This window comes from Ictidomys tridecemlineatus, unplaced genomic scaffold (genome assembly GCF_052094955.1).
Source record: "Ictidomys tridecemlineatus isolate mIctTri1 unplaced genomic scaffold, mIctTri1.hap1 Scaffold_46, whole genome shotgun sequence".
Lineage (NCBI taxonomy): Eukaryota > Metazoa > Chordata > Mammalia > Rodentia > Sciuridae > Ictidomys > Ictidomys tridecemlineatus.
Window position 1 is genome coordinate 2127749 of NW_027522984.1, and position 288358 is coordinate 2416106.

Consider the following 288358-nt stretch of genomic DNA (forward strand, 5'->3'; position numbering starts at 1 on the left):
CATCCAATTATTTTTCTCTTCTGCAGAATTAGCAGCAAATATTATGCTGTCTTTGGATACTAATTCAAAAGCATGTCTGCACTCACAAGTATCTTCCTTATCACAGATTTGTACTTTCCTTATGACAAACTTTTCTTTTAATATATATTCTGCACTACTATAACCTGGAAGCGGGGTCTGGCCATGATTAGGTTTACAGCTGATCATTAAGCCATCAAAGAGAAAAATATGTCGTTCATGTTTAGCACCAGTTCTTGTCAATGGTCCTTCCATTATAAATTCATTGCAGCACTGTCCAATATCTTTGCCTTCCCATCCATCTATGTTTTTCTGAATTTCTTTCGTTTTTTTGATGGCCAGGTGCTTGCTTCTTAATTGATGATTATAAAAAGTGCAAACAGGATCCCTAATAAAAAAATGAATATAAGATTATTCAATGATTACACAGTTCTAATTCCTAATTTCTTCAAGTGAGAACTATCTCAAATCAAGTGACAAAAATATTAAGTTGGAGTGAGGGTGTAATCCAGTGGTAAAGCACACGGTTATTAGAATACATGAAATTATGGGTTAAATTTCCAGACTTTCAAAAGAAAAAATTAAACATCCAAATACTAAATTTTATATACAACATTTACTTTTTTTCATTACTGTGAAAGTGAAGTACTACAGACTATATTTCAAAATTCCTAATGCCATAAGTACTAAAATTACAAAAGAACCCTAAATTCTTATACTGATTATACAATTTTTTTTAGATTCATTAAGTGTATCTTAACATATGATCTTTCTTTTGTAAAAATTCATGGTTGGGTTTGGCAGTCCCTGGCTGTTGCTTTTGCATCTCCCCTTTATTCCCTACAGCAGCCACAGGGCTGCTTCCTAAATGCCATACAAACAGCCTCACTCCTTTGCTCCAGACTCTCCAATACCTTCTATCCACCCAGAACAGAGCCCAGAGCCCTCATCATGTCCTACAGACCATGGGGTGGGAGCTGAGCAGGAAACAGGGTGCCCAGGCTCCCGGACTTGTTTTCCTGGGGCTGTCAACAGAGCGGGGATCCAGACCTCGTCCTCTGGTGCTGCCCTGGTGGTGGGTGAGGTTCTGTCCTCAGGCACTGTCCCCAGAGTTTACCCTCCCATCTCAGCAGAACAGAAAGCTGGAAGCCTGGAACCTGGTCTCCTTCCTTGTTCATTCAGTGACCACCTAGCTGGAGGACTGGCCGAATGTCTTGCACAGACCAATGAGTGTTAAGTGTGCCTCCTTCCTGCACAGCAAGCCTAGGGCCTCACCAGGCGCAGAGCTACGCAGGGCCAGCTCTGCAGAGAATTTGTTTAGGAGGCAGGTGAGGCTTGGTGGGAGGGGACGTTCCCTTCCGCTCTCTTTCCCAAGTTGAGTTGGCATCTGAAAGACGTGCTTCCACATTAAAAGAAGGAGAGAGAAGGCCATCGTGGTGGTTACCCCAGCATCGATGTCCATACCCGCTGTGTCCGGCTGGTGGCAGGTTCTTAAAGTGGTCCGTGGATGTGCAATCACGCAGGATCAGGAAGCCAGAGAAAACCAAGGTCGGGAGAGGAAGGACATGGCCAAGGCTGTCGGGTCAGAGGGGCTCTTGCCTAAAACTCTCTGGACCATGCGTCTACATTTTTGCCAGAGTCTACATAAGAGTAATTTTTTTTCTTTGAATTCTCAGAAAGTAAGTTTTGTCTCATTTTTTTTTTTTTTGGAACAGTCAGAGGTTTTACATGTTTTACCACAAAAGCGGGAGCAACACCATCAAGTCCATGGTTAAACTGAGCTTTTTGTAAGACAGAGAAACAGGAAATAGATCGTTCTAAACACACGGAACTCTTTTACAGATATCTTTTCTGGCATCTTGTTAACAAGAACAATTATGGTGAGCTGGGGATGTGGCTCAAGCGGTATCATGCTGGCCTGGCATGGATGCGGCCCAAGTTCGATCCTCAACACCGCATACAAACAAAGATGTTGTGTCTGTCGAAAACTAAAACATAAATATTTAAAAAATTCTCTCTCTGTCTCTCTCAGTCTCTCTTAAAAAAAAAAAAAAGAACAATTATGGTGAGGGTCTTTGTAGAAGCTTAATTAAGATGCATTGGCGGAGAAGGGGGCGCCACTACAGGGCAGCAGTGAGGTCCCCCAAGAGGTGACTGGGTCCATAGGACTACAGGACATGACAGGAAGGCACATGGCTACCCATCTATGAAGAGGTGTCAGTGGTCACTCAAGGGAAGGGAGGTTGGGGTCCTTCTGCTGATGGATTGGACACAGCATGGATGTCCTGGTGATGGGTACTTCTATCTCCAGGTGATGCTCGGAGCCTGGTGTACCATGGGCCCTCCAGCTGCGTCTGATCAGGCTGCATGGGGACATGGACTCCTCCCTCGCCTGCATCACTTCATCTGTAAAATGAGGAGGTAAGGGCCAGCTCGTCATGCCCACCGAGGACCTAAGCTGCAGCTGTCTGTCACCTCTGGTTTCAACACTTGCCTGTGTGGTCAGGATGGACCGTGCTGTAACACCACCAGGCTTTGTTCCCTTTGGTTCCTGTGGTGTTACAACAGAGCACCACGTTAAGCAAGTCTGCAGTGTGCTCAGCTGGTGGCTGTGTGATAATGGATAATTCTGGGAGAAATGTCTTACCTTGGGGGATATTTATTCCATTTTCCAAATGAAGTGTGTCTCATGACCACCTTCAAGTCTTGGGATTTATTAGAAGGACTCACAAGACCAATTCACCATGATTTGCTAGAAGGACTCAAAGTCACTGTCCTGGCTAAGGTTCATGCCTGCAGGTGGACAGGAGGGACAGCAAGAGGTGTACCAAGCATGGAGGAGCGAGCTAAGACCTCCAGAGCCCTTCCTCAGGGAGTCACATGGGAAGTGGTTTTCTCATCTAGCCGTGACCTTCAGCAATCCATAAGAAACATTTTCACCCAGGGAAGCCCACCCAGGTCTTTAAGCCTGAGACTTTCACCGGGGGCCATGACACAGGTTCCACACTGGCAGATGACCACAGTCCAGTTGGGCAGGTTTCCCACTTTACAACTCTGGGGGATGATCATTCATATTGATAGTCCATGCAACATTCAACATGTATCATGTGATTTTCTTGCAGATTACTGCTAAGTATCTTACCAAAGAGGCAGATTTTTCTAATTTATAATTCAGTGTATCATTTGGAATAGTAATGGAGCTGGAAATAATGAGTCAAGTGGTACATATTTAATAATAAATATTAACAAAATGCTTATGTAATTTAAAATGTATATGCTCTAAGGACCAAATGTTTTTGACTGATCAAGATAAAATCTGTAGAATACTTTCTAAGTGATGATATTGGTTGCCCTTGGCAGTGGACTTTAGAGAGTTGGTCCTTGAGTAATTTTTATTTCATATATTTACTATGAAACATATATTTATAATAAAAGACTTAAGACCCATAAGCTTGAACCATACTGACTTGAGTGGTTTGCATTATGAGCATGCTAACAAACTTCCAACCAGTGAGGCACCTTGGAGCTTGACCTTTTAGGACCAGGTCATGGTTCCAAGGTGATTTCCAGGAGCTTCCGCACCTTGGCAATTCTCCAGGCCTGGAGCAGGCTTGCTCTGACTTGCCTGTGTAAATCCAAGTTCAGGATTCTCAATTTCATAATTGACTTAGAGGCTTCTTGTCCCTGGACACCAAGGAGACTCCACTTCCCCCTTTCCTGTGTCCAGCAATGATGACTGCAAGGCTGACTCTAGGTCTTTGTAATTTTACCCAGGTTTTACCGAAGATTAACTGAAAGGGCTCTAATGATGAATGCCAACCATGCTTCACACTCGTGACCTCCCAGGAATTGGCTTTTGTTAGCTGCAAAAAGAAAACCCCCAGTCTATCAAGCCCCTGCTCGGATCTGCCATTAGTATCTAACAAGTGAAATTCAGTTAAATCGCGTGTCACCAGGTTTCTTGCAAAGAAAACTTGAAGTTGAATTTTGCAATTGATTCCCCAGGCCCTCCCAGAACCCACTGAGAAAGAAAGATAATGGAAATGGATTGTTTCAAGCCCACTTCAGAAGTGTAATTAGGGACGGCCTTGGGCAGCTATGGCTTCTTAGGCATTCGAACAGAGTTTGGAATTTCTTGCCAAATTTGTGAAGTCATTTAAATTTTTTTTGTAAAGAGCTCTTTTGTTCAGATTCTCTGCCTTTTAAGAAGGCAGGCTTAGCTCTCATCAGCCAGGGACTTGGGCTGTCGCTTTCTGACAGTCCTCCCTTGGTCTGTTCTGTTCTTCCACTTACCGCTCCTGGTCTCAGGGGCTCCCAAATAACAGGTGCCAAGAAGGAGCCCCTTCCACCAGGCAACCAGGGGGGCTGGCGGCAGGTTCAATGAGGGGAGGAGCTGCTGTCTGAATCCATTTTTTTCCCCAGAGAAAAACACAGAGAAGAAAAATATCTTCATTCAATATAGTGAATGTTCCCCAAGGTACCAATTGACCATCATCTCAGGTTCCACCTGCCAGGTGTGGCCACACCTGACAAAAGGCCATCTTGTCAAAGCCACCCCATGCTGCAAAGTGCAATTGACAACCTCCAGGAGAGGAGGGCACTGCACGTGCTACTCGGATGGTAAACAGGTAACACATCAATCCCTGTTTTTACAGCCTTCCAGGGAATTCTGAAGCAGGTCTTGCTTAGGAACCAGAGTGTATGGGGCTGGGGGGGGGGGCAGCCTGATACTTAGGCTTTAAAGAACAAAACGAGTTGTGTCATAGTAGATCAATGGGCCCTCCTGAGGGATTCCTGAAGGTGGGGCTGGACCTCAGGAAGGGGGAGGGGCGAGACTCGCCAGCTCTGAAGATCAGACCCCACAAGCGTGGGCACTCAAGGGCCCACCCAGGGGCAACAGCAGCACAACCACTGGAGGGATCAGCCAGTGGCAGGGATATTGGGAACATGGGACATCTGATGGTCTGTCAGGCTTGGGTCATGGGAACAAGAGACCTTCCAGAACATTCTCACAGAAGGCTCAGGCCCCACTCTCTCCATTACGTGCTGCTCCTCTCGAGGGCTTGGGCCTTACAGGCTTTGTCTCCATTCCCAGTGCTTTCTGTTCCCCTGTAAATCTTGTGTGTCTTCAAAGGCCACCAAACCTATCTTCCTCCTAAATGGCCCTGGCCTCTGCACGTGCCTCTGTGCATGGCTTCTGGCTACAGGGGAGAGGATGCCTGAGCTCCAGCCCAGCATCTACCTCCCCAGCGCCTCCTCGCCCTGCTCCCCCTTCCAGCCCCTGGGACTGGGAACCTCTGGGGAGAACCCATCCTTCTCAGACATCGGTTTTCATATTTAGCAGTAACATGCCTCGTACTAAAAATCCTAAACTTGTTACCCCCGCGTCGCTCTCCTCTAAGCTGGATTATTTTTTCCAGTTACATTAACCTGCCTGTTTTGTTCTTTTATGAATCCGCATCAGGGCCAAACAGGGGTTGAAAGGACGACTATCCTAGGAAGAATCCTTGCAGGAGGACAGGAAAGCCCCATCACGAAGGGACTTCGCCACAGAGACAAGGACTTGAATTGGGTCTGCAAACCCCTGTCCCTGTGCCCTGTTGACAAGGTGACCTACAGTCCCCTATTACAGGACTCAGGGCTTCCCTGGGATAAAAATGTTTGAGTGGTAAAGCCAGAAATGTCCCAGACAATCTGGGACCAGGTGACCGTCCTTCTGCATTCAAAGCTGTGGGGACAGCAGGACAGTGGGGTAGAGGAGGGTGGATTCTGCGTGAACCTAAAGGCTGTGTTTAAAGTCCAGTTTTCCTACCGCTTAGCAAGTGACTTTGCTTCTCTAAGACTAAAACTGCTGCATCTTCAACATGATATGCCTGCGCTCTTCCTGCTAGGTACCATGGTGAGGAGTAAATGGACCTTGAATAGGCCTGGCCCAGCATCAGCCCTGGGCAGCTTCTCCCTGAGCCTCATGATCAGTGCATCTCATCAGCAGCAGCTGGGGAACAGCAGATGCTGGGATTGGCAAGAAAACTTGGGCTTTCCTTGAGACACAGTAGTGAAGGGGTGTCACAGACACTAGCAATCAAGATCCAGGTCATTATAATAAATGCAGGAAAAAAATCCATGATGGACAAAATGTCAAAATGTCAAATAAGGACAAGGTGAGGTTCCCTGTGGATCGTACTGAAGCCCGAGACCGAAGGCACTGTATATGCCTCTGCATGTGTGCTCCATGGATGTCTCAGTGACCAAAGCTTTAACAAAATTGATTTTGATGATTCAAGAGGTCAAGAAAGCAGTTATAATAACATCTGTGTGGGGTATAAGTGAAGTATTTGAATTTAAAAATATTATTACGACTTTTAAGACACCTACTTTTTAACTTTTTTGATTTTTTTTTCAATTAATAGAACGTTCTGTAGAAAACTAACTGTGAAAAAAATCATGGAAATATCTACCCTTCGGATCTGGCTTCTTAAGCTAGCTGGGTGTTCCCAGGTTTGCCCATTCCATAGCACGGGTCTGAATTTCCTTCCTTTCCAGGGCTGGAGGACACCCCGGAATGTGGACGACTACCCTTTCCTTAGCCATTCTTTGGCTGAGGGATCTTGGGAAGGTTTAGTCCATGGTGACCAGCACTGCCTTGTGAGCCCCTATTTCTGACTCTGCCTGTGTGAAATGTCTAGCATATGTGAATCCAGAGGGAAAGAAAACAGACCAGTGAGGGTCAGGAGCTGGGAAAGAGGGAAGGGTGCAGAGGTACTGGCTTCCTGCTGAATGATGATGGGTCCATCATTTGGACTTGAATCCTGATTTGGTTTCATTGGGCTGATTTTTCTTTTCTGAGGCCTCAGGCACCTGCAGGATGAGCTGCTCCCATTGCTGAGTCCTTTGGAAAAACACCTAAGCCGCCCTCTGAACAAGGGCAGCATGTGTGTGGCTGAGGGCAGCATCTTACATCTCCAGATGGTGTTGGTCACTGGTCATCATGTGGCTGTGCTAGGTATGAGCACAGTATGAGCCTTTCTGACCACAGTGATGACCTAGTCATTTAGCACGAGCAGGGTCCACTCATGGGCGAGGCTCGATGTCTGTTCAACTTCAGGGCCAGTAGTACAGGAGAAGGTGGAGATTTCCTCTGCTCCCTGGAGTTGGTTGCCATGGCAACTGATGGACCATCGCTGCACAGTCCTGGAAGAACTGGGACAGGGGAATCAGTAGGTCTCAGAACACCCCAACTTTCACCGCGCTTCAAGGTCTGACAAGCCTGTTTGCCTCCCTTTGTTTTGCTGTCCTGGGAAAGGAGCCCAGGGCCCGTGCAGGCCTCCCTTCCCTCTGACAGATGAGGAAACTGGGGCTCTGGGGGGCAGGCAGCAGGCGGGGAGCCACTCAGCTGCAATCAGGCAGGTGAACATGCTGGGGACCATCAGAGCCCTCAGGGAGCTTGGGAATGCAGCCCCAGAACACTGCTTGGCTTCCGTGGAGATGGAGAAGAACAGGGAGGCAGGCCAGTCATTGCTACTCCAGTGTGCGAGTGCGCTGGAGAGCAGAGAGAATTCCTGGGGAGGTGTGGGCATGTGCTTTGCTTCTCAATTCACATCGTTTTCTTGTGAACATGAAATCAGAACTTAAGTAACAGCAGGGTGAATGTGCTTATGGCCCTCGCCGAGGAGTTTCTACAACTGAGAACACCTTGTTGTATTCGCTTCCAAGCCTCCTTTTTAATTGCTCGCCATTTTCTAATTGTAGGTTGAGGGGGAAGTATAATTAGCACATCAAATGCATCCTTTCATGGGACAAACCATGAGTAAATATTTAAGTCAAGAAAACAAGTCAACTAAATTAAATGTATGAAACTGCAGATGGCTGCGTACCAAGGAGCCCAGGGCCACCTGCTGAGAGCCATAGCTGAGTTGGAATGACGCATGGCATTTTTGCCAGAATGGAGTGGTTGAGAGGTGAAGCCAGGGATGGTTATGTTAAGCTGTGTATACAATTGTATATTAGACCCCTGCTGTCCGCCTCAGGTGCTGGCTACTTGGGAGTTCTCGTGGGGATTCCTGGGGAGTTCTCATTGGTTGGAGAAGTGCCGGAGGAGGGATTTCCAGTTGGTATGTGGTGTGTCCCGGGAGAAGGCCATGTGGGTGGCATTTGAGGGAGAACAGAAATAAAGTTTGTTCCTTCTTGAGTGGCTCGTGATTTGTGCCCAGCCAGACTGTGGCAGCCACCAAGGCATCCTGACTGAATCTGCAGGACACCTGGGGTCACTAGGGCCATAGGCCAAAGGCTTTAGCTCTTGCTGTGGGTGTTCTCCAAAGTCTGTGGGAAACTGTGGTCCGAGGTGCCCAGCCCTACAGTGTATTTTATAAAACATGAAAATCATTCCTTCCAAAGGAACAACATACGATGTAATGAGCCAGCTGTTCTGCTCCGGGGTCAGGATGTGAGGGTGGCCTGCTGTCATCACTAGGCAGCTCTGCACTGGTCCTGGTCTCTGCCTCTTCTCCCCTGCCTGTTCTCTGTCATACTCACCTGAGCAAGTGAATGTCAGCAGCAGGAAATTTATGTTGCTCTACCCTAGAGGCAGGGCTCAAGCAGACTCTGTGTCCTTGCCACCTGTGTCCTTGAGTCCCCTGGGGCCAGAGATTTGGGTGCCTGTTCCCTTGCTAACAAGGGATCTAGAGCGTGGGTGGAACAAGCCTGGTCCTTGAAGAAGCTGGCCGTGCTGCAGCTCAGGATGACCTGCAATTTGTTCCCAAGGCCCCACAGTGACACCCTGAGACAGGCATGGGCTGTCAGAGGCTCTGCAGCCTCCACCTGTGCCTACAGGGGCAAGAATCTGGGTGCTTCCAACCGCCTGAGTGACCATAGAAGCACGCACAGAAAACTCAGCCCACATCAGCAAGGTCCAGAGCAAACCTGAAGGACCTTTCCAGAGTCCCCTCCCAGCAGGGTCCCACAGGATGAGCCTCGTTCCTCCAGCAAGGAGCTGTGACCACTCGTGTTCAAGTTGCGTGTCAGGCTGCGCTTCAGAGGCTCAAGGTCCAGGGCTGTCCTGGACGTGGGTCACTCGGGCACCTCTGGAAGCAGGTGCTCAGCATGAACCACATTGTCAGTGACAGCAGTAGGGTGTACTACACCATCCTGCACAGAAGGGGTGCCACACTCTAGAGAACCAAGTCCCACGTGTCATGGAAGCCTCTTTCTGAGGGTGGCAGCCCCAGGCCTGCTCTATTAACTCCTGCACAGGATCCAGCATGGGTAAGTGAGCCATCAGGTCCAGAGAAACCTCAAGGACAAGGTGTCCTGGGAGTGGAGCCACAGCAGGCCTCAAAGTCACCCTGGGGTGGGGAGCATTGTGAGGCTGGGTGGTTCATGGGGAAGACATGTGCTGTAGTGAGCCAGCGGTTCTACTGCGGGGCCAGGACAACAAGGGCAGCAACCCCAGCACCTGCTGGGCAGCCCTGCTGGGCCCCCATGGCAGTCTGCTATGGTCCTGGTGTGTGAACAGCTCAGGACCCTTTGATTCAGGGCTGACCATCGCTCCTCTCAGCTCTTCTCCCCCTCCAGCCTCCTCCAAGGAGGAAGCCACACCTCACAGCAGGCCAGGGACACTCAGTGGGTACACCTTGCCCCCGAGGCTGAGGGCAGCAACCCCAGCCTGCCTTGCCCTGGGCAGCACTCTCCTCCTTAATTATGGGATTCCTGCCAGGAAGGTCTGACAACACCCACCTCCATTCTCAGATGGCACCACTGGACTGGAGACAGGGGGGTCCTGTAAGGGGGCCATTAAGAGATGACTGTAATTTAAGATCTCCTTGATCAAGTGTGTCAATCATTTGGAAGGTTCTAGGCCAGGGAATGTTTTGGATTGTAAGGGTCTGGCGGAGTGTCGGAGAAAGAGACCACAAGTGACTGGATTCATGAAAAACACACAAGGGGATTTTTTAATTTAGGATCCAATTCAGCGCGCTGAGACTCTAGGCCCACTCAAGAAGCAAGAGCAGCCCAAAGCCCAGAGCAGGAGTTGAACAATGCTTAAGTACACCTTTTGGGGAGGACTGGGGGGGGGGGCTTTGCATACATCACAGTCTCCTTTAACAAATCACCTTACACCTCGGGAAAATCAAACAATAATTCTTAGACTTGATTAGTACATTTATTGGCGGGAACAGGGCTGGCTGGAGTGATAGGTCTTTCCTAAGGAGAGGGTTACATTTAAACTGATTGGTTTGGACCCTGAATATCTACGTGAGGAATTGCACAGGACTCCAGGCCATAATTCAACTAAATGGCCAGTGGAGCCTTGTCCTAACTGCCTCAGGAATTAACCCATGCTTTGCAGTTTAGAAACTTTACCCTTTCAGGATTAGCTATCAAAATCTAAAGTTGGGGGCTGGGGCTGAGGCTCAGTGGTAGAGCATTCGCCTGGCAAATGGGAGGCACTGGGTTGGATCCTCAGCACCACATAAAATTAAATAAATAAAATAAAGATATTGTTTCTGTCTACTACTTAAAAAAAATTAAAAATCTAAAATTCAGGAATCCTCTAGACCAAATTTTCAGATCCTCCTAATTCAGGCAGAACTGTGCCCTGTGGCCATGCCCCCCAGCTGCCATCCCCGGATAGTAGCAGAACCACCCCAGGGCCACCTGTCTGGCCTGTTCTCCACCAGCCCCTGCTTCCCCGGCTCTGAGGCCCCCTCGAGAGGGAAATGTGGGAAGTGCATTGCTGATCCCTGCTCTTTGGGCCCTCCAGTCCCAGCCTGGGCTGCTGACCCAGCCCTGTGCCACCAGGCTCTCCTTGAGTTTCACGAGCCTGCCCCACACCTGCCTTGGCATAAGGGAGCCAGCAGATGATGCCTGCTGAGACCTCTCCTGTCTACTCACACCCATTTCCTTATTAACCACCCTCCCTTGGGCTACAGGAGTCGGGCTAATGTGATTTCCTGAACATCTATCACATTAATCCACTGGCTGTCACCTTGTTTTTTGAGCCAAATGAAAAACATAAACTAATCTTTAATTTATAACAAACTAGTGACACCTGAATTTCATTAAACCACGTGGGACTGAGGACACCTTTGCCTTCATTCCAAATGCATGGGGGCAGGCCCACGGGGCACCATGTTTTCTCAGCAGGTGGGATGCTGGCCAAGCAGCTGTCACCAAGGGAGGAAAGTTGGTCATGCCCTCTAAAATCTCTCATCTACTCCAGCTTTTATTTGAGAAAACTTTTCTCATTTTGGAAAGAAATACCCCAGTACCCTTGGCTCTGGAAATACTGTGACAGCCCTCTGGGAACACCTTCCATCACCAAGTCATCTCTGCCCCTTCTCCTTCCACAAATTATTTCATCCGACTCCGGTAAGTACTAGGAACCATAGTAACACTGCTCACCCACCTGGAGCACAGGTTGTGCATAGCCACTGCCACAGCTGGTCCGCCTGCTGGCAGGTTCTGCCTCCTCACACTCAATCCTTGGCAGAGACAAAACAAAACCAAAATGCACTTTTGACTTTCTTTTTTGACTTTTTTTGACTTTTTGACTTTCCCTAAACAACGATTTATGTAGCACATGCATCGTAGTGAGTATTATAACTAATCTGATGCTTTGAAGCCCATGGGAGGATTTACACAGGTCCTGTGCAAATACATGGCCACTTTACATAAGGAACTTGAGCAGCCACACATTTGTCTTTCTGAGGGATCCAGAACGTGTCTCCTAAAGACACCGAGGTAGTGGGGAGGAATGAAGCCTGAGCTCATGTACCCCTGCATCTGTCATTGTGCATCACACACACTGGCCTGCATGGCCACAGCTGGGAGGAGCATGTCTCTGAAAAACTCTGAGCTACTAGAGCCCCATGTCCCCCCAGGTGCAGGTAGATAGAGGGCCTAGAGGGGACATCACCTTGAAAAGGGGAGAAGCTCATCAGTTCAGCTGTGACAGCCACTTCAAGCCCATCTGCCAGGGGATGGGGACTAGAATGTCCCAGGCAGGCACTAAGAGCAGTTGACCAGTGGGGGCAGCCGAAGGAAGATGGGGACAAGAACACTGGTCCATTAAGCAGCTGCGGTTGCATGGCCTCCAGCTAGATCCCCAGGGGCATGGCCTGTGTTCCCGCCTGCTGCAGTCACTCAGTGGATCATAGCGTGATGCTGAAGCCAGATTTAAAGTTAGGTAGTCAGTGTAGTTAGGTAAATTGGGTCTAATATCGAGTGAAATCCAAAATGGAGGCTGGGAATGACTCAGGGAAAACACAGGACAATTCATGGAATGTTAATGAAGTCCCAAAAAGGCCCTATGCCAAAGTCCATCCCAAAGAAGTGATAATGAAGTCCTTCCTGATCAGATTACTTCTTTGGCCCACCTGTGTCCCACCCCTTGGGCCCTCCAACCTACATTCCATCACCAAAACTATAAAAAGGGGAGACAACCGCACTTCCACAGATTCCACCTCTTCGGTCCCCTTCTTCCTCTGGGAGAAGTCTTTTCTGCTGTCCTTTAATAAACTTCTAATTTCTACTCTGACCTTGCCTCGGCGTGCTTCTTTGGTGTTATTCTTCAACATCAGGGAAGCAAGGACTCATCACCGGCCAACAGTCACCGGTCAACAACACAGGACCTGTATACATATGCACAGGACCACGTGTATACATATGCACAGGACCACCCCTCTCTGTCTGCAGGGCCCCTGAGATGTCAGTGACTGTGAGCTAATCTTATTCTGGGTTCTGAGCACCTTCTCCAGCCATCGCACCTACCATTGTAGTTTCCAATCTGGTGAAGGGAAAAGAAAGACTCCTGTGGGGGTGTGGGTAGCAGAGGGCTCTTGTCATCAAAGACCCTTTGAAACAGCCAGTTATTAAGGCTATGGCAGTCCAGAGGGGGACAGAAGTGTGACTTCAATGCCCCTGCCCAGAGGACCCCTCAAGCCCCTCCTCAGACCTGGGTTCTGTATCATTAATTAGTTGCATAGCTTTGAGACATTTCTCTATGGATTTTAAAAAAATGCATTTGTAAATTAAGGAGCTTGTCACGCTATTTATTTATTTGTTTATTTTATTTTTGGTGGTGCAGGGGATGAACCCAGGGCTTGCTTGCTGCCACTGAACCACATCCTCAGCCCCAGTATCAGACTTCAAGAAAAAGTAGAGCTTTTTTGATTGAAGTCCAAGGTAGGAGATGGGGCAGTGTCCTTTCTCCACTTTTACATAGTAGCCCTGCCCTTCACAAGATCCTGAGGATTCCTGTAGAGCAGGGTTTGAAAACTTTCTTATTTATCTTTTTTTTTTTGTGGGGGAGATGGTACCAGGGATTGAACTCAGGGGCACTCAACCACTAAGCCACATCCCCATCCTTTTTTATATTTTATTTAGAGATAGGGTCTCACTGAGTTGCTTAGCACCTTGCTTTTGCTGAGGCTGACTTTGAACTCATGATCCTCCTGATTCAGCCTCCCAAGCTACTGGGATTACAGGTGTATACCACCAGGCTCAGCTTTATTGTTTATCTTAAGGTACCTATTTATCCACATTCTATCTCTGCAAATAGCCAATTTTTTTCAAGCCTGGATCCTGTCCTAACTCTGAATTTACTTCATTTGTGTTCATTTAGCTAATTCAGCATTTCATTATACATAGCCTTATTTTCTTCTCTGGTTAATTATATAAGTAAATCTTGTCTCAAGAACCTTGAGAGCAGAAACCTGCTTCTAGAGACAGAATAGGCATTTAGGGTTAGGGTTAGGTTGGGTTAGGGTTAGGGTTAGGGTTAGGGTAGTTAGGGTTAGGGTTGTTAGGGTTAGGGTTAGGGTTGTTAGAGTGAGGGTTGTTAGGGTTAGGGTTGTTAGGGTTAGGGTTAGAGTTGGGGTTGGGGTTGGGGTGGTTAGGGTTAGGGGGTTAGGGTTAGGGGGTTAGGGTTAGGGGGTTAAGGTTTAGGGTTGGGGTTGGGGTTAGGGTTTGGGGTTTAGGGTTAGGATTAGGGTGAGTGTAGGGTTTAGAGTTTAGGGTTAGGGGTTGGGGTTAGGGTTAGGGTTGGGTTAGGGTTAGGGTTTAGGGTTTTGGGTTAGTGTTGGGGGTTAGGGTTAGGGTTAGGGTTAGCATGTATTATGATTTTATTCCTTTTTATTGGTGAATTTACAGTATTACATTGTATGGCTGTCTCATGTTTTATGTGCCTATTCACTCATTAGTTGGTTGACATTTGAATTTTGGTTATTATCAATAAAACTGCATTGAACATTCATGTCAATATTTTATGTGGACACATTCTTCATTTCTCTTGAATAAATACCTATAAGTAGAATTGCTGAGTCATATGTTCAGTTTGTAACTTTTTACAGTAGCTGTCAAATTTTCCAAATTGGGTGTACCATTTTATATCTCTACCAGCAGTATGAAGGGGTTTTCTGTTTCTCTGTATAGCAGCATTTATTATTATTTTTTTGATTGTAGCTATTATCAGTATACTTAACTATAGGTTTAATTTACATTTTTCTAATGTCTAATAATGTTGAATGTCTTTTCATATGCTTATTTTTCCCTCTGTAAATCTTGTTTGTGAAATGTCCGTTCAAATCTTTTACCTATTTTTTAAATTGAATTATCTCTTACCTATTGAGTTGTAGGTGTTCTTTACATTTATGTGGTGCTGAGGATCGAACCCAGTGCCTTGTGCATGCTAGGCGAGAACTCTACCACTGAGCCACAACCCCAGCCCTGATTATTAGTATTTAAACAGGAGTTGAAAGCTATACTTTTTTTTTTCCTGACAAGAATCCTGCTTAGGGGCTGGGGCTGGAGCTTTGGCTTATTGGTAGAGTACTTGCCTAGCATGTGCAAGGCACTGGGTTCCATCCTCAGCACCACATAAAATAAATACATAAAATAAAAGGTATTGGTTCCAACTACAACTAAAAAAATAACAAAACAAAACTATTTAAATTAAAAAAAGAATCCTGCTTAGGTTGATAGCCACACTTAGCAAATTATATGTAGAAATATTCAAATAAAGAAACTATTACACTATAACTTCCCTGAACTCAGGGATGTATAGTTGACATTGCTAAGGGTGTATAGACCATGAATTCCTTTAAGAGTCCACATAGGTCAGCAAGAGTTTAAAAAAAAGAAAGCAAATCCAGAAAAAGGACAATGGGCCATATTTATTTGTACCTTCTCCTGCATAAGAATTCATAAAACTGTGAGACTGTGAGTAAGTGAATGACATTTTAGGAAAATATATTGTGTGGTTTCCAGCTTTGGAAGCAAGTAAGTAAATGGATGAAAATTTGACTAAGTAACATGGTGGAGCTATCTTAGCAAATGTTAAGATTTCTTGTAAGAATTTATTGCTTAATGATAAAGGATGCAGACTTTTCATAAAGAGGATAGAGACCATTGAGAATACTACTTGATCTTTAAGGATATGATTGCATAGAGTAGAACTCTTATCTAGTACTTGTTTTTTGGAACTGTGATGAACTCTCTTTTTTAATTGCCTTTTTCTAGCTAGCACTTGCTGCCATTCCTACTCCTATACCTCAACCAAAATAGCAATCTTATTTTCAAAATCTTTTGCTAGCTTTTTTCTTGCATTTTTTTAGCATATACCATAAAACTCACTATTTTAATGTGTACAGTGAAGTGGTCTTTAATGTATTCACAGTGTGTTATAACCATCACTATTGTAATTCCTAAAAATTTCTCCTACTCCCAGAAGAAACTTCATACCTGGTGTCAATCATTCTAAATTTCTCCATATCCTGGCAACCACTCATCTGCTTTCTTTCTCTATGAATTTACCTTTCCTGGACATTTCATGTAAATGGAATCATATAACATGACCATTTACATCTGACTTCTTTTATATAGCATAATCTTTTTGAAGTTCATTCATACTGTAGCTAGCATATTATCTGAGTTTCATTTCTCTTTATGACTGAATAATATTCTACTGAATATATGTACCACGTTTTGTTTATCCATTAATTGATGGACAATTTGGTTGTATGACTTTTTGATCATTACAAATAATGCTGCTATAAACATTTGTGTACATGTGCTTTGTGCGAACATTTATTTTTAGTTTTTTGGATATATCCATCTAGGAGTTGATGGAGCATACAGTTCCTCTGTATTTAACTATATTAAACTTTTCCACAATGGCTGGCACCAATTTACATTCCCATCAGCAATGCATGAGGGTTCCAGTTTTTTCCGTACTCTCTCTACTCCTATTATTTTCTTCATCTCTTTTCTTTTAAATTATATCCATCTGCATGGGTGCTAAGTAATTATTTTATGATTCTGATATGCATTTCCCTGATGTCTAATGATACTGAATATCTTTTCATGTGTTTATTGGCCATTTTTATATCTTGTTTAGAAACATGTCTAATCAAATACTGTGTCTAAAATTGGTCTTTTTTTCCCTCTTTCTTCATAAGAGTAAATTTTTGCCTTTTACTGTCTCAGAAATAGCTTTGGATATTCACTGTTGAGCTTGGATTAGCATCATAAATTCATCCTGGAAAACTCACTCAAGGCCTACCTGCCATTTTTAGATATGATGATAACTGGGCAAGCAGTATTTTCTGTTTTTGATTGGTGGACGGCTTTTCTTTATTTTCCATTAAAAATGTTTCAAAAGCATATTTTGATGGAGTTATTGTCATGGCTGTAATTTGGATTTGGGCAAATCTTATTGGGAAATTAATTATGATAGAATGATAACGTATCTATGGTTGATACTCTTATTGGTGCTCACTGGAAGTGTTAAAGTAGAATCTAGAAAACTATTTATTGGTTGTTTATAGAAGAAATTAGTGCATAATAAAGAAAGTTAAATTATGTGCTTTTTGAGATTCTTTTCAGCTTTAAGATTCTGAAATGTGTCCCAGTGAAATGGTATGAAAAGTATCTTATTGCATCATTATTTTGTACAAACTTTTTTTTTGTAAAAAGTTTGATTCTCAGGGTAATGTAGATTTGCCTTGAAAATGTGGAATTACTTCAAAAACAGAACGAAGTATTATGTACTTTATTGTTTTTAAGAGATGTAATTTGTTTTACTTTGTTGCAGTTGAGATAGTTTGCTTTCAGTCCTTAAAAAAAAATGTTTTCTTACAGATTAGCAAGACATCTACAAAAAGAGGCCCAAGCTCAACACAACAATTCTGAATTCACAGAAGAGCAAAAGGTACCATCAAATAATATCTAGATATATTCAATTCCAAATGAAATTGCTCTTGAGTCCATTAAGCAGAAAAATAAACAAAAAACTGTTATATTTAAGTAAAAAAAAATCAGATTGATCATGCTTTGCCTAACATTAAGTGAACATTTATACAGATATATAACTTATCACTTAATGAATTTCTTTTCTTTACTATTTAGGCCTTATTTAACTCTAACGGAAGTCATCCACACTTTAGTTGAAAAGCATGGGTAACCCAAAGACTGGAGTTTGTTCCGAGTCACTTGGAAAAACAGAAGGATTGGGAATAAGTGCATTCCACCTCAATGCTTAACTCTGAATTTTCATAACTCTTTATTTATCACCTCTCAAAGCAAAAAAGAAAACACACACAAAACCCCCCAAACCAAAAAACAAATGGAAAAAAAATTAGGTCAAGTCAAAAACTTGGCATACAGACCTGTCAGCTAAATAAACATATAAGATTGCAAAATGTTTCACTACTGTTCTTTCTTCCTTGAATTAAAATTTTTGTATGTCAAGTTGATTCCCTGATAGAGATTATGTAAAAGGGGATACTTTAAAGTAACTTATTCTAAAAGAAGAGAAGAAATGGGAGGAAACAACACCCATTTTCTCCTGGCTCAGAGTAAGTAGTGTTAAGTCAATTTTTAATCTTGTAGATAGTAAAAAATATGTGTTAGTCTTTTCTTCATCTCTTTTTTTTTTGAATAAATTTTATTTTATTTTTATTTATTTATTTATCTATTATTGGTTGTTCAAAACATTACAAAGCTCTTGACATTTCATATTTCATACGTTAGATTCAAGTGGGTTATGAACTCCCATTTTTACCCCAAATACAGATTGCAGAATCACATTGGTTACACAGCCACAATTTTACATAATGCCCTATTAGTAACTGTTGTATTCTGCTACCTTTCTATCCTCTACTATCCCCCTTTTCCTCATCTCTTAAGAAAAGGCAGTGTGAAAACCCTGGTGACCTAATTCAGTCTTATTAATACTTTTCTTTTTTTGCACAAGGGGAAATGGGAGTAATTTTTTGCATAACTTTTTAATTAAACTTAAGCAAGTTTTTAATCCATAGGCCTGTGTTTATTGATTCTTAGTTACAGGAGTTTGGGGAGAAAAAGCCCCCAGAGGGTTAGCCATATTTCTTGCCCAAATATATTTGTATTTTTAAAATATTTAAAATCTACTTAAAAAAATTATGTTACTACAATTTGAAAGGGTGTTTTTCATTTTTCCTTAGTAAGTGCTAATATCCACAATAGATTTAAGAGACTTAGGATGTTAGTCCTGGAAAATAATTATCACAAAGGAAATAGCTGATATGCTTAAGGAAAGGAACAAAGACTATACACTATCCCACTTCTGTAAGATTTGTGAAATCTATCTAGGAACTGATTAGGAAGTGATCAGCTGGCATCATTGAATTAAGACTTAAAATATCTAAATCTTGATGAATAGAATCTTAGATATCCAGGTACATAAATTAATAGTTAATGAAGTATGTTATGAATATGAAGACAATAAAAAATGTAAAAAAGTTTTAATGATCCCATATTTTAGTCACCTATTTGCCTTCAATTAGTTAGATTTCTCCAGCATTTGTTGCTCAGGAGTAGAACCTGTGAGCCACATGGCCTGAGATTAAAGTCTTTTGACCTCCTAAAACATTTTAAAATTACAAAACAAACAGGTTAATATCAAAAAATGAACCTTGTTAAGTGATGAGGAAAAAATTAACATTTTCTTCATTTTCTTTATTATTCTGAGACTAGAGTTGTTGTTGATAATGCTATTGATTCTTTAATTTATAGCTGTCCAGCTTGTCTTTGGTTATAAAGACCCCCAGATCTTGTACTCCAAAAGATCCAGGAGGCTGCAGGACCTAGGGGAGAGAGCTGAGACCTAGAGTCAGAAGACTTAAGTCTTGCATCCTGGCTTTGGCTCTGGGCCTGGTTTTCCTTATATAAGAAATGAGAGATTAGAGAACTCTTAAGTGACTTTAAAAGGTCTTTCCTTCCTAAAACTCCAGTGACCTCTACCTGTGAAGTGGTCTGTACCTCCTCCTTTCCTGGAAGCCTGATTTCTGAGGAACATATTATTTATAATACCTGCCCAGGAGGCATTTCTGGCTGCCAGGTGTAACTGCAGACCATATCTAATTAAATTATATATAATTAAATTATATATAATTAAAATAATATATAATTAAATTATATATAATTAAATCATATCTAGACCTATCACCAAACCAAACTTGATTTAGAATTGGTTGTGGCATATTAGTTTAGAAGAGAATATATACTCATCTCTCTCCCACTTCTCAGCCCTTTGTCTTCTGATTCTCTTCTCTAAAATCTGAAAGGTGCTAGAAAAGGAATAATAATTTATTTAAAGAAGTATAGATCTCTTTTGTAAATTTTTTAAATTGTAGATGGACACTATATCTTTGTTTTATTTATTTTTTTTAATGTGGTACTGAGGATCGAGCCCAGTGCCTCACACATGTGAGGCAAGTGTTCAACCACTGAGCTAAAATCCCAGTCCCTATAGATCTCTTATAAATAAAAATTCTTGATTTTAGTAACTGACAGTTAAAATTATCTTGGGATTTATAGCATTTTTTTTCCTACAGAAAACCATAGGCAAAATTGCAACATGCTTGGAATTGCGAAGTGCAGCTTTACAGATAAATGGATTTTTTTAAATGAATTATTCTAAATTGTTCTGATAAGATATTAGACATTCATGGCCAAAGCAATATTATCTCAGAAGGGTTTTATAACAATTGGAATTGATCAGTTGAACTCACACTTAAATGATTTAGTTCATACTTTGTAAACGGTAGAAATAAAAGATATGATTCTAATTTTTTCTGTTTCTATTAGCTTGAATATTCCAAAAATCAGTTTGGAACTTTTCATTTTCTACCTTTAAAACAAGAAATATATTTATTTTAAATATTTTATTCTTGCCATTTAAAAGACATAGGGTGCAGTGAAATCTTTGTAATGAAAAGATATAATATGCATATTTTAAATTTAGTCCACACAGTCCCAGGAAGAATTTAAACTGGAGGACCTGAAGAAGCTAGAACCAAGTAAGGTTTGTTTTATATTTTTTAGTGATATTCCTTTAGGAAGAGAGTTTTATCTGTTGTGAATATTAAGATTGTTTAGCACAGAAAGTGATTGGATTTATTTCTCTTATTTTTTGGTGCTTTTAAAATTCCTACAATATTTGTATTTTTAATTACCATTTGGATTTAATCTTTATTATAGAATATATATGTTGTACTTCATCTAAATATCCAAATTAACCTTTAATTTGTCTTAATGGCTTTAATAAGATTATAATTATTTTGATAAACATTTTCAGTAGAGTCCAGTAGAGAATATAAGGTTACAGTCATTAATGCCCATTCACATTACATGTTATTGAAAACTACAGTCTGAATGTTGGGAATGCATTACAAAGTGTTTTTTTTGTTGTCTCCATTTTTTTCCCTTCTTCAAAATTTTAAAAAGTAAACAATTCCTTCAGTTATCTTGTTGGTTAGGATATTCCCATATAAAGCCTTTCTGCTATTTCAAATGATTGCTCTCTTAGAACTGTCTGCAGTATGGGCAAAGGCACAGTGTGAATAACTGAATGAATGTAAGTTAATGTAGCCTTTTTAAAAAAACTTTTTTAGTTGTAGATAGATACAATACCTTTATTTTATTTATTTGTTTTTATGTGGTGTTGAGGATCGAATCCAGTACCTCACACATGCAAGGCAAATGCTCTGCCAACTGAACTATAACCCAGCTCCTGTACTCTTTTTTTATTGAGATAAGATTGCACATCTCAGTGCATTTATGTGACTAGGGAATAGTAGATTTTATTTATCCAACTAAGTAAGATTTTTAAGTAGGGAATCATAAAATCAAAGCATTTTCAAACAGAAAGGAGTCTCAGACTTGTGATCACATTCTCTATTGAGGAAAGAAATGAAATGATTTGTTTGTCCTGTTTCACTTCAATCTCCAGTAAGTGAGCAGGGCCTAAATCTCAGAACATTTGTCAGTGTATCTCAGTTCACACTAGTGCAATCCTTTTAATGTAAACATGCTTTGAGTAAGAGATAAAATATTAATTTAAGAACTAAAGAGAGCCTTGCACAGTGGTGCATGCCTGTAATCACAGCCGCTCGGGAGGCTGAGGCAGAAGGATATCAAATTCAAAGCCAACCCTAGCAAAGCAAGGCACTAAGCAACTTAGTGAGACCCTGTCTCTAAATAAAATACAAAATAGGGCTGGGGATGTGGCTCAGTGGTCAAGTGCCCCTGAGTTTAATCCCAGTACCCCCTGCCAAAAAAAAACTAAATAGAATGTTCCAATAAATTCCACAAACTGCCAATATCTAATTCATTATAGCAATTCTAACAAAGACATATATTATTGAGATAGCTGAAATGTGATTGTATTGCAGATCCAGGATAGAAAAAGGATTCTCAGAGTATACTGAAGGGGATCTGATTTTCTGTTGTTTGGGTTGGAAAAGAGAAGTTAACAACAACAACAGACAACAACAAAGGAATGCATAGCAGATTTGTTGTGATTCTGGTGGTTTTTCCACAGTTTTAGATGATCATATTTCATTTCTTCAGAACACCATTCTTCTGAATATGGCAAGAATTCTGTCATTTTAATAGTTTTGGTTTCTTTATGTAATCCAGATCATAAAGTTTTGTTTTATTTGTGGTTCTGGGGATCAAACCCATGACCTCACACATGCTAGGCAAGTATTTCACCACTGAGCTACATCTCCAGCCCTAGATGATAAGAGTTGGAGATGTTATAAGAGACACAACTTATATTCAGAAATAGTTCTTATGCCTATATCCAATGTATATAAGGATACTAATCAATGTAATATTTCTCACAAATTTTGGGGTTTTTTTGTACCTAAAACTTTATTTCTCAAAAGCATTAATAAATACTTTGTATAAGATTGAGATATAATTTATATAAAGCACAATTCACCAATTTAATGTATCATTCAATTTTTTTAGTAAATTGGAAGAGTTATGCAGACATCACCACAATCAATTTTAGGACATTTTCATCACCACAAGAAGAAACCCTATTCCCATGAGCAGTCATTCACTTCTTGCCATCCCCCTAAAATCCCTTCCAATTCCCAGCCCTAGAAAACCATTAGTTTGATTTCTGTCTATAAATTGTCCTATTGTAGACATTTTATTTAAATGGACTCATATGATATATGATCTTTTATGACTGACTACATATAAGATTATTTTGAGAAAAACACATTGATGGCTTTAAATAAAAGATCGCAACAGTTGTTTATATGGTGGTTCTACTGAAAATTATGTTTGTGTGTGTGTGTGTGTGTGTGTGTGAGAGAGAGAGAGAGAGAGAGAGAGAGAGAGAGAGAGAGAGAGAGAGAGAGAGAGATGATGCAGGGGATTGAACTAAGGGCTTTGGGCATGTTAGACAAGTGCTTTACCATAAACTATGTCACCAGCCCTCAGTTTTTTATGATAAAAATTATTAGGATTTTGGCTTCTTATTCAGTCACTATTTCCTATTAGTTGTTTGTTTCCAAACAAAATTTAAGAATCTTATAGATACACAGAGTGGCCGTAAAGACTGTGGATGTTTATTTCATATATTTATTATCTCTTCTCTTCCTCTGAGCATACTCAAGTACTTCTATTGCCTCACAAGATCTTTCATTAATTGCCTTTTTTTTTTTTTAGAATAGCATCTATATGCTAAGCACTCGAATCCTCTCAGTAACATTCTGCTAATGACAACACCAACACTAGCTTGTAAGTCCCAGCAATGAGTTTTAGGGTCACCTGGATTGGTTCTTTCACTATGCTGTTAGTAATACCTGTAGTGGTGCTGTACTACATCATTCCTAAGTACAGCTCTCCAGTTCAAATTCCTAAGAAATTATTGACCCATGTATTAGTCGAAGATCAGGTTAAAATCTATTACTTTTTTGGCTTTTTAAAAAAGATTTGGAATAGAAATGGAAAGAGCATTTTGGAGATTCACTTTATTATACTTTATATAATGTTTTTCATTTGTACTTTTCCCTTCTTGATAGTTATCTTTTTAGATGATTTTAATTTGCTGTTGCTTCTCAAAGAAACATAAGTGAGTATTCTGTATTTCAGTAGGGTAGACTCTGTAATTTGGAATTTATCCAAGCAGGGCACTTGTTGTGAGTTAATTATTGAGTTGGAATTAAATATTTTCTACAAATTGGTATTTAGTAATATTTCAGATTAAGTATACTTATTCAAGCTTTCTTTTTAAAACGTTAAGCCTCTTCTAAGGAAAATAGTGAATTCTAACTTTTAATATGTTGAACTTAACTGGTTTCCTTTCTTTTAAAAAAAGTTGTTTTTTTTTTAAATTTAATGTGTGTGTGTGGTGCTGGGGATCGAACCCAGGGCATTTCCCATATAAGGCAAATCCTCTACCACTGAGCTACATCACTAGCTCTTGGCTGGTTTATTAGGCTGATGTATTCTTTACTTGAACATTTTGAAATCTTTTAAATTCTGCTGAAAATACTAAAACTATGATTGTGAAAGTCTGAGACATTTTTTTCTTATGTTAATTGCAGTAATGTACTGCTGCTTACTCAAGCATATCTCCCCACCACCACCCTGCAAAATTCCCTTCTGTTAAGCCACCCTTCAAGGCTTCACAGAAATCCCACCTCTCCCTGAAAGCTTTCTCTGCTTTCTCTATAGAGGCATAATTAAACTCTGCCTCCTCTCCTGTATAGAATCATTTTAACTATCCATTGTCAGATTCTCACATGTGTTATTTTCACTTGTATTTGTTTCAGTCCTCAAAGAGATTTGAATGAACTCTTCCCCCACCCCAGAGCCTATTGAATGCTTTAAGTGTAGTATGAACTTGGCAAGATTGTGTTGAGTTAAATAGATTTGAATGTTTTGAAAGAATCTTTTCCTATAATTTAAAAAATAACCTTTCAAAATTGAGGCAGCTGCCCATTTTCCTACCACAAAAATGAAACACGTCAGTCACCAAAAGCAAAATGCATTTTGATATTTGCCTGTGTGTCATCTTTTGAGGGTTAGCTTCAGGAGGTTGGTAGGTCTGTGCTCCAAGAGAATAGCTGGGAGTGCTGAATTTTCCATGGTGGAGTAGCATCAGATGTCTGCCATGTAGTGATCCAAAGTGTGTAAGTCCTACCAAATCAGCCAATGAATCTCCAACCCATGACATGCTTCATACTTATGATAATGTCTTTTGTAAAATTCAAGCTCCTCTTCAATTCCTCCTAAGACATTATTGCTAGTATTGGTAGAAAGAAAACTCTATGTAAAGTTTAAGCTATTTTAAAAGAACAATAGAATCTGTTATTCCATAGTTGTTGAAAATGTAAACCTATAATACAGTTATAGAAAGTAAAACAGAATTTGTTTTAAAGCTATTTAAATTTGTTCTAAAGCTATTCACATAAATTAAATGTTTCATAGTACTTTAACTTGTAAAAATAATATAACAAAGCTATTATTCTAAAGCAAATACTTCCTCTTCAGAGCTTTGATACCAAAGAAATGAAAATACTATTTAATTATTCTGTTACAATACAAATGCAAGATAACCACTGAGCCACATCCCCAGCCCTATTTTGTATTTTATTTAGAGACAGGGTCTCACTGAGTTGCTTATGCCTCACTTTTGCTGAAGCTGGCTTTGAATTCTTAATCCTCCTAAGCCTCTGGGATTACAGGTGTGCACTACCACACTCAGCCAAGATATTCTTAATAACCAAGATATTTTTCAACTTTTTTGTTTGTTTTTGACGTACTGGGGATTGAACCCAGGGGTGCTCTACCACTGAGCTATATTTCCAGTCCTTTTTATTTTTATTTTTTAAAACATTTTTAGTTGTAGATGGACACAATACCTTTATTTTATTTATTCATTTCATGTAGTGCTAAGGATTGAACCCATTGCCACATGTGCAAGGCAAGCACTCTACCACTGAACTACAACCCCAGCCCTTTTATTGTTTTATTTTTAATTTGAGACAGGGTCTCCCTACGTTGCTTAGGCAGATGAACTTCTAGTCCTCCTGACTCAGGCTTTTGGTACCTGGGATTACAGACACATGCCACCATAACAGGATCAGCTTTTAAAAATTATTGTTATATACATTTTTAATGGTTGATTTTTTTGCTCATTTCATTAAACTCTTATTACAATATGATCATTTCTGTGTGTTTGTTTCTGGTATGAGTGAGACATGATCTTTTTGTTACCTGCTCCCCATTCTTGGTATCTATTCCATTGTTGTGTAAGTGATCAATATTTATTAATATTACTTATTAATATTGAGTTGATTTAATAGTTTAGTAATAATGATCATGCAGAAGTATAGAAAAGATGTTCTTGTATTAAAAATAAACAGTACTTCTTAGTGAGATAAGAAATATTAGGATTCTAGTCAACTAGATCAAAAAGGTCATGGAGAGAGGGAATGTCCATTTTAGATTTTCCCTTGCCATTTTGTATACATTTATTTAGGCTGTAATTCTCTCAATAGCCTGTAAAGGAAGTAGCATTCTCATTTAAGAACTGGGGAGATTAGAGTATTTATGTAAATGTTCAAGTTATTGTTGTAATTGTAGGGCTAGGTTGTGGTTTAAACCTTCTACTTTGATCTCCTGCTGCTTCCCCTTTGCTTGTCAGACTTAAGTTCCCACAGTCCTTTCTGTGCCTTGAATAAGGCAAACTGTTTTCTACTTGGAACCTTTGTTGTTGCTCCAGCCTGTTCTTTAATACCTGGGAAGCCTTATGCTAGAGCCACTTATGGATGATTCCTCTCATCTCAGGTCTTGGCTCAAATGTCTTCTTACAGTTTAGTTTTGAAAGGCACCCTGTCTACCTTAGCTACTTTACCAGGTTCTCTCTGCTTTTACACAGCATCCTGCTTGTATCCTTCATACCACTAATCACATCTTACATTATCTTGTTTATTTGTTGGCATATTTATTGTCTACTTTTCCTTAGTAAGGTCTAAGGTCCAAATATGAGTTCTTGATTACTGTGTATCTTTAGCACCTAAAACAGTGATTGGAAAATTGTGAGTACTCGGTATGCATTTGTTGAGAAGAAGAAAGAGATAAAGGATGAAGAAGAGCTAAAGGGAGAGAGAATAAGAGTGAGTAATGAGAATCTGGGTACAAGTTTCCAACTTCTTTCTCACTGTATGATTGACTCCTATTGGAATAAGTTATGTAATTACAACCTGTTCTTTTTGAATTTCCTTATTTAGGAACCCAATATGCCATACTCCTTTTAACTGAAATCTGCAAGACTCCAAAATTAAAGTCTGAGTAATTAGAGTAAAAACCATGGGTTGCCCAATTAATAATGCTAAATATTCACCTTGAAATAATTGCAGGTAGTCACTAGGAACCCATAAATTGGGAAATGAAACAATAAATTTCATAAAATACTTTTCCAGATACAGATAGAATTGTAGAACATCTGTCTGTAGGCTTACATGCCAGAAAGTAATCAACCAGAACACAAGAGGTGATAGCATTATGTTGTTTGATGACTTCCCTGAGGAGAAAGTCTGCTGTGTGTGTGTGTGTGTACACACGTGTAAATATATATATATATATATATATATATATATATATATATATATATACAAACACACACATATATATATGCGTGTATATATGTGTGCACACATATACAATAAATTTCATCATAAAAGGAATATTGGAATTATAACCTTGCTGCTACAAACCTTACCAGTGTGATAAGTATTGAGGGAAATCTATTTAGGATAAAGAATAAGATGTGATTATCTATTTCTCTTTAATTAATCATCTTCAGTATCAATCTTTTAATTAAAATACTTCAGGAGAAGAGGTATTCTCTTTCACTGGTACCCCATATCACCTAGGACCTTGTACATTGGAGAACTATTTTATGGTTCATTTTCTATGAGGGCTCTGAGACTTTCCTTGGAGATCTTACAGTACTCTGAAAATACTGGTACCTGCAGTCCACTATGGACATTTTTATTTTGCTAAGACACTCAGTAGTCAATTGCAGAGTCTTAAAATGATAGTGAAGCTCGGAATTTAAAATACATATATTAATGTGTGCTTAATACACTATGAAATAGATTAAAAGTATCAATTTAAGATATAACATATAAGACTAACTAATATATAAGACTTACATAACATGTAAGACTAAGATATAAGACTAATGTTTGTCTATGTCTTTATTCTAGTCCTAAAAAATATTCTCAAATATAATAAAGAATTTCCATTTGATGTTCAGCCTAGCCCATTAAGGTAAATAAATAAGCATCCATATTTTGTCTTCTGATTTTATTATCTATTTTATGCCTGTTTTTCAAATATTTATGTATTTTTTTCCCTATCAAATTTGGTATTGGTGATATGACTGGTAGCAATGAGATGATTGACATTGACATTTATATCAACATCAACCTAATAATCAGCATCTTATCTGGGAAGTTAGTGGCTATGAGGGTTAGCTGGTGTATTAAGTGGAGTAGCTCACTAATTTTTCTGTCCTTTTTTATATAGGAGAATTTTAGCCCCTGGTGAGGAAGAGCATTTGGAATTTGAAGAAGATGAAGAAGAAGGTGGTGCTGGAGCAGGGTCTCCTAATTCTTTTCCTGCTAGAGTGCCTGGTGGGTACAAAAAAATGTACATTATATAATTCAAGGTCAGGTGTTTGGAACTTACTTTTGTACTTGTTAGTGGCGGGTAAAACATCTCCAGGTTTGCCAATCTTAAGCAAATTATCATGGCCATTCTGTTAGCGGTAGCTATCGGTTTATTGTGAAAGTATCTTACTATTTGTGTCAGGGATCCTCAAAACATCCCATGTTTAGTGATTGGCTAGGTATACAGGACTCAGCATATAGCTGTACTCACAGTTGTATTCTGAGTCATTACAACAAGAAAACACAAGAACAAAATCAGCAAAGTGTAAAGGCACACAAACAAATTCCAGAGGAAACCAAACTTCTAAGAGTCCTCTCCCAGCAGAGTCAAATATGTATTTGATTCTCTCAACATTCTTTCACACCTGTGAAATGAAAAAATATTGTCTATTGGGGAAGCACTGTAGAGATTCAGTGCACAAGACACTTATTGGGGTTAGCGTGAACCAAAACTACAGACTCCAGGAAGAAAGCAAGTGTTCAGCACAAACCATATTGTTTGCATGGACGGTTTAGGCACAGTGATCTTCTTAACAGGGCATGATGGGAATCCTGCTGAAATCCAGGTTCCCAGATGCTAGCCATAGACCAACATTGTAAGTAGGCTTTCTAGAGTAACTGTTTGCTATGTTAATTCTTTTCTTTATATATCTAGCTGTTCTTTAAATAATCATATATGATTGTGAAACCTGGACCTGGAGGAATAGATACTAAACAGTTGCCCTTAACAGGGAAATAAAGAATACATAGCAAGTCCTTTTTATTTGTGGAAGATCTTGACAAGGTTGTAAAATACCCTAGTCAAGCACCCTGAGTAAATTATTTGCCTCTTCTACTTCTATACTTTCTTCTGTTCTTATACAGTGCACAGTTTTTACTTCTGATGAATTAGTTCATTTTTGGAAGTGTAGAAATAGCACTGTACTATTGTGATGCATTTTTTTAAAAGACTCTATGCTTTATGGTATAATTAAATATAATATACATATCATCCAGAAAACTTCATAATTAAAGTCATATATCAGTAATTTAAATACTCTTTGGTAGAAGACGTTTGAAATATAAACAGTATAGGCTTAGACCAATAACATACCTGCGCTTTTGAGTCTAACATCTGCCAATCAGTAGTTAAGTGACTGTACTTAATTCTTTATAAAAGGAGATGTTGACAATGTCTAATTCATAGGGTTACAATGAAAATTAGGCACCACATACAAATCATTTGGCATTATACTTTTCATTTGCTGGGGTAGTGGTGGCTACTGTATTTTCATTATCACCTATAAATGATGCTAACAGTCCTACACCATAGGATTATTAGAAAAATTACAATCACTATAAAATGTTATTGTTAGTGTTTCTTTGGTACAAGGTAATTATTTCCAATCTGCTTGTCTTTATGAATAAAGAGCTATATTTTACTTGTTATATTTGTAGGAAATTCAAGATTGCTGAGATGATGTGGTAAATAAATTTGCTAAAATTTTTCTGCATTTTTTATTTCCTTTTCAAACCACATGCTGTAATTGAAATAGATTCCAGTTCTATAAATTTCTGGGTTTGGTTATTTGTTCACTAGTTATACTTCTGTAGCAAACAAGATCCTTAAAGCAGATGATGTAAGTCATGAAATGGACAGGTCTTTATGGGGTTCAGGTTGCTGAGTTGAAAAGAAACTCTGTAAATTAAGTCTATTTGCTATGAAAGATTAAGCCCAAAGTAATTAGATTTTTTATTCTGATATAGCATTTTGGTATTTTATTTCAGAGATACAGAAAGCTAACTAAACCTTTCTATTCCATGAATTATTTTCCTCAAAGTAAGAAAGAGTACATATAGTTCAATTGGCTATATTTGATTTTTGATCATATTTTCCAGGGCCTGTGTCATTATAAAATTGAAAATGTCATTGAAGGACAATTTGACCTTTAACTTAATTGTAGAATGGGAAAAAAATTGTTATACTGTGGACATCCAAGATTTCATTCGTGATAAGGCTGTTGTGTCTACATTATCATGGCAGGGTGCTTCTAAGAATTATAACATTTTTATTACCTTTATTTTATGTAATTTATATAATTGTAAGTTTGTTGTACTTTTTTTTTTTTTTGGTACTGAGGATTTAACACAGGGGTACTTTACCAGTGAGCCACATTCTCAGCCCTTTTTATTTTTTATTTTGAGACAGGATTTCACTTAGTTGCTTAGGGCCTCACTTAGTTGCTGAGATTAGTCTTAAACTTGGGATCCTCCTGCCTCAGCCTCCCAAGTCACCTGGATTCCAGGCTTGTGCTATAGCATCTAGCTTATTGTGATCTTTTTAAAAAAAGATTTATTAAGGTGTCCCTTACATATATAAAAGGCATCTTTTTTAATGTACAGCTTTATAAGTTTTGACAAACACACATGGTAAACACTACTACTGTTAAGCTAATGAGATAAAGTATAATATATGAATATGGTATGATCAAGAGTAGTTTATTCCCATTTAAAATCAAAAATGGATTTTTATCCAACCTTTCTTGAAAAGAATAAAAAATTGTTGAACCTTTCTTTGACATTATTATCATTTTCAAAGCCTTCAATTCTCATAAGACAGTAACTTTTTTGTACTGCTTTAAACACTAACTGGCTTAAGTCCAAATAGTAGTTTAATTTTCTTAAGGTAATCTCAGTAGATTTCATTTAAATAGAGGATAAAAATTTATAACCTATTATTTATTACCTGAAAATTTATTTATCATGTTGAATATTAAAGTTTCTAAATGATAAACCAAAGTAATACAAATTTAAAAAAAAATAGCTGGCCAGGATTATATGCTTATAATCCTAGCTACTTGAGAAATTGAGGCAGGAGGATTGCAAGTTTGAGGCCAGTGGGGGCAACTTTGTCTCAAAATAGAAAGAACTAGGGATGTAGCTCAGTGGTAGGGTGCTTGCCTCACATGTGTGAAGCCCTACATTCATTTCCTAGTACCACATGCACAAATAGCCATGTCACAATTTTAGACAAAATTTAAAAAAACGTTTCTGAGTGACCTAAACATAAGCCTAGCAATCTCAACATTATTCTAAATTTGTATTGGTTATTCATCTTTTATATAGTCTTAGATATGTACAAAAAATGTTTTTTTGAAACTCAAAATGAAGAGTGAATTTAACTTCTTTAATATCAAACCTGTACTTGTTTCTTTCCTGCATAAATATTCAATTCTGAGTTGAACTTGAGAGTTAAGCAAATATGTATTTCATTTTTAGCTAAAGTGCAGTTTTTTTCTTACCCATGCATATAGGAAGTTGAAAACTGCAACAAAATATTCATTGCTGTTCCATGAATATTAGGGCATCCTTATTTCACAGAATTTCAGAATATATTTAGGGTTAAACAGTAAATACCACCAAAGTGTGCAGATAGACTCTGGCTCTCCGAGCACATCCTTTCTCTCAAAGTCTCAAATTCTCAGACTGAGCCAAACAGTCAGAGCCAGAGTCCCTCATCCAGTCATGTACTTATATTGAAAGGAAAGGAAAATACCATTCAATGTTATCTGGTAGTTCTCCTAGCTGTTTTTCAATAGTTTTAAGGCTTGTTAATATTCTATTACTCTCAAGCAGTTTTGAAAGATTTCTTTTTTATAATTTGTTTCTACATGTTTGTTTGTAGTACTGGGGATTGAAGTCAGGGATGCTCTACCACCTAGCTACATCCCCAGCTCTTTGATTTATTTTTTTATTTTGAAACAGGGTTTTGCTAAGTTGCCCACGCTGGCCTCTCTTGCCTTAACTTGCCAAGTTGTTGGGATTACAGGCATGCAGCACTATGTCTGGCTCAGTTTGTTTTGTTTTGTTTGTTTTGTTTTTTAATCCACGAATCTTGTCACTTGAAGTCAAAAGGTTTTCTCCAGAGCTTTGCAGAAATTGGTTCATAGGAAATGTCTATTGAGTAGGCTCTTCATCAAGGCTCTAAGCAACATCTGGCCTGCTTTTTCTTTCTTTTTTTTAAAAGAGAGAGTGAGAGAGGAGAGAGAGAGAATTTTAATATTTATTTTTCAGTTATTGGCGGACACAACATCTTTGTTTGTATGTGGTGCTGAGGATCGAACCCGGGCCGCAGGCATGCCAGGCGAGCACGCTACCGCTTGAGCCACATCCCCAGCCCCAGGCCTGCTTTTTCTTGAAAGTCCTCTGGCCACTCAAATTTTAACCCAACACCTGTAGTAACTCTTCCTTGCATGCTAAATGGCATCTGTGTATGAAGCATATACCCACTGATTCATCTTAGGTTTTGTGAGAGTATTTATTATTTTTTTCCAGATATGATGGTGACACTTAAGAATTCAGCCATTATCCAAATCACATATTTCTGAACACAGAAAAATACATATTTCTAGTACCAGTCAATAAAGAAAATAAAAACAAGAATATACTCATATAACCTATATACAAACAACTTTAATAAAGTATAATTTTTGACAGACCTAGAAATATTATTGTTTGAATGCTAATGACCCCTAAGATTTTTATCAAACTTTTAATATAATTTCAAAGTGAATAAACTTCTTATGATTTTACTCTTTATCTTGAAAGGTTGGAGCAGTTCCTCAACTACTAATCAGTTACCAACCAAAAGAAATTGTGCATGTGTTTTCATATTTTCACACAATTTGTATGTGTGTACAAATTGCAGATGTGCAGTACAAATTGCAAAATTTTTCTCTTGCTAGATTTTTAAGACCCATTTCATGTTTTGTGCCATTTACAAAATGTTATGACCAAATAATGATTTGACAATACCATTATTTTAAATTATGTTAAAATTATCCCAAAATAATAGAAAATATTATTTTATATATATCCTTTTTATTGGATTTTAAAATTACAAAGAAATGTGCACTTAAAAAATGAGTGTGACAGACTTTGAATTGGTAGTATCAAACATCTGAATTTAATTGCAAGTATGATAAATCTAAAACAAAGAAGACATAAATATATAATCACACACATATGATAATGCTTAGTTTACATTTTAGATATCAGGTCCATCTCTGTCCTAAAAGTATGGACAACAAATTTTATACTCCTTATTCATGACATTTAATTCACCAAGCACCAAGGCAAAATGAAGACTGACTCACCTCTTATTGAAGTAAATGCCTGTGACAAACATTTGTACAATATCATGTAAAAAGCAAATTCAAATCAGTGTTTAAAAAAATATAATCTTTGGTAATTTTCCTCTTTTAATGTTCTTACCTAGACAATAATGTACTATTTTGGAACAAAGACTGTCATGCCATTTCCAATTTTGGACTAGAAATTGTCCTTATGGTATGATATGAGATATAAACAATAGAAATTTTTAAAAAGCAAAAATAAAAAGTTGAAAGAAAAGAATGACTTCCTCTTCTGCATGTGAGGACAGGGCCTTAAGGATCCCACTGACCTTCATATCCATGTCACTCCAGACTCATCCTCGGGTTGGTGGTCCTTTTATTGTCTGATTCTCCATGATCTCTATGGCTACACAGAGACTATTGAATGTGAGGCCATCCTACTTGATACTTAGACCTTCATTTTTCTCAGCACCCTCTTGGAACAAAGAAGTTATGGGCGGGGGGGTGAGGGGCTTCAGATGTTCTCCCATTGTTTTTCTGTACCTGTTGCAGGTACAGTGGTGTTTCATTGCTGGGTCTGTGTCAGTGCTGTTGGGTGCCCAGCAGAGGCAGAGGCCTTACTTGCACAATTCCCTTTCCTCTCCACAGTGGCAGTGGCTGTAACATTCTTGGCTAGGTCAGATGTTTTTACACAGTTTTTAAAACATTCTTAAGCAAACTTGTCTATGTTTAACAAACAGCCATTTGGGGGATCCATAGCTACCTTCATAAATTGTTTTCCACAGATGAAGCACAATGAAATAGAGCAACTTAAGTTTTTACCCAAGTACCACCTGTTAATAAACAGTTTCCATCAACAAGATGGACTTTTTGGTATCCCCTATTACAGTAGTGTGGTAAAATGGTTCCAAACCTTCCAATTCATTGTCATTATTTTATCAGAGTTGTCTTTAGGTTTAGGCTTAGAATCTTCCTCTCACAGAAAATCACACTGAATTCAGTAATTCCTTCCAACTCTTTTTGACACCAGTGAGAGCATGCTTACTCTGGTTGGTGCATAAGAGGTGGTTGGGGGCAGATAAGTCAGAAAAAGACGTGCTTTCTGTGTTCAGTACAACTTGGGGCACACCAGCTACCAATGGCTTCCTTTGTCTTGCAGTAAAAACTGAAAGTGGAATTAACCAAATGAACACAGTCCTGCTGCTCACTGCTATATGAGTGTTAAAGACCTATCATATTGCTATCTGGGCTACTCAGTCTCTGTCCATTCCTGTGAATGTGCACTGCTCAGTGTACAAAGTTCAAATGTTACTATTTTTTAATCAATCCCTTACTTGGGAGTTCTTAGTGACAGCTCAATAACATCCCTGGGATGTTATTGAAAACTTGGTTTGGACAGCTGTAGCCATTTAGAGTTTTCCATATTTAAAAGTATGAGGCACAAATAGTGGCCTCAAAAAAATGTCTATATTCTAATCCTGGGAACCTGTGACTGTTATGTTTACATGGCAAAAGGAACTTTGCAGAAGCTTGAGATGGGGAGGTTCTCCTGCAGTTCCTTTTAAGGCTTTAGGGACAATTAAAATAAAAATATTAAAATGAGACATGATGGTTAAAAGCATGGACTCTGTAGCCAAACTGCTGTGTGATTATGGATAATTTGTTTTTCTATGCCTCACTTTTCACCTCTGAAAAATAGAACTAAACTATTGTTGTGAGAATTAGATGAGAGGAGTAGGATAGTATGTAGCACAACACAAATACTCACAAGTGTTAGCTATTTCTTATTTACATAGCAGTTCCATTTGGAAGAACATTTCTTCTGATCTTTGCTCTAGATCTGAGAGCAGATGATTTAGCTGGAATAGCACAGTTTACACTGGATTGTGTGTAGTGATTTCTTTCTTATCCTTGTTAGTCTTCGAATTTTATGAATGTAGTTGACTTGTTCTCATATTACACTATGTAATTGGATATGTTAATTCTTCACTTAGAAATCTTCCTTTTAATGCATTGGCTCAATTTACAACTATCATGGTTCTATCTTTGATGCAAAAACATGCACCCTTTTTCATCTACCTGGGAGCTATAGATGGTATGGTATTATTCTAGTATTTGATCTTCTTTTATGTTTATTATTTCTTCACTCATTGATATAGATTCTCTAGCCATTTGTTTACTAGAGCATGATAACCTCTAGAACTGGAAATTCAGTTATTCATTCAATAAAATATTTCTTCAACAAAGATCTGTTTATTCCTTGTGCATACCACAAAAGGAACAGTTCCCACACCTTTCAGGATGCTTATTGTGTAGTCAGCAAGACAGAGCCAAAAGCACATGATTATGATTAGAGATGTGCACCAATGTCGTAGGTTGGCAAAAAAGAAGGGCTGAGGGAGTTCAATAAATCTGGCCAGATTTAGGACTCACTGAGTATGTAAGAGTTGACCATGTAGAGAGAGCACATCATAGAGCATTCTGAAACACCTTAAATAGGCACCTTTCTATGTAATCTATGATCTTAATTACAGTCAGCTTCCTTAATTATGGAACACAATGTTTGACATTCTACCTTGAATTAAACAAGAAATTCAGACTTGAAATCACTGCCTCCATATTAAATTATCTGAAGCATAATAATTACATTAAACCTTACTGTGTAGTCTCAGGCAAAAAGATTGTTGGTAAGGAATATAGCATCAGCCCTACCATTTCAACTGAAAGATCTAGATAATGACAGCTTATAAAATTGACTCACCCCAAAGTAACAACAAGTTTAATATCAACTTGGCAAAAAATAATCTTAACATCAAAAAGACTTTGAAAGTTGTAAAGCAATCATCTTTTGAATGTCAAAACAGGTAGTAAAGAGGTAATACATAAAAGAGGTAACATTCTTGGGGGTTTTTGGGGGTGGGGTGGGGTGGGTTCTCTTTTGTCTTTTTTAGAACTGGGGTTCGATTCCAGGATTTTGCAAATGCAAGGCAGACACTTTGCCACTGAGCTACATCCCAACCCAACATTCTTAATGTATAAAGAAAAATGTTAATTGTAATAACCAAAGCAGAATACATGAGAGGAACAGACAATATGAGCAAGCATGTGAGCATGCACACACACAAACACACACACACACACACACACACACACACACATTTTAAAAATACCCGTTAAACATATAAAAAGATACTCAACTTTATTTTTAATAAAAACATAAATTAAAGCTACTGTTGGAGAGTCTTAGGGGAAATAGATACTTATTAATCACTGGTGGGAATAGAAAAATGGTGCAGTTCCTTTGGAGGGGAATTGAGCATTCTCTAACAACATATAAGTACATATTTTTTCCTTAGCAATCCCATTCCTGAGAATTTATTCTGAAGATGCACCCCCAAAATACAGGAAAAAGAGGGGAAAACATATGCATATACACAAGATTCTCTGTTTAGGTGTTTTTTATAATGATAAAAAGTTAGAAATAATGTAACTGCCAAATGAAGAGTGACTGAATAAACATAGGATGCTGTGGAAAATAATTCAGAAAATCTCCCTGAACTAATGAGTGATTTTTCAAATTATTGTTAGCAGAATTTATCAAGGTAGTTCACATTAGCAGATTAAGGGGAAAGATTTCATAAAGTTGTCAACAATGCAGAAAAAGTTTTCAGTTAAATTTGAAATACAGCCTTGATTTTAAACAATTCTTGGCAAAGAACAGAAAAACATCCTTAACTTGATAAAACATGGCTACATGACATTTATAGCCCAAAATCATTTAATGATGAATTTGAACAAAACAAGATTATCTATTACTTCTTTTCATCAGCATTGTTTTGGAAGCTACTGCACTAGGACAAGAAAATGAAATATAAAAGGGGGGATGTTCTTTATTTGCATATTTATGAATATATAGAGAATATATGCAAAAACCTATTCATAACTCATTAATAAGATAATGCAGTTCCTGGATATAAAATCTGTACAGACAAATCAATTCTATCTCAAACAAGTAATAGTTGCTTAGAAAATGAACTATTATAATATTTATAGTAGTATTAAATAATATCAAGGACCTTATTATAAATTCAACAAAAGAAATATAAGAATTTTATGTAGAAAATAAACCTTTGTTGAAAAAATAAAAGAATATCAAAAGAAAATGAAACTGGAGCCATCTTGAAATTAGAGAAAAAGATGGAAGAGTGACTTAATAATTGTTATGGTTTGTGAGATGTTGAATTATACATTCTCTTTTACTTTTTTTCATTTCTCTCAATTGAATTGTTTATGAGAATGCATTTTATAAAAACAGTGAAGTCATTATTCTTTTTTTCATTTGTTCATAATAGTTATTTTTGACATTAGATTCATTTGGACTAATTATAAATGCATGGAATATAATTTGCTCCAATTCAGTCCCTTCACCCTCCTCATCCTCCCTCCCACTGTTCCCTTTCATCCACTTTACTGATCTATTTATTTACATTTTTTAAAATTTGTATCTTATAGATATTCAAAATGATGAGTTTCATTATTGTATATTCACATATGTGCATTGGAAAGTTAGTTCGGGTTCATTCCACAGTTTTTCCCTACCCACTCCCCATTCCCTTCTTTTTCTTTTATTGATTTTATTTTTTTTAATACACGACAATGGACAATTCTTATTACACATATAGAGCACAATTTTTTTTATCTTTGTATAAAGTATGTTCACGCCAATTCACGTTATTCATGTACTTGGTTTTTTTTTGCATTACAATTCTTATTACACATATATACCACAATTTTTCGTATCTCTCTATATAAAGTAGGTTGACACCCAATTTGTGTCTTCAGACATGTTCTTTGGATAATGATGTCCATCACATTCATTAGGAGGCTAATCCCCTGCCTCCTTTCTTTCCCTCACTCCCCTCTTCCCTATCTAGAATCCATCTATTCATCCCATGCTCCTCCTCCCTACCCTATTATGAGTCAGCCTCCTTATATCAGAGAAAACATTTGGCATTTGTTTTTGGGGGATTGACTAACTTCACTTAGCATTATCTTCTCCAATGCCATCCATTTACCTGCAAATGCCATGATTTTATTCTCTTTTAAAAACGTTCATAGTGTATATATGCCACATTTTTTAAAATCCATTCATCCACTTAAGGGCATGTAGGTTGGCTCCACAGTTTAGCTATTGTGAATTGTGCTGCTATAAACATTGATGTGGCTGTGTCCCTGTAGTATGTTGTTTTTAAGTCCTTTGGGTATAGTCCAAGGAGAGGAATAGCTTGGTCAAATGGTGGTTCCATTCCCAGATTTTCAAAGAATCTCCATACTGCTTTCCAGATTGGCTGCACCAATTTGCAGTCCCACCAGCAATGTATGAGTGTGCCTTTTTCCCCACATCCTCTCCAATACTTATTGTTGTTTGTCTTCATAATAGCTGCCATTCTGACTGGAGTTGTATCTTAGTTTTGATTTGCATTTCTCTGATTGCTAGAGATGTTGAAAATTTTTTCATATATTTGTTGATTGATTGTATATCCTCTTCTGAGAAGTGTTTGTTCAAGTCCTTGGCCCATTTTTTGATTGGGTTACTTGTTTTTTCAGTGCTTAGCTTTTGAGTTCTTTCTATACCCTAGAGATTAGTGCTCTATCTGATGTGTGAGGGGTAAAAATTTTCTCCCAGGATGTAGGCTCTCTGTTCACCTCACGGATTGTTTTCTTTTGTTGACAAAAAAACTTTTTAGTTTGAATCCATCCCATTTATTGATTCCTGGTTTTAATTCTTGTGCCATAGGGGTCTTATTAAGGAAGTTGTGGTCTAACCCACATGATGAAGTTTAGGGCCTACTTTTTTCTTCTATTAGACGAAGAGTCTCTGGCTTAATTCCTAGGTCCTTGATCCATTTTGAGTTAAGTTTTTGTGCATGGTGAGAGTTATGAGTTTAATTTCATTTTGTTGCATATGGATTTCCAGTTTTCCCAGCACCATTTGTTGAAAATGCTATCTTTTCTCCAGTGCATGTTTTTGGCACCTTTGTCTAAAATAAGATGATTGTAATTTTGTGGGTTAGTCTCTGTGTCCTCTATTCTGTACCATTGTCCTACCAGTCTGTTTTAGTGCTGAAACCATGCTGTTTTTGTTACTATTTCTGTGTAGTATAGTTTAAGGTCTCATATAGCAATACTCCCTGCTTCACTCTTCCTGCTAAGGATTTCTTTAGCTATTCTTGGTCTCTTATTTTTCCAGATGAATTTCATGATTGCTTTTTCTATTTCTATGAGGAATGCCATTGAAATTTTGATTGGAATTGCATTAAATCTATATAGCACTTTTGGTAGTATGGTCATTTTGATAATATTAATTCTGCCTATCCAAGAGCAAGGTCGATCTTTCCAGAAATAGTAAATGAATTCAGCAAAGGAGCAGGATATAAATCAATACCCATAAATCAAAGGCATTTCTGTATATCAGTGACAAAGCCTCTGAGAAGGAAATGAGGAAAACTACTCCATTCACAATAACCTCAAAAAAATGATACTTGAGAATCAATGAAAGAAGTCAAAGATCTATACAATGAAAACTACAGAACCCTAAAGAGAGAAATCAAAGAAGATCTTAGAAGATGGAAAGATCTACACATTCCCTTCTTAAAAGGAGAAAGGGAGGAGGAGGGAGAGAGAGAGGGGGAAGGTGGTTAGGGTCAGATCAGAATATGATAGCCCAAAGGGTGAGGTTTTTGCCTGCTGAGAACTTCTAACTGAAGGAGATTGGAATCCCAAAAGCAACCTCAGCAGCAAAGCCTCTGCTCTCCTCCTGCCCTCCTTTCCATTCACCCTTCTCTCATAAAACCTAGAAAGCGCTCTTTCTCTCTTTCTCTTTCTCTTTCCTTCCCTCCCTGCTATTCCCTTACTGTCCCCCTACCCTCCCTTACCCCTCCCTTACAAACCCTCATTCCAGACAGGACCTGCCTTAGGTCCAGAAGGAAACAAAGCTATACAGAGAGGCCAAGAAGAATCTGACCAGACAGGGCTTGCTGGGACCCTGGCAGCCTTTTACCATTAGCTCACACCCCCTTTTCCAGTCATTTCTACATGGCCATACATTCTTCATGGAACATAAACAAAAAAACAGGAGTTTTCCCTGGATCTGTAGGTCTTTTTTTCTGAAGGCTTTTAGGTCAAATAAAATTCTATTAAATAATTGTTATGATTTTTAAAATGTAAAGATATATACTAGTTCATAAATTAGAAGCAGCAGTTTATAAAGATAGACTCTTTCTGAAACTCATCTGAATTTTTATTGCAGTTCCTGGACCTTTTATACACCTATAGAATTAAGATACTGTATTAGTGGTAAGAGGATAAACAGTCCGGTAAGACAGAATAGAAAACTCAGAAAGTGATTGCCACATGATTTATGATTGAGGTGGGACTGCAGATCAGTGGTGGAAAATGTCAGTCTTTTTAATGAGTAGTGCTGAGACAATTGAGTATTTATGTGAAATTGAATAAAATTAAAGCTCCTACTATACACCGTAGTCAATAATTCTATGTGACATATAGAATTAAGTGTGAATGGCAAAACTATGCTTTCAAGATAATACCTTTATGATTTTGGAGTGGGGTAAGTTTTCTTAAATATGACATAAAAAGCACTCATTGTAAAGGAAGATATTAAGAAATTTGAATATTACTAGCAGTAATATAATAATATCTTTTGGAAGAGTGAATTGGATAGGGTGGGGGGAAGGACACTCCCAGGTGGCTGATCATATCTTTCCTAGATCTGATACTAGTTATACAGGTGTATTCACTTTGTGGAAGTTCAGCAAACTGTACTAACAATTTGTGCATTTTAAAATGTATATGCTCTACTTCAACAAAAAGTCTTTATAAAGGAAAACTACTAAGAAGCTATTTGTAAAACATTTGTCCAGCAAAATAATAGAGACCTCCTACAGCTCAATAAGATAGACATCTCAATAGAAAATCGAGCAAAATAATTGAACACACTTCAGAAAAGAGGAAATCATACATTTGATTTATTCTAAAAGGTGCTCAACCTTATTAATCTTCAGAGGAATGCAAATTAAAATGATTGATCTCTTTATACCAAAATTGGCTAACATGAAGAATCTGAGAAAAGAGTACCTAGTGAGGATGTGGAGCAATGGGAACACTACTGCAATTGGGCTAGGAATAAAAGTTGGCACAACCACCTTGGGAAATGGATTGTCATTACATAGTAGGTATGGAGGTAACATGCCAGGTGACTTAGTGATTCCCCTGTTTCAGAAATGGGTGCTTATGGGCACTAGAAGATGTTAGAAGAGTATTTATAATAGCCTGTTAACTATATCCAAACACTTGAAGTAATTCAAATGTCTATCAACACAAGAATGTGTACATAAACTGTAGCATATTTATACAGCCATGTACTACATAATAGAATGAACTTTTCTGCAGAAAAATTCATATATGATATACATACATATGAATATGTATGTATATATATATAAATATAAATGTATACATATTCACATTTTTCATAAAATTTCAGAAGTGTTTCTTAACTTTCTGAAGTTCATCCCAGATGTCCAGGTACAAGCCCCTCTTCTAAAAGTACCTTCACTTGTCAATCAAAGAACATGCATAAAAGGTATTATGTATATATTTAATGATATCAGCCTGAGCCCATTTAGGTTTGTTAATGCAACAGTGGAATGCAGCCTCCAGGCCTTCCTATTATTGCATTTGTCTGTATTGTCTTCATATTTGTTTAAATTAGAAAGTAATACATTTTTAACAGCACTGTTGAGGTACAATTTGCATTTCATAACATTTCCCTTCTGTAAGTATAAAATTCATCGATTTTTGACACCTCTATAGAGTTTTGCATCTGCCATCACTATACAAGTTCAGAACATTCCCATCACCTCCCAAAATTTCCTCAAGCCACATTTGCCATCAATCAAATGTGTATTTTCAAATGCAGTGTGTTGATTACTTCATGTATTTCAAATAACTCATCATTAAAAGTAGCATAACACATTGTTGAATAGAAACTTGAAAAACATCAACCAAAATCTTTTGTTAAGTGTATTTTGAGGTTCTGTATACATACTTGATTAAAATCAGCTTATTTGCATCTGTTCTCTATTGGTAGTTTCAAAAAAGGGAACATACTGAACAGTTGATTTCTTCCTTCATATGTTCTTGGTGGGTGAATGTTGTCATGTTGTTCTGGTGGGTTTTAGTTTTAAAAATTTTAGTTGGTTTTGGAAAAAATGTTCAGTTATACAAATGGCCATTTTATATGTCAGTCTGTATAGTACTAATTTCTGAGGGAATAAATCATACAAAATAGAATGAAGAATAGAAGTTAGACTATATAGTTAAATTAAAACATAAATATCAAATTGTAAATTATTTTCTTTATTAGGAGTAACTAAAGAGAAGAATGTATTGATCAACTGTTAATTAAATGTCTCAGACTATAGAACAGAATAACAAGTATTTTAAAAGCTTTTCTTGTCTTTGTTCTACCACTTCATATTAAGATGCTGAATATAATATAGAAGTACATATTGAATATAAATATTATGTGAGCATATTATACTATTATGTATCATTGGGCTTCCTCAAGTGATGTTTTTAACATACTTTTATTATACATACTATATACTATTATTATAGAAATTATTATTTCTGCTTAAAGGTGATTGTAGGGGTGGGAAATGCAGATATATTATGTGTAAATTTAAATATTTTTCTAAAAAAGTATAACATCAGATGTTCATGAATTTTGGAAATAAAAATACATAATGCCTAGCTAGTTCCTAAGAGGTAGGCTATATCTTCTGTTTGTCAAAGTATTTACTCTGCATTATTGGTGGAGCTAACTTTTATTGAGGTTTCTCTGTTGCCAGGTACTTTATTACCAAGGTTGCCATCAGAACCGGGAATGACATTACTCACTATCAGGATTGAGAAAATTGGTCTGAAAGACGCTGGACAGTGCATCGATCCCTATATTACAGTTAGTGTAAAGGGTAAATAACTGGCAAATTGCATTATGTTTTTTCTCATATGGGACAAAGTTTTTGACAGGGGATGATCTTGTATATGTGACAACTTACTTTAATGCATTCTATAATGAGGCAAAATCCTAGAAGAGATCATAACAGAACATAGTTCGAAAGACTTAAAAAAATATTTCCTACTTATACACTCACTTTTGCTTTTGAGTTTGTATAGATTTTTGCTCTTCAGATTCCATCTAACGTGCAGACTAAACATACACATTGTCCTTAAAAGCAGCTACAGCCTTCAGGATGTAGATTAACAATAGCACCCCTCACCTTCTCCTACCCAGTCTATATTCATTTCTCTCCACAAAGCCCCATGTCCTCTTTTCCCATCTCTCCTGCTTCAACCCCTTCTTCTTCCTGTGCTACTGAGGTATCTACTTAGGTGAGTCCTACAGAGGCAGATGAAAATCAGGGGACAGGGAAGTAGGGTGCGTCCATAACATCCATGCCCTGAAAGCAATCCCGTGGGATGATGATGTGATTAAGGAATAAATTATACCATTTTACAGAAATAACTATAGTTAGTACAAATGGCTTATTTTAATCTATAGTTTTGCACCAAAGGAACAGATTGGTGCTGAAATTAAATGGAGGAACTTTTATCAATTGACCACAAAGAAAAACATTTATTTAAAGAACAGAATCCACAGCACTAATACTGGTACACTTTTAAATTCCGATGTTACCAGTTATCAAATATATAGTATACTGGAAAATATTTACATTGTTTCATAGGCCATTTGTAAAACTGCATACTCATTCAGAAAGTATACTTAAAACACAAAAATATTTAATGATGTTGTAAATGTTAAATTACCTTTGCATATGTTAAACTGAAATATTTTTATGTAAATATTTTTTAATTATTAAATGTACTAAATTGTTTTTGAGCTTTTTGAGACACATAAATGAATAACACATAAACACTGAGGAGTTATTAAATGAGTCCATGTTGCATTTGACTAAACTGAGATTTTAAAAACCAGAAAATTAAAACTATATATAACGTACCATCTGGTTGTTGTAAATTCAGGGTATGTTGTAAACAGTATAACCAGAATTTATATATATGAAAAATTATTCATTAACAAAAGGTTTTTTGTTGGCTGTTCTCATCCATTTTTGGTTCTTAACAGGGAAATTATGATAAGGTTAGGTTTAAAGGCTTTTCTAAATAAGTCATACTTGATCAAAGTTAGAAATTGGTGGCAGAGCTCCATGTGGCAAATTAAATACTCCAGATTTTTTTTTTTTGCATAGAAAAATATAGTGGGCTATTCCCTAAGAAAAACATGTTTGTTCTTTTTACCACTTTACTATGAAGATCAAGTTTTGTTTACTTGGCCATGTAAAGGCTTCCTTGTCCCCTTCATGAGGTCTCCTATCCAGTCTATATTCATTTCTCTCCACATACCCCATGAACTTCAACAACTGTCACATACTTGCTCACACCAAATAGGAATCTCTTAACCTGAGAATCTCCTCTCAGCTCTTTCCATGCCTCTTTAGGAACTGTAACCTTTGCAGTTTCTATATTTTCCGTCTGTATATGTGAATGCTCATAAGCAGAAACTTTTCTCCAGATCTGAATGGCATAGATTTAACTCCTGTGCAAGATACTCCTGTGGCTTCAAGAAAAGAAGATACATATGTTCATTTTAATGTGGACATTGAGCTCCAGAAGCATATTGAAAAATTAACCAAAGGTTTGTAATTATCAGTTACTGACTTCTTAAGGACACAGTACTTATCTGGGTTTGTGTTCATAGTGTACTTAACACAAGATCTTATGTCACATAGTTATGAATATTGACTTAAAGTCAAATCAATTTTTTTAAAATATGAGAATTAGCAGTTGCATTATCTAGTTGTGTAATGATGTGGTTAAATATTATTTGATAGGGAAGTTTTTCTCATAATACAGAGTTAAGGAAGCAGGTTCCCTAATAATTACCTTAAGTCCTTTTAGGAACCTAATGATTACTTTCTAACAGTTAAATTATTATTTTTTCTTTCAATAAGATGCATTGGGTAAAAAGATACTATAACTGGCAGTTAGTTTATAAGAATATGGAAAGGACAATCTGGGCGTGGTTGTTTCAGGAGGGAGAGAAATGATATAAGGTAGAATTTTTTTTAAAGGAACTCTTAAATTTCTATTCTATCTAATATAGGTGCTTATTGAAACCATTTTTATAGGTACTGCTGATACTTAAGTAACTTCTGTTTTTCTTGTGGTATTTAATATTTTATATTCTTTGGTAGTTTATGATTCTACCTGTGCACATAACTTACATTCTTGCTATACAATTTTGTTGTACTTTGTAGAATTAAATGATATGGAGAAATGTCACTCAGACATGCTAGTACCAGAACTTGGAGTGACAGCCACAGTGAGTTATCAACAGTTGTGTCATCAGACTGTTTGACACGTTACTTTGTAAAATCATAGGCTTCTGGTGACACATAAGAAATGTGTGGTCTCTGGCTTATGTTGTTTGTTTTAATTCCTTAGGTGCAGCTATCTTCTTTGAATTCAAACACTACAAGCTTACAAAAAGGTTTACCAGCACCAAATGTTTTGCTTTCATGGAGATGGATGAGATTAAACCTGGGCCAACTGTAATAGAACTGTAAGTGATATACATATAGGATTCATACTTTTCTAATGGTTACTAGTTCATGTTTCTTCTTAGTCCCTCTTATCGAGAATGTAACATTGGAGTAGATCAATCATCAAAGTATTTTAAATCTATTGTGGTGACAGATACAAGAAACCCACTGACTTTAAAAGAAATTGCAGTTATTGACCAAGAAACCACTTTATCTTCATCTACATCAAACTTTGCACAAGAAATGATTCTGACATGAGTAGTGTCTAATTTCTGTGAATTTTACCACTCAGTAGAAACCATCATAGCTCTGTGTAGCATATTCATCCTTCAGGAGGCAGGAAGTGAGCCGTACCTATAGGCCAGTGAGTCCATTGCAAAGCTGTACCACAGAACTAAAGTCTAGCACCTCATTGTTATGACTCCTTTGGATACAGTTTTATTGTAGATTTTGAAACTTGTTTTTACTTTCCTATTAATTGTGCAATTAATAGTCTGTTTCCTAATTTACCACTGTTCCTACCCTGCTTCCTGGAACAATACTGCTGTGGTAGGTATGCTCATCTTCAAACTTAATACAGCAATAAGAATGTGCTAGGATTTACACATTTGCTCACTTTTGCTCCAATATGGTCTTTTGATTTGAATTAACTTCAAACTTTTGAATTGAAGTGGGTAGGATAGTACCAGATTGCTTTGAAAGGAAATTGGATCAGTTATGGTCTGTCTTATAGGCTGTTCCTTAGAGCTGACCTAAATTCACCCTCATCTGATAGTTCTACTTAGAAATAGTGTGCCTTGATCAGATCAATATCCTATATGGGAGTGTTCCCCAGATTGTAGCTGTGATTTTTTTTTCCAGATGACCAGATTGTTTTTCTGAAAGTGAGCACATTTTTAGTCATGTTGATTAGTTGTTCTACATCACATTGCTATTGTTTCTAGGGTTAACATTAATGATTCTAGGGTTAACATTAAAACCATCTCTCTCAGAATAATTACAAATTTTGGGGTGGGTTTACGTCTTCTAAATCATGTCATCTAAAAAATTGAGTCAGATGCTAATGAGATACTTTAGGAACAACTGCTGTTTTTCTGACAACTGATTGTGAAACCTTAAAACCTGCATACCTTGTCTTTATAAAGTGATGAGTATGAAAAATCTGAAAAGATATATATTTTTTTAATATAGGTAGATATGACTGCCATTTATTTCCTATTTAGATATATTGACATTCATATAAAAATATGCAGGTCATTAGCCTATTATAATTTTACTATTTACATTACTTTTAACTTGATGAGACATAAATAAAACTTTCATAGTACACAAGGTGCATATTTGATACACAGAACATAAAGATTTGTGAGGAGCTTTTTTGTGGGTTACATGTAGAACCCACGTATTTTAATATTCACTATTTTAAATGAACAATGCATGAAGGGAATGCAATACTTGGCCTATTTTTAAACTAGTGTAAACCCTAATCATACCATCTGTTTGCTTTTTAAAACAAATAACAGTTGTTTTAGCCCTTGCACTTCAAGAGATCTAGTCTTTAATTTTTCAGTTGTCTGTTAGGTCAGTTTTGTTTACTAGACTCATAAAACTATATGAGCCTGAAAGAATTATCAACCAAATTTAGTCTTTTCTTTCATCTGGATTGGGTTAATTTCACAAGTGCAAAAATAGTTCAGTCTACAGTAGTTCTAGGAAATGAAGAATTTGCCTTAATAAAATGTTCACTCAACTGAAACTCTGAGTAGTCAAAATTTCCAGACTGTAAACTTCTCAAGAGAAGGGCCTCATCTTCTCCATGTCATGTATACTTTCCAAGGTGCTTGGCAGCACTCTGTACCCTGTGGAGTACTCAGTACCTTTTTGTTTGATGTTACTGATGTTTGATGTTGCTCCCTTAAAATATGCTATTAAAATGTAGCAAAATGGATACATTGTTCTTTCTGTTCTCTCATACTATAAAACATGTATATCAAAGTGATAATTTAAAAAAAAACAAACCTTTTTTTTTTTTGGTTGTAGATGGACACAGTACCTTTATATTTATATGTGGTGCTGAGGATCAAACCCAGTGCCTCACATGCAACCCCACCCCAGCCCCTCAAAGTGATAATTTATATGAAGAAACATTTAGCATCCTTCACATAAGAATGCTTTTTTTAACCTCTATTTATTTATGTGGTGCTGAGGATTAAACCCAGGGCCTTGCCTGTGCTAGGCAAGTACTCTACCACTGAGCCACAACCACAGCTTCCACCAAAGAATGGGGTTATATGAAAAAAAAAGAGGATGCTTTGTATGAATGTCTTTCATCAGCATTAAACAAACTTAAATTGAACATTGTCATCAGCTTAGCTTTAATTCAGACCTGAATGACCAAACCTCCCCCCCCCAAAAAAAAAGGTGATTTTATCTTGAAGCAGTTAACACAAAGCAATCTGTATCTCACAAATTAGTTGTTTAAATTTACTTTCTAGTGTGGGAGGAGATGAGTTACTGGACAATAATTACAACTATAGCAATAATACTTTCAGGTTGAAACACTACTGCTTCACAAATGAAATGATTTTAGTAACTAAATTCAAACACAACTTGCTGGAGAGAACTTCTAAAACTTTTGAGATACAAAAGTATACTTGAATCAAGGGACAGTATTCTCTACACAACCTGTATATGGGCAGCTACCTTGGGCTTTGCTACAGAAGTGGTACAATCAATCAGATGGATGTAAGGAGAGGCAACTATGGGTGGGTTCAGAACTGCTCAGATAAACTATGTAGAATGCATTATAACTTACTAATAGAATAAATACAAAAAAGGCTTTAGAGGGAAAACTACTGTTGCTTTGAATAAAATAATAAATCTGCCTTTTCTTGAAAATCTATCTTCCTAGCTGACATCACCTTTATTTAAATGCTATTTTAAAATTAGAAGTTAAGTAACTTCAGCATTGCCTTGTGTCCTGTAGAGGTTGAAAGATACATTCAAAATGTGTTTGTGACTTAAATTTTATTTTACATGGTTAAAAATGGCATAAGCTATTATATGGTTTTCCTCTTACACACAGCTGCTGCTTCTAATATTAAATGGAGGTTATGTAGATAGAATTTGAGTCCTTTAGGAAGAATTCATTTTTATTCTGAGTTATCTTCAGTAGTTTAGAGATTTTGTTTCACAGAGATTTTGTTTCACACTGAAGCTTTTGCCCCTATTTTGAGAATACTTAGGGGACATAAAAAAACAATGATATGTTATGTTCTAGGTTTCAACAATCCTATTACTTTCTAGAATTTAAAAGAATGGAAGAATATGGTCTAGCAGTAAACAAAAGTATCAGGCTTTTATAATTTTATTTAAATCTTAAACCTCTTAAAATGTACTGTTAAAATTGCCGTAATTAAAATTACAGTTCTGGAGAGCTAGTTCTTAGAAACATTGTTTTAAAGACAGTAGTTACAGATCCAGGACTTGCTTTAATTGTTTTTTAAATAAAATATGTTTGAGTATCTATCAAAAAAAAAAGAATTTAATTCAGCCCGTAGTTGCTGAGTAAAGACATTATAAGCCTTAGAGTTTCATTCATTCTTAGAGGATTATACTTTTCTAATTTTTTTTATCATATTCCTTGAAAATCAGTGGGAAGGTATGGGAAAGAGAAGAGTGTGTTGTGTACATTTTTAAAAAGAAATTTCCTTATTTTTTATAGACACAACATACCACCTTATATTTTACTGTTACAATGCAATAATGGCAAAAGCAGTAGCTCTTGCTACTAATGTAAACTCATTCTCAGAAAAGCATTCTCACATGGACAGTGGTTAGAAAAAAGTACATGAATGTGCTACAAAAATAGAGCCACAAGACTTCTCACAAGTAAAAGAAATCCTCTGTAGAAGTCCACAGTTGACCAAGGTCCAGCCTCCTTAACAGTGAGCAACAGGGAATATGCTGCCAAGTCACTATCTTCAGTTCTGAGAGTGTGTTTACATGCTTCCCCAATGGCACAAAATCTCATGACGATCCAATGAATCAACAGACACTTGGGAAATATTAATAAACAATTTTTATGAACTATTACAACAAAGAACTTCAGCAAGAAGGAAAATGATGTTTATGATCTTTGAGTAAACATTTTTAGCCCAACAGTCTCTGCGACCAGATATTGAAAGAGAAAAAAAAATCAAGCTTATAAAACACCATTTCTCTGTTATCAACTGGAATACACTAATAATAGAATAATGGAAATACATGTTCTTAAAGCATTTCCACAGGAAATGTCCATAATTATGACATTCTAAATCATTTAGCAATTGTATATGCTACATTAACTAAAACAAAGGTATTCCTTATTGCACATTTTTAAATTGGAAGGATACTCTAGCTTAAGTGGGGGATATTTAGGGGGAAAATATTTTGGCTCAAAATGTATACTGCACCAAGGCAGCTTCATTCTGAAAACATAAACCATTTAAAATAAACTTTTATATTTTGAAGCCAATAATCCTTTAATTCTGACTAAGTGTCAGAGGTTAATTTTATGGGCCCTGTTTTTAAGGCCTGTGAACAGCCCTCACTACTCTTGAGAATTAGGTGGAGTTTCATCTTTAAAGCCTGAAGGCATTAAGTCTTTTGCAGCAGGTGGTGGCCCATAGTCTTGGGGACCATGAGTTGGAGGTGGTAATGGGGCACCAGGAATGAAGTACTCTCTTGGGCCAAATGAGCCTAAAGGTCTAAATGGTGCTGGTGCAGGTCCTGGAAAAAAATCACGAGGGTCAAAAGGCAAATCCCATTTTCCAGGTGTAACACCTGGTGCATATTCTCTGAAGCCTATTGGTGGACGCATACCAGGACCTGGAAAATAAAAAGGAAGTTATGTAAATACCAGAAATTTCTGAACTAGGGTGATTTCAAGTATGTTAATATAGTCTTTAATTTCTCCCAAGCCTAGAACATCAGCTGGTGAACATCCTGACTTGCCAGATGAGGCAAACTGAGATGGAACAAGTTTAGGTTATAGCCTTTGACCAACCAGCCATGAAGCAACATATTAAGGATTTAACATGGCTCTACCTAGCTCCAGGCTTGTCTTTTTTCTTTCCCTACTATATAATTGCAGAACTATTTCTATCTCACAAGAGCTCCATTTATATTTGGAAGTATTACCATGACAAGATGATAGATTATGAAATAAGAACTTTACTACATCAAAGAAATTTTGATAAAAGGAAATCTCACTATCTATTACTGTATCCATTAAAAATTCATGAAGTATTTCAGCATGGACTTTACACATGCCATCAGAATCAAGGTGCACGCATGCCCTCCTGGAAAAGGCCTTCCACAGCCACCTAATTAAACCAGGAACATTTATTAGGTAACTGTTAAATCCTCTTTAACACTTCCCTCTGACTTTTTTCAAGTTAAGGAGGGTTTGACTTTTCCTTTTCTATATTCTATAACCTACTGCTTATGCTTCCATTATGGGTGATTACAAACTTTATGTTATAGGATTTTCATATCTGTGACAAAATTTTAAGTTATGGCATGCGTCTCATCCACCTTTCCATCTATTGCAGTGCATATCAACAGATTTTCAACAAACATCTGCAGAAGTAATATTTCTGGCTTTTCTGTATATAGCCCCTTATCCTTGTCTATGAGAGATAGCTATTGCCTATCTCAGTATAAGATTATGTAGTGTCCCATATGTCCCAGAAAACTGGAGGAAAAGTTAAAATGTACTCAGCTTTATCCTTTCATTGTTAAGACCTGAGATAGCAACCAACTGTTTTAGCAAGCAATAGAAGTGGAAGATGAATGTGATTTATAAGTCAATCACTACTGTTCAGATCATCATACCAAATGGTGGAGGAATTGGCCGAGGCCCAAAAGGCCCACCGAGCTGAAGTGGCGGTCCATACCAAATGGGAGGTGGTGGAGGCCGTCCCATCGGGGGTCCCATGAAGGGTACCCCTGAGAAAGGAGGGGGCCCTTTCATAGCCATATGAACCTGCAATTTAAGATTTGAAAGCAGTTAAAAGTTTTAAAATTCCTATGTATTAAGACAAAGTACCAATACCTATAAAAGCTAAAACCCAAAACCTGTCCAGAGAACACCATCAGTGCAACAAAACTCTACCCACCCCTCCTGTGTATTCCCACTGACAGCTTACAGAAGTTGGAAGGATGCCACAAGAGGGAGCAGTTTGTTACTGATTATATCTGCACAGGAAAGGGAAAGGCAAGAGGACTGGCAGGGGTTATTAACAGAGGTGATTTCTGACCAGTATGTCATGCTGTATTCACTACAATCTATTTCAAAGGGAGTCCCCCCATCCCCATCACTTCCCTTTTATCACAATAGCTCATTACTTCCATATTAAGAATGAACAGAATAAAATGAAAAATCCATTCTCTACTCATGTAATAATAGCTACTATTCTACTATATCTTCAGTAAGTCTTTCATATATTATTCAACCTCTGAGATCTTTAAGTAGACTGTCTTGTTTTAAATAAGAGGGAACAAAAGCAAATGGGATATCATAATTTGTTGAAGGCCACACTGCATATTAAAGAACTCAATCCCAGGTTTGCCTCCAAGCCATGCTTTTTCCCACCTCTATTCCTCTCTAACAATGGGTCTTTGCTCTCTTTTAAATTTTCTACTACAAAGGGGTTTGGGGTCTTATCTAAGCTGCCCTTAGATTTCTCCAGAGATGTATATTCCTGGAATATATATACACTGGAACTTGAGAAGTATTTTCCATCACAGTGCTATATACACAAATTAGGAAGACAAGCCTTTAATATTTACTTTCATTTACTGTACACCATTTGAGATATTTATTTATCATTTCCTATGAGTAGTGGGTTTGAAACTAAACAATTAAAAATTTATTTTATTATAGAGCTGCAGAAGACTTACTAGATATAATAGCAACACAGTTACAAGAGAATACACTTATGTGAACAAATGAGACCATTTCTTGGGACTGGCTCAAGAGGTCATTTCAGATGATCATTGTTTCACAGAAAATCTGATACCAATCTAATTCAAATCACTCAAAATAGGGTTTGCACAAATGGAGGAATTCTTAAATAACATTCTTCCAAACAAAAATAAAAATGATGAATTATATAATTTATAATGAATTTACTTTGCCTTAGAACATTCAACACAAAACACCATATAAAGTTAGAGTGATAACTTTTCACATTCTGTAGTTCATTATAGTTGTACACACTTAAGCAACATTCCCAAGTTAAAGAGAAAAGTAAGCTCAATATTGCATGCAGTTTAAAGCAAACAAGATCAGTGTCATGCTCTGAATATCCTTCCCATAAATGCACAGAATAAAACCCAATTCAGTTCTCAACCTCTAAGTACTTACTCCAACTGGATGCTCAGTCAAAGAAGTAAGGGTGGAGACTGAGGGGGTCTCAGGTTCTTGGGGAACAGTTTGCTTTTTAAAAAACAAATGGGATAGTACAAATAGAACACAAAGAAGGATAAAGCAAAGAGCAAGTACTGTAGGAAAGCTACATGTTCCTGCATGACCACATGATTCACAGTAACTACAGAACTTACCTTGCCCTCATTCGTCACCTTAGCTGGAGAAGAACTTCTGGAGCTGCTGTTCATGTGAGCTGGACCACATCCTGAATCTGTTAGAGATCAAAGAATGGATTCAGACTATTCTAACATGAAAAGAATAAAAATCCTCCATCCACAATTACAGATTCTTTGAAATTACTTGGTCCCTTTACCAGAGGCAACGGGTTTCCCAGATGCCTCAGAAGACCAGTACGAGGTAAAGGTCCATCCATTGACCTTGGGAAAGAAAGATCAGAGCCCTTGTATGTATTTTTCAGAAGAAATAAACCACTGGTGGACAGGTCAGGGTTCAACAATAACTAGAAAGCAACATGAAAAATGGGTTGCCCAGGGGTTGGTGTCATAGCTCAGTTGTAGAGTGTTTGCCTAGCATGTGTGAGGCACTGGGTTTGATTCTCAGCACACATTTAAAAAATAAATAAAGATATCATGTCCACCTACAATTAAAAATATTTTTTTAAATGGGTTGCCCAATACGTAAATCACAATTTATGAAGAGACTTAAGTAAAATAAAGAACTGCCTTGGGTTGATAGAACAGGAGATTAATAAGTACTGGTCCTAAACTTTAAGCTATAGACTTAAAGTATGTGTAGGCTGGCTTTTCTTTAGTCTGTATAACCTGACTTCCAATCTTACCAAGACTACAGTCCTATTTAGAATTTGAAATAAGATTCAGTATTTCATGTTGGAAATATGTATGCTACATAAAGTTTAAGGCTACTTTTATAATATTTGGGAAAAGAACACCATAGAGATTTAATTTAAAGATAAAGGTTTACACTTCGCAGTGTAAAATTTAAAAGAAAAAAACAATACAGGGACCTCCAGGGAAAAAAATGCTTTCTATTCTAGAACAGATTTTCCAGAAAACATTCACTAAGATAAAGTAAGAAATTATCTTCTATATATTGTACAGGCCCAAATTCAATGTTTTCATTAGATATTCAAAAGGGGGAAAAAAAAACCTTGAAGCAGTTTACTATAAAGCAACATGTGAATGCTCACTAAATCCGTTTCTAGGCATATCTTTTTGATTAAGAGTAGCAGAAGGTGGAGAAGGGGAACATTCTCCACCACTCATGGGGGATGGACCAAAAGAGCCATTATGGCTCAGTGGACCTAAAGACAACAATGCCGTGTTACTACTTTAAGGCAGCCTTCTCCCTGACACCAACCCTCACCTCCTGCTTTAGCAAATCATTCAGATTATTTCATAACCATTACACACAGAAATAAAAAGTAATTTACATACATTTGCACCAAGAAATAAAATAGCTCCTTTTACAAAGTGCCCCCTACCTCTCTGAGGAGGATTTTGTAAATCTGGTCTTCCCAGCATAGGTTTTACAATCCCGGGTTCATCTTGACGCACTGCAATCTTTTGGGTCATTTCCAATAGTCTTGAATATTGAGAAAGAATGGACTGAATTATGAAACAGCAATCTATTCCTTCATAGATAATATCTAGCATAACCTTAAAACACTATAAAACATATAGGAAGATACCAAAATCACATACTTCTGTCTCAAATTAGCAACTTCCCTTTTCTCTTCAGCTATAGCTCTTTCTGCAGAACGAGCTTTGAGCTATTAAAGAGAAAATATTCAAATTCAGTTGCAGTAGGCTATGCTCAAAATAAAGAAAAGGGGGAAAAAATCTTACCCAATTATCATGAGCTTTCTTCTCATGCATAGCAATCTGAAAAAGACAATACATTAAAAAATATGTTTTTAGGGACTCATTATAATAGCCTATAATTGTCTGTATTAGATATCAAGAAATTCTGCAACTACAGGACAGTATTAATTACTACCTGGTTTTTAAACGAGTGCTTGGTTTTCTGTAATGCTTCTTCCATCTCTTCAATTCTCCGCCTAAGAATTACAACAATTGAATAACATTTGAAACATTTCTGACCATTTTCCCTTTATTCCATCAGCTATACTTTTAAAGATTTTATCATACATAAGAAAAACATTTCTATAGTTATATGAATCCAGTGTGATCAAAACTAATACTACAGGCCAGGTGCAATGCCACATGCCAGTAATCCCAATGATTGGGAAGCTGAGGCAGGAGGATCACAAGTTCGAGGTCAGTCTCAGCAATTAAGTGGGAACCTATGCAACTGAGACCCTGTCTCAAAGTAAAAAAAAAGGTCTAAGGATGTAGCTTAGTAGTAAAGCACCAAAAATAAATAAATAAATAAATAAAATAAAATAAAGACCCAATACTAATAACTTCTTTATCATTTAATTGCTAGAGATTCTGAATGATAAATTATAATTTCCTTAACTGTTCATCAGTGTGTTCTCAAGTAATTCTGCTAGAAATATCTTCCTCCTTAAAACTTTTTTTTTCTTTTTTTCAAATTATATCCATAAAAGATTTCCAAGGTCTATCAAATGCCACACTTTTGTGGGTCTTGATACATCACACAGCAAACTGATTTCTTAAAGAATTACTACAACATACAAAACCCCCAGAACTGTTTGCATTGACCAAGTTCCCTATGGTCTTGCCCATTGGGTATAAGTAAATTTTTGTTAACATTTTTCATTTGTAAAGTTGAAATTTATTTTTTCTCCTGTGTGAATTGAATGTATTCATATCCTCTCGTTATTTATACTTCCATGCTATTTTCTTCTATCTACATAATGTAAAAAAAGATTAAAAAAGAAAACCACCACTAGTTTATTAGACATTGACACCCTCCTTTAGAAACTGAACTCACTTGTAATTTTTAACTTCCTGTACAGCGGAAACCACCTTTTCATCTGCAGCTGACAGCCGCTGCTCTTTTTCTAGTCTCTCATATTCTTCTTGGCTCACTTTCCTAATATAAAGCCAGTTATCAAATCAAAAGTTTCTTTCTGTGAATATCACTTCCCACAATTCTATAAAATGCTTAGGCACATAAAATAGGAATTCAAACCTGCAATTTCGTAAATCAAACTCTGGCAAATCACTTACATTTTCTAATTTTTCCTCTTAATTCTCTATTTACCAGTAAATAAAATAAATGTGAAAACAACATGTGCCCCAAGGGCAAGTCTCCTGTGTGTAAGATAATAAAAACTCACTTTACTTCAATGTGGAAGATCAGGACTGATAAACCTAACATAATTAAACATATTAGGATAAAGCAAGGGATAATTCTTTTCTCGTTTCTGCCATGGGTAGGACACTAAGTATATCTTTGTCATGGAGGAACTCTTTTCTCAATCCAAGACTGGTACCATAATAAAGATATAGTCAATCAAAGAAAAAATCTTCTAGAATATGTCTTTTAGCTATGCAATTAGCCACAGAACATTTTTCACACTTTAGATATATATTTCAAAAGAATTGCAATTAAGCAAAAAGACAAATCTGCTTTTTGATAATGTCTGTCAACCAGAAAAAGAAGCCAAACTGACCCACCATCAGAGTATTATCTACTGACAAGTTTTAACTCTGATCATGAAACTCAAGATGTTCATCTACTGAGACAAAGGTAGCCACATTTAATGATTTTAAAAATACTATTTTCTGCTATCCTTGTACTACTTTAGCCATAGTTCCAATTCAAAAGATAATTAACTTGAAACTTAATTTTCCATAAATCAGAAGAACTATAGTAAAAAAGGATTATTGATACCAAATAGAAAAAGGGGATTATATATTCTTATATAGCTTCTCATTTAATTCTTCAGCAAGTATTTTATGAGTGGCTATAATATACTAGTTACCTTGTAAGATGCTAAAGAATAAAAGAGCTCACTGTTTCAGGTATAAATGACGCCTAAAGGAATAATAATTTTCCCCACTGGCTTAAGAAGGAATATGGAGAAAACTGAATCTTGAAGGACAGAGAGAATTTTGTTTCCAATTACCAAAGAGTTAGTCTGAGAGCACTAAGAACAATCAAAACATCTTTATAAGAATATAAAATTGTGTTTGAAAGGATACAAGCTAAAAAGGCAGTGAAGATATATGTATGTGGCCAAGATCCATTAGAAAAAGGAATCTCAGAATTACAAGTAAAGCTGGCACTTTAAGGTACTTTTCTCCTAGGTTTACCCACATATTGAAGATAACACAAAGATATAATGAGTCTGAACTAAGCCTTCATCAAATTCCTGGGCTTAGAGGAAAAAAGAAGTGTTTGGGGCTACAAATAAAGGGACCCTTAATAAAAGCCCTAGCCTTTGAGTTTAGATTAGAAAGTACTGCACACTTAAGTGATGAACAGGCAAAAAATCCAAAAGGAACAATACTGAAACATTGAAAAGACAAGTCATTTTTGAATTATCTTAATTGCTGACTAAGTTTGAAGTGACAATCTTACTCAAGTAACCTCAACACTTTTCTATAAGAAGATAACTTCATCTTAGTTCCTCAAATTTCATGTATAATTATCACAACAATGTTAGCCAATCAAAACTGACCAGGCACTCCATAAGACAAAATTCTGTGAGAAAAAATCCCACAGAAAAGGAAACCACCTAATGGGGTTAACCACACATGTTTTAAAATCACTGTGCTTTATATAGTCAAAAAAGTAAAGTCAAGATTATGAATTTCAGGTCTGGGAATATAGTTTAGTTGGTAGAGTGCTGCCTTGCATGCACAAGGCTCTGAGTTCAAACCCCAGCACCACAAAAGAGGAAAAAAAAGATTATGAATTTTGTCAAAGGATTAGAAACTATAAAACCGAGAAATAGTTGGGTGTGGTGACCTACATACAGTCGAAGATACTTGGAGGCAGAGGCAGAATGATGAGATTAAAGATAGCTTGGAAAGCAGTAAGACACTAGTCCCTTATGAGAAAGAGCAAGGAATCTGGGGAGGTAGCTCAATAGTAGAACACATGGCTCAAGGTCCTGCATTTGAGCTGTAGTACTGAAATAGGACTGGGGTTGTGGCTCAGTGGTGAAGCACGTGCCCCACATGTGTGGGGCACTGGGATCAGTCCTCAACACCACATAAAATAAATAAAATATTGTGTCGGGCTGGGGATGTGGCTCAAGCAGTAAGGCGCTCGTCTGGCATGTGTGCAGCCCGGGTTCAATCCTCAGCACCACATACAAACAAAGATGTTGTGTCCGCCAAAAACTAAAAAATAAATATTAAAATTATCTTTCTCTCTCTTAAAAAATCCTATAAAAAATAAAATAAAATATTATGTCCATCTACAACTAAAATAATATTTTAAACCCTGAACTTTTTAAAATCCTAAACTCAATGAATGATTTTAACAACAGATTTGGGAAGTAAAATAAATCCTACCGCTTTTAAGACAGGTCAGAAGAAAATATCCAGAAGAAGTAAATCCAGAATGTAGGAGGCAGGGGAAATCAAATTCTAATATGCATTATTATAATCAGAAGAGAGAATGAGGTAAAATCAACATTTAGAAAAAGACTCGAAAATTCAAGAAATGTTTAATGGTCCCAAGCAACATAACTGCAAGAGGAAAAAGTGGGTGGGGTGGGGAAAACTACACCTAGGCACTTCCCAATACAACTGTTAAAAAAAGAGAGAAATGACTACAGGAACTAGGGGAGGGAGATAAGACCAAACAACAATGATAATGGACTCCTTAAAGAAAAAAAATTAAAACAGATGGTAATTAATTGGATATTTTCAAATTGCTAAAACTAAGTAACAGTCAAAATTCAGTAGCCAAAAGAAAGATCCTTTAAAAATGGAAACTGGTTTTAACTCTAATCATGAAGTTCATGTCAACCTAATACAGATTATAAAGGTAGCAATATTTAGTGGATAAAATACTATTCTCTGTTTATCCTTGTACTACTTTGATACACTAATCAAATCTATCATTAAAGGACAATGTTCAAATAGAATGAAAATAATTTCAACTAAGAAACCAACAGTGTAGAATGCAGAACTACAGAAACTTTAAATATGTGTATAAATTGAATGAATGTCTTGTGGAGTTCACAGTATATGAAGTACTAACATAAGATGCCACAACAGTTATCTGATTCAGGAGCTACTTAAAGCCCATAAAAACAAGTAATAAACCTATTAATCTATGTCAGGTTTTTATTAAATCCAGAATATATACCAAGGCCTTTAAATTATGAGAAGATGAATAAAATTATAATTATATAATTATAATTCCATTATAATTTATGATTACATCAAGCTTATACAGGTGATGAGGAAAATAATTAAAAATATTTAAACTATTAAAAAGATACAAGGAAGAAAAAAAGAACAGGTCATCAAATAGAAAGCAAATTCTTCATAAACCACAGGCACATATTGACATGGACAGACTTATATTTTAGAAAGTCCACTCAAGCGGCTATAGAGAAAATTACTAAGAATTTGAAATAAATTATATAAAAAATATAAATAATGGAGAATGAAGACAGATGACCTAGGTTAGAAACAGAAAAGATGACACAGGCATGAACTAACATAGTACATGGGGATGAGAAAAAAAGAGTACAAACCACAGATGATGACTGAATGAATTTTGGAGGAGTTGAGGAAAATAGTGCTACAATTTAACTGCATTACAAAGAAAATTAATTGCCATTTAGGTCATTCATATTACTTGTAGGGACAGAGAAAACAAGTGTTCTTTTGAAAAAAAAAGTGATAAAATGAGAAATGTTTCTTTGAAACAGGCCAGGCATTTAGAACTGGCCTGAACAAAAATTTGAGATTCTAAAAAGGTCGCTTGGAGATCACAGAATTTTAGAAAAGTTAATGGAAAGGTTTCAATATTTAATGCATTAATTAGGCAACAGAAGTCAAAATACCTAAAAATAGTTAGGTCTATAAGAAGGTCTGTCTTTGCTTTAACAAGATATATATATATATCTTGTTAATAAATCAGGTGCAAACAAATAAAATCTGACACAAAAAAACTATTTTTAGAGAATTCAAGTATTTTTGTGGATTAAAAACTTCAAATGAACTTCCAAAAAATAACTAGCTCCACACTGAGAAGATTAATATATAAATATATACTACAAACAAGTACTTCTGTAATCATAACTCCTAAAATCCTTGCCACAGTTCAATTTTTAGTGTGAACATCTGAGATACTCAAGTCCAAAACTTGTACCATCAATAAGTAAATATTATTCCTTTTTGAAGTTTTTATTCTACTAAAACATGTCATTCCAAAACACTCAGTATTTTTAAAGGTCCAGAGTTAGAGATACAAGTTCAAAATATTAGAATTACATAACTGATCACAATGAAAGGAAATTAAAATAAATAGTGGGATCATAGAAAGGGTCTAGATCTTTGAGAGGTATTTCCACATCAGTGACTGTTAATACCAGTTTACCACTTCTTGCCTTCATATGAATTTGACAATTGATTATGATGTCCTCACAGCCTTAGTTTATGGTTCCAACTACCTCAGGACTCTTAAGACTGATGATGGAAAGAAAAATGCAACTTATAGGAAACAAAACACAAAGAAAAAAAGACAAATCTCTACTAGATAAAATTATCTGTTAGTTCACACAATGATAACAATAACAAACAATGGAAATCTTACTTTTTTAGTGCCATCTCATTTTGCTGGTAGAGTTCATTTAAAATCTCCACTTTCTGCCTAAGAGTTTTGCATTCCTCTTCCAGTCCAACTTTAGAAGACCGTAGTGAATTGCAGTCACTTTCTAATTTCTTTATTTGGTCTGTAAAGGATAAAACAGCTTATCTCTATATGTGTACAAGGACTTAAGAACTTGTTTGAGGGAGTAGTGCCAAGAAAAGTAAGAAGCATGAAAGCAAGAAGCCATTCTTTATCTTTCCAATAAATTTTTAAGTCTTTCCAACATGGCAATTTCTTCTCAAGAAGAACCCACCTTCTAGATTACATTTTGTGGACATCGAGGCTCTTAGCTTAAGTTGTAAAAGTTTTAGATCCTCTTCAACTACTGATATTGTAGTTTTTGTCTAAAAATTGCAGAAAAGAGAGGTATTCTTAAAAGTGAGGCACAGGAAGAATTCACAGGTACTATGGGACTCTTACAAAAAACTATACCTGAGAGACATCCATCATCTGCTTAATTTGATCTTTGATCTTCTCGTTCCGATCACCTAAAAAACAAAAGACTTTAGCTTTTTCTTTCCTTACTTTTAACTCTATATTCTCCTAACTTCCCTAAACTAAAGAATGATTGTGTTCAAACACTGGAAGAAAAAAAATCAATTAAATAATTATACTGATTAGACTAATGACTTTTAAGAGAATTGCAAGCTTAGATTTAAAAAAAAAAAAGAGAGAGGTGAATTTCAGACTGGGGTTGTGGCTCAGTGGTAGAGTGCTCACCTAGCATGTGTGAGGCACTGAGTTTGATCCTCAGCATAAAAATAAATAAAAGTACTGTGTCTGTCTTAAAAAAAAAAAGGTGAATTTCTAGTTTGCACAACTAAAATGTTATCTATGCTATTCTTGTAAGATAAAAGCTTTTCTTCTCTCTCAGATCTATCTTCACCTGGGCAATAAGTGTCTTGTTTAGAAAGATTCAATCCTCTATTTTCTCCCTGAATCTACTACCAGGTGTGGTTTGAAATACTTGCTATGTAAGCAATATCCAACTTGGGAGAAAACATCTGGAAATATTTTCCTCATCAGTAAACACTGTTACACTCCCTCTCTAGCTTTCTGATAGTCTCTAGCCTCTGTTCTCACAGCCTTAGTTTATGGTTCCAACTGCCTCCGGACTGACTGTGGACCTTAAAACCACAGAGCCATAGAGATGATGAGTATCAAAATCAAGTATCATCTGCATAAGTTAAGAAATAAATTTCTCTTACTGTACAATGTTCAATACTTAGAGGTATAGGATATGACTATTGTAGCTGCAGTGTACTTACTAGTTTTCAATAGGATAGAAAAAGTCAGTGTTCTTCACATGCCTATTGCTACATTATACCCCAACAACCCACCTCTGCCAATGCAACAGACATATCTATAGATCCAGTGATATGTGTCTACAACCCTGAAGCTTAAGAAGAAATTAAGCCAGCTGAAAAGTGGCATCTGTATACTTAATTAAAGACAGGAAATCAAAAAAGGATTCAACCTCCCTGAGACTGATCTTACCTGCTAACTCTCCATTGGTTAATTCATCTGACTCATCTCGACTTTGATCCTCAGATTCAGATTCACATTGAAACCGATTCAACTGTTTGATGTGATTAGTCAAAGCCTAGAAAAGAAGCAAAAGGTTGGAAGACTCTCGATTTTAATTCAGAAGATTTCAGGAGAATTCATGAGATGAAACATGTATTTGGAGTATAAACTTACATGAATAGTATCATCTTTTTGACTAAGAGCTACTTGTAAATCTTTCTGGGTCTTCTCAAATGATTTCATTTGTTCACTGAGCTCAGCGTGTGATGTACTCCAGTCTTTTACTTCCTGCTGCAACTGAAAAGTCAAAACACATGAATTCCTATGGGTTAGGGAGGGGTTTCTGCACTGGATATATCAGGACTACAAGACTTAGACAAAGAAATAGAGAGCCATACTCCTTGGTGGCCTGCCTCAATCGAGGGGGTTGAGACCTTGGTTAAGGAAGAGGGCAGAGTGGCCCCAACTCTCACAGCTGCAGTAAGAACATCAGAGCTATCAGGAAGTTGACCCTGTTTATTGCATTCCCCAGAAAATTGCTGCCAATTCAAATAATTTATCTCCAGCAGGAATGGCTGGGCACATATGACTGTCTCCTAAATTTAGATTCCTTATCATGTAATCTTCCCTTGGCCGGTGAATCAGTAACTATTCAAAAGAGGATCATAAAATACTTAATTTTCTGGTTTAAAAAGTTTCTTTGAGGCTATGCAAGTTAATAACTGATTGACATTTGATAAGGAAAGCAATAATCCAAAAATCCAAAACAGATGGAGACCATATATATGCACTCAATTTGGGGAGCATTGTTTAAACTTTGCATATCTAGAAAAGGTCCTACATGAAAATTCCTTACCTCAGAAACAGATCCAAGAAAGATACAAGATAATGATATTCACTTCTCTAGTTTACATTATGTATGACATCAAATTTTCTTTACCTGCTCTTTCTCCTTCTTAAGCATGGTATTTTCTTTCTGAAGCTGACAGCATTTCAACTTCACCTTCTCTTCACGAAGCTTAGCTTCAGTAAGGAGAATTTGAAGCTAATGAAAAACACTACAGTTAGTGAATTAATTCCAAAGAAGAAACAAAGTTATACTTTCCCAAACAAGACATCATATAGTTCTCATTTTTTGCACATTTTAGCACACCTCAAATTTTTGGTCCGCAACAAAACTAAGATGTAGTACTAATATCCGTTAGCAATAGTTGGCAGCTTTACCTCTGAAAGTTCAGAAGTATTTACTGAAATGACATCTTTAAGCTTCTCTATAGATTTCTTATTTTCCATTATCTGCCAGGTGAAAACAGAACACAAAATATGCATTAGGATTTCAGTAGAAATACGAATATATATCTGTGTGTGTGTGTGTGTGTGTGTGTGTGTACGTACACATACATATATATACTAAAAAAGATAAACACAACAAAATTTTTGCCAAGCCATCCCATTACATTTCAGGTAAATGCAGGGGATCCAGCTTTGGACTAAGCAAAAAATCAAGAACTGAAAGAGATGAGGGAAAATGAAGTCATAAATATTTCATGGCATCCACAACCTTACTGTTTATGAGATAACCAGAAAAAAAGTTCAAAGTATAGAAAATCATAATGCAATAAGTAAATAAAATGTTTTAAAGCATAGAAAATTAACTAATTAATTACTGTTTCAAGTAAACCAGTTCAAATTAGTAATTTTTTTTCTAGTGATAGAGAAAAAAATTTCCCAAGATCATTTTTAAAATTTTCTTATCTGAAGTAAAAAATGATAAAATTTAAGGAAGAATAGACTAATCTCACATACAGAAGAATTCCAAAAAAATTATAAAGATACTTGCTCCTTAAGGAAGTGGACATAAATCTGCAATCTTTGTTTGCAATGCCTGGGATTGAATCCTGGGCCTCATGCATGCTAGGCAAGTGCTCTACCATGAGCTGCATCCTGAGCTTGTAACTCTTCATACTTTAACTGTGGGCTGTGCATGGTAACTTCCAAAGAATGCAATATGAAAAGGATTGGAAAGAATTTTTACAGTGGAGAAATCTGATAAATACTACCTCAGCTAGGTGATCAAGCTTACTTGGGGGTAGGATATTTCAGAACACACTCTCTACCATCTTTTGCAACTTTTATGTAATTACAGAAACTTATAGAAATTGAAAATGAAATATGTAAGTAAAAATTTTTTAAGTTGTTGTATCAGTACTTAAAAGTTCCACAAAATGGGCAGAAGTGGGTTCAACTTCCTTGACTCCTAATCTTACTTTAGTTAACAGCTGGACTAAGTTCAACTTAACCAATTTTACAAAATATTTCAAAAGCCAAATTGCAGTAATACTTAGCAGCAAAACTCTTACCAAGTCCTGATTCTTAGCTTTCTGTTCTCTCTCAGATTCTAACATAACATGAAGACTTTTAGCTCCCTCATCCAGAAGTTCTTTAGCTTTTTCAAGAAGCTTCATTTTATCCTGGAAAAAAAAGGTGTCAAGATTACTCACTCATTACATTTACTTTTGAGTTTAGAATGTAATTCCCCCCAAAGAAGGGATTTTTACCTTATAATTAGTTGCTTCATCAGAAAGAATCATATTTTGTTTCATGGTCTCTTGGACCTGTTTCTTTGATTCCTTCATCTATGTAAATAAAGTATTCAGAATTAAGATACACAAATTATAGTGCTACCATACAAGTTACTTCCAGACAAGTGACCCTTTCCAGAAGAAAGCAGTACTTAATACATATGACTGTTTAGAATTTGGATGATTTGTAGGAAATAATGAAACAAAAATTTTAAAATATGATTTTTAAATTAAAACAGGTAGGAATGATTCAAGCTAGAACCAAGGGAGAAAGAAACAAAAAAATAATTATACCTTCTGTTCATAATTTGACAATTTCTGCATTAGTTCTTCATTTTCTTTCATGAAATTGTTCACCTTTTTGGAAATTTGCTATTCATTGACTAAAAGGGGGAAATACACAAGATTATTACAATCACTAAATGAAATTCAATTACTCAATCTACTAAAAGCAAAGACATGTTATATGGTACTATGAGGAAATACTTCTTAGCATAACTATTATGCTTTTAAAAAGCAATCTATGCTTATTAGCAATAAGAGTATAAAAATTATTAGAATTTAAGAAAAATATAAGAACAATGATATTTTGCTGGGTGCAGTGGTGCACACCTGTAATCCCAGTGGCTCAGGAGGCTGAACTAGAAGGATTCCAAGTTCAAAGCCAGCCTCAGCAAGAGCGAGACACTAAGCAACTAAGTGAGACTTGGTCTCTAAATATAAGGGGTTGGCGATGTGGCTCAGTAGAGTGCCCCAGAGTTCAATCCCAGGAACCCCTCCCATCCAAAATGATATTTCAATTTAAGCTTATTTCACAGATGGGAAATATAGTAAAGTGTTGTAGCTTTATATTCCCCCCTTCTCAAAACACTTTCTTTTCCGAAAATGGAATCATTTAATTCTTTGCAAAGAAAAACAGAAATGAAAACATACTGATTCACATTACCATTCTTCAAATTATCTACTCAATTACTTAATTCATGATTAAATCATTAACATAGAAATACTCTTCAAATGTAATACATCTGCATTACATCAATATTCAAAGTTAATCTGCCCCAAATTAAAACTTATCATCATCTCCCTATCCACAATTTATTCCTCCTCTTTATCTCCTATCTCAGAGTTGGAACCATCATCATCTACTCTATTATCCATGCTAGCAACCTAGGAATAGTAAAATTTTCAGGAGGTAAAAAAGATAATAGACATTAAAAGTCACTGTATCTACTTCTAACATACATAAAACACACATCAAACACCAATACAAAGGGTTATTACAAGTTTAAGAAACCTAAAAATTTACCTTGATATACTCTATCTTTTACCTAGAAGAGAGAAAAAAGATTAAATTTGATGTCAAACATCTGCTCAATAGAAACAGCATTCCTAAAACAACAGTCAGAATCATAACCAAGTGAGAATTTAATAACATTCTGGTTCAGGATAATAATTTATAGGATTAAAAATAAGTAAAGGTTAACAAGCCTTTTAAATTTAATTGGTAGTGATATTTCATAAATAGCCTCTGACATAAAAACACTAAGATATGTACCTTATTTCACAGCAAAGATGTGTGTATGTGTATGTGTGTGTGTGTGTGTGTGTGTGTGTGTGTGTGTGTGTGTGTGTGTGTATACTCAAAATCATTTACTTGACAATTCTAAATAACCAGGATAAAGTCTAGAAACAATGACTATTCAAAAGAAATCTGAGGAAACAATATTAAATGCATAATCTTTGTACTAAGATATGCCACTTTCACTCACCAGAAAACATCTTAGAACTCCAATTTAAATTTGGCTATTGGCTGAATTTAGAAACTAAGAGGCTACATCATCTTATTTCTGCAAACCACTAAATATATAGCAAGAAATCTGAAAGGAAAGACTGCTTGAAGAAAATGCACAAGCAATAAGAGAAATGACAATTAACATATTCTGGAAAGGACAAAAACAATCGTTTCCAAAAAACAGCAATAAACTACCTGATAATAAAACCTAAGCAGAAATTTTTTTAAAACATCACTAAATTTCTTTGTAACTTAGCATATTACTTGTCCTTTCAAATGTTATAAATGGTGATGGGATATTCAGATGTGTCCACGGATCATCCAGGGGATCTTCGTAACAGGAAATTGCATTCAGAAAACTCCAACACAGAAAAAAATGAACATTTCTTTAATGTCATAGCCTTGCTAACCTTTTACTCAAAATGACAACAGAGGAAAATGGGAAGTAGCATAAAAGCAGTCATCTAAGGTAGGGAGACTAAAGTTTTAAAGTCAAATGCTGAAACTGAGGAGCAACAAGCTAGGAACCACATCCCACATAACCTAGTGAAAAGAGAAACAGGTACCAGGGTTCTTGAAATGAAAGAAACAAGAGAGAGAAATATAAAATGTTTTCATGTTTTTCCCTTCTCTTTATCCTTCTATTTCCTTTTTACTTTTAGCTGAGAAAAAGTTCATTGAGATTAGAAAATTCCTCACAGGAATCCAGGCAAACAATTCTTCTATTTAAGAAGGGAATACTTTTTAAGAGATTTTACACTCAATTGTACAAGGAGAGGAAACTTATCTTAACAATGATATGTCTGAAATAATTAAGAAATCAGAAAAAGAACACTCAGATTTGAAAAGATTTGTATCCAATGCTTTTGGCCTCTTTAACTGTTAGGCTTTTCATATGCAAAGTCCATTTACCTAAAATAATTTTCTTCCAATTATGTTAAATAACTATGAAACAGAATGACCTACAGTACAAACATAAGTATGTATAAGCGCATATATATATGTGTGTGTATATATATATATATATATATACACACACATATATATATACACATATACACACACACACACACACACTTATACATATATGTACACACATACACAGAGATAGACTAATTCTGCTCAGGAAAAAAAAAACCTTAATGAACAAAACATTTAATGGATTTTTGGACAACACATAATCTATACTTCCAAATAAAAAGGTATTTTCTGTACATATGATTAAATCATAAAATCTGGGAAAAATTTATATAAAAGACTGGAAAAATTATATCATCTCCTTTTTCTCACTTTACTGTATTTCTTTGCAGCATTTCCCCCTGTTTGTATGTTTATATTAACATACAGTTCATCAACATTTAAATCTTAGTTTCTGCTTTTTTTTCCCACTTCACATTTAATTGTGAGCATTTTCTGTACCTCAAAGCTTTGAAATAAATAAATCTGCCTACTATTCCACTAATCGAACATACAATAACCCCTAAATGAATTATGTTGTGCTAAGTCTTCAATCTAATACACTGTTCCATTGAAAAACATTACCAAAATCTTCAAAGCATAGTTATTTCTTTAAGATAGATTACTAGACATATATGCTACATAAAAGGATATTTATCTAACCTATCCCATCTTTTATCCCACTTTTAAGACTTCTGATACATATGAAACTACTGGTCAGGATGGCTGTAAGAATTACCAGTTCTACCAACTGCACCCACACTAAATTATTTTATAATGTTAGTTTGACTTAAACCACTATTTTGTGTTTTAGCAATTGAAAAAGAAAAAAAGGGGGGGCAGTGACTATATAAAATAATCCTTGTGCTTATGTGCTAAGGTATAAGTAAGTTAATTTACTCACAAGTGCAGTTCTCCAAGAGAAAATGACAAAGGATACAATCCCAAAGAAAACAGCGAATACTACAGGCTTCCATGGTAGTCCATAAAAATCAGGCCCAGGTTGAGTATCATCAGGCAATGTAGTAAACAGCTTAAACAGACAAATTAGAAGAAATGGGAAACCTTAAATTTATAACAAAACAGTCACAAAGAATCATGGCAATTCTAAACCAACTTCCTCATCAGAAATCCACCTCCTCAATATTTTCCAATAGCTTCTTCAAGAGAGAGGATACTGGCAGTCTCATATTTTTTGTTCGCTTCCAGTGTTTTCAAGTATAATGAATCTAAATACTTTTTAAAAATATTTATTTATGTATCTTTAGTTTTAGGGTGGACACATTGTTTTGTTTTTATATGGTGCTGAGGATCGAACCCAGTGCCTCATGTATGCTAGGCAAGCGCTCTACTGAGCCACAACCCCAGCCCGAATCTAAATACTTCAAATTGAGCATACATTTCCAGTTTGTAACAGGCCCTATATCATCACATAGTCTAACACCTGGCTAGAATCCCTCTGGATCATTCTTTTCTCTTAGATAACCTGGTTTTTATAATTTAAAATATTCATTTAAGACAAAACTTAAATACATGAAAGAACTAATTAATTTTATGGCAACAAATAAAAACAATGACGATATATGTGTAAGATTTTAAATCTTACTTCCATTCCACTCTTATATACAGATACGTGACATATAATTTTAGACAACTCTTGAAAACTGGCTTGGATAAACTTCTCTGAATTTAACATCCTTCTATAAAATTCAGAGCCTAATTTTAAATGGTTGCTCAAAGGCAGTGCAGTAAACACCTGCCAACTCTTCCCTGTTTTCACCGCCCTCTACACGTAATACGAGATAACTGTCACTTGGGCCCAATTCCCCAGCAGTCTCCTTAGGGAAAAAACCTGTAGTAACATTAGCTGTTTGGATTGTTGGCTGCATTTCAGAACATACCATGAGGTTGTCACCTCTATTCCGTCAAAAAAAAAGTGCAAGTGGGGAAAGCTCAAGTACACTCTCACCGGCCTCGCTTAACCATACAGTCACGTCCTGCCTGCCTTGGGCCTGACACACTCCATTTCTCCGTCGCCACGACAGTCAGTGCACCCACTCCGCCAGAACTCAGCCACCCGACAGGGGGTCCCAGGAGCTCTGGGTCCCCCAGGGAAACAGTGACAGAAGGCACAGTGGCAGGTACTGAGTCCATGGTGTAGGGACGGCTGAGTGGAAGCGACGCTTCCCTGCAGAACAGCACAGGACCCTCTCTTTCACCGTTTCCTACTTCAGTAGGACCCAGCGCAGGGGGCGGGTACTGGGAGTGAACTTTGCCTTCCTCCACCACAGGCGCTTTCCGCCCAAGGCACGTAAAACCAGTCATCAGAGGAAGCCCCTGGGTGGACTGCAGTGAGCAGACAGAGGATGCTGAGGGGCGTGGCGGGGAGCGGGAAGAACCAACTGCGGAGCCCAGCGGGGGACAGCGCCAGTAGAGCCAAGTGGAAGAGTCCAAATGAAAGGACTCCAGAAGGAAAGAGGCTCACCTGTCCCCGGAACTTGGAGAGGACTGGTGATTTAGAAGGCCCTGGAGGAAGCCAGGGAAACTAGCAGAAGGGGATTATAGGCAGAGACTAGGAAAAAGGAGAAAGTCAGGCCTCCCAGCCCCTCCCAGAGCAAAACCCTTTTGTCAACGTGTTGAGACACCAGGTACCTACCTGCCCCCAAAAGTGCAGACAGAAGAGGAGAAGCTTCTCCTGCTCCCTTCTAAAGAACTACTGCTCGGACTGGGCTTTCCTTCCCTGCTCACTCTAGTCCTGTTACTTTCTCCAATTGTGGATGACACTCTTTTTAAAAAAGCCTAACCCTAAGGAATCATGTCATTATCACCACACGCTGGTGGCTTCATTTCTGGATGCCACATTTTAGGGTTGCATGACTTGTGGAAAAGAACAGAATCATGAATAGCCCAAAAAGCACGTGCTAAAAATTGAAGAAACTGGGGACATTTAACTTGGGGAGGAAATGAACATCTGTGGATCTTTAAAAATCTGTCGTCAAGTTGAATATAGTCAATTCAAAAGAACAAGAATAAGCAGGAAAGCACTGAAAAAGAAGAGCAATGAAGGGTACAGGGAGGGCAGACTATATAATTAATTCATGTACCCTCGTCCAAGCCCAGGAATACATAGAGACTGTGGGACAGAATAGAGAATCCAGAAACAGAACCAACTGGACATTTGGGGTACAATAAAAGTTAGTTTGGGGAAAATAGACTTTCTAATAAGTAGCGTTACCACATGAAAAATTATAAAATTGGATTTTTCTCTACTTATTCAAAAGATAAACTACAAATGGATAAGAAACATGAATGTAAAAATAGAAAATAAACAAGTACTAGAAAATATTAAGTGAAATTTTCTATGTATTATGAGTGGGCAAAACCTGCCTCATTGAAAAAATCTTTCCTGGCTGTATCTAAACCTGCTACACACACACACACACACACACACACACACACACACACACGCAGTTTGACAATGACAAACTGAGAAAAAATATTTGCAACATATTATTGTCCAAAGAATCATGTTCCTGAAATATAAAGAACATTATAAATAAAATGGCCAGCAAACCTATACAAAAATGGGCTGAAGAAATAAACAGATCTCAGGAAAAGAAATGCAAATAGCTATAACATATGGAAACATGCTCTGCTTAGCTCATAATGAACAAAATACAAATTAAACCACACCAAGACACCATTTCTCACTTGCATTGGCAAGATCCAAACGTTTGACAACATAATCAGTAGGTGAGAGAATGTGGGGGAATACAAATTCTCAGACACTGCTAATAAGTATACAAAATGATACAACCCTTATGAATGAGATTTGGCAACATCTCCCAAAACTGCTTATATATTTACCTATTAACTCAACAATCCCACTTTTTTTTTAAATTTTCAGTGCTGGGGAAGGGTATCTTGGGCAAGTGCTCTACTGCTGAGCTATAGTCCACCAGCCCTAATTTCTAAAGATACTGGGAATACAACAACAAATGTTTAAAACTTGTATTTACAAAACTATGTTATTCAAGTATTAATTATAACAATACAAGATGGTCACAAAAGGCTGAAACAACCGTCATCAATGAAAGTTGTTGAATAAACCAAAGAAGAAAGAAAATAATTTTAAATACTGCTAAGAGCTGGTTTCCGGAATACATTTTTTAAAAATAAAGTAGAGAAAAATATTTATAGAATACTATTTGTATCTTAGAAAGTGAAAAAAGATGAATATATTATTTCTTATAGCTTTGAGGTAAAACTGACATGCAATAAATTACATGTATTTAAAGTGTGCAATTTGATGAATTTTAACATGAAATTATGAAATCACCATTATAATCAAGATAATATACACATCCTTTACTTCCAAAAATATTCTCATTCTCTAGGTAATTTTGCCCTTTGTCACCCTTCTTTCTTGTCCCCCACTTTCCCATTCCTCCAGCAAAATATCTTATCTTAATAGATTGCTTTGTATTCCTCAAGTTTTATGTGTATGGGCTAATATATTGTATTTTCTATGGCTTCTCTTATTCAGCATAATTTGAGATTCATCTACATCAGTTTATCTATCATCTATTTTTATTGCTGAGTAGCATTTCATTACATGTACATACCACAATTTGTCTATCATCTATTGATAGACATTTGGATTTTTTTCCAGTTTGGGGCTTTTACAAATAAAATAGCCAAGAACACTGATATAAAATTCCTCCTATTGCTTTATAACTTATCTTTTCTTTGGAAAAGAATGGTTGGATATGACTGGTGTATGTTTACCTTTTTAAGAAGGTGATTCTACCACTTTATATCCCCACCAGATGTGTACCCATCCAGTTCCTCCATCTCTTCTCCAACCACTCAGCACAATTGTCTTTAATATTAGATATTTAATAAGTGTGTAGTGGTAACTCTTATGCTTCAAAATTGCATTTCCCTGATAATTATGTCAAGCATTTTTAATGTATTTACTATCTGTTTATCTTCTTTGATGAAGTGTTATTTTACAGGACTATATTTTTTTCTAATGCGTTCTAAGAGTTCTTCATATATCCTTGATGCAAGTCTTGATAAATGCTTTAGAGTAATTTCCTCCCAGCTTGTGTTTTGTCTATTTCATTGACTTCAAAGAGTATTTTGAATTACAGAGGTTTTAGTTTGATGAATCCCACATTGTCAAATCCTTTTTAATGCTTTTGTTGTCAAATTTAAGAAATCTTTGCCAAACCTAAGTTCAACAAAAATTTTTCTCTTATTTTTTTTCCTAGAGGTTTTGTAGTTTTGAGTTTAATATTTAAGTCTGTGAGTTAATTCAGGTGTCTAATGCAAGGCATGGATCAATATTTTGCATATAAATATGCAGTAATTTCAGTACCATTTGCTGAAAAAACTTTCCATTCTCTACTTGTCTTTCCATCTTTGTCAATGACTGTTGCCATATATATTGTGTATCTATCTCTGAATTCTTGGCTCTGTTTCAATATGTTTTGTCTGCAATCCTGATTACTGTAGCTTTAGAATATTTTTTTTCCTCTTCGTATGGTACTAGGGATTGAACACAGGACCTTGCATATGCTAGGCAAGTCCTCTACCACTGAGCTACATCCCCAGCCCTAGATTAAGTCTTGAAGCCACGTTGCAATCAGCTTGTCATTTTCTACAAAACTCTGCAGGGATTTTGATTGGAATAATGTTGACTCTGGTGATTAAACTGGGATGAATGGACACCTTAGTCTTCTGACTCATAAATTAGGTATATCTCTCTATTTAGGTTCTCTTTAAATTCTATCAGCAATATTTTATAGTTTTTAATATATACATTTTAGTTTTTGCCACGTTTATGTTTAAATACTTCATATTTTTATTCTATTGTACATGGAAATCTTTAAAATTTCAATTTCTAATTATTCATTGTTAATATATAGAAAATATAATTGCTTTTAGATGTAAATTTTATCTGTCAACCTTACAATAGCTTTTTTCTAGATCATACCAGATTGTATCTATATATATTCATGTTATCTGAAAAGAAAGAGAATTTTATTTCTTCCTTTCCAATCTGAGTGCATTTTATTTCTTTTTCTTGCCTTAGTATACTAGCTATTTCCTTACTGCACCCCAGTACAATGCTGAATAGATGTAATGAGAGTAGACATCTCTGTTTGGTTTCTGATCTTGGGGAAAAGTATTCAATTATCAACCATTAAGTATGAGGTTAGCTGCATTTTTTCAGAGGATGTTTTAAGCTCCCTTCTATTCCTAGTTTGTTGTTTGTTTTTCTACATCAATAATCAATGCTGAGGGGCTGGGGTTGATACTCAGTGGTAGAGCACTTGCCTAGTATGTGTGAGGCAATGGGTTCAAATCTCAGCACCGCATATAAATAAGTGAATAAAATAAAAGTTAATCAACATCTAAAAAATTTTTTTAAATAATAATCAGGGCTGATTTTTTTACATGTTGATGCGATTTATTGTCACCTACTTGTACATGCACACAAAATAACAATATAATTTGGCCAATATTACTCCCCAACATTTCCCCCCTCTGCTATATTTTTTAAATGCTTGTTTTGTATCTCTCGAGCTAAACACAAAGATTGTGCTTTTAGGTACATCAATGTGGTAAATTTCATTGATTTTCAAATGTTAAATAAATTTTGGATTCTTGACATAAATCCCCATCATCCGTCTAGTTTTTGTCTATGATGTATTTTCCTTTTACATATTGTTGTATTTGACTTAAATTTTTGTTTAGAATTTCTGTACAGATTCATTGGAGATCCCATGAGAGGTATGTGGTTTTCTTTTCTTATTATATCTTTGTCTTGGTTTGGTGTAGTGATAACACTGGATTCATAGGAGAAATATTTCCTTGCTTTAATATTCTACAAGGGTTTAGTATTACTACTACTATTAGGAATTAGTATCATTTCTTCCTTACAGGTTTAATTGGATCACCAATAAAGCTATCTTGGTCTTATATTTTTTTCTTTGTAGAAAGGTTTTTACCTATACCTTCAATTTCTTTAATAGTCAACAAGGTTTATGAAATTGTCTGTTTTTCTTGAGTGAACTTTTGCAATTTGTGGCTTAAATAGAATTTCTTCATTTCATCTAAATTGTCAAGTTAATTAACATAAACTGTTCATAATATCCCCATTATCAGTCTAGTATCTGTGAAATCTGTAGTGATATCCCTTCTCTGATTGCGAATATTGGTAACCCGTGTCTCCTCTTTTATTTCCCTCACTAGATGTTGATCAATTTTATTCATCTTAAAGAACTAGCTTTGGGTTTCATTGATTTTCTCTTATTTTCCCTTTTTTAAAATTTTACTGACTTATGGTCTTTATTATATCTTTTTTTCTTGCTTACTTGGAGATTAACTTATTTTTCCTTTTCTAGTTTCTCATAGTAGGAACTAAGTCAATGACTGGAGACTTATTTTTTAATAAAGCTATCTTGGGCCTGGTAGTGCTATAAATTTTCCAATAACACTTTAGTGACATTGCACAAATGGATATGTTGTTTTCAGTTTTATTCAACTCAAAATATGAATTTCTTCTCTGATTTATTTGACTCAAAAATTATTTAGCAGTGGGGGCTAAGGTTGTAGCTCAGTGGTAAAGTGCTTGCCTCACATGTGTGAGGCACTGGGTTCGATCCCCAACACCACATAAAAAATAAATGTACTGTGTTGTCCATTTATACCATATATATATATATATATATGATAGATAGATACAGATATACATATAGATATAGATAGATAGCAGATAGCAGCCTGGCACTTAAGTTTTCAAATATTTGAGAATTTTCCAGATTTTTCCATTATTGATTTCTCATTTTATTGTGTTCAGAGAATAAGCTTTGCTTGACTTTGAATACTTTTATATTTACTGATAATTTTTTTAAGATCCAGAATATAGTTTATCTTGGTAAATGTTCCATGTGCAGTAAGCTCCTTGGGGGTTTTCTATAAATGTCAATTAATTTCAAATGGATGGATTGATTATGTCATTCACACTTTCTACAACCTTACTTTTATTTTTCATTTTCTGCCAATTGCTGAGGAGAGGATATTGAAATCTCTAAATGTAATCTATAGGATTTATCATTTTCCTCATAATTCTATCAATTTTGATACTTCATGTATTTTGAAGTTCTAATATTAAAAGTACAAGCATTTAGGTTTATTATATAATCTTGACTGATTCGTTTATCATTAGGAAATAACTTTCTTTAGTCCTGATGATATATTTTGCCCCACAACCTCTTTTGGTTTAATGTAGCTACTCCAGATTTCCTTTGACTAGTGTTTAACATGAGATACCTTGTTCAATCATTTTAATTTTGACTTCTTTGTGTCTTTCTATTTACAGTGTTATTCCCTTAGACATCTATTTGGGTCTTGCTTCTTTAGGCAATATGACAATCTCTGTTTTTAACTGATGTATTTAGATACTTTCCACTTAATAGGATTACTGCCGTGCATAGGTGTAAGCTTAATATAATCTTCTATTTGTTCCTTCTGTTCTTTGTTCTTTTTCTTTTCTTTCTGTCTTCTTTTGCAGAAATACCACTATCGGTATTTTTAGTGATTCCTCTATTGGCTTATTAAGCTATAACTCTGTTTTCTAATCTTAGTGCTTCAGGGTTTAGAATATACATCTTTAATTTGTCACAATCTACCTTCAGATGATACTATATTACTTCACATATTCAATAAGAACGTTACAATAGTTACTACCCTTCTGAGATTTATACTGTTGTCATGTATTTTACTTTACATGTTTTCTAAGTCCCATACTACACTGATATTTGTCTTTAAACAGTCAATGGCTTTTTAAAATGTTCAAATAAGAAAAATTATTTTAAATATTTATGCACACAGTCACCATTTTCAGTGTTCTTTACTCCTTTATTCCATTATTTCCATCTGCTGTCTTGGTGCAAGTGTAGGTGAATTCTTTCAGCTTGTATGTCAGTACAAGTCTTCATTTTAGAAAGATATTTCACTGGGCATGATATTATCGGCCAACATTATTACTCTTCAAATATATTAAAGGTATCACTCCACTATATTCTCTTATGCCTAATTTCTGACAAGAAATCTGATGTCATCCTTAGTTCTTCTCTACATAAATGTCTTCTCTAACTGCTAAGATTGCTCTTTATCACTGGTTTTGAGCAATTTATGATATAATATACCTTGATATAGCTTTATTCATGCTTTTTGTACTGTAGTCCCATTTAATATCTTGGATCTGCAGATGTACAGTTTTCACAAATTTTTGGCCATCATTTCTTAAAATATTTTTCTGAATACCTCTCATAGCTCAACTTGAAACTGTCCCACAGCTCACTGATGCTCTGGTTCACTTTTCTTTAACAGAAGAAATTTTCCCTGTTTCATTTGGGGTACTTCTCCTGCTATGTCCTCAAGTTCACTAACAATTTCATCACAATGCTTATTCTGGCATTAATCCCATCCACTGTGTTTATCATATATTTTCAACTCTAGAAGTCTGATTTTCTTAAAATATATCTTCTATATCTCTTTTTACCTTTTTAACACACGAAATATAGTAGTAATGACTTTTTAAAAAATGCCATTACCTCATTCTAACATCTCCGATAGTTCTCAGTTGGCTTTGATTGGATGATTCTTCTCCTCATCATTGTGGATTGTATTTTTCTTGCTTCTTTGCATGCCTGGTAAGCTTTGATTCGATGCCATACATTACGAATTACTATTCTTAATATTTCGTATACAATTAAATTACTGGAAACAATTTGATTCTCTTGGGTCTGAATATTTGTTAGGTATGACATAAATTGTAATAGTCCGAGGTAACACCCTTCTGATTATTCTACCCAACTTCCTTAGATAGTTTTTTCCAGGTGCTATTCTGGTCCCTGTGTTAAGACCTGTTCCTTCTAATCACTTAAGATGGTTTCTCTGACTTGCTAAGCAGTTTCATCACACTTATGTGCAGATCAATACCCTGCTGAACACTCAGAGAGCCTTTCACAGATTTCCAGAATTGTCTCTCAATGTAGCAACCTTCTTTTGGTACTCCACCCTGTGAATTCTAGTCACTTCGGTTTTCCTGGAATCTCAGCACCATCTCTCAATTCATGGTATCCTCTGGTTCTGCCTGACTTCCCCTTCTTTGTCATGGCTTGGGAATCTCTTAACATAGTAAAAGCTGGGGCAACTAAAGAGCTCATAGCATTTGTTCTTTATGTTTCCAGAATCATTCTTTGTTGCTTGATCTTCAATGTTACTGGATCTTAAAATTTTATATGTTTGTGGGTTTTTTTCATATTTATTTTAGTTGTTTCAGTTGGGAAGGTGAAGCCAGTACCTATATAAAGCTATCATAGCTAGATGTAAAAATCATTTGCTTTTCTTTTTCTTTTTATGGTGCTGGGGATTGAACACATGGCCTCATGTGTGGTAGGCAAGTGTTCTACCACTGAGCTGCATATCCCTTTTCTCATTTGCTTATTTTTTAATAGCAGAATGCATAATGAAATAAATTTTAAAAGTTAATTATAAAAGAGAGTAATATCAGGGTAGACAGAACTGGGACAAAAGCTAGAGTTCTTTCAAAATCAGGCAGGAGAATCACAAGTTCAAAGCTAGCCTCAGCAACTTAGCAAGTCCCTACGCAACTTAGTGAGAACTATCTCTAAATAAAAAATAAAGAGCCTAGGTATGTGGCTCAGTGGATAGGAGCCCTGGGTTCAATCACCAGTACCAGAAAACAGAAACAACTTATTTTCACAAATTAACTTTGGCTCTTCTAAATATTTAAATAATTGTAAAATAAATAAAAAAATCTTTAAAAATTAACACCTAAATATTGAAAGCAAAAATGAAACAACCTGTGATATCATGTTGGTGACAAACCACAGAAATGAATTATTTCAAACATACCTTAGTGGGATATAGCTTAAAGACAAGAGAATTTCATCTCATTTCAGGAATACATTCCTGAAAGTATTTTAAACAACATAAATATAGTCGTGTGTTGCTTAATAATGGGAATAAATTCTGAGAAACACATCTTAGGCAATTTCAGTGTGTAAACATCATTGAGTATACTTATACAAACCTAGAAAATATAGCCATTTCCACACGTAGGTATTCATATATGATATATCATCGCTTTGGGGATAAAAACCTATAAGATATTATTATACTGAATTCTGTAGACAATTGTAACATTGTAAATGTTTATATATCTAAACATATCAAAACACAAAAAAGATTAAAAATACTAGGTGTCAAGAATTTTTTAGCTCCATTATTATGCACTAATGACCAAAATGTCATTAAGTGGCACAAGACTGTAAACAATTATATTTATGTCATTGAAAACTGGAACTCCAACATCAGAGAAAGAAAACACAAATCTAAGATAGATGAAGTGAAGTAAAATCTCTCTAACATCCTGAATTTTCATGGGAATTATCTAAATGACATGATCAAAAATCCCCACATATTTCTGAGCTTTGTTCACTAAAAAGGCTTACAAATGACAGTCAATTTGAGCAATAAGCAATCCTAGTACTTGGAATGTAGCCTCTAGATATCATTTCCTATTGAAAGAAACCAAAGTTCTTTTAGAGAAATAGTTCCTTCAAGGTCTGGACAGGGAATGTTTAAGATGAACTTGGAACATCTCATAGTTCAAAAGCAAGGGAAACAGGTAACAATGACCACTAGGTGGTGGCAAAGGGTCCCAGGAGCCAAGATAAATAGGCTTCTACAAGGCAAAAGGGAGAGAAATTGAGCATCAGATAAGAACAATTACTATTCCTAACTGGATTAAACACACCAAATATTTTTAAATGCATGACATCATATTGACTCTTAAATAAAAGTTAAAAAGATTTCAAAAGCCCCTTTGGGTATCATTTGATAATGCTAGAATAATACCCTACTATTCTGAAAAGTGTTTAAATGAAGAAAAGGAATCAAATGTTTATCTCCTGCCTTAACTATACAAACTGAATATCTGTGTAAAGAATAATCAATCATAGCCAGGCGCTGTGGCACACACTTGCAATCCCAGTAGCTTGGGAGGCTGAGGAGGAAGATAGCAAGTTCAAAGTCAGCCTCAGCAAAAGTGAATTGCTAAAGCAACTCAGTGAGACCCTGTATATAAATAAAATACAAAATAGGGCTGAGGATATGGCTCACTAGCCAAGTGCCCCTGAGTTTAATCCCCAGTACCAAAAAAAAAGAAAGAATAATCAATCATAAATTTGTATTTGTATAGGCATCCCAGCCTTTAAATGAAGAAAGAAAAATCCCAGCAATTCAGACCATTGCTATTTTGCAATCTGTAATATATTAGCAAATCTCACCAAGGTCACTGTTGACTAGTAGTCAACATCAAAGGAGAGGACATGCAGATGTCAATGCAATATTTCCTATTAAATTTTCATAAGAAACAGAATTGAACCTAAACCTGACTACCAATTTCCAAGAAATATAAAGCAACAGAGAGAGGCTGAGGTTGTTAGCTCAGCACTTGCCTAGAATGCATGGAGCCCGAGGTTCAATCCCCAGCACCACCAAAAAAAAAAAGGCAATAGAGAAAACAGGTTAAATTGTTGTACCAGGGGGATGTCATTTATTCACCCAAACTACAATATATCCTAGAAGTCCCACAAACATATTTTTTTCAATTATTGCAAAAAGTTACAACAAAAGGAGAAATCAATAGAGAGTAACTTATATGAGACTTGTTCTCCCACTGAACGCAACCAGAAAGTAGGAATATATATATTGGTACCAGGGATTGAACTCAGGAGCACTTGATCACTGAGCCACATCCCCAGTCTCAGCCCCATTTTGTATTTTATTTAGAGACAGGGTCTCACTGAGTTACTTAGCACCTCACTTTTGGCTTTGAACTTGTGATCCTCCTGTTTCAGCCTCCCGAGCCACTAGGATTAAGGCATGTGCCATCATGCCCAGTCAAAAAAGATTTTTAAAGAGCTATTTTTCAGATAGAAAGCCACAAGGAACATGCAACTGTCACCCCTAAGAGCAGGAGAACAAATAGGTGAGCATTCTACCTGGAGGCACCCTCTAGACCTCAGTTTGAAAATGGGAACACAAATGGGGCACAACAGTCTCACTGAGGAGAGAGAGACCAGAGTTCCAGGAGATTAAGCAGCCAAAAATATGTAGAGAAAACTACCAGAAACATGGGAGCCACAAAGAAAAAGAGTTCCAGAAATCTGCATGGAGGTGGTCTTCAGTTTGGGGCTACATTCTAAGCAGTACCTGTGAGGGCCAAGAACAACTATAAGCTAACCAATCCCACAGTTGGCACTGAGCTGGGAGAAGTCTGGATTCCAGCTAGCCAGAGAGAGTTGACGTACAAAAACAGTATGGTCAACAAGCTCATGAAGAAGTATTTGATCCTGGCATCATGGCACATATCTGTAATCCCAGCAATCAATCCCAAGTTGAGGCAGGAAGATCCCAAGTGTGAGGCTGGCAACTTATCAAGGGCCTAAGGAAGTTAGTGAGACCCTATCTCAAAAGAAAAAAAAAGTTCACTCAATATCATTAATTATCAGGAAATAAACTCACAAAGACATACCCACTAGAATGGCCCAAGTGCTAGTGAAGATGAAGTCAAGTGGAAGTCTCCTAAATTGCTGGTGGAAGTATAAAATGATTGTGGTCATTTTTTAGCATGGCTTGACAGTATCACATAAGACAAAAACATACATTAAACGTAGGAGGCAATTGCACTCCTAGATATGAGTCCACTTATAGTGGCATATATATGAAACAGTACTGTAGGAAAAATGAATCTATAGTTTAAAAAAAAAGTTATCAATGGTTGCCTGGAACAGGTGGTGAAGGCACTCACTGGGAAGGATCCCAAGGAAACCCCTTTTCTAGTGAAAAAAAAACTGTTCTATATCTTGATTATGGTAGTTTTTACCTGGGTATCTACATTTGTTAAAAGTCAGAGTGTGCTTGCTTTGGCAGCACATATACTAAAATTGGAACAATACAGAAAAAATTAGCATAGTCCCCGAGCAAGGATGACACCCACATTTGTGAAGCATTCCATAGTTTTGTGGAACCAACCCTTCAGCAGATGAATGGATAAAGAAACTGTGGTACATATATGAAATGGAATATTACTTATAGCATTAAAAGAGAAAAAAATTATGGCATCTGCGGGTGAATGGGAATATCAGGTTAAGGGAAGTAAGCCAATCCCCAAAACCAAAAGCTGTATGTTCTCTCTGAAAGTGGATGCTGACCCATAATGGGGGTGAGGTGGGTGGTAAGGGGCATAGAAAGAATGGAGGAACTTTGGGCAAAGGGGAGGTAGGACAGGTGAGGGGGCAGAGGGATAGGAAAGATGGTGGAATGAGATGAACCTCATTACCCGAGGTACATATAGGACTACACGTGTTGTGTACAACTAGGAAAAGTTTTGTTCCATTTATATACAATGAATTGAAATGCATTCTGCTATCATGTATAACCAATTAGAACAAATTTAAAAAACTCACTGATATTGGCTATCAAGGAATTACTGTTAAGTTGTGTGATGGCCCGTGGGTTCATTATACTATTCTCTATGCTTTTCTTTAAAGCTTTTCTAATTAAATTTATTTTTTAACTAGTACATAGAAACAAACATTATAATTATTGAATTAGGTAACATGACATTTTGATGCATGTATACACTATGTAAAGTTTAAATCAGTTAAATATATCTACCTCCTCAAACATCATTTCTTTATGGTAAAACTTTCACAATCGTTTCTTCTAGTATTCTAAAATATACAGTATGTTATGGTTACCTATAGTCCCCTACTATTCTCTCTGCTCTTATTTGAAAGTTTCCATGATAAAAATACTAAAAATAATTTTTAAATTAAGATATAACTTCAAATATTTAAAGGATTTCTATGTAGAAAAGTATTCAATTTTATAGAGGAAATCATGTGGAGGAAAATTTGGAGTCAATACAAGGATGAACTAGACAACAGAAGAACATATAGCCTTGTAAGAGAGTGACTCATGCTAGGAAATACTGGTGTACAGGCCTCATAACTATTCGTCAGGGCCACAGTAAAGAAAATAACAGCAATGAGTGAGAAACTAGACTAACAGCCTTCCAAGGTTTCTTCTAACACTAAGATTCTGCTAAGATTCCATTGATCAATGAATCTGATTGGTGCACATCTCCCAAACACATCAGAGCCTATTATTCTCCAGTCCTATCAGATATCATACTACTTGTTTAAGATTTTACATTGACTTGTTCATAATTTTTGCATATATTTGTTAAGTCCTTTTCTTAAGGCTTTCAAAAATCACAATCATGCCTTACACCTGTTAGACTCTTTTAGTCCTCGCACAATGTCCTGTACATACTGGGCCATCAAAATGCCTCTTTGAAATCTCCTCTCAAATCAGTCTCCTAACGTTGTGCCTCTTCTTTGCCACTCACGTCTATGTCTTACCTATCACCGTACAATCACTGACCATACCTGCACCACATTCATGTCCCCTGACCTAGACCTAGAGGAGGGCTCTGTGCATACCTAAAAATATGAATAAAGAAATCCTTCCCATATCATGAGGCTGTTAACTTTCCAAGTGATGCTGATTCATTCTGATAATCAAATTATGACTGTGGAAGACTGCTTTAATCACTGGAAATATAATTATTCTAACTGCCTGGCTCGTATATACCCCTTACCCAGGTGGCTGCCACCATCATGAACAAACATGGAGCCAACTGAAAAATGGTTTCTCCCCACCACATCTTTTCCACCCTGGTGGTCTTTCCTCCCCAGGTATTCATTGTCTTTATACCACCTTCTGACTGTCTACATGAGAATTAGGGCATGTGTAGGGGTAAAACCCTTCAAAATGCCAGACACCTCACCAGACATTTTACCTTGTCAAATCATTTAATTCTTATGATTGGAGTAAGCATTATCTACATTTTTCAGATGAGGAAAACTTTTTTCAAAAGTTTAGTTATTTGCCCAAACTTCTAAATGATAACCTTGGGATTTGAAACCAGATCTACCTGGCTTCAAAATCTATACATTTTACAAGGAAAACAACAACATCATCTTTCTTACACAAGCCTTGAAATAATACAACCTACAGGAAACAACTTCAGTTGAGGAGGATTACTGTCACAATGGCCCTAGGACCATCTTATCCTCCAACCTCTAAAAGCTTTCTCATTCCTATAATTAAACTCTATACGTCCAATATCAACAAATACCAATAGGGGGGAGGTAAGTCCTAAAATGCTTAGATAAGCTTCTAGACAGATTAAATGTCTTATTTGGATCATGATTTTCTTTAGAAAGATCAGCCTTAAGTGACTCTTTCTAAGAAACAGATCTAACCTAATTCCTTTCATTCTTAAAACTTTCTAAGGATCCCCACTATTAATGGTCTAATGCTACTTTGGCTCATGACTTCCTTTAAGATTTGCTGGCCTCTCCAACAGGCCCATCCCCCTCCAACTTCACACTTTACAACACCAACTATTCACATTCTCCTGCCCTCCCCAAATATCCTTTCTTCATGTTTCCATTTCTCTGAACACATTTCTTCTGACTGCCAGCTTCCCCCACCACCCCAGCCTGTCTAATCAACAACAAACCACATGTCAGACTCCTGTTTGCCCTTTGCCTGTGCTTCAAACACATCTCAACCACTTTCTGACCTTACTTATCACCCTTCCAACCATAATAAATGCATTTATGGACAATAATGTTCTACCATCGAATAAATACCTCTCTTTCTGCCATTATCTTACTGTGTTTCAAGTGAATGCTGTTATCTCCCTGCCAGAATGAAGGGTTCTGAGGGGAAGAACCAAGTTTTTACAGGTGTGTAAATGTCTAGCCTTGGTAGACAGCAAATCTTCCTCATGTGCTAAACCAAGTAACCATTAAAGCCACACCCCTATGGCTTTTGTTTCAGGAGCTATGTACTCAAAGGGTCAAGAGTCATTTTCATAAAGATATTTTAAGTTTTTCACTTCATGACCAGAAGCCACTTAAAAACTAATAAATAATCAACATTCTAATTGAAGAAACTATGTCAAACTTACCATCTTAGACAAATAAAGCAAGAATGAATATAACAAGAAAAGTATGTTGTCCAAAAGGGTGGCATCTGCTGGCTCTTCGACCTTTATCTCTAGTTGGTTTTCTGTATCAGCAGCATCAACAGGAGTACCTTCTGTTATAAGTAGCTCTAAAATTGAAAGGGGAAATTGCTATTTTATTTTATGCTATAGAATAAGAATTGTCTCTCTTCAGTTTCAATATTCATCGAGTGTTTCACTAAATATATGAGTCACAGTGCCTGGAATATGTGGCTCTCTTAAAGACAATTAACACAACAGAGAAGAAAACTTCAAAATCCTAATTAGAGCTGTCAAACCCTTCAATTATAAAATGAACAATCTCCAGTCTACTCTTCACTACTTCCATGGCCATACAACTGCTACCAAAACAATATTTACTCAAGGAAAATTTTTAAAACCAGAGATATATAGACAGGGTCACATTCAAAAAACATGGATTTAGTGCTGGTGAAACTTTGTGTTTAAAATTTTAGGAAAGCTGAAAGAGAGGGAGTCTTGGTTTGCAGATTTGCAGGTGGAATGGGCCAAGGCTTAACATAGTATCTGGCACCTGGCAGAGATACTCAACAATTATTTATTGAATGGACAGATGACAGCTATTTAAAAAGAACACAGTAGTACCAAGAGAGACTAAAGGGAATTGGGTACAGACCTGCATTGAGGCTCTGTGAATGAGGTAGAATTCCAGTTAGACCTGAGAGCTTGTAGGGGTGGAAGTTCAGTATGAGTTACATGAGCCTGGGGTATGTTTGATTAAACAGCAGGAGTCCAGCATGCAGTTATTAAGAAGTTGGACCAGTTGCCTCTAAGGTCTTTCTCAACCATGAGATTCTATTCACTACTAATTTTTTAAGCTTTTGCCTAATTTTTTTTTAGTTTTTGATGGACCTTTATTTTATTTATTTGTATGCAGTGCTGAGAATCAAACTAAGTGCCTCATATGTTAGACAAGCACTCTACCACTGAGCTACAACCCCAGGCCCTCCATTCACTATTGGTCTATGAATTTGACTGCTGCTGAAGTCTGCCCCATTGGCTCAGCATCTCAGCACCTGAGACACATTAAATGACATTTGGGAAGATTTTACCTATTAAAGGTCATTGACATCATTTTGTGGTGGAACTTAAAAGGCCAGGGAAATAATTCATTCTTAATTTTGTAAGTCAAGTTTTCCCTATTCTTGAAAGTTTTGGAGCATGAAAATAACAAAGCGCATAACCTTATAGAGTTAAAGACAGTTCAGAAGTCAGTAGTGTTCATATATAGATGCAATGTCTTCTGGAAAATGGGAGAACTCATATGTTATTCCTTCTCAAATTAACTGAATCCCCCCTTGCTATGAGTTCTCCTACACTCTGTGTGTGCAGATGGTGGGGGGGAGGTTCAGATCAGTGCTGCCAAGCCCTGCACTGGTGCAGGATAATGCTTATAGCTATGCTTACAGACCAGAACCTTTAAAAACACAAAATACAGTAATTATGGCTTCATAGCACCATACTGGATGGATTAAAATAAACAATTAGTCATCATCTAATTTACTGATAAAATGAGAGTGAGCAACACAAAAGTAGAATGCTGTTGATGCCATTATTGGGGATTTTTTTGAAAAATTGTTTCTCATCTCCCACTGGATACTGTGCACTATGATGAAGTATTCGTAAGTGTCAATCTAAAATCGATTGCAGTTCTGTACTGTTTGCTGTAAGTATATAGTATAAAGATCTGGACCATTGACTGCATTTGAAAAAGTTTAATTACCATGTCCAGGAAGCAAGTAAAAACAGGACTTGAGCTATATTATATTCCATTTAGAAGAAAAGGGAAGAAAAACACAGAATTTATGAGACTATGAACAGTGATTATTCAAGTTAACTTGTACTAGGCCAGACTTTCCTGGAAGGCCTGCTAAACACAGATTGTGGGTCCCACCCCTAGAGTTTCTGGTGCTGTTGGTCTGGTTGAAAACTACAGTTTTAGAGCATAAGGCCTTTGAAGAAAAATATTTTAGTTGTAAATGGTTTACACAAGCTAGTCATACCTAAACATTTGCTTTTAGGTGAGTTACAGTCTCTGGCCTATTTTTGATTTCTAGTCATCTTTATTCTTGCTTTTCTCTCACTTAAGATATTTTTTTTTTGAACTCACATGTACCTATATCACTCTCTGCTCTATTTCGTACCTTTGGCAACAAATATCCTTGAAAGCCTTCATTATGGTAATGCCTCTACTTTGTAGAGAAAAATTGGCAAGCTTTACCTGGGTCTACTTTCTCAGTATTTGGGATCTGAGACACTTCTGAAACACCCATGTCCTCAGTCACAGGTTGATTCAAGAGGCTGGGCTCTTCAGGATGGTTCATATTAAAATGATGACGCAGGAGGTTTGGCTCTTCATGAAGATTTCTATTAGGACGATTTGTGTTCTCTTTAGGAAAATCATCTTCATGGGGTGGCTGCATCTCTACAAGGGAGAAGAATGCATTGAGCCAGATGGATGACACTATCTACCCCCACTTAAGCCCAATGATCAGCACTCCCCCTCAGCACACAGTTCCAGATACCTCAACACTGCCCTCCATGTCCTGGCATGAGCCCATGAGAACAACTGGGCAAGGATATGGGAGGGTTAATTGTTTTCATCCCATTTAAAGGATGACTGAACTATACAGTCAAATTTATAAAGAAGCCTTTAATCCAAAGTATTTAATCCAAAGTATTTCATAAACAAATACATTTATGATAGAGGCTTCAATAACTTACCTTCCCTTGGCAAACCAACATACACTCACATGAATAAATGTGCAGAAGAGAATTCTGGTCCAGAACAAAAGTGTAAAATGTCTATTCTGCTCAGAAATAACAGGAACTCTTTCATCTACAAGTGTGCTGGTCTCAATGAGCCAGTATAGAGAAGGGAATTCCATAAGTCTAGCTTGCTTAATGTGCCTTTCAAATATGTTCAAAGTAACCTAGGAGCCAAATGGTGAACCTATCTCCTTCCTGAGCTCAGGACATAGACCAATAGGATCCAGAGCAAAGATTATCTCTTTACAGGTTCATATTCTACCCTGAACATTCACTTGCACTTTGCATTCTTATCCAAAATATATCTGCTTTGATTAAATGTACAACTGTTTTCTTCCCCCCAAAACTTTCCTCCTTTCCCATTTCCATATCACCTCGTTCCTTGTCCATCATGTCTACCCTTTTGGCTGTGGTTTCAGTTTTCTTTAAAATCTTCCAAATTATACTCATTTCTTGTTTGTTTTCTTTGGTTTCTAGATAAGGATTGATTTCTTTTTTCAAAAGTTTATAAGCATCAGTCTTCTCCTGTTCGTTTGAGACCTGAGAAATGTCTACCCTTTTGGCTATGGTTTCAGTTTTCTTTAAAATCTTCCAAATTATACTCATTTCTTGTTTGTTTTCTTTGGTTTCTAGATAAGGATTGATTTCTTTTTTCAAAAGTTTATAAGCATCAGTCTTCTCCTGTTCGTTTGAGACCTGAGAAATGTTGCTGGTTTTGTTTTTTTCACTTTCTGGCACTTTCAATTTATCTGGTAGTATTTCTTCAAAAAGTTCAAGTGAAGTTTGTTCACCCTGAGCATTATCTGTTTGACTATCTGCATGAGGATGGTTCTTCTGAGCCAAAAATTGTTCCTCAACATCCACAGTGTTTTCTGAGAATGCACTTTCAATTTGTTGTGAGTTTGCTACTACTGGTTTAGGTTCAGGTTCAACATCCTGGGAGACTTCAGGAAATTGTCCCACTTTTTCTATAGCTTTCTCAGAATCTTCATTTGCAGAATCATACAATTCCAAAAATCCTAGAAGTTCTTCTACGTTATAATTATCAAAATCATCTCCTCCAACATCAAAACAAACAAAATCTTTCTCCTGTAAGGAAAAGAAAACCATTAATGTGTCAATAACAAAGTATCACAAAAGCAAACTCATCCACGCTCCCAAATTCAGGATTGGTTCTAAAGAATCTTTGAGGTCAACCACATTACCCTCCTCCAACCCCCACTGCCTAACTCCATCTATGGCTGAGTAAATCTGTCTTTTTCTAGACTACAGTGTTAGAAAGTCTATTCTTTCTTTCTTTCTTTTTTTAACATGGGTCATATTCTTTAAAAAGCATAATGAGTAAAAATGGTGACAATTTGGTCTCCAACTGCCTGACTCTTGGGTCTCTCTCAATTTGCTCTGAACATAAGTAGGGAAAGGCAAGGTATCACTTATAGGATCCTCCAGCTCTTAATATCTACACCTATGTTTCAGAAATTTAACTCTTAATCATTTGCTCAGGAGAAGCTGGAAGATCCTGCAGCATTGAGAAAAATGAATCAGTTTTAAAGTATCTTACTGAGATACAAGTACATTGGATGGAATAAAGAATGATATTAAGGAGGCTCCTCACATTATTATTACCACAAGAACAAACTGAAAACAAGATTCAACAAGGTATACACCTTTCTCTTCATCAGGGTTTCACAGTCACTAAGATCTCTCTCAGAATTATGTGTATATTATCTAGTCTTCCTTCTTGCTACTAGTAAGCAAATTGATATAAAAGGAGCCATAGTATGAATGGACATGTTTTTAAAAAATTTCCATTCCTAATTAAATCTTCATAATATTCTGCGGGGGTTCTGGGGGTGGGGGAGTCAGTTCAATGTAGTAGGGATGAGTGATTTCCTCTCCTCATCACATGCATTTCTAAGCCATGAGGGATGCATGTAATGGGAAATACAATGAGAAGGCAGAGTTCAAAACAAATGAGTTCTCTGTAATCAGTGAACTGCTGTCACAGCTTAAATCCCAAGAACTCTCTTTACCAACAATGAAGTCCAACAAGCAACAGAAGTGATTTTATGGCCCCTGAGATTATAAAGAAATTTTAGGAACAGCAACAACAAACAGGATGACTTTATCCATTCAGTCCATCTAATCTAAGAACTGTCCTAGCCTAGCAGTTTGCATATTCTACAGCCACTACAAAGAGCTGCCCAAAGATGTTTCAGTGTTGGTGGGCATCAATTACTATACAATTTAAAACTCTAGAAAATAATCAGCTGAAGTGAGAATAGAACACGAAATCCTTTCAGTCACAAAATCAATTTAAGTCAGAGCACCATACAGGAATGTTGTATAAAGGAAGCAGTTCCGGCCTTAAAAGATCTGAGACTGAACATCACCTGAAACGCTCAGGTCCCCTTTTCCAAATCTATAACATGACTATGATCCCGTATATGACTAAGAATAAGAAACCTTTGTAAGTACATATTTCTAGCCTAGTATAAAAGTTAGAGTTTATTAATTTAACCTAAATATACTTAAAATGTCTAATAACTATCCAATGAGTTTTGCCTGTAAAATGAAATTATTTGCCTCTTAGAATATCTGTTTCAATACATTAGACAACTCTCAGATTATAATATAATCACCCTTGAATGCCTTTCAAACTTTTTTTTTTACAGGTAATCTGATTTCAAATGAAAATCTGACACACAAATGTTAGATTGCTCCCCAAACACATTATAAAACATTCAGAAGCAGTTAACTGAATATAACTGATGGATTTATAAGCCAGTTTACAATTGAGAACAAAAAAGAAATCCATAACTTACATCTGTTGGAATTTGTAGCTCTTCTTTAGTATATTCACGAACTACCTTGATGAAATCTTTTGGAAAGTATCCAAACATACGGCCAACCTATAGTGCAAAAGAGACAAATATCAAATAAATTCTGTACAAGGAATATAAATAAGAGATTTCTCAGAAGTGGCAGGAAATATACACATAATAGATAGGTATATGGTATAACCAAGAAAGAAAGTTGCTATAACAATTACACTGAGATTATTATTCCAAATAAAAATTAAGTACAGAACTATTAAAAAGCAACATTTCCAACCACTGAAGTTTTCTTTTTAACATTTAGCTTAATTCTCAACACAGAGCATATAAAGTTAAGACTTCTGAAGTAAATAAAAGATCTGCATAGAAGATTATTGGATACTATATGGTTAAAACTATGTAAATCAAAGCTGGTTATAAATGCAATTCCAAATAACCTCTAGCAAGAATTTACCTGTACATTTTGTAGCATTGCTCATAAACCAATATTTATGTCTTTCTTAACCAATACACAACAGTCATAAAAATTAATAAGTAAAAACAATACAAAAATCTCTAAAATGTATTACCACTATAGCAGATGTATTGATAGTATATGCTTTCCTAGCTTTGTCCAAATCTACTTTTACAAGTACTTGGGGAGTGCTGAGGGCCACTGTCAAGTAGGAATGAAGCTTCAAAATTTCCTTGCCAGCGTACCCCATGTTAAATGGATTTCACTGTTGACATTGCATGTAAGGTGACCTTGCTCAAGGACCAAGGCAGATCCGGGTTTAGAGCTGATCAGGTTTGAGGAAGTATCCCACTTCTTAGGGTGTTCCCAGTTTAAGACAAAAGGAGTTTTAGGGAAGTTGGAGGTTGAAGATTATTGCTGCTGGGAGTAGGGCGTGCCTGCAGGATGAGTTCCCGCTGAGTTCTCCTCGAGAAAAAGTTTTTAGGAGGTGAATTGTTCGGGAGATTGGATTGCCCCCGAACCTGTGTGGAGGCGGTGTGAGTCGGGAATAAAGAATTTCTGTTTGAATCTACAAGGCTGTGAGTGCCTTCTGATTCTGTGCCCAGCCAAGACTGCGGCATTATGGTGGCCCGTACGTGGGATGTCTGAAGCTTGGGGGTAAGTGAATTTGCTCGCTCCTGAAAGAGAGCAAAAAAATGGGTGACCATTTCAAAAAACAATGTGTTCTTGTTTTGATTTATTTTGTTTTCATTTCAAGTGGCCTGTTCCTAGAACTTTCTCAGGCAAACTAAGGAAAATGGTTGACTCAAGGTTTGAAGTTGTTCGCCTCTGAGGAAGAAAAATTGTTAGAGGAAGGAGGTACCCCAGTAAGGCCAAGAAAAACTATGGCATATGTTGATACAATACAAAAATGTAGCCCATGGCTTTATAAAGATGAGTTATTAAGTATATCAATGGGACCATTATGGTATCCTGTAGAAGGATTTTTCTTCAACAAGAAAGAGATGACTAGTTCTGTTCACTATACTTGTCTTGGTTTTTACAGACAGCTGATTCATTTACAAAGCTAAAATGTTAAAATATCAACCACTAAATATGAAATCAAGTACTCTTTACTTATTAAGTTCCATAAGGTAATATATTTAAAAATTATGTGTGTTTTCATAAATTGGCAAATGGAAAAATGTTTAATATTGCTTTGGTCTGTGTCTTTGCTGAAACAAGGTTACTAAGTGTTAAGATTCTATCATGTGTAATTTATATACAGAGAGTATAAGAAGTTTCAGCTGGGTTTCAATTACAGTATAACAGTACCTTAAAAACATGAAAGTATTTCATCTTATTAAAGTGGAGTAATCTTATAAGGGTTGTTTTAGAATGTGAATTTATAAAAAGGGTTAATGGTTAAAAAAGAGGTATAAAAAGATTCAAGATGTGGAAATATATTTTAATATAAAAGGTTAAAGGAAAAAGAAATGTTTCTAGTTGAGATAATCTCTGTGTGGTAAAGTGAAAATTTGTAAAATGCCATTTAAAAAGATTTTGAGAAAACTAGATTTAATTTAAAAGCTTGAGAAAGGTAGAAAGAAAAAAAGGTATTTGTACATGGCAGATTGAGACAAAGCTTCTTAATGGAGTAAAAAAGAGCCTTTGGTTGAAGGGCAGCCATGTAAACTAATATTAAGCGATTTAAACAAAATCTAAGCCTCGTTTAAAAGAGTGAAGCTGTAGGTGGTGAAAAAGTACATTTAATAGTACAGTATAGATGATAAATGAAATGCTTTAAATGGTTAAATTGAAGGAAGATTGTTTTACTCATCAAACTATTAAAATGTACTTATTAAACTAAAAAGAAGGAGATGAGATAATCTTTGTTTGGTAAAGTAAAAAGTTGTAAAATGTCTAAGTACATTGCAAAAAGCTTTAAAAGGTTAAATTGAAGGTAGTTAAGATGCCTTCACGATGGAGGAAAAAAAATATAACCCATGAAAATGGGAAGATAATAAGATAAAAGGTTTAGATAAAGAAGATTAAAAATTTGAAGTGGAAAACTTCAAAAACAGAAGTACAAAAAGGTAAAAAAAAGAGAGAAGATGTAGAAAGATAAAGATATAGGAAGATAAAAAGATGTAGAAAGACAAGAATTTTATACCCACAAAATAGGAAATGAAAGAAAACTAGGAGAGAAGAAAGCAACTAAGGGTAAATATAAAAACCTTAGAAGAAAACTAGAAGATAGAAATAAGATGGAAAATGGTTAAAAATGTCAAGTAAAGGTATTTCAGATAGAAAATACAAAGGGCTAAGACAACTATGGTTTCAAACCACATCTAAAAATTAAAAGGACTAAAGTAATTCTAAAAACTAAGGCAAAATGCTTTTGAAAGACTTAAATTTAAAAGGATCTTAAAGGGGTATATATCCCCCAAAGATAAACTTAAAATAACCCTTTTTTTACTCTAAACTTTTTAAATTTGGATTCATCAGGACTTAATGCTGCGGAAAGACATATGTATCCAAAAAATGTACATAAGCCTAAGGTACTTTGGAAAAATATTCTAACAGGACATTGGAAAGCTCCTGACCCAGTGTTTGTCTGGAGTCGGGGTTCTGTTTTTGTGTTTCCACAGGGAGAACAGCAGCCGATTTAGATTCGAGAGACACTAACTAAAACAATTTCTACAGACCAAAAAGAAGATAATTTGACTCAAATCCATAACAGCTGATATCCAGAGCTCCAGCTTGGCTATTCTTACATCTGCAACAGTGATTAACCACGGTGCCTTTTTTCAATATCTATTTTATTATTGCATTTTTCCCACATCATAAAGTTCTATTTTATTTTTTGAGCTCATACAAACCTAGGTTAATGTTTTTCTGATCAGCTTTGTTTTTTGACTGTGTTTTATTTTTTGACTGTGGAGTTTCTAAAAATTGCAATGGAGATTTTACCTAGGTAAAGCTACAAGGCTGTTATTATTGTCTTACGTGTTGTATGTTATGAGTGCACTGTTTTGTGTTGCATGTCAGTATGTGTGTATGTCCATATTTTTATATGAGGAGCGCTCATGAAAAAATGGATCCGAATTTTCTTTTTTTTTATTCACGTGATTTAAGTGGTTTAATCTAAATTAGGTAAACAGCTGTTAATGATTGTTTTCAAAGGTGGTTAACAGATCTGTTTGCTTACTATTGTTTTTAAAGGTGATTAACAGATCTGTTTGTTTACTTTCACTTTTCCTTTTCATTATATTTAATAATTCTGTTCAGGATAATGTCTCTTTAACATCATTGCCAGAATTCCCATCTCCATCCCAGTGCCAGTGAAGACTAAGAAAACCAAACTACAGCTTCTATGATAGCTATCACAGTAAACTGTATAAACTGATGCATCAATGAATATAACTCAACAAGTAATGCTCAATCAAGGACTTGATTTACTTTGGGAGGAAATGAACATATTGATAGACTCCTCCGATTTGAACTGCTTGCAGAACTTGCTTGGACTATATATGAGTTGCATGCATTGTGAACTATCGTCTGGTGCAGCGAATTGTGGTACTGCTGGCATATCCTTGCTGATGGTGTCACTAGTGATGCAATTTCCTTGCCAGCGCACCCCATGTTAATTGTGGTAATGCTGGCATCTTTGCTGATGGTGTCACCAGTGACACAATTTTTCCAAAGGAGCCGTCAATTGGCTTTGTGTCGTGGCATTTCTGTATCCTCCTCCCTTCTACTAGTGATGGTCTAAAATTTGGGGGCCAACAGAGGTGAGGCAAGAACCTCACCTCCCCACTGGCACCAAGGTTAAATTTGGGGGCCAACAGAGGTGAGGCAAGAACCTCACCCACCCACACTGGTGCTTAGGCCTATCCACAAGCATGGCTGAATGCTGGACCGGTAGTCAGTGACGGGTTGATCTGGTTGCAGTGGATTCAACCCAAGACAGGAAACTGACGTCTAAAGGTCAGTTCTCCCATGACGGGTAAGAACCATATGTTGAATTGGACAACCTACCAGGCACGGTCCTTTAGCCACATTGCTTGTTGTTTAATTAATCAGAAGGGGGGAGAAAATTAATGCTGCAGTCTTGGCTGGGCACAGAATCAGGAGGCACTCACAGCCTTGTAGATTCAAACAGAAATTCTTTATTCCCGACTCACACCGCCTCCACACAGGTTCGGGGGCAATCCAATCTCCCGAACAATTCACCTCCTAAAAACTTTTTCTCCAGGAGAACTCAGCGGGAACTCAGGCTGCAGGCACGCCCTACTCCCAGCAGCAATAATCTTCAACCTCCAACTTCCCTAAAACTCCTTTTGTCTTAAACTGGGAACACCCTAAGGAGTGGGATACTTCCTCAAACCTGATCAGCTCTAAACCCGGATCTGCCTTGGTCCTTGAGCAAGGTCACCTTACATGCAATGTCAACAGTGAAATCCATTTAACATGGGGTACGCTGGCAAGGAAATTTTGAAGCTTCATTCCTAATGGCCCTCAGCAGGGGAGAAAATAAAATTACAATATAATGCATATGAAACCACATATCAAGCTTCAGTTTCACCCAAAATAAATCCTCTGCAGAAAAGAACCCCATTTATTTTCAGTACCAACAGTTAAATTATATGAAGTTACATAAAGTGTACAAAAGATATATAAAGTTCCCCTTGAGAAAGACACTCCTATTACTAACTACTGACTAAAAGGAACAGAAGATTCTTGCCAATAATTAAAGGAAACTGATAGGCAAATCAAATGCACAAAAAAGAAAATTTAAAAAGGCATCTTATCACTACCTCTAAAATATCCCCATTCATGAATGTTCTTGTTATATCTAGAAACCATCTGAGAGCCAGTATTAGTGGTAGAATACTGCCATGAAGATTAGATAAGACGGAGCAATTAAAAGTTTCATCACTGCAGATAAAGTCAGAGACTCTAGAAAACCAACAACATTGCAGAATGAAAACTGAAAACTCAAAAGGAGAATCATTTTGAAAACTAAAGAGTTTTTAATTTCTTAAGTATAACACTTATGATATGAGAGGCGAGTCTGAGGGGAAATACACTTTTCCCTTCTGATGAAAATTCTATTAAGGTTAAATTTGGAAAAGGGAAAGAAACCAGAGATGTATGGAGAAAGGGAACACATTTATCTCTTCTTAATCTGTGTCAAATGAGACCATAGATTATATAAAGCTCCATAATTACACACTTGGTGGTATCCCATTTCTTGTGATATGAAAAAAATGATGCAGAATCATGGAGGCTCATGAATGGAAATAATTTTTATATCTAATTTTGCTTCCATACATCATCCCTGCTAAGGTGCTGCTGATTTGATTTGTGGGTGGGGAGCCAAGAACTGCCACAAGAGAACAAATTCTGCATAAGCTACTATCAGAACAAATGTACTTAAGTGCCACTGCCCTGAAAGGAAATATTCAAAAGGAAGATGGATTAGACAGGGGTCCTTTCCTAACTGAGTTTTTCATTTTATAGGAAGCTAAGATAAAACACAACCTGACTGAAGGCAAAGAGGACAAATGAATGCCAGAGGAACAATGCAAACAAGGTGCCACCCAAACACTCATCAGTTGGCAAAGATCCTTTCTGGTCAGGTGCTGAAAGCAGGGCTCCTCAGGAAGACAGGATGAGTGCTGCCACCCAGAATGGCAAGAGTCCTAGGGATGAACAGAGTTAACAGGCTACAATGTGAGAGGAGAAAATGCAAATCAAGCCCATTTATCCAAAAGCTCAAAGAAGGAAAGAAAGACGACTACTACATGAAAAATGCCACTTAGGTACATGGAAAAACAGTTCCAAGTTTAAAGGTTACCAATCCTATTTGGTATACTTGAAAGAAACAATAGATGGTTCTTTATATGGAGTACTGCAACTGGGACTCTGTCTAAATATAAAGTTTGTACCTAGAGGCACCATGTTTCAAGATCATTCCCTAAGAGTCAGAAATGGCAACAAAATGAAACTAGCTTTCCATAGGGATTACTCTTATTTTCTGTCTTATTTTCTGCTGTGTGGTGTTTTATTTAGGGTGAGAACTTTCAAGGATGCAACCCGGAATGTCTCTAAACTAGAACATTCCTACAGTCATCAAAGACCCTTGCTACTATTTTACGTAAACAATCCACATATCACATTTTTTTAAATGAAAAGGACAATACTCATAAGCCACTAGGAGGACACTCCTAGTGAATCTCCCCATTTAAAATATCAAAGCATGATATAAACAATGTCATGTCTTTCATCAGAAGATCCATACAACTGGCTGGAAGTAGAACCCCTGGGGGAACCTTCAGGCATAGAATATAGGAAAAGCAGGAAATGGATGACCCAGAAGTTGCAAAAAAGAAAAAAGGGGGGGGGGGGGGAAAGCACACAATGGACATAATATTCTGCTTTTTTAGAGTAAAAACAGCACAATTGATTAGGTAAAATACACAAAAAATCAACTTTAAATATGCATGCCTGAGTTACTATCTCTGACTTAATTTACAGGATTAACTCTAATGTCCATGAATCCTTCCCTTTTGAAACAGCAAAGCTAAGAATTGTCATGTTTTCACCATGACGACCTTTATGATGTGTAGAGCCTTCTGGAACTTGATGTGAGGAGTAGCAACCACAACCAGTTCAGTTCTGTTTCAGAAAGTCTCCTGACTTTCTATGCTGTGCCAGGCCTTAGGTGTGTTAGGAGCACAGGGCCTGGCAAAGAGGTCAGGTTAACTCTACAAAGACCCCAAGAAATCAGTCATTTAAATCTACACTGCTACCCATCAAAATTAAGAATATAACACCTGTCAAACTTTTACTTACACTTCCGGCCCAAAGTTCTGGTGATACCTCTGCAAGTTTATAGTAGACAAATACAGGGTCACCTTTTTTAAAATTTACAAAACGACAATCTGGTCCTGTGAAATCTTCAACAGCTTCACCTCGATACATTAACACTGTATATAAACATTGAAAAAAGAAAAAAACAAACATTAGGATTTGATTTTTCACAGTCCATATTGACTCATCAGGAAATATGAATCCCACTATGAACAAAAATCAAGTTTTTCCAGTACTCTCTGGAATCACTTTTAATTCACCTGCTCAAAGTATCTAAAATCCTTAGAGATTTTATTGCAATAAAATACAATATTCCCTGCAATTAGACGAGGGAAAAGGAAGCTTCTCTATTTTTCTCTGTGCTGAGAAATAAAAAGCAAAGTGGCTACCACCAACCATAGCTGGTTTCAGTGAAACTCTTGGTTCTTGCAGGCCTCCTCAATTTTTTTCTGTTTCATAATCATAGAAAGCTTCATTTTGCAAATATGTAAATCCAAGCGTAGACATGGACAGGCTTAAGTATGGCTTCATGCAGAGGTAATAGGAAAGAGGTTAGAATATCCAGGAACCCCCAAGGGGTTAATTAACTTGAACTAACTGCTAAAAGACATTACCTTTAAGTGGCTGCAAGTGCTACCATGCAGCCATAAACACTGTCAATTTCATTTGCAGCAGAGTTGCTGTCTCTGGGTTCAGGATCTGGGTAAATAACCAGGAAATATATTTTCTCTGAGCAAATATTGTTGACTATATCCAACATTAAGATTGTTTCAAAACATCCTCATTCGTATTTTTTTAATAAACAAAATCAAAAGTGGGTATCCTATCTGACAAGGAACAAGTTTAACCACGAGAAAAGGTCAGGCAATACCTTCATGCTTAAAATGCAGGACTAGGATCACAATTGATCTAGAAACTGGTAGAAGCAACATTTTTCTTTTGGTTGACCAAATAGTTTCTGATTTAAGATGAAATGGACAATAGATGTATGTAAAAAGCACAAAGAAATGGAAATAACACTTTTTCTAAAAGCCAATTAGCAGTAAAATACACGAGAATGTTTGTTTTATAAAAATATATGTCTGAGGAACAAACACAGATTTGGAGAGGGTAACTTGTTTTTTTGAAGCTAAAATAGGACTATTTTCAGAACTGTCAGCATCCTAATTCATATGTAATTAAGAGGCCAAGTTGAAGGTGAGAGACACTTTAAGGTGGGGAATTCTCATCACAAGTGGAAATGGCAATGTTTCTCTTGTTCCCCCTTAGGTCATAGAGGATTTATAAATCAGTAATATATTAGGTGACAACATAATGCATACTATGGAGCACCTATTTAGTTCTTTTTTTTTTTTGGAGCACTTATTTGGAAGGCACACAAGGACACCTTACATACACACCTCACTACTTCCTACAACGCAACACAGACCCACCTGTTGTTTTTGGTCACATCTGTTTGGACACAGGCCATTTCTCAAGTTATGTTACCCCACTGAACCTAACCAACACCATGTCTTAGTACTGACGAAGCATCAGTGATGAGATTGTCCAGGTATCCCACGTAGGATAGCGCTCAATAGCAAAGAATAGCAAAAATGAAAGAAAATATCATGGCAGCTGCTTTGCTTCTCTGAGTGTTTATTTATTCCAGCCTTAGGGTTACCTCTAGGAACTTCTTAACATATATTGGAGACATCTTTTTTCTTTATTGGAGTGGAACAAACAATTCAAATTACAAAATTTGGTTTTGGTAACACCAATTTAGACATAAAGAGCTCAATGGTAAACTTCTTGGCCTTTTTAGCATGAATATTTTAAAATGTGTACTGCTTACAATTTATGGACAACACAGTCATCAAGTTGCAAGGTTACTAGAAACCAAGCGGGAGTCCATAAGAAGTATTCTGGGCCAGTAAATATATAGAGGAAAGAGGTTCCAACAACACTAGTGACTGAGTCTAAAACTGAATTGGCTTATAAAAATCTTGGAGTATTTTTTATTGTTATTGCAACAAACCTCTTCATCTGAATCTGAATGGCTACATCCTCCCCACTGCCCACCTCCAATCCAGGAATTCTGTCCGCTTCCTGCGCACAGAAGAGGCTGCAGTTCCCAGGTGGCTGGTGCAGATCCTTGGCCTCTTTCAAAAGCAAAAGATTATTGGCCCACCTGCTACCCTACCTCAAATATGAAGGGAGGCTTCTATGCACAGAAATGACAGGATTGAAGCAGAGTCGGGGCCGAGACCTCGGAACACATTGCGTGCCTGGACTCGGTGCTCTTCCCAAGCCTAAACTCTAGTCCCTGTTAAAAGGCAAAACCAGCCCAATCCCCAGTGCAGCAAAAGGACAAAGGGGCCAGTGAGCCTTTCCCAAGGAGCCCCACCATCAACCTTCCGCGGGAATTAGGGCCACCGAGCCCTGGAGAGCATCTGCCCCGATACTGCACCGGCCCAGGTCCCTGTAGAGGGGGCAGAAAAGCGCTCTGCTACAGCGTGGACACAACCCCATCACCCACTGAGATCCTAGGCGAATCCTGGAAGGGAATAAACTGAGAGCTGTCCCTGGGGAATCGTGTTTCCCAACCCCTGCCTCAGTCAGTAGAGAAAAATAAAACGCTGGCAACAAGTGGGAGTCGAAGCCCCCCACAACCCGAGCGGGCTGGCTGGGGCGCCAGCAGAGCCAGAGGGGACACACGCAGGGTCCCGAGGCTCTGTCACTCCTGCTCCCCACCCGTCATCCTGCCACCCCCCTCACCCAGCCCTTGGGGCTGGGGACGAGGGAGATCGGAGCCCCATGTGGCCCCAAAGAGCCTCAGTGGAGACCCTGGGCTGCCCACCCGCCTGTGCACTCACTGCTGCATTTGTCGTCTGCACAGAGTTTGTGTTTCGACCAGCGCTGGCCGGTGCTCGGGTCCGGTTGGCCTGGCACTCGCCAGTTCGGCCACAGCACGAACAGCCAGAAGAGCACCATGAACAGCCAGAAGACCAGCACCTGCGCCACAGCCATGTTGTGGTCACCTGGGTGAGCCGGTGAAGTAGGCTGCGGCGGGCGTCTGTGGGCGCGTAGGAGGTGGGGCTCAGGGGGCGTGTGGGTAGCCAAGCACAGAGGGGTGGCGCCAGGAAAGGCTTACGCCTTTCCTGGGTGACACTTCAGCAGGGATATCTGGGGGTCAGTCCACAGACTCTACTGGAGAACACACGGAGCTGGAGCTCCGTCCTTCTCTAGTCCAGACCTTCTCCTCAACTGAAGACCTTCTCCTCTAGTCGCTGCCTTGGCAACTAGGACTCTCGTTCTCGTCCAATCACCTGCTTTTGCTTCTGTGCCCTCACAAGTGACCCTCCACATGATTCTAGTAGTCACCCACCCATCCCCCCCCCTGCCAACTGGTCCTTTCTGGCTTTCCTCAACGTCTCATTTCTGGTTCATCCTGAACTAGCCCACTCCACCATCACTCCCATCCCCCATTCCTGGTCTGGTACCTCCTTTTCTGAACTACCAAATCCCACCCCTGACTTGTCACAGCTAGTCTATGGTTCCAGGCTCCCTCCCCTTCAAACTCCTAGAGGTTCCTTGAAGCCCCACCCCAAGATCCCTCTGATTAGGAAAGGGGAAGGTGAATGGAACTGTGAGTGAGGGTGTAAACTGGAGACAGTGGCCTGCTTTTTTTTAAGGCGGGGACAGGTGGGGGCAGAGAGATGGACATTAGTCTTCAGGCTAAGATCTTGAGATTCTTATCTTTATCCGTAAGGGAAGAAATTATTTAATTCAAAAGCATATTTTTAACTCTCACTTTGTGCTACCATTCATGCCAGACGCTGGACAAAGCCCTAGCATGGTGTGGGAGTGAATGAAAATCAAAAGACAAGATATCTGGTCCTGGTCCAAAAAAGTCCACAACTTAGTGGGAACCAACTGACAAAACCGATTGTCAGAGAAGAAAGCTAGTAGCTAACATTTCTTGAATGCTTTCTTTATGTCCAGTTGTTATTCTGAAGGTTTTATACATATCAATTCATTTAATCTTCATAACAATAGTACCTTACAGTAGTAGTAGGTCCTATTCCAATCCTTATTTTAGAGTAAATTGAGGCAGTCACACATCCAGTGATTAATGGAGCTAAGTATCAAGCCCAAGGAGTAGACTCCTTTTCATCACAACCTATCAACTAACAAGCAATTGTACTTTCTGACAAGAGGAGCAAAATCTGATTTAAATCATAATATAGCTGAATTACTGATATGTACAGTTAAGGGGGGAAAGGCACAAGCTAGCCAGCCCAAGGAAGAGTGTCTGCAATGCTCCCATCCTGGGTGGAGCCATTCTCGTTTGTCTGTGACCAAGGGCTTGTTACTATAGTCTCTGCTAAGGTTATTCATCAACCTCCAACAATGAACCCATCAGTTGTTTCTCCAAATTAACTGAATCTTTAAAACTTAGATAAAAGAATGTAGTCCACCATGTTCATAATGTTAAATAAAGAAAACGATGGGAAAAAAAGGTGTGCACAAACATTTGTCTACAGGGGCCATGAGAGGTCCCCGTTTGTCCAGTGTACTGGTCATACTCATCTGTAATCCCAGCAGCTCAGGAGGCTGTCAGGAGGATCCTGAGTTCAAAGCCAGCCTCAGAAATGTAGTGAGTCCCTAAGAAACTCAGTGAGACCCTATCTCTAAATAAAATATTTTAAAAAGGACTGTGGGTGTTGCTCAGTGTTTAAGTGCCCCTGGGGGTTCAATCTCTGGTATCAGGAAAAAAAAAGCCATGATTTTATTATGGATTGCCCTGCCTTATTATGGACTGTTCTTATTCAATGTGACTCCCCTCATCCTCTTCTCCCCATTTCCTAACATTCTTGCCTTACATTTGTTTATCTACTTGACTGCTCTGACCCAACCTCAAACACAATTTCCAACAGGAGCAGGAAATTAGTTATTTTGTTCACTACTGTTACATCAGTGACTAGGGAAATGCCTAGAATGTATGAGAGAGTTAACAAATGATTTGATGGATAAACTCATGGTTCCAATAATATTATAAATATACTACACTATTAACCTAAACACATATATTAACTATTAAGCCCCCATATATAAATAGTACTGAGAGGAAATAAGCTATGAGAACAAGGCATTTAAGGTCCACCTCTCAGCAGCATGCATCCTCAACTCCAGGAATGTACCCCTGAATGTGTTTGTTGAATAAAAACATACTTATGTGGAGAGTAGTTGTTTGGTTACATGATACTGAAATATTTAAGTAGATCTTTTAAAACTAGTTTTAATTTTTTCTTATTTTTCTTATTATAGAATATGGTATGTTGTAGATTTTTTCTTATTGTAGAATAGAAATTAATGATAATTCATTGGTGGAAAAATCAGAAGAGCAAAAAGATCTAATTGCATATTACCTTCTTGATATTTACTTTGACTCATAATCAGATATACTTTTATATGCATAGTCAGTGCTTCCAGTTACTGAAGAACTAGCTGCTTAGTTTGTAGAGTTTTCAATATTTTGATTTATCAGTATTATTTTTTAAACTTATTGCCTTAAAGACATATTAACTAGTCTGGTGGATAATGAGAAGAAAATTTCTCAACTGGTCACAATAAAGTAGTGGTGGTTCTTTCTACCAGGATACATACAATTAGTGGATGAATCAGCATTCACTTTTACTCATAGCATTTAAATATGTGGCATTGATGTTTAACATGTTTAATATAAGGTTATATTAAAAACCTTCAGAAAAGGAACAGGATAGAATGTGGTGGTGATTGTTGGCATGGAGATAAATAATCTCAAGTGAATTATTCTTTAATACCTCAAAGGGAATTCTTACGGGGTAAGGGTTGAGTAATTGTTAAAGGTAAATGTGACCAGTTTGGGTGGAGGGGACATAAAATTCTAAGATATGAAGGGTTCCTAATGTCAGAGTACAATCTAAATGAGACAAAAACATATCTGAAACAAATAATTGGCAGCATAATAACATATACCATTGGAAATTTGTGAAGGCACTTGCCTAGGAGCATTCAGTAGGCCTACCGCTGCTGTTACCAGGAAGAACCTCATCTATTGTAAATGATGTGCCAGAGAATAGTGTTAAACATTTATGGAAGACTAAATCTCTCCAAGAGGGGCAACAGATTTACCCTCGCATATGAAACATTGGAAAAAAAGTGGACAAAATACAAACAACAGTTCTCAGATATTAGATAATAAGCAGCATAAGAGTGACCTCTAAGATAAAGTTAGGCATGAGAGATGAGTGCTACGATTATCCCAATTTACTCCCTGGAAAGAATTTTTCAGGCCACATCCAGAGAAGGAAAACTCAAATAGAAAATCTCCTGAGTTGAAGAGATGGATTTTAAAGTCTGAAGAGACCGACGCAGCTAGAAGTCCCAGAGCAGAATAAAGGAGAGAGTAGAGAACTGCAGATGGAGGGAGAGTGTGTACATGCACTAGCTCTCTAGACATCTATGGAGGGTTCCCCTGAAGTCTGCGGCTATGTAACAATGGGCTCACATGTAAGGCCAGAGAAAGAACCTTCAGAAAGGAACAGAATGGAAGGTGGTGGTGATTGTTGGCATGCAGATCAATTTTTGTAATCACCAGCTAGAATGGAAAATCTATAATAAAAGGGCATCAAGTAACATAGTCAGTAAAAGGGACAAAATAGCCCAAGATTGAAGGTAACTCCTGTCTAGAAGAATCGTAAAAAGATAAAAATGTTTCCAAGATAGTTCAGAAAAAAAAGCTGTACACAGCTCAAGAATATTTAAAAGAATACAAAATTTCCAGTATTGAACAAGGTAAATTCACAATGTTTGGAATCCAATAAAAATGTATGAGGCATGCAAAGAGCGAGGAAAATATAACCCATGTTGAAAAGAAAATTAATAAAAATGATCATTAATTACACTGTGATAGAGTTATTATACAAGGACATTAATACAGTTGTATACCATATGTTCAAGATGCTATGGAAAAGCATAAGCATGTAAAGGAGAAAAAGAAGATATAAAAATGTCTGAATTAGATAAAACAGATAAAATTAGATAAAATCAGATAAAACAATGGCTAAGGTGAAAATTACACTGAATGAGATTAACAGCAGATTTAACATTGAAGAAGTCAATATCAGCAAACTGAATATGCAGTGATAAAGACTCCAAAATCAAACACGGAGAAAGAGACTGAACTGAACAAAGCATCAGTATGCACAGCTTCAACCAGTCCAATATATATGTTATGGTAGTTCCTAAAAGAGGTGGGAAAAACACATTTGAAGAAATAATAAATAAAAATGTTCTATATCTGATGAACACTCAGATTCAAAAAGCTCAATGAATAAGAAAAATGATAAAGATGACACAAATTTACACTAAATGCTTAAAACCAGTGCTAAGAAAAAAATTGAAAAGCATCTACAGAAAACAGATACCATTATGTACAAAGGAGTGAAAGTAAAATGTCAAAATTCATTCAAGAACCATGCAAACCAGAAAACAGTACATCAACATTTTCAAGTTCTGAAAGAAAAAAAAACTGATATCCTAGAATTGCATTCCAAATGAAAATATTATTTCAAAATGATATAGTCTTTAATGCAAAAGAATTAAGTTAAGCCCTACCCCACATAAAAATTACCTCAAAATGGACCACAGACATAAATGTAAGAATTCAAAATGGACAACACATATATATGTAAGAACCAAAACTAAATGTAAGAAAGCATAGGTAAATCTTGGGGTAGACAATGACTTTGTATTTAAGACACCAAAGGCCCAAGCACCAAAAGAAAAAATAATAAAGTAATGAACTTCATCAAATTTAAAACTTTTAAAGGCTACCATCGAAGAAAGTGAAAATACAATCATAGAAGAAAATATTTACAATTCATATAGTTAGAATATATATAACTACCTAGAATATACAAGCAATTCTTATTGTTCAATATGAAAAGACAAATGGCAAGAAATTAGAATAGACATTTCTCCAAAGAAAATATGCAAAAGCAAATAAGCAAATGAAAGGATACCCAGCACCATTAGGGAAATGTACAACCTCAGTGAGATACTACTTCACATCTATCAAGATGGTTATAATCAAAAAGATAATAATAAGTTGGCAAGGATGTGGATCAATGGGAGCCCTCACACACTACTGGTAGGAATAGACTACAGACCTAAATGTAGCAGCTAAACCTATACAACTTCTGGAAGAAAATATAAAAAGCTGCTTGGCAGAGGCTTTTAAAACTAACTAGCTCTCTCTGCCTCATGCTCTCTTTTTTCCTCTCCTCAAAAACTTTGTCTCATGCTGGGCGTGGTGGTGCATACCTGTAATACCAGTGGCTCAAAAGGCTGAGGCAGGGGGATTGCAAGTTCAAAGCCAGCCTCAGCAAAAGTGAGGCACTAAGCAACTCAGTGAGACCCTGTCTCTAAATAAAATACTAAATAGGACTGGGGATGTGGCTCAGTGGTGGTATGACCCTGAGTTCAATCCCCAGTACCAAAAACAACAACAACAACAAACTTTGTCTATTGTATATTCATTGTTATGGAAATGGAAAGGTAAGCTGACAGACTAGGAAAAAGTATTGGCAAAACATATCTCTCTCAAGAGAATGATATCTAGGATATACAAATGATTCTTACAACTTATTAATAAGAAAAATCACCCAATTTGAAAAGATGGGCAGAAGACTTTTTTTCTTCACCAAAGTAGACACAAATATGGTGAATGTGCACACGAAAGGATATCCAACATAAGTTGAAATGTAAATCAAAACTGCAATGTTATTACACATACAGTAGGATGGACAAAATTTAAGACTCATCATAACAAATGTTGACAAAGATGAAGACTATGGTATCTCTCTTAGAACTGCAGACTATAACATGTAGTATAAACAATGGCACAAACTGTTAGAAAACTGTTTGGCAGTTGCTTTACAAATTAAATCACATCTGTCGAGATATTTACTCCAGAGAAATAAAAGCATACATCCACACTGAGACTTGTGCACAACTATTCATGGTGGTTTTATTTGTAATAGTCAAAAAATCCCCAATGTTGGACTGTGGGAACATATCTGTCTTACATGCCTCAGAACCCTTATACTCATATTAACCATATAGTAGACATTTGATTACTAACTATTACATGAATGTAGAGATTGATTTTTTACTGTTAATAGAGCTTCTCTTTTATTAAATATAACAGACAAAAGAAAATCACGTATAGCACAATGAATTATCACAAAGTAAACATATCCACTGAACCTTAACCCAGGTCAAGAAATTGGACATCAAATGCACTTTCATGAGCCCTTTCTCATTGCTCCCCTAATTATTCCCTCCACTCCCCCAGACTTAGGCACTATTTTAACTTCTAATAACAAGGATTAGATTTGCCTATTTTGTTACTTTATACAGTGTAATCATACACATGTGTTCTTTGGTATGTGGCTTTTTTAGCTCCACATGTATTTTTATAAGATTTATCCAAGTTGTTGAATGTGAAGGTACTTCTTATTTTCATTGCTTAATAATTTTTAATATTTAATTTATAATAATTGTATAAATATAACCTGGTTTACTTAAAAAAAATCCCCAATGTATATCAATAGGAAAATAGACAATAAATTTTGGAAACATACTTAGTAAGAATAAAGAACTATTGATAATAGCAAAAACAGGGAGATTCTGAATGAAATAAACTAGACAAAAAGTAATATGTATTGAAAATTCTTTTTTTTTTGTACTCCCTAGTACAAATATCCAGGGGTGCTCTACTGCTGAGCCACATCCCCAGCCCTTTTTATTTTATTTATTCATTTATTATTAATTTTTTTTTTTTGCTATCAGAGATGAAACTCTTGGGAACTAAACCACTGAGCCACATCCCCAGCCCTCTTTTGTATTTTATTTAGAGATAGGTCCCAATGAGTTACTCAGGGCCTCGTTAAGTTGCTAAGGTTGGTTTTGAAATCCCAATTCTCCTGTTTCACCATTCTGAGCCACTGGGATTACAGATGTGTGCCACCATGCCCAGTTTAGTTTTTATTTTGAAACAGAGTCTGGCTCAGTTCCCCAAGTTTACCTCAAACTTGTGATCCTCCAGCCTCAGCCTCCTGAATATCTGGGATTACAGACTCTGCCACCACCTTCCAGCAGATTCAGTTATATTTAAAGGTAGAAAGTTATAAACCAGGTGAATCCTAGTAAAGGTCTTAGTAAAAAAATAAAATAATAGCACTATGCTTGGTCACAATATGGTAAGTCAGAAAATGACAAGAAATATCCATTTTCTGTGAGGTTGACCAGAACAGTATCATTTCTCAATGGATTTCAAAGGGTCTCCTTCCTTCTTTCCCCCCGCCCGCCCACCTTTCCTTCCCTCCCTCCCTCCCTCCCTTCCTTCCTCCCTTCCTTCCTGAGTTTTGGCGTGTGTGTGTATGTGTGTGTGTGTGTACATCATCTTCTGTGCCAATGTAAGAGATTCAGGCAATGGATCAACCTTTACACCTGTGCCGAAGGACCCCAATCTTGGATCTATCTCCAAGGGTGGAGGTGACTCTAGATCCTCATTATAATCTCGAGAATGGGAACTCCTAAATTATAAACAGGTCTTTCTTGGTAACACCAGTTTCCTCCTTGGTAAAAGTTAGTGTAGTGGGAGGGTGGCAAGGGCCCTACCCTGCCACAAAATAAATGCTAAAATGTATTTTGGTACAAATTGTAAACACTAAAGAGTTAAAAGTAAGAGATGAGTCTTGGGATTTGAGCTAGACCTGGATAAATACATAGGATTCAGATTCTAAAAAGAGAATAAAAGGCAAGTGAATTAAACAGCATAAAAGACTCAGCAGAAAGAAGTATGTTTAAAAAACAGTAAGGACACCTCATTTTGCTGAGAGGAAAGGATTCTATAAAGGATGACATATTTGTGTGCTTAGGTCAGATTATGAAATTCCTTGAAAATCAAGCATAAGGATTTAGACTTAATAGAATAAAAATGCATAAAATATTAGACTTTAAGTAAAGGGATCATATAACTTAAGTGGAATTTAAACAAGTATCTTGTCCTTAAATCCAGGGAAGATGGAGGTTTAGGCTGGGCATAATGAGTAGAGCTGAGGCACTCCCCACAATTAAAAAGTCATGTTGAAGTGTACTGTACTAATGGAAGTGAGTCATATACAAGGCAAGGTCTTCTGCCAGCATCTATTGTTTGTCTAGCCCTGACAAATATTATTCCACTTTCAACTGTACAAAGAAAGAAACTCAAACATCTGAAATTGCCACTAATATATGGCATGTATATGAGTTCCTGTTTCTGGTTCTGCCTAATTTACCTTGGCATTCTTTTCACAGAGGTCAAATATTTGGTGTGTTGAAATAAATGCAGAACAGACATTGGGGACTTGTGGCCTGCACATCTCAATTTCCACAGTGCACTGTTGGGCTTTATCCATTTAGTTTTCAGAAATATAAATTACTTCCTTACGAGAACAACAGCAGAAGTAAGGAATACAGCCAAAAGGATTGTAGTCAGAAGTCTAATTGTGTGACTATAGGCAAATCATTAATTTTCTGAGTCTCAGATATTTCATCTATACAAATATGGGTCAAATTTAAAATTTTATAATTCATTTTTAAAGAAGAAATAGAGATAATATATGAAAGATTGCCCATTTATGTGGTTTAAATAATTAAACAGCAAAATCCTGGCGGTTACAGCCAATATAGACAATTGACAAAGCAACAAAAGTCTTGGCAATAAATGCTTTCATTACTAAGGAGACATTTTTAGATAGTTCCTACTCTGGAAACTGTTCTCTTCTCACTGAAACAAAGTAAGGCTGATAACATCCTCCCAAAGTGTGCTTGGAAGATCACAAGCACCTCTTGGAGGAGACAGGGAGAGTGGAGGAGAAAATATGTTCTTCGGGATAACATATAGTCTACCAGAGCATACACTGAAGCAAAGCAAACCCTCCTGAATCTTCAGCATTTTAACTGATGCATGCAGTATAAAATTAGAAACAGGACCATAAACACTATTATGAAGACTATACTCAGTGGGGGACACTGAACAAACATATATGGGAAAGTAAGTTCTCTGTGATTCGTATGAAATCTCAGTCTTACCCAAATCCACATGAAATTTGAAATGGTTTGGAATACATAAGAAGATCAGTGAATGACATCAAACCCAAATGATGAAATAGGGAATCTGAACATGATCTTTCTCTTATTTCTCACTGATCCCTTAGAACCACCAATAGAAATATAATATTAACTCTACATGTAAATTAAATTTTCTAGAAGTCATATTTTAAAAAATAAGACAGATGAGCTTCATTTAATAACACATTTTACATAATTCAATATATTCAAAATGTCATCCTTTTAATTTGTAATCAAAATTAAAATATAACTGTTATTTTACATTCTTCATAATAAGTCTTTGATATCTGACTTATGGCACATCTCAGCTCAAACTGGGCACATTTAAAGACAGTCGCAGCATAAGAAAGTAGGGATTGTAAATTAACACTAGGCCATATCATATACTTGCACTTATTTTAAAGAAAAGCCAAGTTTAATAGTATGTTTTAGGTTTTAAAATATTTTTGGCCAACCTCTCTTGGTACTTACGCAGAAGTGAGAAAAGATGATTGAAGGTATCTCAACATCCCTCTTTTTTTTTCACTCAGAGGTTAAGATTTCTGTTGCAATAGCTAGGGATTGCATTGTCATTTTTGATGAATCTCAAGTCTATAATCAAAAAGTGTAAGTCATCATTAGGTTCCTACACTTGTCATTCTTTTATTATTTTTCATTGTTATCTTAAATATACTTACTTCTTGACAAACATAAAGAAATAAAGAATTATATTTAAATGGATAATAAAAAAATTTGACTGCATAAAATCCCTTTTCGTTTTAGGTAGACCCACTGGTACAAACAAGTCACCTGGGTGGTCTATTTTTCTTTGGTAACAGGGATTGAACTCAAGGGCTCTAGACCACTGAGTCACATCTCCAGCCCTATTTTGTATTTTATTTAGAGATAAGGTCTCACTGAATTGTTTAGGGCCTTACTTTTGCTGAAGCTGGCTTTGAACTCATGATCCTCCTGCCTCAGCCTCCAGAGCCACTGGGATTACAGGCATGCAGCACTGCATCCGGCACCTGCTCTGTTCTCTTACTTAACTGCAACTGTGTTTTCCTTGGTAGATTACTTCTTTGCACCAGGGTTTCTTGATAGAACTCTATTGGTACTTTGGTTTGGACTATTCCTACTAGCTGAAGGTTATATACTATCTATGGGCCTGGCCAAAAAATGTTAGTAGTTTCCTCAGTGATGGTGAAACAACAACAAAATGCCTCCAGGCATTTCTAAACTTCTCTTGATAAGACTAGTATTACTCTCCCAGTTTGAGAGTCACTGCTTGAGAGTCACTTGCAGAGTTAGTTAAACTCTGATCATTTAACAAAGCACCTTTAGTTGTAAGTATCCTATATTTTGTAGTTTGCAAGTATTCTGTATTTTGTAATTTCTCTTATCAGCTAAAAAGAAAGGATTATAAAATCAACATTTAAGGCCAGGCTTCATGATGCACACTGTAATCCCAGTGGCTCTGGAGGCTGAGGCAGGAGGATATTGAGTTCAAAGTCACCCTCAGCAATTTAGCAAGGCCTTAAGTAATTTATGGATTTCCTATGTCAAAATAAAAAAAAATGTAAAAAAAGGGCTGGTGATGTGGATCAATGGTTAAGCACCTAGATTCAATCCCCTGTGCCCATCCTCCACAAATCAACATTTTAAAAACCAGAATCACTAAAACATCAAAGAAACTCAAAGGTCCTTGTAAACACAACTGACTTTGCTTCAAAGGTTTTTTGCTTTTTGTTTTCCACTTCAAGTTAACACTACCTTTAAAAAAAATCACATTTTTTAATTTATTTTTTCTGACCTCTAAGAGGGATCTTACATTTTTCTACTTCCCTTTCCAAGACTATTCCCTCTTTTGCACTGTGTAATCTTGAATTTAAATCTGAATTAGTTGCATTGATTTTCCCTTGTGTTAATAGTCAAATTATGATACAATTTGAATTATTGAAATGCATAGAGGGGTTTCTTTTATTATTTTTAATGAAAACTCATATCTTTAAAATTAGCACCTAGGGGACTATAGGTGGAGACTTAATATGTAGAGTCATCAGCATGATAATTGTAATTAAATAAACACAAATCAGTTCATGATAGCTGATTTCATTTACTATTATAATCAGCTTTCTCTTCTATAACATAGCACAATTAGTCCTAAATTGACATTCACTAATTGTATATTAGAGTTTCAAGGAAAACAATGAAGAGTTAGTGACTATCATAATGATTGAGATGTGTTTTGATATCAGTAATTATTATTATTTTTAAGATGGGGGTCTTGCTATTTTGCGTAACCTGATCTCCAACTCCTGGACTCAAGCAATCCTCCTGGCTTGGCCTTCTGAGTAGTTAGGACTACAAGTCACCAAACCAGCCCAGTAATTATTGTTTAGTAGATCTCTTTTTGGACACTAAAATCACTACTAATATGATTGTATATGTTTGAAATTGGTTTTATGAGCAACATACAGATTTGATGCAATTCCCATCAAAATGCCCACAAATTGGTGTGAATATACTTTGTATACAAAGAGAAATATGAAAAATTGTGCTCTATATATGTAATATAAATTGTAATGCATTCTGTTGTCATATATAAATTTAAAATAATAATAATAATAATAAATGTCATTTTTCCAGACCTAGAAAAAAACAGTCCTGAAATCCATTTGGAAGAATAAAATATTCAGAATAGCCAAAACAATTCTAAGTCAATAAGCAAGCTGGAGGCATCATCACAATACCTGACTTCAAATTGTACTACAAAGCTATTGAAATAACCACTGCATGGCTCTGTCATAAAACCAGATACATAGACCAATGGGAAAGAAGAGAAGACACAGAAAAAGATCCAACACAGTTAACAGTCATCTGATTCTTGACAAATATGCCAAAAATATATTGGGAGAAAAGACAGGCTTTAAACAAATGGTGCCAGGAAAATTGGTTATCTATATGTAGACAAATAAGACTAGACCCTGTACAAACTTGAAAGAGATCAAAAGCCCAGGAATTAGACCAGAAACTATGCAAATCCTTGGAAGAAAATATAGGTTTGAGACTCCAGCATATAGGTACAGGCAAAGGCTTTCTTATTAGAACTCCTAAAGCTCAGAAAATAATGACAAAAGTTAATAAACAGAATGGCATCAAATTAAAAAGCTTCTGCACAGCAAAGGAAATTATTAGTAACATGAAGAAAGAACCTACGGAATGGGAGAAAATATATTTGCTAACTATTCTTTTTTTAAAAAAAAAGAGAGAGAGACAATTTTTTAATATTTATTTTTTAGTTTTCGGCGGACACAACATCTTTGTATGTGGTGCTGAGGGTTGAACCTGCACTGCATGCATGCCAGGCGAGCGTGCTACCGCTTGAGCCACATCCCCAGCCCTGCTAACTACTCTTTGACACAGGATTAATATCCAGACTATATAAGAAACTTTAAAAAACTTAATACCAAAACCTCAAATAACCTAGCTTAATTGGGCAAATGACTTAAACAGATTCTTCTCAAAAGAAGAAATAAAAATGGACAACAAATCTATGAAAATGTTCAACATCATTAGCAATTAGGGAAATGCAAATCAAAACTACAGTGAGCTTTCATCTCACTCTAGTCAGAATAGCAGCCACCAAGAATATGAACGATATGGGGCTGGGGTTGTGGCTCAACAGCAGATTGCTGGGGCTGGAGATGTGGCTCAGGTGGTAGCGAACCTGTCTGGCATGCGCGCAGCCCAGGTTCGATCCTCAGCACCACATACAAACAAAGATGTTGTGTCTGCCGAAAACTAAGAAATAAAAAAAATGTTAAAATTCTCTCTCTCTCTCCCCCCGCCCTTAAAAAAAAAAAAAACCAGCAGATTGCTTGTCTAGCACGTGCGAGGCCCTGGGTTCGATCCTCAGCACCACATTAAAAATAAATAAATAAAAATAAAGGTATTGTGTCCAACTACTTAAAAAAAAAGAATATGAACAATAATAAATGCTAGAGAGAATGTGGAGAAGAAGGGACACTTTTTTCTCTGTTGATAGGATTGTAAATGAATATAACCACTATTGAAATCAGTATGGAGGTTCCTCAAAAGACTAGGCAGGAAACCACCATATAACCCAGCTATACAACTACTCAATGTTTATCCTAAAGAATTAAAGTCATAATACTAGAGTAGTACATGCATACCCATGTTTATAGCAGCACAATTCACAGCTGCCAAACTATGGAACCAAACTAGGTGCTTATCAAGGATGAATAAATAAAGAAAATGTGGCATATACACACAATGGAGCTTTATTCAGCCATAAAGATGAATTATGTCATTTGCTGGAAAACGGATGAAACTTGAGAACATTCTATTACACAAAATAAGCTAAACTCATAAGATCAAGGGAGCATATGTTTTCTCTCGGATGTGGAAGCAAGAGAGGAAAAAGGAAAAGAAAGTGAAAATCAAAAGGAGATCAGTAGAGTGTAGGAAAGGGACCAGGAGATGGAGGAGTGAAGGGAAAATACTGGGGAATGATATAGGCCAAACTGGAGTGTTATATTGTGCATGTGGAAATATGTAACGACAAATACTGCCATGATTTACAACTATAATGTATCAACAAAAAAAATGGAAAAAATAAAAGAAAGCAAACAAAAGAACAGAATTGCTTTCATGTATGCATGTATGTATGTATGTATACAGCCTAGCCAAACATCTATTGTGAGCATAAACATTAATACTCTGGAAAAGTGATGAGCCTGACACTGTTTTTTTTTAATTGTTATCTTTATTCCTTTTTTCCCCTCCCTCCCTCCCTCCCTCCCTCCCTACCTCCCTCCCTCCCTCCCTTCCTTCCTTCCTTCTTTCATTCTTTCCCCTCTCTCTCTCTCTCTCCCTCCCTCTCTCTCCTGTCTCTTCTCTCCCCTCCCCCCCCTCTCTTATTTCCCAGGCTGGCCTAAACTCCTAGGCTCAAGTAATCTTCCTGCCTCAGCTTTCTGAGTAGTTGTGACTGTTGGAGCACACCACGATGTCCAACAATAACACTTGCTTTTGTAAACAAAGTTTTATTAGAACACAGAAACTTATATTATTTACCCACAGTCTAGGCTGTTTTGTGCTACACTGGCACTTGAGTGGCAATGAAGACTTGCCTACAAAGTCTAATATATTTATTATCAGTCTCTTTTCAGGAAAAGTTTGTTGATCCCTGATTAGATTATAGATTAAAGTCAGCAGAATAAATATATAAACATTTCTTTTCTTACGACTAAAATTGGCTGTATGAAATGAGATAAATGATCTATTAATTGCCAAGATAAAAGTCTCTTCCCTATAGAAAGTGTGTATTCAGGACTAGAAATCTTGGCACTGTGTCATGTCAAATTAGGAAAAAACCTGGCAGTTCATTTTGATGAGACTTAAGAAATTTCTTTTCCAGGGCATTTTGAGGTTTATCTAAACTTTGTAGATAATACAGGGAAGAACATTTTAATCTGCAAATAGATTATGTTCATTATTAGTTTGTAATCATTTCACAACTATCATATAATATTAAAGCATCATAAGAGACTGCCTATCATAATAGAAACTTTTATGCCTCTAGCCATTAACATGTATTTTTCTAGTTATTGTAGACTCATACTTTTAAGTTAGTGCTATTGGTAAAATATATGATTATTTAAGTCTGATTGCCTTACTAATTTTGACCAGTTTATTTTTCAGATATCCATTTTGGGGTTTACTCTTTCAATTAATTTTTCGTTCCATGGACAATGAAATTGTTGTTGAGTATATAAGATGTTGCAGTTTCTATGTAAGTTGACCTAAGTGTCTCTACCACTATTGATGGGCAAAGATAAAAGTAAGTTAGTATTTTTACTTGAAACTGTAATAGATCTAATGTACTTGATTTGTTTTCCTGACACAAAAGAGTATAAAACTAGAAAAACTAAACATTTTCAGGTATTAATTTCAGACATGACTGTAGGCCTGGTGCACAAAACACAATTAGGGAGATGAAGCTCAAGTAAGATGGTGGTCATACTGAGTTAAGGAGAAAATTATCAAAGTGCAAGATTATCATAGTGGTTGGAATTTTGTGGACAAGAATGTCTGAGCTATTTATGGTGGGTGCAATGTAATTATGTGTATGTTAGAGAGAGAATACTAAAAGCCTGGAGGAAATTCATTTTTGATATGAATGTACCAGATGAGACTCTGTAAGGCTTAGCAGAGTTTGACTGCTATAAAGGAGACTGAAGATGATGCTAAATGGCAATGTTGGAAGAAATGGTTTCCAGCAGAGTCAGGTTGCAGCAGCTTCACTAATATATCAGGTACTTAATTAAGAGTTCAGGAATAAGCCTTAGCAAAAAGAACCACACACAAAAGAGCAATGGGAAAATGGTAGACCTAAATTTAAAATCAAAATTGATTCATGCTGAAAATGTATGTGGCAGCCAGAAAGGAAAAAGGAAAAGAAAGGTGTGTGTGTGTGAAAGGAATCTGACGACAATCAAAGGGAGGTCAGTAGAACAGAGGAAAGGGATCAGGGGAGAGAGGAAAGCAGGTAAAAGAGAAATACTCGAGAATGATATTGGCTAAGTTTTATCACTGTATTGTACATATGTATGAAAACATAACAACAAATCCCACCATTATGTACAAGTATAATACACCATGAAATATGGAAATAAAGAAAAATACCAAACCTAGTGAGGCGAGGTGGAATATGCTTATAATCCCAGTGACTCAGGTGGATGAAGCAAGAGGATCACGAGCTCAAAGCCAGCCTTAGTAAATCAAGGTGCTAAAGCAGCTCAGCAAGACCCTGTCTCTCAATAAAATACAAAACAGGTCTGGGGATGTGGCTCAGTAATTGAGTACCCTGAGTTCAATCTCTGGTACCAAATAATAATAATAATAATAATAATAATAATAATAATACCAAATCTAATATGATCAAAACAATTCACCAGTAATTAGCCTGCATGACACATAAAACAGAATATCCTTTATAAGAAGACAATATAATCCAGACTTCCTATGATGTATCATCTATAAATGACCAGAATATAATTAAAATTTTTTTTTTGGTACCAGGGATTGAACCCAGGGGTGCTTAACCATTGAGCCACAACCTCAGCCCTTTTTTTGCATTTTATTTAGATACAGGGTCTCATTGAGTTGCTAAGTGCATCCCTTAATTGCTGAGGCTAGCGTTGAACTCTTTTTTTTTTTAACAATTTCAATTTTTAATAATGGAAACATTTTGCTATTCCAGAAAAAATTTCAGGGGAGAAAAATCTTCCCTATAAAAATAAACTCATCAAAATTATAAATATTATAACTTTTTTACTTCTGCAATTTAAAATGCTCCCCTGCAATACCACCCCTGCATATAACACCTTTCCTGTACCATCACATTTTGAAGAGAAAAGAGTATTACAGCAAAGCTCAGTTTTAATTTAACGTAACATTTGTAAAATGACTTTTTAAAATCTCTGGCCTTCAGAGCCTTTATTCTTATTTTACAACATTAAAAATGCTGCTGTAGTAACCAGTATTTGGGAGAGAACATCACTTTTCTAGAACCATGAACAGACAGAATTTTAATACAGTAACTTCCAAATTGTAACTTGTAGTACACATGACAGGGAGGTTTGGATAAACACAGAGGAGAATATGCCTATTTCAGACAATCTACTTCAAGTAAAAAAAAAAAAGAATTCACAGTTACCCAACAGCTAATACTTCAGGTTCTAACAGTGTCATGAATCTGAGAAACAAATGCTTCACAAACTATAGGCATATAGAATATCATTAAATTTTGCCAGAATGCAAAGAAGATAGAAAAATGAGAACCACAAGAGAAAATGTCACATATAAAAAAAGTTCCGTGAGCTGACCCAGATGTTAGGATTAGCAGAAAAAAAATTTAAAAAGTTTTTATAACTAATTTCAAGGAATTAAAGAAAAGCTTAATCATAATGAATAAGTAGATATGGGTGTCAACATATAAATGAAAAATTTCTTTTAAAAGAAATAAAAAGTATAGTATTTGAAATGAAAAATTCATGAAACAAATCTATCAACAGATTATATAGTGCAAAAACATCAAAAAGTTAACTTGGAGATAGACCAATAAAAATTATCTGGTCTAAAAATCAGAAAGAAAAAAATAGAGACTTGGTTACTATCATTACAAAGTGACCTAATATACATATAATTAGATTTCTAGAAGAATAGAGGCATAAATTGTACAGAAAAAATATTTAAGACAATGATGGCTAAAATTATCTCAAATTAACAAAAAAGATGTTAACAGATTTAGGAAACTCAGTGAATACTAAAGTTAGTTACAAAGCAAATCACATCTAGATGCATCAAAGTCAACTGTAAATAATCAATTAGGAGGAAAAAGGTCTTGAAGGCAATTAGAAAAAAGTGGTGTGTTACGCATAGGTAAAAATGACTAAAATGATAGCTGACTTCTTATCAGAAATGAGAGATTAAAGTTAACGGAAAGGTTTAAGGTGCTAGAAGACAAAAACTGCTAATCTAGGATAAGTACTCTTCAAAACTGAAAGTAGAATAGACATTTTCAAATAAATAAAAAGTAAGAAAATTTAATACCAATAGATCTCTACTATTAACAATGCTAAAAGAACCTCTTCAGGATAAAAGGAGATGATCCATCAGGTAGAAACAGATGCACTGTGTGTTTTAGTTCACTGTGTAATAAATTTAATGGTTTAAAATAAAAATTCTTTGTTATTTCTCCTTATTCTATGATTTGACTTTACATAACCTGATGGGTCCTTTGCTCTAGGTATTTATTAGTGCTTATGTGGTTTCCTTTAGCAGGGATTGTTTAACCAAAGGTAGAACTGACAAAATAGCTTTGTTTACATGTCTGCTAGCTCAACTGGTTGGGTCAGGCTTATCTCCTCAAATGCTTTTAGTCATTCAGTCATTCTAAAATTTTTTATTTGTTGATTAGATTTCTAGAGGATAAAAGTAGAAGGTATACACCTTCCCAAGGTGTTAGGTCTAGGATTGGCATGGCATCACTTTCACCAAAAATATATTTTGTTCATTAAAACAAGACAAAAGACCAGCCCAGACTCAGCTGGTGGGAAAATAGATATTACTTCATAATGAGAGAAGCAACATGATACAGGAATGTGGAGAATTTGGGGTAGATATTTTTAAAGACAATGCACCATAAACAGAAATGAAAAGTACTAGAAATACTAAAATGTAGGTAAATATAAAAGGCAATATGTATACATATTTATTCTTTTAATTTCTTGGAAACATGACTAAGGTAAAAAACATAGGGTATACAGCTGTAATATGTATGACGACAAAGCACAAAGGACTTGGGGAGATGTGAGAAAGTATCACAATTTAAATTATGAAAACTGTGATAAATTAAAGAATGCATTTCATAATTCCTGGAAACATTGCTAAAACAATAATGTAAAGCAATAAAGCTAAACGCTAATGGATAAATTAAATAAAATTTAATTTTTATTTAATGTAATTTTATTTAATTACATTAAATAAAAATATGAATAGAACGAAAACAAGAAATAGATAAAAATACATCATGAATAGTAAGCCAAGAAGAATGCAGAGGCTATACTAACATCAGATGAATTTAATTCAAGATAAAGAGTTTTATAAGAGATAAGAAAGACATTTCATAATACCATAATGTGTTTTTAAGAACACAGAAACATGACACCATACAACCAAACATTTATATGCCCCAAATATATGAAAGCTGACAAAACTGAAGAGACAAATCTATACTTTGAATTTTTAACACCCTTTTAACAACTGATAGTAACACTATAAAAAAATCACTAATGATACACAAGAGTCTGAACAAAACTATCAACCACCTTAATCTTATTGACATTGACTGACAATGCCCAACAACTCCAGAATATATATTTTTTTCTAGTCCTCATGGAAACTTGCAAGATAGGTTATATTCTTGGCAAAAAATTTTAAATATTGAATTTCAGTTTGTTTGCTGATCACAGTAGAAATAAATGGGGTATTCTTTAATAAAACTGGTCATTAAATAAAAGCCCTACAAATCATCAATAAACAGTGTTTTAGTTATCTATTGTTATATTTTTAAAAATTCCAAAATTTAGTGGCTTTAAAAAATAACCATTTGCCGGGAGTGGTGGTGCACACCAGTGGCTCAGGAGGCTGAGGTAGGAGGATCGAGAGTTCAAAGCCAGCCTCAGTAATGGTGAGGCACTAAGCAACTCAGTGACACCCTGTCTCTAAATAAAATACAAAATAGGGCTAGGGATGTGGCTCAGTGGTCGAGAGCCTCTGAGTTCAATCCCCACTACCAAACAAACAACCATTTTATTTCTCATAATTTTGTAAGTCAAGACTTTAACCAAGGTTCTGCTCCAGTGTCACCTAGGCTCACCCATACAGCACACGCCTGATTTAGACTACAAGGTCTGAGATGGCTTTGTATGTCCGGAACTAAGGTGCTGACTGTTGGCTTTATATAGTCTCCCTTTCCATGTGGTCTTTCATATGTCAGGGGCTTTCTTCAAATGGACTCTCCCTCCAGTAAGATAGCCTGAGATTCTTTACAGTGTGGCACAGGGTACCACAGAGAAGAAAAAATGAGTTTGTGCCTTTAAAGGATACAGTCAGTCCTTCCTCAAGTCTCAATCTTGGGTAGGATCTTGGTCCATGCATTTTGGGGGAATTTATAGTTGGATGACATTTTAATCTACATTACTATGTGAAATGTCTTTGTTTTTATGATTTCATTTTTGCTACATTGTTCCTTTTCCATACAATTAACTACAATATAGGATAATCTATTAACGATAATGTCTCTTCAATTGGTTGTGTGAAGCTTGCTCTATAATAATTTATATAGAAAGAACTTATGGGAATAATATTCTCTAAATGACAATTTCCTGATTTAAAAACATATAATTTGTAGCCAGTACAATAGTGCATGCCTATAATCCTAGCTACTCAGGAGGTTGACAAGTAGGAGAATGGTAAGTTTGAGGAGAGCCTGGGCAACTTGGTGAGACTCTGTCTCAAGAAAAATAAAAACAAAACAAACATTAATGACTGCAGATGTAGCTAAGTGGTAGAGCACTCCTCAGTTCAATCCTCAGTGCTGGGGGTTAAAAAAGGTCATTCATCACCATACTAAGACACTCCTTAGAGAAAAGTAATTGCAAGAACATTGTTCTCCTTCCTTGGGATATGTTTTTTTTTTTCCTAGATTGGAATCTAGAAAGCCTTTTGTGTGCTTTATGCTCTCATTATGGTTATGTGGCTTTTTAAATCTTGTTCATGCCATTGGATGTAATATCAGATTTTGGGGTTTTTTTAGGTGGTGCTGGGGATTGAACCCAGAGCCTTGTGCGTGTGAGGCAAGTACTCTTCCAACTAAGCTATATCCCCAGCCCCAGTGGATTTTTTTTTTTGGAGGGGAATCTCTTCTCAACACATTTTGTGCCAGATTGTACTTGAGAAAGGGAAGTGATATGTACAGCATGGAACGATATTAGTTTCTGATTTTCCCACTTTTTAAAATCTTTTTAAAAAAATTATTTATTTTTAATTCTAATTTGTTATATATGACAGCAGAACGCATTATAATTCATATTACACATATGGTACACAATTTTTCATATCTCTGGTTGTATACATAGTCACATCAGTTGTGTCTTTTTTTAAGAGAGAGAGAGAGAGAGAGAGAGAGAGGGAGGGAGGGAGGGGAGAGAGAGATTTTTAAATATTTATTTTTTAGTTCTCGGCGGACAAAATATCTTTTTTTGTATGTGTTGCTGAGCATCGAACCCGGGCTGTATGCATGCCAGGCAAGCGCGCTACTGCTTGAGCCACATCCCCAGCCCCTAGTTGTGTCTTTATATGTGTACTTAGGGTAATGATGGTAATCTCATTCCACTGTTTTTTCTATCTACTATTTAGATGTATTTGAGAACTTTAAGAAAAATCAGAAATACTCTTTCCTATTTTCATGAAAGCATGAATTTTTAGCCATATAAAATCTGTCCTGATGGGTTTTGGTTATATTTTTATACCTCATGAAAAGAGAAGAAATGTTCGCCAGGACAAGCCTCTAAACTGGAAGCTAATAGCCATGTTATCTTGTGTGCTCTCTTCTTCCACATCATCACTTAGGTTTGAGTGAGGCTAAAAACTAATGACACAAAGAACAGAAGGAAATTTTCTTGTGATTACTGTATATTGTTTAAAGACAGCAAAGAATCAACTATTTGTAGCATTTTGAAAAATCCACATATAAATTTTTACTAGACTTTAAAATTTCTTCTTTGATACTCTGGTTCTACTCAAATGGTCCACTCTCAGAGGGGAAATTCAGAGAATCCTGGGAGAGTCATTATTTGTGAAGTCATAGTTATGAACAAAATCCTTTCTTGCAAAGACTTTCAAGCTGCCTCCCTTTAGCTTTCACTCATTAGTGCTGGTTGATACCTGATGCTATTAAAAAAAATCTGATCCTTATCTCACACATCCCTCTCACAAATATTGTAGAAGTACATTGTGATCCCACTAATCTTTGTCCATGGCCATCTTTCCCAGAATTCCCCAACTGTCTCTCATTTCACAGGGTTTAATCAACCTCCTTCCATCCTATTTCATATAAAGCAATCAACATTCCTTATAAAAGCTGACAGCACTTGGGTCCACAGAACAATCCTTGTTGAGAAGAAAAAAAAGAAATTCATGACCAAATAGTAGAGAAGGCAGCCGAGTCACTTAAAAGCTAAAATTGTAATAAAAGAGAAAAGAATGATCAAGGAACCAATTAAAAGACTTCATATATTTTTCTCCTAAGAACCATCAGCCATGCTTCCGTTTGCACAGGTCGTTGGAAAGCAAAGCAAAATCCAAAGGACCACCAGGAAAAGTAACATCTTACTCCCCTAGTCCAGCTGCTGACCCCTCTCCACAATCTCTATTTGCAATGGAAATCTTACACCTTCTGGATGAGACAGAATGATGTAAACTGCTGGCCAAACAAATGGGAAGGCAGCAGCCTATTGTTAGTTCCTGGTTCACTTCCATTAACCAGTACCGGCTCAAGGGGCGGGCAACTCCATTTCCACCTTCAAAGGAGGAGTTGGGCGGGGCTAGGTTTTGCGCATGCTCCCAAGGCAGGTTTCTGGGCATGCTCACCTTACCATATAACTGTGCTTTTTAAAAAACTTGGCATTAAAGATAAAGCAACCTTACTTTATACTTAATTGTGAATGGGCTGCTCTAACTACTCCTCTTTCATATTCATTTGATATTTTTAACCATGCTTTATGTCCTCACTCTGTTTCAAAGAGGCAGCTGGAGCCCACAGGTCTAGACCCTCATCTGGGTCCTGCCAGAGGAACCATCTACCACAAAGAGAATCAAGACAGTCATCGAAGACAACATTCCAAATTTTTATCCAAGTAGAGAATCCAACAGTTAAACTGTCTGCAAAAATGTAATTTTTTTGTAGGTAGACTGAAAACACTGCAATTTTATTTTGTTCTGAAAACACTGCAATTTTATTTTGTTCTAGTAAATAAAGTCAATCTAGATGAGTACAGAAAAGGGTGGAAACTTGGTACTAAGGTAATCAAATACAACTTAAAAATATGACCACACACATCTATTTTTTCTCTCACCCGAAACAGCTAAAGGACAATACACAGATTTCTAAAAAGATATATGAGGCAATGGTAGATGAAACAGTGCACGAATTCTTTGGAAGATAAAAAGTGGATAAGAAGAGGACAACAAATTCAAAAGAGCTGTGGAACCAAAACACTGGTATCTAGCTGGGGCTGACTGCAGGAACTGAAACCCTTTCAGTTCTCCAAAAACTCAGATGCACAAGCACAGGCACCACAGTATGGAGGAACTGAGAGGATCCACACACCAAACACCAAGAGTACCACGTGCCCTCAGCTCCCTGTCTTTCCAATTTAAACCACCAATTTCACTGTAATGGTATAGGACTCGTCTTAGGATACAATGATTTTTCCAGTGAAATCTTCAAATATGACTCCCCCAGTGCAAAAGCTGGCTTGCCAACCAGTGCTGTTGGCATGAGGCCCAAAGGCCACCCACCAGTTCACAACAGAGCTGCCTGTCAGCTTTGGGGAATTTCACCAGCACGATGATCAGAGGACACCAGATGTTTCAGATAAACTGCTAATAAGAACGAGAGACTCCAAAACAAAACTTTTAAAAAGAGGAGGAAGAAGGAAAAGCAAATAGGGGAAAAGGAGATAATACAGTGGGCAGGGTAACACTTTCTAAAAAGATATAATAAATATCCTCCCTGAGATATATTTTAAAAAGCTATAATAAATGTCCTCGGGGAGGATATTATATCCTTGAAATGGGAATAGGATACGATTAAAACAACAAGCTGAGAACAAGAAAGAGTTCTTGAAGAATATAAATGTGATACTATCATAACAAATTTTAAAGATAAAACACAAGAAAAGTCCAAGAACTGTGTTCTGTAAAATAATGCCAATTGCCTAGATTTTGAATTCTCCATATATTCCATAAAAACCACACCAGTCAACAAGGATAATCAAACCACCCCTAATCTAAGCCTACCACAAAATTAGGAGTCGGGAACTACTATAAACTTCCACTTGAAGGTAAACAGAGAATGAACATCCCAAACCAGCTGAGCTCTGAAGCCCTCACTGGTCTGGGGAGGCAGACAGAGACTGCACAGGAGCAGGACAGTGGGGCTCCAGGAGTGCCAGACAGATGAAGTTCATCCTCCAGAATGAGGTCACCCCAGGATGACTGAGATTGGTAGTTCAGAGCAGTGGCTGCTTAGGAATTCAAAGGAAGGGCTGGAAGGAGACGCAGTCAGACATCTAGGGACGCTCTGCTCTCGGGTGAGAAAGGGGTAATGCAGACAGCCTTCGACAGTCTATGGCAGGGAGAAAGAGAGAAGCAATGGGAGGAAATTCAGAAGGACAAAACCAAAAGCCTCACCCAGCCCTTTCCCTACCAGTAAAGGAAGCACCCTACTGAAGCCAGTGTGCTTCTCTGTATTGATGAGAGAAAGAATTCTTTTTCGTGGCGGGGTGGGGTGGGGTGGGGAGGGAGGTACTGGAAATTGAACTCAGGGGCATGAACCACTGAGCCACATTCCCAGCCCTATTTTGTATTTAATAGAGACAGGTTCTCACTGAGTGCCTCGCTTTTGCTGAGGCTGGCTTTGAACTCATGATCCTCAGCTTCTGGAGTCACCAGGATTACAGGTGTGCACCACTGTGCCAGGCTAAAAGGAACTCTTGAATTAAGAAGCTCAGTAAGGGTGAAAGATATATATATATATAATGAAAATTACAGAACCTTAAAGAAAGAAATCAAAAAAAGACCTTAGAAGATAGAAAGATCTACCTTGCTCTTGGATAGGCAGAATTAATATTATCAAAATGACCATACTTCCAAAAGTGCTATACAGATTTAATGCAATTCCAATCAAAATCCCAATGACATTCCTCATAGAAATAGAAAAACAATCATGAAATTCATCTGGAAAAATAAGAGACCCAGAATAGCTAAAGCAATCCTTAGCAAGAAGAGTGAAGCAGGGGGCATCACTATATCAGACCTTAAACTATACTACAGAGCAACAGTAACAAAAACAGCATGGTATTGGCACCAAAACAGACTTGTAGACCAATGGTACAGAACAGAGGATACAGAGACTAACCCACAAAACTACAATTATCTTATATTAGACAAAGGTACCAAAAACATGCACTAGAGAAAAGATAGCATCTTCAACAAATTGTGCTGGGAGAACTGGAAATCCATATGCAACAAAATGAAATTAAACCCCTATCTCTCACCATGCACAAAACTCAACTCAAAATGGATCAAGGACCTGGGAATAAAACCAGAGACTCTGTGTTTAATAGAAGAAAAAGTAGACCCTAATCTCCATCATGTGGGATTAGGCTCCAACTTCCTTAATAAGACTCTTTTGGTGCCAGAATTAAAATCAAGAATCAATAAATGGGATGGACTCAAACTAAAAATTTTCTTTCTTCTCAGCAAAAGAAACAAATCTGTGAGGTGAATAGAAAGCCTACATCTTGGGAGCAAATCTTTACCCCTCACACATCAGATATAGCACTAATCTCTAGGGTATATAAAGAACCTCAAAAGCTAAACACCAAAAAAAAAACCAAATAACCCAATCAATAAATGGGCCAAGAACCTGAACAGACACTTCTCAGAAGATAATATACAATCAGTCAACAAATACATGAAAAATTGTTCATCATTACTAGCTATTAGAGAAATGCAAATCAAAACCACTCTAAGATTTCATCTCACTCGTCAGAATGGCAGCTATTATGGATACAAACCACAATAAGTGTTGGCTAGAATGTGGGAGAAAAAGGCACACTCATACACTGCTGATAGGACTGCAAATTGGTGCAGCCAATACGAAAAGCAGTATGGAGATTACTTGGAAAATTGAGAATGGAACCACCATCTGACCCAGCTATCCATCTCGTCAATCTATATCCAAAGGACTTAAAAACAGTATACTACAGGACACAGATGCATCAATGTTTACAGCAGCACAATTCACAATAGCTAAACTGTGGGACCAACCTAGATGCCCTTCAATAGATGAATGGATTAAAAACTGTGGGGTGTGTGTGTGTGTGTATGTGTGTATACACACACATACACACACACACACACACACACACAATGGAATATTACTCAGCAATAGAAGAAAATAAAATCATGGCATTTGCAGGTAAATGGATGGAGTTAGAAAAGATAATACTAAGTTAGCCAATCCCAAAAAACCAAATGCTGAATGTTTTCTTTGATATAAGGAAGGCTGATTCATAGTGGGATAGAGAGTGGGAGATGAGAGGAACAACAAGCTCTAGATAGGGCAGAGGGGTTGGAGGGGAAGGGAGGAGGCATGAGGTTATTAATGATGGTGGAATGTGATAATTATTATCCAAAGTACAGGTATGAATACAAGAACTGGGTGTGAATATACTGTGTATACAATCAGAGATATGAAAAATTGTGCTCTATATGTATAAGAATTATAATGCTTTCTGCTGTCATATATGAATAAAAAATTTTAAAAAAGGTCAGTAAAACCCTCTCACACCAGCCCATATTGACTCCCTCTTACTGATACAGGAGAACAGTCATTTTAAAAATAATCATGAGGAAAAAAAAAAACCCTTTCAAGTCTGAAATTCAAATATTTCAGAACAGAAAATGGACAAAAAGATAAATATTGGGGCTAGGGTTGTAGTTCAGTGGCAGAGTGCTTACTCAGCATGTGTGAGGCACTGGGCTCGATCCTTAGCCACCACATTAAAAAAATAAAATAAGGGCATGCTGTCTATCTTCAACTAAATATATATATATATATATATGGAGAGAGAGAGAGAGAGAGAGAGAGAGAGAGAGAGAGAAGGGAGAGACACCAAATTTGAGAAAATAAAAAGGAAGACAAAATGATCTCCTACACCTCATGGGTCTTTTTTTTTTAATATGTATATTTTTAGTTGAAGTTGGACACAATGCCTTTATTTTTACTTTTGTTTTTATGTGGTGCTGAGGATTGAACCCAGGCCCTTGCACGTGCGAGGTGAGTGCTCTACCGCTGAGCCACCACCCCAGCCCCCCACTTCATGGGTCTTAAACGACCTAAAGCACATGACATAGTAGTACTGTTGATGAACACAATAAATGTCCATAAATATCAGTTGCGATTTAAAAAACATTCTACTATTGAGAAGAGGAATCACTGTGCAAAGCACCATCATAAAGATAGGAGGTTTACCAAATAAACTCCAGAGAAGATGTCTGCGTCAAGGGAGAAAAGGTTCAAATTTAATCCTTGAGACTGACAGGACCATAAACATTAATATCATTACTTGGATTCAAAGTCCAGCTTCAAGGGAACAAGGATTATTCTGGCAGTTCTTGGACCAGGAAGCCTTAAGAATGTCATCAGATGACTACAGGGCTGGGTAGGAAAGAAAGGTCCCAGAGCAGGACACAGGACTTCCTGTGGGGACGCATCTCACTCACACCCTACCTTGAGGTGATGGAGTCACTGGCTCACCTAACCCCAACTCACTTCCTTCCTCCTGCTCTCTGATCCCTCCTCCAGCTGCAGGCAGGGCATCAGAGGCCCACTGGCTATTCTCTGTCTCTCCCAGGATGGACTCCAGGTCTCCCTCCTCCAGGGTGCTCCCCTCAGAGGACAGCAGTTTATCCAAGCCAAATTTCAGTATGTCACTCAACTTGAATGAAGAAAACGAGAGATCCAGTTAGTTCTCATGAAAACACAGATGAGGATGTATGACTTGCTAAGTGTCTAAATGATACCTGGTAATTCTTTCCCTGTGGACTTTCTTCTCTTCCATCACAAATGACACCTGCCAGGCTGTTTTGAAGTTGGATGAGGAATAAGCAGAGAGGTGATAAATGATGATCAGAGATGTTGACTTTGACAATTATTTACAATACCAAAAAAAAATTTGGGCCTCCAATTTTTTTGAGGAGTGGGGGCAGATAAAATGATTCCAGCATCTTCTATAGCACTTCTCACCAGCATTTTTTACAGGCACTTCCAGCAGTCCTGAGAGAACTCAGAGAACCTGTTGGCTACCTTCTTACCTCTCCCACTGACAAACTCTTATAAAGAGAAGGTGCCACTGAATACCTCATCTCACCATGAGCTGCCACCTGTCCTTGCCAAGCCGCTTTGCTACTACAGTGGTTTATGGGACCCACTTTGGCAAAACCATAACCACCCTCATCACCAGACCCAAAAGCCCTTTCTCAATTTCAATCTCCCTAGATAGTCCTGCGGCACTCCCCATCCTGCCCTCTTGCTCCCCCTAGGGGATATACTCAGCCTACTTCCTATGGCTACAAGAACCAGAATCTTAGATAGTGTTACCTGGCTTTCATTTGCTACTTGCAACTCTCCACCTCCCTAAGTACTATCTCTTAGGAATTCTGAACCAATTGGGATCCACATCATGGGACTTCATTTTCATTTTGCCCTTTTAGATTTGGTTAGTTATCTCTAGATTGCCTATTCTGTAACTTGGAAACTTTAGCTTGAAAATACCCGAGATGAAAACTATGACAAAAACTAAGCAAAACCATACCTGTTATATTTATATTTAACTTTGGTGTACATATATATATATATATATATATATATATATATATATATATATATATATATATATATATATATATAACCAAGCCAAATGGCTTTGGCATTTAGTACCCAAAACAGAAGAAAGCCAAGTATTTATGATGAGGCTCAGTCCATACTGGGACCCTTCCCTCTTCCACTCCTTGGACTATGTCTCCTGGCTTCCCTCGCTACTGCTCACTCACAACATGTCTTTAAGGAACTACCCATTTTTTAAATGAAAACCACTTTATTATAGTAACTAAGAGCATGTAGTTGGAAGTTAAAGAGTGCTCGGATTAGAGTCATGAATCTGATGTTTGGAAAATTTCTTAAGATGGAGGTAAAGACAACGTCTATCTCATTTTTTTGTTATTCTTCTTCTGAAACAACTGGAAAAAGTGCATGTCACACAATGCTTAGCACACAGTACGCATTCAATAAGTGTTCACCGCATCTGTATCTGTTCTCTGTTTCTGTTGTGTTCTCCTTCTAAGACAAGGAACCTGCTTTCCTTTATCAGAACTTCACTGCTCTATACTGCTTAGATTTATCAAACCAGAACCACGTCTTTTACTATTAGATTCTTTTAATAACTTAAAAAAATGTCCTGCTGTATTTTGAGACAAGGCAGTGAGTTATCACCCTTGTTCCTGGCAACCATAAATAACTCACAGTCTGGTGGGGAGGAAAGAATCAAGACAGAATCAGAGTGTGATTTCTTGCCATGGCTTGGGCAGGAAGTTCCACCGAGGTCCTCTCCACCAGCCCATAGTTTGTTCTGGCCCCAGGATCTGGTCCCATGGCAGAGTTTGTGCCTGTGCATTTCACAATGATGTGCTAGCAGCCAATATCACAGGGAAACCCCTGACTGAATGCCTGGAGCTCCCTCCACTGGGGAAGCATCTCCTCTAACTCCTGACACCTGTGCCTTCACAACAGCCCATGATGAGCTCCTCTCCCAACGTCCTGTAAAGAAGTATATTTAGACACCTACAGTGTACACGCACCTCTCTCTCAAGCTTTCACCTTCCATTTGAAATTGCCTCTTCAATAGTGTGAAAATAAAATGCACAGCCTGCCTGGCCACCATGACAGATGAGCATGCAGAAGACTCAAAACACAAAAGGCCAAAGACTCCAGTTACTCTCTAAGATAAACTAAAGTCAAGCAAACAAACAAAACCTAGGGTTCTTCTTTAGGGTTCTAGTACCCCCAAATCTGTGACCCTTTCCTGCAGGTCAGTGACTCCCTAACAAAAACAGCACCTTCCCTGTCTGCAATGCTGATGTGTAAGGATACAGATGTGAGAAAACTGCCATTTTTAGACTCATGCTTGGGCTAGTTGTAAATTTGATGATTCTGCTTGTAATACTGTGTAATTTTTTCCCTTTCATATACCTCTTGAATTTTTTTTTGATAAGCTGATCCTTTTAAAGCCTGGTTTTTCTTGCAAACTTTTCTAATTCCTTTCTTTTCTGAGTCTCCCTCTAACAATAATGTATATTGATTTTTACTACAAACTCTGTTGACTAAAGCCTACATTATCTTCATCTTTCTAATTTCTATCCCTATCTTCCTACTTTCTACTCTCATCTTTCAGGCTTAAAGGCTTAAAGCCATCTTGGAACTTGCTCTCTCTCACTGCCTGCCTCAAAAGAATAGCCAACTCCTGTCATTTCTCTGCAGTTTCCTACAGCAGACTTTCCCACAGCTACTACCTTTTCTCAGACATTTATTACTCTCTTCATGCTTGAATCATACTAGATACTAGGGGTTGATCTCTCTGCATCTAATCCCTCAGAAGGACTTGGGGTATATTATAATATAGGTTCAATTTTATCTCAAAGGCTGCTGCTAAGGAATAACTCTAAACCTCCTACCAAAAGAGAGCTCTCTAGGATATTCTAAGACAGCATTTGACTCCCATCTAATTTTTTCTTCTTCAACAAATAACTCTAGTGCTTTCATCCCTATATCCTATGGCATAATTTTGAATTCCTAATCTTGTTCACTCATCTCTGAGTATGGAATGAGTACTGTAAGTCACTACTCAAAGGGTCTGTGATTAAGGAGGAGGTATGGAACTAATCATCACTGATTAAAAAAAGGAAGAAAAAAAAGAACTTAAACAAATTCTCTCTGAGGTAACTCGTGGCACACTCATCTTTAGAAGCCATAAAGAGATTAGATCCATGATGTTCAGTTACATGCTCAAAGTCATACATCCAATAAGGGATAAGATGTGAATTTCAATCCAAGTTAGATGGTTCAAAGCTCATTCTCTTTATTCTATTTTCTCTGCCTTTAAATGCCACCCTCATTTTTAGCTTGTATGGCACCTTGCATGTAGTTAGGTACTGAGAGGGTAAGAATTAGGCCAATGAAAAAATGTGTAATTTGCAACAATGGGTGGTTAATGCTGGTCTTTTTTATTTGCATTCTCATCCACAGATAGTACTGGTTATAAATCATGAGACTCTAAAAAGAACACATTTTACCTGGAGGTCAGGATCAGCCAAAGGTTTCTGGGCTCCCAGAGTAAAATGGTCTCTTTCTATGATCGTGTTGGTGAGCTGCAGTTTGGAGGCTGCTTTCCTATAAACTATTTATTCCACAGTGTCTCGGCCAATCAGCCGGATCACTTTCACAGCCCTGTACGGGAGTCAAATGAGAGCAGTGTTAGAAGTCTGCAAAGCTGGGGAAAAAAGCATGCCAGGAAAATACACCCAAAAGGAAGCAAAACCAAATGCCACATTCAGGGAACAATGAAAAGGACACTGCTCATTGGGACCTGAGCATTTGTTAGAGAAATCTGGCCTCAAATTCTTCCTGAACTTTTCCCCAAAAGAGGAAGAGGAAGGAAGACGAAGTGACCACTATTGGGCCTTCATCTGTAGCCAGGATAACCCCTGGCAGGCATGTTACCTCAAGTCAAAGGGTAGCTGAACACAACTTTGTTTCCTCTTTGTGGTACTGGGAACCCAACCCAGGAGAGCTTTACCATGAAGTTATAATCCCAGCCTTAAAAAAAAAAAGTTTTGAGACAGGGTTTAGGTAAGTTGCAAGGTTGGCTTTAAACTTGATCTTCCTGCTTGAGTCTCCCATGCTGATAATGATTACAGGCATGTGCACCCACTGGCTTTAACTTCATTTTTAAACTGAATTAGGATCTAACGTGAGAAACATGAACTAAATAAATTCTAAGTTTCTTCTAATCATTTTGGAATTTAACTGTTCTTTTCAACAAAGTGAGTCTGAACTGATCATGGGACGACTGATCCCCCAACATGATTCTACAAGCCAGCAGCACAACGGTGTTCAAACCCAGTGGACTCTAACTCCATCGTGGCATTGTTGTCAGGACTACACGGTCCACCTTCCTCCCCAATCCACAGCTGCAAGCCAACAGAGCAGAAAGGTGCCAATGTCTAACTCACTCACTTGTTCTGGCCAATTCGGTGAGCTCTGGCAGCTGCCCGCAAGTCATTTTGAGGATTAAAATCACTGTCAGAAAAAATAACAGTATCTGCTGCTTTTAAGTTCATGCCAACTCCACCTGAAAACCATACAAAAAAGGAGCATGATCAGCAACACACAAATAAGGAACTAGAAAACACACAAGGCAGGACTGGGTCCTACTGAAAATCTGAAATCAGTCCAACTGACTGGTTTCATCCTTCAAACTGAAATTTCTGCCCCAAACTTCAGGTTTTGACCACCCTACAGTGGTCAAAAGTGCTACCTCACCTTTCATTGCATGAACTGGGAAAATTTAATTATCAAATATAACAGAATGAGAGGTAAGCAGAAGAAAAGGATGCTTAAGTTAATTGCATGAAGACATTTAATATTTGTTTGAAAACCTTGATTGGATTTTGCTTCAAACAGTCTGTGAATAAGGACACAAGTTCTTTCAGAAAACAGCTCCAAAAATAAGAGGTCTGGGGGCTGCAGTTGTAGCTCAGTGATAAAACACAAGTGATAGAACACGTGAGGCACTGGGTTCCTTCCTCATCACCACATAAAAATAAATAAAATAAAGGTATCATCTGTTATGGTTTAGATGTGGTGTCCTCCAAAAGCTCACATGTGAGACAATGCAAGAAGGTTTGGAGGAGAAATGACTGGGATATGGCTTTAACCTAATCAGTGAATGAATCGCTAATGGGATTAACTGAGTGGTAACTGGGGCAGGTGGGTGTGGCTGGAGGAAGGGGTTCAGCAGGAACATGGCTAAGGGGTATATATTTTGCATCTGGACAGTGGAGTCTCTCTCTCTTTGCTTTCTGATCATGATGTGAGCTGCTACCCTCAGTCACACACTCCTGCCAGGATGCTGCCTCCCCTGGAGCTCCAAGGAATGGAGTCGGCCTTCTATGGACTAAGACCTCTAAAACCATGAGCCCTCCAATAAACATTCCTCCTCCACAGTTGGTTCTGGTCACAGAGGTGAAAAAGCTGACTAAAACAGTGCCCATCTACAACTAAAAATGTATCTTAAAACAAAGAGATGTCTGCAGTGGGCAGTAAGAAACACACATGACCACACTTGCAGCTTCAACAAGGTAGGAAGACCTGACACTAGCTATGATTAGAGCAGATGATACCTGCCTCTGAGTGGAGAAAACCTGAGAGTGTCTTCCTGTACTGGTTTCCACACTGATCAAAGAAGATGTCGTAAAATCAGTTCAAGACAAGAACACTCAATGCAACAACTCTCTGGTCTTTCTCCAATGGTGCAGGAAAAGGCCAAAAGAGCACTTTGGGTTCAGGAATTTAGAGTACTAAGAAGCAAACCACAGGCTTCTCTTTGATAAATGTGGAAACTGTACAGAACACACTCTAGCCAGGGTCACTGGAGGTCATTGCTAAAACAGGCCTGAAAGGGCTTGTTCCAAGAACTGAATGAAGGGTTCCTTTCTACAGGACTACTAACTCCTGGCTGGATGTAAGACAAGCCAGGCAGGAACATTCTCATTGAAGTCTTCCTATAAAATCAAAGTTGGAATAAAGAAATACTAATGACTGAATACGGAGAAAGGCTAAGTTATACCCAATAATAAGAGCTACACTTCTGTTTTACTACTGCCAAGCACTGCTCATGGCACTTTACATGTGTTGACTCTTCTAACCCTCACAACAACCCTGTGTCCTTGCTAGCACTATTCTCATTTTGCAGATGCTGAAATGGAAACAGCTAGATTAAGGGATTTATTTGAAGTTGCACCAGTAGAAGGTAAAACAGTCAGGATTCCATCCCATATTCCAGAATCTGAGGTCATTACTCCTGGGACAGAGACAGGGTCTCACAGTGTTGCCCAGGCTGGCCTTGAACTCCTGGGCTCAAGCCATCCTCCTGCCTCAGCCTCCTGAGTAGCTGGAACTGTAGGCATGCACTACTGTGCCAGGCTCCAGAACCTTTTTGTCCACTGTATGCTAATTATCAAGGCAGTCATCTCATATGAAAATGTGTTTGTGTTCCATAAGAATTATCTTTCTTGGGCTGGGGATGTGGCTCAAGCGGTAGCATGCTTGCCTGGCATGCATGCGACCCGGGTTCGATACTCAGCACCACATACAAACAAAGATGTTGTGCTCGCCGAAAACTAAAAAAAATAAATAATTCTCTCTCTCTCTCTCTCTCTCTCTCTCTCTCTCTCTCTCTCTCTCTCTCTCTAAAAAAATAATAATAATAAAGTTGCTTTGTCATCACTAAAAAAGTTTAAAAAAAATTATCTTTCTCTTGAGTTAATAGTGGCTAGTGCAGCCCTTCTTCACCAAAGATGATATTTTAAGCTGCATTTAGTTGTTTGGGACATATTCCTAAGCTATCGCTGCCATCTGCCGGCAATATGTGGTAACAACCTCGTGGAAAGCTGGAAGGAAACATTAAATGAAAACGCGGCACAGGTATAGCTACAACACGATGGCACGTATGACAGTTAGTGCGTGGAAAAGGCTAATGTCCAGGACTGCTTCAGCTTCTAGATAATCTACTCTGAGGCCTCCAAGGAGATTAACTAATTTTAGATATTTCAAACATTATTTGCTCTCTAAATATGAAAAAAAAATCTTAAAACGCGGGGCTGGGGATGTGGCTCAAGCGGTAGTGTGCTCGCCTGGCATGCGTGTGGCCAGGGTTCGATCCTCAGCACCACATACAAACAACGATGTTGTATCTGCCGATAACTAAAAAATAAATATTAAAAAATTCTCTCTCTCCCTCTAAAAAAAAAAAAATCTTAAACACATAAATGGAATTCCTCTCCCAACACTGACCATGCCTTTGACCACATCCTTTGAGCTTCCCCAAAGACTAATCATGAGACAATGGGACTGAATGTGGTATGTGACCTGGGAAGAGACTGGACCAAAGGAATCTGATTGTATCTTATTATTGGCTTTAAAACACACACTAGAGAAATGATCTCCTGATACTCAAGGGTCATATCTAACACTTCTTTTATAGACCCATATAGTACAAAGCACTTACTAAGTGCTTTCTACATAAGGATGACCTTTCGTTCCATAAAGACATTAATTTCTTTATCATCAAGGACACAATTCCTGTTTGTGTTCCTATATCTATTCTATCAGGATTACCATCAAAAAAGTAAGATCATGAAACTCAGACTATGAATTCAAAATTAATTTAGGGCTTTTTGATTCAGAATGTAAGAAAAATTCCATTTCCCCAAACCGATTTCAAATTATTTAATACTATGTGAAAGCAACTGGGAAAACCACAAGTGTCATTTATTTATGATTAAGTCATATGGACAATACCATGATAATTATAAATAGCTGTCAGTTTCACTTTAGTCACATTTTAAACAACAAATCTTTATTAAACTTTATAACACTCTTTCAGAGGTACTCCTGGAGGAAGGGAAACTAGAAAATAGATTATCTTATTTTCCAAATTCATGGCTAGGAAGGAGAATGAATGAATGTGAATAAAACTTTCCCCAAAATTAAAAACAAAACAAAACAGGACGTTCCCGGTCAGTGGTCTAAGTGGATTAGAATTACTTTCCAACAGGCCCAGGTTTCAGCCTCCCTTCTCATGATCACAGCTTCACAGGTTGAACAGAAAAGAGCTCCACACGTGAAGTCCAGTACTAGGCTACGTAAGTGTTTTGATTCTCTCCTTTTTCAATACTCCTTGGTAAGAACCTCTCCTTTAAGAGAATTAGGGGAAAACGTACCAGTGGTGGGATGACTATCTGCTTCCTCAACACCCATAGGCTTACCTGCCCTGGTGCTCAGGAGAAAAACAAAGATGGGCTGCTGTCCAAAGTTCTTGATGGCCAGGTGTCTCTCTTCGCCTCTCACAGAACCGTCCACACGCTCATAGCTGTAGCCTTTACGTAGAGAAGACAACAACCACACACAGGTCCTTACTCTTTGTAAGGACTCTTAGGAAATAAAATAATCGAGTCATTCCTAAGCCAATGCCTATTTGTCCTTTCCACACCCAAGCCTGCCCTACTTTCAATAAAGCCCAAAGGAAAGATCTCAATTGTTTTATAACTTGATCTTGTTTCTTATTTTATGTGGTACTGAGGATTCAAACCATTGTCTCTCACGTGCCAGGTAAGGGATCTACCACTGAGCCACAACCCCAGTCTGAAAGATCTAAATTTAGGGGAACAATTCATCACTTCAGTCAAGAGCTTTGTAATGTTGTGAACAACCAAAAAAAAAATTCATCACTTAATCCCTCTCGCCTTGCATAAAAGTCAACTCAAAATGAATGAAGGACCTAGAAATTAAACCAGAGACTCTGTGTCTAATAGAAGAAAAAGAAGGCCTAATCTTCATCGTGTGGTATTAAGGCCCAACTTCCTTAATAAGATTCCTATAGCACAATAATTAAAATCAGGAATCAATAAATTGGATTGAATCAAACTAAAATTTTTCTTCTTAGCAAAAGAAACAATCTGTGAGGTGAACAGAGAACCTACATACTGAGAGCAAATTTTTACCCCCTCACACATCAGATAGAGCACTAATCTCGGGGGTATATAAAGAACTCAAAAAGCATAAAAAAAAACCCAATCAACAAATGGACCAAGGACCTGAAAAGACACTTCTAGAAGAGGATATAGAGTCAATCAACAAATATTTGAAAAATTATCATCTCTAGCAATTAGAGAAATGCAAATCAAAACTACTCTTAGATATCATCTCACTCCAGTCCGAATGGTAGCTATTATGAAGACAAACAACAACAGTGTTGGTGAGGATGTAGGGGAAAAGGGCACACTCATACATTACTGGTGGGACTAAAAATTGGTGCAGCCTATTGGAAAGCAGTATGGAGATACCTTGGAAATCTGGGAATGGAGCCAGCATTTGACCCAGCTATCCCTCTTCTCGGTGTATACTCAAAGGACTTAAAAACAGCATCCTACAATGACACAGCCACAACAATGTTTATAGCAGCACAATTCACAATAGCTGAACTATGGAGCCAATCTAGATGCTCTTCAGTGGATAAATGGATAAAAGAAATGTGTCATGTATACACAATGAAATTTTACTGTTCAATAAAAGAGAATAAAATCATGGCATTTTCAGGTAAATGGATGGCGTTGGAGAACATAATGCTAAGTGAAGTTAGCAAATCCCAAAACAACAGATGCTGAATGTTCTCTCTGATATAAGAAGGCTAACTGATAGAGGGGTAGGGATGGGAAACATGGGAGGAATAGATGAAATCTATATAGGGCAGAGGGGTGGGAGGAAAAAGAAGGGTCAGGGGACTAGCAAGGATGTTGGAATGTGATAGACATCATTATCCAAAGTAAATATATGAAGACACGAATTGGTGTCAACATACTTTATATACAACCAGAGATATGAAAATATGTGCTGTATATGTGTCATAAGAATTGTAATGTATTCTGCTGTCATTTATTTTTTTAAATCAATTTAAAAAAGACTGGCAAAAAAGAAAAAGAAAATGCAAAAAATAAAAAAGAAAGAAAAAAGAAATGAGAGAGTATATGCTAAAAACTAAAACCAAAACTAACAATAAAACCCCAGAATGCTTCCAGTAATCATACTGTGGAAGTATTGCAATTTTGACTGATATGTATTATGGGACAAAAGAAATGAGCATTTATGAGACATGAAAATTAAATTATTCCCTCTATGCTTCCAAACCAGAGTTATCAATATGGAAGAAACAGTATTCAAAAAAATAAAGATGATAAATAGAAGCTCTACTCTCAATTAAGTATCAATATACACATGGAAGTATAAAGTTCATAAGCATGTATGTATATACACACATAAAATATACACACATATAAAGACACGATAAACATGTAAAATATATACATATATACATACATATAAAGATACATAATAAGTAAATACTTATATATACACACATATTAAAGTATATCCTCAAATCCTCCCATCCCCCTCCTGTCTCTCCCAGGTCCAGTGGAACTGAGGGGTCCCTGAGTGCTGACAGAAGGATGCAGTAGTCACTGTGAGCCAGCATGCCTGGTGCAGTCAGCCAATGACTGCACCTCCTAGCAAACCTGGTGAGTGGTGCTGGTAGGTGGGTGAGAGGCCATAGGTCAGATTGGCACTCCCCCCTGTAGACCCATGCTCCACTTCCAGTGGCTGAGAAAGTGAGTGTTGCATTTGTTAAAAATAATGTGTCTCTGGGCATTGATCCCTAGATCCTCCCTCACACCATGGCAGGTGAACTGGTGCTTGTCTTGTATCTTCCTCTGATGTAGCTGGGACAGGAAGCTCCTTGCTTGCCTGCACAGGGTGAGTCAGAGTGCTGTCCGTCCACCCGTCTGTGACATGGGCAGATTTCTGGAGAGTGACCAGGATGCAATATTTCTATTTGTGTATTTATATAATCTAATATAGAAGAGTATTTTAAAGCCACAATTAAATATCAAACTTTTTTCACTAAAATATATTTCTTCTTATACACATCAAATTTTGTCTCTTGTTATTATCCCATAGATTTCTTGTGTGCTAGATAAGCATTATGAACTTTCGTAGATTATTTTCACTTATATATCTTTTGCTAGTATACACAAACAATCCATGGTAAGGTTCTATTTACATTGAAGCTAATTATATCTGATCAATATATTAGTTTTCTTTGGGGATGCACTCAAGTAATTTTAAATGATATAGAAAATTAAACTCACACTGCCCTTAACATAACACTTTCTCTTCTGGTATTTAGTAAAAATGGATCACAAAACTAAGCAACTTGAAGGTTGAAGCGGGAACTGCTTTATTGAGGAGAAACTCAAGAGGGAACTGAGCAGGAACTCAAGGTATCGGGTACTCAAGGTAGCAGGCACCACTTTATTGCGGAACAGCAGAGGTATATATACCTAACTGATTACACACAGCTTGACTCAATTAGCATTATCTAGATACAGCAGTCAGCCAATAAAGAATCCTTATCATCTTAATGGCTCCGTGGCATTGACTCACAAACCACTCCTCCTGGCAAACTGCCAGATGCCATCTTTACTTGATTTGTGGTCCCCAACATTTTAGAAGTTGTGAGAAAGCAATTTAGATGTTCCTGATGATGTCTAAGAGGCCTGGGTGCCTAGAATCAATCTAAAATCTAAAACTAATTCAAGGATATTGAATAGGAACACTGTGTCCCCTACCATTTTTGTATTTGTCTTTGCTTGTTGATCTGCAATCACTCTTAAGACATTAATTATTTATTATACTGTTCCATTTAAAGAGTCAGAGAATGAAGACATAAATCTCCAAAGACCAAAGTGATGTTCCTGAACAGGAAGTTTCTCTATGTGTCCTGTATCCATGACTACTTTTTAATTTTTCATTATATTTCAACTATAATTGGAAAAACTCTCATATTACTTTCAGGTCTATATTCATGTAAGTTTTGACTTATATCTTTAATGTCCCAACTTCAAGAGATAAGTCAAAACTAATAAAAATAATTTATTATTTACCAAAGACATATTTAGCCTAAACTTCTATGATAAATATGTCTTTGTTAAATAATAAATTAAAACACCTCATGATGTATAAAGCCATAAATAACTTTCCACATCATTTATTATTTACTACCAGCAAGACATCTGTTAAGAGTTTACACACATTATCTAATTTAACCCCTATGGTTCCTAATAGGCTCCATTTAAAGATGCTCAAAGATCACTGACTTTTCCAAGTTTTGAAATATTAATGGAGAAAATGGGCATTTTAACCCAGTTCTTCTCAGGCTGAAAATCAAGTATATTATTGTTTAAAATATTAAATACAAAATCATAACTGTGTGAAAAATTTAATGGCCAATTTTTAATTTTACATTGAACTGGCTTTATGTAGAAAAGGCTAATGTAAGAAAAGGTAATGAGAGATTTGACTGCAAAATTATTTTAAATGATTTCACAAAAAAAGAATCCATAAATTGCAGATAAAATTAGTATTATATCTATCAACTAGTAAAAATTTACATGAAAAAGTGATATTATCAATTGAAAAAAAAATAATGCTTGTACAATTAGGAAGAGACAGGGCACATACCTTACTAAATAAGAAATACAGAAGCAGCATTAACTTATAAAAAATGCTGAAATACATAATAACTAATATGTAAAAATTTTTAAGGTGAAAAATCATTTTAGAATTTGGAGATGGGCAATATTTTTTTAAAAAAATCTAAAAATATTTGTAAAAGAAAAAATTGCTTTGAAGGAAAGAAAAGAGAATTCCAGGTTTTAGATATGTTGAAAGGGAGAGAGAAAAAAAGGAAAAAGGAAGAGTAACCAATATGAAAATCACTCAAATCAGTCAATGTAATGAAAAACCAAAAAAAAAAAAAAAAACAAATAAAAAACACCAATGCGCAACAGAATGATCAAATTTACTGGATTTAAAGTCCACTACTTATGGTGAAAAAAGATAAATTTATTACCACCATATATTACAAAGGTAATATATTACCTTAGATTAGAAAAATTAAGAATAGTGTTACTGTATTAGATAATTAACAACTTATGCAAATGCCTGGAATTTTATTGAGTTTGAAGCTGAGAATTAAACCAAGTGTCACAAAGATTTATAGATTATCTCTTAGTGATAACATTTTTTAAAATTTTTTGCCTACTAAGAGTTGTTTCAGAGTAATGTCTTTATTGTTTCCACAATTAAATAGCTGAAAACAACTGTGTTGTAAAAGATGGAGGACAATGGGAAAAGTTTAAGCTGCATTTGGACTAATCAAAGAGCAAATTAATGTATTTTCTGATTTTAAAATATACTAAAAAATATGAACACCTTTTAGCTCATGAATATCCTTCCAAAATATAACAAGTATTATATATATACACATATATACGTATATATATATGTGTGTATATATATATATATATATATATATATATATATAAACTATTTATATATGAAGATTACTGTGACATTGTTTATAGCATCTGAAAATTGGGTGTAGATTCTACAAGTCTATATAAAGGAATGGATTTAATTTTAGCATATCCATTATGTGAAAAAAAATTATTAACTTAAAATTATTATGCCAATTTATTTACTCTAATAATAGGTAAAAAAGGTAATAAAGTTGAAATAAACATGTTTGATTCTGGTTTTAAAAAATGCTAATTCAGTAGTAATGATTCATAAGATTATATAGAAAATATTAGCCATAATCAAGAGGATAATTCTTTTTTATTTTACACTGAACTTTATGAACATAAAAAATTGACATCCTATTCCTAAAGTATTGTTAGATGTTTGACAATAGGTAGAAATAACACAAAATTAGAGAATGAGTACTAATGCTAAAATTTAAGCTACAATTTTATTCCCACCTATGTGAATAATGAAACACATTACTTTTAAGTGTTCCTCATTCTTTGGTCATTTGAAAATGTAAGGCTGTATATGAATATACTTTGAACATGAAATAATATTTATAAAATTACTTTTTTTCAGAATAAAGTTTTAGAACCCCTAAATTTTCTTATGCTTCATAAAAGCACTATTGTTGTTCTTACCAGGCCAATAATAATAACACTAATAATAAAAAAAATTTTTCAAGGCTGAGATTTCCCTTTCATGCTCAGAAGATAAACAGACAATTGGCACCAAATTATAGATTTGGGACAAACAAAACCTTGAATCTGTCAGTACAAGTAGAGAAAGTGAAGCTCAAGTGCTGCAAAAGGATTTGATACTACAACAGTTTGTTTCTTTGTTTTGGTACCAGTGATTGAACTCAGAGGCCCTGGACTACTGAGCCACATCCCAGCTCTATTTTGCATTTTTTAGATATTTTTTTAGTTGTTGATGGACCTTTATTTATTATTTATTTATATGTGGTTCTGAGAACAAAACACAGTGCCTCACACATGCTAGGCAAACACTATATTATGAGCTACAACCCCAGCCCTCATATTTTGTATTCTTATTTAGAGATGGTCTCACTGAGTTGCCTAGCGCCTTGCTGTTGCTGAGGCTGGGTTTGAACTCATGAGCCTCTAAGCCACTGGGATTACAGTTGTGCACCACCGTGCCTGGTTGATAGCACAACAATTTATTAAAGCAGAAGCATCTTCTGTGAATTTATTGGACAGCTTCTGCTAACACCCTTTCAAGTGCAATCATGGGTTTCTTTCATTCTAACTGATGACTGATTCCTTTCTCTTCTTCTGTCCAGATAACTTTAAGCTCCTTATCTTTATTGAATCTAACTTAGAAAACAAATGTGTTGTATTCTAATATCAAATATGAAACACATTTTTGTAATAGAACATTGTTGTCTTTGATTTTCCATATTATATCCCTAAAATCATAGACACTTCGAAAAGACATTACATTGTGTTTTATGAACATTCCAAATAATAAGTAGCTAAGATAAATATTTTCTGAACTCTGAATGTTAAAATCTGGTACTTCTTTATATTCTCATATTCTAAAATAGCTACTATTACTTCTTTGTATTTTCATATTCTAAAATAGCTAATATGATGGGCATAGGTGTTCAAACTGGAGAGATTGAATAGGGGTTGAAAATTGTTCGCCTTGGTTTCTTCTACTTTAATTATCATTTTTAGTTGAGTTCCCCTTAATTTTATGTTGGAATACTATAATAATATCCTGACTCTCCTGTGTGTGTGTTTGTGTGTGTGTGTGTGTGTTTCAATTTACTCTTTAAGCTCATATGTCTGATATCAGCACCTCCTTATATAAGCACCGTAACTGTTCCCAGTAAAAAGCAAAAGCAGACACACTTAAAATTTTGCATCTACAATTTACCCCTTTCCCTCAAATGTTACTTTCAATACATCATCATTTTGTTGTTAACAAGTTAAATATTCTCCAATTCTCCTTCTTCTATCCTCTTTGTTATTACCACAAATCAGTGTTCTGGGGTGGGAGACTCCCCTGAGAACATCTGAAAATGCCTAAAGATATTGAGATGTTGTTATACTGGAGGTGAGGGAAATATTACTGACATCTAGTGAGTAGAGCTTGGTTACTGATAAACTACTACATTTTTACAGCAAAACCTCCAACAGCACAGAATTCTGCAATGCAGAACCATCATAATGCTGAGGTCCAGAAACTGCCTGAGATCAAGACATCATTAACTGGTAAGTAGATACCTGAAACAACAGAATGAATGAATGATCTCTCTCTGTTGCTCTGGCTCCCATCCAAGACAAATTTCCACACTATAGCAGAGCCAGTCTGTCCAAAATGTAAAAAGAGCCTGTATTTTATACTTGAAACTTCAATTACTTAGTACAAGGGATGGAAGGCATTATAAAATTCTTCATAAATTATTTCCTCATTAACTCTTTAGTTTCTTCTCACCTCCCTTTTTCTTTCTATACCAAACTTCAGCGCTACTGCAGAGTTTTCTATTATTTAAACGTTCATCTTCTATCTCTGTTGTCTGATTTCTGACATTTTGATATGCTGAAGCTTCTGCATGATTGCTATGACACTCAATTGATAGGACTTGTTCCCTTTGGGCATAGGTCCCGCTCTGAGGAAAAAATAGAATATAATCAGGAAAATGCAAATAACCACTGCATCACTGTAAATTCTGAGAGAGCTTATTAGACTATTTTGGAAAATTAATTTAGTACATTTTATAATTGAGTTGGATTCCAAAAAACAAACACCCACCTCAGTTTGTTATTTTTGCCATTTTAACACACAATAAAATACTTCTGAGACAAAGTTTTTCTCCTGATTTGTTTTGGCACTGGAACCTGGAGTCATCCCCTAGGACAGAGTGGTTAAGGAAGATGGACTTCCCTTCATTTTCAGATGCCCCAGTTGTGTGAGCATTAAATATTATTCCATCTACTTAATAGCCAGGAAGTCACAAAATAATTGAGAAAAAAATAGCAGGTTTTGAGACAGTGAGGAATTTTTCCTGCTTATACTTTAAGAAAGGCAAATCAATATGAACAAAATTTCTAGTGATATTAATTGGCTTAGGTAAGGTAGGGGATAGCCATTTGAAAAAGTCACTGACATATCAAATGTTACCTTTTGGAATTTTAAGCAATTTTATAACAAAGGAAACTGATTTTGCCAATCTGAGAGATAGTGGAGACTTTTTCTCTTTGAATAAAATCATCCTACTGACTTACACAGATAGATCTCAAATTTTTGTATCATGCTGCTTGATTTTGCAAATCAAAAATTGATTTGTCCAATTTCCCTTAGATTTTTTTAAGTTCTCCTGTGTAATATTTTGGAGTAGTTTCTTGGCCTGATGGGCCCAATTTACCCTTTGTGACACAGTGAAAAAAAGGATACTGGTAATAGACATCAATAAGTTCCATTACAATTTTTAAAGAATTAGCATTTACATATTTAGCTTTCAAAAAATAAAAATCAAACAAATGTTATTCCTCATAAAAGACTTGTGACACAAAATATTTAATTTTTATATTTTGCTGTTTCCTTCACTTATCCACAATAACATACTCTTTTTTAGAGTGGAAGAGATAAAAGCTTTTGTATTGATGACATATTAAAGAGAGAAAGTGAAATGAGCTTAAGTTTGATTTAAAAAATGTGTTTTTCAGAATATGTGTAAGTTCAATTTTTATAAGCATTAAAACCAAGCATTTCTAAGTGATCAAACTTAACTCTTCTTTTAAATTTATTCCATAGGTAATAGCAGGCAATTAAAAACTACTCCCCACCTCCACAGAAGCATTATTTTACACTTGAGAAACTCAAGTACCTTTGTTTCATTATCTATTAGAGGATAGAGAAATAGTAGGTCTGACAAAAATAGATGTATATATAATATATATGTATAATAGATGGGCGTATTTAAGTATGTAAATTGTATCTCTGCCTATCTTAAAAAATGCTAATTAAAAAAGTGAATGCCATTCTAATTTTATTCTGTTTAAGAGGTAATTTATTCAAGAATATTCAGAAATCATCTATCTAATGGAAGGTTAGATTTTATTAGCATAATCCAAAAGTAGCATTTATTACTGGGGAAAGTAAGTGATGTGGGGCTTTCATTTGGGCTTTAAAGTTTATGTCCACCTGCACTGTAGAATTATTGTAAGAAGTTCCTTGTCACAAAATATAGAATTAATATTATAGCTCTGAATATTGGATATAATACACAGTAACTAGAAACTTTAGATATATTTTATATTTAGATTATTCTTTCATTCTTCCTTTATATACTAGATGTTGATGATATAAAAAATGATACAATATAATACCAATCCTGAAAGAATTTGCATCATAATGGAGAAGATATCTATTTGTAAAAACTGAGACCAAGCACACTTAATGTTATGATTAAAGCTTTTGAAAAAGTATATGAAAATTAGATTAATGAGCTCTCACTTCTATTAGGATGGGAAAGTAATGATGGTGCAGCAGAAATTCTTTGGGGCATGAAAAAAAGAGAATTCAATGTGGAACTTAAAGAGCGAGAGGCAATGGAGGATATGTTGGCAAATGTTAAGCATAAATAGAGACAGAGAAGCAATAAAGATCAGAAGAGGTAGGAATTGTGTGAAGCGAAGGAATTATGTGAACAAGTATTAGTGGGGCTGAGTTTGTTCCTACAGGGAATTTGGAAGACTATTTGTGATCATGCTTGGAAGAGCTGGGGGACATATGAATAAATATTGAGTTTATTACATAAATAATAGAATATTTTCTTACTTTTGTGGGTATGGCATGGTTAAATGTTTATTTTAGAAACTAATGCTTGTGAGAGGGGAGAATGGCACACTTGAGAGAGGCTCATGACAGGAAGAGCAACTAGGGGCAGGTCACTGTTCTCTAGGCTAGAGATAAGAGAAAGGAGGGTTGTAAGCACTGGCAATAATGACAAAATGAGAACTCATTCAGAAAGCAGAATAAACAAAACATAATAGTAAGGATTTGATTTTTATTTGGTTTGTTGTAGCTAAAATCACAAAATTTAGAGATTTAAAATTGCCTATAGTTATGTCTCAATTATGGTAAAAACTGTTTTAAAATAATTGAATACTTGGTGTGTCACAGCAACTCATGTGGTGGGAACAGCAGCAGTGGCCAGGCAGCACAGTTTCAGAAGGTTCCCGAGAGCCACTGCCTGCAGCACCTGCATGAGCCTTGTGCTCTCAGCCAGGAAGCTCCAAAGGAAGGTCAGCTCTGAAGAATGTGAGGCTAAGAAGAAGCCCAAGAGGAGGTCTTCCAGGCTGTCTTCTCTGACTGCTGCTGCCAAGGCAGATGCCAAAACCAGAAAGGTTTTCTTTCATAGTCAACAAATGGAAATAGTGATGTGAATGAATAACTGTGATATGAGGTAATAAATGCAGTTTTGAAAATGTTTCCAAAATAGAACTGATGGGAAGCAGCAAGTCATCAAGGAGACTGTATAAAGTGTATGTTCACAAAAGGGAGATTTTTATAAGGATCCCAAAGAGGAGTTGGATATTTCCAGATGGAGCAGAGTGAGACTGAGAGGTCTGTGAAAAGAAAATAGGATTTCAGGAGGTGCATCATCATCTGCCTAACTACAAATATATTAGACAGTTAAGGGAACTGAAAGACTTTAATTTGATTGAAATGCACAATATAATTCTATAACAAAGGGAAAATAGGCAAAAGAGAAATTAGAGAGTACATTGCTTGGTCCTTTAATAAGTAAAGACAAGAATAACATAGGGACATTTACATTTTAGAATAATCTCATTGGCTTTATTGCTGACGATGGGATAACAGATGTAAGACCTATGAATGAGGGGCTCAGAGTAGAGTTTACTATATTTTAGCAGAGAGATGATACAAATTTTACTGTCATTTTCAGTTACCAGACGATGTTATTTACAGTCAACAAAATATGATTACATAGAGAAGTAAATTGAGAAGTAAAGTTGATATATGTTTGATTTGATATATTTTGACCTGGAATTTATATATTTTAAAAAACCTTTTATAATTTACACTAAGTGTTTGCTGTGCCTCTATAGATGAAATATTTGAAGGATTTACTGAGTCTGACAATTTTAGTGTTTTAGCCTCCTTATTCATTAATATAAAATGTTACATTTTAAGTAAGGGAAGTATTTTTTGTTTGAATTACTGCTGTCTAAAAAAGATATTTAAATGATTATATCAAACAAGAATTTATTATATCTGTTTTTATTATTTAATTTTCCTTTTAATGTGTTATGGAAAACAAAAGTTTAATAATGGAAAATTACATTTATTTTACATAATTTTGGAATAATTTTTAGCTAAGTTATCTAAGGCAAAAAATAAAAAGTAAAAGTTTTAGAAAGCCTGATATGTGGTAGGAGGTGGGAGAACTAGAGGTGTGCAGAAATTGTGGTTAGACACTGATCCTTCCCATCTCTTCCAGATGCTTCCCTTATTCTTACCATTTCTCCAAATTTGATATTGATAATCTCTTCTCACATTTTTCCGAAGAGGCAATTACATTACTTTCTATGATTGCAGAAAGTTATGATTACATTATATTAGATTTTGACACTAAATCATACACTGGTGAGAAGGCCATACTCTTCATTTGGTTTTTATTTTCATCACTAAGACAATACAAACGTGACTCCCATTCTGTAGTCACAAGTTACTTCAATATTCTTAGTAAAACATAACAGAAACATATATAAGTTTTATTTCATTAAGATCTCCTGAAGGGAGACAATTCTTTGTTGTATACTAGAGCTTTTTTCCCCAAGTTTTGAAAAGCAAAATGTCTCCAGGTATTGTCAACTATCTCCTAGGCTATGAATATGGGGGAAGAGGCAAAAACTTCCGTGATCCAGATGCAAAAGAAACATTAAATGTTTAAAGATATTTCATCTTTTAAATTCTAATGAAATGCCCAAACAGAATTCTTTTTTTTAATTTAACTTTTAGTTGTAGTTGGACACATACCTTTATTTTAGTTATTTATTTTTATGTGGTGCTTAGGATTGAACGCAGGATTAGGATTGAACTATCTAAGTAAACACTGTATCACTGAGCCACAAGCCCAGCCCCTCCTAAATATAATTACTGTCTAAAGAAATATGGAAAGAAAAAAATCATCACTTTATATGCCTGTAGATATAATAGATCTACAAGTGGTTTTGTTATATCATATTTGTAGAAAAGAGGAGAATGAAAGATAAAGTTTTCCCATTCAGTTTTCTCAATCTGAATGCTCTTGTACTCTAAGCAAGACTTGTTGATTTTCCTCATAATTAAACATAATCTACCTTCTGTTACAGCAACACATTCAAGGAGAGAAGAAGGTACCAATCATTTACTTGCAGAAAGAAAATTAACAATTTGCTTCATGTTGCTATGAAGTAACCATTTAGGTTTTTAAAAAGTACACAAGGTTTTCACCCACTTTCTCCTTACATTATCATCACTGAACATAATAGACAGCTAATAAAAATGTGACCTTATATGGGGGAGATATTATTTTCAATCAATCACTCCTTTGGATAAATGTTTTGAGTCATTCAATGGTAACTGAGTCCTTCTGCTCCACTGGCATATATGGGAGACACAATTAGAATTACTGTAATTATCAACTACTTCCTATAAGCAAATAGAAATGATAGCTAAATAATCTTTAAGTGAATAATATTAAATATCACAATTATGAAAAAAGTAAAGAATATGAGTTATTTAATATTTTTTTTCGAATTCCAACTCACTGTTTTGCCTGGAATTACACTACATTATGTTGAAGTAATTGGTAAACTATACTATTATGAGTGTAAATTTTACAAATATTGAAATTACTGCATTCTGAATAAAATCACAAACTCTTAAAATGGGATAATTAAAGAGGGGAAAATAGTAACTAATACAACTATCTAAAAAAATTTATTATATTTTACTGGGCAGTCATAGTCATAGTAATCTTATAAATATTTTTTAAAACATTTTTTGTAGTTGTAGATGGACAGAATGCATATATTTTATGTTTTTTTATATGGTGCTCAGGATCAAACCCAGTGCCTCACACATGTTAGGCAAGCATTCTGCCAGTAGCTTCAGCCCCAATCCCAAGGCATTCTTTTTAAGTATCATTAAGTTTACACGTATTTTTTTGGAAGGGATTGAGTATTTGTTCATCTATGATCAACACTTTTAGGCTAATTTTCTGTTTTAACTCAAGTTTTTAAAAAACCTGCTTTTATTCACATTAAAAACAAACTGCTTGATATGTACTCAATAATTAGATGATGAATTAAGATGTAATTATTCCAATAAGTAGGATGTGGATGCACTGGAGCAAACACCAGCAAGAGTGAGGACATGCTGCTAAACTGTCTCACCTACTTTTATCATGCTATATCCACTTTAGGAATCCAATTTATGTGGTAAACAAAACTTTCAACAAATTCATTTCATCCTCACAACAATTATACAATGGGGAGATCAACTTAATCTTCATTTTACAACTTGGAAAACTGAAGAACAAAAATATCCCATAACTTATATAAAGTGGCATGCCAATAGTGGCACAGCATGGATCTGAACAGTCTTGCTTCAGTAGCAGGATTTTTCCAACCTCAATAGACACACAATTCAGTTAGCAATCTTATTAAATTCAGATTCAAACTCAGTACTTCTGGTTAGGGGAAAACAACATTCTGATTTTTAACAATCACACCTGTGATACAGATGTTGCTAGTCTGAAGATCACCCTTTAATTAGCAAAGTTCTAATCTACACTGGACAATAGAGATATGGCAACCATCAGAAACAAAGTTTATCCTCAGAAAATTATTCTTATGTGCAAATTGCCAACTTCTTATTTAGAACTTATGCTACTTCTTTTTCTTTCTTTTAAAAACAAAAGTTAAGGGCTGGGGATGTGGCTCAAGTGGTAGTGCGCTCGCCTGGCATGCGAGCAGCCTAGGTTCGATCCTCAGCACCACATACAAAGGTGTTGTGTCCGCCGATAACTAAAAAATAAATATTAAAAAATTCTCTCTCTCTTTCTCTCTCTCTCTCTCTCTCTCTCTTTTTAAAAAAAGGGAAGTTAACAAAATTTGCAAGTATTATAATATTTACAAGTATTATAGTAGCTAATTTCAGGTTTTGATAGTCAACATATGATTAATATAAACTTGAAACTGTAATATCTACCCCCCATAAGGCCTTCTCTTCATCCAAAAACGATTTACAATTACTCTTAAATATCTTCTTTAACATAGATTCAGTCCAAACCCATTAATATTTAGGAGTACATGTTTGTACCCTCTATACAGGAAAAGAAATTCAAGGTTAACTTAGAAATCCAGCACCTTTCCAAACTTTTGCTGTTTACACAAGTGCTGACTCTAAGTGGAAAAGGAAGCACATCTTTGATAAATAGAACGTAAATGTCAACACATTACTAAACAACTCTCGTCCATAACTTTCTGTAAAACAAAGGGATGTTCATAATAATTTCCCTTCATGCTCACTGGTGAATTGATTTTTATACCGTAATCTAAAATATAGAATGTAAAAAGTATAAAAGTAAACCAAAAAACATATATTATTTCCCTGTGTTTAAAATGCATTGGCCCACAGGCCTTCAATACTTAAAACCTAAAATACCATCAAATCATTAGAAATTAAATCTTTATCAACCTTTTTTACTAAAAGAAAAAGAAGTATTCCTATTGACATATAATCAAACACTTTTAAAGTCATGCATTTAATTTGACAATGATATCTTCCAAAGGCCGTCCTGGATGTGTATATTAGACCTAATTATGTAACTAAAGAATAACTTATTAATTAAAACAAAAGATGGGATTTAAGACAAATCTCCCTAGTACAAGTAATTCTGGTTTTCCTATATCTCATTCAACATTTTCCTGAATGTACCCAGATACACTTAACATTTCTTCCCTGAGGGATAATTAACTGCCACATACTTTGACAAGTTTACTACACACACACACACACACACACACACACACACACACACCTTACCAAAAGCCATAATTAAATAATTGCACCTGGAAGTAGCAAGCATAAGGTTTCAAAGGTCTCATGCAATATTAACACACAAATTCTAAATATACTTATGATTGTGGAATCCCATTTTTAATTACAACATAAATTAACAAATCTAAATAATACAATTACCATAAAGCTAAAATTCTCATTTATGCAGCTATGAGTTAAAAGAAATATAATACCACAATCTATTGCATTTTCTGGCATGAAAGCAAAAACACAATACAAATGTAGGCTTTTCTATCAAAATTACAAGAACTAACCTTCTACCCAGAAAAATCCAAAGACACACAAAAGCATCTGCATTATTTTACATATGAGGTGTATGGAAAAAAGTCTCTCCCCAAAGTAGTAAGAAACAACTTCTAATTTCCTAAGAAACTTGTATTTTACATTTGTTTTTTTCCTGAATCACTTACACAGCCACAAAGAAACTCAGATATTAAAGAACTAGAGAAGTTAAAAGATGTCCTTTTCAATAGCCAACAGTCACCAAAGACTGTGACAAAAGAAAATAGATATAAGTATTCCATGTTACTGTGCACAAGCAAGCCCAAAGTTTTACTGCTTCACTAGTTAAATCACTAATATTAAGCATTATTTCATGAACCTAAATGAAATCTGGTATATAAAGAGAAAAAAAATATGTGATAAGTGAAACTTACTTTCTATTTCACAGAAATATTATTATTATTTTAGATTATTTTACTTCATCTAAAATAATCCTGTGACCTTGTGGAAACAGTCCTGGGTTAAACACTTAAAGTACATTCCTTTACCAAATGTACCAGTACATTACTGCTCTGAAAGTATTCAATATGTCTACTATGTTCTCTAGATATAAATTCATACACTGGTTTAAGCCATTTGCAGAAAATCAACAGAAATTATGAGAATATATTCTGAAAGTTAAGTGATTCTTCCACAGCGCAAATTTAACTTGACCTCCTAAATGGTACAGATTTGACACACCACTTAGAAGGCTAAAAGAAATACTGATTTACTTCTTCTCTAAAGCAATACTGTTCAACAAAATTATAATACAAGTTACACACATAATTTTGGATTTTCTAATAACTATGCTAAAATGATAAAAATACAATTTTTAAAACACTTACTAAACATGCCAAATATTATTTCAAGATGTAATAAATATCTTTAAAATATTTATTCTTTTACAAATATTTTAAAGATATTTATTACAAAATTAAGTTTTCAAAATCCAGTATGCATTTCACACTTACAGCATATCACATTTTCAACTAACCACAACAACCTGGTCCATAGTCAGAATGTGGCTAGTAGCTACACTATTGAGCAGTATACTTTTTAAGTAATATTTTGAGATCTGACATACCACTCTGTTTATAATTAGTTCACATTCCTGTCTCCTTTTTAAACTGAAATGACTGTGACTACAAATATAAGCAAAACTGTTAATTCACTGGATAAATCAGGATCAGATCCCCCTTATCTGGGAATCTGGTTAACACACATAATAAGTAGCAAATGGATTTTTCTTTATTATGTCTCAAGTAGACTTCAGAGATGGTGCTGATCAACATGAGCAAACACAATTTGTAGCAAAAACACAGGTTAAACACCAAAATATTTTTATATCAAATCATAACACTGCCTTAATTCTAGCATCCCTTCCCGTCTCATTCTTGAGCACATACTTCTATGCAATTTATTTATAATATTGCTCTCTAAATTTGATAAATTTTGTCAACCATACAGTCATCATTCAAAAATGAACAGAACACTATATAAGACACAAATGAAAAAAAGTCAACCAGCTACTTTTAATACAATTTGTCAACCAATCTTAAATTCTGAGTTTCACTGAATTTGATTCTTCTCACAATTCCAATTAATTTACTGCTAAGAATTTTCCCAAGTCATTAGGATATTTGTTTAAAATGTAAATAATTCCAACAATGTGTTTTCTAGAAAATAACAACTACAACCATAGCTTAGCACATAAAATTTGTCCTTTAGGCAAGTTACTGAATAAATCAAACAAAAACAACTATACTCCTGTTTAATGCTTTTACATTTTGTAACACCATATTCAACAATTTATAAATTTGGAAAATCAGTTCAGATTGCACACAAGCACTAACTTTAAAACTTAAAATCTTACAGGTTTCTACAAAATACTTGTGAATAAATGTATTCCACAGAAAAACAACAGAAAAACCAACACCAGTCAAACAATTCTCAGCAAGAAGCACAAGATCAGTATATTCATAAGTACAGAATATATGATACATGCTCAAGAGTATTTTTCCCCTAATTTAATTTAATTCACCTAGGCAATTTTTGTTTAAAGCACTTGCAAAGCTTTAAGGAAGCAAACATAGCTAGCTAGCCTCTTCTGCTGCAAATACATACAAGGATAATACATTCATCTCCTGATATCGTTCCACAATTTAGAAATCAAAATAACAAAATTTGTTTCTTACCTGCAGTTAGGAGAGGGTTAAGGGTTATTTCAGCTAGTTCCTTCTGAATTCTATTAGTGAAATGGGAACAGACAAAAAGGATTTCAGACAGTCTACAGAATAACCAGAAAATCAGAATGCCCTCTACCATCATGCAGGTAACTGCAAGGCTGGTTTTGCCTTCAGTAATCCTAACATGGCTGCTTCCTCTTTGTTCTCAGAGGCATAACCCAAACTCCTTAACAGAAAATTGCAGCTTTTTTCTCACTTGCTACTGTAAATAGGTAAGTCATTTACACCTGATTTGAGAAAGTCCTCCACTACTACTCAACAAAAGGATATAAAATCTATTTTAAAACTCTTTTTACCAAAGAAATTCTCTTTTCAAGCTTATATGCAAATGAGACAAACGGAAGGAGGAAAAGCACTAGAATATTTTTGACAATGACTTCAATCCACTTTTACTGTGGTAAAAATTAGAAAGCTATTGCAAGAGCACATTAATAGTTTTGTCAATATTTTATCTGTTTAAAAAAAGTTTAAAATTTACAAATACCTTTACCAATGAAAAACTTCCAAGGACTATTTTAGCAATCTTACTTAACCATTTATTTTCTCTGATCAGCACGTACATTTAAATTTCATACTCTTGGAGGAAAGAGGGCCTTAAGGTAAGGGGAAAAAGAGCATTTCTCTGATTTTCTTGAAATTTAAAATGTTTTGAAAAGTTGTTTAATGTTCTCTCCACAAGATTACAACACACTGAGAAGAATTTTAAATTATTTCAAAGACTGCTGCTATTCAATATAATATTCTCAAGTTCATTAGTGTTTGATTAATGGTGCAATGACTGTGAAAATGTATAGAAAAATAAGAACATGAATCACCATAAAATGCAATAATTGATCAGTTTTTATATTTCCTTTTTCTTTTAGTTGTGATCAATGAAAAACCACAAAACACCAACATTAGGTAATGCTATAGGTACACTTTATGTTTGATACAAGAGTTCTACTCAATACAACCACTATCACTGATGGAGTCCCATTGATGGATTTTTTTTAACCATCATAAAAAATAAAAGTCAGCAGGAAACAAATAATCTTTCACTTATAACCAACAAAATGTTTTTTTCCTGCTATTGATTTTCACTACTATGTCAAGAACATCCAGGAGTTTTAAAGATGTGCAAAGTTTTAACAGCAAAGTGACACTTGAGATTGTTAATGGCTACTTTTCCATTTTATTTGTTCTCACAAGAACAAAGAGGGATAACTATAACTACAAAAAAATTATACCTATTATGCAGGATTTAAAGACTTGTTTGTAAAACTAAGCAAATTTAAAATCTGCTTTCAAAAAAAGCCAAGGCCTGACATTCAACATTTTTTAGCAAATATAAACTTTTTTGATCATTTCCTTTCATGAAAAGTGACATATTTCCTTTTATGAAGTTGCCACCACAGATGCCTGGACTGACACCCACGTGGACACGAGCTAATTTCACTCAAGAGTATAACTCACAAAAGGAAACATCCCCAATGTACCATCTAACTCAGTTTCACAAATTTTCCTTGCCAACTCCTTAAACTCTCAGGATGAGAATTCAGTCTCTAGGACTCTTGCTGAAATTACCAAAGTACAGAATAAGTTTGCTTAGAAGCATAATTTTAGTGAGGACGTTTTCATGCTCCCTAAAGGATGACAATTCATTCAGGTACAAATAAAATTGTTCATGAAGTATTTCTGGAGTATTGTTCTTGATGTAAAAATAAAAGCATCCAATTGCTTGAAAGACAACCTGACAATGTTACCTTTTAGCACTAGTGGATAACTTAGCAGTGGTTTTGCTAGAGAGTTTGGTGCTCTTCTTCCACTGGGTGGCAGAAGGTTCTTTCTTCATGATCTTCAGGCTCTGGAGTAGCAGGGTCTTGCTGGTCGGAATCTGAACTGCCACTGCTGGTGCTGGGGCTGTCATCATCGGACATTTGCTTATCACTGGCCATTTGATGAATTATCACTTGGAAAACTTTTTTAAAGAGGAAAGAGAAGAGGGAAGAAATGTTAATCTAAGAAATCAATCAACAGCTTTTCCTTATCTTAATATCATTCTCAGATTGTATCTCTATAAAAAGGCTTCAAAAGTGTTCACATTTATTGTATGAAAATGTTACTGGGGATAGGATGAATCTTACAATGCCAGCTCTCACGGATTGTCCGAAATCACCCACTCACATTTTTTTCCCATTCCTTGGATAATCTATGAATTGTCTACTTTCTCAGAAGGCATGAAAAAGATTTGCCGGGGAACTTAAGGCAAGGAGTATTAACAACATAACTGTAAATAACAGACTGTTATGAAAAATGTTAAAAAGTCACTACACGTCTAAATATTCACAGACTGACATGGGTCAGAGCTACCAAATTCCCTTTCCCAGAGGAAAACATTCCCTGTTAACCACTCATATGCTTATTTAAGGTGAACATTCCTCTTCTATGCACGTAAAACCTTTAAACACAACACTGGGAAATTTAAAACTCAACTAACAATCTTCCCTAGCCTTTTCCACAGCCAGCAGTGAAGATTCATCCAGCCGCCACCATGGGAAAAGCAGAATCCAACTGCACTTTCTGCAAACCTCCCCACGTCACCAAGGTTCCTTGCTCAATATTTACATCACGGGGAATATTTTATCCAAAATTAATGAAAAGAAGGGTAAAAGCCCAAGGAAAAACAACAAAGCCCCAAGAACTGCAACAAATGTCAGCGCCCTCCTAGGCGAGCCGCAGCTGCTGCTGCCAGTGTCCACGCAGCTCCGAGGCCCTTTGTGGGAAAGGCCGCCCACGGACAGCTCCCCGCCCCAGCCGCCAAGTAATAGGAGCAGCCAAAAGGCCCCGCAGCTCAGGGACACCGGCGTGGACGCCTGGCGTGAACCTAGCTGTCGCCCCCCTAACTGCCCACGCCCCAGGACCCCAGCCCCACCATCCTACCTTGCCGCCTGAGGGAAGCTGCCGCCGGCCCCTACTGCCACCGACATGGAACCCAGGCCCCCCGCCTTACCTCGCTGCGGGAATGAAGCTGCCGCCGCCACCACCCCAGCCAAAGCCCACGGGGACCCGCTGCCCTACTTCCCGGCGGGAACGAAGCTGCCGCCACCGCCGCCCTAACTGCCCACGCCCAAGGACCCCAGCCTCGATGCCCTACCTTGCCGCCTGAAGGAAGCTGCCGCCGCCCCTACTGCCCCCCACGTGGACCCCAGCCCCACCGCCTTACCTGCAGTGGGAATGAAGCTGCCTCTGCCACCGCCTCGGCTGAAGCCCACGCGGACACCATCCCTACTGCCCTACTTCCCGGCGGGAATGAAGCTGCCGCCGCCGCTACCACAACCCTAGCTGCCCCCAAAGCCGACCGAGGCGGCGGCGGCAGGACCGAGAACGAGGCGGCGGCGGCGGCAGGAACGATGCGGCAGCAGCAAGGCGAGGCCGCTGAAGTCGCCCCTCGCCCCCCTGGCTGCCACCCCCACGCTGACCCCCACGCCAACCCCCACCCTCCCTCTTCCTTACCCCGCGGCAAGAAAGAAGCAGCTGCCACAGCGAGGCGGCGGCAGGACCGCAACCGAGGCGGCGGCGACAGGACCGAGGCGGCGGCGGCAGGAAAGCGAGGCCGTTGAAGTCGCCCCCCCCCCCGCTCCCCTGGCTGCCACCCCCACGACGACCCCGACCCTCCCTCTTCCTTACCTCGCGGCAAGGAAGCAGCCGCCACAGCGAGGCGGCGGCAGGACCCAGAACGAGGCGGCGGCAGCAGGACCGAGGCAGCGGCGGCAGCAGGACCGAGGCAGCGGCGGCAGGAACGCGAGGCCACTGAAGTCGCCCCCCCGCCCCCCTGGCTGCCAGCCCCACGCTGACCCCCACGCCGACCCCCACGCCGACCCCCACGCTGACCCCCATGCCGACCCCGATCCTCCCTCTTCCTTACCTCGCGGCAAGGGAGCAGCCGCCACAGCGAGGCGGCGGCAGGACCCAGAACGAGGCGGCGGTGGTAGGACCCAGAACGAGGCGGCGGTGGCAGGACCCAGGCAGTGGCAGCAGGAACTCGAGGCCGCTGAAGTCGCCCCCCCGCCCCCCTGGCTTCCACCCCCACGCTGACCCCCACGCTGACCCCCACGCCGACCCCCACGCTGACCCCCATGCCGACCCCGACCCTCCCTCTTCCTTACCTCGCGGCAAGGGAGCAGCCGCCACAGCGAGGCGGCGGCAGGACCCAGAACGAGGCGGCGGTGGCAGGAACAATGCAGCAGCAGCAAGGCGAGGCCGCTGAAGTCGCCCCCGCCCCCCTGGCTGCCACACCCACGCTGACCCCCATGCCGACGCTGACCCCCACGCCGACCCCACCCTCCCTCTTCCTTACCTCGCAGCAAGAAGGAAGCAGCCGCCACAGCGAGGCGGCGGCAAGACCCAGACCGAGGCGGCGGCGGCAGGAACGCGAGGCAGCTGAAGTCGCCCCCCGCCCCCCTGGCTGCCACCCCCACGCTGACCCCCACGCCGACCCCCACGCTGACCCCCACGACGACCCCGACCCTCCCTCTTCCTTACCTCGCGGCAAGGAAGCAGCCGCCACAGCGAGGCGGCGGCGGCAGGACCTAGGCAGTGGCGGCAGGAACGCGAGGCCGCTGAAGTCGCCCCCCGCCCCCCGCCCCCCTGGCTGCCAGCCCCACGCTGACCCCCACGCCGACCCCCACCCTCCCTCTTCCTTACCTCCCAGCAAGAAGGAAGCAGCCGCCACAGCGAGGCGGCGGCAGGACCGAGGCGGCAGCGGCAGGACCGAGGCGGCAGCGGCAGGAACGCGAAGCCGCTGAAGTCGCCCCCCGCCCCCCTGGCTGCCACCCCCACGCTGACCCCCACGCCGACCCAACCCTCCCTCTTCCTTACCTTGTAGCAAGAAGGAAGCAGCCGCCACAGTGAGGCGGCGGCGGCGGCAGGACCGAGAACTTACCTCGCTGTGGGAAGGAATATTCTTCTGCCGCAGTCCTGACTGACCACCAAGCAGACTCCAGGCTCCTCCCCGCCCCTTACCTCAGGGCGGGAACGAAACTGCCGGCCGCCTGGCGCCGCAGGGCCCCCCCTGCCTCTGGCTGCCCTCCACGAGGACCCCAGCCTTGCTACCTTACTATTCCGCTTCAAGCAGGCTGCCTCCGCTGCCCAGGCTGCCCCTCACGCGGACCTCAGCCTTCCTCCTTACCTTGCCACATGAACTATGCTGCCGCTGCCACAGTCGCCTTCGCCGTCGCTGCTCCAGCTGCCCTCTACACGTACCCCAGCCAAGCTTCCTTACCTCACCGGGTGAGTAGTTTTGCTTGTTTGTGTATGAGTACCCCACAATAGACTTTTGTTATTGAAGAGGGCTACAGGAAATCTTTGCCTGTTCTTATATTTAGGAATACAGTGACAAGGAAAGTGTGAGTTTCTGCATGGGTGCACTCATAGCTATGTGAATTGAGTGCTTAACCCACCACATTCATTCACTGACTGCAGAACCATGCCCTGTGCTCCTGACAGAAAATATGTGCAATATGTATGTCAGCAAAGCTAAAACCATCACCCATCACAGACTACCCCAACTTCTGAGAAAGTGTGAGAATCAGTGATCTTTATATTCTAAGGTCTCCCTATCATATGTAACATAGAAATATATATGTGATATAATTAATTCTAACATATGCTTTTTATCATCTCTAAAATAAAAATGTACCATCCAATAAATGATGTTTTCAATCACTCTTAGACAGGCAGCAATTGTGATGCAATGACATTGCTTGGGACTGCATGAACTTGTCCATTGCTCTTTATATTGTGATGTACAATAAAAATCCAAGAACAAATAAGTTTAAGAAAATTATTTCAATAAACATAAAATAAAAATTCTAAGTAACAGAAAATATTATTACAGTTTAATTGGTAATGATTTTTCATTTATAATGGCAAATAAAATGTTGCATCTTTGAATTAACTCTTTAACTTGATATTATAATTTATGCCATTGTTTAACTGACAACAATTTTTCTTCAAGGCAAAATAATGATTATATTATAATCAAACTTTCAATTTCATGTCATGGCAAAAGCACATACTAATTTTTAAGACTAGTCATTTATCAATTTGTTGACTATGTTAAAGAACTCAGAATTATTGATATAGTTAAATGCATTTATCTATTAACTAGGCAGTAGACATTACAAAATGTTTATACTAGATCTGGAAAGATGATTATAGCTAATAGTTCTTAAGCACTTACCATATATCAAGCACTATTCTCAGTTCTGTACGTGTCCTAGGACTTAATCCTTTTGCAGCACTATAGGGTTAATATTATGACTATCCCCATTCATTTTATATATTAAGAAACCGAGGCATTAGAGGCCAAAAAATTGTCCAAAAGATACATAATAAGTGTGGAGACAGGATGTACGTTAAGATTGTCTGACTGCAGAAACTCTGATCCACTTAGACACTATAGTCACAAATGTTTGTCCTTGCCCTTAAGCAACTAAGTCTAACAGAAGAAAAAATATGCCAATTAAGTTTACAGGTAATGTCATAATGGAGTTAGATATAAAAGATTAAGAGATGTGCAGGAGAAGGATCATGTAAGTTCGTTTGTCACGACATATTTGTGTATCGTTATCTAATAAAATGTCTGAGTACTTTAACTTAAAAGTCCAAATTATCAGCAATTTACATTTTGTAAAAAGAACAACACTGTCCTTGTAACTATTCCTGCTGATCCTGCAAGATCAAGTACCAGAGAGGCCTCCCAGGCATTTGTCAGTGGTTGCTTAGTTGAGCCAAATTGAGAGCTCTGCTCCATTAGTGAAGCAGCAGCTTTGTAATTTTCTAAATCATTAATGAAAACACTAACTCACAGTTCTCCTAGCTAAAATTTTTGTTGGAATTGATTTTATTAGCATACAGTTCTTTAAAACTTTATCTAAAAATATTAGATTCAATTGCCAAAACTCTAAATTTCATTCAAGGAACTACATTCATTATGTTTAAGTAAACATAAATTCATGCCAGGACATCATAGAAAGAAGATAACACATACATTTTTGATAATTTTGGCCATAGATTTTTTTTATTTATTTCAGACAGACCCTGATTCCAAATTATATGGGAAGTTTACACTTTGAACATTGTCATTGTTTTGTTTGTGATTTGTGGGATTAAAGAAAAAAAAAACACCTGGTATAGTTTTGTTTTTTTTTTTTTTGCAGGGGGGGGTATAGTTTGACTTTTTAAAAAATGTTGGATTTTTTTTTCTGATATATAAGTAAATAAAAGGATGAATTACCTTAGAACTTGATAACTCTTTTCCAGGGGAATATGAGTTTTCTAAGATTCATTTTATGATCTGTATATGAATATTTTGAGCATCCTTCTGAGATTATTTAGTTGTAAGATTTAAGAAAATTTAACTTTTTAACCCAGGTTATTCCAGATTATAGCCAGTGTAAGATTTAATTTAGATATTTTATTTTCAGAATGTGTTACAGCAAAAAATAATAGCAACAACAACAACAACAAAACAAACAAACTCAAAATTATATGGTAATTTGCTAATTTATTTTTTATTGCAAATAAATTGCAAATAAAACTGTATAAGTTCTCAAAAATTATTTTTGAACAATGCATTTATTTATTTTTCCAACAATTCAAGTAAAATATATGCCAAATATACATACACACACATATATATACAGATATACATACACACACACATATATATACAGATCTAAGTCTTTTCCTTGAATATATGTATATATTTGGGAAGTAAAGCATATTTTTGTTTAAACATAAAGCATGTCTCAATTCCAGATTTTTCTTTCATTAGTATGTGGTTCTTAAGATATTGATGTTGCCATTAAAACATTATAACATTTCTATGACCTAATTTGTATGCCTTCTATTAATATTTTATAGTCACATCTAAGTAGAATTATTTTGCTTTTGTTTACCTTTGCATTAGCATATAGTACTCATTTGCTTAATCTTTAAAACCATTAAACATTTACCTTTAATTAATGTTTTAAGCTTATTTAATTTAGTTCATTAATCAGTAATCACTTAGCTTTTAGCCAAATGACTTTTCCATAATCATGGCACTTTTTCTCAATGTACTATACCCACAAGCCGTTCATCTCAAAATGTGGATATTTATTAAATAATAAAAGCACCTCTTCTATGCTGATGTTAGTTTGAACATTGCTACTCAGGCTCCCTTTGTACTGTTTTTGGAGCAAAGTGTTCCACCATATCCCATTGATTAAAATAGCATTTTGTTTTCCTCACCATTAACAAATGTTCATCCCTTCCCAACCTCTTTCTTGTGCATTTGGAAGATTTATTAGCTGGAGACAGGAAAAGCCCTTGTAGCAGTATACCCAGGAAATTATTGTTGTTATTATCATTTAGTTATTGTGATCCCCTTTGAGAATGTCACTGGCCAAAGTAATTTGAATCGAAGTGTAGAGTATGTTATTCCACTCTAGATTCTGCAAACTGCACATTAAATAATAGGTACAATAAGTTTCTCCTTTAACAGGGGCTCCTAATTTGTGTGAAGTTCATAGAGATTGAGGGTCTACTTGTTCACTTTTCTATTGTCATGGTTCAATTTAGTTAGAACAGCAATGTTCATTGGTATATTTATTCTGAAGCTAAATTTTATGTTATAATTATATGTTTTTAATATAAAATCACATGTTCAATTGTATTTTTCTTGAGATATTATCAATCCAGAAATAATATAGACATGTAATATGTATATTCTGATCTAATGATGCATTAATGAATATTAAGAGCATTTTCCATAAAGATACACATTTATATCAGAGAGTGATTAGTTTCTTTATAAAAGAGTTTTATATCATGCTTTTTAAAAGTATATTCTTCTAAAATTTCTCAATTTTCACAAAACTGTCAACTGTACTTCTAGTTTGGCCATAAATCAGTACTAACTTACATTTTGCGGGGATTACTGGGGATTGAACTCAGGGACACTCAACTACTGAGCCACATCCCAGCCCTATTTTGTATTTTTATTTAGAGACAGGGTCTCACTGAGTTGCTAAGTGCCTTGCTTTTGCAGAGGCTGGCGTTGAACTTGCAATCCTTTTTCCTCAGCCTCCAGAGCCTCTGGATTATAGGTGTGCACCACCATGCTGGGTTACCATCTTCCATCTTGATAGGGGACATGTAATACTTGTTTTGCCAGAATATTGGCAAAGGAAGATAACAACTAAACTAACTCATGACAAACACAAAGAATGACTGAAAAACAAATGATTATGTTAATAGTAATAATACTTGCTGCGCCCCTCCCCTGACTCAGGCAATGGCAAGGCCCTACTGAGGTGGATGGAGCTAGGCGTCCATCCTCTGGAGGAGCGCAGTATGTTTCTGGGAATGGGATGATTTGTTTTTGTATTCCTTTAATAAGTATAGTTTTGATTTCTCATATGACCATTAAGTATAAAGGAAAAATCATGACTTTCCCAATTAATGTAACTACTTCTAAAGCATAGATCTGTTTGCTCTAAATGCAATGATTCAGCTGTGGAGTGTAAATTGTTAATGTCTAAAGAAAAACTCCCTGTATTCCTGTCAGGGAAGTTTTTGAGAAATTAAATTAAAATCTAGAGAAGAAAAATTAATGTTAAGAAGATAGATTAGTGCTTAGTACTGGGCAACTTGTTCTTGTTCCTGTGCATAATGGCTTGTGCTCTTACTTTTGTTTGATTAAAAGTAATAACAAGTCAACCCCTTGCTGTAACCATAGCACCGGTTCCAGTCAGTAAGTCAAGAAAGAATAGTCAAGGTATAGGCCAATAGTTTGGGACATTTGTAACTATTATTAAAAGTTAACTAAGCAGAAACTGCTCAAAGCAAAACGCGAACTGAAAGTACACATGCTTGCTTATGCATAAGCCAAGATACATTCTTCTATTCTAATTGTAGCTATGTAATATTTTGTTTTGTTTGAATAATGATTCCTGTTTTGTAACCACAAAGTACTGTAAGCCTGCCAAAATGAAAAGTATATATGATCAACTTCACAAGTAAAGATTGGGATCAACACCTTCACTTTGGTGTCTGTGTTGTTTCTCCACCCCCTCTTTCGCCCACTCCTCACCATCCGTTCGTCTCCTGAGACCCCCTGTTGGAGCTGGTCTCCAACAAATACTAATGTCCAAAGTAATGATAATAATAATGATGATGATTGAGAAATACATTATTTTTATGCTATTTAATTGGATTGCTATAAATATTTTTCCTGGATCCTGGTAGAAAAAGTGAACATGTATCTTTTTTTTCATGCTGCATTTACAGAATTGTTTTTGATATGTTATCCTGGCTCCTGTTGTTAGGAAGAGAACTTAGTTTATTTCAATTCACAGACAACTTCAATTGTTTTATATGGTTAATCTTTTTAAGTATTCTTGCATTTGTGAAAATTCTAATTTTGTTTAAATAAATATAAATTTAAGTTAATAAGGAAAAATTATTAGACAGTTTAATATTTGAAAGAATATATGTGTTTAGAGTGATTTAGAGATACAATTTTACTATTTTCATAACTTATACTTGTATAATCTTAAATATTTGGAGATAAAAAATTATGACACTTTTTAAAAATCAAAACAAAATTTCAAATACCTGATATAAATTGACTAATTAATGCTACCTAACTAGTCATAAAAAATATTAAGCTGTATGTGGAATATGAAGACCTAGAAATATGTCAAAAACAATAGCTATAATTGTGTAATATTAGAGTATTTGTGAGCATAAATTATAAAGTATGATGTAAATAAAATCACTGGATAAACATAAAAAGTTTTGTGGTAGGTTGCATATGGCCACTGAAAGCAACTGAAAGAAAAGTAAAGGCAAAGATCTAGTTAGGTGCTTATTTTCAATTGTCCTAACTGCTAATAAAAAAAGGAAGAAATCGACACCATCAAATTCCCAAAATAATTTAGTTAATAAGCATTTTAAGGCTCCATATACTCAAGAAGGTTAAGTGATTGACTTTCATTGTTATGATTTTAACAACCACAACAAATAATAATTACCAAAGAGAATTTGCTAAATATTTTAAAGTTGAAGCTATTTTGTAGTATAAGATAAAGCTAAGACCAGTACTAAAATAATCAAATTGACTAAATTCTGTTTATTTTCAGAATATTATGTTGCTTCTTATGAGAGCCTTAACAAGTGTATTCTCTCTCTTTTTTTTCATTTAATTTGCTATATCCATCTTTTTATATATTTATTGTCTTCCAATTTCTAATAGTTTTTTTTTTGTTGTTGTTGTTAGATTCCTAAGTTAGTTACCTTCAGATATCCCAAGACACAAAAGACATATCAAGTAGGAAACCTACTTCCCACCTGCTTTTTCATTTAACCTCATTAAAAAAAAAATCCCTCACTGGAGATCAGATTAAACAAAATAAGCCAAACTCAAAAAGATAAGAATCATATGTTTTTCCTCATATGTGGAATCTAGGAAAGAAAAAGAAAAAAAGATGTAACAGGTACACTATTGAGGAAACAGGAGGAGATCAGGGAGAGGGGAGGAAAGGGTGAGGGAAGGTAACTGTAACGAGATTACCTGGTGATTCGAGTGCAAATTGAAGTTGAACAAGCACTCTCCAAATCCCAGTTGGGTCGGCAAGAAGCAAATGGTCCCAGAATATTTCTACTCATTAAATGTAATAACCCCATTACTGAGTATTCAGTGTGAACAAGCATTTCATGTTAATTGTGTCTTCTTATTGCTAGAGTTGGTCAGGATAACTATCTTTAATCCTCTTTTTCAGTTGAGAGGACTGAGCCTCAGAGAGATTAAGTAGTGTTGTAATGACAAAGCCAATAAATGGAGGTTCCTGAATTTGGACACAGGTTCATCTTCTGACAAAGCTGTATAATTTCCCAATGTTATTACTGATTTTTGAAGAATTGTTTTTGACAAAGTATGTGTTATGGTTTAGATATGAGGTGTCCCCCAAAACTCGGGCATGAGACAATATAAGAAGGTTTAGAGGTGAAATTATTGGGTTATGAGAGATTTAACCTAATCAGTGCATTAATCCTCTGGTATGGATTAATTGGGGGGTAACTAGGGCATGTAGGGTAAGACTGAAGTAGGTGGGTTATTTGGGATGTGCCTGTCGAGTACATATTTGTCCTTGGTGAAAGAAGTCTCTCTCTGCTTCCTGGTGCCATGTTGTCAGGTGCTTTCTTCTGCCACACCTTCCAACCATGATGTTTTGCCTTACCTTGGATTCAGAGCAATGGAGTTGGCCACCTATGGCCTGAGACCTCTAAAACCGTGGGCCCCAAATAAACTTACCCTCCTCTAAAATTATTCTTTTCAGGTCTTTTGGTCACAGCGGCAAAAATCTGACTAAGCCAGTGTGTTCTGAGGTCATAAAAACAACAGAATTTTGCTCATTTCACTCTTTCCTGGACTGAACTTCTCTGACTATACATTTCAGGTACAGGATTTAATCAAAAATCTTCCATCTACCTAGTGAATTAAAGGACTGTAATAAATAATGCAGAAGTCAGTAGATAGTCTTAAATGTTATATAAATAATTATAATTGTGATTATTATTAATAATATATAATCATTAATAGTATAATGTCAACTTATTATATCAACCATATTATATTAATATAATAAAGTATATTAATAATATTATGATTATTAATAATAATATTATTGTGTACTAATCACAATTATTATTATTATTTTACTTAGATTAGGTTTTTAGAAACACTGATGAATATCCATTGGGTTTTAATCCTTCCAATTCCCTGAAGCTAAATATGGCCTTTGGAAAAGCCCTGTGACTTCTAGACCCACCAGTAGATGGCGGTGTTTCTTTGGACACCACAGCAGTTGCAGTTTTTTTCCTATCCATCTTCATCACAATAGAATGATTCTGCTCCTTGAAAAAAAAAAAAGAAACTTTGCTTTAGATTAATCACATGAAATCATTTGACTGGTATTTTAAGAGACTTACTTACAGGTATCTGAAGAAACTTGCTTTCCTGACAAGGGAGGTTATTAGTAGCTTCTAGTGAGGGATAAAAATTCTGAGAGGGATTAAATAAAAGAAACACTTTCTGAATCATTAGATGCTAGACAGGTTAAAATACCAGAAAAGTACACTGTAGCACTCAATTTGGCACTAGGTAATGACTTAATGGTTCTCTTGATTTCTAATATTCTATGTGGAACATTTAAAACCTGTGGAGGCTTGATTAGCAAACAGGTTTACTTCACTTTGCAAAAAGAGGATGCAATCGGTTTTGGGTTGGAAAATTCAGAAGTGCTTTAGGATTATTCACAATGCCTGTTTTATAATTTGGTAATTTTGTAGATTGATGCTAAGAGTCATTATGTTCAAGAAGTTTGAAAATTTAGTAGTTTTAGTGTTTCTGAGAACCTAATGTATTTTTAAGCTAGATTTTTTTTAGTTTAGTTTAGTATTTTATATTGGTTGAGAGCACATATTTTGGAACTGGATTTACAGCTTTACAATTTACTAGCTGGGCCACCTTTTCAATATTCCTTAACTTCTATCAACCTCAGCTTTCTCAGTTGTAAAATAGGGTTTTGGTTTTTTTGTTTTGTTTTGTTTTGTTTTGGTGGTAGTGGTGGTAAAATGGGGATTTTAATGCTTGGTTTATAGGATGACTGTGAGGTATCCATCGTATAACTGGGAAAACATCTTTTCCCTCTCTCCACATTTCCCACCCCAAGGGCTGGTTTTAGACCTGTAGAGAGAAGTTGGCCTTCCTAGATTTGATTTATTTATTCAGCCATCATCTATAATGTACATACTGTATACCAGGCAGTATTTGATGAATGTGAAGATACATCAATGAACAGACCAAGAAGGCTCCTGAGCTCATGTGACTTCCATTCTAAAAGGGGTTCCAGAAAGTCATCAATTAAGCAAACAAGTAAGTATATAATGATGGAGAGTAATGCATGTGTTGGAGGGAAAAAAAGTGTTTAGGAGAAAAATAAGGTAGATGAACGGGGAAAAATGAAAAAGATCAAGGGAAGTTACTTTGAGGAAGTGACATTAAAAGAAAATGATAATTTCAGAGCTTTAGCAAGGAGGCCTTTGATAATTAGAGAAGGCCCTGAGAAGATGAATGGATACACAGGATTTCTGTTCTCAAATGCAGACAGAGCCAAAGCACAGTCTGAAAAATGAGAGGATGAAAAAGGAACAATGTCCTATCTGACAACGTCGTATTTTTCCCCTCAATGGCAGATTGGAGGAATATTAACAGATCATGCTTCATTTAAGTAAATATTCTTCTTTAATAAGAACCATTGTTTCTAGTGACAAGCAGGTAACTGTGGATGTTCTTTCTAGAGAGGGCACTGTAGAACACAGCCAACTGACTGTCACCTCAGTATGTCCCTCTGCATCTGCTCAGAACCACTGTTACCTCTGGGCTGTTTGCACCAGTGATGGATCATGGTGGGTCTATTTGCCTCAGGAACGATTCCTCTAATGAACAACTTTAGCTCAAACCACCTCCCCGACTGCATTGTTCTGGTCAATGATTTTCTTAGAGAAGCACTATAAGAAGAGCCTCTAATCCATTCTTCCCCCTACCCTTCACAGATGGCAAACTTGCACTGGGTTCTAAAGGATCTCCCTAGCTATAGTTTCCCTAGGCCCATTTTTTTTTTTTTGAGAGAGAGAAAGAGAGAGAGAATTTTAATATTTATTTTTTAGTTTTCGGTGGACACAACATCTTTGTATGTGGTGCTGAGATCGAACCCGGGCCGCACGCATGCCAGGCGAATGAGCTACCGCATGAGCCACATCCCCGGCCCCACCCTAGGCCCTTTTATCTGCCCTAAATATTGCATCTAATAAGCATCTTAACCATCTAATGCTGTCTTGGCTTCTACTTCTTAGAAGATCTGAACAGACACAGTTGGGACCAGGAGTGGTCAGAGAAAGCAGATGGTAAGATGAGTTCCATAGGCCAAGGCTGACAGTAGGCAAGGCAGACACAGAGCTGGGCTTGGTTATAAGTGTGAAGATGAGGCCATGTGGCATCCCTTAGCTATCAGATGCCAGGGAGCCACCATGACGGTAAAGACTGGCAAGGATGAAAGGGCCTTCTAGGGGGCTTGACTCTCAGGACATTGTGGAGATGAGTCATAGAACCTGGCTTCTTTCAGGGCAAAATACAGAATTAATCAACAACGGGCCTTCTTAACTTCAACAACCAGAGGAAAGAAAGAATGGAGGAGCCGGAGGCAGGTGGCAGTCACCCAGTAAAAAAGTTTTGATCCCTTGCTTAGTTTTCTTAAGTCAACTTTCAGATCTAGACACATTGACTGAAGAGATATGGGGTAGCTTAAGAGAAAGAACCCTGCAAATGCTGCAATAGTAACTTCTGTAACATGTCCCAAGTCCTTCAAAGGGACAGGGTCCTGCAGCCATTTATTGGAGTAACTGCACACTGGGGAATGAGAGAATGCCTAGACCTTTTGAGGACTTTCAGACACATGGTCACAACTGACAATAGTATCAGAGATCCAAAGGAGCAGCAAACTCTTGTGTTAAATTGGAGGATTATAGGGGTCAGGAAGCAGTCTAGAAAATGTCTAGTTCACAATGGGCCCACTGGTACTTTTTCTAGTCCCTGAGTGTATTGTTGAAGCAACATACTTGAAAGTTTAGGTGTCTCCACATTGAGACAGACATTGGCCTATGAGGTAAGAGTTACCATAGTAGGAAAGACCAAACAGAAGTCTATGAATCTTTCTCCCTTCACCCTTCATCTAGGGTAATAAATCACAATATCACATCCCAGGGAAATAGCAAAAATAAACGCCATCATTAAAAAACCCAAAAGAATGTGGGGATGGGGTGGGGGGTTCTATCGTATCTATTTAATCCATTAGTCTCTGAGCCTTGCAGAAGCTGGCTAGATCCAGCAACATGAATGGAGATTACTGCACATTCAGCCAAGTAATAGCCCCAATTTCAGCTGCTGTGCCGAACATGGCAGTGTTGTTAGAGCAGACTAAAAATTCCTCAGGTAAAGGATGTGCTCCATTAATTTAGCAAATGTCGTTTGTATTTTTATTTTACTCTATTTGTCTCAGAGCAATCTGTATTCCCATAAAATAGACCGAAACATTAGTTTACAGTTTTGCTTCAGCTTCTTTTCACTCTCCATTGTCAGTTGTGATGTAATCCAAAGATATCTAGACATCCCACTGAGCATCCCATTGATCCACTCCATCAATGCCACTATGCTGATTGAGCAGGACCGGGAAGTGAAGTTTAGTGTCCCCTGGTAACAAACATGCTCCAGAGGGTCAGATAAAGGTCCTGGGAAGAGTCAGGGACCTGCCCCTTCAATAAAGTATTAGAGACTCAGTAGTCAGGGGTATACCTGAATATTCTCTCTAGAGTGAAAAAGAATAATGTAGCTGCATTTCTTTTCTTCAGAGAACAGCACACCACTGGCTAGATCCCTTTGGGCTATGGGAGCAACATATTCCACACATAAGTCTCCCTCCCCAGTTCACATCTGTGGTCATCTGGGCAGAGGTGCCAACCAACTGAAAGAGAAATAACTTGAGCTTGGTTTACAGGTAGGTTGGCTCAATTTGTGGGTCTAAGTTGAAAATTTAGAAATGGTTGCTGCCAACCATTGCTGCCACATTCACAAATGATCTTAAAAGATGGTGGAGATGGTTGGGGAGATGTCCCAGTGATAGGATACATGAATAAACTTGGCATGAAAGGAGAAGTAGACCAAAAGAAACTACATAGAAATATCAGGGCTGAGAGCAACAATGTCTGGCTAGTCAAAGACCTAGAAATAAATGCACTGGGCTATTGGACAAAAAGAGGACTGGGGAGGAGGCATGTGGTTCTGAAAGCCAAACATAGGCCTGAGCATGTCGAATTCTTGAATAGAACAGACTGGAACTGCATGGATGACATATTCTGCTTCCACTTTGCTCTGTCAGTTTGAAGAAGAAGAAAAAAGAAAACCAAACTCAAACAGTAACTCATAGGCTTGATAGGTGACAACACACAACAGGCAGAATGATTTGCTAATGCTCCTGGCCATTGGAACAAAAACTGCCTGCTTCTGTCAGATCCCACAGGGAGAAACATTTTGAAATGAAATTTGCCTTGGGCAGATTGTATTGTTTCATAGGCAGTTCATCCTATCTACCACATGGGGAAAGCTTCAACCTATCCGTTTCTTTTCTCTCATAGTAAACCAACTTATGATCAATGAATCACAGAGGGAGAGAGAATTTATTTGGAGGTAGTGGGGAGAATGTTCAATTATCTGACTATACTCCCAACCCTGCACGTGTTCCATGACATAACTGCAGCTTATAGTACCTGTATTTAATTGGAATTGTGTTGTGCACAGGTTAAAGAGTCAATGAACAGGAAAAGAAAGACTTTAAAAATTGTCAAACATAAGGCTAGCTTCCTAAAATGAACTTTAGACTATATATATATATATATATATATATATATATATATACACTCATATATATTCATAGTGAACAATTAGATACAAAATTTGTGTATTTAATAATCTTTAGAGAGTGAGAAAGGGACATTAAAACTACCTAGTCATCATTTCTTTTCTCCAAGGAGGGACTTGCTTCAAGTTTAAGATGAAAGTGGCCAGAAAGAGAACATTGGGCCCATAGTACAGAAAGCCAGTGGAATAAAACTAGTATATAATGATCCCATTTCCTTGTTAAAAACCCATAGTAAAATTATTTTTCAATTAATACTTATTAGAACAATCCTTATCATAAATAAAATTTTCATGCATGTGCTGATTTTGGCATACTCCATTAAATTCTCTTTGTGTCTATTCTATATCAATCTACATCACTATATTTTGCTACAAGATACCACTGTGTATCAGGACATTTTCCTACCTCGATGTTCTACTTCTTGTCTTATCAAGGAGTGTCTCATCTTCTCTTGGCCCTTTGCTTTTTCTTCATACATAACTTGTCTGTAAATAGTTTTGAGTTTTCGAAATAATCAATCTTGTCATTTACAATTTCTGGCCTGTTAATCTCCCCTCTTTATTTTCTAGTCTTTTAATTCTTTACTTTTTCCTGTAGTATAACATTGAGTAGGAGTGGGGATAGCAAGTTTCTTTGTTCCAGTTGTTTCTGTGTATACACTTGGTTTCTTATAGTTACCTGTCATCAAGTTTAAAAAGGTCTTTGCATTTTTATATTTAACTAGATGTTGAATTTTGTAGATTTTTTAATGTATCTATCAAGTTGATCATAGGGTCTTCTCTTCAATCTATTAAAATGTTAAATTCTGTTCATCGCTTTGAATATTTAAAAATGTTGCATTTCTGAGCTATGCCAAATTTATCTATGATTTTGATGTATTTATAATACATACAGACATTTTAAAAACATATTGCTAGCTTTGAGTAGCGGCAAGGAAAATACATCAGTAACATCCTGTGCTTCAGGGGGCATAATTAACTGACAGCGCCCCCTGCTGCTTCTCTGGATTTGCTACAACATTTGGGTCAAGATACATTTCCTCTGGACTGTACATGGTGAAAATGGTAGTGACCCATTCCTTCTGGGCCTTGAGATTCCCCTGATGTGAGACTGACTTGAGGATCCCTCATTGACTTGGTTGAGACATTTTCTGCACTGCAGTCTGAGGCTACTGCAGTTGCTCCCTCTTTCCCTGTATCCTTTCTTGGTGTCAGGCCTGCGTCACAGCCTGAAGGCTTGCCTATCTACTGATGTTCCTTCCAATTTATCCTTCTAAATAGATCACTTCTGCATATGGTCCCAACTTTTGTTTTTTCAAAGAACCTGGGTCAACACAATTTGGTTGGCTGATATGTCTTGAGGATATGTGTATCTGTCTCCATGAATAAAGTTGACGTCCCGTGTTTATCAGCTTTGGTGTCTTTGTCTAGTTTTGTAATTGTGTCCCTTCCAACGTTCACGATGAAATATGAAGTATTGGGAGGGATGGTGTGACAGTTAGGAGGTGACTGAGTCATGAGAGCTCTATTCTCATGAAAGAGATTAAATGCCCTTATGAAAGGGCTTGCCAGAAATTCATCCCTTTCCACCCCTTCTATCCTTTCCATCATTTGAGGACACTGCATTCATCTCCTCCAGAGGATGCTATGAAAATGAAGCACCTTGGAAGCAGAGACCAGGCCCTCACCAGACACCAAACCTGTTGCATCCTTGATCTTGGACTCTCAGTCTCCAAGAACAGTAAGAAATAAATGTATGTTCTTGGTAAATTATCCATTCTCAGGTATTTTCTTGTAGTATCACCAATGACTAAGTCAACTATCTTCATATAATGAATTAGAAGATGTTCCCTCATTTTTATGATCTGAAAGTGTTTATGATTTGAATTTTGCAAATTAAATGTTTGGCAGAATTCAAGTGTTATACCATCTGTTGTTTATTTTTTTTTTTCAAGAAAGACTGTCAGGTTTTCTATATCTCTCTGCAAGCCCCTGGATCTCAGACTTCCTGATCTCTAGAACAATAAGAAACTAAACTCCTGTTGTTTAAACCACCCTATGTGCTCTATTTTGTTATGGAAGCATGAGCAGAACAATTCAGACCCTTCATTTAGTCGAGGTCGGGCAGGTTGGAGAGACAGCATTCTCTTGGACATACTGTTTGCTTTTCTTGCTTACTTTAAGAAGCCCATGAAGGCTTAGTCTGTCTGAGCTGCTGTAACAAAATGCCTATATTTGGTGTATTAGGAATAACAGAAACCTAAATTCTTATGATTCAGGAGGCTGCAAAGTCTATGACCATGCCACCAACAAATTCCACCTCTAGTGAGGGCCCGAGTCCTACTCTATACATGGTGCTTTCATGCCGTGTCCTGCTAGTGGAAGGACCAGATAAGCTTTGCCAGGCCTCTTTGATAAGGCACCAATTTCACTGATGAGAGCTCTGCCCTCTTGACCTCGTACCTCAAAGGCCCCACCTCTGAATACCATCCATTGGGACTTTGGTTCCACCATATGCATTTTGGGAGAACACAAGCATTCAGACCATAGCTGTAATAGAAGATGGTGTCCCTCCCCTTCTTCCTCTCCTCTTTACTCCCTTAATCTCACAGTCTTAGAAAAGAGATTTTATTTTCTGAGTGGCTTTGTTAAAAGTCTGGTTGTGGAAAGGGAGATTACTATTGTATATTTCAGGGTAAAATAAGACATTTGTTTCATACACCAGCAGTCTCTTCCATTTGTCATGGTTGTGAGAAAACTGAGTTGGATTTAACAGTACCCTGGGTAACTTTCTACAGAAGTATCCTTTATGTCTTAATTTCCTTCTCTCCACCCTCTACATTTTTCTGTTATCTCCTTTAATCTTGGAATAATGTTATATATAAAAGAACCCAGCACTAATCTCTGCTTCACCCTAGGTGGTGAGAACATGGTTTCTTTTATGAGTTTTTCAAAGTGGAAGATAAGGAAAATGCTAACAGCATAATTAAAGACAAAAATAAAAGAAGACTTAATGAGATTTTAATTCCTATGACATGGGCTCCTGTGAGGCCTTTTCATTAAGGTCTAATTTCTGACGGTCACAGATAAGAGAGGCCAGCTCATGTTTTCCACTTCTGGGATGTGATTTTTGAAAGAGCTATAAGGGATTTTGAAGGATGGGGACCCCAGTAGTCTTGAAGGGTATGGGCCAAACTCCTTGTCATGAATTCTCTCTTCCCTTAAAACAAAACAAAACAAATTGTGACTGACTTCTTAATTCCTTTTAAATACTAAAGGGTCATTTGTGTGAAGAAAACCAACATGAATCTGAGGCTTCCTGGGATGACATTCATATAAACCGAACAAAGTGAGAAAGGAAATAGGGTCAGGATGCTGAGGGGGGAACATGGTGAGCATGGCTAAAAGACTGAGAACAAAACCAAAAATCAAATAGAAAAGGTTTCTTGATCCATTTTGTCCCATTATCTTAGATGTAGAACACTTATAAAAATTCACATATAGTATCTGATATATAATTATATAATATAAAATGAGAATTTAATTATTAAATCTGATATTAATATAATAATTATATTAATTATATAATTAATAATATATATAGGCTCTTGGTTATGACTTCCAACTTATTTTAATGCACCTGTGTCAACTGCATTAAAATATTTGCAGAATTCAGAACTTGGGGCTTAATGGGTTAAGGGCTTAGATATCTGCTAGTTTACACTGGTGAAGCAGATCATACCATGGCAGTTGTTGGAATAGGGGTCAACCACACTCAAGAAATCCCAATATGAACAGAATAGCCTTCTTACTAGATTATTCTAAGGATAGGATGACAGGGGTAACCTATTGTCTGAAATGGTACATTTGTGAGTCTGAAAGGGGCAGTTCTAATAATTGTGCTGACACACAGGTGTGAACTATGACTACTCCAGGCAAGTCAGGGTTCAAAGTCACCCTAGCTAGGAGTCACTTCAGTGGCCAATCATTTCTTTACTTCTGCTGTGCCTGTTGTCACAAAATGATAAAAATCACAGCTAACATAGCTGCCTATAAGCAAGAATTCCCGTGAACTATTACTATTCCCCTCAGCAACTTCAGAGAGGGATACAGCAAGCACAGAAAAAAATTACAACATATGTCTACTGTATTATTTCTGAAGGATATGGGATAATAATAATAAAGATACAGGAAATGGTGGTTTAGAGAAGTCCAGGAATGTACCCAAAGGAGTTTCACTCCAAAATACACACTGTCAACCATTATAACAACTCTCTTGCCTCTGGGCAATACCTTCCTTCTTCTATTTCTCTAAATTTTATGAACTTTCCTAAGGTCTGCCCCATGGCAGGTCTATAGGAAGCTTTTTATGACTACACTACTTATTCTTAGTGCTCCAGGTTTTAAAACCTTATTACACTTACAGTTAGCACTGTCTGGCCATGTGATGTACATGTAATAATCTCATCTCCCCAGTTGAAAAGGCAGGGATTTTTATTTTGTGTCTGATACCATTTTCCAAACACAAAGGTCATTAAAATATCTATTCTATTAACTCTGCAGGTGCCAACTTTAATGACAGATCAGCTGGTTGAAAGGGCAGGCCTGAGGGAAGAATTCTATTTTAAAAGTTTAAATCTATAGATGTAAATACAAGTTTACATGTTATTTATGCTCATACAACCGCATACACCAAAGCACGCCACTTTTCATAACTTGAAACTTGGTGAACTTGCCCCATTTCTCTACATCCTGCAAGTGGAAGTTGCATTTCCTGCAACTTTGGTCATTGCTTAATGATTCAAATCCCATAGTGGAATTTGTACTAATCTTGTGCTGCACATACAGAAAAAGAAGTTTGCATTTTTTAACTTTATGAAGTCTCTGGACTTGAAATTACACGTGAACATGGATCCAGCTGAACTCATGTTATAAAGAGGTCTATCAATTTTGCACACGTCATTTTATTACACAGGTTCCCAACTACTTACATCTGGGTATTATTCTAATAATCTCATCAGAAATTGAAAACATTGTAAGTTGAAAATGCATTTAATAAACTTAACCTACAAACAAGCTCAGCAACACAGTATAGTGCAGTGTCTCTTGTTTTGTGTGGTAGACTCGGAGCTGTGGCTCACTGCATATAAGAGTACTATACCATATATCACTAGCCTAGAAAAAGACCAGAAGTACAATTTCTACTGAATGCACAGGTATTTTTTTTCATTAGGAAGTAAAAAAATTCTTCATTGAACCATCCTGAGTGGCGGGCCATCTATATTGTATCTAATTGTAAATTTTTTCTTTGGTGTACAGGATTGAACCTGTATCTTACCACTGAACACTGCCAGCCTAAATTTAAAAGATAATAGTAACAACTGAAAAGAAGTGAGCATAAAGAAATAGAATTTACTAACTTAATACCTAAATATTATTTTAGTGGCAAATTAACAAATAGGATCAAAGAGATAATTGTTCTAATGTTATACAGTAAATAACACCGTAGAAAAGTTTTTCTAAAGATTTATTGAAGCAGAAACAAGTTGCTCAGATACTTGCTGAAAAAAAGAAGTTTTAATGGTATTCAAAAATACTTTTTAAAAATTATTCTAGCACAAGACTTCTTTGTAAACTAGATTATGTTGTAAACTTTTTTTCTAAATCTTTTAGGAGTGTCGGTTGTTAAGATCTAAAGCTCGTTCCTATTCCAAATCTATCTTGCGCTCCTAAAAAACTGCAGAAAGGCACTTGAAAGCTGTTTCTTTAAGATATGGATTTTTTTATTCTTGCTGGTAATATACTGCTCCACTGAGTATGTACAGCTTTTATTCAAGGTCATCATGATGCTGAGAAGTTTCGTTGATAACCTGTTAAAAATAAATAAAACTCAAATCAAATATAATACTACATGCAAAAGTTTAAATTATTCCATAAATCACAGCAAAGAAAAATCTTATTAAACATATATAATTTATTGTGCCATTTGGAAGGTCGCACTGATTCTACATGGTAAGAATTGCAGCATAGAGGGACTGATACATGTACAAAATGCCTGTCATCTATAGGCAAAGTAACTATCCATGGAATTTATGACATACCAAAAGAAAACTTTTCAAAAACCTGTGTTTTTGAAGGATGCCATAAAAACTCTATGCAGTAAAACTTAAAAGCAATAAAGGCATATTAAAATGAATAGTAAGTACATTTTAAATTTATGTGTAAGGGAAGATTTCATGATTACACTAAAGTGCAACCATGTATTTCCTAGTACAGAGCGGTAACAAGAAACCAATTGATCTGTAGGCACATTCTTATAATAAATGAAGAGGTTTAGAAGTATTTAGGCAACAGTCATTAAGACAGGGCCATATGTCCAAGATAAAAACAATCCTGATATTGAGGTAATGTGGTGAAGTAGTATAGGAAGTAACTTAAGGAAGTCTTACTTCCATTTCAAATTAAGTACCACAACAGTTTGCTAATTCTGGAATGAAGGAAGAGAATTACTATACAATCTCATCCTGGAGCCAAATAATTACTAGGCCATGTGTATTGCTGGAACAAGCAGTTTATTCTTGTAGCAGGCATGAAAGGAAGAAAAGGCAACTTCTCAAATTAGCTAGCTATTTCTGATATATAGGTTTATTGACTTGAAAGGGGATTGATACCCTTCTGAAATTACTCCATTTTATTTATTTTCTTTTAATTTGTTATTGTTTGTTTTAATTATTTTTTCCATTTTTCAATTTTAAAGATACCAACCTGTCCATCTCTAGTTTCAACCGTCTTAATCAGAAGTGTCCTTTTTGAGTGGGTGTCAACCAGAGGGAGTGAATCCAGATTAGTTTCTAAATAAATAATACAAAAAATAAAACTTTTAAAAAATGTAACCCATTTTACTCAAAGAATTGATTATTTTGCAATTGTTTGAAAAAAAAGTGCTATTCCCAAATAATTCTACGATATATTATCTGTTTGAAAAACAAGTTATCTAATACCTCCTTGCCCTCATGAATGAAATGTTACAGTGTACTCCATTAGGAAGGAGCAAAATTAAGTTTACATTTAACTTGAAGTGTAACATTCAAGAGAGTACTTGGATTTGAAAATTATGCATGTTTTCTGACATTTTGGCATTTTTCAGGTATCAGAAAAAATGAGGGCTTTACCATAAACAGATAAGATATGGATTTCTTCTTTTATTCTTGCTGGGAATATACTGCTGCACTGAGTATGTACAGCTTTTATTCAAGGTCATAACCTGTTGAAAGTTTTCAAAAAAGGAAATAAAATGCTTACCCCTCAGGTTCAGGGAGGAAAAGTTGGGAAGAGGCAGAGAAATCCTATAAAAAAGACAAAGGAAAAACAGTAAAATTGTTATCCTCTAATAGCAAGGAATAAATTTATATACTCCTCATTTTCATCCAATAAAAATTACTCTTGCAATTCACATTAGAGATGTGTCTCATAACTATTTACCTGTGGTTGGTCCCATTAGTACATTTAAATTTTTATTTCAAGCATTTCCTCACAGAGACATAAACTAGAGACATTACAGAGGGGAAATAGTGTGGATTTTGACAAACTATGGGTTCTAATTCCAGTTCTGCTATTATTAGCTCTGTCTGTGGCAGGTTGCTTCCTCTGAACCTGAAGTTCCTCATCTATAAGGAGTGGAAAGGAGTTACCTTGAAGAAATGTTCAAAAGATAAAAAGAGGGGCAGAGTGCCTTGGAACTCCAGCTACTAATTCGCACATAAGAGTCTGTGTTCTCTACCTGCTCTCCTCGCCTTCCAGCATCTTCCTGTAGGTGGCAATCTCAATGTCAAGAGCCATCTTAACATTGAGCAGGTCTTGGTATTCACAAAGGTGATGAGCCATTTCTTCTTTCATGTTCTGAATCTCATCCTGCAGGTGGCCAATAGTGTGTTGGTAGTTAGCAGCTTCCACGGCGAAGTTCTCTTCCATTTCACGAATCTGGCGTTCCAGGGACTCATTTTGCAGGAGGTGAGAAGGGCTTCTGATGTTACTTCCTGGAAACACCTAGCTATTCCCAGAACCAATTATAGATGGTATACAATGGTCCATTAGTGGAAAAGGGTGCCCACTCTAATTTTGGATGGAGAATGTGAGCAGCAAGTTTCTCTTACTGCAAGCAACCACAGATTAAGCTAATACCTCCAAGAATTCCATCTAGTGCTTTGTGCGTCTATCTGGAGCACTCATTTTCTTTGGACAAATATATAAATTTTCTTCACTTGAAATTTTGTTCAGGTGTCACTATTAGCTTGGTCAACAAAATGGATCCAAGCTCATAATTTCCTCCTTTTACTATGGGGTGGTACTCACAGTTCCTTTAAGTGCATCCACTTCGCAGGTGAGAGGCTGCACCTGTCTCCGGTACTCATTTGACTCCTGCTTTGCCTGGCGCAGAGCATCATTATTCCGGTTAGCAGCCTCAGAGAGGTCAGCAAACTGTTGGGAAGAAATCAGAAATGGATATTGTCCACATTCGAGTCTTTTCACTCTTAGGGAAAGAAATCATAATTCTGACCCAGTGTTTTCTGAACTATGTCTAGTTTATGTTTTGAAGTTACAGAAAGAGCATTAGAATGCTGACTTTAGTTTTCAAACAGTATTCATTCTATTGAACTCATTTAAATATAGTGGTGTTGGGGATTTCTCTGAAGTACTGTAAAAGATTAGTGAAAACAGGGTCTACTATTCTAAAAGAGGCACAGTGCATGGTGGGGAGGCTGTAGCAAAAGATTTAAGTTAAAGCCAGCTTTTGAGCCAAGCTAAAAAATAGTTAGAAATCACAGATAGGTGTAGTGTTTTCAGAATTGCTTTTCTTTTGTTCTACCACACAGACTCACTGCATACCTTGGACTTGTACCATTCTTCTGCCTCCTGAAGGTTCTTGGCCGCCACACTCTCATACTGTTGACCTACATCATGCAGGGCAGCCGTGAGGTCAGGCTTGGAGACATCCACATAAATCTGGACATGCTGTTCCTGAATCTGAGCCTGCAGCTCCTGGATTTCCTGAGGGAAAGGACAGACAGAAGGTCAGTCAGGTGGACAGGGAGCAGCTTTCCCCTCATTCATTCACTGACAGCTATGCCACTGACCTCATCATGTAGTTTCTTCAAAAACGCGATCTCTTCTTGCAAGGATTCCACTTTACGTTCAAGGTCAAGACGTGCCAGAGATGCATTGTCCACATCCTATTTTGAAGAGAGAAAAGACAAGATATAGAGGGTGCAAATGTCTACGGTTTATCTCATTTATTCATTTTAAGTTAATCACATGAACCTAGTCTCTTTACTATAGAAAAGACATTGACAAATTTTATGACCCTTGAATAAGTTTATAAATCACTTTGTGTTATACTATGCTATGTTCTCTTTTCCTATTTATAAATTTGAACTGGGACTCAATTGTTTGTACTCAAAGGAACTAACAGACAGCCTAAAAATAAATAAATGTATACTAACATGGTAATGAGTGCTCAATTATTCTTGAATCTACATTTTTATCAGTAGTGTTTTATTATTTTTTAAATCTAGAAAATCAATGCTGCAGAGTTTTTACGATTTAATTCCATGGAATAACATGATGATCAGGGTGAGCAAATTTCATTTCACAATTTCATGTAACATGAGTACATGTAAAACAGAAATTTGTGCTTCAAAAGTTTAAGCATATATCTAAGTTCATTTTCTCTCTCTCTCTCCCTTTCTCTCTGTGAAAATGTTCTGATATTTATCCTTGGGATCCAGAGCAACTATTTCATTTTCTGGCATCCAGGTTACAAGACTAGATTTATATCAAGTAGCTATTCAATCCTCCAATTCAGGATATGCACAGGCAAAGGTGCAGCCAGGCAAATAAGAAAAAGAACTATATTTGTTTTGTCTTTTCTAGTGAATTCTTCTCCTGAAACTTCCCTGACTCATCCTATATGGGTGTGTCTATCTTCTTCACTTGTTACTGTGTCAATTCAGTTACTTAACCAGTTTCACAATGACTGGCCAAAATGTTTGCACAGAACAAAACTACAGAGAGACTTCTTGCTGATCTTGTTCTTCTTTGTTTTCACTATTTATGAAGTCTACATTCCAAACCAGAATGTGTGATCTTGCAAATAAGATTTTATTTCCCCTCCAGGGAATGTTTAATATCCCTTATCTTGTAATAACTTGGATTACAGTTTATTAATAATTTGCATTATAGTTTATAGCCTTATAGTATTAAAATGTTGAGACACTTATCATCTTCATGGAAAAATGTTTAAAAATGGAATAGAAAAAATTCATTTGGGCTTCCTGTTAAGCCCTAAAAGAGATATAAAAGATACTTTATTAACCTCTTTTTAGATCTTCAAAGTGACATTCTATTTCATGGAAGAGAATGAAGCATTTATTAAATCCCAAAACAGGGAATCTTTCATATTGTATTGTTTTATATTAACTCATAACTCTGCAGAAAATATTATAGGAACAATGGTCATAAATGCTCAAGGACTAAAATAAGGCACATATAGCTGTGTTTCAATTGGTTTGGCAAATGTGTTTCAGATTAAAAATTTTATCCTAGACTATTTATCTGAAAAGAGTTTTGCAGCAAATCCCATTAAGTGTTCCCAAGAGCAAAACTATGCTGGGAATCTCCCTGGTTTAGGATACCAATTTTAACTCCATCTAATTTTGGAGCAAAAATAAAAAGCTTTTCATATAATTCCATTATTCATCCTTGGGTTTATTTTTATTAATGGAGAGAATAAAAAGAATATAAGGACGCAATAAAGAAAGGCTTCTCAAAATGTGAGAAGTGACTGTAGCTTTAAGAACTTTACACATCACATAATTTACCAGTCTGGGGCAGATATTAGATAACGGATGTTAGCAAATACTTGTGCCCAATTAAAACTATGCTTGCATCATTACATATTCAATAAGAATGTAGCCTGTTGCATAGCTGCTCTGGGAACACAAAGACTCCTATTATTTCTGTCCAGAGCCATCACATTTGCTAGAATGTGTGTATCTACATTCCATAGTGAAGCCCATAGAAACCATTAATACCCTTCAGCCACAGAGATAGATGGCTTCTTTTCACCCTTATTATATCACAAAATAGTTGTACATAGTGATACCTCCATCTAACTTTAATGCCACAATAGGACTTGGAAAGAAGAAAAGAAACTTATTGGCTTAATTCCAGTTAAACTAAATTTCTTATCCTCCAATACTTTTTACATTTTAAACTATAGGGCTTTAAACTATGTGTGTGTGTTGTGATATTGTAAAAGTGAGCCAACTTAGCTTAAGTAAACGACAAACTAAATCAAACTGTATGTGTTTGAAACCAGAATGCCAATGTGTTACAAAAATGAGACAAGAGCTGCTGCGCCATCTCCACCCTCACCAGAGACTAAAGCTTTTAGAACTCCCACCTTCTGCAGTTTTAGCCGGACCTGGGGGTACTGCGCTGAGACAAAACGCTCGCTGCAACAACTTCCAAGACAAACCCCTCTCCCACTACCCCTGAAAAGCTTCTTCCATCCCTTTGTCTTGCTTCCTTCAGAACTATCCTCTCCCCCCTCCTTCCTTCTGGCAACTGGCAACCCCCCAGGAGAACCAGGAAACTTTCTGAAAGTTTGGGGAAATCTCTCTCATCTGTCCGATGGCCTTCAACAACAGATAACGTGGTAGTTTGAAGAAATCTGTAACAAGAACCGGAGCGTTCTTGGGCAATAAGTAGGGGGAGAAGGGAAATGCTAACTGCGAGGTCTAGGTTCAGGGCGGGGCTGCGCCACTGCACCCACAGCCTCACTCCCCCACGTTCGCCCGAGAGCCACAGCCCAGGCCTCTTCCCCAAGGACGTGGCAGCCACTCACCGGGGTGCTGTTCCCCTCTCCCTCCATTTCCGTGCCTCCAGTGGGGCGCCGTGAGCACCGTCTTACTTCTCTCGGAGGCGCATGATGTCCTCAGCCAGATTGTCGCGCTCCACTTCCACGCGGGCCTTGTCATTGGTGAGTTGGTCCACTTGCCGTCGCAGATCCCGAATCTCCTCCTCATAGAGGTCCCAGAGACGCGACTTGCCCTGGCCCTTGAGCTGTTCGAGCTCGGCCAGCAGGATCTTGTTCTGCTGCTCCAGGAAACGCACCTTGTCTATATAGTCTGCGAAGCGGTCATTTAGCTCCTGCAGCTCTACTTTCTCGTTGGTGCGGGTATTCTTGAACTTGGTGTTGATGGCATCGGCCAGTGAGAAGTCCACCGAGTCCTGCAGCAGCCGCACCCCGGGCACGCTGCTCCACAGGCGCACGGCCAAGGAGCGCGAAACATAGGCACCGCCTGGGGACGAGGCATAGAGGCTTCGGCTGGTGCTGGGGCGCAGCGCGCTACCCAGGCTATAGGTGCGGGTGGACGTGGTCACGTAGCTCTGACTGGAGCTCGGCCGGCTCGCTGTGCCTGGGCCGCCGAAAATCCTGCTTTAGGAGGATGAGGACACAGTCCTGGAGGACATGGTCAAGGAGGGAAGCGGTGATCTGGGCGGCTGCAGAGGTGCGGACTGTCTCCGGGAGGAGAGGTTAGCGAGAGCGTGGTGGGTGTGGGCGGTGGGAGCGCTGCTGCGTCTCTAGCATGGGGACCCGGAGCAAGAGTGGCAGAGGACGGGACCCCGCCAAGGGCGCTGTCAATGGCGCTACTTTTGGGTACATAAAGCTATGTGACTTTAGTCATCCTGTAGACTTATTTTTAGAACTGAGAGTTTACTAGAAAAAGAAACCAGTGGAGAAAGTCTAGACAGAGTGCCCAGTGCAGCCACGTTGCTGCACTGAGACAGGGCATGGTGGCCATAAGGTGGGGGCCATGCCACAGCCAAGCAGCGCTGCCCAGAGTAGCAAGAATACACACAGGACAGCAGGAAGACTGCTGCGGTCATGCAGCCTTGCCTCGGGGCTGATGCCAGAGGTGGTCAGCACAGAAATGTCATAAAGCAGAGCATAGACCCAGGTCTGCTCTGTCAGGCTGAATCTGACTTAAGCATCACTGATTTAAGAATCAAGACACAGGCCTGTGAGGCCTGCAGAAGTATCCCGGACACAGGGAGGGCTGCCCTCAGGAGAGGCGGCTCACCTGTTCTCGGGTCTGCGGTAGTCCAGCCGGCATGTCCCACTGGTGAGACTGAACAGGGGGTGGAAGGCACACTCCATGCTGTACAGCGCTCGCTCTGTGGGCAGCAACACAGAGGCAGGAGTCAGCCACAGTAGGCGCCTGCAACTCCCAAGACCCCAAACAAGCGAAGCACTGGAAAGAAGGGGTCACAGAATTGGGACCCTGCAATGGGACCTCCTAGGTTTCCCTGGTGCCACGGCATTTATTGCAGCCACAGAACATGTGAGCCTGAATGAGAAACGCCCTCGACACCATGGGGTGCAACTGCCACATGTCCTGTTCATGCCCAGTCCGCAGGTGATACAAACACGGCCCAGATGCCCACAGCAGCATGCGTGCACACACGGAAGAGCAACCAGAACCACCACTGATGACGGATACGCCAACCACGTCTGTCCAAAGGGGGAGTACTATCCAGCCAAGAGCACACGCAAACCTGGGTCACACAACACATGGGGCACACAACCATGGGCAGAGACCACGCACAGTGCTTCCACTGAATGGCTCCCCACACAGGTAGGGCCACGGAGAGTCTGACCAGAAGTCAGGGGTTCTGGGGCCTGCGGGAAGATAGAAGATGGCAGGTGTTTTCCTGGAATGGACTGCAGTGATGGCTGCCCAGTTCCGGGACACACTAAACCAGGCATGACACACCTTCCACAAAGTGCTACATGACAACGTCCCGCCACCTGCATCTGCTCTAGTGGCGAGAACAGGCAGGCTGCACTGCCTACTGGGTCTCACCTATGAGGTCTTGTGCCATCTCCTGATCCTCTTGAAAGCGGTAGGCATCACTGAGCTGCAGGAGTGAGTCCACATGGTAGGGGCTTGTCTGGAGCAGAATCTACCAGAAAAGAAGGGCAGCTCTGGAGGAAGGTCACAGGCAGGGACCCAAAGGACACCCCTGCAGTCCACCAGGACCTGTGCACACCAGGAGAGATGATCACCAGGTGACAGATGAAATTCCCTTTGGACTCCAGGTGTGCACTGTTATTACCCAGCCAAGGCCTGGACCTGGCTCCAGGTGGGAACTGGGGAAACTGCCTGCCCAGTGGGGCTGTATTCGCTCCCAGGTCTCAGGACAGAGGACTGAAAGCAAGCAGGTTCCCGCCCCCCCTACGTGGGGGACATGGGGCCAGCAGGATCTACATGCTCCCCCTACCTCCCCAGTGAGGCCCAAGACAGAGGCAGCACCTGGGAAGGACCATAGTGCCACTACACGCAGATTCCAGCAGGAGAGCACCTGAGTGCCAAGTCTTCACAGTGCCCCTCGGGTCCGGGGGCCCACTGCCAAGGGAGCAGCTGCCCGGGCACTCGCCCTCCACCCACTGGCAGCTATGGGGCCCACATACCACAAGGTTGTTTGGCTCCATGGACTCCACGGCCACCAGGAACTTGTGCTGTGCCTGCTGGTACTCCTCACTGTGTTCAAACACAAAGAAGGAAAGCCCTTTTTTCAATTCCAACAGCCACATAGACAGACCTGGCAGGTGAGAGTGCACAGAGTGGGTGTGCTGGATGCCAGGACATGGCGCCTCTACAGAGCACAGTAGCCCCAATAGTCTCCCTTGTGCTGTTCTCAGAAAGAACTCTGTGATACCAACCCACTCGATCTGAGGGGTCTCACAGGTCACCCAGGCCTGGGGCTGGGCTGCCTCTGGGCCAGAGGCTGACATCCAGGGACTCTCTCAGAACACCTGGGCCTGCTTCCCACTGCTTCCTTGGGCTGTCCCGGGAGCTGGCCTCCGTTTGCTTTCCACAAAGACTCACTTCTCTATAGAATTCAGATGAGCTCTGGGAAAGGATGGAGCCGAAATGGCCCAGGACAACAAACCTCAGGGATGGGAGCATGGAGGTCCATCTGGGTGCCCGATCACGTCTGGTTGGGACCAGCAGCCAGGGTGGCTGTGAGGGGCTGGGGCAGGAGGCGAGCAGTGGGCACAGGGCCAGGTCAGAAGCCTTGGCCATGTGTAATCCCTGACCAAATATGGTTCTGCTCCTTTTGTGTGACTGTGTGGAGGGACCATTTCCTCTGGTTAACCTGAAAAACTCAGTCTGCTAAGACAACCGCTAAATGGCCAATGGTTCTCATGGGCTTCCCCTGAGCTACTCCATCCTGAGAGCCCGGCCCAAGGTCCAAGTCCTGCAGATTGAGACAATGAGCCCCTATCTCTACCATGTTCGGGTTCCTTTGCAAGAAGGGCAAGAGACCTGGTGGAAAGAGAAGATACATGAGAGGCATCAGGGTTGATCCTACAAGTACAGGCCCCGAACTCCCAGGCTATCCTCACTGGGAGTCCAAGGGGATTCTTCTAGAATCCCCTCACCCCACAGGCACAGCAGGTGAGGTGCGTTGGTTACCACCCTCCACACATGTCCTCTACACACCCATGACCTCTTCTACAGTATGTGCCCCATCAACCTGCAGAGGGCTGTCTGGATGCTTCTCTATGCTGTGTAGCCGATGCCCAGAAAGGGCATTCACTTCCTACCCTGCACCTTCTGCATGGCTGTTTTCTTTAAACATAAAACTATCATACATTATTGATTTTTTAAAATATTTTTAGTTGTAGATGGACACAATACCTTTATATTGCTTATTTAGTTTTATGTGGTGTTAGGAATTGAACCCAAGGCCTCATACATGCTAGGCAAGCGCTCTACCACTGAGCTACAACCCCAGCCCCCAAATTATCATAATGTGAAAACAAACTCAAGGGCTGAGGATGCAGCTCAGCAGCAGAGCCCAGCCTGGCATGTGTGGCTTGGAGGGCTCAGGCTCAGTGCCAGCACACAAACAAAAAAACACTTAAAAATGCAAGCCTCTGTTCAGCTGCTTCCTGTAGCATGGCACCCAGAGGACGAGGCAGACGGCAAGGAAGTTGAGAGCTTCTGCACAGGTCAGGCCAGCTGGGGACATACAGGCTGCTGCACCCTCAGGAACACCATACCTCACACGCAGCTGCACATGGTGCTGCAAGGCCCACCCAGAAGGCACTGAGGCCAGCATGCCAGCCCCCTGCTGCAGGAGTGACAGACTCACCTGGCTTGCTGTACCGCGGCCAGGTGCTCTTGGGGGTCGTCAGCCACGTGCACTTGGGTTATACATGCTGCCTCTGTCGCGGCCTGGGGAGGAGGAGACAGGCACAGCTTTACCTCCACGGGCCAGGGGCCAGGCTGGCCGCCCAATCCCTCCAGCTCTCCCTGGAGGCAGAGCAGTGGGCAGGGGGGCACACAGGGAGGGAGAGCAAAGCACTGCTGCATGAAGAGGGGACCCCAGCTGCGACCTGTGCAAGCAGCTACCATCAGGTCCAGGGGAACAGGGAGGCCAATAGTCCAGCACAAAGGCAAGAGGGACAAAAAGGAAACAAAAGTGAAACCCTAGAACATGGTGCAGAGCAGGAGCTCAGGGCCACTGAAATTCCCTGAGCAAACGAGCTGCTTCCTGTGGGACAGGCTGCACAGGAGGAATGCCTGGCTGTGGCCAGAGGCAAATTAGGGAAGTGGACCTCTGACCCAGACCCCAGTAATATGACTCCAATCTTTGAAAAGGAAAACATGGAAACAATGAGGAAAACTGAGGAGGAAATTGGCATATATCTGCAAGGAAGAAGACCGAGAGCAGAGTGTTGAGGGTCCTCAGGCACCCAGCTCCCTGCGACTCTTGTGTGAGCGACAAGTTGAGGGTACCAGGCCCCCTTTGGGCAAGAGTTCTTAGCTGCTGTTAGGGGGTCTGGCTCCCTTGCCAGGTGGCATCTTAGCCAGGCCTGGAAGGGCTGCACCCTGAGCTGAGTGATGGGATGTGGATGTGTGTAGACCAATCTCTAGGCTTTTCAACAGTGCCCTATTTCACTAAAACAAAACAAGGAATAAGGAGCTGGACTACCCGGAACAGGACAAAACAGCATCTTTCTTTTCTCAAAAAGAGACATTAAAACTGTATGAGAAGAACAAATACACAAAAAGAAAAGCATGGCCAGAGGCTGAGAGGCACAACATGGCACAACTCTGCACACGCAGCAAGCAGTGGAAAGGAAACCACCGGTGCCTGGAAGTCTACAGCATCCTGGGCACCGCCAGGTCTGTCTGAGGTGAGCTTCCAGCCAGAAGTCTAGGGGAGGAGGCAGCCCTGACAGATGCTGGAGGGAGGGTCAGGAGGAGCGACACAGGGGGTGTGGAGACAGCACAGACAGGGGGAAGGGAGCAGACCCCATCTGTCTCAGGAAGAAGTCAGATTCCCCCCAAAGATCAGTACACAGCTATATGGAAACCCTGAATGGTCACCAGGAGGGAGGAACAGAAATGAGCTAAGGTTTGGTCTCTGAACAACAGGACAAGGGTGGGGGACCAAGAAGGAGGGAACCACAGCTTTTCACTGAACATACTTCAGTAGGACTTAAATTTTTGAAGAAACAAACAACAAAAAAGTGTGCTACTATAAAGGTAGTAAGTGAGCTGACCTGGTTACAGACCTGTGGTCCTGGCTGCCTGGGAGGCTAAGGGGGAGGCCCATGCAGACTCATGAGTGTGCGACCAGCCTGGGAAGCATGGAGGGCCTCACCTCAAAAATAGATACATAAAACTGAAATATGTGCAGGGTGCAGCTCAGAGGTGTGTGGCTCGGAGGTGTGTGGCTGTGGGTTCACTCCCTAGCACCACAAAAACTAAAAAAGAATGTAATTATTAACTAATGACTGATAATAACTATAATTTACAAAAATAAGATGATGCAAAAATGTAACACAGGGGCAGGCAGACAGACCTGGGCTGAGCGGCAGAACTCAGCCTGAGCAGCGCAGGTAGTGGCTCATGTAAGTGCTTTTCACAAATAACCCAAAACACACAGAAGTCAGAAACTCATGAGTCCTCAAACACTTAAAAACAAAAATACAAGGCAAAAACTGTAAAACACAAGGAAAGTGGGGACAAACGAAGTCTAAAAATAATCCTTGGCCCACTCATGACCCAACAGACACCAGTCAGACAAGGGCGCCACGTGCACACCTCACACAGTTTCAAGGCACTGTATTGTCAAGGATGTAGCTGAGGACAACCGAGTGCAGGTGGGCCTCGGTGGCACCGTTCCTGGGAGGGCAGCTGGGCAAGGCGCAGGTACTCGAGGAAACCCACAGTGGGCCACTTCTTGGAGGGCTGCATGGATGCAGGGGGCCTGCAGCCAAGGTGTGGACACACCTATCCTTGGCCTAACAAAGAACCCTGTGCATCAGGCACAGAGGACACCTGGGACTCCGACATGCCAAAGCCAGCACAGCTTCCTTGAGAGGCGTGCAGAAAGGCCTGGGGACATGGCCACAGGTGATCAGAATAAGAGGGGAACATTTCTACACTGCTTCAGAGCTTTAACAAAAAGCATTCAGCTCTATAATCAGAAAACACATACTTAAAAAGACACAAGCTTCCGGATGTTTCGGTACAGAGATGGAGAGTGGAATTCCCACCTCCTAAAGAAAGTCCCAGGATGGGCCCTGACTTCCCCTGGAAAAGCCAAGGGACACTCCACTGCCTACTCACCATCAGCTGACACTGCAGAGGCTGACTAGCCAGGAACGAGTTAGGTGACATAAAACTGATCTCAGAACCCAAACTTTTTGTCATTTTTCCTGCTGGTGGAGAAACAAAATGGATCTGGCTAAAATTTCAGGATTCAAAGTTTAACAGCTTGTAGGACCTTTTTAAAAATATGGGGTGCACAGTTGAGAAGGTGTGAAACAGCCTGGCCTCCTGGCGTCTCAGCCACCTGCCCAGGCCCTGGAAGGGCTCCATCTGTCCAGTGTGGCTTTCAGTATTCTCCCCCAGGGTTTTCAATGGCTCCCCCACCCATAAGAAATGAAAGCAGGTAAAAACAGCTTGAGAATGCAGCTGCTGTGGGCCTTACCTTTGCTCCCCCAGGACCGCTCGAGCACCAAAATACCGTTTCAGTTCTGTGTCGGATTCAAGTGTCTAGAATGTGGGAAATGTGAGGAAGAAAAAATTAAGTCAGGCTTTCCTACAATGACCCGAAATTACAGAAAGCTAAGTAAGAGTGCAGCCAAAGAACAATGATTTTGGGCTTGAAAGGTAATTTCTAGGCCTGCTTTCTTTAAATCTGCCACCTGTAATAGGACCTGACCACTACTGGCCCCTTGGGGCACTCAAGGGATGCAGTGGGTCACTGCTAGGAGAGAACCTGGGGTAGGTCTCCCCTGTGGGTCCAGTGTTCATCTGTCATGCTTCGTACAGGGAGCATGCACCCTGACGCAGAGTGGAGGGCCTCAATGATACAGGCAGCTTGCTTGTCAAAGCTGGCAAAGATCAGGTTTCATTAAGCACCCACCAGACCAAGAGATGGGTGATCGTCCAAGGGTGACACTACACTGGTACAGCTCAAAACGCCTCATGAGACATACAAAGGCAAGCTGTTTGGAAGTCCTGAGCTGGGCATGATGGTGCCACACCCGTGTCTACTCAGAGGCCAAGGCAGGAGGACTCCTTGTTAGAGGCTGATCTCAGCTACTTAGCAAGCCCTAAACAAGCTAACAATACCCAGTCTCAAAATAAAAAATAAAAAGGAGCCAGGTGCAGTGATGCTCAGGTATAATCCTAGCATCCAGGAAGATCGAAAATTTGAGGACCGCCTCAGCAAATTAGTGAGGCCCTAAGCAACTTGGTGAGATCCTGCCTCAAAAAAATAAAAAGGGCTGGGGATATGGCTCAATGGTAAAGCACCCCTGGATTCAATTCTCAGTACCAAAAAAAAAGTCCTTTGAAACACAGATGTCTTTTCCTTACTTCTTCTTTTTTTTTCTACTTCCTAAATGTTTAATAATGAACTCTTAACACTTCTAAATAAATAAAGACAGCAAACTGTCCTCTTTCTAAATCACTCCTCTCCGTCAAAATCAGAGGCTGAGGCCATACCTGTGCTCCACATACAGGACATGCTTCCTGGAGCTCAGTGGTGGGGGACCTGGGCGGCTGAGCCCACTGCCATCCTCAATCCTCTCCAAGATGCGGTCGATATCCTCCATCCCACTTTCCTAAAAGCCCAGAAGGAACTGTTAATCGCCACACTGGCTTCACTCCAAGTGCTGTGACAACCAATAACAAGGAATTACTTTGAAAAGTTATTTGGTATATACTTTCTAAAAGATGATCTAACTCAGAAGGAGGAGATGTATTATAGGAGGAAGCTCAGAACCATCACTAATCCAGAAGGCCCTGGGAACCATCGTGCCAGAGAGCCACACTTCATGTCTCACAGGTGAGCTCACATCCTCAGCTGAATGGAACTGGGACCTGTGACTCCAACTGAACAGCAACAAAGCTACCACCTCTCTTCAGGACGAACAATGAGACAAGGAGGATCAAGGCAAGAACGGAAACGTTCTGAGTGAGGGGGATCTGGTCTGTGGGCTTCCACACCCAGCACCCCTCGTGCACTGGCGGGATGAAGGCTGGGTGAACAGCAACAGGGAGCAGGGCTGGGAAGGGACTCTCCCTGCAGAGGGCAGCTGGGACACGGAGACTAGGAGTAGGCCATGACAACCAAGGAACAAAGGGGCAAATCACAAGCAAAACTGTAGGTGACTCTTCTTTGTCCTTGACTTCTTAGATAGTTATACTCCTGACAGGAAAAAATGAAGACATCAAATAAAATGGTCTTCTCCCAGCACCACCGTGAGGGACACGGCCCAAGGGGCACGGAGGGATTGGGCAGGGGCCAGTCAAGTCTGGTCACATACTGAGGCTTCTCCTGCACTGTTTTTCTTATTTTTCTGCTTCTTTTTCTTCTTCCGGAGTTTTCCACTTGCATTAGACTAATAAAAATAAGATGTTTTAATCAATGGAGAGAGAAGCAAAATCTTAAAAACTGAGAATCAAAGCAGCAAACCAGCACCACTTGGAGCACCTGCGGCCCCTCACATCCTTCTGCAGCAGGACCCTGCCCGTACCCTCTGCTGTCAGTGTAGCCTCTCTCTCCCACCCTGCCCTGCTGCAGAGCTGGTCCAGGCTGCCTGAGGCTCCCACCTGCTCCTGACTGGGCCAGCTCCTCTGGGCAGCGAGAAGCTCCTCAGTAATGCTTCACCAGAAGTGGTTGCTCCCAGAAGGCACAGAGCTGCCTGGAGCACAGTGGGCAGCAGGCAGGGCATGGACCTGCATGCAGTACCCCTGGGGCCACCACTGATCTCAAGGACTTTAGCACAAACTTCATCAGGGTTCCTACGGAATCAGCCAAAGCAAATTCAGAAAATTGAATTGCCTTGAACTGTGGTCCTCCTGCCTCACCTGGGATTACAGGTGTAGCCCTCACACTTGACAATAAATGTTAATTTTTTATACATTTATTTTGTTTATTTGTTTTTATGTGGTGCTGAGGATTGAATCCAGGGCCTCACATGTGCTAGACAAGCTCTCTACTGCTGAGCCACAACCCAGCCCATAATTTTTTTTTTAATACTTCAGCAGCTAAGGTCTCCCTAACGGCAGGAGACCCCTCCTATCTTGGTGTTGATGTGAGCTAGTATACCACCCCAGGGAGAGTAGAGAAGAGACCCGTCCCACCGGAGTGTCAGGGTAGGGGAGCTAATATAATGCAGCCAGGGTAGTTGGGACTTGCTCCTCCAAGAAGAAGACTACTTCCACCTAGGTGTCTGTGTGTGTGTGTGTGGGACTCCCAAACAGCTGCATCCAGGGTAGTAGAAAATCGCCCCTCCAGAAGGGAGACCACTTTCACCTGGTTGTCAGGGGAAGATTGTAACCAGCCCCAGCCAGGGTAGAGGGGACTCTCCCCTCCAGGCAAGAGACCTCTCCCACCTTGGTATGGGGGGAGTTCATATACCTCTGAAACCAGGGTAGAGGGGATTCTCTCCTCCCAGGCAAAAGACCCCTCCAACCAGGGTGTCTTGGGGAATGCTTGTCTCCGTAGCCAGGGTAGAGGGGACCCGCCTCTCCAGGCTGGAGACCTCTCCCACCTCCGTGTCTGGGGAGAGCTCCTATACCATAGCTGGGGTAGAGGGGACTCACCCCTAAAAGCAGGAGACCCCTCCATCCTTGGTATGGGGGGGCTAGTATACCACCCCAGCCAAGGTAGAGAAGACTCATCCCTCCAGGCGGGAGACCCCTCCCACAAGTATGTCAGGGTAGGGGAACTCATGTACTGCTGCAGGCAGGGTAGAGGGGACTCGCCTCTCCAGGAGGGACATGCGTCCCAACTGTGTTTGGGGGGAGCTTATTTACCGCCTTAGCCAGGGAATAGGGAACTTGCCCCTCCAAGCGGGAGGCACCTCCCACCTGGGTGTCTGGTGGAGCTTGTATATCTCCCCAGCTATGATAGAGGAGACTTGCTGCTTCAGGCTGGAGACCCTTCACCTCTGTGTGTCAGGGGGAGCTCTTATACCACCACAGCCATGGTAGAGGGGACTCGCCCTTCCAGGGGGGAGACCCCTCCCACTACCTGGGTGTTGAGGGAGGAGCTCCTATTCCTCTGCAACCAGGGTGGAGGGAACTCGCCCCTTCAGGAGGGAGACCTCTCCCACCTGGTGTCAGGGGACGCTCTTATATTGTCACAGTCAGGGTAGAAGTGATTCGCCCCTCCAGGCGTGAGACCCCTTATACGTGGGTATCCAGGAGAGCTCCAAAACCACCAAAGGCCGGGTAGAGAGTACTTTACCCTCTAGCCAGGAGACTCCTCAAACCTGGTTGTTATGGGAGCTCCTATACCACAGCAGCCCAGGGTAGAGGGGATTCGCCCCTCCATGTGGGAGACCCCTCCCACCTGGGTATGCGTGGAAGCTCCTATAACACCATAGCCATGGTAGAGGGGATTCACCCCTCTATGCAGGAGACCCCTCCCACCTTGGTGTCTGGGACAGCTTGTATCCACCGCAGCCAGTGTAGAGCGGACTTGCCCCTCCAAGTGGAAGACCCATTCCACCTGGGTGTCAGGGGGAGCTCATATACTGCTGCAGCCAGGGTAGAGGAGAGTTGCTCCTCCAGGCCAGAGACCACTCACACCTGGGTGTTGAGGGTCAGGTATAAAGTTGCAGCCAGGGTAGCAGGGACTGGCCCCTCCAGGAGGGAGACCCCTTTCACCTGGTTTTCAGGTGGAGCTCTAATCCTGCCACAGCCAGGGTAGAGCAGACTCTCCCCTCTAGGCAAGAGACCCCTCCCACTCGGGTGTGGGGAGGGGCCACATATAAAGCTGCAGCAAGGGTAGCAGGGACTGGCCTCTCAAGGCAGGACACCCCTTTCACCTGGGTGTCTGAGGGAAATCATATATCTCTACAGCCAGGATAGAGGGGACTTGTCTCTCCAGGTGGGAGGACCCTCCCAACCTGGTATCTGAGGGAGCTAGTATGATGCCCCAACCAGGGTAGAGGGAGACTCGCACCTTCAGGCGGAAGACCCTTCCCACCTGGGTGTCCAGGGGAGCTCATATACCACCGCAGCCAGGGTAGCAGGGACTCGCCCCTCCAGGCAGGAGTCCCTTTCCACCTGGGTATTAAGGGAAACTTCTATACTGCTGCAGGCTGTGTAGAGGGGACTCTAGCTCCAGGCTAGAGACTCCTCACACTTGGTTGTCATGGAAGCTCCTACACTGCAGCAGCCAGGGTACAGTGGACATGCCCCTCTAGGTAGGTGACCCCTCCTATCTGGCTATGAGGGGGCTGCTCTTATACTTCTGCAGACAAGATAGCGGGGACTCGCCTCACTAGGCAGGAGATCTCACAACCTTGTCGTCAGGGGAGCCCATATACAGCTGTGGGCAGGGTAGAGGGGACTTACCACTCCAGGTGGGAGACCCCTCCCACCTGTGTTTCTAGGGGAGCTTGTATACCGCCTTAGCCAGGCATGAGGGGACTTGCCCCTCCAGGCGGGAGACACCTCCCACCTGGATGTCTGGGGGAACCTGTATATCTCTGAAGCCAGGGTAGAGGGGACTCTCTGCTCCAGGAGGAAGACACTTCCCAACTGGGTGTCAGGAGGAGGTCCTATATCACCACAGACAGGGGGTCCTATACCACCACCTCCAGGGTGTATGTGTGGGGGGAGCTTGTATACCACCTTAGCCAGGGTAGAGGGGACTCTCTGCTCCAGGAGGAAGACACTTCCCAAATGGGTGTCAGGGGGAGGTCCTATATCACCACAGACAGGGGGTCCTATATCACCACCTCCAGGGGGGAGACCACTCCCATCAGGGTGTATGTGTGGGGGGAGCTTGTATACCACCTTAGCCAGGGTAGAGAGTATTTGCCCCTCCAGGCGGGATACCTTTCTCACCTGTGTGTTGGGGTGAGCTCATATACCACCGCAGCCAGTGTAGAGGGTACTTGCCCCTCCTGGCAGTAAACCCCTACCACCATGGTGCCAGGGGGAGCTTGCATACAGCCACAGCCAGGGTAGAGGGGACTCCCTCTTCCATGCAGGAGACCACTCCCGCCTGGGTGTCTGTGGGAGCTCATACACTGCCATATCCAGAGAAAGGGGACTAGCTCCTCCAGACAACATAGCTCTCCCACCTAGGTTTCCCAGATTGTATTCTGCCTTAGCCTTGGTAGAGGGGACTTGCCTCTCAGGCGTCAGACCACTCACACCTGGGTGCCCGGTGGGAGGGGTCATATATGGCTGCAGCCAGGGTAGCAGGGAATCGCCCCTCCAGTAGGGGAACCCTCCCACCTGTGTGTATTGTGAAGCTCCTATACCTCTGCAGCCAGGATAGAGGGGACTCACCCCTCCTGTTGGTAGACCCCTCTAACCTGGGTGTTGGAGGAGAACTTGAATACTGCTGCAGCCAGGGACACCTGGGTGTCCTAAGAACTCTCATATGGCACCAGACAAAATAGAGAGGATTCGCCCCTCCAAGTGAGAGACTGCTCCAACCTGAGTGTAGTGGTGAGCTACTATACCTCCAAAGCCAAGGTAGAGGAGACTTGCCTCTCCAGGCAGAAGACCACTCTGACCTAGGTGTCAGGGGAAAATTGTATACCAACTTATCCAGGATAGAGAAAACTCGCCCCTCCAGGCGGGAGCCCCTTCTCACCTGGGTGTCAGGGAGAGCACATATACCACCGCAACTCAGATGAGGGTACTTGCCCCTCCAGGTGGGAGACCCCTCCCACCAGGGTGCCAGGGGAAGCTACTATAACCCAGCAGCCAAGGTAGAGGAGACTCGCTGCTCCAAGCAAAAGACCCCTCCCACTTGGGAATGGGGGGGGGGACTCATATACTGCCACCACCAGGGTAGAGGGAACTCGCCCCTCTAGGCAGGAGATCCCTCTCTTCTGGGTGTCTGAGGGAGCTCATATACCTTCTGTAGCCAAGGTAGAGGGGCCTCATCCCTCCAGGTGGAAGACCTCTCCCACCTGGGTGTCCTGGACGGGCTCTTATGCGGCTGCAGCCAGGGTAGAAGGGAGTCGCTCCTCTTGGCCAGAGACCCCTTTCACCTGTATATCCAGGGGAGCTCCTAAACTGCCGCATGCAGGTTAGAGGGGATGCTACCCTCCAGGCGGCAGACTCCTCATACCTGGTTGTCTCGGTAGCTGCTATACAGCAGAGCCAGGGTAGTGGGGGTTAGCGCCTCCAGGCAGAAGACCCCTCCCACCTAAGGTATTCGGCCTTAGCCAGTGTAGAGGGGACTAGCCCCTCCAGGAAGGAGTCCCCTCCCACATGGGTGTCTGGGAGGGGGCCTCATATATAGCTGCAGCTGGGGTAGAGGCAACTCGCCCCTCTAGGCGGAAGACTCCTCCCACCTGGGTTTCAGGGGGACTTCTTAAATCGACACAACCAGGGTAGAGGGGACTCACCCCTCCAGGCAGGAGACCCCTTCCAACAGGGTTTCAGTAAAAGCTAATATACCACTGCAGCCAGGGTAGAGGGGACTCACCCCTCCAGTCGAGAGATCCCTCTCACTTAGGTGTCAGAGAGAGCTCCTATACAGTCAAAGCCAGGGTAGAGGGTAGTCGCACCTCGAGGCAGAAGCCCCCTCCCACCTGGGTGTTGGGGTGCTCATATAGAGGTAGAGGTTACTTGCCCTCCATGTGGGAGACCTCTACCACCTGGCTTGTATACTGCCACAGCCAGGTTAGAGGGGACTCACCCCTCCATTTGGGAGATGCCTCTCATCTGGGTTTCTGGGGAGCTCATACACAGCTGCAGCCAGGGTAGAGGGGACTCACCACTCTAGGTGGGAGATCCTTCCCATTTGGATGTCAGGGGGAGCTCCTATACTGCTGCTGCCAGGGTACAGCAGACTTCCCCCTCTAGTGGGAAGACCTTCATATACTGTAGCAGCCAGGGTAGAGGGGACTCGCCCCTCCAGGCAAGACACGCCTCCCACCTGGGTATAGGAGTGGAGATCTTATACAACTGCAGCAGTGTAGAGGAGACTCGCCCCTGATGGCAGGAGACCCATTTCTTCTGGGTTTCCGGGAGTTGTATACAGCCTTAGCCAGGGTGGAGGGAGAAGTGACCATGTGCCCCCCTCCCTCATGCAAGACCACATAGGAAATTCTTTCTAAGGAAATGTATGTATGGCTAGAGGTGGGAGGAAATGCCAGAGAAAACTGTGTAGGTATCTTTAGAGGACCCTAGGATAGAGAAGCCTTCCCAGGGATGACTTCTGGACAGTGATAAATAGTCCTCTGAGATTAGCAGGAGGCACATGCAGTCATGCTGGGAGAAGGAAATAGTTCCTAGGAGCCCCATCTTCTCACACTGTGCTCTCTCCTACAGCATCTGGACCTTAGCATGTTCTCCCTAAGGAAATTCAACCAGCATGGTCTGCCATGCTTACACATACAATCAGCCTCCTTACAGGTGAGGTCCTCTTGTGCTTTGGCTCTTGCCAGTGTCCTGGGGGTGACCCTGTGTTAGTCTGACCCGCAGAATGTGGTTACTGCAACCTCAGACAAAGTTTAAACTCTCCTGATGCCCATTCCTCCTGTTCACTCCCAGGACTGGCCTCATTCCTGAACTCTGTACAACCCCAGCTTCTCTCCTGGATTCCTCTAAATGCCCCTCCACTGCTCCTTTCTTGTTTAGGTTTCACAGAGTATCAGCCCACCTCCTGAGGACCCAAAATCTTCTGTCACTGGAGAGCCTATTGCAAGGGTGTCCAGCCTCATTCTGTGCCAGTTGTGCCAAAAGGTGTCCTGTCCTGTGTCTCAGATTGGTGGCATTGACAGAGCATGGGAAGTCATGGCAGGTCAAGTTTGTGTTACCAGGTGCATTGTTTCTGTTAGAAGAGAATCCATCAAACCCAAGCTTATCTCCCTAATGCAATATTGTAGAGAAATTGTGTGAAACTTTGTGTGGATGCAGGCTTCTTAGGTATTTAGAAACCAAGACTCATCTGTTCCATCTAATGTCATCACAGATAATGAAAGACTTCTGCCAATGGGCTGTTTTTTACATGTGTTTTTTCCTTTGTTTTAGGTTCCTCACTGCTCCACTAGCAGCTTCCATTTTGATTGGTTTATTTATTCCCTATCATACCACATTTGTTACCTTTTATATCCTTTTATCTATATTTGAAATTTATTTTTATAGTGGTTTCTATGTGTTTTACATCAATACCAACATATGCAACATGTATCTCCTCCTACCCTCATCTCTTCCTTATTGTTTATGATGCTGTTGTCACAATTATGATGTGCACACTGGAATTTTTGTGTTCATTTCCATTATTGATTTAAACTATGAAATTTTTTCTCCTGTTTTTAATTTATAATATAATATGTTAGAAACTAAAATACAAGGATATGTCATTGTTAGGACTTATGTTCAGCTATGTAAATACCTTTAGCAGAGATATTAATTTCCCAGGTTCTCAAGTTCCCATCTCTTACCCTTCTTAAGTCTTAGGACTCCCCTCAGTATTTCATGCTGGGCAGGACTACAAGAAACACTAATGTGCTCTGCAACTGTCTCATTTGTGGTGGTCAGATCTTCTTCACTGTGACCATTTTACGTGACAGGAACAAGTTAGAGGAGGGCAGATTAATTTTTGGCTAATGGCTTCACAGGTCCCCATAAGCTTCTGACTCTATCACAGAAACAGCATGATAGAAAGTCATAGTGGAATATGTAGAAAAATAAAACTAGACCCTATTTCTCACATTGCACAAAAATTAACTCAAAATAAATCAAAGGGCAATGGTGAGCCATGTGCACCAGCAGCAGCAGCAGTCTAGGCCACATGGAGAACAGGGGTGGAGCCTGCCGGGGCACCATAAGGACAGGACTAAGATCTCTGAGCAGGTGCCATTGCCAATGAATTTTCATTGGCCCCACACTTCTTTGCCAAAGCTTGAATAGTCATGGTGGCCTTGCTCAGGAGAGGCAGCTTGCATGAGCAGGGCATGTTCCCCTCTTAAAGGAGCAGGTCACTGTTGTGCAGGCAGGTGTGCATAATGAAGCTTTGGCACCAGGCCTGTTATCAGCTCCAGGGTTGCCATGGGCAAGGATGGCCCTAGGCACGCGCTGAAAAGCTGGGACCAGGCTTTCTAGCATGAGGGCAACCAGTCTCTGCCACTGGGAGCTGTGGTGGGAGGGCTTCTGAACATAGGCGGTGAAAATGGCCCTATAAGCAGATTGGTGTGGGCATGGCTCCAGGCAAGTTAGCAAGCCTAGCTCTGCTTGTTGCCTCATATCTGACTCCTGCTGGGCTTCGGGCTGGCCACACAGGCTTGTCCTACCCCGTACTTCAGAGCTGAAACCAGTGGGTTAGTGGTGCCATACTAGCCTGAAGGACTGCTGGTGGGCAAAAGGATCCCAGGCCTGTGGGGCACAAGAAAATGTCTGTAGGGCACAGCTATGGCCACAAGGCTTGGCCCAGTGGCAGCCTCGCATGACAGGAAACTTCTCTTTGTGGGAGTCATGACCACCCAGAAATACTTCAGACTCCTGCTGTGGCTGCCTTCAGAATACGACCTAAAACAATTTCTGGGAAAGTGGAGTTTTTCTCTAGTGAGTGTTAAGACACACCTGTACCATTTCCAATTGTGCCACTATGGGGTGTGGATGGCACTTACCCACCCCAGAAGACTTTCATGATACTCGAGTATATGCTTGAGCACTGCTTGGACAGTGATCTGGGAAGTAGATGATGATCTTTACATCAAAAGAGATCATCTGAAGAGTTTCCTGAGGAGTTTAAATATCATTGAGTCCCTGCTCTTCAGGCAGACAGGACTGAGCACTACAGAAATGTTTTGGGTCTTGTGAGATATATCAGCTTTTTTTAATGAGCATTCTGAACAGAACAAGAAGGGGTACATCTGAGATCTCCAGAACAGTAAGATTCACTAAGCTATCATGCTCACCCTGAACAAAAACCCAAGATACCTGTACAAACTGCACAGCTACATTCTCAGTTGCCAAATTACAGAGCAGAGTTATCACACAATTCAGATTCACTGAGAAATCATCCTAATGAGCAAATACAGCAACACATAGATGCATAGAGGACCATGCATAGGAATTCCTGCTTCCTTCATGAGGTTTCAGTCCTGCCCTCAAGAGGAAGTTCTGCAATGAGAATTTCTGACTGGGAAGAATTTGTGTTTGGCTGTGGACCGTTAGCCACCCTGTACCCCTCCCTCCCAAGAAGAATGGACTCAGCCTAGATGGAAGCCTTGGTTGACATCATCATGATCAAGTAGTAGAAATGATCAAGGCCACCACCAAGACCCGGATATGTATCATGAACTTCAAGGAGATCTGGTGTGGCTATCGCCCTGTGGTGAATTCCATGCATGGGGCAGAGTACATTCTGAACCTACTGCTTGTACACAGGAAGTATAAAGGAAAGATGTCAGTTGCTGTGAGGAGGCATGCAGACCTACAGAATATTTTCAGCAAGATACAGTTAGTGGAGCATGAGGAACTAGAAACTCAGGAGCTGGCCAACAGAATCAACCAGAAGTCTGGATACCTGTTCTTCCTCTCCAATTCCCTGAAGTAGCTTTTTCCCTTCTACTTCCCTGGATCCAAGAACAAACACAATGAGGTCAAAGATGAAAATGTCATATACTGGTGCCATTATCTGGACATTTTGACATGTTTGTGAGGTTTCTGGAAAACTTAGGAAAGACATGTCCCATCCCAAGTCAGCACGCCAAAGTGGTTGTACTACTTTTTTATTCTGATTCCAACCCTGATAAGGCCAAACTAGTGGAACTGATGAGAAATTATAGCAGGAAGTACCCTAAAGGTGATATGAAGGTTTTGCCTTCGTCTTCAGAATTTTAAATTATTCTGACCCTCAGGGTAAGATCTTCCCATTTCATAATAAATCTTTGCACTTCTTCTGTGAAGTTGACCTGGTGTTTACCATGGAACTCCTGCAACAGTGTTGAGCAAATAGAGTTTGGGGCCAATAAACATATTCCACAATCATCTTTAGACAGTATGATTGAAAGATTATTTATGATGGGAAAGTTCCCAGGGACAACCATTTTTTTTCCTTTTACTCAAAAACTGGCTTCTGGAGAAACTATGGGTTTGGCATTACTTGTAATTATAAGGGACATCTTGTCCAAGTGGGTGGCAATTTCCATCCATGGCTGGGGCTGAAGGATGTGGACATTTTCAATAATGTTCTCCAAGTATGTTTGAAGATGTTAAGAATCCATTAGGTAGGAGTAGTGCATGTCCAACACTCTGTCTTCCATGACTCCAATCTGGATCCCAAACAATACAAAGTGTGCTTGGGGTCCAAAGCATCATCACATGGTTCCATGCAGCAATTAGCTGAAATGTGACTGGAGATAAATGATCCAAGTTACAGTAGCAGCCAGCCTGATGTCCAGCTCTGCTGGACAAAATATTTTTAATTATCTATTTTTTTTAAAAAAAATTGTAAGATCAACTTTTGAAGTCCATGCAAGGATATAATTTCTAAGTGTTTTTCTTACATAGGACTCCTTTAAATTGAGATTTGTGAACAAAATTATGATTAGTCTTTGCCTTTGAACACATCTTCCTTGTGAACATGATGTGGCAAACCAGCTTAATTCTGATTTGAAAGTCTTGGATGAAATTTTTTTTTCATTTCCTTCCAGGCCCCTTGTCTACAGTCCTATGGCAAAAACATGAACATTCTCATGAAATATTATTGTAATAAAAAACCAAAACACTGTAAGATTCTGTTTTGCTAACATTGCACAGTTTCTAACTTTTGTCTGTTTTTACAAGTTTTTTAAAAGCCATCTCAAGTTCTAGAGCAGGAAGTAGAGCAGCGAGTGCAGGTAGAAGGGTCCTTGATGTTGCAGCCTGGCTTTATGGCTGTGTTGAGATGGCAAAACTTTTAAGATCTGGGGCTTGTGGAAGGTCTCCAGTCATAGTGTGCCCTTCAAGGTGTTAATGGAGTCCCCATTCCTCTCTCTTTTCCTCTTACCCTTACCTGCCATGTGGTGGGCAGAACCTCTCTACCATGTGCTGCCCAACATGATAGACTCCATTACTTCAGGGTCAAAGTGATGTAGTCAACTGCTCATGGACCAAAATGTAGACACCTGAAAGGAAGAAGAGACCTTTTATTCATATTAGTTCATTATTTCTGGTGTTTGTTAGGATGATGAAAAACTAACACTGCAGGAATGCAGAACCAGAGTTGTATCCCTGCATCCCTCCTCCTGTAACAACCCCTGCAGCCTGCCACTGGATGTCTAGCCTCCCCCATGAAGAGCTTCAACTCTTTCCAGCTCTCAGCTCCCCATGTCTGGTCTCTGCTGCCCCATATTGGACTGTCCATGTCAGGCATTCTAAGAACTTGGACGGAGAGATTGAAGTTACAGAATTAAAATTGCCTAAAAAACAACCATCCAGTTTCAGGCTCACATCATGCCAGGTGTTTTAAAATGTCTCGTCCTCCCAGGTCTTGGCTGATATTGTTAAAGTCCCAGGACACAGAGTTTATACAAAGTTGCTGTGTGCTTTATGCAAGAAAAACTCCCTCTCTGTACCTCTACTAAGTGATCAACAGAAGGAACTAGAATATCCCTTCCAGGTCAGTGAGTCTGTGATAGCATATATTCTACTAGGGGAAAAGAGTCTCTCCCAATTCCTGGAGAGAGCTGACGTAGGAAATACTGTCCTCCCCATATATTTCTAGAGGAGGCAGTGTTCTTAAGATCTTGGAAGCCTCTACAAAGGGGCTTGGTTCTACAGAGCTAGCTCCTAACTGAGAATTCTGAGACTCAGAACCATTCTTATGTCCCCAGAACAATACTGTCATCCTCTGTCTCAGAATTCCCAATTCTCCACCCTGCAGTGGGACAATCACATGAGTTGAGAAGAGCCATTGGGGATGGCAGGAGCAGGAAGCTGAGGACAACTGGGCTAGGAAGAAAGGGCACCTTATACCCACAGGGAGAGTCTCTGAGGACTGTGAGTAGAAATGAGGCAGCAGGAGGCTAGGGCAAGTCCTTCTGATAGGGGAGCACTGAAATAGCATACCTACCCCTTTTCAAAAGGAGAGACACTCCAGGCTCCAGGGACACTGAGAAAAGGGCCAGCTGGACCCAGACTCCTCTCTCACTGCCAGAATTCAGTTCTCAGTGTATATCAGTCTGGAGCAGGGGAGGGCATGGGCATCTAGAGCTGCAGCTGCAACAGCTGAGGAGATCCCCTGCCCAGCCCCGTGAGGATCTCCAGGATCCCGCCAAATCTGAATTTCCAAATTTCTGAGTGTGGTCACCTTGTGAGGATGTGGTCTGTGGTCAGACATCTGCTGCAGGTGCAGGAGCTGGAGCGGGGAGAGGAGCTGAGGCTGAGCGTTGGTATAACTGGGGATACTATGTTTAGGGACAGTCTCTTTTTTTCTCCCTGAGACCTGGGACAGCCCCTAGGGGAAACCACAGCTTCTGGGTCCTGATTAGTCAGAGAGTCATGCACATATGGGGGTGCTGTGGAAGAAGCAGCTGCAGCCCAGACTCCTAGGATGGAACCTGGCACCAGTCCCCAGGATGTGAGGAGTCCAAGGCCAGAGGCAGGAGTTAGACATGCACCCTAACAGGAGAGAAGCAGAAGTGGCTCAGGGAACTCCCAGGGACTCCCCCCCCGAATGCTGAATTAAATCTTTTATACCATCTTGCTCATCTACAAGGTCAGTGACATGTAGGGTTTATTAGCCTTCAGCATCAGGCCTGGCCCTCAGAAAATGAGAAAACAATATTGTGTAATGGAGAGATTCAGCCTGTAGATAAAGACAGCTGATGTGATGAGTTAAGGAAAATCATTCAGTCATGATCATTGTCCTTGTCTTTATCTCATTCTTCCTTCTAATCATAATCATCACTGAGTTGTTTGACAGTTATTTGAGATTGAGTGATCAAAATTCATCATCTGTACTGGGACTTTACTGGGAGTGGAGAAGACAGTAGTAATAATCATGTGAGGACAACAGGTACAAATTAGGAATGTCTGGAATCCCAGGAAATAGGCCTAGATCCCTTCTGCATAGAGCCCCTGTGGTCTAGAGTAATTCTGTGTAATTATTGACCTAACAGATTGGTTTGAGATTCCAGGTAACTAGGCAGTTATTCAGGAAGACTGACCGTGACCCTAGCACTCTCTTCCATGTCTCTGTGTTTATGTTCCCATGGCCTCTCTACAATTCTTCAAGAAGGCCAAATAAGTGAGCATTTTCCTCAGGTCACCCCAGATGGAGGGAGTTCTCATGCAAGGTGCTTTTAAACAATCTCTTGACTCTTGAGGACTTTGCACAACAAAATGTTTTTGAGAAAGAAGCAACCTTCCTAGACCGTGTCAGTGCTACTTTGAGAGTCATCCAATCTCATGTGTGTGAGGGATCCAGGTTGATTTAGAACTGTTCTTCATGCATATCTCATTGAGTAGCCTCAGAGGGAGCTTTGATTCAAGGTCATGACATGTGGTCTCTTCAGAGCCATAGAAACCCATCCTGAAGAGGGGATGAAGATGGGGCATTCTGTGAGATTCTCAAGGATTCAGACAACAGTAGGAAAATTCCCTGGAGATGAGGTTGGAGACAGGGAAAATGGCCCAGGAATGACAGAGACCCTGTTGAAGAAGCTGATGTGTCAGGAAGAAAGGATAAAGTTTACAAACATTAAATGTCAGTGGGCACTTCAGTGGACAGTGACTATGTCACCTATACTCCTAGAAGCTCAAGGTTCTAGTTGGCTTGAAAACTTTGTTTTGGACCTGTGACATGGAAAGTACAGGCTGGGAGTCAGAGTACTATGGGATGAAGAATATTGGTGTCTCCTGTCCAGACCTGGTGGAGGATACTCTCCTGGTGCCTTTGTAGGTCTTGCAGTTGGGAGCATGGACCAGATGGGAGAGTAAACCTGCTCAACTCAGGAGGAGCCACTGGCTCTGCTTCTCCCTTCCACCAGAGCCCCAAATAGCCACTTGATTCCCCTCCCCCAGACCTGACAGCCACTTCACTCTCCCTCCTCTAGAACCCCAGAGTCCCCTCCCTAAGTATCCCCCACACCCACCTGTGCTATTCTGGGGTATGACTTTTGCTATATAGAAAGCCAGTCTCTCTCCCCCTTCTGACTCTGAGAACCTTGTCTCATCCCAGGACCCATCAGCTACTGGACCCTGACATCTTCCTTGTACATTGAGGGGCTTACCCAACCTAGACCTGCTGTGTGGTGAGGCTGTTGCTCCCTAGGGTCAATATAGGTCTGTGCTGGGTATAGAGATGGGAGCAGATGGGTGAGTTTAGGTCTGGGTCTGCTGCCTTTGGCCTATGTGGAGTCTGGGCAGACTGTGTATGTCTCTCAGAATCACCGTGAGATGGGCAACCATAGCCCTCAGGTCTCAGAGGCACTGAGGGTCAATGAAATACTGTGACGTGGCCAAAGTGGCCAAGCACAGGCAGCTGAAGCATCACATGGATGCTTCTGTTGGTTAAATTTATCCCAAGCTTAGGGGGAGATTCCTGTGTTGCATCTGACATTATTGGTCTGCGTGGGTGGTGCTGACCTCCAGGAACTTGAGGCAGGGAGCAGTAGTATAAATTCCAAATTGTCCCCCACTAGTTTGTGAATTCCTCCAGGGTAGGTGGTCCTCATGTTCCTCCACTCAGCAGTTGGCCCATACCACAGCTATGTTCACTAAGGGATTGTCGAATGAATGTGTGATTGAATTAATGATTCAATGACATGGGCCACAGGGATGAGGATCTGTGGAAAGAGCCTGGGGATGGGTCGCCCAGCAACTAACTGTGACCATGATTGTTCATCCATTCATTGTTGGAGCCTCAGTTCTCTCATCTGGAAAATGGGCATACAAATACCTGGTTTGCTTTGCTTTGTGGACCCACTGAGACAGAGTAGACAGAGTAATCCAGGTGCTCCAACTCCACAGACCCACAAGAGTGTTCACATGCTCAGCATTTTCTCTTAGCATTGTATAGGCACAGCCTGCCTAGGAGGGAGAGTGACCTAAGGCCAGGCAGTTGGGTACCCACTATCCATGTGGCCTTTAATACCTATGGCACCTAAGCTGGCTTTTCCCTTACAGTCAGGCATGGGGGAAGATATAGTCACCTTGGGTTGACCTTGGACCATTGGACCTAGGTACTCACCATCTGTGTAGCTGTGGGACTCAGACAAGCTGCCTTAGTTCTTGGAACTTCTGTTTCCTCATCCACAAGGTGTGGTAGTCATATGTCATGCAGTCATATGCATATGTCATGCAGTCATATAGATTCACACAGTAATAATAAAGTCTGTTTCATTCTCTATCCTTCTTATCTCCCCAACCCCTTCCATTCAAATGTCACTCCTTCCAAGGACTTGCCTGACCATCCGACCTCACTTCCCAGGCCCTGCAAACATCTCCTTGGTATTTCCTTCCCTGCACTATGATCTGAATCTTCCTGTGGGTTGTGGTTTTTGTTCATGGTCTGTTTCCCTCTAGAGCACATGCTCCTTGGCCCAGGAAGGTGCCTGTGTGGCGAAGTGTCAGGAGTTCATGAGCAGCCACCGTCTCACACGCTGCCTCTCATGATTACACACACCAAGCAGCCTTGTGCTCCCAAACAAGTCTTTGCACTGCCCTCATCATCAGGAGCATCCATGCTCCTGGGTGAGTCACCTGTTACCATGCAACACAGTAGCCCTGCAGGGAAGTTCTTGACTTATTCTTTTCCCTCTCAAGTTTTGATCATTTTAAGCTATGAAGGAAACGGAGCAATAGACAGATTAATAGGGAACTTACGTGATAATTTAGGCACTATATGCCTAAACACAGGAGGCACACACTCCTCCAAGAGGCCCAGGGAAGGTCAGGATGGTGGATGGGGTCTTTGGGTTCCTGGGGCACAGGCAGTGGTGCTGGCTTCAGAAGCTTGGGGGAGGAGCAGAGGGAGCCAGGGTTGTCCTGTGGTCCGATAACTTCCACAGCACAGGCACTTGTGACCACCTCGGACTGGGCAGGTGTCAGAGCCCCATCTTCTTTCTGCAGAAGAAACTCTTCCAGGCAGAAAGGGAATGAGTGTCAAACAGGAAGTCCTACCTGCATCTGCCATTTTTCCTAGTATGGATGGATGTAAATCTCAGTTACAAAGGGCATCTTTTCAGCAGCTTCTCGGTATTTCACCTTGAAATATGCCAAAGACATGCTTCAGGGTGGCATGTTTCTGGCCCCATGCCCCCAAAATAAAAAAATAAGCATTGATTATCTTACTCCTGCTTTGGATCAGAATCTGAGGTGTGGTTTGGCCAGCTACCCAGGCCCCAGGTCTCTGTGGCCAGGGCTGCAGTCTCTTTTGAAGGCTAGGTTGGGAACTCCACTTCCAAGCTCCCTCCTGTGGCTGTGGACAGACCAGCCTCTTCTGGGGCTGCCTCAGCACATGGTAAGTGGCTTCCCTGAGGATGAAAGTAAAGCCAGAATGTTTTTACCATGTCAAAGACAAGGTTGGACACTGAGCTGGGGGCTCAGTGGTCAGGCCTAAGGAGGGGTACTCTGCTTCTTTCCCTCAGCCTGTAAGGACAGAACTGGTCACCAGAGGGCACACTGACCCTTCTGTACAGCTTGCAGCAGCTAGACCCAGGATCTGGGAAGTGAGGGCTCCCTTAGGGAGATAGATAGGCTTCCTGCTAGACCACTGCAGCCTGTATTCCTCTCACTTCTATGTCACCAGACAGAACCCAGCCATGAAAATGAGAAAACCTGGATCGACAAAGCAGGCGGAGGCTCAGAGAGCAGGGAATACAGCCGAGCAGGATGCTGGCCTCCAGTCTCAGGGTCTGGTGGTAGGAAACAAGCCCTCCCACCTTTGGAGCCCTCTCTGCCTGTGCCTGGGCTCTGGAGTCCCATGGAGAAGTGATCACAGTGGCAGAGGGGAGGGCCTGGCAGTTTACCAGCACAGCCTCTAGCAGAACACATCTTCTCTCTGTGGTCCTCCAGAGTCGGGGGCTGAGCATCTGAGCGTGGGGTCCCTTCCCACATACCATCAATGAGGTTCACCTGACACTCTCTCATCAACATCTAGTACAGGAAATGTCCCCACATTGTGTCCTTCCTTCTGCTCACTCCCAAGAGAAATCCAAGAAAGAGCCTGAGGTTTAGGTGCTGGCCCCCAGTGCCACCTGCACCAGAGGGTCCCCTACCATTATGGCCTCTCTAGATGCACAAGCTCTTACACAAGGTGACCAAGCCCATGACCCTGTCCAAAGCTGACACCTGCCCAGCTTCCCACACAGCCCCCAGGGGGCAAAAATCCTCCTTCCAGCCCTGTTGCACCTGCCTGAATTCCTGTAGCATTGCCCAAGTGGGTGTAGGAATTCCCAGAGTATGTGTAGAAAGTAAGGGTGAGGAATCAGTAAGCTTCACAGAAAAGACAAATGCCTTAACAATAGCAAGGCTCCCAAAGTGTGGGCTTTTTTTTCTGGACACTAATTCCAGACTCATGTTCCAGGAAGGATCTTTCCATAGCTGTTTGGTCAGGACACCTGACCTGAGTCCCTCCCCACACTCTGGGAGACACTGCATTGACTCTGTGACCCTAGGGTGCAGGTTTGCAGATCTGAGCATGTGCACACATCTAGGGACTGACCCAGCTTTGCAGGGACTATGGGATAGAGGAAGAAGGGCTGTCTCTCATGCTGGTCCAGCAGTGAGAGCTCCTGTCAACAGCAAGCACCTGGCCTCCTCAGCGTATTGTGTGATCTCCACAGGCCTGTTGCCCCCATCTCACCCCATTCCTGGCAGGACACTTTCATTTTCCACCCCACTGGTAAACTCCACCTTCTGAAGCCCCTGAAAACTAAATACAAAACCAGCACTCCAGGTACCACTCCAAACCTGCTAGAATGCTAAATTTCAAAAAGTAAAATAACAGGTGTTGATGAGGATGTGGAGAAGTTAGAACCCTCTTGTATGACTGGTGAGGTTATGAAATGTGGAAGGGCAACTTCTCACGAAAGTTAAGCACAGAATCACACAGGACACACAATTCCAGTCTCCGGCACCTGCCAGAAAGGACTGCAACTAGTGCTCAACAACACTTAATGTCGACAACCTCATTGCCCACAATGGCCATACAGTGGGAGCGCCCCAGGGCCATCAGTGGGTGAATGATACAACTGTGGTCCAGCCACAGGGTGAATGCTATTCAGCCCCAAAGGGAATAAAGTTTGACACATGCTTCAACATGGATGAACTCTGAAAACAGTATGATCAGCAAAAACAGGCATCTAGTGCAGGACTCCAACTAGAAAAGAGTCCAGAAAAGACAAATCCATAGAAACAGGAAATAGAGTTGTGGTTACCCAGCTCGAGGGAAGGAAGAACAGGGGTGACTGCTTGGTGCTACGAAATGTGTCAAGAGTTAGGTGAAATTTCAAGTTGTACAACATTGTGAATGCAAAAAGCACCACTGAATTTTTCACTTTGAGCTTAAATTTATATTGTGTGAATTTTTTAATATTTTTATAGTTGTAGTTTAACACAATACCTTTATTTTGTTTATTTATTTTTTGTGGTGCTGAGGATCAAACCCAGGGCCCTACATACGCTAAGCGGGCACTCTACGGCTGAGCCACAACCCCAGCCCCTGTAATGTGAATACTATCTCAATAAAATAAAAAATAAGCCATGCAGGCCATATGTGCCCTGCACTCAGCCATCTAGCTGTGCCTGAGTGCTAGTACCCAGCTGTCCCTAGAACTCGAGCCCCACCATCCTCAGCCAGATCAGGACTCTCTGGGCTGTGGCTAAGAGCCCTACTCTCCCTCCACCTGCATCCCCCTTCTGCTGCGTGTCCACGACGACTCCTCTCTACCTGATCTGCCCTCACCAGCTGCAGACGAGCTCCACCTCCTGACACTGTTCCCTGCAGAGGGGACCCTGATGGCTCACCTCTGCCCACACTGTGGCTTCAGTCATTTAGCAGCAACCTCTGAACCTTTGCACCTCACCGAGCCATTGGCAGAAGCCCTGATGACCCCCTCCCTACCTTCCTCCTCCTTCACCAACCTTGAACAAACCCCCACCCATCAGGCATTCCTGCCCTTGGCCTGATGCTGGGGGTTCACCTCCCATCTAAGTCTGACCTTGCTTTGGGGGAAACTTTCCTGGATCTTCAGCCCCCACCTCAGCCCCTTGGCCCTTAAACATGTTCAGTCTCTCACCAGTCAGGCCAAGGGTCAATTCACCCTGACCCTGACTTTCTTCACTCTGCCTCTCTCTGACCTCCTGGTCAGTTGTCTAGGAAGAGAAGTTTGCAGGTATCTCACCCTGCATGGGCAGTGGGCTCCACCGCCTTCAGGAGCAGATCCAGCACTATCCTCTGAGTCAAGGCCCTCCTCACTTGCCAACCCACTCTTGCCAGTTTTAAGGATGTACCGCAGCAGTGCAGCATAACCCATGGAATTATCCTCACCCACCCGTAGGCTTTGATAGTGGCATAAGATGCAGACCTTGGCTGGGTGCAGAGTTGTCCCTCATGGTCAGTCTCTTGGACCCCAGCCCCTCCACATGTGCTCAGTCTACTGTCCTCCTACTGCAAGAGGTGACTGTATGCAGCCAGAGGTCCTCCTGGCATGTGACCTGGCTCTCAGAAACCAGTTTCCCACCCTCTTTTCTTTCCTGCTCAGAAAAATGGAGAGAGTTCCCATAGTTCAGCAAATCCAGCTGTCTCCACCTAGGATGAGACTGGGTATTGAATCCAAGGTCACAAGTGAGGGGGACATTTGGGGAGATGCTGAGAAATTTAGCCAGCCACCACCCACCTAAAATGCAGAGGAGCCAGGAAGATGGTTTGGGACTGCCCTGCAGTTGCTACAGGACTCTGGGTCCCAGGTATCCCTGTCCAACCTGTGGGCTACAGCTGTGCTGAGACCTCCCAAGCCCCAACAAAGAAACCCAGAGAAAATGGACTGCAGCAGTTCTGATCAGGTGAGACTCAACCTCTCCTTGATTGGAGGGGCTGAAGGCCCACGTCCTCTTGCACACACTTGCTACCCAGACCTCAGCCGAGTCCTGGGGAACTGAATACGTGTAGTAGAGAGGCTGAGGCTGTGGAAACCCTAGGAGCCCTAATTTTGAGCACCTCTCTCTCTCCCTTGTCTCCAGTAGTGTGCCCAAGCCTTTCCTGTCATTCTCTGGCTGACCAATGATTTCTGTTCCTTAATGTCTTATTTTCTTTTGTTTTCCCTGGTGCTGGGTATTGAACCCAGGCCTCATGGTAGAGCATGCTGGGCAGTGCTCTACTACTAAACTACACCTTAACCCCTTAAAGTTCTAGTTTTTGTTGTTTGTTTGTTTGTGCTGGGGATTTAATACCGGTCACTTTACCACTGATCAACATCCTTAGTCTTGTCTCTCTCTCTCTGTATGTGTGTGTGTGTGTGTGTGTGTGTGTGTGTGTGTGTGTGTGTGTGTGTGTGTGTATTTTGTTTTTTGTTTTTGTTTTGTTTTATTTTTGAGACAGGGTCTTGCTAAGTAACCAAGGGTGGCCTCAAATTCATTATCCTAATAACTCTGGACCAAGTCTCTGGGATCATAGGCACGTGCCACAGCAGCCGACCTTTACGTTATTTTTAAGGCTCCTATCTATGGTTCAAATGCCAGTCTTGTGTGAGAACTCAAGCTGGCATTGCAGTGGGCAACAGGGGTTGGTACAATGTCTACCCCTTAGCCCATCCAGAGTCAAAGAGAGGTTGAGTCTCACCTGATTGGAACTGCTGCAGTCCATTTTCTCTGGGTTTCATGACTGTTGACTCTTCCTCCTTGAGATCCAAAGATACTCCCACTCCCAGGGATTCATCATCTGCAGACCCTACTCAGAGACTCTGAGAATCCAGAGGCCCACCTCCCCACAAGTCCATTTCAATTCCTGCACCATCTCCTTGGGAGGGAGAAGAGGAAGGGGCAGGGGCCAGGAGAGAGGGGAGTGAATGCCTTTAGTCCTGGTGCAGGAGGCAGGATCCAGTTCTACCACCTGCCAGAGCTGAGCCAAGTCCTGGCCTCTCAGAGCCTCAGTTTCCTTGGCAGGCCCTCTTGACAAGGTTCATGATTTGCACAAGGAGCTGGGTAGGGAGCCCAGCATACTAACAATTTTAGCAGAAATTGTCATTATCCAGTGTGTCCTCACTGTGTCCCTGTGGTACAAGGGGAAGACAGCAGGCCTGACTGCAGACCCTGGGAAAAGGGGGCAGGAGGGAGGGGCAGTGTCCTCAGTGACCTGGTCCAGCGTCTTTCTCCAGCCTGAAGCTCCAGTAGGAGCTGCTCCTGGGCTGCCCACTGGGGCCAACTTAGGCACAGCGGATGTCAGCTAGTCCCTGAGACAGAAGTGTTAGACCAGTGGAGACCTAAGGGTTAAGCCAGGCCTGGGCACGAGGGTTAGCCCAGAGAGACTAAGGGTTAAGCCCATGGGGGCAGGCTGGGGGCAGGCCAGGGGCAGTGGCGGCGCGGCTGCCCAGACTTCCCGGACGCGCCTGGCGCCGCAGCCGCCAGCCTCCGGGGACGCAGCCGGCGGCTGGGGACAGCTCCACCAGCCAGTGCCCCCTCCAGCGCCCCCTCCCGTCTCCGCCCCCGCTTCTCTCTGGGCCCACAACCATCGTGACTGACAGGGACTGTCACACAGCGAGGCGCCCACCATCCATGCTTCTTGGCCAAGATTGAGAGGTCCTGCAGGACTATCTGACCCATGTCCAGCCAGGGGGCTAACCTGCCTGCCAGAGGGAGGCTGCTGGCTGACCACAGTGGAGGGAAGTCCTGGGTCTGCTCAGCCCTCCCAGACCCCAGAACCTTGCCCACCATAAGCAGTCGGGGTGAGCTTGCTCTCTGGCACCTGCGCCTCCCAGCTTCCACCCACCCAGCCACACACATCCCACCCAGGCCTGGGACCTTGGAGTGGGTGAGCAGGCCAGAACCCCAAATCCCACCGGCAGCAATGCAGGTTCCCTCACCAAACACCTGGAAGTGACCAATGGCAAGTGTTACTTTGTTTATTTTTCTTAGTTGTAGATGGACACAATACCTTTTATTTTGTTTATTTTTGTGTGGTGCTGAGAATGGAACCTACTGCCTCCTACCTGCTAAGCAAGTGCTCTACTACTGAGCCCCAGCTCCAGCCCCAGCGGGCAAGTGCTACTTTGAAGTGTGGGTGTGCAGTAGCTGGTAAGATGGGCATTGTTAAAAACAGTGGATTAGCAGGGTTGAGGACGGAGGATCTCAAGTTCAAGGCCAGCCTGGGCAACTTAGCAAGATCCTGTCTCAAAATTTAAAAATGACAAGGGCTGGGGGTGTGGCTCAGTGAGTTCAGTTCACAGTACTGCAAATTAAAAAAAAAAAGGAAACCAAACAGAAACACATGGATTCAAAGAGAATCTGATTGCTGTGGCAATTTTCAGAGGAAAGCATCCCCACTTTTTCTGTTTGGATGCTGGAGTTACACATCTGCCCCTCCATACTCCCACCTGTAGGGCCCTCAGCCCTAGTCAGGACGTGGGGGATGGCTATGTCCTGGTTTTGCCCTATCTGGACAGGGAGACCTGGTCTGCCTTCCCTGCCTCCTCACTCCCATCTGGCGTGGCCAGCCACCCTGACGGGGCTCTTTCCTCCCCAACTGCCAGTCTCCACTTATGGAGAGGCAGGATTCCCCTTCCCCCACCCTCTGGAGAGGAAGACAGCAAGGCGACCACCTGCCCTGCTCCCTCATCTATCACCCTGAACTGTGCTTCACAATAAAATTACTCATCCTCGGTCAGTGATAAATGAAATCAGTCTAGAGGCGACCACACGGAGTGGGGGTGGGGACTCCCCATTCAGGGGCTCCAGACCTGGGTGAGGGAAACCCAGTCAGCTGTCTTTGTGTTAATGCACAGCCTGGCCAGGGCCAAGTCAGTGGACTGTGCATGCCTGGAATGCTCCCGGGGTAAGGGATTCTGTGTGTGTGAGCTGGGGCCGGGAGGAAGCCATCTGAGGTAGAGGGTGTGGTGTGGTAGCAGGGAGGTGGCCAGACAGGCCACAGGGGACAGGAGCAGAGGGACCAGAAAAATGGGGAAGGGCAGACCCAAGCAGGAACAGCCCTCTGAGAGCCCAGCCTGGGGCTGTGGAAAGCCTGGAGCCTCTGGACCTTCAGATATCCCGCAGACCTCAGCCCTGCCCACAGCCAGCCAGAAGGACCGTGCCCTTGGTTGGCTCTTCTCTTCTGGTTTCAGTTAAAGAACCATCAGCCAAGAATGCCAGAGTGCCATCCACTGGGGCTCCCGTCCAGTTAGAGGAAGACAGGATTTCTGTGGGAGTCAGAATACCACGGTTTGGATGTGTTCAGAAGCTCCAGGAACAGGATGCTTTCTGACTGGAGGATCCAGGAAGCTTCCTGGCAGAAATGGCATTCAAAACTGGCATCAAGGATGCAGAGGGTTAGAAAGAGGGACCCCAGGGCTGCTCTGTGTCTCAGGCCCTGATGAGTGGTCTTCAGTGCCAGGTGCAGGGTGGGGGCTTCCTGTTCTGCCACAGCAGGTGGAAGAAAGTCTATGCCCTAGAGGTAGAAAGTAGCCAGACTTGGCTGCTGCAGGGGCTGCAGCCTCCCAGCCCCTGCCCACAGAGCCCCTTCAATCTCTCCCTGGGGAATGTTCAGGAAGTCCCAGGCCTAACCAAAACACCATAGCAAAATTGGATTGGCAGGGCTATAGCTCAGTAGCAGAGCGCTTGCCTAGCATGTGTGAGCACTGGGTTCCATCCTTTGTACCACACAAAAATAAACAAATAAAATAAAGGCATTCTGTCCATCTGTACTACCAAAAAGAAAAAGTGGGTTGGCAGCTGTTGGGGCTGAGGGTGTGTTCAGCAGGTTGCAGAGGGCATGGGGTCAGCTATGTTGTGCAGCCCAGGCACTGTGAGAGGGCTAGCTCAGAGATGAGGTGTAGCATGTATGAGGCCCTGGGTTTGATCCTCAGCACCACATAAAGATAAATAAACAAAATAAACATGGAGGGAGGGATGGAAGGGAAGAGAGAGAGAGAGAGAGAGAGAGAGAGAGAGAGAGAGAGAGAGAGAACACCCTCACAGGTGTGCAAAGAAGCAAAAAACACAGCCCAGCAGGAAAAGAGGAAACCAGTCAACTGAAGGTGACCCAGAAATGATAGAGATGACCTGGGAGGAGACAAGTACATTGGGACATTCACTACAACTCTGTCCAGATGTTAAGAAAACAGAAAGCAGATGGAATGTGGTCAGACTTTTTGAAGCCTGAAGGATGGAACTGCCCAGCATGCAGGGCTGCAGGGGCCACCCCACTCCACCTATGACACCTGCACACACCCCAGACACTCAGTACATACTAATTTTGTCTCCTTTTATCCTCATTCCCATTTTACAGACTGAGGTTGGAAGAACTGACAGTCTCTCCAAGGCCACACAGCCAGGAAGTGGTGGGCAAACAGCCGTGGGCGCAAGGCCTACCCTCTAGGTTCCACATCCTCACAGAGATGAAGTAGGGCTGCAGCCCAGGAGGCACCTGGAGGGGCTTGGCAGGCAAGAGGCAGAGGTGGGTGCCAGGTCCCCATTCCTCCCACACCCCAGCTTTGCCTTAGCCTTGCACTCCCCAGCTTGGCTGGGAGCCTTGCAGGAGGGTGCGTGCTTCTGTGACAGTAACCACCTGGTCACCATCTGGGCTGTGGCCTTGGAGTTCAGCCCCCAGCCCACACACCTCAGCAGCTGTACTTGGAGGTGCAGACAAAAAGCCCAGGAGACCAGGCACAAAGCCCACAGAAGGCTCCCCGTACCCCCACCCAGACCCTAGCCAGCACCATCCCTTTCCTCAGGGTCTCCTCAAGCCCCTGGCTGTTCTGCAGGTGATGGAGCTCTGACTGCCTAAGGCACTGTGGCTCCCAGAGGGGACTTCCTCTCCTCTCTGGCCAGGGACTAGGCAGTCTGTGCCCCTTGGAGAGCACCCTGATAAGGACCCCACCCTCCCTGGGCCAGTGCTTTGCTGGCATGTGAGGTCTGGCTTCACTAACAGAGAGGATCTGAGGCTCAGAGCACAGCACTGCAGCTCCCATGCCTGTTGCAGCCTCCTGCTCCAGGGGTCACACTCCCAGAAGGGCTGGGTGGGGTAGTGCTGAGCCCCACCGGGAGTCTCCAAGAGAAGCAGCAGCTCAGGGCCAGCAGAGGAAGCGGGGGACCTCTGCCAGCTCCCACCAGGTCCTGACAGCATGAGCGATGGTGGTCCGAGCGATAAGAAACTAATAATTCATGTTTCCAGCTCCCGAAGCCGGCACCAAGGGAAGGCTGAGCCGAAGCCACCCCCACACTGGAGCAGCCGCAACCCTTTATTGCACAAATTATTAACGACCAGAGAATGAATGGCTGTAATCAGATCAGGGCTGCCAGCACTTTTCATTTCACTTATTTGTATAAATCCTAAAGTCAGGGTCTGCCCTGGGGCACAGAAAGCCAGCCTCCTGCTGGCCAGGTGCCCACCCAAGACAGAGCCAACCCTCCTCCTACCCCACCCCTGACTCCAGGGGGTGATGAGGACAGAGGGCTCCAGAGGGCTTAGGTGGGGGCCATGGGTTCATGGTCACCCATGGCAACTCCATTTGGCAGTGGGTCCCTGGGCCAGAGCCTGAGCTCTGCTGTGACTGTTCTGAACAGGGGCTCGCCCACGGCTGAGGGCCAGGCCTGATACCAGGCACAAGATCTGCATCCTCAGCACAGATGGTCCAGGCTGGCCCTCTCCAAGACTCCTGCCACAGCTGTGGCCCCGCCCGACAGAGTCCCTCTCTCTCCCACTTACACCAAATGGCATGCCTCTCAGGCAGGGCTCTCCTTGGCGGTCCTTTCCCTGTTGGGCCAGGCTGGAGTTGGGGACAAAGACTGTGAAGTTTCCTTACAGCACCTGGGAGTGAGCCTGCCAGCTCCTCTCAGGAGCCCACTTTCAATCTCATTGACCTCTCCTTATACTCCGGCACATAAATTCAGATTTGGAGATCTTATGTTCCATCATAAATTGGGCTGGCAGACTTCCGATCAACAAGATAAAGCTGTCTCCTGTGAGGTGGATGTTTTATTACTCTCTGCCTCAGTGCTGCATGTGGGGGCTGGGGTGGGAGTAGGAACTGCACTGTTCAGAAGGCTAGATGGTGCCCAGGGCCCTGAGTCCCTCCTGCCATCACAGGCTAGGTTCTAGGGAACTGGGCAGCCCCTGGACCTGGCCTGCAAATGCCCACACACCACTGGAGTGAGCAGCCATAGATGAGCCCTGCCTAGGTTCCCAAGGCCCTGTGTTGACCGTTCATGCATACGGGTGAAGTACGGCTGCAGATGTGTGCACCATTCCTTCCAGGTGGCTGTCATCAGGTCATGAGCCTCTGCATCTTGGCTCTGCACAGGGCCTCAACACATCCCCACCTGGGGCCACAGCTGGGGTCATGGCCATTCAGCAGCAGAGTCCTGGTCCCAGGGAACAGCACTCAGGGCTGCCCCACCTGCCCTCACACAGTGCAGGAGATGAGATGGTCCCAGGGGAGCCTGCCTAGTCAGGAATAGGAACTTACACATCCAGAGGGCCTCACCGGACATCCATGCACAAAGCCACAAGTGCACCTCAAAGGATGTCATTGTCAACCTGCCCCCCAGGGACTGGGGCTGGGTGGCAATGGGAGCCTGGAATCAGACTCGGTCTATACATCAGGAAGCCAGGACAGTGATCTGGTCCACCCAAGCTTCCTACCTCCAACAATCCCGACATGACAAAGACACCGGTGTTGATGAAGGGGCTGCTGGCCCTCCAGGTGGGGCCTCACGTGTCCATGCCCTCTTCCTTTTTTTAAATATTTATTTTTCAGTTTTCGGTGGACACAACATCTTCATTTTATTTTTATGTGGTGCTGAGGATCAAACCCAGCGCCCTGCGCATGCCAGGCGAGCGCATGACCGCTTGAGCCCCCTCCCCAGCCCCCATGCCCTCTTCTTGATGCAGCTGGTTCAGAGGTGTGACCTACTGAGCACAAGGTGACAGTATTATAGCATGAAGAAACACTGAAGGGACAGCCCCAGACAACTGGGCAGCCTCGGGCTGTGTGAGGGAGCATGCTCCACGTCAGGCACTCTGCATTGAACACCCACGTGTTGTCCCCGGGTACACACCTGTGTGCGCACCACTGCTCCCTGTCACTCACCTGAGTGTATGCTGCTGTTCTGTGTTCTGTTCCTGAACACTTACCACTGCTCCACCCCAAATGCCGTGTGCAGGTTGACTCAGGCCACACTGGGGCAAGGACATGAGACATTGGGGGGCATCTGGTACACCGGCCTGCACCTGGGCCACCATCAGTGTCAGGCTCTCAGCAGGTGGCCTTTAGCTTTTTCTTGTGTCCTTCTACCCAGGAGAAGGCCAAGGCTGTTACCAGGCAACTCTGACTAGTTTTCTCTATTTTGAGCTTCCATATCTGCTTCTCCTAGGCCTGAATCCTGCCCTGTGGGGCCCCAGACAGCAAAAATTCCCCACAAGCCCTCGCTGGTGGACAGAGAAGGCACTTCACAGGAGAAACATAGATAAGCATCAGGAGATCTCAGGCAGCCAGCACTTGGTCTGCAGGATCTCAGACCCTCTATGGTGTGACCACTGCCTGTCGCTGTGTGTTCGTGGGCACTCTGCCTCACCCTTGTGTCAGTGGCAGGGTCCTCAGAACAGCACCACATCCCACTTATGCACCCTTAGATCTAACCTTACCTTCCAGCTTGGGCAGTGCTTGCTGAAGACCAAGGATGTCTACCTAGGCTTCTTCAGCAGAAGACTTTCAGGTATCTCTCTCTGATGAAGAGGGTACCTGTGGCAGTACCCTTTTTTTTCAGTAATGAGGATTGAACCCAGAGGTACTTTACCAATGAGCTACATCCCCAACCCTTTTAATTTTTTTTTTAATTAGAGAGAGGGTCTTGTAAGTTGCTTACATTGCCGGCTATGTTGCTAAGGCTGGCCTGAAACGTGTGATCCTCCTGCCTCAGCCTCCCAGATCTGTAGTCCAACTCTTAATAAGCTTCTGGGGACAGGAAGGTATGTAGAGATTCCAGGGCAGGTGGTAGCAGAGGGGAGCAGTCAGCCAATGGTGCTGCCCAGGGACAAGGTAGCCATGTCAAGTTAGGAATGGCTCAGAGAGCCCAGAGCCCAGCAGGTACCAGATCAGGGTATGAGCTGGATCCACCCATGGCCACATTGGGTTGCTCCATGGGCAGTCCTTAAGACACTGGTACCTGCCATGTGCCAGGGTGTGTCAGGAAAGACACTACCCCAGCACTGAGAATCCACCCTGCAGCCTGAACAGCTGAGGGGGCTCTCAGATGAGTCAGAGCAGCAGCTGACCACCTGACCCCTTCTAGCCCTTTCCTTTTCCCTCCAGCACCATCCGTGATGATTCAGCACATCCCACCCAAGGTTTTCTTTGTGAAGGAACTGCCCAGATGTCCTCTTGTTTCCACCTGGCAGTCTGGCAGAGATCCCACCTGTACCCACTCCTCTCCCCACTTGGGGATGACCTCTGCCCCAAAGCTCTGCAGACAGCATAGCCTAGTGCCCCTATCAGGACTTCCTGGTGGGCTCTGGCCCTAGGGCTCACAGTGCCTGTGAATTGTACACAGAGTGAACTCTAACCAGCACTGCTGGCCTGGACCAATGAAGGCCCAGATTCCCAGAGTAAGGAACATGGGTCCCTGAGGCCTTCACACCGTATTTGTGCTGAGTGTCAGCTAAAGTGAATGGCAGGAGGCCAGGGCAGGCACACATAAGCACACGAACACCCCTCACGCAGCATTGACACACATGAGCACAAGGGGCTCCTCACTCCACCCCTGCTGACATACCCTTGGGACATGGAATGGGTGAGACTGCACTTAAGGCCTGTGTGCTACTTAGCTCTGGTGGCCCTGAGGGTGCACAACATTTCTACAATAATTTGAGCCATGAGGGAGAGAACTGCACCCTGCCCCCGCATCCACTCTGCAGGACAGCAGCTGCACCAATGCACCCCTGTGTATGCTCTAGTATCCAGACTGGGCCCAAGTGCGGCCATACTGTCTGCAGGGAGGAGAAGAATATAAACCACCCTCACATCTATCTCAGTGAGAGACAGATGAGATAGATTTGGGGGCCTCAGGGGCACTAGAGAACTCATTTCTTTCCCTTTGCTTGGCTCAGAGTTGATGGGAGCCCTGAGGGGTTTTTTCCTCTGTAAATGGTTTCTGCGCTCCAGATCCATTTACAGAGGAAAGTGTCTAGGGTGTGCAGGGGTTTGGTGCTCCCACCTCCCATAGCTGCTCTGCTGACTGTTTTACTTCAAGCTAAAGGCGGCTTTAGAAGGTGGGTTTTGAGACCACCTCTCATTTTCAGATGGGAAAGTAAGGTCCCAAGAAGGGCAGAGAAGACTGGGTCATGCAGCTGCTGCAGGAGGGTCTGAGGCTCTGCACACCTGCTTCAGCCTCCCCAACAGAGTCTACCTTTCGGTGGGACCACAGCACCAGGAAGACTGCCCTAAGATGGGGGCTGCTTCTGCCCCCATGTGGTCAGAAACAGGCATCTCTGTCCCTTCTGCAGAAGGTCCGAGTGTACAGATCCATTGGTGACAGAGGATTAGGCCCATGCTGCCAGGCCAGGAGGAGAGGCCTCTGTGATGCCTTGAGGGTGAAGTCAGGAGTGCTGAGCACCTGTGCATCACTGCGCCTGTGTCTGGACACTGCCTGTGTTGACACCCTTGAACATGACATATGACTGTCACTGCACAGGTAACGTCACTCCAGCAGTACAGGGCGCTGTGGGTGCCTGCTAGAATTCCTGCATGTGTGCATCTGGACAACAACTGCATGGCCACAGGAGTGGGGTGAGGCTGAGTTCAGGCCCTCTCTCTTTGTTCCTTTAAGTGGCAGAGACTAAGGTAGTGGACAGCCCCAAAACACCTTCCTGCATGCTGAGAGACAAGGCATGGCTTCTTTTCAGCTCATAGCTAGCTGCCCAGGTAAACCAGCAAGGCAGCTCTCCCTAGGTCTGGAAAGGCCACATTCCTGAAGTTTCTAGCTACTTTGCAGGAATGTCTGAGGGAGCCTCATCTGGCTAACCACTAACCCCTGACCTTCCAGGTTAACTCTTTCTAGACCAATAGTGCAACCAACTGGGTGTCACCTGTGCCTGACACCCTGCCTTGGCAGGTGAACATGTGGACCTGGGTCCATCTGTGCCTGTGTTTCAAGTCCCAGTCTCGGGATATCTGTGATCTGTATCTCTTAGCACACATCCTGTCTGTGTTGGTGCTTGTGGGAAGCATTTGAGGATTTGTGTGCTCCATGAACCTGTCCGATGCATTCAGGCTCAGCAGCTACTGTGCTGGCACACAAAAAGAAAAGGGCAAGATGGAGGCTAAACTTGGAGTTAATAGTAATAAGAATAATGCTGAGGGAACATGAAGAAACTTAATGAGATACTAAATTTAATCTTTGACTGACAAATTTACATAGTAAAGCGACTTTTTATCAATGTCAGCCAAACAAATTATGATCCTATGAAAAATGGTTCAGCTAGGTTTTTTCCCCTCTCCTCATTTTAACCTATACAATGAAAACAAATTTAAAATAATTTATTCAATGTATACATTATTTTGTACATTTAAAACTTTCTATTTCACACACATGACCAAACAAAAAATATCAATTACTTTAACACATCATCTCTCAGAATACATATTATCCTATAAGAACATGTAGAAAACATATAATATTATGTTCAAAGTGAAAATTAAAATTGAACAAAGGGGTTTTGAAAGCTATATCTTCTCCTCCAAAATATTCTCAAACTATGGAATTGTTTCTACTTTGCCTTCTCTTTGAGATCATAGTCTTCAAAATATAGCAGAGACCTTAGTCTTATTTACCAATGAGAAATACTTTGAGCAAAAGTAGTCTGGTGCCATTTTAATAGCTTTTTTCTGAAGTACTGCTCTAGCATTCTAAAACTTCTTATATGTGCCCATGTCAAATTTCAGTTACTATAAAAAAATACCTGCGACTGGGTGACATCAAGAAAAGAAGTTCATTTTTGGTTCATAGTGCTAGAAGTCCAAGGCCAAGAAATAACAACTGGTGATGGCTTTTTTTTCTGGCAGAATCCCAGGTGGATACGGGTACCATATGGAGAGGCAGCAAGCATTTATATGTGTGTGTCCTCTCTCTTCCTCCTCATCTGTAAAATGGGCTTAAGAAATCCAACCTCATAGAATTGTCTTGAAAATGAAATGTCACCAGGAGTACAGATTGCTAGGCAAAGTGTATGCACTGCATTGAGAATTGTATAAATGATATCTACAATTTTTATTTTTATAGTTAGTATTATCATTATTCCAGGAAGAAAAACAAAACAAAACAAAACAAAAAAAAAAAACCTCAGTAAATGCCAATATGTAGGCAAGCTCTGGGTAAAAAAACTACCTCAGTGATTTCATCTCAAAGGTTATTTGGAAGTGATCAGTTAGAAAGAAAAAAATCAAAATGATGGAAGCAAAGACAGAATATTAGCCTGTAAGGCAACTTCTGAAAGGTGGTATTGTTCAGTATACACACTGAACAGGCATACAAGGTAACCCTTCTTTTAATTTAGAGAATAAAAGACTTTTATAAGGAAATACGCTTTTAGCCTACATCATAAAACCGTAATATTAATTAAGCACTTAATGTTGTCAATGCCTTACATGAATATTTATATCTACATATCAGAGTATACACATCTATTTACTCATGTGTGAAACACGGCACAGAGAGGATATATGAGTTACTCAAAGTTACACATCTTCTAGCTGGTAAATACAGTATTCAAATTTCTGCAACCTGATCCTCAAACTGATCCCTTAGACTTCACTGTTACTTTTTTTAAACTGATGAATGGAGTTAGAATAAATAAATGCACAATCCTAGAATTATAAAAATGTTTAATAAGCAAAATATAAAAAGCAATAATAAATCAAAAAACTCACTTTGGAAAATAGCAGCTTATCACATCACTGACTTCTTAGAGAATTTTTTTTTAAATGTATATATTTCTAGTGTAGGTGGACACAAAACCTTTGTTTATGTGATCAAACCCAGGGCCTCACTCATGCTAGTCAAGCATTTCTACCACTGAGCCACAACGCCAGCCATACAGAATTTCTAAAAAAGAAAAACAACATATACAATTCAGAAAACATCCTGTGAGTTATAGATAAATAACTTATAAGTTTTTGTACCAGACTAAAATCCTTTTCATAGAGAGTAAGTCAGAAAAGTGGTATCATTTGTTTTGCCAAAATTTTTTTCACTTCCAATTAGCTTGGTCCATAAGTAGCAAAATAAGTTATTATCATTTTAAGAGCATGTTAGGACTATAGATTCTCATTTACCTAATTGCGGAGAAAATTATTTTAAAAAAAATTTTCCCCTCAGAAGCATTATAAGAGTAAACATTAAATATGCATAGAAGATACAGCTAAGATTTTTCCTGAAGTAAATAAGCAATTTTTAAAGAAATATAACTGAAGACAATTGAAGTCAGTATATTTAACTACTAGGATTCTATTGTTTATTTTACTCACATAAAAAGAGATTTGAAATATGACATTTTTCCTGTTTGCACACTGAAAGTCTGAAATTTATGATTTGTTACAGAAAGGTTTTGAGAGTGACAGAGGTATAGCTTGGTTAAAACCATAAAAATAAAAGAAATCTGAAAATTACTCAGGAAGATAAACTTATACTATGCTTCCTTGTCATAACTTAAATACATTTCTTAATCAGAAATAGGAAAAACCAAAGATTATATATATATTATGGAACCTCTTATATTTGGCACTTAGAGCATAATAAGAACCCTCAAAGCTGTAATTTCAAAGTTATCAAGAGGATACAAACACAAGAAAAATAAAGGCAACTAACTGCTAAGGTGAGAGCATTGACATTCGTACTGTTACTCTTTCAATTCCCATCCAAACTGCTTATAGGAATGACTGCATAGACTGTATCTTTTGCTGCAAAATACTTCTGCCAAATCTGTATAGAAAAAAAGAGGGTGAATTTGTTAAATAACTAATCTTTTCAACCTATGCCAAAAAAATTGATAACTTTCATTGCTCCCAATAATATACAATTTGATACCAATAAGGAAAAACACACTGTAGTGCTTTTATAACTAATATATAATTACAAAGAAGATTTAATGCCACATGGTCTTCTAAATAATTAAGATTTTACTCTTACTAACAAATTTTATCAGAGAAATTGATTTTATGATGTTTGAAATCACTATTTTCGAGATGTGCCTTGTGTGTGAGATCCTCTTTTTTTTTTTTTTTTTTTGGATCTTCTTTCTTTTCTTCCCAAACCCTCATCTCCCTGCCAAATGTGGGCCTGTTTCTGAATGACATAACATCAGTCATTCAGAGATCAGGGTCTGGCATCAGGAGGACATGGATGTAGATCCTCGCTCCAACAATTTGCTAGCTATGCTACATTGTGCAAATCATGAAAACTCCCAAAATAACATCATTAAAATTGCAATAATATCAACCTCACAGGATTGGTGTGAAGACTAGATGAACAAGTACAAATTTGTGCTTGGCACAAAGTAAGCACTCAAAGTAATGCTAGCCTGTATTAGTTATTCTTGCTGTGTTATAAGCAGCTTTTGAAATCCTGCTTCCTGAAAGTCTTTCATATAAGGAAGAGACAGAATATGCTGGGTGACTATGGTATATATCAGACAGAAGTCTTCCCTCTGCCTGGAATCAGAGAACAAAGACAGCACAGTAAAACCTTATCATGTAAATACCAAATTGTAAGGAATAAAAATTTATATAATAAAATTATAAAATTAGAAAATAGGGAAAAGAGAAATATGCCTATAGTCTTACTACCATAAAAGAAGCACTTTTTTCATTTTTGATAAATCTGTGTCTAGTATGTCTTAAGAATATTTTTCTGTTATAGTATAGATACAGTACATATGCAATACTGTGTCTTGCTTTTTAAAAATCTCTTAACATATCATAAACAGCCTCTGTATCCATATTTTTACTACTATTATTTTTATTGTCTTCTGTACTTTTTATGTAATTGACTCTCACTGAAAACCCATCTTCACTATCTCTGGCCCCCCAAGTCTTTCCTGTTCTCTGAATCTGAGCCTATACACTTTTTCTTTCACATATTCTCCCTTGATCACTTCAATCAGAAGAAATGAAATAAGGCAGAAGGATATAACAGACACATTCTAGGCTCAGCATGACATTATAGACAGCATAGAATTCAGAAAAGATGTCATAACCAAAGTGACCTCTGAGTGAGCAGGTCTTTAAAAATGGGTCAACCTACCTCAGAATTGCTCTGCTCTATCAACATTCTCACTTAAATATAAGGCCCCAGGATGACGGCTCACTGGTAGAATAATTATCTAGCATGTGGAAGGCCTTGGGTTTCATCTCTGGTACCACACACACACACACAAGTCCCAATTGAATATACTAATTAAAGTGTAGTCTAGCTAAAGAAAATATAGCACACAAAAGGACTCATTACCTCCTAGAACTTAAGCAAACCACTCAACTAATGCAGCCTAAAGTTCCTTTGTCTTTTTATAAAAAAAAAAGCATGTCAAAACATTGTCTTATTTTAAGGAAAGCATAGTCTGATAATTTTTAATTTAATTTATAATATCAGCAAAGTTTATGAATCAGCATTGAAATTTATGAGACTAATTCCAGCTTCATCAACTATAATGTGAGGATAGCAATACTGCCTTCAGAGAGTAGTCATGAGAATTTAATGAAATAAGTCATATGAAGAATTAGGCATAATACCTGACTACTCCTTTTATTATTATTTTCATAATTAGTACATATACCTAAAATAAAATTCATGAAATGCCAAAAATAGCTTCTTAAACTCTAATTAGAGAAGACTGAGGCATGAAAATGTAAGTGGCAATGAAAACCAAGGAACATATGGTGGCCAAATAGGCAGAATAGATGATGAGTACTTTGAAGAAAGGAGTTCAGGAAGCTTCTTGTGAAAGGTTCTGGAATAATGGAGAATTACAAATGCAAATAAAGGAAAGAAAAGAAAAGAAAAGAAAAGAAAGAAAGAAAGAAAGAAAGAAGAAAGAAAGGAAGAAAGCAATGAGAAGTTACTTAACATTTGCAAGCATGTTCCCAATATAATATTTATTTTTATTCTTTTAAGAACATAACTATAGCCCTCACTCTCTGCCAGACATTATTCTAATGCTTTAGCGAGCTTAATATGTTTAATTTTCAAGTAGCTTTCAAGAATGTACTGTAGTTATCTCCACTTTATAGTAGAGAATCTAAGGCTCAAAAAATTAATAGACATGTCCATGTTAGACAGCTAGTAGGGTAAAAATCTAGGATTTAAAACTGGCAGATTGGTTCTGGAGTCTCTGTTTGAACCAGTATACTATGATTCCCTATCAGGCAAGCAAAATTTAAGAGAACTCAGCTGGTGAGGATATGATATATAAAGGGAGAAAAATGGGAGCGGAAGACCTACTAGAAAGATAATGCAATAATCCAATATAGGGTATTGATGGTTTTATATTAGATGTAGGTAACAGGAATGAAAAAAATGAAATAGAAGTATATTAGTTAGGTAAGAGTAAGACCAAGAAAGACAAGTTTGCTAATGTTCATATAATTTATCTCGTTTTCCTCATATTTCTAGAAACTGTTTGCACTTTCCACTTTCAGATTGTTTCACAGAACATGTTTTCATGGAATATGCCAATTCATTTTCATTTGTTATTTGTTTTACTTCTCCTGAAGTTGGGTCTTACACCATCTAAATGTTGAAAGATTAAACTGAGAGTCTTAAAGAGAAAATAAAAAGCAATTAACACCTACAATAAAAAACCCTCCCCACAGCTTTATTCTGGCTCTAATTCTTGTAGGAAACAAAATATTTTTTTTCTTTTGCACATTGAAACAGATCTTCAATAAGCAGAGGAATAGTATATGAAAAGCTATATAAGGAACTGGAGTTCTGGCTCACTGGTAGAATGCTGGCTGTCATGTATGAGGTCCTGGTTTTGATGATCAGCACCAAGTATAAAATAATGATTAATATTTATTTTGGTGGTGCAGGGGACTGAACCCAGGGCCTTTTACATTGGAGGCAAGAACTCTACCAACTGAGCTATATCTCCAGCCCATGCTTGATCAATGTGATTCTGCAACCTGTATACTCAGAAAAATGAGAAAATATATCCCATCTGATAAAAATGTATGATATGTTAAGATCATTGTACTGTCATGTGTAACTAAGTAAAACAAATAAAAAAGTAAATTAATAATTAATTAAATAATTTAAAAAGAAAATCTGTATGCTCAGAGACATAGATTTCTCACCTAACAGAGTCTTTTATATATCTATTCTTTAGGAATATCTATTAGTTCTCCGTGTTAATGCTTCACAACATTACTATAATATCCTGAGGGTGTAAAGGCCCTTTCCTGGGGGCTGTTCTGTGAGTATCACTTATGAAGTTGGAAACAGACAATTCTGTGTTGGGACCATTCTTTGAGGGAAGACAAAAATGCTCATGACAGGTCACAAGATGGAGTCACGTCCTTCCATTAACTGTCACCCACTCCACAACAGCCACTCCTGGAATTCCCAGTGCTCAGAACCCAGTGACCTCATCTTGAAGAAATAATGGGGCTGGGGGCCTTCTGAAGACTCCCATTGGTGGAGCGAGGAGTGGGTGAGTTCATTCTGTCCAGAGCCACAGTCCTGGTAACAAGCCTCATACGAATGGACTCCTCAAGCCTCAAAATTATGGATTCCCCAATGGAGGACCTGGACATTCCTGGTTGTAAGTGCCCCTCTCATCCTTAGAGAGTAGGGGAATAACCTTTGTAGGCATGGGGTGGTGGTTGCCTCCATAAAGTGCTAAGCAGTTCATAGATAGACTCCACCAGAAAAGGGAGGACTCCTCGAAGACAGACAACATTCTGCCCAAATATAAAAGATACATGGGAGTCTTTGTCAAGTGGGGAGCTTTGACGTCCTCAAGGACCTTGCCCTTAGTGAGACTTCTCAGTCTGAAAAACGGCATGGGTCCCGGACTGGGAGCTGGAAGTTCTAAAAGAGTCCGCATAAGTCATGGCCCCTGTTACACCTAGTGTTCCTCATCTTTCAAAGGCCAAAGTGGACTCTCAACTTCCTGCCAAAATAGCTTGAACTCTATCAGAATACAATGTGGCAAGTCTTGCAAGAGGGAGGGAAAGAATAAATGGATGACTGAGCCAAATCAAGGAGAGGAATTAGAATCAGTTCAGGACTCAAGCTACAGCTGTCAGACAACTTATCTCTTTTCTTTTTTTTTTTTTTTTTTACTGCCTCAGTGTGGGTCCCATTGTACTTTGTATGGCTGGGGCTGGGCACTCTGATAATTGGTGGATGCATGATGTTTCTACACTGGAGGAAGAAGCTGCAGCGGGAGGAGCGTGCCCAGCAGTGGGTGGAGGTGATGAAATCTGCAACATTCACTTACAGCCCATTCCTATACTGGGTCAACAAACAACGCAGATATGGATTGACTGCGGCCATCAAGACAGGCCCTCCCAGGGCTGTTGCCAATGCTGAGATTAAAGTCCACATTTCAGATATTATGTGGGAGCAGGAACTCCCATAAAGACAGATGTTATGACTTCAGAGTTAGCAGCCCCAAGGCAGAGGACCCTTTTCTCCTGCAACTTGCTTTGGTGGCTGCACAGCATCCCCTAGTTAACCCAATGCCAAATCAACAGACCACATCCCCATTCCAATGGTCTTTCTGGAGATACCCTCTGCCCCACCCCTCTGAATGTCAAACCAACCTCACATGCTGGACTACTCTGGCACCTAACTCTTTCTTAAGTCTCCTGAAAGGCCTATCCACTTTTAATCCCTTCAGACACTGTCCCATGGGGTGAAGTATTTCAATGTGTCTCCTCTGGCTTCTCAGTTGTAACCACCTCTCACTGAAGGAGGTAGCTTCAGCTACCAGAGGTAGTAGTAAAGGGAACTAACCTAGAGCATAAGATAATTACATAGAGGTCAGAGCCCGTAGATTTGTTACATTATTAAAGATTTTTGAAAAGTGAGAGTCTTTTGTGTCTCATGTGCTGGTAGAAGGGCAATGTCCTTCCTCTGTTTGATGGGAAACAAATCTCACTAATACAGTGAGAAATGGAGGCTGACTTAGAAGAAACACATTGAACCAGTACTTGTGGATGAGCTCAATTACCTCCATCAAGTGTTAAATGTGTTCAAGACCTTTGGTTAGGTCCCCAAAGGCACTGCTGTTCTATAGGATGGGAAGTACAATTTCCACAAGAGTGAAAGTTGCTGAGGGCACATGGCTATGTGAGTCCCACGGTGCCTATGCCATTGGCCAAACAAGTCAGCATGAAGGCAATGAATCACACCACACTATGGGCTGAATGGCTGGTATCTAGTATATATGAATTTGGATCTGATGGATTTTTTAGGATATCAAATAAAGGTTTCAACTCTCCTGTTGGTATGCCTAGATAAGGCGTTACCCAATTTATGTCTCCTAATAACTTTTGAAAGTCATTAAGTGATTTGAGTTGATCTACTAGTATTGAATTTTGGGGGGATGGACCATGGTTGAGGATCATAGAACTCCTAAATAATTAATTGGAAAATTTAATTGTACTTTATCTATTGCTATCTCTAGATTATAATTTTTAATGAGTTTGTAAGAGTGGCATAACATTCTAGCAATCTGTTTTTATCTTTGTGTGCTAACAATAAATCATCCATATAGTGAAATATTTGTAGTTTAGGATTTTGATTTCTAAGTGGCTGGATTGCTTTGTTAACATAAATTTGATGCATAGTTGGGCTGTTAGCCATCCCTTGTGGTAGTACTTTCCATTTATATCTCTGATCAGGACCTTCATGATTCAGTGCAGGGATAGTAAATGCAAAACTTGGACTATCCTTAGAATGAATTGGAATTGAAAAAACAAAAATCTTTAATATCTATAGCTAAAACATACCAGGTTTTGGGGAAAGCAGACAATTGGGAAATCCCCAATTGCTGAGGGCCATTACCAAGTAGGAATGGCGCATCGAAATTTCCTTGCCAAGCGTACCCCATGCTGCTTAGAGGACATTCGATGGGACATTGCATGCCTGCTTTAATAAGGTGACCTTGCTCAAGGACCAAGGCGGATCCGGGTTTAGAGCTGATCAGGTTTGAGGAAGTAACCGGCTCCTTGAGTTTAAGGCATTGCCAGTTTAAGACAATGGGTTTTAGGGAAGTTGAAAGTTGAAGATTATTGCTGGGATTAGGGTGTTCCTGCTGCTTGTTCCCATTGAGTTCTCGTGAGATTAAAATGGGATTTGGAGAGAGCCTCGTGGAGTAGGTGAATTGTGCGGGAGACGGCAGAACGCAATTGCCCCTGGACCTGTGTGGAGGCGGTGTGAGAGGGGAATAAAGAATTGCTGTTTGAACCTACAAAGCTGTGTGGTGGCTCGTGATTCTGGTGCCAATTGGTGCTTGGCACCCAATTGAGCAGGTCCCATAATAACCATCTCATTATTAATGGCTCTTAAATCTTGCAATAATCTCCATTTACCAAATTTCTTTTTAATGACAAAAATGGGAATATTATTTGGAGATATGGAAATTGTATATGTCCCTCCGCTAATTGTTGTTCGACCAGATCATGGGCTTCTTGTATCTTTTCTTTAGTCAGGGGCCACTGAGGAAACCATACTGGTCTTTCTGATTTCCAAGTAATTTTTATTGTCTCAGTGATCCCTTCTGAAAATCCAATCCATGTTTATTTATTTCTTGATCTATTTGAATTGGTGCTGCTATACCTTGTTCTTGTTCTACTAATCTTTTTTTCTTTCCTAAAACCTTGTCTAGCCCTAATAGTGGGCAAATTATGATTGATGTTATTTGTTAATGTCAAATCTAATTGATCTAGGACATCTTGTTTTATGAGGTTGAAAGTTCTGAATGTCTCTCAGTTGAAATGTTTCTGTCATTGTTGTCATGATTAGACTGGTGTTACATGTGTGGATGAGGAAGACTACAAAAGTAAAGCACTCTTCTCAGAACCTTATTGTGGGTGTTCACACTATAAAGATAATTACTCTTGATGCTAACTTTAGTCACCTGACTAAGGTAGTGATGGTGAGGTGTTCTAGAGTAAGGCTCTTCTGTTTTTCTCCTTTCCACTGTGTAGAGATAGCCCATATTTAAGGAGTACAGATTATGCTTTACTTTTTTGAGAAGAGATAATCTAACTTTGGAATTCTTATGCATAGATTTTTTTTTTTTGATGTACTTTCTGGAACAGTCCCGAAATTTATATTTCATTTTTTTTATTTATTTTTGTTTCAATTAGCTATACATCACAGTAGAATGCATTTATGCACTTTGATATATCATACATAGATGGGATATAATTTCTCATTTTTCTGAGTGCACATGTTGCAGAATCATATTGGTCATGTAGTCACATGTACACATACACTGATAATGTCTGTTTCATTCTACTACCTTTTACATTCTATTAATTATAATTATGTAAACTTCATTTTTTATACTTTGCTGGTATATAGGATATCTTATAATATAGTTTACAGAGGGAATCCTTAACTTTTAGGAACATTTTGAAAACCAAACAATTTATAAATATTTATTTATTTATTTTCTTATAGTTTATAAATCTGGTCCAGAAAATAAAATTCAACTACATGTGTGAAATGATACATTTGATTTATATCAGAAAGTGAGAAAATCAACACTGTAGCCTCATTAAAAAATACCAGTAAAGGCACATTTAAGCATCAATACCCCAAAACACTAAAGTTATGCTTTTATCCAAGCACTTCCCAAATTGTTAAATTTTTTTTTGAAAGTTAAATTATAATACAGGTTTTGAAGCCCATACCATAAGCATAAGACTACCATTTTAACTACACCAAGGCAGAATAACAGTATATCTTTCTACATCATTTTCTGTCCTCATCCCAAGTTCCAGGAGTCACTGCCTAGTATAAACTCTTTTTACTTCTCCAAGATCACCTCCTATCAATCTCACCCTATATATCGCTGGGTCAGATATACTGAACTCCACCAACCTATGGGGATTTCTCCCCTCTGTGACATTGCTTGCATGTCCATCTTTTTCTCTTTTTTAGGTCACCTCCACTCAGGCTTTTGGTCTCAGTTTAAATGCTACTTCCTCAGGAAAGTCATTCCAAGTCTTCCACTAAGTCATGTGCTCCTGATGTAGGTGCTAGAGTATCACCCTACATTCACTTCCCTATCACAGCATTTACCATACTGTATTATAATTACTTTTGTCCATCTCCTCATAAATGCCACTGTATCTTGGATTCATTTCATTTGCTATTTTTTATACCAGAGCTTAGAAAAGAATGCCTGGCATACTGAAGATGTTTAATATGTATATTCATACGAACAGTGTTTTAGAAGAAAGAATATTTCAAGGCATTCTTAAAGTGATCTAGGAAATATTTAACTTCATCTATGTTCATTACCAAAGAAGAAGGCTGTATGCCAAAGGCAACTATCTTATTCCTAAATTTACCCCAAGAATGGAAGCTCTCTAATTTCTTCCCAATTGCTGGTCAATGGAATAAAGTAAATAGGGGCTGGGGTTGTAACTCTGTGTAGAGCACTTGCTTAGCATGTATGAGGCACTGGGTTTGATTCTCAGCATCACATAAAATAAATAAATATAGGTATTTTTTCTGTCTACAACTAAAAACAAAAAAAAAGTTTTTAAAAATTCTATGATTCAGTTAAATTCTTAAATTAGTACATTTTAAAATATTTTATTTCATCTCTTTCTTGCAGGTAATTTCCTTGATTCTCACACCCTTAACTACCAGGTATAAAATGCTATTTACAATTTTTTATCTCTAGGTTTCACTTTCCCCCTTATCCATAATATCCAAATTTCCAGTTATCAATAACATTTTTTTACCTGAATGTCCCACAAAGACACAAATTCCTTGAATTCTCCCCTTTCTTTTATCTTGTGTTCCCAATTTCAAATGATGACATCATCATAAAGTCATTGGAGCTTCACAGTCAAGTTATTTTACTGTAGCTATTTAAACATAGTACATGGACAAAGAGTATTGACATCACTGTGAACCTATCCAATGCTAAATCTCAGGCCTTGCCCTTCTGCATCTGCATCAGAACCTATCTTTTAATTCCCAGGCAATTAATATACACATAAAAATTTTAGAAACACTGGTCTGTAATTCCTTCTATCCCTACCCCTATACATCAACTCTGACACCAAGTCTACACAGCCAAATATAGAGGAACACCACAATGGCCTCTTAGCTGATCTCCTTCTTTAGTCCACTGGTTCTTGCTCAGAATATCAGAAGAGACACTCTTATGTACAGCTATAGTAAGATCACAAAGTTGACTGGCTAGAACTGTGTATAATACAGTTTGTTTTACCTATGTTGCATTCTAAAATATGGGGATGCTTACTTAACTGTTACATGGAAAAGCATTCAACAACAACAACAAAAAAATAAGAGTTTAAGAATCACTTTTCTTTTGTCTTCTTGTTATAATCATTCTCCACATTGTCCTCAAGTTTCTTTCAAAAGAACAAACCTGATCATGTTATATACCTAACATCTTTCAGTGGCTTATCCACATATCCTTTACTTCTATACCTCTGCCTTTCTGTTCATGCTTTTTTTATCCATTCCTCCTGGCAAAAATTTTTGTCCATTTTCTGAAGTCCGGCTGAAGGGTTCACTAGTGAAGAATCTTGCATATAACTGGACTCCTTTGGTAAAAAAAGAAAAAAAAAAGAACTACTTCTCTCCCCTGCCTTCCTTTACATTTTGTTCATCACATGCTCATGGCCCTTATGGAACAATATAAAGTGCCTCTGGATTTGTCTCTCTTCCCTAATGAACAAGAGTTTGTCTACAGAAATTCTCTATATTGGTCACAGAAAGATGATCAAGACTCAAAATATGTTTAAGAAATCAATTACCAATTATATTTGACATCATTAGAAACTATAGAGTTTATTGCTGGTAATGGGAACACATTTGTAAAGTAAAAATGAAGCTCTATGTACTCATAAGATACAATTATTTAGAAAATAAAATATCTCAAGCTATATGCATTAAGATACAGTGTAATTTCAAATATGCTTGAGGACCTAATTCCACTCACATAAACACAATTAACCTTAAAAGTTCACAAAAATATGGAGGCCCATACTGCTACATGTTAGAAAACATAAATGTACAGGAAACCCAGAGTAATTTTGTGATGGAGGAGGTAGAAGTCAAGTTTGTCAGTTGATTGTTTGTTTGTTTATTTATTTATTTATTTATTTATTTATGGTGGTGCTGGGGATTGAACACAGACTTTGTGCATGTGAGGCAAGCACTATACCAACTGAGATATATCCCCAGACCTCAGTTGATTTTTTAAAATTACATATTTTGTCATAAAGACAACAGTAAATTTGAGAAGTATATCAATAGTCTTAAAAGTTAAAAGAAGCTCATTTTATGCATATTACTTTTCAAGTACAGTTAAAATTACAGTAAAAATAACATTGTGTACTAATTACAAAAATTTGCCAAACTCATACCTCCAATAATCATGTTATTTCAACAACCAACATGCTGTAGTTCATTAAAACATTCATCAAAATTCAATGATTTAGGACAACAGTCATCTAACAGTTAATGGGTGCCACAACCTACTGGAAGATCTGACCATCCCAAACCTCAAGACCCACTTTCCAGTGGCAAGGACTGACTCATATGCCAATGCCCACAGTGCAGGGTGCTCACCAGTGCTGAGTTGGGGGGAATGCTCCCAGCTTCTCACTGCAGCTCTGAAAGTGTGAAGATCTGACAGGAGACCAGTTGGTAATGGGTAAATACTTATGAGGTACCAGAGTCTGAAATCACACAAAATATTTAAAGAAAAGCAGTGATTAAAAATAGATAAAGCATGACAAACAAAAAACTATGAATGGGCTCCTTTCCTTTAAAACTCTCAAGAACATGGAATTATTTTAAGTACTTTGAGAGAATGGAAATGGTAACTCAAGGTTGATTTAAAATGCATTTATTTGATTTCCCAGTTATGGGAAAAATTATGGAAATATTCCCACACTTTACTGTACTACTTGTTAACTACTAAAATACTCTCCTCACTTATGCACTGAACTTTTAAATTTTTATTTATAGTCAGACACAATATCTTTAATTCAGTTATTTATTTTTTTCTAATGTGGTGCAGATGATCTAACCCAGGGTCTCACACATGCAAGGTGAGTGCTCTACCACTGAGTCAAGACCCCAACCCTGGACTTTAATATTTTTACATAATTAAGTTTCAGGGAACTCTTCATGTATTTGGGATATCAATCTTTAATCATGCTTAATACATTGCCAGGCATAGTGATGCACACTTGTAATCCCAGCATCTCAGGAGAATAAAGCAGTAGGATTGCATGTTCAAAGCCAGCCTCAGCAAAAGTGATATACTAAGCAACTCAGTGAGACCCTGTCTCTAAATAAAATATAAAAATAGGGCTGGGGATGTGGCTCAGAGGTCAAATGTCAAGGATTCAATTCCTGGCATATCCCCAACACCCATCGCCAAAAGAAAAGTAAAAATAAAAAAATTCAACTGAAAAAAAACATAAAAATAATTCCAAATCTAACTTGCTATGTGTATTTATTACTTAGAGCACTGCCATCTGTATTCATTAAAATATAGGCTAAAATGCTATAAAACAAGACCAAAAATACAATGACTAAAAATAAATAAATAAGTAGATAGATAGATAGTAAATTTACCTTTACAGAGAGTACAGGGGCATGCAAATGGTTCAGGGGAGGTAGACAGCTCATCTCTGCAAGGTCTTCCAATGCCAGGTCATCCAGTGGGCTCTTTATAGCTTTTCTTGTGGCACTTCTCTTGTCCCTAGCTCACCAACAATTCATGGGTAGGAAAGTGAATGGGTAAAAGAGTATGACAGAGAAACAGCTTTTGTAATACAAATGTGTTTAAGAGTAGCATCACACATCACCTTCACTCTCACCTCACTGCCCAAACTTAGAAACTGGTTTAGTGACTTTATCTAGCAATAAGAAACCTGAGATATAGTTTCTTTTTATATAGAGACTATATACGTAGCTAAATATCAGAGTTGCAAGTATGTCTTCTTCCCAGTATACAAGAGACATCTCCTTTCTCAAGAGTAAATTGAAAGTTCCACTCAATTACTGGAATTTGTTCAAAGTCTAGGATCTCTGGATGATGACAACCCACTTCAACAGGTACCATGTGGCTTCTTCCCTATTAGTGACCTATAACTAACAGATAACTAATCTTTGCTATATATTATCACCATCACGCCTAATATTCAATGGTCAAATACAATTAAGTGTTTATTCTGAAAAGAATTCTAAACACCTATTTTATCAATAATGAAATTCTGTTGGAAAAGAACTGCAAAGAATTCATGCTCCAAAATAAAATGTTTCTTGGTTAAATTAAGGTTCTGTTCCCTGAAAGAAATTTTTTTATCCATTTGATGGTGGGAGCCCTGTCTTGGCCTCTGGAAGATTTTTTCTTTTCCAAAATGTTTTCTGTCCATATATGAAGTGGACACAGAAGAGAATGTGCTTCAACAAGGAAGCAAAGATCTAATTGTATACTTCTTGCTGGTGTATATTTGGGACTAAGAGTTACTCAACTACTTAAGTGTCAAGCAACATCAAAACACCACAGGTTTTTGCAAGTCAAACTTTTTTGATTTTGGACAACAAAATCCTCTCAAAAACCTAATAGATGTATTTGTTTTCTGTCAGTGCCACAAGAAAGTAATCACAACTAAACATTTTGTTTGTCATGGATATTAAACTTGTCAACTCTGTTTTTTTTTTTTCTGACACCAGTGGAAGATCTAACCCTCTCTCTCTTGATTTACAACTAAGTTCCTTGAAGTCATCTGATTCATACCAAGAGGATTTTTCACCCCAATGACATCAACGACTTGAGATGATCCTGATTACCTGAGTGATTTCAGACTCAGTCACTTACTTGCTTTGCTTTGGCCAGTAAAATATAAACAAATGTAATGTCACTTCCAAGAAGCTGGTTCTGCCATTTCTTTTTTCCTCTGTCACAAAAATGGCAATGTACCCCCCCCCACACACACACATGGCAATATTTCTTCAGCTTAAATCTTGGGTGTGAGAGAGGACATAGAAGAGAGCCACAGCTAACATATCATGGGTAAAAAAAAAATAAGCATTTACTTTACAGGGAAATAAGACTATATTTCAAACTGTAGCTTTTATTTAATTCAACTGACTAGTTCAGGTAAAAAAGCAAATACTTAATTTGATTCTTGCCTGGGCTAGCTTCCACAGTTGAGCCAAAAAAATATAGCAGGAGGTTTTTGAGAATGAGTACTTTAATCATCACTGTTTGGCACACAGGAGCAATGTTTTTCAACCACCCTAATGCTCCACCTGACAGTTTAGACCACAAACAATGGAGAAAAAGAATATCCAATAGTTATAAACTACAGACACACTTTGAACTCTAAATACAAACTAACTTGCTTGTTCTTTGATGCCCTCTTATAGTAACTGCTAAAGAAACAAGCAGTAATCACTATATTAGCAATCTGATTCTAACTACTTCCCTGGAGGTATAGACAGGATAGAGAAATTGATGCCATATAAATATTATCAGAGGTGGCATTTTCACCAAATATTGTACCACTGTATAATTGAGTGTCACTGAATTTTTTTAGCTTATAATGTTTTTTATAAAGTATTTCAGCCAATGATTTAGCATGTATCACGCCTTTTAAATTTATTATTATAAAATACCCCACTTCAGGTACTCAATTTTGGTATTTTATAGAATATTGGTTAAATATTTTTAATGAAGTGATACCAAAATACATTGGCTCAAAGAAGAAAAAAATGTATTCTTTTTCATGAAACAACATGGAGCTACACAGGTGGCTGCTGGGAGAGCAAGCAGTACTGGTTTTCTCCACAAGGTTTTCTGGGGCTGATACCCTCATGAAAGGAATTCCATATAAGTTCAAGGCAGTTGCCATTAGAGTAAGTGGAAGGGAAAAGAAGATGGACGCAAAAAATCAAGGACAAGGACTTTTAAAAAGATAATTCAGAAGTTGCATATTTCACTGCTCTTCATATATAACTGGCCTAAACCTAACCACACCGCCAATACTAACATTAGAAGATGATGAAATCTAGATTGTCTAACCGATAGCCATGCTGCCATCTAAACCACAGGGATCTCATTCTAGAAATAAAGAAGGAGGAAGTGGATAATGGAGAAGTATTAGCTGTCTCTAATTAGAATTAGCCATACCCTCATACAATCCTTCCACAATAGTCATCAGAAAGCTTCTTTTTAAAAACATTTTTCAGATTAGGACACCTCTGTTGAAAATCCTCCTATTCACTTCGTGTAAAAACCAAAGTCCTCACCATGGCTTACAAGTCTTCCCATTTCTGTTCCTCCCATGATCTCTCTAACCTCATCCCTAATAAAAATCGTCCTCAACTTAAGTTGGTTACATCTCAAAACAATTATAATATAAAATAAAATTCAGGTATATGTTTATTATATGTGTTCTACCAAACCTCACAGCTTAGCAGCACAAAACAGAGTACCAGTCATTTATCTTCATGGTGGATTTATGATCTGGGATCTTCAGTTCCCTGCTATTGTTCAGCATGAAAAAAGAAGATCCTGCAGGCATGATGGCACTTGCCTGTAATCTCAGCTCCTTACAAAGCTGAGGCAGGAGGACTGTAAGTTGCAGGTCAAATTGTGTAGTTTTGCAAGAGCCTGTCTCAAAATAAAAAGATCTGGAAATGTAGCTCAGTGATAGCTAACCGCTGGATCTAATTTCTTTTACAAACAAATATTATGCTGCATATAACTAGTGTAACAAAAGATTAAATTCAAAATCTGAAATACTGTCCTACTGAATATATATTGCTTTCAAGATTAAAAAATCCTTGAATCAAACCATCATAAATGTAGCCATTTTAAATGTGGAGCCACCAATTCTCTTCCCATGAAATAAAACCAAATAGACTATATATGCTATAAGACAAATAAAAGACAGAATAATATATTTGAAACTGTAAATGATGAAAATTTTTAAATAAAATAAATGTCTAAGCATCATGGGGAAATTTTGATTAAACCGACTCTGTTGAAATTATGGACTTGTTTTTTTTTTTCAACAAAGGACAATATGAAGTTAAAAGACAGAAAACACCAGAAGCATTTGTTTGAAACATCCAAAAAAGACAAAGGACTAATATTCAGTTTATGCAAAGTCCTCTTACAAAAACAGGAATTATAACTGAAAATTTGATAAAAACCAGAAAGTAGAATGATTTTTCCATGGGCTGGGCTTGTAGCTTATTTGTAGAGTTTATGTGTAAGGCACTGCGTTCAATTATCAGCAACACACATAAGTAAATAAAATAAAGTCCCATGGAAAACTAAAAATGAATATATTAAAAAAATGAGCATTACAAGAAAATTCAGTATGCCCAATTAAATTTGAAATTCAGATAGACACTGACTTTTGTTCAAGCATAAGTAGATACCCTATATTGCATGACACCTTTAAAAATATTATTTGTTATTTATCTGAAATTCACATTTATAATAGCAAATCCTCTATTTTTATTTCATAAATTTGGCAAGTGTAGGTAAAATCCACACAGCTAACAAGCGAATAAAGAGAAGTTCAGCTTTACCAGCAATCAAAGAATGCAAATTAAACAGAAAATGTCATTTTACCTATTAGCAAAGACTAGAAAACAAAGCTTTTATTGAAAAGTGTACAATGCTCGCTTTTTTTCCCCAATTAATTTAAAAAGACAGCCTACCACCTTACCTATGATCCTTTTTAAAATCAGTTAACTAGGCAATAAATGCTCAACTAGTCACTGGATATGTAAAGAGACACATTTGAAATCCATTACTTTATATCATAAATATCACAGAAATAAACAAATAACCACATTTGGGACAACAACAATTTTTTCCTTATAAAATACAGGTGCTAATTAAGTATAATTTTGTGAAGTTTAACTCTTAAGAATAAAACTCCTGAATACCATGTGGTAGAAAAACAATAGCTGTTTTGTATATATCAATTTTAATGTTGGGTTAAGATCAATGTAATTGGTGATCCTCATAGGTTAATAAATTTGGCTGGTAAACAAAAATAAGAGTCAGAATTTACATTTTTTCAAGAGATTTCATGTAAAATTATTTTATCAAAATCACAATTATAGCTTCATTACTAAATAATACCTATCTGGAAGTCACAAGGTATGACACAAAAACTGAGGTTAAGAAAAAAAGTACAGGCTTCATATAAAATAAATGCCCACTATTTTAAAAATTATTCTGAAATTATAAATATAGTACTTTAAATAAAATTTGAATATAACAAAGAAATTATATGAAAAACTCTCTTTGGCTTCTCTTACTTCCAAGATAACAAATGCCCCACTTTATCTTAAATCTATACAGGAAAAAAAATTAAATGAAGTCACAATATATCAATTTTAAAAACTGTTTTGTTACAATTCCAGCAGTCATAAATGGTAACATTTTATTTTATTCTGAAAAATATATTATAAATATTAAACAGCTGAATGAATTTATATACATAGTGCTATGATATAATAATTGTTGTAGTGTGATTCAAAGAAACTAAAATGATTCAGCATATCTTATCAAACAAAAGACATGATCATCAAACCTTCTAAAATGTTAACAGGAATAATTGCTAGTTAACTTTCCTTCCAAAAATATTCTATTTTAAATATATCTCTAATAAAAAAACAAAAACTTTCAGATCCATAATTCATCATCTGTGAAGGTTAATCTTGGCAAATACATGATCAACCAGAATAATAGACATAAAAGTAACACAATCTTCACCATAATTTTTACAGAACTTCTACCAAAAAAAATACATTTCACTATATAAATGATTCTTGAAGCAGCCTGAGTCCCAAATATGAAATAATCCTGATTTTGGTAGATAACAAAATGTAGAATTTGTTACCTTTTTTTAAAAAGTTCAAAAGTAAAACCAGAACTCTATTATCACAATAGCTAACATGAATATGTGTAACATAAATAAAGAGAATAAAGAGTACCTATTCTTCAACTTCAAGAAAGAAAAAGATCATTCTTCTGCTCTTGCCCCAAGATGGAAAAAACTCAACTACAATTGTAATTTTAAATTTGCCATGACCAATCAATCTTGAAGGTCGACTCAACTTTTTATTCAGTGAAGAAAATCAACCAATCACCAACTTCCTGAATTTAGTAATGTCCTCAAAGTAAGTCAGTTTCTAAAATTTCAAGCTTAAAGTTAACCAATCCTTAAATTGTCTAACTTTTGAAAATCACCCAAACTTAAAACTCCATGCTTTTTCAAACTCCACATAAGAACATTTTTCGCCTTCTGGGAGAACAGTGATCTCAAAAAGCAGAGTTCTCCGTTGCTTAGAAAGCATGCAATTCAGCTTTATTTCAGCAATATTTAATGGTGATCTCCTCACTCATTATTCTAATAAATGAGTATTTAGATATTAGTATTTTTCCTCACTGAAGTAAGAAAAATATTTGTTACAATAATGCAACATAATGTCAAGTTTGGAATCTTCTTCATTTATAAAAAAGTACATTTTTTCATGTCCAACATATATGCACACTAGCAAAAGTCAGACTCCTTCTCTCCCTTCCTCTAAAATCCACAATATCATATTATCAATGGTCCAAATCCAGCCAATGAATGTACAATATAAAATATTTTAATATTCAACCACTAAAATTTATACAAAGAATTGAATAATATCAAAAATATTTTAAATACAGCTTAACTATTTAAGTTTATATTCTTTTTAACCTAATAAAATGATGATCTAGCTTGTTTCTGTAAAACCTGACACTCCAAATTCAAAATCCTATCTTGGATTTAATTGGACAAAGTAACAAACTCCTAAATTCCCCAATTAAGAAATAAAATAACTATCACCAGTTCCTATCACCTCATAAAAATGATATGCTCATTTAGCATAGAATAAACTCCAAATGTTTCACAAAGAAAATAAAAACTGTATTATTATAATTTACTCTGTTGTTAAGTCAGTTTGAGGTTTAGGTTACAATGAAAAGAAACAGCCTCAAACATGATGTAAACAATGACTACCCAATTTATTTCACTTGTCTATATGATCAAATTAGAAAATAAGATAAATGGGAAGCTTAACCCTTGCATAAATCTATCTGTATCAGAATGGCAACATAAATCCCAGCATGTTGGACACCTGCCTTAACTATGCTCAAAAAACAGCTGAGAGCTACACTTGGACTATTTTTGGATTAAGTGGTCTCAAAAAATATATTCTAAATAGCAAAAAGAGCTACCTTATGATAAAAAAAAAAACTCAGTGAACTTTCAGTATTACAAACAGTATTACAAACATTCAATTTACCAACCAATTCAAGTGGCAAATTAACCTTTGTGTCAAAAGAAATATTAAGTAATGTAATCATAGATTTCGTGAATTTATACAAAACTTGACAATTTTATTTTTTGAAGAATTATAATTTAAGAAGCAACACAGCTCAAAGCAAACAGTAAAAATTACATTATGAGTGGCTGAGGTTATGGCTTGCGTAGAGCATTCGCCAAGAACATGTGGGGGGCCCTGGGTTCAATCCTCAGCACAACATAAAAATAAAATAAAGTTATTGTGTCCTACAACTAAAACAAAATATTTTTAAATTACATTATGAGTTTGGTGATCTTGAATATAGAGTGTAATTTCCCTAAATCAACTTTCTTATCTATAAAGTGCGAACAATTACTCAATTCAAGGGTTTTTAGGAAGATTAAATGAGTTAAAAATAATTGGTGACTTTAAAAATAACCCAGGCATTAAGACCTACCTCCAAATCTTAGTCTTCCTCATCACTAACTTGCCCCAACAATATGGAAAGTCCTTTGACCTATGTCTGTTTTATTATTCATCAAATAATGAAGATAATGTATTGCTATGTATTTTACGGGGGTTATATGACAATGGTATATGAAAACTAACGTATAAAGGGTCATTGAAATATATAGTCAAGTAACTCTAAGATAGCTAATTGTACAAAAAATAAAGAAAATTTATTCTAGCAAACCTGTTACAATGCAGGACTGTATAATGCCCAAATTAAATTAATTTTATAAGAAAAATTTCATAGTTCAAAAAACACAAAAGCTCTAGATCAATGCCAACCAAAAGTATTTAAAGTTATTGTCACTAGTTTCAAGAACTATTTTCTGTGCAATTAATGAACCAAATTATCCCAGCTATACAACAAACTAAAAGCAACAAAACAAAACCTTTTATTCCAGTTCAGGAATTTGCCACTTAAAACGACCACCTCCATTGGGGAAAGCAGAAAGTATAAAGAGGATAGGAGAGAGACAGCCAAGAGAAAGACAGATTAAAAATAGAAAGAGAACACAGGAAGAGAAGATTTGGGGGAAAAAAGAAAAGGAGGAGAGTAGAGCAGAGCAGAACAGAACAGAATAATGGTTTTGATCTTGAATGTCCACCAAAGGTTCATGTACTAAAGGTTGGTTGCCAGCCTGTGGCCTTATTGGGAGGTGCTGGAACAAAGCCTAGTGGAAGAAAGTCTGTTCATTGTAGCATGCCCTTAAAAGTTTTATTGGCATCCCATCCCCTTCTTCCACTCCTTCTCTCTCACTCTCTGCTTCCCAGCCACTATGCACTCCCCATCATGATGTACTGTGCCACCACAGACCCAAAGCAATGGGCCAAGCAATCATGGACTGACCCACACCAAAATACTAGGCCAAAATAAATCTTTTCTAATTTTAATCTCAGATATGCTGTCCCAGTTATAGAGACATAACCCAAGAAGAAAGAGTGATGTGAGCAGAGTGGAAAGGACAGGAGAAGAAAGAAGGGAAGTAATAAATGAAGTGATAGGAGAGATTTATACAATTTCTCAACATCAGCAGCATTGAGCTTTTACAACATTTTTTGTTGTTGTTAGGAGGTGGTCAGATGAATGGTAGAATGCTTCTGGCATAAACCCACTATATATCCCAAACACAGTTATGACAACCAACATTGCAAAATATCACCAGAGTGGGTTGAAGCAGATAAAATTATCTTTTTACTAGTCTAAATTCATAGCATCAAATTCCAATATTTATCTCTCTACAGATTAGTGGTTCAGAATGGAACTTGACACTAGCAGCTTTGAAACAAAAGAACCAAATGAAAAACTGCTGCTTGTGGAATGGCAACAAAGACAACTATAGTTATAGTAGGTAGCTATGGATAAGCTACGTATTCCATCAACAGGAAAGGGATAACTTTTGCTTATGATTATCTTTTGGGGTGACAATTTGGTTTATCTGTCACTAAATCTTAGTCTCACCCACACTTACCAATTATTAGTCATTAGTTTTTATGTAAAAAAAACTAAGAAACTATGAATTACAATTCATAATTTAAGTTTACATAAATTATTTAATTTATTATTACATTTACAGTGTTAAAAATACAAAAAAGTACTTAGTTAGCACTCCTAATCTCTATGAGCAAAAAGGTGATATGCAAAAACAAGGGTAACTAAAAGAAGTAGCATTTTATGAATTATATTTAAATGCCTGATATGCTCATCACTGGCTATATACATTGTTTTCTACAATAAAAAAATGTCCATATATTTATATTTGCACTCTTGCAATAAAGGATCTTTAAAATTAGCTTGTTTAGGAAACTGAGGGCAGGTAGTTATTTTATAACTTATCCTTAGTGATTTGGGTCCTGGAAGGATCTCACAGGAAGCCTGGACTATTGTTGACATATGTTAGGCAGGCCCCTCCTTGTGTAATCTGTATAGTTTATGTTTTGGGCATTTTCTTTGAAAAATTTGATTTTCTCTTCTGAATCAAAAATAAGTGTATTTGTGTTAAATTTAGAATGTTTAGCTTTTCCATTTATCTTTCAAAATAATTTCCAGGCTGTGCTCAGATGTTGTGTAAAAGTTACCATCCAATACCATGTTTTCTAAGAAACCTTTTCTTCAAGGCACTGGCAATTATAATTTAAAAATAAAATAATATAACTAGTATTGGAAATCTTTGTGACAATGGGTCTCAAGAGCTAAATCAGATTTCTTTTAAGACAGAATTTTAAAAAAATACTGAGGGACTCATATCTGACAATTCTGATAAAACATAAAACCTCCCAATGCCCAAACTATTAGATACATCATTTAAACAGGATAGAAAAATTATAAAATGGAATTTCATTTCATTTTATTTCTCCAATACATATAAATAAACCATTTTAACCATCATGTTTGCTAGCAGAATCATGAAATAAAAACAACTTCTGCATTCAAGAGAAAAAATGTAAATGCTCTTTTTTTACCTAAGAGCCCAAATTATTCTTTGTTGTTTTCTACACCTGTATTTAAAAATCATTACCAAAGGCCAAGAGTCGATTGGTTTACCTGAATTGAATAGTCAGTAGGTTCTATTGTTGCTACATACAGCATGTGTGTCATTTAACAAGCCCAGAACTCAAAATGTTGGAGCTTTTCTAAAAAAAAAAAAAAAAAAAAAAAAAAAAAAAAAACATATTTAGGAATACTTGAGAATTCCAAAGTGACTCTGAAAGTCGAATCCTAAAATCTAGTAGACATTCATCCTGAGCATTTCATGGGTACTGAAGCATGTCTAGTATGCACACAAAATTACTTGCTCAAATTGACGTAAAACAGAGAACAATACTCAATACTTAATATTAACAGAAGTTGCATAATTAAGACTACCCTCCTTTTGTTGCTTATTTCACAATCTTTTAAATTTTCTCACAATAAAGAGACCCTCAAACCAATTTTTCTGATTTCAGTCATTGAAAAATTAAGACATTTCTTTCAAATCCATTATTAGTGAAGAATGTTTTGAAGGAAAATGTTTCCCACAGAACCTAATAAAATTTCTCATTGTTTTTCAAATTTAGAAACAACTAATGCCTGGAATTGATATTTTTTCAGACTAGCAAACAATACTAACAGGATTCATACATAGAATTTTCTGACATAAGCAGGAAAGTCTGCTAACATTCACAACATTCCTACCACTCTTCTTTCAATCAAAAAGATGGCTGAGAATTAGCAGTTATTTGTTGTCAGTACAAATATACATTTAAACTTTTATTTTTTGGCTAAAATTTTAAATAGTCAAATTTTATTCCACTTCCAGGGCTCAAATAAAAAAAATGAAAATTAAAATGGGCAACAAGGCCCATATGCCAAAGTTATTTTTAACCAGTAATTGTAACCTATTGCCAGTAATTATTTACATATATCTGCTTGTTTTATGAAATAAGCACTGGTAAGTTATATAGGAGAAAATTTGCAAGAATGGTACTTGCCAATGGGTTATCTTAAAGCTTCTGGAATAAATAAGCATTTAGAAAACATCAGCTCTTAAGCCTTTTTTTTAATCTGTAATTTGAGTTAACAAAACATTTTCTAATATTACTTTTCCACTGTTATATTCTGGAGAGTCTAGTTACATGTAACAAGGGTGATTTATTAAAAAAATAACTAAGTCACATGTAATGGAATGCTATATACTTGCTTTTAATATGATATGGAAACAGTTTAAAGCAGACAAAAAATCTGTCAAATCAAAGTAAATAAAGTTCATTTTATGTACCCCCAGCAGAAAACTGTAAAAACATCACAACCAAAAGATTACCCACTCTCCTCACCAGGCCAAAAAAAAAAAAAAATCATCACAATTGTTTTATTGGTGAGCTTAACATTTCCCTAGGATTTAATTAGAAGTTGTAAAGAACTTAAAGCTTCAGCAGTAACTGTTGAAAGTGATACAGTACAAAGCTAAAGCCCGAAAGGGTTCAGATTGCCCACCCATCATTCACCACTCCTCACCCCACTAATATGTAAAAGCTCCTGATAATTTCTTTTTTTTTTCCTTTTGAAGTTTTTTTTTCTTTAAAAATGTATTTGCTGATTGTTTTTCTTGGTTGGCTAAAAATATTAATGCTAGTTTCAACAATAAATAAATTAATTAAATATTTTAATAGAAGGAAGAAATATGTAAAGCAAATATAAGGGAAAATTACTTAGGACACTTTTTTGGTTTTGAAGGGGAATGTGACACTTTGCAGTCTTGAAGTGCTACGTTATTGCTATTTGTTTGTTTTATCAAAATCTCAAATTTTGAGAATCACTGAAATATAGACATGGTCTGAATGAAAAAATATGGTGGAAAAAAAGCAAAAACAGAATAATGAAGGAAATTTAGCTAATATATAGTTCCACAGCATCATCTTTTCCATTTTGAAAATAAGTCTTTACAGGTGTGTTTCCTATCTTGATTTCTGCTCAACAATGTTTATTATGTTCTGAATTCAACAGTAATTGATGTGTGCTGAAGGCTCATTTGTTTCTTACTAAATGTAATTAATTCATTTTTGTCCTCTTAAATTTGAAAGACCTGCTACCCATGGGAGGTGCTAAATCTTCATAGAATTCTGGATTCTGTGTTTAATGTCTGTCTATCAAGGGGACAAGGGAACAATGTGCTTTAATGCACATATTTTCTCTATCCATGTGTAAGAAGCTAAAACTTTAATTTTGTTAATAAAACTTACAATTGAGTAAAAATAAACACTGATTTTAGTGACATTTGAAGCACTGTATTTAGTTTTGCTTGACGTACCATAGCTCCTTAATGCTGCTTTGTTTCTATAGAGTTATATTTTTAAATATTTGTGAATTAGAGGGACTCATTTACTGAAAGAGTAGCAGAAGAGGCCAAATGGGATGTTAAAAACAAAGCAAAATTGGAAAAGAAAACATTCCTTAATTTTAAATTGGTTTATAATTCATTTGCTGATTATATTTTAAAAATTGATAATCTTTTAAACATTTATTTGAAAGGAAAGCAAAAACTGTAACTTTATCAGTAAATTCTTCACTAATATATAAGAAAATATGAACTTCAAAATCATCACTACATTCTTGAATTTTCAAAATTACAATGTTTTGTCATTTTACCTTGTGTTTTTATTGTTATATTATTGAGAATTGATTATTTTTATTGTAGAATTTCTTGAAGAACAGTTGAATTTCCATAAAGGTGATTAGTATGTTTTGAAAAAAAGTTAAAAATTATTTTCATGTGGAAAATATTGGAACCCTGGTGTTCTACCCTAACTCTAGGGCAACAGTTAGCTTTCTGTGTTTCTAGTAGTCTCTTTTCCTATCTGTTGAATTCCACAAGCCCACGCACAGACTTTGAGCAAAGCTCCTGTTGGAGCTATTCTGACAAGGGTGTCGATGTCCTGGAAGCCCATGAGCATGGGATAGTAACGCCATCTGTGCCCAGGGGCCAGTGATGGGAGCATGGAGCCAAGTACAGGGAGGGGCACAAAGGATGAACCACCTCTATCCTGCTGTGAAGGCAGAGCCAGAGGAGAGCGCCTGGGCCAGCTTGCCTGACCTCCTGAACTCAGGTATGAACTCAGCAGGTCTTCACTCCACCATAATGTGCCTGCTGTAGGAAAACTGAGTTTTTACAGATTCTTGCACTCTCCTAGTTTTCTTTTGGCTCCTGGCCGCTGCCAGTCCTGTGGCCGTGTTTGCTGTGGGCATTTAAATCTTGGAAGATCAGGGGAGCTGCTGGACATGGTGAAGGCATTCATGCTTTTCAGAGCGGGAGCCTGCTGTTCGGGGAGAGAGGCACCAAGGTTTGGGAAGGCCAGGCCTCACCCAGCAGGTCAGGGTCATCACTTTTCCCCACAGAGGCTGAGAGAGCCTGTGAGCCAGGGGAACATGCAAATGGACATGGCTTTTAAGCATTTCTGGTGAAGGGATTTAGATTTATAATCCTTTCCCCTCCGTCCTTCAAGTGGAAATGTGAAGTCTGGGATGTATTCTAAATTTAACACAAATACACTTATTTTTGATTCAGAAGAGAAAATCAAATTTTTCAAAGAAAATGCCAAAAACATAAACTTTACAGATTACACAAGGAGGGGGCTGCCTAACATATGTCAACAATAGATGTGAAGTTTATATTTTCATCTTTTTATTAAAATTCCAGAGGGCTGGTGAAAAAGTTTGATCAAACTTCTTCTTTAAGTCAATTGTATAGAATTTTAAACTTATTATATAATTAACGTGAATGTGAAAATGTGTATGTCTTAATAAACTCACTTTGAAAAAAAACAAATCCCCTCAAGTTCCCATTTTGACTCCATGAAATAGAATTTTTGAGTCTGTCACATACCCTATAAACTTATTTTTAATTTCTTTATGTTTAAATCACAACCCAGCCTGGGATCTTCTTCCAATACCTCTCTCTGTAGACTTTAATGGGGAATCAAAATGTAAAGCAAAAATGTGATTTGAATTGCAAATTTCCAAACTAAGTATCACAAGCTTAGTATCAAATGGTAGATTTGGAGTTAAGATATAATAACCTCATAAATGGCATATTTACTATCACCATTATTATTCAAAATTGATTTGAAAACTTGTGTTAATACAGAAGAAAAAAATATGAATGAAAATAAGGAATGTTTTCTTTTCCAGTAAATGAGTTACTTTCAGTACTAGAAAACCATGGGCAATTTACATTATTTTCAGATGCTATAATACCTAGAATGCCCAAGAAACAATATTAAAACACGTTTTTAAATAATAGAATTAGGTGAAATGGAAAAATGTAAAATAATTATACAAGTATCAATGGACTTTCTCTGTACTAGCTGCAGCTTTGTTGAATAGCCAAAGGACTGTATATGTCACAGCGACTCATAATAGCTAAACTTTCTTATTAACATCACAAGAAAGCTGAGGATTATTATTGAAGAAAACTCCTACAAGGGTCTGTCACATTCTCACATGTCTTGCTAGATATAATAAATATGCAAGAATCTGATCTTTTCCTACCCATCATTTTATCAGGGTTGTTTTTAAAGTGAGAAACCTTGATAGATGAGTTAATTTCTACTTCTGAAGAAATTAACTCATCTTGCTCACTGCATGTGACAAAATAATGGGATTTCAAGCCCAGAGCACTTTTCCTATAATGTAGCCCAGTGTTTATCCAGGCATATATCTATACCCATTAACATCACCACTGCAGGAATGGAGATTTAGGAAACTGATCCAAATGTGCTGATATCTTGATTGCTGCTTTTTCTGTACAGAACTGAGCTGGTGCTTCACCATGTTCTTGAATCCCCAAAACTGTGAGCTAAATAAACTTCTTTTCTTCATAAGTAGCATGCCTCCAGTATTTCATTATGGTGCCAAAATGTTGACTAATCACTAAAGTATATAGAACAAGCATGGATATATATAATCTTCTTACCAAGTAGGGAAGAGGTAATGGCCAATAATAAAGTCAAACATTCGAATGATAAACAGATATAAATGGAAAACCAATTTTTATTTTTTTATATTTTTGGTAAAAAACAAAATTTATGACGAAATCTCCCACTAAAAGGCAAGCTCTAAAATGACTGAGAGGCACCAACCCAGCATCCAGCTTCAGAACCAGTTGTGTTGACAGATGATCAGGACTGGGGGCACAGAGAATGTATGGACAGTGTTTCGTATAGGGCCTGGAACCCAAGTCTGTGCAGGGTTGAGGGGTGTTGCTGGACAGGCAGTTCAGAGGGCAGGATCTTTATCACACATAGTTGTTGATGGACCTTTATTTTATTTATTTATTTATACACAGTGCTGAGAATTGAACCCAGTGCCTTATGCATGCTAGGTAAGTGCTCCACCACTAAGCTACAACCCCAGGCCCTTCACAGAGTCTTTTAAATTTGAAAACTATGAAGTATTTCTGCAGTATTGTTCTTGATGTAAAAATAAAAGCATCTAATTGCTTGGAAGACAACCTGACAATGTTACCTTTTAGCACTAGTGGATAACTTACCAGTGGTTGTGCTAGAGAGTTTGGTTCTCTTCTTCTGATGGGTGGCAGAAGGTTGTTTCTTCATGATCTTCAGACTCTGGAGCAGCAGGGTCTTGCTGGTTCGCATCTGAACTGCCACTGCTGGTGTTGGGGCTGTCATCATCATCAGACATTTGCTTATCACTGGCCATCTTCAGGAAGTTGTCACTTGGAAAACTGTTTTAAAGAGAAAAGGGAAGAAATGTTAATCTAAGAAATCAATCAACAGCTTTTCCTTATCTTAATATCATTCCCAAATTGTATCTTTATAAAAAGGCTTCAAAAGTGTTCACATTTATTGTATGAAAATGTTACTGGGGATAGGATGAGTCTTACAATGCCAGCTCTCAGGGATTGTCCGAAATCACCCACTCACATTTTTTTCCATTCCTTGGATAATCTATCAATTGTCTACTTTCTCAGAAGGCATGAAAAAGATTTGTCGGGGAACTTAAGGCAAGGAGTATTAACAACATATGACACACTGTAAATAATAGGTTTTTATGAAAAATGTTAAAAAGTCACTACAGGTCTAAATATTCACAGACTGACATGGGTCAGAGCTACCAAATTCCCTTTCCCAGAGGAAAACATTCCCTGTTAACCGCTCATATGCTTATTTAAGGTGAACATCCCTCTTCTATGCATGTAAAACCTTTAAAAACAACACTGGGAAATTTAAAACTCAACTAACAAGCTGCCTTAGCCTTTTCCAGGGCCAGCAGTGAAGATTCATCCAGCTGCCACCATGGGAAAAGCAGAATCCAAACTACACTTTCGGCAAAGCTCCCCACATCACCAAGGTTCCTTGCTCAATCTTTACATCATGGGGAACATTTTATCCAAAATCAACGAAAAGAAGGGTAAAAGCCCAAGGAAAAACAACAAAGCCCCAAGAACTGCAACAAATGTCTGTGCCCTCATAGGCGAGCCGCTGCCGCTGTCGCTGCTGCTGCCGGTGTCCACGCAGCTGCACGGTCCTTTGTGGGGAAGGCCGCCCACGGACAGTTCGCTACCCCAGCCGCCAAGTAATAGGAGCAGCCAAAAGGCCCCGCAGCTCACGGACACCGGTGGCGTGGATGCCTGGCGTGAACGTAGCTGCCGCTGCCGATGCTACCTCCCTACCTTGCCGCCTGAAGGAAGCTGCCGCCGCCCCTACTGCCCCCCACGTGGACCCCAGCCCCCCACCCCTTACCGCGCAGCGAGAATGAAGCTGCCGCTGCCACTGCCTCGGCTGAAGCTCACGCGGACAGCATTCCCGCTGCCATACTTCCCGGCAGGAATGAAGCTGCCGCAGCCCCACCGCTGCCGCCCCCGGCCGCCGCCCCCCACCCCACCCCCACCGCCCCCCCACCCCACCCCCGCCGCCCCCCCACCCCACCCAAGCCGCCGCCACCCCCGCCGCCCCACCCCCACCCCCGCCGCCCCACCCCCACCCCCACCGCCCATGCAGACCCCAGCCTGGTGCCTTACCTTGCCGCCTGAAGGAAGCCAACGCGGCTCCCCTCCACTGCCCCCACGGGGACTCCAGCCCAGCTTACACCGCTGTGGGAAGGAAGCTGCCGCTGCCACTCCAGGGCTGCCCCCCACACAGACCCCAGCCCCTACGCCTTACCTCACGGCCAGAAAATGAAGCTGCCACTGCCGCCACCGCCGGCTGAAGCCCACGCGGACACCATCCCCGCTGCCCTACTTCCTGGCTGGAACGAAGCTGCAGCCGCCGCTATCACAGCCCTAGCTGCCCCCAAGGCGGCAGGAAGGAGGCGGCGGCAGGAAGGCGGCGGCGGCAGGAAGGAGGCGGCGGCGGCAGGAAGGAGGCGGCGGCGGCAGGAAGGAGGCGGCGGCGGCAGGAAGGAGGCGGCGGCGGCAGGAAGGAGGCGGCGGCGGCAGGAAGGAGGCGGCGGCAGGAAGGAGGCGGCGGCAGGAAGGAGGCCAAGGCCGCCACCCCTGCGCCGACCCCCTCCTTACCTCGCGGCAGAAACAAAGCTGCTGCTGCCACCAAGGCTGATGCCCACAGGAGCCCAGACCCGCTGCCTTACCTGGAAAAAGAATGAAGCTGCCGCTGCCCAGACCCCAGCCTCGTGCCTTACCTCGCTGCCTGAAGGAAGCCGCCGCCGCCCCCCTCCACTGCCCGCATGCAGACTCCGGCCCCGCTTACATTGCGGTGGGAAGGAAGCTGGTGCTGCCACTCCCCGGTTGCCCCCACTCGGACCCCAGCCCCGACACCTTACCTCATGGCCAGAATGAAGCTGCAGCCGCTGCCCTGGCTGACGCCCTCCGGACCCAAGCCCTGCCAACTTACCTCGCTGTGGGAAGGAAGGTTCTGCTGCAGCCGCCCTGGTTGACCACCAAGTGGACCCCAGGCTCCTCCCCCGCCCCTTACCTCGGAGTGGGAATGAAACTGCAGCCATTGTGGCGCCCCCCGGCCCCCCCTGCGCCAGCTGCCCTCTACGCGGACCCCAGCCTCGCTACTTCACACACCTTCCTTTTTATAATCTCCCATCATCCTTGAATTACACTATACCCAGGGACAGAAAGGGTGCTATCTGTCTAGAGCATCTCACAGCAAAGTCTTTCACACAGTAGTCTCTTCCCATCCTGCACTCACTATCAGTAACATTTTAGCAGAAAGACAGTACCTGTAAAGGCTCAGTTCTTTCACTAGACAACACTTTCATGTTCAAAGTAAGTCATTCCATCAATGCAAAAAAAAAAAAAAAAACCTCAACCACCAATGTCTATTTCTGTCAAATATTACCTTTGAATTGATGATTTAATTTATTTTAAAATGAATTATTAAATTTATAAGAAAATCTTTATGTATGAATAATATGTTGGAGGTTGCTTAAATTAGGAAACAACTTAATGACCTAAAAACCACTGTCTGATTGATTTTTTTGCATGTATATATTTTCTTTTTTAAAATTTAATTTGTAATATATAACAAAAGAATGGCTTAAAATCCATATTACACCTATAGAACACATTTTATTTTATATCTCTGGTTGTACACAAAGTAGAGTCTTATCCTTCTGACTTCATACATGTACTTCGGGTAATGAAAACCATCACATTCCAGTGCCTTTCTTACTCATATACCCCCTTCCTTCCCCTCTACCCCCTTTTCTCCTTTGCTTTATCTGGAGTCTAATTAATCCTCCCATCCTGCCCCCTCCTACAATATGTTATGAATTAGTATCCTTAAATCAGAAAAATAATTTCGCATTTGTTTCTTGTGGATTGGAAAATTTCACTTAGCATTATATTCTCCAGCTCCATCAATTTACCAGAAATTGTCGTAATTTTATTCTCTTCTAATGCTAAATAATATTCTAGTGTCTCTGTGTGTGTGTGTGTGTGTGTGTGTGTGTGTGTGTGTGTATCACATTTTCTGTATCCATTCATCTAATGAAGGGAATCTAGGTTGGCTCCACAGTTTAGCTATTGTGAATTGTGCTGCTATAAACATTGATGTGGCTTTGTCCCTGTAGTATTCTGTTATTAATTTCTTTAGGTACAGAACAAGGATTGGGATAGCTGGGTCAAATTGTGGTTTCATTCAAAGTTTCCCAAAGAATCTCCATACTGCTTCCAGATTAGCTGCAGCAATTTGAAATCCCACCAGCATTGTATGAGTATGTACATTTTACCCACATGCTCGCCAACAATTATGTAGTTTATATGCTTAAATGAATGGAGTAAGATGAATTCATACAGTCGTTTTAATTAGCATTTCTCTAATTGCTAGGAATGTTGAACAATTTTTCATGTATGTGTTTATAGATTGTATATCATCTTCTCATCTTCTGAGAAGTATCTGTTCAATTTCTTGGTCATTTGTTGATTGGGTTATTTCTTCTTTTTTTCTTTTTTTAAAGATTTTTTAGTTCTTTATATATTCCAGAGATTAGTTCTATATCTGATTTGCATGTGGTAAGAATGTCTTTCCAATTACTAAGCTCTCTAATTACTTCACTGATTATTATTATTTTTTTTTTGCTAAGAACAGTTTTAGTTTGCATTCATCCTATAAATTGATGCTTAATAGTAATTATTGGGCTATGGATTATTATTTAAAAAGTGGTGGAATAAATAGATATGATGGAGATCCGGGCCTACTTTTACTTCTAAGAGAAATAGTATCTCTGGTATAATTTCTATGTCCTTGATTCAATTTGAGTTGAGGTTTGTGCATGGTGAGACATAGGGGTTTGATTACATTTTATTGCATATAAATTTCCAATTTTTCCAGCATCATTTTTTGAAGATGCTATATTTTCTCCAATGTATATTATTGATGCCTTTGTCAAATATAAGATAACGGTAATTATGGGAGTTAGTCTCTGTGTTATCTATTCCGTACCATTGTTATACAAGTCTATTTTGGTGCCAACACCATACTGTTTTTGTTATTATTAATATGTAGCATAGTTTAAGTTCTGGTATTGTGATGTCTGCTTCACTCTTCTTGCTAAAGATTGCTGTAGCTATCCTGTGCCTCTTATTTTGCCAGATAAATTTTATGACTGCTTTTTCTATTTCTATGAGGAATGTCATTGGAATTTTGATTGAAATTGCATTAAATCTGTATAATGCTTTTGGTGGTATGGTCATTATACAACATTAATTCTGTCTATCCAAACAAAATAAAAAGGTAAATCTTTCCATCTTCCCATGTTTTATTTGATTGTTTTTCTTAAGATTGTTTAGTTTTTATTGTAGAGGTCTATCACCTCTTTTGTTAAGTTGATTCTCAAGTATTTTATTATTATTTATGATACTATTCTAAATGGAGTAATTTTGTCATTTTTCTTTCAGTGGATTTGTCACTAATATAAAGAAATGCCTTTGATTTATGAGTGTTGATTTTGTAGCCTGTTAATTTTCTGAATTGTTTTCCTAATTCTAGCAGTTTTCTGATGAAATTTGATGGGTCTTCTAGGTATGTAATTATATTGTCAAAAATAGTGCTAATGAGTTCTTCTTTACCTATAGATAGTCCATTAGTTTCTTCCATCTGTTTAATTGCTCAGGATACTGTTTCAAGAACTATATTAAATAGAAGTGGTAAAGGAGAGCATCCCTGTCTTTTTTCAGTTTTAGAGGAAATGCTTCCATTTTATGGTTTTGTGTTCTAGAATAATGCTACTTAACATTGTGGCCATGGCCATGTAATCCATTGAAGGAACAAACTCAGTTGTTTTGTCATAATATCTATATGCCAAAATATTATTTGCTTGAAGCTAAAGATTAGAATGGAAAGGTACAGAACATTTCCATAATAGCAAAAAATATTGAATGATGATGTTCTATAAATTAAAGGTGCAAATACTATGGACAATATGACCTATTTAGAGTTCAGATTTAGTATCTTGCCACAAATTCATAGTGGTAACTGTGTTCTGATATAAATTTTTGCTAAAAAGAATTAATAAATAAATTAAATAGTGTGGTGTGGATACAGCCATCAGGTGCTAATTTTAAGAATTCTGTTCCAGATAATCTTCCAGGTTATACCTGAACTCTTCCAATCACAAGATTCCAAGCACCTCCCTAAAAAGCCCCCTCCCATTATGGTAAATGCCAGCAACTCTTAAAATGTCCATCAGAATGCCTCTTACCTTCTAGGCTAAGGAGGGAACTGGCCAGGCAGATGACCACTGCCACTCCATATAAGTCCTGTGAATGGGCATTCATTGTCATTCTATGAGTATGACTCTGCTGGCATTGGGACCACACTTAGAGAACCTCTGCTCCAGAATACTGCAATATTTAGAAGATTTGGCTGGTTTTAGAACAGGTAGTAGAAGAACATGACTCATAAGCCAATTGCTTTACAAGTAGAAGATGTTGATGAAATAAGACACATATGACCACTACCACCACCACCACCAACATAAAGCCCTCAAATTGGTTATTGCATAAATAATTGGGACACAATACTCCAGGTCATTTTTAACGACTGACATCACATTTTTAAAATTTTTATTACCTAAGGCTTTATAAATCTCTCAATCTCCCAATCTCTCTCTCTCTCTCTCTCTCTCTCTCTCTCTCTCTCTCTCTCTCTCTAAATCTCTCTCAATCTCTCTCAATCTCTCTCTCCCTCCCATCCTCTCCCTCCTCCTACCTCCCTCTGTCTCCCCTTCCTCACTCCCACTCTATGCTCATTCACACTATAAGAAGGGGCCAAGAAAAAGAAGGCCATATCAGACCCCTGGCCAGCCAACATGGGCTGTTTCCTCATGGGAATGGGTCCTGGTTTAGATTGTAATTGACAGAATGTTCCAACATTTTAAGTTAGTTTGCAAAGTCCTTCTGCAAATGGCCCAAATGATACGGTTTCCTCCTGGTTTTCAATAATGCCACCAAATTCAGAGTGGCTAGGTTTTCCAATACAGACCTTGAGCTGAATATTACAAGGACCTCACCATGCATGGTGATATTTATGGCAAAAAGGGAGCAAAAAGGGTCACAGTCCCAGCCCTATGTTTTAATCATACTGATACGTACTTGAGAGGTGGATGACTTCCCGCCACTTCTATTTCCAAGTTGGGGCTGGGAATGACCAGAATAACTGAGTAAATATAAAATCACAGGGAAAATAATTCATTTCATAATGACAGCTTCATTAACTCTGACAGGCACTTTCAGCGCAATATTCTAAAAGATTTGTAAAAATTCATTAGGTTTCTCTATAACACTATGATGTGGACTTACTATTTATTTTCTGCAGATGAGGAAACTGAAGCACAGAGAGATGATGCACTTTGCACAACATCATGCACCTGGTGAGTTATGGTTGGAAGCTGTGCAGCTGTGACCCCAGAGTATCGCTGGTGTCTCATAGTAAATAATGAGAATTGGGAGTATCCTCTGCTGGATATCTCTGCTGGCAGCACTTCTTTTCACCCACGTGCCACCTCTTTCCACTATCAGTTCAGGAGTTTCTGATTTCTCATCTTGGGGTGAAGCCCCTAGCAGCACCTCCCCAACCTTAAGAATCTTCTAGGCAGAGTCATGGAACTAAGGCCAGGTGATTATATCAGATGTCAAGACTGCTGTGGTGGAGGCAAAGATGGAGACATGCTGGACTTTCATTTCACTGGATTTGAACTGGAAATAGGCAGCTTTAGAAGAACCCAACACCTTGTCCCTGCAGAGGGAGACTGGCTACTGGAATGATTATGAAATCTGCATTGAGAACAACCAGAACTGTAAAGTGGGTCCTGTTGGCATCCAAAAGCCTAAATCAAGTTGGGCCTGCTGCTGAAACCTGTGCTTTCACATTGCACATTTAGAAAATCTTTCCCTTTACTGTTTATTTGGTTAAAGTCTATCTTCTATCATTGTAATGGAAAGAGATCTACCTGAAAGAGGCTGACCCCGCAAAAAACATGGTTTGGTCCAAATAATAACCCAGTGCTACCCATAAATAAAAGCCCATCTGCATGCTCCATATGCTCCAGTCCCAGTGATACACATCCCAAAGGCCATTTCCTGGCCAAAACTTTCTCAGGATGCACCAGGCAGAATAACCTGTCACTGCTCTTGGTTGTGACCATAGAAAACTTGTAGCTACTTATTCATCAACATTCATCAACAAACTCATTCATCAACATTTATCAAATGCTTCTGATGTGCTACATCTTCTTTAGGGCACAGAAATTTGGGCAAAATAATGTCAATCAATATCTGAGTCTTACTAAGTGTTGGGCACTCTGCTTGGGACCTAGCAAGCTTCAGTGATGTCACTGCATCTCCCCAAAACCCCAGTAGATAAGAAGGGTCATGCCTGAGGAAATAATGATGGAGCACCAAGATTTCAAAGCTGCAAAAGTGGCAAGTTAGTTATCAAATGAAGATGTAAATTTCTACAGACAAAGCTTTAGAACTTGTCTCACTGCACAAATCCTGCCAGCTTCACAAATTCCTAGTCCACAAAGAGGATATAAAAAAATCTATAGGTATTAGAGAATTTTACAAACATTTTTAGACTGTTATTCACCTTCTGATGAACACATGCATACACCAAATTTGGAGATGTTTTATCTATTTCTGTACCTCTAGTCCAGCTTCTTTGAGAGGCTGTGAAGTGTTTGATTCTCTGAGGCTGGAGAGATGGAGGCATGGGGACTGTGTGAAATTTTTTTCTGAGAGTAGAGAAGGTTAGAGACCAGTGAGTAAGCTGCTATGGCTTAGGTCTGCAATATCTACCCAGTGCCCATTTATTAAAGGCTTATTCCCTATCTTGATGCTATTGGGTGGTGGTTATGGAGCCTTTGAGAGGTGGGACCTAGCCAAGTTTAGGGGAGACTGTAATCCCCCCCCTATTCTGGAGGCTGAAGTAGGAGTATCACAAGTTCAAGGCTAGCCTTGGCAACTTAGCAAGACCTGATTCAAAATAAATGTCAAAAAGCACTGGTGTACATCTAGGTGGTAGAACACCCTTGGATTTAATCCATAGTTGAAGAGCATGACAGACAGCGAGAGAGAGGGAGAGAGCGAGAGAGAGAGAAAGTAGGCATTGTAGGTAACTGAAGGTGACCCCCCCAAAAGGATTGTAGAAACCCATTATTTTCCTGTCTGCCTCTGTTACACTTGGCCTTGAGTAGAAGTCTTTCCTAACACAAGCTTCAGTCTGATGTCCTCCCTAACTAAAAGCCCAAATGCAACTAGGCAATCAGTCATGGACTCCAAAATTGTGAGCCAAAATAATTCTTTTCTTTCAAGGAGCTGTGGTGCATGCCTATAATCCCAGTGGTTCAGGAGGGTGAAGCAGGATGATTGCAAGTTTAAAGCCAGCTGCAGCAAAAAGCGAGGTACTGCACAACACAGTGAGACCCTGTCTCTAAATAAAATATAAAATAGGGCTTGGGATCTGGCTCCATGGATGAGTGACCCTGAGATCAATCACTGGCATTCCGCTCAAAAACAAAAGCAGAACAAAAAAAGAAAGAAGTCCTTTTATCTTTATAAATGTATTAACATAGGTAATTGTTAAAGTCAAGGAAAGCTGACTAACACAAAAACGAATGTGAATTTGTATGCTGAAACCTGGACTTGACAGAGTATGTTTCCTTCAGACAGTCTTGTGATGTGGACCATCTTAGATATGGTCTACTGGGATAATCTAGAGGGCATGAATCCCCATCAGACACTTGGGAAGGTGGACCACCAGAGTCTGCAAAGAAAGAAGGAATTCTTAAGCTGGCCAGAGCTGCAGCTGCCTCAGGGCTGGTGGCTCCTTCTGTGCATTATTATTATTATTATTATTATATTAGTAGTTGGACACAATACATTTATTTTATTTATTTGTATGTGGCAAGACCCCTCATACCTGGGTGAAGGGGGAAGATCAGATATGGCCACAAAAAGGGTCCAGAAAATCCCTCCATCTAAAGGCGAGACACCTCCAACCTAGGTGCGGGGGGCGGTGGTGGTGGAAATGGGGTATGGCCACACCCAGGATCCAGAGAACTCCCCCCTCTAGGGGCAAGACCCTTTGAACCCGCATGTCGAGGGGAGCTCCCCCCGCATCCAGGGTGGAGGGGACTCCTCAACCTAGGAGCAAGACTCCTCGAACCAGGGAGCCAAGGGTGATCACTTACGGTCACACCCATGGTCCAGGGGACTCTATACTCTAGGGTAGAGACCCCTCAAACCATATGCTGGGGGGGAGATCAGGTACGGCAGCTCTCAGGGTCCAGGGACCCTCCCCTTCTAGGGCCCAGTCTTCTCATACACGGATGCCAAGGGTAGATCATGTAAGGCCACACCCAGGCTCCAGGGGACTCCCCACATTATGGTTGAAATCTCTCAAACCAGGTATCGGGTGTAGACCATATATGGCTGCACCCAGGGTCCAGGGGATGCCCCTCTCTAGGGACGAGACCCCTTGAACCCGGGTGCCATGGGAGATCATGTACGGCTACATCCATGGTCCAAGGGACTCCCACCTCTAGGGGAGAGGCTCCTCAAATCGGGTACTGTGGGGGAACTCATGTATCACCACACCCAGTGTTCAGTGGACTCCCCCTTCTAGGGATGAGACCCCTCAAACCCGGTGTGAGAGGGAGATCAAGAATGGCCACACCCAAGGACCAGGGGATGGCCCTTCTAGGGGTGAGACCTCTAGAACCTGGGTGCCGAGGAAGATCAGGTACTGCTGCACTCAGGTTCCAGGGAATTCCCCCCTCTAGGGGGCGAATGCATTCGAACCTGGTGCTGGAGGTAGATCAGGTACACCAGCACCCAGGGTTCAGGGGACTCCCCCCTCTGAGACCCCTTGAACCCGGGTGTTGGGAGGAGATAATGTACGGCTGCATCCAGGGTTCAGGGTACTCCCCCTTCTAGGGTAGAGACCCCTCAAACCAGATGCCAGGGGAGGTCAGGTATAGCCAGCCACCCCCAGGGTCCAGGGGACTCCCCATTCTAGAGTAGAGACCCCTCGAACCAGATGCCAGGGGTAGATCAGGTATGGCCATACCCAGGGACCAGGGGACGCCCCGTCTAGGGACAAGACCCCTCAAACCTGGGTGCCGGGGCTCATCAAGTACGGCTGCACTCAGGAACAAGGTGATGCCCCCCTCTAGGAGAGAGACCCCTGGAACCCGGGTGCCAAGGAAGATCAGGTACTCTTGCACCCAGTGTCCAGGGAACTCTCCCCTCTATTGGCTAAACCCCTTGAACCTGGGTCATGGGGGATATCAGTTATGGTATTGCCACACCCAGGGTCAAGGGGACTTTCCCCTCTAGGGACAAGACCCCTCGAACCTGGGTATTGGTGGGAGATAAGGTATGGCCGCACCCAGGGTCCAGGGAATGCCCCAATCTAGGAGTGTGTCCCCTGGAAATTGGGTGCTGGGGAAGATCAGGTAGAGCCCCAACCAGGGTCCTGGGTTCCCCCTCTTTAGGGGTGAGAAACCTCGTACCCAGGTGAAGGTGGAAGATCAGGTACGGCTGCACCCAGGGTCCAGGGAACTCCTTTCTATAGGGGCAAGACCCCTCGAACACGGTGCAGGGGAGAGCAGGTATGGCTGCACCCAGGGTCCAGGGGACAACCCACTCTAGGGGCGAGACCCCTCAAACCCAGGGGAAATCAGATACTACCACACACAAGGTCAAGGGGACTTCCCCCTCTAGGGGAGAAAACCCTCGTGTATGGGTGCCTGGGGGAGACCAGGTAAGGTACAGCCCAACCAAGGTTCCAGGGGGCTTCCTCTTTAGGGGCAAGACCCTTCATACCCGGGTGAAGGGGGTAGATCAGATAAGGCTGCACCCAGGGTCCAGGAACTCCCCCCTCTAGGTGTGACACCCCTCAAAACCATGGGGAGATCAGGTACCACTGCACACAAAGTCGAGGGAACTTCCACAACTAGGGGTGAGACACCTCAAACCCTGGTGAGGGGGCAAGATCCCGTTTGGCCACACCCTGGATCCAGGGGACCCCCCGAACTAAGGAGGAGACCCATTGAACCCAGGTGTCAGGGGGACATAAGTTACGGCCACACCCATGGTACAAGAGCCCCCCCCCCAGGGGAGAGACGCCTCAAATCAGGTACTGTGGAAGATCACGAACGGCTGCATCCAGGGACCAGGGGAACCCCCCCTCTGGGGGCGAGATCCCTGAAACCCAGGTTCTGGGGAAGATCAGAGATGGCCCAGAGTCCAGGGAACTCACCCCTCCAGGGGGGAAACCCCTTAAACCTGGGTCCCTAAGGGAGATCAGGTATGGTATGGCTGCACCCAGGATACAGGGGACTTCCCCCTCTATGGACCAGACCCCTCCAACTCGGGTGTCTGTGTGAGATTAAGTACGGCCACACCCAAGGTCCAAGAGATGCCCCACTCGAGGGGTGTGACACCTGGAATTTGGGTGCCAAGAAAGATCAGGTAGGGCCCCACCCAGGTTCCAGGGGTCCCCCACTGTATGGGCGAGAACCCTCCTACCCAGATGAAGGTGGGGAAATCAGGTAAGGCTGCACCCAGGTCCAGGGAACTCTTTCCTCTAGTGGCGAGACCCCTCGAACATGGTGCCCGAGGGAGAGGAGGTTCAGCGGCATCCAGGGTCCAGGGGACGTCTCCCTTTAGGGGCGTGACCCTTGGAACCCAGGGGAGATCAGGTACCACCACACACAAGGTCGAGGGGACTCCCTTTTCTAGGAGCAAAACCCCTCGACCTGGGTGCAGGGAGGAGACAAGGTATGGCAGCACCCAGGGTCCAGGGGATCCCCCCTATAGTGGGGTGACTCCTTGAACTTGTGGAGAGATCAGGTATCACTGTACACAAGGTCGAGGGGACTTCCCCATTTAGGGGCGAGACCACTCCCACCCAGGTGACAGGGCGAGATAAGGTTCCGACGCACCCAGGATCCAGGTGACTCCCCCATATAGGGACAAGACCCCTTGAACCAGGGCGTCACCCTGAAACCAGGTGCCATGGGGAGATCAGGTACGGCTACACCCAGGGTCCAGAGGACTCCCGCCACTAGGAGGGAAACCTCTCTAACCACGTGCCGGGAGGAGATCAGGGAAGGCCGCACCCATGGTCCAGGGGATGCCCAACTCTAAGGATGAGACCCCTGGAAACCGTGTGCTGGGAGAGATCAGTTACTGCTGCACCAAGGGTTCAGGGGACAACCCAACTAGAAGAGAGACCCCTCGAAGCTGATGTTGGGTTGAGATCATGTATGGCAGCAACCAGGGTCCAGTTGTCCCTTCATTAAGGGGCGAGACTCCTGGAACCAGGATGTCGGGAGGAGATCAGGTACTGCCGCACCCAGGGTCCAGGAGACTTCCCCCTCTAGGGACCAGACCACTCTGACCAGGTGCTGGGGGGAAAGGAGGTACAACCGCACTAAGGGTCCAGGGGCACCCACCTCTAAGGAGGAGACACCTCGATCCCGGTGCCAAGGGAAGATCAGATATGGCCGCATCCAGGGTCCAGGGAACGCCCCCCTCTAGGGGCAAAACCCCTGGAATCTTGGTGCCTGGGGGAGATCAGGTATGGTCCAATCGCACCCATGGTCCAGGGGACTCTGCCCTCTAGGGATGAGACCCCTGACACTCGGGTGTTGGTAGGAGATAAGGTATGGCCACACCCAAGGGCCAGGAGATGCTCTCCCTCTAGGAACGAGAATTCTTAAATCAGATATGCTGGGGGAAGATCAGGTATGGCAGCAACCAGGGTCTGGCCATCTCCCCTTTAAGGGGTGAGACCCCTCGAACACGGATGCTCGGGGAGACCAGGTAGGGCCACACCCACGGTTTAGGGGACTTCCCTTTCTAGGGGCAAGACTCCTCAAACCCAGGGCCAAGGGGAGATCATGTACGGCCACACCCAGGGACTAGGGGAAAACCCCCACTAGGGGAGAGACCCAGCAAACCCGGTGCCGGGGGAGATTAGGTGTAGTGGCACCCAGGTTCCAGGGGACTCGCCCCTTAGGGATGAGACATTTGGAACATGGGTGCCAGGGTAGATGAGGTACGGCCTCACTTAGGTCCAGGGGAATCCCCCCTCTAGGGGAGAGAACCCTGAAACCTGATGCCAGGGGGAGATCAGGTATGGAAGCAACTCTCGAACACGGAACTTTGGGTAGAGATCATATACGTGTGCACCCAAGTCCAGGGGGCTTCCCCCAAAAGGGGCAAGACCCTTCGAATCAGGTGTCTTGGGGAGATCAGGTACAGCTGCACACAAGGTCCAGGGGAATCCCCCTATAGAGGTGAGACCCCTGGAAATTGGTTGCTGGTGGGAGATTAGGTACTGTGGCACCCAGGGTCCAAGGGACTCCCCCTTTAGAGATGAGTCACCTGGAACCCGGGTGCTGGGTGAGATAAGGTACTGCCGCACCCAGGGTCCAGAGGACTTCCCCCTCTATGGGAGAGACCCCTCGAATGTGATGGCATGGGGAGATAAGGTATGGCAGCAACCGGGGTCCAGGGGTGCCCAATAAGGGGCGAGACACCTCCAACACGGATGCCAGGGGGAGATCAGGTAATGCCGCACCAGGGTCCAAGGAACTCCCCCCTCTAGGGGCGAAACCCCTCGAACCTGGGTGCCAGGGGAGATCAAGTACGCTCGCACTCAGGGTCCAGGGGACACCCCCTTCTAGGCTAGAGACACCTCGAAACAGATGCCGGGAGGAGATCAGGTACAGCAGTACCCAGGGTACAGGGATGCCCCACTCTATGGGCGAGTTTCCTCGAACCCGGATGCTGGAGATAGATCAAATACCGCCACACCCAGTGTCCAGGGGACTCCCTACTTTAGGAGCAAAACCTCTCAAACCAGGTGCCTGTGGGAGATCAGGTACAGCCGCACCCAGAATCCAGGGAAAGTCCCTCTCTAGGGACAAGACCCATTAAACCCGGGTGCAGAGGTAGATCATGTACGGCTGCACTAGGGTCCAGGGGCCTCCCCTCTCTAGGCTAGAGGCACCTCGAACCGGATACCAGGGGTAGATGAGGTACGGCACCACCCAGGGTCCAGGCATGCCCCCCTATAGAGACTAGACTCCTGGAACCTGGATGCCTGAGGGAGATCAGGTACAGCCACAGCCAGGATCCGAGAGACTCTTCCCTCTGGGGGAGAGACCCCTCGAACCTGGTGCCAGGATGAGATCAGGTACCACTGCACCCAGGGTCCAGTGGACTCCCCCCACTGGGTGCGAGACTTCTCAAACCTAGTGCGGGGGAAGATCAGATTTGGCTGCACCCTGAGACTAGGGAACGACCCACTCTAGGGGCGAGACCCCTCCAACCTGAGTGTCAGGGGGATATTAGGTACGGCCGCACCCAGGGAACAAGGGACGTCCCCCTCTAGGGGTGAGACCCGTGGAAACTGTATGTGGAGGAAAATCAGGTACTGCCACACCCAGGGTCCAGGGAACTACCCCCTAAGGGGCGAAAGCCCTCGAAACGGTGGCGGGCAGAGATCAGGTACTGCTGCTCCCAGTGTCCAGAGAACTCCCCGCTCTAGGCGTGAGACCGGAACCCGGTGCCGAGGGGAGATGAGGTAGGACCGCACCCAATGTCCAGGGGATGCCCCCCTCTAGGGGTGAGACCCCTCTAACCCAGTGTCATTGGGAGATCAGGTATGGCCACACCCAGGGTCTAGGGGTCCCCCTCTTTAGGGTCGGGACCCCTCAAACCCGGGTGCCAGAGGAAGATCAGGTACGCCTGAATCCAGGGTCCAGGGGATTCCCCCCTGTAGGTGTGAGACGCCTCAAATCCCATGGGAGATCAAGTGCCACCGCACACATTGTCGAGGAGACTCCAGCTTGTAGGGGAGAGACCCTAAACCCGGATACTGGAAAGAGATAAGGTATGGCCGCACGCAGGATCCAAGGGACTCCCCCCTCTAGGGTAGAGACCCCTCAAACTCGGGTCCCAGGGCAGATCAGGTACGGCCGCATCCAGGGTCCAGGTGACTCCCACCTCTAGGGTCGGGACCCCTCAAACCAGGTGCCATGGGGAGATCAGTACTGCCGCAAACAGGGTTCAGGGGACTCCCCCCTCTAGGGAAGAGACCCTTCAAACCCAGGGAAAGATCAAGTACTGCAACACACAGGGCCGAGGGGACTCCTTCCTCCAGGGACTAGAGCTTCGAACCCGGGTGCTGGGGGGAGATCATGTACAGCCGCACCCAGGGTCCAAGGGACACCCCTCTCTAGGGAAAAGACCCCTTGAAGCCAAGTACCAGGGGAGATCAGGTAAGGCCGCATCCTGGGTCCAAGGGACTACCCCTGTAGGGGAGACACCCCTCTGACCCGGGTGCCAAGAGGAGATCAGGTACTATCGCACCCAGGGTTGCATGGACTCCACCATCTAGGGGCAAGACACCTCGATACTGGTGCGGGGTGGAGGTCAGGTATGGCGGCAACCAGGGACCAGTGGACACACCCCCTCTAGGGGCAAGACCTCTCAAAACCAGGTGCCAGGGGGACATCAGGTAACGCCACACACAGGGACCATGGGATGCCCCCTCTAGGGGTGAGAACCCTGGAACCCGGATGCTGGGGAAGATCAGGTACACCCGCACCCAGGGTCCAGGGGACTCCCTCCTCTAGGGGAGAGACCCCTCCAACACGGGGTGACATCAGGTACCACCGCACACAACGTGGAGGGTAGTCCTTTTTTAGGGGGAAGCTTCCTGGTCCCTGGGTGAAGCAGTACCTGACCTTCCCTGGCACGCTAGTCCCAGTGGTCTCACCTCTAGATAGGGGTATTCCCTGAGTGCGGCCATACTTGATGTCCCTCTGGCACCAGGTTACAGGGGCGTGTCCCATGGTGCCTGGGTGTGGCTGTACCTAATCTCCCCTTGGCATTTTTTTTGAGGGTTCTCTACCCTCCAGGGGTGAGTCCCTGGACCATGGGTGCAGCCTACCTTATCTCCCCCCGACACCCGGGTTCGAGGGGTCTCCTCCCTAGATGGGAAGTCCCCTGGACCCTGGGTACCGCCGTACCTGATCTCCCCCCCTCCCCGTACCAAGGTTCGAGGGCATTTGCCCCTTGAGTGTACAGTTCCCTGGAACTTGGTTGCAGCAGTACCTGATCTTCCCCAGTATCTGGGTTCCATGGGTCTTGTCCCTACAGGGGGACGTCCCCTGGTCCCCGCTTGCGGCCATACCTGATGTCCCCCTGGCACCAGGTTCGAGACATCTCGCCCCTAGTGGAGGGCGTCCCCTGGTCCCTGGGTGCAGCAGTTCCTCATCCCCCCCCTTGCACCGGGTTTGAAGGGTCTTGCTCCTAGAAAGGGGAGTCCACTGGACAGTGGGTGTGGTGATACCTGATTTTTCCCCGGTACCCGGGTTCGAGGGGTCTCTTCCCTAGAGGATGGAGTCCCTTGGGCCTTGGGTACAGCCGGGCCTGATCTCCCCCAGCACTCGGTTTCAAGGCATCTTGTTCCTGGAGAGGGGCATCACCTGGACCCTTGGTACCTGATCTCCCTCCGGCACCTGGTTCGAGGGGTTTCACCCCTAAAGTAGCGAGTCCCCTGGACCCTGGGTGTGGCCTTACCTGATAAAACCCCCACATCCGGTTATGAGGTGTCTGGGCCCTGGAGGGGAGGGGTCTCTTGGCCCTGGGTGCTGTCGTACATGATTTCCCCCCGGAATATTGTTCAAGGTGCCTCTACCCTAGAGGATAGAGTCCCCTGGACCCTGGGTGCGGCTGTCAGTGAACTCCATTGGCTCCCCGGTTCAAGGGGTCTTGCCCCTAGGATTGGGAATCCCCTCGACCCTGGCTGTGAAGGGAGCTCTCCCGAAACAAGGGTTCGAGTGTTCTCGCCTATAGAGGGGGGGAGTCCCCTGGATCCTGGGTGCAGACATACCTGATCTCTCCCCAGCACCTACGTTCAAGGGTTTTCACCCCTAGAAGGTGGGGTCCCCTCGACCTTGTATGCAGTGGTACCTGATCTCCCCCTGGGTTGAGGGGTCTCACCCCTAAATGTGGGCATCCTCTAGACCCTAGGTCTGGCCATACCTGATCTTCCCCCTTCACCCGGGTTCTAGGGGTCTTACCCCTAAAGAGGGGGGCCACTGGACCCTGGGTATGGCCATACCTGATCTTCCCTGGAACCTGAATTCAAGGGCTAATGCCCCTAGAGGGGGGCGTTCCCTGAACCCTGGATGCAGCCATACCAAATCTCACAAAACACCCAGGTTCCAAGGGTCTCGACCATACAGAGAGGAGTGCTCTTGATCCTGGCTGCAGCCGTACCTTATCTGATCTCCCCCCAGCACCAAGGTTCAAGGGGTTTCACCCCTAGATTGGGGAATTCCCTGTACCCTGGGTGAGGCCGTACCTGATTCTCCCTGCACACGGTTTACAGTGGTCTCACCCCTAGAGTGGTTCGTCTCCTTGTCCCTGGTTGCAGCAATTCCTGATCTCCTCCCATCACCTGGTTTGATCGTCTGGCCCCTAGATGGAGGGATTCCCTGGACCCTGGGTGTGACTGTACCTGATCTCCCCTCTTCACACAGGTAAGAGGGGTGTCACCCCTAAAGAGTGGGACCCCAGGACGCTGGGGACGGCCATTCCTAATCTTACACCAATCCCTGGATTTGAGGGGACTTGTCCCTACAGAGGGGAGTCGCCTGAATCCTGGGTGCAGCCATATCATACCTGATCTCCCCCCGGCACCCAGGTTGGAGGGGTTTTGCCCCTAGAGGGGGGAGTCCCCTGGATCCTGTGTGCAGATGTACCATACATGATATACCCCAGTAACCTGGGTTCCAGGGATCTCTCCCCTAGAGGAGGGTGTCCCTTGGGCCTGGGTTCAGCCATACCTGATCTCCCCCAGCACCCATGTTCAAGGGGTCTCATCCCTAGAGAGGCCGTGTCCCCTGGACCCTGCATGCAGCTGTAGCTGATCTCCCCCCAGCAGCTGGTTTGAGAGGTTTCGCCCCTAAAGTGGGGAGTGCCCTGGACCCTGGATGCAGCCATATCGGATCTACCCCTGGCACCCGGGTTGGAGGAGACTCGCCCATAGAAGGGGGCTTTCCTGGACCATGGGTGCTGCTGTACCTGATTTCCTCCAGGCATCTGTTTCAAGGTGTTTCTAACATAGAAGGGGGGGGGGTTCCCGTGGACCATGGGTGCGGCCGAAGCAGATCTCCCCTGGCTCCTGGGTTCTAGGGGTCTCACCCCTAGGGTGGGCAGTCCCCTTGACCCTGGCTGCAGCGGGAGCTCCACCCGACCCGTGAGTTCGAGAGGTCTCTCCCCTAAAGTGGAGAGGCCCCTGGACCATGGGTGCAACAGTACCTGATTCCCCAGGCACCCAGGTTGGAGGGGTCTCACCCCTAGATGGGGAAGTACGTGGACCCTGGGTGTTGCAGACCCGTGTCCCAGGGGTCTCCTCCGTAGAGGAGGATGTCCCCTGGTCCCTGGGTGCGGCCGTACCTGATCTCTCCCCTGCATTGTGTTTGAGGGGACTCACCCCTAGAGCGGGGTGTCCCTGGACCCTGGGTGCTGCCGTACCTAATCTCCTGCTGCGATCCGGTTTTGTTGGGTCTCTCCCCTAGAGTAGAGAGTCCCATCGTCAATGGTTGTACCCGGAGCTCCCCTGACACCCGGGTTCGAGGGGTGTCTCCCTTAGAGGGGGGAGTTCCTTGAACTTTGGGAGTGGCCGTCCATGATCTTCCCTCGGCATCCAGGTTCGAAGGTGTCGGCCATAGAGGGAGGAGTCCCCTCGACCCTGTGTGCAGCTGGGTTCGGGGGTCTCTCCCCTAAAGGGAGTATTACCCTGGACCCTGGTTGCGGCCATACCTGATCTCCCCCTGGCACCTTGTTTGCCCGTCTTGCCCCTATTGGGGGAGTCCCCTGGACCATGGTTGCGGCAGTACCTGATATCTCCCTTTCACCTGGGTTCGAGGGGTCTCGTCCCTAGAGGACGGAGGCTCCTGGACCATGGTTCCAGTCGTACCATACCTGACCTCCCCCACCAGCTCCCAGGTTCGAGGGGCTTCGCCATAGAGGGGGGAGTTCCCTAAACCCTGGGTATGTCAGTACCTGATCTTACCCAGCAACCGGGTTCCAGGTGTCTCGCATCTAGAAAGGAGAGTCCCTTGGTCCCTTGGTGCATCTCTACCTGATCTCACCCTCACAATGGATTTGAGGGGTCTCACTTCTAGAGGGGGGCGTCCCTAGACCCTCCTTGCTATGGTACCTGATCTCCCCCCTCATCGGGTTTGAGGGGTGTCTAGCCTAGGTGGGGATTCCCTGGGTGTGGCCATACATGTTCTCCCCTGGAAACCCGGGTTCGAGTTGTGTCTCCCCTAGAGAGGGCCATCACCTGGACCCTGGGTGCACCCTACCAGGTCTCCCCACACACCAGGATCTATAGGTTTCACCCCTAGAGGGGAGAGTTCACTAGACCCTGGGTGCGGTGGTACCAGATCTCCCTCCCAGGGTTCGAGGGGTCTCACCTGTAGAGGGGGGAAGAGTCCCCTCAAACCTGGGTGCAGCCCTACCTCATCTCTCCCCCCCCCCCCGCATCTGTTTCGAAGAGTCTCACCCCTAGGGGGGGTGTGTCTGGACCCTGGGGGCTGCCATACCTGAAATTTCCCCAGCATCTGGTTAGAGGCATCTCGCCCCTAGAAGGGGGTGTCCCCTGCTCCCTGGGTGCGGCTGTATCTGATCACCCCAGGCACCCGGGTTCCAGGGGTCTCACCACTAGAGGGGTGATTCCCGTCCTCCGTCCTCCTTGTGTGCTGTGAAACCTAATCTCCTCAAGGGTTTGAAGGGTCTGGAACCTAGATGGAGGCGTACACTGATCCCTGGGTGCAGCAGTACATGATCTATCCCAGCAACCAGGTTCCAAAGTTCTCCTCCATAGAGGGGGCGTCCCCTGGTCCCTGGGTGATTCCAGACCTGATCTCCCGTCTGTTTGGAGAGGTCTCTACCCTAGAGGTGGGAATCCCCTGTACACTGGGTGCGGCCATACCTGATCTCCTCCCAGGACCAAGGTTTGAGGGGTCTCTCACCTAGATTAGAAAGGTTCATGGGGTCTCCCACTAGTTGGGGGAGTCCTCTGGACCCTGGGTGTGGCTGTACATGATCTGCCCCCTGCATCCGGGTTTGAAGGTCTCCTCCGTAGAGGGGGGAGTCCCCTCGACCCTGTGTGCGGCAGTACTTGATCTTTACCTGGGTTCCAGGGGTCTCGCCCCTCGAGCGGGGCGTTCCCTGGACAAAGGATGCTGCTGAACCTGATCTCCCCCACACCATGTTTGACGGTCTAGCCCCTAAATGTGGGAGTACCCTGGACCATGGGTGCGGCCATACCTGATCTCCCCCTGGCACCTGGTTTGAGAGGTTTTTCCCCCTAAAGTGGGGAGTCCCCTGGACCCTGGGTGAAGCCGTATCTAATCTACCCCGGGCATCCATGTTAGAAGAGATTCGCCCATAGCGGGGGGCATACCTGGACCCTGGGTGCTGTGTGCCGTACCTGATCTCCTCCTGGCATCTGTTTCGAGGGGTCTCTAACCAAGAGCGGGGAGGCCCCAGGAACCCGGGTGTGGCGGTAACTGATATCCCCCGGCTCCCGGGTTCGCCCATAAATTGGAGAGTCTCCTTGACCCTGCCTGTGGCGGGAGCTCCCCTCGACATGCGTGTTCGAGGGGTCTCTGCCATGGAGTGGGGAGATCCCTGGATGCTGGTGCGGCATTACCTGATCTTCCCCGGCACCTGGGTTCCAGGTTTCTCACCCCTAGAGGGGACGCTCCCTGTTCACTGTGTGCAGTCGTACCTGATGTACTTCTGGCACCCAGTTTTGAGGGGTCTCATCCCTAGATGGGGGAGTCCCTTGGACCCTGGGTGGGGCCCTACCTGATCTCTCCCCCAGCAACCGTGTTCGAGGGGTCTCTCCCATAGGGGGGAGGATTTCCCTCGTCACTGGGTGCAGGTACCTCATCTCCCCCCTTCACCTGGGTACGAGGTGTCTGACTCCTAAATAGGGGACCCCTGGAAACTGGGTGCGGCGGTACCTAATCTCACACCAACCCTCTGATTCCAGTGGTCTCTTCCCTATAGTGGGGAGTCCCCGGGATCCTGGTGCAGCCACATACATGATCTTCCTCACGCATCTGGGTTTGAGGAGTCTCTGCCCTAGAAGGGGAAGTCTCCTTGACCCTGTGGGCGGAGGTACTTCATCTACCTCTGGGTTGGAGGGATCTCGCACTTAGATGGGGGAATCCCCTGACCCTGGGTCTAGGTGTATCTGATCTGCCCCTGGATCCCGGGTTCGAGGGATCTGGACTAAATAGGGGGAAACCTGAACACGGGGTGCTTCCATATCTGAAATTCCCCAGGCATCTGGTTATAGGTGTCTTGCCCCTAGTGGGGGGTGTCCCTTGGTGTCTGGGTGCAGCTGCACCTATCTCCTCTGGCACCTGAGTTTGAAGGGTCTCACCCCTTGAGGTGGCGTCCCCGGTTATCTGTGTTAGGCGGTTCCTGATGTCCCCCTGACACAGAGTTTTGAGGACTCTCGACCCTAGAGGGGGGCATCCCCTGGCCCTGGGTTCGGCCCTACTTGATCTCCCCATGAACCGGGTTTGAGGGGTCCCCTTGACAATGTCTGTGATGGGAATTTCTCCAGACACCCGGGTTCGAGGCGTCTCTCCCCTAGAGAGGGGAGTCAACTCGACCCTGGGTGCCATGGTATATGATTTTCCCCCAGGTTCGTGGGTCTCGCACCTAGAGCGGGTAGAACCCTGGACCCAGGTTGCAGCCATATCTATCTCCTCCAGCACCATGTTTGATGGTCTCGCCCCTAGATAGGCTTGTTCCCTGGACCATGGGTGTGGAAAAACCTGATATCACCTGGGTGCAAGGTGTCTTGTCCCTAGAAGATGGAGTCCCTTGGACCATGGTCGCTGTCCTACCATATCTGATCTCCCTCTGGCAGCCAGGTTCACAGGGTTTCGCCCCCGGGGGGGAGTTCCCTGGACCCTGGGTGCCTCCTACCTGATCTCTCTCCAGGCACCTGGTTTGAGTTGTTTCACCCTTAAGTGGGGAGTCACCTGCACCCTGGGTGCGGACGACTGATCTACCCTGGCATCCTTGTTAGAGGAGACTCGCCCATAGAGGGGAGAGTCCCTGGTCCCTGGGTGATGTCATACATGATCTCTTCCCAGCATCTGTTTTGAGAGGTCTCTACCCTACAGGGTGGAGTCCCCTTTACCCTGGGTGCAGCCATAACTATTCTCCCCTGGCTTCCAGGTTTGAGGGGTCTCGCCCCAAGAGTGGGGAGTCCACCCGACCCTGGATGTGGCCGGAGCTCTCCCTACACGCGGGTTCCAGTGTTCTCTCCCCTAGAGGGGAGAGTACCCTGGATCATGGGTTTGGTCGTACCTGATCTTCCACGGGCACCATGTTTGACCAGTCTCATCTCGAGAGGGGAGAGTCCCCTAGAAACTGGGTGCAGCCATACCTGATTACCCACGGCATCCGTTTTGAAGAGTCTCACCCCTAGGGGGTGCGTCCGTGGGCCCTGGGTGCTTCCATACCTGAAATTCCCCTGGCATCTCGCCCCTAGAAGGGGGTCGTCCCCTGGTCGCTGGGTATGGCTGTACCTGATCTGCCCTGGCACCCGGGTTCCAGGGATCTCACCACTAGAGGGGTGATTTCAGTCGTCCTTGTGTGCTGTGGAACCTAGTCTCCTCCTGGGTTCCGTGGTGTTGAACCTAGATGGAGGCGTCCCCTTAACCCTGGGTGCGGCAGTACATGATCTTCCCCAGCACAAGGGTTCCAAATGTCTCCTCCCCAGATGGTGTGTCCCCTGGTGCCTGGGTGCTTCTGGACCGGATCTCTCCCCTGCATCTGGTTCTAGTGGTCTCTATCCTAGAGGTGGGTGTCCCCTGTACACTGGGTGTGGCCATACTTGATCTCACCCCAGGACCAAGGTTTGAGGGGTCTCTCCCCTAGATTAGAGACCCCTCGACAATGGCTGTGGAGCAACTTTCCTCCCACACCCAGGTGTGAGGGGTCTCTTCCCTTGAAGGGGGAGTCCCCTGGACCTTGGGTGTGGCCGTACGGGATCTACCCCTGGCATCCCGGTTCGAAGGTCTTGCACCTAGAGGGGGGAGTCACTTCGACGCTGTGTGTGGTGGTACATAATTTTCCCTCAGGTTCCTGGGGTCTCCCTCTAGGGCGGAGTCCTCTCGACCACGTGTGCGGCAGTACTTGATCTTTACCCGGGTTCCAGGGGTCTTGCCCCTAGAGGGGTGAGTTTCCTGGACCCCAGTTGTGGCCATACCTGATCTCCCCCCAGCACCGTGTTTGACAGTGTGGCCCCAAGATGGGGGAGTTCCCTGGACCATGGGTGAGGCAGTTCCTGATATACCCCTTTCACTTGGGTTGGTGGGGTCTCCTCCCTAGAGGACAGAGTCCCCTGGACCATGGTCCCGGCTGTACTGTACCTGATCTCCTCCCTGACACCCAGTTTCGAGGGGTTTCACCCCTAGAAGGGGCAGTTCCCTGGACCCTGGTTGCAGCAGTAACTGAACTTCACCACCACCCGGGTTCCAGATGCCTCGCATCTCGAAGTGGATGTCCCTTTGTTCCTGGGTCCGGCAGTACCTTATCTCCCCCCATCAACTGGGTTCCAGGGGTTTCCTCCCTAGAGGAGGTTTTCCCCTGGACCCTGGGTACCGCTTTACCTGATGTGCCCCCAGCACCCAGGTTTGAGGGCTTTGGCCCCTTGAGAGGGGATTTCCCTGGATCCTGGGTGTGGCAGTACTTTATCTTCCTAGGCAACCAGGTTCCATGGGTCTTTCCCCTAAAGGGGGGCAGCCCTTGGTCCCTGGGTGTGGCCTTAATTGATCTACCCCCGGCACCTGGTTTTGAGGAGTCTCATCCCTAGAGGGAGGCTTCCCCTGGGCCCTGGGTGCACCCGTACCAAATCTCAGGTCAAAATACTCTTACTTCAAATGTGTAAGGGCAAAAAATATTTTAATGATATTGTGTTTTATTTTCTCTTCTTTATTTCATTCTTTCTGGTATTTGGCCACCACAGTTCTCTGCATCTATTAGCTATTTAATTTGTCAAAAGTCTTTGCTTTGAAAACAACTATATTCTTCTTCCTTATCTTGCATATATGCTTTCCATGTACATGATCATGTTTTTTAAAATTTTCAGAGTTTTAAAAAGTTTTGTTGAGGAGTAACTGATATAAAAAGAGCTACCCCTATTTATTGTGTGCAACCCAACAAGTGTGTATGTATACAAACACCTGTGATGCCATCATTTCAATCTAGATAATACCAACATCTCAGAAATTTTCCTTGTGTTCCTTTATTTTTGCTTTTATTCAATAATAACATTTAACATGATACCTACTCTTAAATATTTTGAAGTGCACACCAAATTTTTAAATAAAAGCACCATGCTCTCCATTTTTCCCCCATCCACAACACATAGCATAAACTATTATCGGCTTTACTTCATGATATTTACTATTTTAGACACCTTATATGAGTGGAATCATGAAGAATTTTCCTCTTATGACAGGTTATCTCACTTTTAAAAAGTCCTTTTGGTTCATTCATGTTGTCACAAATGGTAAAATTTCCTTCTCCTTTTTAAAGGTGAATAATATTCCACATTTTGTAGAGACCACATTTTTCTTTATGCATTCATCAGGATATTTCCATGTATTGGGCATTGTGAATGAGAAGAATGCAGACAGACATTTTAGAGTCTAATTTTCATCGTTTCATACATGCATGTTAAAAAAGCAAAGATAAACAGCATGATAGTTCCATTTTTAGTTTGGTAAGAATCTATGTACTTTACATTCCCAGTAGTGTACAAGTGTTCCAATTTTTCCATATCCTTATCAATACTTGTTACCTTTCACCATTTTATAAAAGCCTTTCTAGAAAAGATGAAATGATATCTTATTGGACTTTTGATATTCATTTTCTTAACAATGATATTGAGTGTCTTTTCACATATCTGTTGAAAATTTATATATTCTTTTAAAAGTGTTTATTATTCTCCTTTCTAGTATTAATTTTTTAATTTCATTTAGAAGAGTATATCATATCTTTGCCTCCTATCTTACTTTTTTCTTTGAATTTCATTTATTAGAGTACTAATTTCTTTGCTTTTATGGCATGAGTGGTATATATGTGTGTGTGGGTGTGTGTATTTGTCTACACATTGTGGTCCTTTCCTGTGTCAAAAATTGAAAATATATATATATATATATATATATATATATATATATATATATATATATATATATAATTCTTTTTTAATAATCATCATTTCTTTTCCAGGCTCACTAAATCTAAAAACTGTGTAAAACAAATTGGGGTGGGAGTGAACAGGGAGTGAACAAGGGAAATAAAAGCTAGGTTTTTGAGATGGTGCCCTCAGATTTCTCTGAGCCTATATAATGTTCACTTTCTACTTTCAATAGTACAATTGAGAATCATTGCTTGCAATTAGATTTGTTTTCAGATATATTCTATATGGATATCTTTTATTTTCTCTCTCTCTTTTCTTTTTGGTATGGTTCAAGAAAAGAAAAAATCTAGAATTTTCACTAAGAGTAAACTTTCTCAATTACAGATTGTAACTACTAAATTGAAATTGGAAGAACGTTTTTTTGAATTAATGTTTGAGGAGTTTTAGTTTTTTGTTTCCTTTAGTAAGACAGAAAACTCTGTCTCCCTTAAGTTCAGGCCACGCCTCCAAGAGAGGTGGTTGATATGCAGAAGGGCTATGTGGAGGGATCCAGCCTTCCCTGCACACTTTTGGTTTGTTCTCTTTTTTCTATTATTGTGTAAGAAACTATCATGAAATTTTGTGACAATAAAACAAAGATTTATTATTTGCCAAAATTCTCCATTCCTGATCAAGGCAGCTCTAATTTTGCTGATATTACTCATACAGCTGCAGTTCCCTACCAGGACAGAGGATCCTATTGTGGCTTCATGAACATTCTTCACCATCAGTGGATAGGTGCAAGTTATCAGTTGGGTACTTTGATTCTCCTCCTGGTGGAATCTCAGCCTACTGTAGGATAGACCTCGATTTCACAGCATGGTATTCTCAGAAATTGAGAGCTGAAATTACATGGCTTCCTAAAGCTTAGACTCTAGAGTTGCACTTCTTTTCTGCAACACCCTAATTGTCAAAACAAGTAACACACATACCAGCAAACTCAGAATCAAGAGAAGCACATGAATAAACTTCACCTTTTGATGACAACAATGGCAATGTCACAAGGCAAAAAGCATGGACCAAAAGGGGCATGATTCATGAGAGGTCATTAATATAACATAAGAGAAAGCCAAAATTTTTTCTAATAGGCTTTGTCATCATCACATATAATTCTTTTATATTATGTTATACTAGATTTTCCAGATTCAGTAATCTTGTTTTAACAAGAGTTTGAGTTTATAGTTTTAATTATCATAAATACTTTAGATTAAATCAAATCATCCAATATTATCAGTGAGAAAGGGTCCATGTGGGATGAGTAAATCACTCCCTTTTATTTCTATTTGGCCTTCTGACAGAATCATATTAATACTCCAACTATTTGCCCGGTGACTATTTAGTGCCAGATTCTCAGGTAAGCACTTAAAATAATTATTTCTTTAAAATTCACAACAATCCTATGAGGCCTAATTGGTTTCCTCCTTTTGCAGTTGAAAAACATGAGACCTGGGTATTAGTATACAGAATAGCTCTGACTAACCCATATGCCTTAGGAAGCAAAGCATCTGTGCTTTGCACCTGGGTCTCTGTAATTACTAACCTTGTAAGAAAACAAAACAAAATAAAACAAAGAAAGAGCAAAACATGCTAAAGTCACCAAGTATCTTAAGAGGCTTATTGAAATTTCAAATATTTAATAGGATTTTTTCCCTTGAATAACTGTTTAATGGTACGCTAGTCTATATTTCACTTGAGAAAAACAGCATCTAAAAAAAAACCTCAGAAATATTTGAAATGAAAAATACTTAGTAAAACTTGTTGTACAGACAACAAAATACACTAAAATTCTACAGCAGTCAATTAACTACTACTGCTCTAAGAAGAATAGTCAGATGCTTGGGAAAACACAGAAGCCCAGAAATAAACTTTGACAAACAAAAGAAAACATATATAATTAAGGTAGGTTTTAGGAGAGTGGAGAAAAACATGATTATTCAATAATTTCAAAAAAATTGTCTAACTACAATTTTAAGGTTTTTAAGACTGTTATAGTATATAAAGATAATAAAACTTAATTGCAAGTAGATTTATGATTTAAATAATTATTAAAAATTTATGGGGTAATAACTTTTGGTTTTCTGTATGGAAAATACCTTTTTGAGCATAACGCCACTTTTAACTGTTCTGTATAAAATAAAATATTAATAGTTTTTATACAAATGGTTATATTAGAATTTGTGTACCCTCATTGCAATTAAAAGATGACAAAATAAAATTAGGTCCTAAATTTAAGTTTGAATTTGGGAAAAACATAGAAAATATTTAAATTTCCAAGACTCAGCAAGAGAGGTAGAAATATCAGTATAAGAAAAAATGGGTGATGATTAAAGTGATACCTATCTTGAAAGAAATTCAACAATATATAAAGATATTCTATTTATTCATTTATTTAATTTTGTTTTGGGAAATATAAAAATAAAGTTTTTCTAAGGAAGTTACAGATGAAAGTTTTAAATAAAAGTTAATATACAATGTTTGTAAAATCAGAGTAGATAATTTAGATGTCTCAAGATGTTTGAATGAATAAATAATTATACACCCACATTATTTAATTTATGTCCATTGAAAGTCAAATTGAAGAATATTTAAAGTCAAAGAAAAACGTTGATTATAAATCATTGAAAGGAAGTTGTGTATATATCTTTATAAATTATTTGATCTTCATTATGTAATCAAATTATGTTAAAATATATGTTCTTATTATCAACATGGAATCTATTATTATTATTTATTTTTACCATCTTAATGATTTTTATTTTCAGCACATAATAACCCAACATACTCATGGGATACATATAATTTGAAATACATATACAGAGTGTGATGTTCAAATTAAGGTGATTTGCATTTGTGTTTCTTTAAACTTTCTTCCTTGCTTCTATTTTACCCCAAAATACATAATTAATTGCTGTGAATTGCAGTTGGTCTACTCTGCTGTTCAAGATTGTGATTTACCTTTTCTTTCTAACTGCGTCTTAGTACCCACTGTCCAACACCTTTCTTTCCCCTCTCCTTTTCACTAGCCATCAGAGACCACTATTATACTCTCTGCTTCTATGAAATATTCCTATATGAGAACCTAGTTTAGAAGTGATTTTTATTTTGTAGTTTCAGTCTTTCTGCTATCTCGGCCTCAACCATCCAAACGAGAACTGGGTTTAAAAGAGCTGGCTGCAACATTAAGCTAAGAAGAAAGCACCAAAAAATCTCACAACACACAAATAATTTTGGAACCGAGGGCAAGAAAGCTCTTTGACCTTAAAGAACAAGCTTCCATCCTGGAAAGAGAGAACCTGAGCCCGCGTCTGGTTTATTTTATAACAGGGACATCAAAGGCCGGGATAATGTTTCCAGGACAGAGTCTTCTTTATGATGTCTTGTGGTTTGCAGATTGACTAACATCTTGGCAGGTCATACCCATCTCAAGTGGTGTGCAGATTCTCAGGCAAAGCTAGAGGGGGAGGCTCACCTGCATCATGCAATCACTCCCTGACAAGGTGTTTTCAGTGTCAGACCTATCCCCTCATTTGGGTACTATGCTCAACACAATCCACATACAGCCCATGAACTGCTCGTGACACTACTATTCTCTATTCCTTTAGTATTATGCATATGCATGGTGTATATGGGATATATTTATCAATCAATATGGCACTGTGACAGATCAATCACAATAATAACATCACAAATAAGAGTGGATATGGCTATAATACGATAGTAGTATTGCTAGTATTGTAAGCATGGATTGAAAATCAGTAATGTGTATGCATTATATCTTTCACCATCAGAAGGAAAAAAACAAACAATATTATCATATGAATACATGCAAGAAAATATGAACATGGATCAGGATCCTTGAAAGAGGAAGGATGTTTATTTTGTTTTGAATGGGGACAAAATGAAAACTATAGAAAGGAAAATTGAATATTAAAATATAAAATGATTAATGTTAGGAAACTCATTCCTAACTGAAATGATCATAATATAGTGGAAATTAATTACAAGATATATAATATCTGGAAATTTTCTAGAAATCTAAGAATAATGAGAAAACTCAATGTATTTTACACAGAAAATACAAAGCCAGATAAATAAAAATAATAAGGCTCACAGGAGATGGTAATTGGCAAAAAAAGATAACACAATTTGTCAATGCCTTCATATTCCAAGGACAATTTATGTGGAGCAGGAATTTTACAATAGTTAATTTATTTGAAAATAAGTATACTTGAATTTGGCTATCATTGAGAAACATCAAATTTTCAAGATTTCCTGAAGAAATAATCTGAGCATTCTTTTTAGTAAAGAAGTGTAAGACATAAGGAGGAAAATATGAAATATAAGAAGTGATGTAAGTCAGAGGCTCGATGAAACAAAGCATTAATGAGGCATATATTGTTCTCAGTTGGAACAGAAAATCTACCCAGAGAAAAATTCAATGAAAGAAAAAATGGCCCAATATTAGGAAATCCCTTAAAAACATTTAAAATCTAGAATACATTGGGAATCAAGTATGGAAGATGGATATTTATTATTTCAAAGATAGAAGAAAATAAACTTAGAGCAAAGAAGGAAGAAGGGGTGAAATAATTTAAAATTCAAAATTTTAGGAGAAAAATATTTATATAACAAGGTGATGAATAAAACATAAGATGAACTAAAAAGTATAATAACTGTAAGCAAGTTTGGGCATGTAAGGCTAGAGTTCTAAATGAACTCAAATGGAATAAAAATCCTAATATTTGAGCCATAAGGAAAAAAATGTCCTACAAAACTAGATTATCTTTTTTTTCTGAAAGCAATTTTCATATTCATAAATTGGTTTTAACTTTTAGACACAAAGTAAAGGTAGAGCATGAACAATTTAAGACAGGGAGCACAATGCAAATGAAAGCAACCTTGACAATGTAAAGGTAAAGGTGTAACTGAAAAAGAAAAAAAAAAACTTAGAAGTGGCAGAGCAAATACCAAGAAAGCAATCTTGACATTAAAATGTGCATTTTCTGTGTGGGAATCAACAATGATGGAAAATAGCTCTTTCAGCATAATCTTGAAAGTTAAATGTAAAAGCAGCAGCAGAATTAAAATAAAATTGTAGAAGATTTTTTTTTCCAGAAGAGACTTACTTGAGTGGAAGTGGAGGTTTGAGAAATGTGAATTAAATCTTTACCTTCCCCAAAGAACATCCCTATCTGAACTAGAAAAGGTAATAATAGAATAAGATTTGTTTTTCAATTGAAGGAGAAACTACTTTTGAACTAACACAAGAACACCTTCTATGAGATGGGACTTGGAAGGAGGTGAGAAAGACATGAAGAGTTTATGCTTTTCATTACAGAATCAGCAGCACCTCTCCGAACTTAAATGTTTTGTCACAAAAATACATTAGAATAATAAAACTTTTACAATAAATTTCAGAATGAACGCACATGAGAATACTTGATAGGGTGATTTTGATGCTTGATTTGAGAGTTTCAAATATTTAATCCAATACTAGTTTTATTGTTAGGTATATTAAAGCTACTTCTCTTATTTAAAATTGGAACTATTTATTCTTTTTCTGTATTGTTGTGCTACTTTTTAATGGAGTTGATACTTTCACGTGTCTTCATTCTGACCTTACCAAATGAACAAGTCAAGGTACATATGGAAGAATTCTTAGAATTAAACAATTAAAAATCTCTGGTTCCATTAAAATTTCTCTGTTTCCCATATGTCTTGGCACAATATAAATGCTAATTAAAGTTTATACAGTTGTACACGGGGAACTGCGATGTACAACTGTAGTCCATGTACAATTACATAGATTTGTATACAATTCATATTTCTCCCTAGGAGCAGAAGGTTGTATGAAATGAAAATAGAAGATAATGATATGAGTGTGTCTGAAAAGTATAATTGTGCAATGCTTTGAAAGCACTTGTCAATCATAGTTCTCATTCTGTAAATACATTTCTAAGTCCAAATGTGTGTCTTTTCACTTTTTTTATTCATTGAACAGACACCCTTTATTCTACACACAGTTTTTGCAGTTAAATTATGACTGCAAATTGTCAGTATGAAGCAAAATTTATCAAGGGCATCAATAAATGCATAACTGAATTTCAGTGTAAGGGAAAAAATGGTCAAACATAAAAATAATCAGCTAAATAAAGGAGCAATTAAATTCCATGCCTGTAAAAGTGCAGGTGTAAAGTATAATGTGGCAGCTAAATCAGGAAATATTTGGCTCTTCATATCAAATTAAATTGATAGTTAATGCTTTTTGTATAATAATGAAGAGTTTGGCATATTTAGTTTATAGAAAATTCCTGCTTTATAAATAGGTTGGTATAGCTTTACTCCTATCCAAATAATCAGTAATATCAGACATGCTTTTCTCAGAAATAGTACAACTTCATTTTCTTCAATGTAGATAAATGTATCAAAATGTCTTTAGGGGTTTATTATGAAAAATCCTTAGAAAAAAATGGCTAAATATGTCTTTTATGAGAGGTTGTTATAAAATGATGAAGATATAATTAATATATTCACTTATTATTAAAAGAAGAAATCCAACACTTCTCTCATTTTCTAAGTAATAATATCTTATTAAAAGTGTGAATGTATGATGGATAAAATACTACTAATAGCATTATTAGTTAATAATGATATCTTTAGTATATTATGTACAAGAAGGAATTTTAGTTTGAGAATATATAAAGTAATAATCATTGATAAAATCTGGAGACTAAGCCACTAAATTATATTCATCTTCTTATTAGATTTTCCCTATGCATTCAATGAAACACAGAAGGTATACTATTAAAACCAATTATTTTAGCATTAAAATGCGATTCTATTTTTAGCTAATAGCCGATAGGAAATGCTTTACATTTATAAGATGAAAGATGAGGATTAACTTTCATTGTAATTCATATTTTAACTGGTTTAATCAAATAAATTTGACCTATCTAATTAAATGATACAAAGAAATTTTATAAGAAAGCATGCAAAAGTATCAGTAGGTTTTATCCACTACAAAATAAAAAAAATGTAAACTATCCCTGAAAATATAAAATTGTCTGATGACAATTCAACATATTAATATAATTAAAGAGATTTTCTAACTAATAAGAGTCCCATGGATGAGAAAACTGAAAAAAATGTTGCTTATACTGGATTATGGGCAAAGAGCCATATTTTGATGTTTGATATGTTTTACTAATATTCTTCTTGCTTTGTTCTCAGAAGACTCTCCTAAATAAAAATTTATTCTTTGACAATCAAGAGACATGTGAGAGTAATTAGTTGATGATATTTCCATGTTTAATCAAAATCTTAATGACATTCCTCATGGAAATAGAAAAAGCAGTCATGGCATTCATCCAGAAAAATAAGAGTCTCATACTAGCTAAAGCAATCCTTAGCAAGAAGAGTGAAGCAGGTGGCATCACTATATCAGACCTTAAACTATACTCCAGAGCAATAGTATCAAAAACAGCATGGTATTGGCACAAAAATGACTTGTAGACCAAAAGTACAGAATAGAGGACACATAGACAAACCCACATAACTACAATTATCTTATACTAGGCAAAGGAAGCAAAAACATACTTTGGGGAAAAGATAGTCTCTTCAACAAATGGTGCTGAGTAAACTGGAAATCCATATGCAACAAAATAAAATTAAACCCCTATCTCTCACCATGCACAAAACTCAACTCAAAGTGGATCAAGGACCTAGGAATCAAACCAGAAACACTGTGTCTAATAAAAGAAAAAGTAGGCCAAAATCTCTATCATGTCAGATTAGGCCCCAACTTTTTAAATAAGGCTCCTATAGCACAATAATTCAATGAAGATAAATAAATGGGATGAATTCAAACTAAAAAGCTTATTATCAGCAAAAGAAACAGTCAGTGAGGTGAATAGGGAGCCTACAGAATGGGAGCAAATTTTTACCACATGTACATCCAATAGAGCACTAATCTCTAGGATATATAAAGAACTCGAAAATCTAAGCACCAAAAACAAATAAACCAATCAATAAATGGGCCAAGATATAATCAAATAATAAACATGTGAAAAAACATTCAACATCTCTAGTAATTAGATAAATGCAAAGCAAATCTACTCTAAGATTTCATCTCACTCCAGTCAGAATGGCAGCTATTAATAATACAAACAACAATAAGTGTTGGCAAGGATGTGGGGAAAAAGGCACGGTCATACATTTTTGGTGAGACTGCAAATTGGTGCAGCCAATTTGGAAAGGAGTTTAGAGATTCCTTGGAAAACTGGGAATGGAACAACCATTTGACCCAGTTATCCCACTCCTCGGGATATACTTAAAGGACTTAAAACAGCATACTACAAGGACACAGACACATCAATGTTTATAGCAGCACAATTCACAATAGTTAAACTGTGGAACCAACGTAGATGTCCATCAGTTGATGAATGTGGTATATATACACAATGGAATACTATTCAGCATTAAAAGAGAATAAAATCATGGCATTTGCAGGAAAATAGATGGAGTTTGAGAATATAATACTAAGTGAAGTTAGCCAATCCCACTAAATCAAATGCCAAATGTTTTCTCTGACATAAGAATGCATATTCATAATGAGGTTGGAGAGAGAATGAGAGGATTAGAGAAACTCTAGAAAGGGCAAAGGGGGAAAGCCGAGGTAGGGGATGGAACGGGGAATAGGAGTAGAAAAGACTGTGGAATGAGATAGACATCAACCCTAAGTACATGTATGAAGACACAAATGGTGTGATTCTATTTTGTGTGCAAAAGATATAAAAAATTGTAATCTATATGTATAATATGAACTGAAATGCATTCTGATGTCATATATAATAAATTAGAGTAAATAAAAATAATTATATAACTAATATATATCTTATTGTGATTTGAATTCTTCATCAACCGTTCTAATATTGTTAACCATTCTAATATTTTTAAATTAATATTTTTCATGAGCACGATTTATGTTAAGTAGATGTAACATTATTTGTTATTGACTATGCTACAGGATGTCTATGTTTCTGTAAACATTTTTTTCTATTTCATATTTGTCATTATGCTTTTTTTAAAGAGAAATAGATTTTTTTTAATATTTTTTATTTTTTATAGTTTTCGGTGGACACAACATCTTTATTTTATTTTTATGTGGTGCTGAGGATTGAACCCAGCATCCCACACATGTCAGGCTAGCATGCTACCGTTTGAACCACATCCCCAGCCACTGTCATTATGTTTTTGAGTTAAGAATTAGTTTTATGTTTAGATAAACAAGTATTAATGACATTTCTTAAATCATAAAAATTATTGTCAATATTTTCATCTTTGAAATTTCTTAAATATTTATTTTTGCCAACTAAAAATTAAAACATTCATTTTCTTTATGATAGGATTCTATTTAGTCCAAAATATATGAGAAACATTCAGCACAATAATAAAAGATAGTCAAAACAGTAAAGAGATTAAAAAAAAAAAACCTTTCATTTTCTCCTAATTGCAGTCAGATGTGGTTATTCATAAACTAGAATGGGTTTTAAAACCACAAATCCTTGAGCAACTTGTGTGAT

At 39.7% G+C, this 288358-nt stretch overlaps 5 protein-coding genes, 2 long non-coding RNA genes, 1 other non-coding gene and 1 pseudogene across 19 annotated transcripts; 5 read left to right on the plus strand and 4 right to left on the minus strand.

Moving 5' to 3' along the window:
* Positions 1 to 23072: 23072 nt before the first annotated feature.
* On the plus strand, positions 23073 to 45900 carry LOC144373717 (axin interactor, dorsalization-associated protein-like). The gene is made up of 6 exons (XM_078036736.1): positions 23073 to 23094; positions 27576 to 27639; positions 27898 to 28004; positions 43087 to 43209; positions 44832 to 44954; positions 45764 to 45900. The coding sequence occupies exons 1-6, from the start codon at positions 23073 to 23075 to the stop codon at positions 45883 to 45885; spliced, it is 561 nt and encodes a 186-aa protein (XP_077892862.1). The 3' UTR covers positions 45886 to 45900.
* A 4024-nt stretch (positions 45901 to 49924) lies between these two features.
* Positions 49925 to 65564, minus strand: LOC144373680 (transport and Golgi organization protein 1 homolog). Its single transcript, XM_078036704.1, has 18 exons — positions 65491 to 65564; positions 65173 to 65250; positions 64975 to 65085; positions 63839 to 63910; positions 63555 to 63659; positions 62789 to 62911; positions 62585 to 62690; positions 61520 to 61575; positions 61341 to 61431; positions 61031 to 61169; positions 56234 to 56335; positions 55313 to 55373; positions 55162 to 55197; positions 55018 to 55085; positions 54798 to 54898; positions 53470 to 53546; positions 51739 to 51889; positions 49925 to 50730 (listed from the first exon to the last, which is right to left on the minus strand). The coding sequence occupies exons 1-18, from the start codon at positions 65539 to 65541 to the stop codon at positions 50453 to 50455; spliced, it is 1806 nt and encodes a 601-aa protein (XP_077892830.1). The 5' UTR covers positions 65542 to 65564; the 3' UTR covers positions 49925 to 50452.
* Positions 65565 to 66458: 894 nt separating this feature from the next.
* On the minus strand, positions 66459 to 159550 carry LOC144373681 (uncharacterized). Of its 12 annotated transcripts, XM_078036714.1 has the most exons (11): positions 132063 to 132170; positions 128739 to 128796; positions 128488 to 128653; positions 110769 to 110888; positions 98076 to 98209; positions 90770 to 90856; positions 88319 to 89033; positions 87397 to 87600; positions 85101 to 85246; positions 68850 to 68978; positions 66459 to 66524 (listed from the first exon to the last, which is right to left on the minus strand). In XM_078036714.1, exons 5-11 carry the CDS (start codon positions 98202 to 98204, stop codon positions 66474 to 66476), a joined length of 1461 nt encoding a protein of 486 aa, XP_077892840.1. In that variant the 5' UTR covers positions 98205 to 98209; positions 110769 to 110888; positions 128488 to 128653; positions 128739 to 128796; positions 132063 to 132170; the 3' UTR covers positions 66459 to 66473. The 12 variants fall into 12 exon arrangements, with proteins under 12 accessions (XP_077892840.1, XP_077892836.1, XP_077892831.1 ...); XM_078036710.1 differs by lacking the exons at positions 110769 to 110888; positions 128488 to 128653; positions 128739 to 128796; positions 132063 to 132170 and adding exons at positions 154557 to 154606; positions 156350 to 156564; positions 159529 to 159550; XM_078036705.1 differs by lacking the exons at positions 110769 to 110888; positions 128488 to 128653; positions 128739 to 128796; positions 132063 to 132170 and adding exons at positions 154557 to 154606; positions 156350 to 156564; positions 158944 to 159011.
* LOC144373726 (U6 spliceosomal RNA) lies at positions 81970 to 82076 on the plus strand. Its single transcript, XR_013433283.1, has one exon. It is a non-coding gene; the product is annotated as a U6 spliceosomal RNA (small nuclear RNA).
* Positions 158723 to 181674, plus strand: LOC144373718 (uncharacterized). The gene is made up of 6 exons (XM_078036737.1): positions 158723 to 159875; positions 166973 to 167092; positions 168368 to 168570; positions 171102 to 171247; positions 179790 to 180177; positions 181041 to 181674. Exon 1 carries the CDS (start codon positions 158723 to 158725, stop codon positions 159389 to 159391), a length of 669 nt encoding a protein of 222 aa, XP_077892863.1. The 3' UTR covers positions 159392 to 159875; positions 166973 to 167092; positions 168368 to 168570; positions 171102 to 171247; positions 179790 to 180177; positions 181041 to 181674.
* On the minus strand, positions 177925 to 185058 carry LOC144373719 (vimentin-like). Its single transcript, XM_078036738.1, is given in 9 exon segments — positions 177925 to 178037; positions 178933 to 179018; positions 179470 to 179513; positions 179948 to 180169; positions 180521 to 180645; positions 181054 to 181215; positions 181302 to 181397; positions 183629 to 183689; positions 184139 to 185058. Coding segments are annotated over 9 exon segments (1401 nt in total). The 5' UTR covers positions 184702 to 185058; the 3' UTR covers positions 177925 to 177995.
* A 1041-nt stretch (positions 185059 to 186099) lies between these two features.
* LOC144373704 (uncharacterized) lies at positions 186100 to 193449 on the minus strand. The gene is made up of 7 exons (XR_013433277.1): positions 193380 to 193449; positions 193094 to 193168; positions 192270 to 192388; positions 191248 to 191312; positions 188395 to 188477; positions 186704 to 186773; positions 186100 to 186195 (listed from the first exon to the last, which is right to left on the minus strand). It is a non-coding gene; the product is annotated as an uncharacterized LOC144373704 (long non-coding RNA).
* Positions 193450 to 201164: 7715 nt separating this feature from the next.
* On the plus strand, positions 201165 to 203185 carry LOC144373720 (chondroitin sulfate synthase 1-like; annotated as a pseudogene).
* A 13528-nt stretch (positions 203186 to 216713) lies between these two features.
* On the plus strand, positions 216714 to 218180 carry LOC144373679 (uncharacterized). Its single transcript, XR_013433268.1, has 2 exons — positions 216714 to 217350; positions 218068 to 218180. It is a non-coding gene; the product is annotated as an uncharacterized LOC144373679 (long non-coding RNA).
* The last annotated feature ends 70178 nt before the right edge of the window (positions 218181 to 288358 follow it).

What these genes read in the sequence shown, in the direction of transcription:
- LOC144373717 (XM_078036736.1), top strand. Translation starts at nt 23,073, where the DNA reads ATGACAACACCAACACTAGCTT. An exon ending in GACAACACCAACACTAGCTT is followed by an intron (nt 23,095 to 27,575) that starts GTAAGTCCCAGC and finishes TCTTTATTCTAG; the next exon opens with TCCTAAAAAATATTCTCAAA. An exon ending in TATTGAAAAATTAACCAAAG is followed by an intron (nt 44,955 to 45,763) that starts GTTTGTAATTAT and finishes TTAATTCCTTAG; the next exon opens with GTGCAGCTATCTTCTTTGAA.
- LOC144373680 (XM_078036704.1), bottom strand. Translation starts at nt 65,541, where the DNA reads ATGAAAGAAAATGAAGAACTAATGCAGAAATTGTCAAATTATGAACAG. An exon ending in ATACTTCTGAACTTTCAGAG is followed by an intron (nt 63,660 to 63,838) that starts GTAAAGCTGCCA and finishes GTTTTTCATTAG; the next exon opens with CTTCAAATTCTCCTTACTGA. An exon ending in GCCAATTCCTCCACCATTTG is followed by an intron (nt 50,731 to 51,738) that starts GTATGATGATCT and finishes TTTATTTTCCAG; the next exon opens with GTCCTGGTATGCGTCCACCA.
- LOC144373681 (XM_078036710.1), bottom strand. Translation starts at nt 156,516, where the DNA reads ATGATGACAGCCCCAGCACCAGCAGTGGCAGTTCAGATTCCGACCAGC. An exon ending in TACTGAGAAAGTAGACCCAG is followed by an intron (nt 85,247 to 87,396) that starts GTAAAGCTTGCC and finishes TTTCAATTTTAG; the next exon opens with AGCTACTTATAACAGAAGGT. An exon ending in TCTCTTGGAGAACTGCACTT is followed by an intron (nt 66,525 to 68,849) that starts GTGAGTAAATTA and finishes TCTCTCTTCTAG; the next exon opens with GTAAAAGATAGAGTATATCA.
- LOC144373718 (XM_078036737.1), top strand. Translation starts at nt 158,723, where the DNA reads ATGCCGACCCCGACCCTCCCTCTTCCTTACCTCGCGGCAAGGGAGCAG.